Source organism: Barbus barbus (genome assembly GCF_936440315.1).
Source record: "Barbus barbus genome assembly, chromosome: 43".
NCBI classification, from domain to species: domain Eukaryota; kingdom Metazoa; phylum Chordata; class Actinopteri; order Cypriniformes; family Cyprinidae; genus Barbus; species Barbus barbus.
In genome coordinates, this window is record NC_136721.1 from 1,421,846 (window position 1) to 1,710,203 (window position 288,358).

Here is a 288,358-nt window from a genome sequence, read left to right on the forward strand (position 1 = left end):
TGTGAGTTTATCAATTCTGACTTGTATTATATTATAATTCTTATAACTCACAATTCCATGTTATAAAGTAAGAATTGTGAGATATAAACTTACAATTATGACTTATTTTTTAGTTTATATCTCGCAATTCTGACTTTTTCTCACTATAGCAAGATACTCTATTCAGAATTGCATGTTTATATCACACAATTGCGAGAAAAAAGTCAGAATTGTGAGATAAAAAGTTGCAATAACCTTTGTTTTATTCATTGGTTCTATTTTTTTTTTTTTTTTTTTACAATGCAATTTTTAATTAAAACGTAGTAGGATCTTTTGGTCAATCATCAAACCTCTCTTTGGTAATGTATACAGAAATTCTCCAATCATATAGTCAGTTTAAACCTCGATCATTTTTTACAAATCTATTGTAAACACATTTATTCGAGTGCAATGCCTCATGTCAAAATCCAATCAACAATGGCAAACCAAGTACATTTGTTATTTTCTATAATCTGTTACACTCAGATGAAAAAACAATATAGAAATAAATTCTGTCGCTTCTTCCATTTCATTGCCATTTGGTAAAAAATGGTTTTAGTTGCATAAACTGTCACATTATGCAAATAGTTTTGTTGCGTACACCTTTTGCATTTATTTACATATAAATTTTGCTTGTGATGGAGGAATGAGGCCCAATACGAGGAATAATTTAAAAAATATATAAAAAACTAGGCTGCTCAGAATTAGTTTTCAGGTTGCAGTAGTCTACTTAACTTTCTAGGGGTAAACAAAAACTGCTAGTGTGGATGGTTTGTAGTGGATGGTCTCGCTTTCTCTCTCAATCTGTCTCTTTGTCCTTTCTGTGTTCAGGCAGTGAGGAAGACGCCTATCCTAAGGGGTCCTGATAACAGAGATGTGACAGTCACCTCACTAACAGGCCCCAATTCAGCACCCATAGCTCCTGTGAGAGGATGTGTGTCTGCAAAGACGTCCATTTCGCTTCAAATTTCCCAAAGTGTGTGTGGGAGGAGACAGAGTGAGAAAGAAAGAGGTCTGCGGGTTCTGGTTGGTAGCAGTCGCAGTAGATGCAGTAAAGACATGATCATGACGGGTCCCTGCATGGCAGAGATAATTTACAATCCTCTAGTTGGGATGATGATTATGTTTTGTCACACTTGTATTGATCTGTAAGTGTGATTTCAAGCATCCTGTCCTGGTCCTCTACAGAGGTTTAATCCAATGAAGTCCATAATCATTAACTCTGAATTTCCCCACTTCCACACAAGAAAAACAAAACAGCCACTAATACACCTTGAGTCATTACAACCGGACGACTGCAGTTGCATGTGACAGCTCCAGGTTGCTTCAAATCCTGTGCATGACAAAAGAGAAAAAGCCTGAGATCAGATGTGCATTTTTAAAGAACAGATCTTAAAGGAATAGTTCACACTGCAAATGTACTCATCCTCAGACCAGTTTGTATTTTCATAGGAACATTTGGAACACTTGCTCAGCAATGGATGCTCTGCAGTGAATGGGTGCCGTCAGAATGAGAGACCAAACAGCTGATAAAAACATCACAATAATCCACACCACTCCAGTCCATCTGTTAACATCTGGAGAAGACAAAAGCTGAAACAAATCCAGTATTAAGAGGTTTTTAACTTTAAACCACCGCTTCTGGCCAAAATATGAAATCCATAATAACTCTTCCTCCAGTGAAAAGATGTCTGGTCTGAATCAGGAGAGGAATCTGCACAGATCAATCACCATTTACAAGCCAAAACAGCTCTAAACAGATATACTGTATACAGGTGCATCTCAAAAAATTAGAATATGGTGAAAAAGTAAAAAAAAAAAAAAAAAAAAATTATTGTAAGTTATTTCAAAAAGTGAAACTTTCATATATTTTAGATTCATTATATGTAAAGTAAAACACTCCAAAAGTTTTTTTTGTTTTAATTTTGATGATTAGAGCTTACAGCTCATGAAAGTCAAAAATAAGTATCTCAAAATATTAGAATATTTACATTTGAGTTTTAATAAATGACCATCCCTACAGTATAAATTCTGGGTATCTCTTGAGCCCCTTTCACACTGCACGTTGGTCCCGGGAAATTGCCGGAGTGTTTTTTTCCGGAAAAATTCCAGAAAATCACTGGCAGTGCGAATTAAACAAAATCAAACGATCCCGGGATGATTCCCGGAACACATTACCCGTGTATTTTCAGGGATCTCTGTGTGAAAGAGGCTTTGTTCTTTGAAACCACAATAATGGAGAAGACTGCTGACTTGGCAATGATCCAGAAGACAATCATTGATGCCCTCCACAAAGAGGGTAAGTCACAGAGGGTCAATACTGAAAGGTGTGGCTGTTCACAGAATGCTATATCAAAGCATATTAAATGCAGAGTTGACTGTAAGGAAGAAATTGGGTAGGAAAAGGTGCACAAGCAACAGGGATGACCGCAAGCTTGAGAATACTGTCAAGCAAAGCTGATTCAAACACTTGAGAGAGCTTCACAAGGAGTGGACTGAAGCTGGAGTCAGTGCATCAAGAGTCTCCACGCTCAGACGTCTTCAGGAAAAGGACTACCAAGCCACTTCTGAAACAGAAACATCGTCAGAAGCGTCTTACCTGGGCTGTGGAGAAAAAGAACTGGACTGTTGCTCAGTGGTCCAAAGTCCTCTTTTCAGATGAAAGTAAATTTTGCACTTCGTTTGGAAATCAAGGTCCCAGAGTCTGGAGGAAGAGTGGAGAGGCACAGAATCCATGTTGCTTGAAGTCCAGTGTGAAGTTTCCACAGTCAGAGACGATTTGGGGTGCCGTGACGTCTGCTGGTGTTGGTCCATTGTGTTTTATCAAGTCCAAAGTCAATGCAGCCGAAAGAAACTTTTTCACCATATTCTAATTTTCTGAGATGCACCTGTATGTTTAAAAAAAGTCTCAATGGTGGATTTGTTTCAGCTTTTGTCTTCTCAAGATGTTAAAGGAACACTCCACTTTTTTTGGAAATAGGCTAATTTTACAACTCCCCTAGAGTTAATGTTGAGTTTTACTGTTTTTGAATCCATTCAGCCGATCTCCGGGTCTGGCGGTAGCACTATTAGCGTAGCTTAGCATAAATAATTGAATCTGATTAGAACATTAGCATTTTGGCATCAAAAATGACTTAGTTACCTAGCTGGGGACTACTTTCAGGCGCTGCGTCATATCATTGCGTCAGGAAATTTCCTTGATTATTACGCAGGAATGAGAGTAAAGTTACTCGCCATATCAGCCTAGAAAATTGCAACTTTTCATTTTCATTCTTTAACTGACGGACTGGAGTGGTGTGGATTATTGTGATGTTTTTATCAGCTGTTTGGACTCTCATTCTGACGGCACCCATTCACTGCAGAGCATCCATTGCTGAGACACTGATGCAGAGACACATTTCTACAAACCTGATGAAGAAACAAACTCATCTATATCTTGGATGGCCTGAGGGCCTCTTTCAATAACACAATAAACGTCCAGATTCATATAATGCTTGTATGTGCTTTTATGTACTCATCACTATAATGCACTTATCATTACATCATGTAGTGACTCATAAACCCCTAAAACAATAGTTTAGTCTCAGTCAAGCTCTAAACCGTACCTTTTGGAATAGATTGACATTTTCCTCAAAACACTTTTCAACACGAGAACAGAAAGAATAGAAGGAAGCAGAAAAGATCCTTCACTCACCTCCGCAGGAGATGTCACAGACATCAAGGCCAAAGAATAAAGGCAAGAGAGAAGAATAAAAAGAGAAATAAGAACTGAAAGAGAGAAAAAGAAAGATTAGAGAAAGATATTAATTATGGTTACAGCCAGGACATAGGAAAATGCTCAACATCCATATCACAACAAAAACCGGGAGACATTAAGGAATCATTTTCAGTACAGTGTAAATCATTTGGCCGACAGCAATTGAGATATAATCAGTCTTACCTTCTCCTCTAGATCTTTAATCTGTCTCCTCTGAATGTCAGTCTTGTCCTCCAGGTCTCTGATCCTCTGCATTGAGAGAAACACACAGATTGTTTATTATATAATTGCTGCAAACAGGTTTGAGAGAGCTGAAATCACTGATTACGGTACAGTACAATTACAGTGCTAATATAAGACCACAAGTTAAATCCCCAGAAGATTAACATAAATATCATAGAAATTTGACATTAAAATTGAAAAATGTGCATTGGTTTTACAATAGTATGTCCCAACAATCTGCTGCCCTCTTCTGTAGATAAAAGCTACTGCATCATCAGATCACCAGTCGACGTACTGTACATCACACAGAACCAGCAAACATAAATAGTCTTGTATATAGTTTTTTATTACACACATCAACTATATTTTGTATCTTTTATAATGTTTTGTATTAGTTTCCATATCATTGGTGCATTTTACATTTTAAAAATATTTTATTTGATCATTGTTTTGAGTGTGAAATGCTGTATTGATATTTCCACTTGTTTACTGCCTGATGGCACAATGCAGCTGTACTCTTTCCCAAATCAGCTTATAAATCGACTGAACTGGTGAAATCAGCTGGAATTCACAGAACTAGTCATCACCACTTTTGATCTACCTCGCTGAACACAAAGTCTGCTGTGGCTGATTCAGGTTAGCTCTTCAGTGGATTCCTTCATGTAATCTATACTCTTCTTTTGATTAGCTATATCTTAGTCATAAAAATCTATTTTTAAAAACTGTAACAGTTGATGAACATTTAGAGAAAATCTAAAAGAAAAAAGTTTGCGTAAGTGTTTTATGTTATATCATATTTGATACATCAGGCTTTTTTGGCTCATTGTATGACACGGAGAGATATCGAGCTCAAACTCCAGAAGAAAAAAAACTTAATTTTTTCAGAACATTTTTTGTTAATATTTTTTATTATATTTTATTTTTATATTTTCATATTTCAGGTTAAAGTTTTAGTCATTTTTATTATTATCATTATTAGTAAACATTTATTTTTATTTCAAGTAAAGTTTTTATGGTTTTAGTGAACTATAACAATTAATATATTTGCAGATATTTTAATGTATACAGCCAAAAGTAAGATGAAATACTGATAGCTTGTAATGTAAATCAATGATTTTTATTTATTTATTTATATAAAAATATAACAACATTTACATAAAATGTATATAAATATCAGTTTTCACTTTTTATCGCCCAATAATATGTCTTAGTAAGATGATATATAATGCTTAGTTTTAAGATCTACAGCTTTTAATGTGGGGGCAAAATATAGAATGCAATGAAATACGATGATGATTGACAGATGAACAGATGTTCCTCAAAAGCATATTGTATCATATTTGATACATTTCAGCCATGCCATTTGTCACAGGTCTTCAGTGTTGGGGGTAACGCGAGTTACATAATCAGATTACTTTTGCCAAGTACTGTAAATAGTATAGTAACGCATAATATTTTATTTAAAAGACAATATCCGAGTTTGTTTTGAAAACTTTGTTTTCCCATTTTGAGAGAAATTGAATTTTTTATTTTAAAAACAAATAAGCAAAACCAGCCCAGATGAGAAAAAGCAATGCAAAAGTAACAATGCATTACTTTCCATAAAAAGTCATGTAATTAGTTATCTTTTTAGAGAGTAATGCAATATTGTAATGCACTACTTTTAAAAGTAACTTTCCCCAACATTACCCATCTTAACATTAAAAAAAATGTTTTTAATAAAAATATGATTTTTTAAATTCTTCCATCATGAGGATGCCTTCTCTGGCATGTCTCCTTGGAAATATGAAATATAAATGACAAAGTCCCTTCTCTTTTATTACTTTATCTTATGTTTGGTTACATGAAACGCATACTACATGCATAAAAATATGTTAAAAACGCTGAGCATTTGTTGAGATGTGAAGGGTACCTGATGGGCCTGATGGAGCAGCTCCATCCTCTCCTGCAGCACCTGACAGTCATATTCTCGGCTCTTACGCAGCATCTGTCTGCGCAGTTTCTCCACGGCCGAGCGTAACTCGTCCTTCTGCAGCTCGTCCAGAGGTTCTCCGTATTTGATGACTTTATCCTGCTGCAGTGCGTTGTACAGGGTCGCCTCCAGCTCCTGGATTTGCTGTTGCACACACACACACACACACACACGTTTGTTTTTGTGAATTGTGGAGACATTCCATAGGCGTAATGGTTTGTATACTGTACAAACCGTATTTTCTGTTGCCCTACACCTACCCCTTACAGGAAATTCTGCATTTTTACTTTCTCAAAAAAACTCACTCTGTATGATTTATAAGCCTTTTGAAATATGGGGACATGGGGAAATGTCCTCATAAATCACCTTCTCCTTGTAATACCATGTCATTATACAAATTTGTGTCCTCGTATGTCACAAAAACACGCGCACACGTACACACACACGTTTTTGGTTCGTCTGGTTCACAGTTAAGAGAAAATGTATTGCCAAAATACTTTTGTAAGCAACAAATTCAAGAAAATCTAAGAACAATTTGAGGCCTACCGATGCCTAGAAAAATGAACTGAATTATGTGAAGTTCAAAAAGACAAACTAATCTTGCCTCTGTAATGAAAATCCAGTGGACTACCAAATTACAGTGTTTTTTCAATTGCTTACACACAAAATCTTTACTTGTCACACAATTTCTGAAAGCTGACACTCAAACAGCAGAAGCACTCACCAAATCTGCAAAACCAGACACTAATTCTCTGCCTTTGACTCAATTTCAATTTCATAAAACACTTTTTGCAAAACACAACACACAATTTTCGATGTAACACACACAAATCTATCAGGAATTAATATTATGGCAAAGGTGTTTGCAAATGCTTTTGAGAAGTGTTTGTGATATGTTGAATGCAGTGTTTCATTTTGCAAGAGATGCGAGGCATTTTGCATTTTGTGTGTGCAATTCTTAGATGTGTGTAAAGTTTTGAAAAAAAGAGGCACAGTTTTTGAAAATCTGTGTAAGCAGCTGAAATAAAAAACTGTAAGGGGTCAAACAAAAGCAATAAAACCACCAGAGTTTACTACTTTGGCAAAATAACAGAATTAAGACAAAACATACCACTTTCTAAAAGAGAACATCACAGTAATTTCTCAGCTGAAGTTCATAAAAAAGAAGAAATGTTAAAAAGGAGAGGTTTTTTACCATATAGGCCTGGTCCAGCGCCTGCTTCCTGTAGTCCAGCTCCTCCTCCAGATAACCCTTCTGTTTGCAGAACATCTCCTGCAAACCACCAGTCATGATGGAGATGACATCAAGGCATCAGTAAGTGCTTTCCCTCAGACTCACGCTGGCCTTCTTTAATTAATGCATCTATATTGCATTGCATCTCACAACTGACATCTGCGTAATAATAATTTAAGCTTCTAACCCATCCAATACAGGGTAAATAACCTTATAATACTGTGAAATAATCAAATGCAAATGCTCTCTTTCTGACTGTATTTAAAATCAAACCAGAGGACTTTAGTATTAATAGTAGGGGCCTACATTGATATTGTTAAAGTGTTTGTCTTGTTGCCAGAATGATTGTTCTGTACACTGTAATAAGATAATAAACAGGTAAGATATACGATTTCTTCTCAGATCTATATATTTTATGGCCCTGTCTTAAATTTATGAGGTGAAAAGCTGTTTTGTTTGAGCTTGTTTGTTTGTCTTGTCCCTGCTAGGAATTCAAACCAGTATTTTGTGTTTAATTGTTTACTTGCACTGCCGTTCAAGGTTTGGGATCAGATATAAAATAGAAGTATTTATATCACTTTTATCAATCCTTGCTGAATAAATTTATTAATTTCTTTCAAAAAACAAAGAAAAAAAATGCACTGACCCCAAACTTTTGAACAGAAGTGTACATTACAAAAGATTTCTAGGAAAAGCATCTGGCAAATGCATAGTATGGACTTTAGATATCAAATCTCAAATATAAGTGCTTTCTTTAAGGCTTTGTTGTAATTAAATAAGGTCAAAATTATTCTAAAATGTGTTCAGAATTTTGATTACAAATAATGTGTAAAGATAGGGCTTGTAGTTTGTACCATCTCGAGCTCCAGGTCCATCATCTTCTGATGCAGAGCTGCTTCTGTGCCTTCAATCTGCTGGATCCACTAAATCACAACACAACACACATGCTGGTTACTGACAACATCTACATCGCAAATAACCATTACGCTTTTGTTTTTTGTTGATTTGTTTAGAGCTATTGTCATTGGTGAAACAGCACAAACTTGTGCTTAAACTGTCTAAAATCTAAGTCACTTAATATGAACTTCTTGTTTATAGAGCGTGAGATAAATCAATATCATGTTTGCAATCAAGCTTATTTTCGTGAAAACATAACTCTTGCTCTGATGATATTGCTTAATTATATCAAACGTATAAGCCTAGCGTAAAAACAAGTACTTTTTTTTAATTTTGTGGGCAATTGTATTATTTTTTGTGACTTTTTTTTACACAATCCCCTCTTAATTTCTGACCCGGCACAACAGTATCAAAAGAAACAAGTTCCTGAGTGCATCTGAAGCATCTGAAGAGATGAGTTACTGATTGCATCAAATCATCTTTACAGTGTTTGACAAGAAAATTGTGATTCAACGATGCAAAATAAATTGAATTCTTCTGTAAAAGACAATATTCTGTTGCAATGCATTGGCAATTTAGTGATATCACCACAGTTGTGGTCTTGAAACAAAATTCATACAAATCTAATCGATAATGAGACAAGGCTGAGGAAATAAAAGTATTTTAAATAAAAGTATAACATAATATTTACATAAAATGCATATTAATATCCGTTTTCACTCTTTATCTCCCATTAATTTGTCTTACTAAGATGATATATTATGACAGCTACAGCTATTAATGGGGGGGGGCAAAACATATAGGCCTAATGCAATGAACAAATAAACTTTCCTAAAACACGTTGTATCATATTTGATACATTTGTCACCCGTCTGTACACATGAACACAACTAAATCACAATAAAATTAAATAAATATACACGTATTCGTATTGAACCATTCAGTACGAGGCTTTGGTGTTGAAAGCTTCACCATTACGCCATCATTCCATTTTTACTTTCACTTTCTGCTTATAGTGAATTGACTGAGATTAAAACGTTCACCGGCATAACTCTTGCGCAAAGTTTGCACGTTGCTTGTGTGTGATATCCATTGGCTCGCCGTCATGGTTTAAAACGTAACCAATTACCCCTGTACCGAACCAAACCGTGGCACCACTGTGTCCTATCGAACTGAACCGTGGATTTTGTTACACCCCTACTATATATACAATAAATTCCTAATTTGGTGCTTATTAATAGTTAGTGAGGTAGTTGTTAAGTTTAGGTATTGGGTAGGATTAGGGATGTAGAATAAGTCATTAATATGTGCTTAATTACTACTAATAAATGGCTAATATTCTAGTAAAATGCATGCTAATAAGCAACTAGTTAAGAGACCCTAAAATAAAGTGTTACCTATATGTCTTGAGAACAAGACCAGTCTTGAGTATACAACACTAGTAATAATTCAGACGTGCCTTTCATTGTTCAAAACACTTATTGGACCTCTTTAGAATGCATATCTTATACAGTATATACAGTGCCCTGCACTAATATTGGCACTTTTGGTAAATATATATATATATTTATTGGAAAATAAATCTGCATTGTTTATCCTTTTGATCTTTCATTAAAAAAAAAATCACAAAATTCTAACCGTTTAGAATTTTACTTCAATGAAAGGTTAGAATTGTTTTACCAAGGGTGCCAATATTAGTTGAGGGCACTGTAATATCTCATACAGTAAATAACTTGAGGCAGCCACGTACCTTCTCAGCGAGCGACAGCACGGTACTGGCTTGAATAATGGCCACCTGCTCCTCATTCCTCAGGTTCTGCGTAAAACCGTAAATACACACTGAGTCTCAGGTCTGTATTATTAACATTAAACACTACAACACAAAATCACATGACTAGATTATTACACAAGTCTGTGACGTACCCTGTTATCCCCGAGTATATCCAGCAGCTTGATGAGGTCTGGTATACACACGTCCTGTTGAGAGCAGAGGATAGCAGATCTGGGTCACGACTTCTCACTCTTACTGAAAGCAAGTGAAAGTTCATGACTTGATATTTACCTTCACGCCCTCCTTTATACAGTAGATCTGCAGCGCGCTCACTCCCTCAGAGAAAGGATGGATTTGAAGGTTAAACGGAGGCGATCTCCTCTCACGCTCCTGACAGATCACATCAAACACACATTACACTCTCACACCGACAGCATTACTCCAACTGTGTCTTCAACAAACTATTTCATTAAAGCAGGCTGCTTCCTTAAAGTGTAGTTTTTATATATCTGTACTTCCACCACTAGATGGATGCCTCCATCTGAGAATGAGAGACAATTCGAGCATTTTGGCAGGATTGTGCACGTGTGTGTTTTACTTGCAGTGAATGTTATGCTGAATGATTTATTGTAGAATCAGCTAGCCTCAAGGACATACATTTAATAAGACACCATGCCAAAAACAAGCAGTGGCGTCCCTTTACAGTACAGTTCATTGGGCCTCCTTGGGCAAAATCACGGTCCAGGGTTGGAAAATCAGATTTTTTTTTTTTTGCATAACCTAGCCTTAGTTTTGGCATAAAAAGGCATTAGGTTACAACTTATGCTCTACTAAATATGTGCATATTTATAACTCGATGATGATGACATATACACTCGTTAACATTTGAAAAGAAAAATCGTTATATAAAATAATGACTTGCTATTGGCTCTTCTTTGTATCTCACAATTCAGACTTTTTTCTTGTAATTCTGAGTTTATCACAATTCAGACTTAAAAAAAAAAATGGTCAGATATAAATTTACAATTCTGAAAAGAAACGTCATAGAAGTTGCAATTAACTCTTTAATTTTTTTACTCCATGAAGGGAAAAAAAACAGAAATGTGAGATGAAAACTTAGTGGAGAGAAATTGTGAGAATATAAACTGACTTTTTTTTTTACACAGAATTCTGATTTTGTGAGTTTACATCTCGCAGTTCCTCTCAAAAAAAATTGATTAGAATTGTGAGATAAAAAGCCACAATTACCTTTTTAATTTTTTATTGTGTGTCACGCTTTCCCTGGTTTCTGAATGTTTTATATATAAAATTTAAATATAAAATCAATTATTACATGAATTTATTTCATGAATAAATACTATATTCCAATGGAAAAGTATTTTTACCGTAAGTTGAGTTAGAATCGACTTGAACGGGATAAACTGAAACCTCTGCTCATATTTGAAGGCTGTTATGGATCACAGAGTAAATGTGACCCTGGAGCACAAAACCAGTCTTAAGTCGCTGGGTATATTTGTAGCAATATCCAAAAATACACTGTATGGGTCAAAATTAGAAATCATGTTCCATGATATTTTGTAAATTTCTTACTGTAAATATATCAAAACTTCAATTTTGATTACTAATATGCTTTGCTAAGAACTTCATTTGAACAACTTTAAAGGCGATTTTCTCAATATTTAGATTTTTTTGCACCCTCAGATTCCAGATTTTCAGATAGTTGTATCTCGACCAAATATTGTCCTATCATAACAAACCATACATCAATGGAAAGCCTCTTACTAGTTTTTTACTAAGCCTCTAGTGTGCACCTTACGCTCCAGTTTAAGTAAGAGCTTACGGACCTACCCTCACCAGCATTAAACTGCCCTGTTTCAATTAGCTGAAACCTAACCCTACATATAAGGTACATATTTACAGATGCCTCCACTTGGAAATTACTGGATTTCACGAGCCAAAATTTGCCGCACAGCTGTAAATGCAATTGCACATTTACTCACAAACTTGTATGAACTAGCATGACCTTTGTCAAAGTTTAACACTGTTAAGAACTTCATGTCAAAATCTTAAGCTAGAGTGTATGGTGCAGCCAGCAGTGATTTGTGGAGAGAAATAAAGATCAAACCTCGAGCTCAAGGATGCGAAACTCCAGGAGTTCATTCTGATCTCTAGAGTCCTGTAGTTCCTGCTGCAGCTTTCCGTTTTCATTCTCCAGCTTGTCAACCTGGAAAAAATACATCAGAAGAAACGTCATCCAACTGACAGGGTTTATAAAAGACTTTCACTGTTGGTGCTTTTTTTGTCCTATACTAACCTGCCTGCAATTAACAGCCATTACTCCAGTCTTCTGTGTCACATGATCTTCAGAAATCATGCTAATATGCTGATTTGCTGCTCAAGAAACATTTCTGATTATTATCAATGTTGAAAACAGTTGTGCTGCACAATATTGTTGTGGAAACTGTTATATATGTTTTCAGGATTCTTTGAAGAACAGAAAGTACAAAAGAACAGCACAACTGTTTTCAACATTGATAATAATCATGTTTCTTGAGAAAACCAGCATCTTAGAATGATTTCTGAAGATCATGTGACACTGAAGACTGGAGTAATGATGCTGAAAATTCTGTTTTGATCCCAAGAATAAATTATATTTTACTATATATTCACGTAGAAAACAGCTATTTTAAATTGTAAAAATATTTCACATTATTACTGTTTTTACTGTATTTTTAATCAAATAAATACAACATTGAGGGGCATCCGAACATTGAGACTTCTTAAAAAAAATTAAAAATAAACATTATTAAAATCGTAATTATTCTAAACTCTTTACAAATAGTGTACATAGAAGAAAGTGATACAATGTATTTATTTTAAGTTAAGTTATTACATTGTACCTACACTTACTGTACCTATAAGTACCTGCATGCACTGTAACTAAATGTATAATTACACTCCTAAATGCGATGCATTGCTTTCAATAAAAAGAAATTAAGTAACATAATTAGTTACATTTTTTTAGGGAGTAACACAATATTGTAATGCGTTACTTTCAAAAGTAACTTTCCCCAACAGTTTCTCTCACCTTCTCCAGCAGCTCCTGATTGCGTCTGAGGAACAGTTGCTTCTCTTCCACCCATCTGGAGTCCTGCGAGTAAGAGAGCAAACAATGTGCATTAGACATACATGCCATACTGTGGCTTTATGACCAGATACTCATGAAATCCGTTTGTAAGCATGGAGAAACACTCAGCGAGATAAATGCCACACTAGATATTGCAGTCAGAGCGAGCTGTGTATACATTTTGCATGCATTAATATCAATAGCAGTAAATGACGTTTACCTGTCCTTTCAAAGCGAGCTCTTTTTCCAGGTCTTCGATTTTAGCTTTATACCTTTGAGCATCTGCCAGGAGCTGCTCATGAGCCTGCAAAGATTTAAAAAACTATCAAATATAACAGTATTTAACTTTAGAGGCTTATGTTTGTGAACATTTTGAGAGCAAATTTATGTGATGTTGGTCACACTTTAGTTTGAGGTCCAATTCTCACTATTAACTAACTATTAACCTAGACTTTTGCCTCAATAAACTCCTAATTAGCTGTTTATTAATAGTTAGTAAGGTAGTTGTTAGTTTAGGTATGGGGCGGATTCAGGGATCTAAAATATGATCATGCAAAATAAGACTTTAACTTGTGCTTTATAAGTAATTATAAACAGCCAATATGCTAGTAATATTTATGCTAGTTAATAGTGAGAATTGTTCTCTAAACTAAAGTGTTTCCAAAATTGTTTGGTTTTGCCATTTAGTTTTCAAACAATCTGTATATATTCTGTATCTGTATATATAATATTAATGGCACCGGACCCTTGTTGGAACCCTAGTTCATCAGACTTATTGATCTTGACAAATAATAACAATGGTCTTCAGGAGTCCTCTATATAACCGACTGTATATATACTGTATTTTAATTTCCTGCATGTTTCTGTATGTTGGTTGCACATGATTTAGATGTGCAATTTTGTATATTTTGTTTTAAAATATGTCTATACAGTATTTATTATTGTTTATTTATTATTATTGTTTAGTATCTCAGCTTATGAGAGCAAAAATAAAATTGTCAGACTCGGCGTCTCATTATTGTCTTCCCAGTATGACCTAGTTTCTGTCTCCCCTTTGATTTTGTCATTTGTTTCACCTGTGTCTCATTAATTTTCCTCATGTGCCTCCCTATTTAAGTTCTAGTCTGTCCTGTTTTCCCTTGTCCAGTATTGTATATGTCGACGTTCTACGTGTGTCACCCGCCTGCCTGTGGATTTACCTTTATGTGGATTTATTAAATACTATTTGACTTCATCATCTTCTTTGTGCATGTTTACCCGACACAGTAGCGTAACAAAAATAAGCTTATTTTTTAGATTTTATTTATTTCTTTGCTTTTTAGCTTTTGTTATAGTTAACAATAACAACCATGATGAGGATTTTTCTTTGATTCTGACAGTTCATTCATCAGGACAGTTTAAAAAGATTGAAAACAGATTAAAAACATGGTAATCATAGAAAAAGGTGCATTCACATTATACAAATTGCATTTTTGAAAGAGTTACTAAATCTGGGCAAAAAAAGAGAGTCTTGTACCTGATTTCTGTAATGTAAATGGATAAGCAGTTGCACATAGACAGTATTTAAGGAATACCTTAGCCTCCATTTCAGCGTCCAGCACACCTCCTTTCTGCTCCTGCAGCAGGGCATAGGCTCTCTGAAGAGCCTGATATTCCCGTGTCAACTGCTTAAAGCGCAATTCAAATTCTTCAGCCGCCAAACCCTTTAAGAATATGAGAAATAATGAACATGAACAGCATAGAACACATGAATCCTGATTGAGAAATTAAGGAAATCCACAGTCAATCTTCCTAAATGCTCACCTCATCTAAATCTTCGTCTGGTGTAGCCGGGGTTCGGTCCATGCGCACGGAAGCCACCGAGGACGTTTCTGAATCCATAGACTCTTCATCATACCCATAGAATGTGTCTACAACAATATGCTTCTGCGCGGGAGAATAACAAGAACAATTCTAGGTAAATGTGGACTTTTTTTTTACCCCAGAGTGAGTTTCTTTTTGGTAAAGATATGTTTATTGGGAATATCCCTCTACTGCATGCATTTTGATGGTACATGATAAAAAGTTATTCCACATCATTTTTTGGTTTATTTGGGAACATTGTATTGATAAAACATTTTTTAACCACCCCTCACCCCCCAAAAACCCAAAATATTTTTCCTTGCCTCGGGGCAACGTTGCTCAACAATGGTGCAGAATCACAGAAGAAAATTCTCCATTCACATATCATAAGACAATATTCAGAGAGCAATTCAAAACCACAAATCTGTCAAAAAATGTCAAGAAATCATTAAGTGAAAAGGGAAAAACACCTGAAACACATTGATATATTGCATTTGATCCAGACATAGGTTTGTGTCGTGGTGCGAGGCTGAGAAACTGGAGGGCCACTGTCCTGAAGAGTTTAGCTCCAACCCTAATCAAACACACCTGTCTGTAGCTTTCTAGTGATCTTAAAATACAAGAAGCACTTCTTCTCTGCTGTGAAACAGAGGTGCACATTACACTTTTTGCACATCACTTTGGGTGTTCCTTTGCACCCAGGAACCTTGCATCTTCCCTTTTTGTCGCACATAATGGGAAATCCTGGTTATGGATGGGAGCTGTGGACACATGCTTCCTTACCCCGTATTGCGTAACGTTGCCCTGAGGCAACAAACAGAAAAACTGAATTTCTGAACATGCAAAATAAAAAACAAAATCATAAAACCTGACAAAAGTCTACACCTTCATACACACACACACACACACATATTTTTATGTCCAGTTCATGTCATTTTAAATAAGATTACTAAAGCAAATAATCTTGCCTTCTTCTCACACCATGTGCTCCTGTGACCATGTGTCAGAACAGGACGTCCCACCTTCAAATGGAGCTTGATAGTGACTCCCACACCTTATTGGACTATTCTTTGATATTATTCAAACATTTTAATTGGTTGCAATCATTTAAAAAAACATGCACTTAACATGGGGCATAAGAAAAACTTTTCGTTGCCTGAAGGCAACACTATGCAGTAGAGGGATATACATAAAATTATGTAGTTTGCAAAAGCACTAAGAATATCAGAATATTTAACAGTTAGCAAAAAAATAAATAAATACAATGAACACCCAACCACACATGGTATAATTGTCTCAAATGTTTGTTAAAACATTTGTCAAAACAATGTTAAATAAAGGTAGAGTTACAATAATTAACGATAATAATAAATAAAAACAATAATGTCCAGAGATGAAGCAAGAAAATAAGAGAAAGGAAAAATACACATAACAATTAATATACAAACTGGTCAATCATTAAAGCCTAACAAAGGTAGAGCATCAAGAAAAGGGGCCCAAATATAGTCAAAGTCTGTGAGTATTTGCCTAACAGAATATAGTATTTTCTCAGGGGTACTACAAGATACAAGCTGATTAATCCAGTGTTTTCGTTCTGGGGGGTTCTCAGATTTCCAGTTTTTAAGTATGTATTCTATTTTTAGCTGCAGTGCTTGCAAGCAAAATAAAATAGCCTTCATGATAGGACATGCGAAGTGAACTGATATCACCTAGTATCCAAATTTTACAATCAGGATCAATATGATTCTTTGATATTTCAGAAATAACACACTTCCAGAATGTCTCTAAGGCTGGACAACTCCAGAGCATATGAAGAAGAGTCCCAGTAGATATTTTACATCTTTGACACATTCAAGTTCAAGTTCAAGTTGAGCTTTATTGTCATTCTGCTACATGTGTGGACATATAGTGGAACGAAATGTCGTGTCTCGTAGGACCACGGAGCTACATACTAGTTAAACATAAGATAAACATACAACAATGCAAGTATAAAAAATAACAACAACAATAGAGCATCTGTCTATAGACAAAAATAGACCATCTGACTATACATATACTATAAATACTGTAACTACTATACCTAGTTGCCTAGACATACACAAACTGAGACTGTACAAGAACTTTACATATATACTGTACATGAAATTGTGCCAAAAAATTTAAATATTTTTTTTTTTATATACATTTCGTACATTTAAATTGTTGTGCAGATTAAAGAGAGATTTTGTGGGAAACAGCGCAAAATGCAAAAGGATTTGTAGTGCAATGCTCAATTAAACATTTTTTTATTGAGTCTTTGTAGCAGGGAGTGTTCATAGAAAGTGTCTAGTGTGCATATAGTGGGATGAGTGCGTTACTACAGGTGGTTTGTATAGCCCACTCAGAATTGCACTTAGGAAAAGTTGTCAACTGTAATGAGTTGGGTGGGTGGGGGGTCAGAGGGGGACAGTGAGATTGGAGTTAAGAGCTCTCACAGCCTGGGGAAAAAAGCTGTTGAGCAATCTGACAGAGCGAGCTTTGATACTCCGGTACCTTCTACCTGATGGTAGGAGCTGGAAGAGGTTGTGGGAGGGGTGGGTGGGCCTGCAGCATCGTGCAAGGAAAATGTCCAGGATGGAGGGGAGAGGGGCACCGATGATATTTGCGGCAGTGTTCACTGTCCGTTGTAGGGTCTTGCGGTCAGCAGCACTGCAGTTCCCATACCAGACAGTGATGCAGGTGGTCAGCACACTCTCAATGGTGCCCCTGTAGAAAGTGGTGAGGATGGGTGGCGGGAGACTTGCCCTTTTCAGCCGGCGGAGAAAGTGGAGGCGCTGTTGTCCCTTCTTGTTGAGTGACGTGACCCTGGTGGTCCAGGTGAGATCCTCTGAGATGTGCACCCCCAGGAATTTAGTGCTGCTGACTCTCTCCACGGTTGAGCCGTCGATGGTCAGTGGGGGGTGGTCAACACAGTTTCTCCTGAAGTCCATCACAACCTCTTTTGTCTTACTCACATTGAGGGACAGGTTGTTAGCACCACAGATTTTCGCCAGCTGTGCCACTTCCTCTGTGTAGAGCATTTCATCGTTGTTGCTGATGAGGCCTACCACAGTTGTGTCATCAGCAAACTTGATGATGTGGTTGGAGCTGGACTTGGCAGTGCAGTCGTGAGTCAGCAGCGTGAAGAGCAGCGGGCTGAGCACACAGCCTTGTGGGGCACCTGTGCTCAGTGTGGTAGTGCTGGAGGAGTTGCGGCCTGACTGAGGTCTTACAGTTAAAAAGTCCAGGATCCAATTACAGAGGGGGGTGTTAAGATCCAGCAAGTTTAGTTTGTGGATGAGCTGTTGTGGGATTATAGTGTTGAATGCTGAGCTTAAGTCGATGAACAGCATTCTTACATAAGAGTCTTTCTGTTCCAGGTGAGTAAGAGCTTGGTGGAGAGTGGTGGATATTGCATCATCCGTGGAACGGTTTGGACGGTATGCAAACTGGAATGGGTCCAGTGTGTTTGGGAGACTGGACTTGATGTGATGCATGACTAACCTCTCAAAGCACTTCATCATGATTGGGGTCAGTGCTATGGGACGATAGTCATTCAGACAGGACACGGGTGACTTCTTTGGTACTGGAATTATGGAGGTGGATTTGAGACACGTGGGGACGACTGCCTGGCTCAGCAAGGTGTTGAAGATGTCTGTTAGGACATCCGTCAGCTGTGCAGCACAGTCTCTCAGTACACGTCCAGGTATGTTGTCAGGGCCCGCAACCTTTCGTGGGTTAATCCGGGACAGGGTCTTCCTTACGTCGGCTGGAGAGAGACAGAGTACCTGGTTGTTTGGAGATGTGAGTAGTTTCTGTGCAGGTGTGTCGTTCTGTATCTCAAATCGTGAGTAGAAGTGGTTGAGTGCATCTGGTAAGGATGTGTCATCATCACTGGCCTGTGGTGGGGGCTTGTAGTTAGTGATGGTCTGAATGGCTTGCCACAGGGACCGAGTGTCTTTACTGTCTGTGAAGTTGTTGTTGATTTTTTTAGCATATTGTTGTTTTGCCTTCTTGATGCCATGAGACATATTGGCTCTTGCTGTTTTGAGGGCTGCTTTGTCTCCTGATCTGAATGCTTCATCTCTGGTCTTTAGCAGCCCACAAACCTCTGCTGTCATCCATGGCTTCTGGTTGGCACGTGTGGTAATGGTCTTGGTGACTGTCACATCATCTATGCACTTTTTGATGTAAGCAGTCACAGTTTCAGTGTACTCATGCAGGTCTGTGTGGTTGTTGTAGGTGGCTGCCTCTTTAAACATGTTCCAGTCTGTGTCCTGGAAGCAGTCTTTCAGTGCTGAGGTGGCATTGTCTGGCCATACTGTGATCTGCTTTTGAACCGGTTTGGCGAGTTTGAGAAGTGGTCTGTATGTTGGTATTAGCATAACAGTGATGTGGCCCGAGTACCCGAGGTGGGGGCGGGGTTCAGCTTTGTATGCGTTTTTCTCTGTTGTATAAACAAAGTCCAGTGTTTTGTTTCCCCTTGTTGTAAAGTTCACATGTTGGTAGAACTTTGGCAAAACTGTCTTTAGGTTTGCATGGTTGAAGTCACCGGCTATGATGAAAAAGCCGTCAAGGTTATTTGTTTGTTGTTCACCGATGGCACTATACAGTTCACGAAGCGCGTGATTATTACATGGCAAAGATCCCACCATAAAGTTTGTTTAGTCTTATTTTTGGTTGATACCAATACAGTTTGTGACTTTTCTAGAAGAGTAACCCAATCACTATCATCATAAGATCACTCCAGATCCGATTCCCATTTAATGTGGACTTTTTTAATGAAATTTTGGGTCGCTGGTTGCACCAAAAGTTTAAAGACAGACTGCGATGTTTTGAAAGCAGACAGGAGAAAGTGTTGTAACAGTAGCAATGTGTATACATATTTTTTTTTTTTGGTAACAAAACATGCATAAATTATGATGGAAACACATTTACAAAATAAATTATGCACAACAAAAAACTGTGACTTTGCCTCAACAGATCAGGTGGTTGATAACTGCACTAATTTGCAGACTTATCTCATTGCACAGGATCTAAAATATTATTTTAGTCATTATGAAACACCTGCGCCAAAGTGTGTCATCAGAATGATTTGGTATAACCAAGTAATTGATATTAATATTTCACATTTGCAGTTATATTAATCTGCATTATGCTTTGCATAATTATAAAATGTATTTTAGAGTTAATATTCATGCATATTTGTACATATAATGTCCTAGGGAAAGTAATGGCACCCATTCAGTGGAATGACTCATTATTACCTCCCAATTCCCAAACATCAGGCATCCGAATGCAAGATAATATGACAGCGTCTGTTATTGAGTATTTCATCTGCACGCTCTGAGACGCAAATTATTTATTATATAGGAAAAAAGAGTGACTGGCTTCTCCATTTGCAGCAACTTACTGATATTTTGTGCCAGTTTTCCAGAAAGTGAAAGAAAGTGTTCTCTTGAACACATGGGATTCGGGAACATTATTCACGAATGTTTTATACGAAATTCCAATTTTCCGCACAAGTTCAATTCCCAACTTTGGATGAAAACACAGCTAGCTGAGAAAATCACACACTCACCTTTATAGGTCTGCTTCGTTTATGCCTCTTCTTTCTCAAGAGTTTTTCTCTATCCTGAAACATGCAAAAGAAAGATATGATAGATGGGTGTTTGTTGCTCACTGCTGTGACTCCTGGCTGATGTTTTTAAGAAGTACTCACTCGTGTCAGCTCATCAATCATGCTCTGCTGCTCGAGAACCTGCAGCTTGAGGAACTCAATCTCTTGATCGTCGGTGGCCTGATCCAGATCATTCAGAGACTTGAGTTTCTTCAGTGGAGGATGGGAGGTAATCTTCTCTTTCTAAATACAACAAAACAGTACCAATACAACAGCACTGAAAAAAAAACTGGAGTAGAAACAATTTTCACTCAGTGAATTTTATAAATAATCACAAAGAAATGGCAAGTAACGCAATGAATTAAACCTTAAATTTAGAAGTATTTTCTCTTCTAAAATGTACTACAAAAATCTTTTTAACTTTGAAAAATATTTTTACAGTGAGAATCTAGCCATTTCCACCTGCAGAAAGCAGTATACGGTATTTTATTTACAAGAAATGTTTCTACACATTTTCTAGTGATCATGTAAGCAGTATATTTATCCAGTGCATGTTGTCACCCTTTTGTAAATTTAAAGGACTATTTCACACGAAAATATTTACTTTATAGAAAATATTTACTTCTCCTTAGATTATCCAATATGTAGATGAGTTTGTTTTTTCGAATGGGTGCCGTCAGAATGAGAGTTCAAACAACTGATAAAACATTACAACAAGTAACATGGATTACTTGTGGATTATTGTGACGATTTTATCAGCTGTTTGGACTGTTTGGACGGCACCCATTCACTGCAGAGCATCCATTGCTGAGACAGTGATGCAATGCTACATAATTATTTGTGAATTTCTTACTCAGTACAGTGTTCTGTCCATCTGAGATTGTGAATTCACATTCAAAAATATTTAGATTGTAACATTTAGTTGTATAAACATTTATCCCAAATAACCCCAGTGTTTAGTGCTAAATACACATGTAAAAATGTTTCAAAACAACATGTCACTATGTGATCTTAAAACAAAACACCAATCTAATTTTTTTTAAATTGTCGATATTACAGCAACTAACAGAGACTTGAAAGTACGTGCATTCAAAGTTCAGCTGCTTGACTACAATAACATTACGCTATCTGCTCAAATCATCACGTTTGTCGTAAGATTAAAATATAAGGTTACTGCCTTTCTGTGCTTTGTTAGCATTTGGTAGATTTAGATTTAATCACACATTACACCTGCACTTTAAAATGCAGATTCAATTTGGAGAGATAAAGAGGAACCCACCATCTCCAGGTTCTCCTTGGTTATGGATTTCAGTTTATCCTCCATCCTCTGAAGGGAGTGGCTGAGTTCATCATTTTTCCTATTTAACAATTTGTTCTTCTCCAGTAAGGGCTTGCACTGTTTCTCTGTTTCTCGAATACGCTTCAACTGAGAGGAGCAATTCAGGGTTAATTATTCATAAACAAAAGATACAAAAAGAGAAATGTTTCCAAGACCGCACATAAAAGAAGATGCATGCTGAGGATTTTATAGTCCTGTAAAAACCAACAATCATTCCACAGTTGGCATTGCTTTTTATCCTTCACTGCGACACTGATGATGTTTGCATAAATGCTTCCTGGATACTCAATGACACTGAAACATACCAGCTCATTTCTTTCATCCACTAAGATTGAATTGCGGTCCTCCAGTTTACGAATGGTGGCTTTGAGTTCACTAATGCGTTTCTGGTTCCTTCTCATGTCCTAAAACACACAACACCAGATATATCAGTAGCACACACACATGTACTGTACATTGCATAATAAAGGAAAATGTATGCACTAATATAAAATGCTAATGATATTACCCCATATTTACACAGGGAACTGAGAGTTTATAGCCTTTTATTAAAGCAGGCAGAGTATCATGTATCAGGTAAATGCATTAGTGTTTGTGTGTGTTACTGAGTGTGAAAGAGCGCTTACTTCAACTGGCTAACAATAACACTTATTCTTAACTTAAAAAGTTGCATAACAAGAATGGACATAACCATTTGTGACCCTGGATCACAAAACCAATCATAAGGGTCAATTTTTCGAACTTGAGATTTACACATCACCTGAAAGCTGAATAAATCATCTTTCCATTGATGTACGGTTTGTTAGGAGAGGGCAATATTTGGCTGAGATACAGCTATGTGAAATATCTGAGGGTGCAAAAAAAATCTAAATATTGAGAAAATCACCTTTAAAGTTGTCCAAATGAAGTTCTTAGCAATGCATATTACTAATTAAGTTGTGATATATTTACAGTAAGAAATTTACAAAATATCTTCATGGAACATGATCTTTACTTAATATCCTGATTTTTGGCATAAAAGAAAAATCAATAATTTTGACCCATACAATGTATTATTGGCCATTGCTACAAATTCGGAGTGCCTATTTACAGTAAGTGCCAATAGCCCGTCTTGTTGGCAAAGGCTATTTACACTAACTCTGCCCACTAACATGTGATTGAGCATTAGTTTCAGTGGCGCAGGTGGTAAAACTCATGCTTTTTGACACGATCGACCCAAGTTCGAGCCCTCCTTTTGCCAAACTTTTTTTTTTTTCTCCCTTTTCGAATCTCATATTGCATCAGAAAGGCATTTATTTTAAATAAAAATGAAGGAAATAATCAAATTTTCAAGTTGAAAATAAGAGTATCGGGTAGGGTTAGGGTAGGTGTAGGGAGGGCTTTATTGTCCCAATAAGGTGGCATGCATTTAATAATTTGAATTAAAACTATAATTTGCACTCAATACGTTATTATTGCATACTGTTTTATAATGTACGACAATACTGAGGTGCAGATAATTGCCACAATTTGCAATAAGTAATATAAATAGCAGAAAATCTTGCTATTTTAACAGTGTAAATAGTATCTATCGCTAAAAAAAATATGCTATTTGCACTAGTGTAAATAGTATTTAATCGCTATTTACACTGAGTGCAAATAGCCGCTGCCCAAAAAATATACCCCAGCGACTTAAGACTGCTTTTGTGCTCCAGGCTCACATTTAGATTAACTCTAACTTCTCAATCTTTTACTCTTACACAGAAATGTTTTCTTTTAACAGAAATAATTTATTCTGATATCATTTTATTGACTATATATTTAAGACTGCACTGCACTACAAGGACATGTGCATCTGTGGATTCAACACGTCTAGTTTCTTTACCGGACTCCCACAATGCTCTGCTCCATCTCCAGCGCGGCCGGGGATCTCTCTTTTGGGGCTTCCTAGGTTGCACTCTGCCTCTTTTACCAAAAAAAGCTGCTCATCAAGCGCATCCTTCTGTAGCTGCAACTTCTGCAAGAAGCCTGTTGCTGTTTCCAGCTCTTTCTCCAGCGAGAAAATCGTCCGGTCCTTCGCCTTGATCTCATCCACCTGCACAAAGTTCAAACTGCATTAACCCACAGAGGCAGGGTTTGGCTTTTCATCTTTTTCAAATAGTGCCTAACTGTAAATATACTGCAAAAATATCATCATTTTAATAGTAAAAGACTGTAAAAACACTATAGTAAAACATGGAAAAATTAATGTAATTTTACAGCAAAATACTGTTAGATGTAGTGAAAACAAACGAGTTATCTTACAATTCGCAGTTGAAAACCATGAATTGACATTCCCAGAATTCTCTGTTTTTGTTTGTTTGTTTGTTTGTTTGTTGTTGTTTTTTTTGTGGATGCTCTACAGTGAATGGGTGCCGTCAGAATAAGAGTCCAAACATGTGATAAAAACATCAAAATAATTCATAAGTAATCAACACCACTCCAGTCCATCAGTTAATGTCTTGAGAAGACAAAAGCTGAAACAAATCCAGCATTAAGACATTTTTTACTTTAAACTGTTGCTTCTGAAAAAAGTAAAATATCCTCTATCCATAATATTGATTTCTCAGTGAAGTGGTGTGGTCTGAGAAATCTGCACATATCAAGCACCGTTTACAAGCCAAAACAGCTCTAAACAAATAAGTGGACTTTTTCACTGAAGGAAGCAATATTATGGACTCATATTTTAACCAGAAGCAACTGTTTAAAGTTAATAACGTCGTAATGCTGGATGTGTTTCAGCTTTTGTCTTCTCCAGATGTTAACTAATGGACTGGAGTGGTGTGGATTATTGTGATGTTTTTATCAGCTGTTTGGACTCTCATTCTGACGGCACCCATTCACTGCAGAGCATCCATTGGAAGCTCCAGTGAAGAAACAAACTCAGATACATCTCAGTACCTTTTCAGCAAATATTCATTTATGGATAAACTACTTTATGGTGGTTGTCAGTATATTATTATAAAGGTAAAAATTAAAAAACAAACATTATTTCAGTTAATAAAATCAATTTAACCAATGTTGTTTCCAAATAAGCAGGGAGGTGTGTATACTGTGATACATATAATGCTTGTAAATATGTAATATAAAATTAGAATTTATAAAACGGATAGTGATAAAACTTGATTCTCATTGGTTCGAAGCTGTTGTAAATTACAAAGTAACATCCACATTTGTTTACGTTTGTGTGTTGCTTGGCAACCACTTTGTTGCAAACTATGTATATGGAATAACCGTTTTATAAAAGCAATAAGCCCCAAGAAGCCGTGGTTTACAGTGAATTTATAACAGCTAAGGGCCGTTGTGCCTAAAACCCCCAGCTGTTATAAATTCAATGTAAATCATTGCTTTATTATTTGACATTTCCACATTAAGAATAAAAACGCTGGCTTACCAATCGACGAATATCTCGCTCACAGTCCCACTTGATCTTGGAAATTTGCTCCTGGTGCGCTTGATGTTCAGTGCGCAGGTCACCAGCCTTCATCTTGTCGGCTATTATTATAGTATTCAGTGCTTCATCCGTCTGCCGTTTGGTGGATTTTAGCTCGGCTATTTCTTGCAGCAGCTTTACGCGCTCCTGGTCAAAGAAGCGGCGGGCTTCCTCTCGAGCCTCGAGCGTTAGGACCGTGCGCACTTTCTCGCCGCTGCCGTCGCGCAGCGCACTGAGTGCAGACCGCAAACGCTGGATCTCTCCTTCTTTAATCTTAGTGGTGCGCGCCAACTCCTGCTCATGCTGCCGTGTCAGCGATTCCCGCAGAGCTGCGAGCTCCTTTAGCTTCTCCTCGTGCCAGCGAGCCCGCTGCTCCGTCAGCGCCGCCGTGTGCCGATGCTGCTCCTGCTCGCGGATGCGCTTGCCTTCCTGCACCTTTTCTCGCTCCAACTTGGTCACCTGCAGAAATAAGTTCATGAGCGAGGCTTGTGGTAATATTGCATTTATCCCATATCTATTCTAATATGGACAAATCCATAATATAACTATAATATAACACCATTTATTAAATTGTCAAATGTTTCAAATAATTAAAATTTCAATAACTTTTTTTTTTTTTTAAGTATCTTGTGCTCATCAGGGCTGCATTTATTTGATCAAAAATACAGTAAAACAGTAATATCGTGAAATATTATTACAATTTTAAATTTAGTCAACGATTTTCAGCATCATTAGGCTTCAGTGTCACATGATCCTTCAGAAATCATTATTATATGCTGATTTATTATCAATGTTTTCTTAAAATATAAGCCTTTACTATCACTTTTTATCAATTTACTGTTACAAAACACTGTTCTTTTAAATTTTTCATTTATCAAAGGATCCTGAAACAAGTATCACAGGTTCCAAAAAGATGATTAAGCAGCACAACTGTTTCCAACATTGATAATAAATCAGTATATTATAATGATTTCTGAAGGATCATGTGACACTGAAGACTGGAGTAATGATGCTGAAAATACAGCTTTGCTTCACAAATCGAAAACCATTATTTTAAATTGTAATAATATTTTAATATCACAGTTTTTTCTGGATTTTTGATCAAATGACCACAAGAGACTTATGACGGTTATGAAAGTTCTTTGTAAAGGTGCTATACAATCAATTCAAGAGAATTAGTTTTCTCCTTGCCTTTCAGAAGCACCAGGTAAATCTGTACATGCTGTTGGCCTACCTTGCATTTTTCTTGATGCAGTTCAATTTGAATATCGGTTAATTTCGACCTGAGATCTTCATTGGCTGCCTGTAAGGCAGAGATGAGCGCTTCAGGCTTCTCGCCCTTGGCGCGGCCTTTCTTTGCCATTGGGTCAGATGTAGGGGTTCCTCAAACACTCTTAATATCCATCACTTCAAGTAACACTGACGTTTCCAGTTCCGTCTTTTCCTCATTATCCTTGCAGTGAGAAAACCTGTGGGAATACAAAGAAACACACATTTCCATTACTATTTACAGTAAGGGTAAGGACAAAATCACTTTGGAAACTTATGTTTAGAAACTTAAATTGTCATGCTATGACTTCAGCCTTATCACAGATTTCACCTTTTCTTATTATATGAAGGAAACTCTTGAGGAAAGTCTTAGAATCTTGGAAGTCTTATCATTTATTTTGCTACTTTTTCAAATGCCTTTTAGTCCCAGACCCACGATGTCATAGGATATGAAAATCTATAATAAAATATGAATAACAATTAATTGGGATTAATAATAATATTAATTATTACATATAGGTGAATTCAGGTTGACTGGGACACATTTGTCAGTCATTTCAATGGCCAAAATCAATCCAATACACACAGTTCAGTGTGTATTGCCAGAATATGATTTACTGTATATATTGAAGAGCACACTCTAAAAAATGCTGGGTTAAATACAACCCAGTGCTGGGTAAAATATGGACAAATCCAGCAACTGGGTTGTTTTGACATGTGAGCTCTGTTGCATTCAGTGCCTACAAAGCTATGACTCTGAAAACAATAATAGTGTTTCATTTCAAAATTAGCTGTGATTATGTCAAATTATGCCAAACCGTGTCAGATATGTAGTGGAGTGTGTGAACATGTTCAGGACATTTAGACTCTAAAAAAAGCTGGGTTAATTTTTATTTATTTTTTTACCCAAATGCTGGGTTCAGCTTGTTGGGTCATTTTATTGGATTATTTTAATTTTTTCAAAACAACCCAGCCGCAGAGTTACAGTCAGATCATGGGCTTATCGAGTCCTCTACAGGAGAGAGAGGTTCTCAGTGCCGCCGATTTGGTGCACTTCTTCAATGAAATAAAGGTTTGTATAGGAGGTAAATGAGGTAACGAGTAAACACAGGTGGGGCAAATTAACCAATAATCAGGAAACAAGGTGGGTGAGAGCACATGGCACATAGAACCAAACAAGACAAGCCATGTGCTCACACAAAACAAAAACACAAGCACATGGCCAGCAAAACAAAATCACTAGCCATGTGCAAAACAGGACACGAACACGCAGCTAATCAGAATCAGAATCAGAAAGAGCTTTATTGCCAAGTGTGTTTGCACACACAAGGAATTTGTCTTGGTGTTAGGAGCTTCCAGTACAGAAAGTACAAACATAGTGCAGACAACATATAATTAAGGTGATAAAGAACACTAATGAAGAGAATATACAATAATTAAGGATAACAATAGTAATAAAAATAAAAATATACAGAAAAGAGACATGACCATAGACAGAACTGTGAATGTGCATGTGTCCTATGTACAGATGAAGGTTTGATGGGTTATTTACAGATGTACAGTACCGGGGGGTGTGATGTGTTGTTCAGGTGGGATACGGCCTGGGGGAAAAAACTGTTCTTGTGTCTGGCTGTTCTGGTACTCAGTGATCTGTAGCGCCGGCCAGAGGGCAACAGTACAAAGAGAGAGTGTGCTGGGTGTGAGGGGTCCAGAGTGACTTTCTTAGCCCTTTTCCTCACTCTGGAGGTGTAAAGTTCTTGGAGGCTGGGCAGAGGGGCACCGATAATTCTCTCAGCAGTCCTAACTGTCCGTTGTAGTCTTCTGATGTCTGTTTTGGTAGCTGAACCAAACCAAACAGTTATAGAAGAACATAGGACAGACTCGATGATTGCAGAGTAGAACTGTTTCAGCAGCTCCTGAGGCAGGTTGAACTTCCTTAGCTGGCGGAGGAAATACAGCCTCTGCTGGGCCTTTTTCGCAATAGAGTCAATGTGATTGTCCCACTTCAGGTCCTGAGAGATGGTGGTGCCCAGGAATCTGAATGACTCTACTGAAGTCACAGTGCTGTTCATGATGGTGAGTGGGGGGAGAGCAGGGGGGTTTCTCCTGAAGTCCACTATCATCTCCACAGTTTTGAGCGTGTTCAGCTCCAGGTTGTTAAGACTGCACCAGACAGCCAGCTGCTCAACTTCCTGTCTGTAAGCAGACTCGTCACCGTCCTTGATGAGGCCTATGACTGTAGTGTCGTCCGCAAACTTCAGGAGCTTGACAGAGGGGTCCTTTGATGTGCAGTCATTCGTGTAGAGAGAGAAGAGCAGTGGGGAGAGAACGCAACCCTGAGGGGCGCCAGTGCTGATGGTGAGAGTCCTGGATGTGAGTTTGCCCAGCCTCACTAGCTGCTGCCTGTCTGTCAGGAAGCTGGTGATCCACTGACAGATGGAGGAGGGCACAGAGAGCTGTCTCAGTTTGTCTGAGAGAAGGTCAGGTATGATGGTATTGAAGGCCGAGCTGAAGTCCACAAATAAGATCCTTGCATAATTCCCAGGTTTGTCGAGGTGTTGCAGGATGTAATGCAGTCCCATATTGACAGCGTCATCCACAGACCTGTTTGCTCTATAGGCAAACTGAAGAGGATCCAGCAAGGGTCTAGTGATGTCCTTCAGGTAGGCCAGGACCAGTCTCTCAAGTGACTTCATGACCACAGACGTGAGTGCGACAGGTCTGTAGTCATTAAGTCCAGTGATTTTGGGCTTTTTGGGGACGGGAATGATGGTGGAGCGTTTGAAGCAGCAGGGAACTTCACACAGCTCCAGAGATCTGTTGAAGATTTGTGTAAAGATGGGGGCCAATTGGTCAGCACAGACTTTTAGACAGGCAGGTGAAATACCGTCTGGTCCTGAAGCTTTCCTAGATTTCTGTTTTCTGAAGACCCGGTTCACATCCTCTACACAGACTTTAAACGCAGGTAGAATGGTGGGGGAGGGAGTAAGGGGGGTTGCAGGGGGGGAAGGTGAATGTGTGAAGTGCAGATCAGAGCGGGTGCTGGGTGTCAGTCTGGCCTTTTCAAATCTGCAGTAGAACACATTGAGATCGTCAGCCAGTTGTTGATTCTCCACAGACTGTGGGGGTGGTGTCTTGTACATGGTGATGTTCCTCAGACCAGTCCATACCGATGCCGGATCGTTGGCTGAAAGTTCTTTTTTCAACTTCTCAGAGTAGTTCTTTTTAGCCACTCTGATCTCCTTTGTTAGTCTGTTCCTGGCCTGGTTATACAAGATTTTATCCCCACTTCTGTAAGCGTCCTCTTTGGCCTGACGAAGCTGTTTGAGTTTCCCAGTAAACCACGGTTTATCATTATTGAATGATAAGAATGTCCTGGTGGGGATGCATATATCCTCACAGAAACTGATATATGATGTTACAGTCTCTGCGAGTTCATCCAGATCGGTGGCAGCGGCTTCAAAAACACTCCAATCAGTGAGGTCAAAACAAGCTTTTAAATCTTGCTCTGCTTCATTAGTCCATCTCTTAACAGTTCTTAATACAGGCTTAGAAGATCTGAGTTTTTGCCTATAGGTCGGTATGAGATGAACCAAACAGTGATCAGAGAGCCCCAGAGCTGCCCGTGGGACAGAGTGATATGCATCTTTAATTATTGTGTAACAATGATCCAATATATTACTGTCTCTGGTGGGACATGTAACGTGCTGTCTGTATTTTGGCAGTTCGCGGGAGAGATTTGCTTTATTAAAATCTCCAAGAATGATTAAAAAAGAGTCCGGGTACCTTTGCTCTGTTTCAGATATTTGTTCAGCCAGCTGTTGCATCGCGGCGCTCACGCACGCGTCCGGAGGCACGTACACATTCACGAGAATGAAGGAGGAAAACTCGCGGGGTGAATAGAACGGCTTACAGTTTATGAAGAAGGCCTCCAAATTAGGAGAACACATCTTCTTCAGAGTTGTTACATCTGAACACCAACCTTCATTTATGTAGAAACATAGTCCACCACCTCTCGTTTTCCCCGTTAGCTCTGTGATGCGGTCTGATCTGAACAGCTGATATCCAGGCAAATGAAGCATGTTATCCGGGATGTTTTCACTCAGCCAGGTTTCAGTGAAGCACAATGCAGCAGAGTTTGTAAAGTCCTTATTTGTGTGGGTGAGGAGAAGTAGTTCATCCATTTTGTTAGGAAGGGATCGGAGATTCGCTAGATGAATGCTTGGGAGCGCAGTTCGGAAGCCGCGTTCGCGGAGTTTAACCAGCGCGCCGGCGCGCTTCCCTCTTTTCCGTCTGAGCGCGCGTTTGACTAGGACCGCTGCCCCTCCGACCAAAACATCCAACAAAGCGTCTGAATAATCAAAAACCGGAAAAAAATTGTCCGGTGTGTGTTGCCTTATGTCCAGTAGTTCGTCTCTGGTAAAACTGACAGTAGGAGAATGACTAAACACAGAACAAACAAACAAAAACAACAAAAGTACGGGAGCGTTCCACACCACAGCAGCCATACTCGGCGCCATCTTGAGTAGATATAATGAGGAGACTCATAAGCTGCATGTTCACAAAACAGGACAAACATGAAACAAGCTGCGTGCCACACAGAACAAGACAAAACGAGAAAAAAGCACATGGCCGAAACCGAACCACGTGCCGAACAAAACACACACACAGAGGACAGAGGAGCGCACGGCCCGAGCAAACTCGAAATCGCACACTCCCACACCGAGACAAACCTGGAGCGTGAGTGTCCGTACCTTGACACGAAACCAGAACCGAGCCTGAATAAGACAGGAGTGCCGGGATCCGAACCCCACGCCCCAACATGAAACAGAGCACGCAGACAAGAGAGAACAAGACAAGTGGGGAAGTCGTGGCCTAATGGTTAGAGAGTCGGACTCGTAAACCAAAGGTTGTGGGTTCGAGTCCCCGGCCGGCAGGAATTGTAGGTGGGGGAAGTGAATGTACAGCGCTCTCTCCACCCTCAATACCACGACTGAGGTGCCCTTGAGCAATGGCTGCCCACTGCTCCGGGTGTGTGTTCACGGTGTGTGTGTGTGTGTGTGCATTTGTTCACTACTCACTGCTGTGTGTGTGCACTTGGATGGGTTAAACGCAGAGCACCAATTTCGAGTATGGGTCACCATACTTGACAATACGTCACAACTTTAACTTAACTTTAAGAAGGGAGTGTCAGAGCTCCGTCACAAAACCATGAATAAACTGGACCGAAGTGACAGAACCCTGACAGCGTCAGCAGTGGTCATGATGGAAACGCCTTTTGCCTTGCATAACATAAATGGATTTTATTCATTATAATACTGAGTTTAATTTATTTTAATGTTAAAATATGTTCTCTAATCTCAGTACTGTTTGTTTATGGGCAGGTTATGGAGTCAGTCACAGCATCTTTCAGCTACGAGTGGCCGCGGGTCTGAAGATTGCAGTTCCCCCACGAAAAGCAGCCCTTCACCAGCTCAGATTTCAGCGACACACCGGCACGAGAATTAGCATATATCTGTAAAAAGCGATTACAGAGAACATTTGAATACACTTAAATTAAAATGCTACTTTTAAATGTTACATATTTATGTCTAAAATGCTTGTTAAACGAGTTTAAATGTATGTAATATTGTAAACTATGCTGTATTCACTCAAATAAATTCAATTTGTCTTTTATTTTCATCCATGGGTGTTCTTGCTTAATAAATGTTCACCTTTTGATTATTGCTGTTGCCTCTACTAATTTTGTGTGTGATTTTTAATCTCCAGCCCATTTTAACCCAGAAATATAATCATTTTTAAACAATAGTTGATTTAAATAAAACAACCCAGCATGTGTTCTGTCCAATATTTACCCAGCGCTGGGTTGCCAAATAACCCAAGTTGGGTTGTTTTTAACAAAGCATTTTTTTAGCGTGTAGGAGAACATTATTTGCCATTTCAGTGACACTTTAATTTAGGGACCTATTCTCTATTATAGATCAGTGATTAGCATGCATATTATTAGCACATTAACTGTTCATTAGTACTTATCAAGCACATATTAATGCATTAGGAGTTGTTCATACAGAGTGTGTCTAAAAACGCGAGATGCAGCGCTCAGGAATGGTTTTAATAAAAGCGCAGCACAGAATGCCTGCTTTCTTCTCTAAACAAAAGCTTGCAGCACTTGCCCCACCTCTGGGCTCTTCTGATTGGTCCACTGTTTTGAAACTGACATTGATGTGTAGCGCTGCATGCAAATGTTGAAATTATTTTAACAGTATAGTTAAAAGTGGTGCATTGGAATGGAAACACACACTCTGTGTGAACGGACCCTTATTCTGCATGATCATATTTCAGATCTCTTAATCCTAAACTTACCAGCTACCTTACTAACTATTAATAAGCAGCAAATTAGGAGTTTGTGTGGCCCAAAAATGAACAGAATTCTCTTGTGGTACATTTAAATGCACTGCATTGTTAGTAGCAATAAAAGAACAAGGAAAAGTATGTTTTAATTGAGTGTATTTTCTATACTCCCCTCCTTACACGGGAAATTACAAGCTGTTTCATAGCACAAATACCTGAATAAAAAACTATCTAGTGCTATTAATCATAAACCACTGTTTCTTGGCCCAGCATTTAATTATTAAGTATGAAGAACAATCAACTTACACAAGATACTGACAGCACAGGCTCGAGTTTTCTTGACAACACATGCAGCAAACCGCTCACCCACACACACATGCTGTGTCACACCAGCACTCAGATACTAAAATTGGACTACTGACTGTACTAAACTACAGTGTTTAACCATGCTTCACAGCCATGCACACTGCAACCGTCTTCTACAGTCAGACATATAAACTCAAGACCTTCATTACATAAACAGCATTATGATGATTAAGAGATTGTGAATGATTATGATGACGATGAGGCATAATGGCGATTAAGAGATTGTGAATGAAGACTGAAGCTTGTCTCTCCAGATACAGCTGTCTGTACAACACAGTAGTCGCCTGAAACTACTAAAATAAGGCACAATTATCAGCGCAAAATTAGATGTGCTGCTGACACAAGACAGCATGAAGCATCTGACACGTCAAATTAATTACTTGCTGAAATTATGATCCTCAGGATGAGTTTGTTTCTTCATCAGGTTTGGAGAAATGTGTAATTCTATCACTTGCTCAGCAATGGATGTTCTGCAGTGAATGGGTGCCGTCAGAATGAGAGACCAAACAGCTGATAAAAACATCACAATAATCCACACCACTCCAGTCCATCAGTTAACATCTGGAGAAGCCAAAGCTGTGTGTTTTGTAGAAAACAAATCCATCACATATTCCAACCAAATATTTGTTTAGAGCTGTTTTGGCTTGTAAACTGTGATCTTGATCTGTGCAGATTTCTCTCCTGATTCAGACCAGACCACTTTTTCGTCTTCAATGGATGGATTTTATCAGCTGTTTGTTAATTGCACATTATTTACAATTAAATGAAAAAAAAAATTAAATTGATATTAAAACAAGGATTATAACAGGATATATATATATATATATATATATATATATATATTTTTTTTTTTTTTTTTTTTTTTTTTATAAAATTATTTTATTTCCAGACAGACAATTAAGCAAAATAAATTGGCTGGAGTTGCTGTGCTGTGCATCCAAAATAGAAATGCTGCCAAAATGGCCTTAGTAGACCATGCCAGTACAGACGGCGCCATTGATTATAACAGATCTAAAATAGATGTCTAGCCATTTTCCATATAAGACCAAAGTACTGAAATGATCGACATGCACAGTGAGACGGACACAGATTAAAACAGAGATGTTTAAGAATTTTCCTCAGTGTTTGAATTATATCCGTGTTTAATTAATTATATACATTTTATATACATATACATAAAAAAATAGAAAAAAATATCCACACACACACACACCATCCATCCAAAATGTTTATACTCCACTACTGAGCTCAACCGAGTAGTGTGAATATTTTAAATGAAGGGTTACTCTGGCAGAAATTGTCCTGTTTTAGCATGTTCAGCATTTCCAATATACAATGTACAGTATGTCAGCACTTCTCAACTGAAGGGACATCTAAACACGACTAACATCTGTTTAAATCACAATAACAAAATAGTAAAGCTATGTATAGCGGATAAAGCCTACAGTAAATGCAACCTTTTAGGCAGCCTGTAATCTAACATTAAATAATATAATGAAATTCTGCTGTTCAATAAATTGACAAAAATTGACACACAAAAAACACATTATTATTATTATTAAGGCAGTTCTATGATACTGCATTTACAGTAGACATCCAGCCATTCATATTATTGAAATATGAAACAGAAATGACTTGTTTCAAGCATAAAATCACTTCATTTTGATCATTTATTCCGAAAACAAGACTTTGCCATTTTGCTTTTCAAGTATATATATATATATATATCATGTATACTAAGAAAATCTTTTTCTTTTCTTTTTTGCAGTGTGATAAACATGTTTCAGTGAAGTATAGTGTTATACTTCACTCAATGCTTAAAAAAGAAAATATCCCATTAATTAATTCATTCATTATATATATTCTGAGTAAAGCATTCATTTATTTCAACATCTGATGATTATCACTGTTGAAGAATATCAGATTGGGTGAATATAAACAGCACAGAGGTTGTTGTGATCATTAATCATTGTACACATGCATGAAAGACAATAATCTACTAGTTCAGGACTGAATGAGTGTGAGGACTCAATGCCATACTGTACCACGGTATAAAACCACTATCACTAATACCATATTAACCCAGAAACGACTGAATCAAAAAGCACACACTGAAGCCACTGGGTGCCAAGTTTAAAAAAATAGATTTGTGTGGGGCACATTTAGCTCCAGCCGTGGTCATCCGGTCTGATTTAGCTGTCTATCACAGACTTCTGCATCCATAAATCCTTCTGAATGTTTCTGTGCGCTAAGTATAGGACACGCACCCTATCACACTGAATATTGCGAAATACCTTTTTTGTCTAAATTCATCTAGAAGCTTTAGTGTAGCCAAACCATGGCTAATTTGTGGTTACCATGATTTAACTACAATAACAATGTGGGTTTTTTTTGTGGTGGTTTGTAGTAAAACCATGGTTAATATTCATTAGGACCAACACAGAACAAAACATTCAATGCATTCTTATTGTCAGGTCCTGTGAGCCATATGGGTTTCTATGGTGTTTTTGCCTTTGATTAACAATTTGCCCTTTCTTTTTTTACTTTATATATTTATGCATATTACATCAGCAAGACAGCCTACTTCAGTATTTTTTTATAAACATATCAATGATGTCCCATACTGACAATAAAGTTGCTGAAAGTTTTTATATATTTAAAACAATATTTAAATATTTAATTTTGTGTCTTCTCTTTTACATTTTGTTGGCAACTTTTTTTTTATGCACTTAAAAGAAATGGGTCCAATTTTCCGAATCAACAACAAAATATCTTGAAGGATTCACCTCAATAAGCTTTTTACTTCTTTTAAATAAATTAATACATTTGCAATTTCTCAAATAGAGCTTTGAAAATGCCTTACATTTCCGAGCTTGCTGCAAATTTTTAACATTGAATGCATTCTGATTTTGTTGTGAACAGAGGCAGCATATAAAGACTGGTAATACAATAGAAACTACATTTTTTAATTGATTTTTAATTTCTTTCTGTAAAGCTTCTGTACTGTACAGTTTGTAAAATCCCTGTAAATTAAAAGCATGCGTAACAGCGATGCCTGCCTTAGAAAATGCCACTAATAAATTTGCACGTGACAAATCAATAGACTGAAATTTAGTAATGTGAGGTAAAAGTAGTGATTAATTGTGTACCACTTTATAGGCAATAAGCTAACCTCGCTGCACTCTGAAACATGAAATGCTGCTCAAATTATAGAATAAAGAAAGGCATTTAATTACTGGAAGAGTGAAGGTTCTTGGAGGGACTGGGCTGTTAAAGGGACATTACGGTCAGTTCCTCTTCCAGCTGCTCTGACCCGTTCACTGCTATAGCATGAGACAAGAGCACAAACACACTGGCATCATGACCCACTTTTACATCCACTGACACCAAACTCCAGACACCACAAACACAGTAACACTAGCCACTAGCCATGGCTCAGTTTGACCCCTGCAACATTTCTGTTTCCAGGAAGTTGAAAATGGAGGCAATGACGCAAAACCCAGTTCAGTTTCAAAGGGTTTCTCTTCAGCCCCACAACTAACAGTCATGGAATGCAGTTCGATATGAAATGCAAACATCAGTGCACACTGATCAATAGTCTACCATATCAATTCACATCCAAAAAGTCTGTTGTCGGGAAAATATAACACTGATTCGAAAATATATTTTCCCTCAAGATATTTCCATTAAATTTCATGGAGATTAAATGCATAAAATGACAGTCTCTCCGGTTAGTAGACCCGTATATCATTTCCTTTTTGTAAAATAGATTTGGGTTATTTTAAGATAATGCCTCTATTTGGCAGGGGAACATAATCTTGTCAATTGTACCAACAACAACAAAACCTACTAATCCAAAATCATACAGACAACACTACTTCAGATGGTTATTCTTTCAGACTTTAAATTAAAAACATGTATTCAATAATAATATTAATATGTATAACTAATAGCTAATTATTTCCATGTTTAAAATAGTTCAATATGTTGAACAGCTTAATAAAATGCTACTATTTTATAGTATAGAAGCCAAAACCGTAAAATCAGAACACATTGGCTATTAAAATTTCTTGTTTGAGTTCTTGTTGTATTCTTTGTAATATGAAGACATATGACTGGTTAATGTATAGAGTAAAAGTTATGTAATATATTGATCTGGAATCTGAGGTTTGCAAAAAAATAAAAAATAATTAAATATTGAGAAAATCTCCTTTAAAGTTGTCCAAATGAAGTTCTTAGCAATGCATATTATTCATCAGAAATTAAGTTTGATATATTTACAGTAGGAAATTTACAAAATATCTTCATGGAACATGATCTATTCTTAATTTCCTAATTATTTTTGGCATAAAAGATAAATCAATAATTTTGACCCAAACAATGTATTTTTGGCTATTGCTACAAATATACCCCAGCGACATAAAACTGCTTTTGTGCTCCAGGGTCACAAATGATCACATAAAGAGCCACTGTACTGCTTTTCACTCATGACATATTTTCTGGAGGATTCCCTGCAGCCTATGAAAATGCTTAGGGATTCCTATTGCAGTTTTCATAAATGTCATCATTTGGAACCAATCCTAAATGTTCTCTAATGGAAATGGCCTTTTTTGGATTCTAACTCAAAATAAAAGTAGACCTTTAAGAACACATACTTCTCAATAGGATTTTCCTGATTCCCAAAAGGACAAAATGCCCATTTAAGACATCAAATGGAATTTAAAGAAAATCTTTGATCCTCCCAAAGAGATTTTCTTTAACTGCCCAGAAGTAAGACATTTTATAACCAAACATGTAGAGTTCTGATTAATTATGCAATGATGAACAGGACTCTAAGAATCTAAGTTTTGATTTTTATAAGCACAGATCCTAAATTATAATCGATGGAAATTCCAATAGGAATACACAATCCTGCAGGATTTTTAAGTAGGAATGAATAACAATATAATACAGAGCTCCTTTCTCAAGGGATTTTTAAATATTTCAGATATTAACACGCTATGTCCCCTGTCTGTTCTGTAGTATACAGTCAAAGGATATCGATGAGAGATGTGTTATTTTGACACGGCAGCGGAGGTCATGTGACAGACTGCCTGAGGCCTTCGACAGATGATGGTTCTGTGATGAGAAGTGGATGCTGTTATGAGTATGAGTAGCATCATGTATGAGAGAGTATAATGTGTAATGCACCGCATCAGTGTCTCCTCGCGGCCTGCAGGGCTGAATCTCACGCGTCATGACGCGCAGGCCGAGCTCGCCCATTCCCATTGACACATCCATACAAAAACATCATATCACACCTGAACCGAGTCATAAACGCTTTCTAGGCGTGCCCTAAGCTTTCCTGTGATACTGTCAGTCTGTCCGGTGGCTCTCTGAAGCGCATCTCAGCGACGGCGCGCACGAACAGTTAAAACAGCAGCGACTCAAAGACGCCCGGAATAACGCTGTGCTTACCTAAAAAACAACCCGCCACGATGTGCCACGGTCCCCAAACCTCAAATCCGCAATCATGGTCCTACATATTTCTCAGCGCGACCTCTCAGCATCAGCAGCCGTACAATAAAACGACAAGCTCCGATGATGCTGCGTAGCTCCGCCCTCCTCCCGCTGTCAGAATGATGCTACGAAGCCCCGCCCCCTCCCGCTGTCAGAATGATGCTACGAAGCCCCGCCCCCTCCCGCTGTCAGAATGATGCTACGAAGCCCCGCCCCCTCCCGCTGTCAGAATGATGCTACGAAGCCCCGCCCCCTCTCGTTATTATTATATGTGTCTTCACAAGTAAGAGATGCAGTAACAGAACGTCTCCATTTCAAGGTTTAATCGTCACAGACATCGCTGTTGTGAAGCAGTCATTTTCCCTTGCCTTTGCTTGTGGAGGTCAGATAAAGTCTGAGCATTGAAACATACCCCACTTAGATTGTTCAATAAACCCTGCTGGCTTTTTTATAATCATCACATGCTTTCTGCTCTTCCTTGGCTTCCTCTGTCAACCTCTCAGGCTGATAGAAGACTTTAATTTAATACAGTTTTGGGTGAAGTTTTTGGTTTTGGACACCAGAAAAAAAAACTGCCAGAATCTGATGCAAAGTCTAGTCATAATAACTTACGCTCCACAGCTAACCCACTCCAGGGAAGGTTATGTTCTGGGTAAGAGATCTCAAACTGAAATTGGATCAAAGATGTTGTCTTAGTACTTGTCATAAAAATCATCCTTTTGAGGATGTGTTTCTTTAAGTGTCCAAACACAAGGAAAAGTTTAAAGAAGATAAATAATTGTACCCACTAGCACTGGTTTGCGAGGTCATCTGAGAATCACATGCATTTCTACATGCATACCCAAAAATTAAACAAAAGCCCCTCGTGGGTTTCAAACCTGTATGCAATTCTGCAGAACACAACATAAGAACGCTGGAAACCAAACAGCACTGAAGTTCTTTCATTTCCATTGCATCTCATACAGAAAAAGAAATGTCTGGCCAAATATAAGTGTTATAAACTGTGAAGCTCAATGAAATACATTTTTGAAATTGAAAATAAATTTAGTTTAACCTTTCTCTCTCTTTGTGGCGTCTGTAAACCGTAATTCACACATTCTTCAGCACTTCAAGAGAACACTCTCTGGATTATACATAATTGTTTGGTGTAAAACCTAAAACATATTTGTTTATTAAACTTTTTGCTCAATATATGGTTGTGTATATTATCTCAGATTAGCCCAATAGTTAACTAGCAGTTCCAGTCAGCTGACTGCATTAGAACTCATTAGACCGAGGAAGTGCTTTCCTGTTTTCTGTGTAATATGCATATGTTTGAGTGATTTGCTTACAAGGAATGAAATCAGGCGTTCTTGTTTGCTGCCCCTAAATTGTGGGATGGATTACCAAAGTTTATTAGATCCTTTGCAAACATGTTAAAATCATGTATTTGTTTGATGAGGCCTTCACTATTTTTAATGACCATTAACGCTTTAATACCCATTTAAAGGGGTTATCGGATGCCCATTTTGTACAAGTTGATATGATTCTTTAGGGTCTTAAATAAATGCTTTGGTTAAAATTTCTCAATGGTAGTAAAAATCATCTTTTTAAACCGGTCAAAATCAGCTGTTTTTAGCAAGCCATTAGTCCATGTTAATGAGCGAGTTTAAATGCTAATGAGCTCTTGACCCCGCCCCTCTCTTCCATAGGGTGATGAGCTGCACTGTTTACTTTAGCCACAAAACTGTCTAACTAGCACATATTAGGAAAGGCGATTTGCAAAGATTCATAAAAAAACGTTATATTCACTTCTTCTGAAGATGAAGCTGGATCACAAATGATTCGGGCGAACATGGACACATTTAGGCAGATCGGGGATCGGTGCATTCCCTTCAAAGCGAAAGTAACGTTAATCCTCTGCGTCTTCAGCGGCTCAGATGTCGGGAGTAAATTACGACTGCTATTTTCATTATTACATTCAACAACAGAACACCTCAATCGCTTAATCTGAGACATCTCGTCTTCCCTGCACCGGAGGAGGACAGCTCTCAGCTCACTCAGGGCGGGTCTAAGGCAAGACGGCCTTGTCAATCAACTATCGTGGGAGGGGTCTGTACAGAACTACGTCATTCTGACAGGAATCTCAGAACAGCCTGATTTGAGGAAGTGGATTTAAAAAAAAAAAAATTTTAATCATTATAGGATGGATGTGTACACACATTTATGTTCAAACAACTTGAAAAGTGAATTTTGCATCCGATGACCCCTTTAATACCCATTTAAACCCCATTAATCTCAAGGCATCATTGTAGAATTGTAACTGCAGTGTTAATGCATTCATGCCACATCTGAGCTACAATAAACGGCCTGTAAATATTTATAAATATCAATTCAGATACAGCTTCTGAAAAACCAATCAAAATACTTTTTTTATTATTATATTATATAATATATTATATATTATAAATATAGTCCCTAAACAGCTCCTCAAAAGGCAGACAAAGAAACATGACTTCATATTTAGACATTTTTATTGCAAACCATATAAGAATATAAAACAATCACTGAAGAACAGGACAATAATTTATGCATCATATGAACACAATGAGATTTCTGACATGACACGATACTCCAGTTTAATCAGCCAAAGGGTAAATGACAACACTCCAATTAACAGAGAAATCCCCCACACACAGAATGGCTCACAAACCCCAGCCTGCCCGTGTCTCACAGCAGTTAGTCCTGACTGGAACTCATGTACGCTCTCGAGGTGTCTGGGGTGTTTGATTGTGTCGGTGTTTGCAGAGTCGAGGCAATGCGGCTAGAACCGAGCTCACAAGCTCAAGATCAGTCCACTTCAGTCAGGCCACACGGGCGTCTGAACTCCTGACCTCTCTCATGGATCCATTTGTTTGAAACTGCCAAACGAGAGGACAAGGGAGGAATGGACATGATGCTTTAAAAACAACCTACTTCTTGTGCCATGTTCATTTCAACAGCAGGAGTAGATCTCTCTCAGAAGAACACTGGATGTATACAATTAAAGTACACCGATCTGCAGCCTATTCATGGTATCAGCGGTGTTTAAAAAAGACAATTCTTCCCGAGTCTGTTCACTTACCCCATTTACTGCCTACTAGAACAGGACAGGCTGCATGTCTCGTTCTGTAGTCTCCTTCTCCGCTCTTAAAGAGGTTGTACCAGAACACCGCTGTTCCCTACAGAGAGACAAGGATCTTTTAATTAAATGCTACATCTGAAAAATAACTAAAAACAACACTTTAGTTTAAGGACCAACTCTCACTCTTAACTTGCGTGCATATTACCAGCATATTGGCTGTTTATACTTATAAAGCACATATTAATGCCTCCCCATACCTAAACTTAACAACTACCTTAATAACATTTAATAAGCAGCAAATTAGAAGTTTGAGGCAAACATTAGAGTTAATAGTGATAATTGGACCTTAAAATAAACTGTGGCCTAACTAAATCATCAACTTAACACTGCAAGCCGATTCAAAACTTGATGCTGACTCCAATATTTACATCTCAGGGTGATCAATGGGATAAAATTAACAATTAAGAAAAGAGATTACACTGCTTACACTGTGTCTACTACATATAATATACAGCATTTATATGTAACAAAGTGATTATTTCAGTACCATCATCAGTGATCTAATGATTTCATACAGGTTTTATTAAAGGTTCACGAAGTGTTTATAAAGATTGCCCGTACCTTTCTAGGCCAAATAGCGGCACCAAAATCAGGGAAAACAGTCGCCCCACCAGCCTCTACATCACTCATCTGTAATGAACAAAGATTATTAACATCTGCCTTTCAAGCACTACAACATGGTATGTCATCAGTGTTTCACGTTTATGTTTAAGAAAATTCTAAAAAAAGAAAAAGGACTATATAATCCAGAATATGGGTGCAATTTTAAAAATCTGGATACAAATTCTGCCCAAAATAAAGGTAAATTAGAAACAGAAGTGATACTAAGAAACCAATTTCCATCATTGTATATATATATATATATATATATATATATATATATATATGTGGACCCATATAAAATGATAATATTCTAATTATTTTTGGCATAAAAGAAAAATTTAAGTAAAGATCATGTTCCATGAAGACATTTTGTAAATTTCCTTCCATAAATGTATCAAAACTTCATTTTTGATTAGTAATATGCATTAAGAACTTTAAAAGGTGATTTTCTCAATATTTTAATTTTTTTTGCACCCTCATATTCCAGATTTCCAAATATTGTCCTATCCTAACAAAATATAAATCAATGGAAAGCTTATTTATTTAGCTTTCAGATGATGTATAAATCTCAGTTTAAAAAAATTGACCCTTATGACTGGTTTTGTGGTCTAGGGTCACATAATATATAGCAGTACCTGGAAGTTATGGCATGTTTGGTGCAATATACTTTTTATGCTATATAATTTTCTCCTGTTTTTAAGTAGAGCGGGAGTCTTTTATTTTTATCACCATTATCATTTTAATGTACTATGGAACACTCTGGATTAAATGTATCTGCTGAAGAGAGCTATTCAGAGATATCATATTGTCACAAAATATGCACAGTTGCCTAAAAAGTGCATTGCAGTGGTTCACAAGCTTTTTGACTCTAAGATGCCCATATTATTTAGTTTAATCATTTTTACTGACTTTTCTAGGGCTACAAGTCACACTTTGTGGCCACCTCATACATCCATGTTTTTCGGGACAGTGTAAATCCTGGTTCTTCAATGGAAACAGTTGTTGAGGGTGTGAATTCTAATTAGAACTCTATATTTTGAGTCGTTTGGCCTGTTTTATAGCTTATTTTGTCTTATTGTACCTGGTTGAGAGCCACCGGTGTAGTGTTGATGTGGATTCATGTTAGCCGATGACTCTGATGCCAAGTCAAGAGCAATACCAGGCACCACAGGATACACATACTTACATAATTTAAAAAAGTAGCCACACGATTTCCAGTGCCTAATGATTTGAAAGCATCAGGTTCATCTTTCTATGAAGATAAAATTTTAGAGTAAAGAGAGGCAGAGAAGCAGAAGCACAACACATGTACTTACGTAGTTCAGATAGGTGGCAAGTCTATTTCCATCAACCTTGAGGTTGCTGTCAAAAGGACGCTGCAACAGACGTTTGTAGCTTTTAAACCAGACTGAAGTGCAGAAGTTAATATCTCCGCCTCTGAGGCAACACTACTTTATGTTCAATATGACCGTGTTGGGTGTCAAATCAATTTACAAACGTGCTCAATTTAAAATAATTTTCTTAGGAGAATACTTCGGCTCCAGTGACTTATAAAGTGCCTAATGCATTCCTATTTTCATTATCAATAAATATCCCTATGACATTATCAGGAAATTTATTACCACCAGCAATAAGAATGTGCACTATTCCAAACCTTTACATTAAGGGATGTTTACACGACAACATTTTCAACTAAAAACTTTAAGCATTTTGACCGACATTTACACGACAGCAGCGTTTTGGGGGCCTGAAAAGGCAAATTTTGAAAAGAGGTTTTAAAGTGCAAATTTTTGAGAATGATAGCATTATCTCTGCGTAAACTACAAAAATGCTAATTTGTGAAAACGGTGACACCGTGCACATTACGTGTTGTGCACGTGGTGCACACCGGCCGTGTTCTGAGGTGATCAGCTCGCTGGTTTGTTCACGTCTATCTTTAATTAGTCCCTTGCTACCTCCGTGGTTCCCACCTCATTTAAAAAATCCGTAATAATCCCTATGCCTAAGAACAATAAACCCTCTTGCCTGAATGACTATCGCCCAGTTGCCCTCACATCTATAGTCATGAAGGTTTTTGAGAGACTTGTAAAGAGCCACATCTGCTCCTCCATCCTTGATACTTTGGACCCTCTTCAGTTTGCCTATCGCCCAAACAGATCCACGGACGATGCCATTTCTCACGTCCTCCACTCTTCCCTCACACACTTGGACAGCAACAATGGGAATTATGTAAGGCTGCTATTCATTGACTATAGCTCAGCTTTCAACACTATAGTCCCCATCAAGCTGGCATCTAAACTCACAGACCGCGGCCTAAACTCCTCACTCTGTGACTGGATTCAAGACTTCCTCACCGGCAGACCTCAAGTGGTGAAAGTTGGCCAGTTCACCTCAAACTCCATCACTCTGAACATAGGAGCCCCACAGGGCTGTGTCCTGAGTCCCCTGCTCTACTCTCTCTACACGCATGACTGCGTGTCCTCTCACAGCTCCACATCTATTATCAAATTCGCTGATGATACTGTGGTTCTGGGCCTCATCTCCAACAACGATGAGACCGCATACTTGGATGAGGTAGAGAGTCTCACATCATGGTGCCAGGACAACTGTCTCTCTCTGAATGTGAGCAAAACTAAAGAGCTGATCATGGACTTCAGGAAGAGACAGCAGCAGCCCTACACTCCTCTTATGATCAGTGGGACCCCTGTGGAGAGGGTGAGTAGCTTCAAGTACCTCGGTGTAAACATCTCAGAGAACCTGACTTGGACTACACACATCCAAACACAGGTTAAGAAAGCCAGGCAAAGACTGTACCATCTGCGACAGCTGAGGAAATTCAGGGTCTCACCAGCAATCCTGAAAACTTTCTATTCAGGGACCATAGAAAGTGTATTGACTCAGTGCGACTCAGTGTGGTATGGAAACAGCTCCAATCAGGACTGCAAAGCACTACAGAGAGTTGTGCGCTTAGCTGAGCGCATCTCAGGGTCTGCTCTCCCCTCTCTGCTGGACATCTACCTCAAACGCTGCAAAAATAGAGCTGTTAAAATCATCAAGGACTCTAATCACCCTGGTAACTGTCTATTCACTTTGCTTCCATCTGGTAAGCGCTTCCGTAGCCTGATGGCAAAAACTGAGAGACTTAGGAGGAGCTTCTTCCCCCAGGCCATCAGGCTCCTAAACTCTAACTCTGTGTCATAACATCACTTGACTCCATGTAAATATCACTATATCTATAATGTTTTCTACCTCATATTGCTGCTATTTAAATACCCTGTACAACTTTTTTGCACATTCCTGTTATATTATTATTTATATCAACAACATACTGACCTGCACATTTATATTTATATTTTTTTTTATCTCTTATTTTATTTTATTCTTTTTTTTTTCTCTCTACTTTTCTTTTTCTTAATATTTGTATACTTTATAATTGCACTGTCCTTGGAGCGGACCTGACCTACATTTCACTGCTGGTTATACGCTGTATAATTGTGTATGTGACGAATAAAAATCTTGAATCTTGTTTGGTCTAGTGCATAGTGTTTCTTTACAAAGCGACATCGCCAGCTACTGGCCGGGCATGAATAATACAGTGGTTTTAGTCATTTTTGTGCATCCGTGTGAACAGGGACCATTTTACAACGCTGTCATCTGCATGCAAACTTTAAAAATAAAAACAAGGGAAAAACTGTTTTCAGTACATACTTGTCGTGTAAACATACCCTTAGACACATTATAAAATGGGATTTTGCCATCAAGTGACACACTATACTCCACATAAAACATATTATTAAATAGAATAAAACTTTCAATAATAATAATAAAAATAATAATGATAATAATAAATTACCTTAAATCAGGTAAAAAAAAAAAAACAATCCTTTAGGCAAGTTTAGATTGACCACCTCAGTAGCTAATGATTACTTCGTTTATTTTGGCCTTACCCACTTCCATTATCCTTTTTGTTTCTTTTTTTAAATAACTGACATGTGGAGATATCACAAACTGTATACTAATAATATAAATTATATTACATTATATTATTATTGTCAGGAAATTATTTGACAAAATATGGAAAAAGTTGAGAAATGGATATTGTGTGTCAGCTGATAGTAAAAACGCCCCACTGATATATATTTTTCTTAATTACCAGAGAAATATCAATATGACATTGGATTATTTTTAATGAAAACTTACCCTTGAGAAATCATAATGTGGTTCATATTGACCTCCAACGCCATAGTTAGCCACCTACGATTCAACAGAAGTTATAAGAAAACCCTTTTCACACAAATTCAGTTACAGAATCACAGAGACATGTCACTATTCACAAGCATTGTGTGCGAAGAAAATCCTGTCGACCAAAAATCTGTAACTTTATATTAAGCATGCATATTACTAGCATATCTGCTGTTTATTAGCACTTATAGCACATATTAATGCCTTATTCTGCATGATCATATTTTAGATCCCTTAATACACCCCATATTTAAATTAACTTACTAGCTATTAATAAGCAGCAAATTAGAAATGTATTGGCGCAAAAGTCATAGGTAATAGTGAGAAATGATCCCCAAACTAAAGTGACCAAACTTATTTTTATTTTTTAAATAATGGACATGGAGATATGGCTGTATATTAATAATCAAAATTGTTCATTGACAAATATTTTGTACATAATTTTATTGCTGTTATTGTAACGTGTATTTCTCGATATTACTCAAGACTAATATTATAATATAATATGGAATACTGTCTCTAAAATCTTTATTATAGTATATTATATTAAGTGCTGTAAAACGATTAATCGCATACAAATTAAAAGTTTGTTTACACAATATATGTGCATGTACCGTGTATATTTATGTATATATAAATACACACACATACAGTATATATTTAGAAAATATTTGCATGCATTTACATATATTTAATATATAAACCTAACATATTTTTCTGAAATATATACATGCGTGTATTTATATATACATAATAAATATACACACAAAAACAAAAACTTTTATTTTGGATGCAATTAAATCACGATTAATTGTTTGACAGCACTAATTATATTATCACATAAACTGTAAACATCTGATGTGCAGTACATTGTTTTCCAAAAAATTAAAAGGAATTGTTCAATTAAAATTTAACAATTCCTTTTAATTTTTTGGGAAACAATTTACTGCACAACAGATGTTTACAGTTACTAGAAAATTTGATTTCTGAAATTTAGTTTTAATAATGGCATTATCATTAATTTGTGAAGTACATTCTACTGTATTATTATATACTATATGTGACCCTGGAGCACAAAACCAGTCTTAAGTCGCTCGGTATATTTGTAGCAATACCCAAAAATACATTGTATGGGTCGAAATTATTTTTTTTTATTTTATGCTAAAAATCATTAGGATATTAAGTAAAGATCATGTTCCACGAAGATATTTTGTACATTTCCTACCGTAAATCTATCAAAACTTAATTTTTGATTAGTAATATGCATTGCTAAGAACTTCATTTGAACAACTTTAAAGGTGATTTTCTCAATATTTAGATCTCAGCCAAATATTGCCCTATCATAACAAACCATACATCAATGGAAATATTATTTATGCAGCTTTTCAAATTTTGAAAAATTGACCCTTATGACTGGTTTTGTGGTCCAGGGTCACATATTATATTATACTAAACTATATTACATTATACATTATGTGGCGTGAGACTAAAGCCTATGGAGACCACAGCTTGTGAGTATTTTGGATGAATGACCTGTAGAAGTTCTGCAGTGTCTACAGTTAATCCGGTGATGTCCTCTATTCTCTGATTGACCCGCGCGATCACTGGATCGTCTTCCCCTTCTAACCATGCACTGCAGACACACCAGAAGACAAGACAATAATGACAACATTCTGTTCAACAGCTGTGTTACAATATCAAATAAGTATACTTATTAATGCACTACCTACGGGTGAGAGCTATGACCAAATCACACTAAAGGCATGCCATAATATACTTATTTTGCTGGAAATTCAATGAAATCACATGATCAAGAGTGATGTTGATCTAAATATCAGCAATTAGGAACAAGATAATCATGCGTATATACCTACTGTCATGTACTTTACATCACAAATACAGCCCAGCCCAGCCCTTGTTACCTTGTTCTTATCAAGCCAGACATGAACAGCGGTGTATGAGATGTGCTCACCTTTTGGAAACTCTGTAATTGGCGACCGTCAGAACGCCTGTTTTGGGGTCTCTCACTGTGGCTCTCGCAAGCTACAGAGTACAACTCAGAATTAGCTTCGCAAAAAAAAAATCTGTCTCTACTTCTGTTTCATATCAACTTTAATCTACAGGCTAAACTATTTTATTAATTTACACCCCAACCAATAATGCCTTCTATGAGGTTCAGTGGATTTTTAGCTTAGTGGGGTTATTAGGAAAATCAATGCTGCGGTTCTCTTTAAGCCCAAATGTCAAAAGAAAAATTACATACAGACAGAAAATTAAATCTGTTTGGCTCAAGAGGCGTTTGCAAATAGTTTTCTTTTGTCAAATATTTTCATACATTTTATTTCACTGCATCGTGTAAAACAAATGCAATTAATTGCTCTTAATTTTTATAAACACTACGCCTGCTTTTTCAAAACAGCCTCTTTTGAGGCTGTGACTATTACAGCACATTATAAATAATAATTCAAGAACAAAATATTTAATTGGCACGAAATAAAAGCACATATAGGCGTATATGGTATGTGTGATTATTAGTGGTATATCATATATAATCAAATATATCACCAAGGCCGATATTTGGCATTTTTCAAATATCGGCATTAGCCGATAAGTTTTTCCTGTTAGGATAATGCGTTCACTTTTACACGGCTCTCACACTCTCCCTCTTGTTTGCTGTCGTCGTTAACAGTTCTGTCTAATACGGAAAGAAGTCGGTCTAATAAACCGATAGAATGGTCAAACAAAGGAATTTAAATGTATACACAAAGTATTATAACGATTGCTTTTATATTATTAGTAATAGAAAAGCGAACAATTTTTTCTCGTTTGTCAACATTCAGCAAATACGTATTTACATCATTTAAACAAACCACTGAATGACTAATGAACATTTCATTTCACAAACTTAGTCAAAGTGTGCATTTGTAACCTGCATGATCGCATGGTCTCTGTGTGACGGTCGGTCCGTGTGAACTGAATGCAGACAGGAGGAGAGTTCAGCTTCACTGGAGACGCCCGATTCACAAACTTTAAGCTCGTGCAGCACTTTATGCTTTTGCCCACTGTTATAGTCATTAATTTCACATACAGCACACAGTGAAAATTACGTGTTACCTTGGCTTTATTTGAAAACATATGATTCCCAAAGCACACAAACATCCCAGAATACTCAGTGACCTGGTGGTTAGTGTTTACTTCCATTTTAATTATATTTTTATTAAATATTTATTTATTTGTGAAAAGTACTTTGCCATCTAAAGTATAAGTATGTTTATTTTACACATTTATTTTTTAAATAAATTTTCAAATTTCTTAAATATTAATTAAAATAAATACAATTATATCGGCCACCCTGCTTTCCAAGATATCGGTAGTCAAAAAACTAATATTACTTGACCACTAGTGACTATTTAAGGTGACTATTTGGGTGAACTACTCATGCCTATATACTATCCATCTGTCCGTCTAGGGTTTGCACGCTCACCTTAGGTTTGGCCAGCTCCTTGATCTTCTCTATCTCTTCATCGGAGAGGGCCTCCAGAAAGCGAACGATGTGGGGACTGTCCCACTCGTCCTCCTCCTTCATCGGCTTGAGCAGCAGACGCGGGTTCCTGTCGCCATCCTGATAACGGCAGAACAGTCGGCTACGCCTCTTTTGAGTCTGTAGGGAAATTAAGAAAAAAACCTCACTTTTTATAACAACCTACCTTATTTAGGATGATTTTTATATGTACATATATGCATTTATTTAGATAAATAAGTTTGTTGCAAACACTCATCCGAAACCAACATTAAAATAAACAATGATTCAAAATTACAGCCACAAGACTTAAACCTTGTGTGTTAACGATGTGTTAGTGTGATTAATCTAAATCTTAGTCCCCTTCACACTGTCTGCATAAGAAACATTTATATTGTTTATATTACTATAAATGTATGGCATTTATTTGATCAAAAATACAGGAAAAACTGTAATATAGTGTGAAATATTATCATTTAAACTAGCTCCTTTGTATTTGAATTTATAGTAAAGTGTCATTTATTTCTGTGATCAAAGCTGAATTTCTAGCATTACTCCAGTCTTCAGCGTCACATGATCTTCAGAAATCATAATAATATTCTGATTTGCTGCTCAGTTGTTATTAACTATTAACAGTGGTTATTATTATTGGTGTTGAAAACAGTTTTAGCTGCTTAATGTACTTGATACTTTTTTTTCAGGATTCTTTGATGAAAAGAAAGTAGAAACAGTATTTATTTAAAATAGTTTTTTTTTTTTTTGCATCATTAATATCTTTACTGTCTCTTTTGATCAATTTAATGCATCCTTTAAAAGGGTTGTACATACCCCAAACCTATAAATGAGACCCTGCAGCATAAAAGCAGTCTTAAGTCGCTGGGGTATATTTGTAGCAATACCCAAAAATACATTGTATGTGTCAAAATTATAAAGTTTTTTTTATGCCAAAAATAATTAGGATATTAAGTAAAGATCATGTTCCAAGAAAATATTTTGTAAATTTCCTACCATAAATATATCAAAGTTTCATTTTTGATTAGTAATATGCATTGCTAAGAACTTCATTTGAACAACTTTAAAGGAGATTTTCTCAATATTTAGATTTTTTTGCTCCCTCAGATTCCAGATTTTCAAATAGTTGCATCTCAGCCAAATATTGTCCTATCATAACAAACCATACATCAATGGAGAGATTAGTTATTCAGCTTTCAGACGATGTATAAATCCCAATTTTGAAAAAACAATTATACTTAAGACTGGTTTTGTGGTTTAGGGTCACAATTGATAGTGTATTACAATTTCCACAAGACTACTAAACAGAAGAAAAAAAAACAAACCTGTATTCAACATTGATAATAATCAGAAATGTTTCTTGAGCAACAAATCAGTATATTAGAATCATTTCTGAAGGATCATGTGACACTGAAGACTGGAGTAATGATGCTGAAAATTCAGCTTTGATCCCAGCAATAAAATTACAATTTACAATATATTCATATAGAAAACTGTTCATTCTGAAGTGAAATAATATTTCACAATTTTTACTGCATGTTTAATCAAATAAATAGAAAGACTTCTAAAACATTAAAAATGTCCTAATTATTGGAAATTTATGACCAGCAGTGTACAATATAATCCAAGTCTCAAACAAGAGACACTGTAAATGACTCAAAATAAGGCTTACAAAAGCAATAAAGTGAAAAGGGCAAATAATTCCCTCTGTGCATTTGGGATATAAGCTGCACTCACCATTTTGACTCCCTCTCCCCTGCAGAGGGCCTCGTACACCTCTCTCTCAGGCAGGTAGTCTTTGGGCCGCTCATAAGTGTCCAGCTGAATGGGCCTCTCGTCCGTGGGCTCCTGCTGGCTCCGACCCCGGTCCCTCAGCTCCTTAAACAGCAGCCGCTCAAAGTAGCGCAGGTTTCCTCCTGCCCTCTGGTGGCTGGGATCTGCAAGTGCATGCACAGGATATGCCCAATGGTCAAGAAATAGTAAAAAAAAAAAAACTGCATCACATTTTTCTTGACCATTGGGTTCAAAGTCAGAGTTGGAAACATCCTGATGAAAAAAAAAAAAAAAGTTTTTCCACAAATTTTGTATGCATGCAAATTGTATAATATTTATGGTACACATTTCTACATTTACATTTATGCATTTAGCAGACGCTTTTATCCAAAGTGACTTACATTACATTCAAGTTACAGTTTTTACATTTTATCAGCTCTTGCTTTCCCTGGGAATCGAACCCATGACCTTGGCGTGGCTAGCGCCATGCTCTACTATTTGAGCTACAGGAGAGCATAATTTCTAGTTATTGAGATTTATACATCACTTGACAGCTGAATAAATAATCTTTCCATTGATGTATGGTTTGTTATGATAGGACAATATTTGTCTGAGATACAACTATTTGAATATCTGGAATCTGAGGGAGCAAAAAAATCTAAATATTGAGAAAATCTCCTTTAAAGTTGTTCAAATGAAGTTCTTCGCAATGCATATTACTAATCAAATTAAGTTGATATAGATTTTCAGTAGTAAATTTACAAAATATCTTCATGGAACATGATCTTTACCAAATATCTTAGATAAAGATATTATCTTATCTCCCATTTTTGGCATAAAAGAGAAATGTATAATTTTGATCCATACAATGTATTGTTGGTTATTGCTACAAATATACCCCAGCGACTTAAGACTCAAGGTTTTGTGGTCACATTGTATTTTCAGAAAATTTCGAAATATTTTCCTCTCCCAAAATTTGTCACTACCAAAACACAATAATACATAGTTTAATAAGAAGGGCTATATTGACATTAAAGTTTTGTTTACATCTACCTTGTAAATATTTTTTTTTTTGCTATTTTATTAAAAGGTTAAGAGGTAAATCAATAATTACAATTTTAACAATATTTCAAGTGTGAAATTCTTTCTATGTAAAAGGCATAAAGCTGATCATACTGATTTCATACGTTTGTTTTTTCTCCATTCTGTCACAGAGAGAGTTTTGGTTCCTTGCCGCTGTCGCCTCTGGTTTGCTCAGTAGGGGACACTTGATTTCTAGCGATTATCGTCAATTTGATTTAGCAGATACTATTTAAACTAAACTGATCTAGACAATGACATCTCTGAATTCAACAATGAAATGCCTTTAACTGAAAATTGAGTGTTTCATCTTATTTTTATACATTACTGACACTCTATCCTCCAATTTGACAAAATATACAAATAAAGGTGACTTGACTTCAAAGTTAAGGATTCATTAGTTTGAATATGCATTGAACCAAACACTCTCATAACATCTTAGTTGATAATTCAATCTACTTCATTTTTTGACAAAACATCCCATGTTTCGGCAGTGACAGTAATGCTTTGGTAGTGACCACATCACATTACAGAATTTTAACTTGCATACTAAAACGTTCTAAAAATTTTGCATAAATGTACTAAAATTGTCCATTTCCCCTCAAATAAAGGATTGTGTGTTCCATTTTGTCACGACCGAAACAATGAGATGTTTCCGTCGTGACTGTTTCGATAAAGTACATTTTAGGGAATAGCACCCAAAAAACAATGAGGTCACTGACTACCGAAATGTAAAAGAAAAATCTAACACAGGAATATTTCCTGATCATAAATTTGGGGTAGTTCAAATCAGTCTCGGCCAATGGACTAAAACATACTATTTGGGTAGTGACATGAAAAATGTAGGACAAAGATTTACAAAGATTTTCACTTTTTAAAAAAATTCACTTAAAAAAATAAATAAAAAAAAATATATATATAACAATAAAAACAATAATGGAATAAAACAAATAATTTCAATATTTTCATAAGTTGACATTAGGGGGTTAGGGTTCGGGACAGCCACCTCTCAATGGAATTATGATATATATCTATATATATAAATATGAGTAAGCTTTAATTATATTATATATATGCATATATTATTGGGTTTCAATAGATTATAGAAGGATGTTAGTAAACATCTAAGATTTGAATTCTTAAATGCTTCTTAAATGTGATTTTGGTTGTGGGACAGCAGTTTGCACCAATTCTATAGAGTGGCCCATTTATGAGAGCTTCATGGGACTATGTGGCTATTACATTTCCTAATGATCATCTAAGGTCAACTTGCAGGTCAAACATAACAGAGAGAGAAATGGCCTACCGATGGCCACCAAGCGCCGGGTGAGTTCGATGGCTCGTGGCAGGTCACCCATCTGATAGACTGAGTAACTCAGATAATCCAAAATATCGGCTTTGGCCGTCTTGGTGTCTTCTCCCGAGTCCATCTGTCTGAGGGCCTGCTGCATCCACAGCACTGAATGATAATAGTCATTCTCATTGTAGGCCAGTTTCCCCATGTCAAAGCAGTCATCCACTGTCAGCTCAGCGTTGTAGCGAACCCCTGCGGACAGAACGTCACATTTATCACAGGTTTCAGTATGGATATTATACTGGACCAAGCGTTACCAAGTCATGTGTGCACACTATATGATTTATGATGGTCCTTTACAACTGTTGCTTGTCAAACTGTTCAAACCTAATCACAGCTGTCACTCATGCAGGGCTCCAAACTGCGACTAAAATGGTCGCATTTGCGACCAAAAATATTAATTTGCGAGTGAAGTTTTTGCTGAGGTCGCCACTGGCGACTATATATAATTTGCATGAAAGGACTTTTTTCCCGATTGTTTTGCGCTCACATCTTTTGTTATGTTCACGTATTAAACTTACATAAGACGATGCGCATCAAAGTTTTACTGAAAAGAGTTTAAAACAGTCCTCGTCTCTGCCGCACACAGTCTGCTGAACGCAGTGAGAGAGACCTGAAAGGGCCTGTTTACACCTGCTCACTTCATGCATTTTCTCTGATCGGATATCTATATGATTTGTTAAAACGTTTCCCCATTTACACTTGGCCACATAAATGTGTCTTCGCAAAACGGATATAAATCCGTTCTTCAATTCCCGCTTCATATGCAAATATAACGGAGTTCACGTCAATGAAAGCAACGGATAATTTTATTAATTATCAGCTAATTTCAATATCAAGAGAGCGCGCGGCATCAGCACTGGAAAGATAGGCTAGTCTCGCTACTTTTAATGAAGAAGATTGTGTGTTGAGCGTCTGCGACTTACTTTCAGGTTCATTCAGTTTGCGCGTCGCTTGCTGAAGAAATACTCCGCTACTCATCCGCGGTGATGCTTGTTGCATTGCGCTGTCATATCTGACTATAACATGCCATATAGCCTATAAAACGCTCTCACACGTCTATTATTTTAATATTATGGGAGGAGTAAAATTACCATATGTGGTTTCAACAACCAGATGCATTTACACTTGTCCGGTCGATCTTCTTATCGAGATCTTAGTCTATATGCTGTGTTCTGTTAATGCATGGACTTCCTGTTATTTGAAGCGCACTTGCCATCCAGTAATCGCAAAAAGCTTTGTGCTGTCTTACTTTTTAATAAACAAAGTATCAGCTTTAAAATGCTACGAAACTCAAATGATGCGGTGTGGGTGCTCTTTAATGCGGACCACAAGCGCACACTTTGGGTAATATAAACACCAGTACCCCGCGTCCACACGGTCCGTGTATGCGTCCGGATCGCGCGAGCGGAGAGTATCGCACTTAATGCTCAGGCGCGATCTCTTTAGCACCTCAGTTAAAGCAGCAAGTGAACCCATTATATATTTCGATTTACTACTATAGTATGAAATGAACATGATCAAAAGGTAGGCAATAAGAAAGCCTATAGTACAACTTACTGAAATGTTTTATGTAAAAGCTCATTGTTTCAAACTGAGGAAATGTATAAAGCTTGTAAACATTGCATTGTAATACATTTACCTCAGAATAACCACTCAGTGTCCATAAACTCATCAGTCAGCTAGAAAAATAACTATAAAGAGGAGCGTTTTGCTATATTTATGCGCTGTTGCATATTAATATTTTGGTAACACTTTATAATAACGTCCAGTTATAAGTCATTTATAAGTGATTAGTTAATGATTAACTAATCGTTTACAAAACATTCATAAGCAATTAATAAGTGATATGCTAACAATTTGTGTATGTTTTGTTAATTCATTTAAAAGTCATTTACAAGTAATTAGCTAATGATGAACTAATCATTTACAAAACATAACTATACATTCACAAATGATTAAGTAATATGCTAACGATTTATAAATCTGTCATAAGTTATCTTTATAAATAGCATCATGAAATAATCAAACAGATCCTTAATGGTTAATAGTTACTAGTTAATATATTATTAATCACTTATAGATCATTGAAATGTCAACATTGTACTATTATCTCAATAAACATTATAAATCATTTACAAAGCTTTCTGCATCCCCTAATCTAAAGTGTAAACTACTCATCAGTTGTAAATGTTTTACAAACCTTCCAGGTTACAGGTTGTTTGTGAATATATATATATATATATTTACGCACACACGACTGGAAACCATAAAGTTTGTAAAACATTTACAACTGATGAGTAGTTTACACTTTAGATTAGGGGATGCAGAAAGCTTTGTAAATGATTTATAATGTTTATTGAGATAATAGTACAATGTTGACATTTCAATGATCTATAAGTGATTAATAATATATTAACTATTAACTATTAACCATTAAGGATCTGTTTGATTATTTCATGATGCTATTTATAAAGATAACTTATGACAGATTTATAAATCGTTAGCATATTACTTAATCATTTGTGAATGTATAGTTATGTTTTGTAAATGATTAGTTCATCATTAGCTAATTACTTGTAAATGACTTTTAAATGAATTAACAAAACATACACAAATTGTTAGCATATCACTTATTAATCGCTTATGAATGTTTTGTAAATGATTAGTTAATCATTAACTAATCACTTATAAATGACTTATAACTGGACGTTATTATAAAGTGTTACCGTGACAACATTTATAGGATGCACTGCACTCAGTTGCCAAGTGATGCTTATGGTCCATGATATTGGTACAGATTCTGTGTAACGAACAATTCTTTGTGACTGTATATTTCAAGTTGTAAAAGACATTTAATTCACACTTTAAGTGAACCTTAGTCCCTCGGTTGACCTGATCATCTACAAGATGGATTAAAATGCTGATAAAGCCTAGAAAAGATAAGACAAACACATGACAAAATGATTGAAATGTTAAAATAGGGGGGAAAAATAAAATGATAATAATAAAATAAACCACTTTTATTCTGTGGCACCTAAAAAAATAATTTGGCGCCTAAGTTTTTCTTTTATAGGAGCCAATGGCTCCTTACTCGATTTTTTTGTCTGGAGCCCTGCTCATGTCAGACTGGAAATAAAATAAGTTTAGGTTTTTGTTATATTTAACGTAATTTCAGTTAATACTTAAATTATTTCAAGCAATGAAAATGTTCATTAATTTTAAAGTTTTAGTAATTGTTGCTTACCATTTTTATTTTTTTTCAATATGTCTTTTTTTAATTAAGTTTTCAACTTTAGTGTTTATTTAGTTATAGTTATTTTAGTACTTCAACAAATGAAAAGGAAGTGATGTTGCAAGAGGGAGGGGAAATTATTTTGATTTAAAAAAAAAAAATAAAAATAAAAAGAGAGCAAATGAATGTTTTAAAAATAAATGAATTTGAGTATTTTCAATAATGCTAGTGAAAATCAGACCAACAGTCTAGGAGGAGCTTGAAAATGTAGGTTGTCCGTATAAATCAATGTGACAGGCAAAGTTTGGCAGATGTTCTCGGCATGATGCAAGGAATATATCAAGACCAGTCACATGACCATAGGCAAAACTAATCAAACTATTGATATTTTTTGACCACAAGTTGGCGCTGCAACGAAACTTTTTGAGTACCTTCAGGGCACAGTGTCAAAGTTTTCATAACTTTTTTGTAACAATCTGAGTTTCATAACGATACACCACTTCATTTGCAAAATACGACATTATACTACAAATCTCAACAGGGCCGACATGGGAAAATTGGGTACTGTTCGACTCTGCATGCTGGTCTGAATCTGAAGAGAACAGTCTTATCATTTTTGGCCAAACCGTTCATAAGTTATGAGCAAAAATAGCCATTTTTCATATCTCCTGACTACTAGGTGCCGCTGTGCCAAAACTGTGTAGGTGGCTTCAGGTCATGGTCATTATAACACACACCAAGTATCAATATGCTAAAGCGTTACCAAGTTATAGCCTCACGTCCACTTTGGTGAGCTCTTTATAAAATTGTTCATGTGTTTTTCCGAGAACAGTTTGACTGTCAACTTGAATTTGATCACTGTTTTTCAGCATGGTCTTAACATGATCTGGTTAGATTATCGCAAAAATCGAACCAGATCATCTTCATCTTCAGACTAGGGTTGTCAAAATGGTTGAATAACTAAATTTGAATTTTGTACTTAAATATTATCAATATTCGAATTATATTAAAAAGGCATAATTTCAGTTAGGGGGAAAAAAGCTCATATATATGAGATGCAGTGGGATGGGGAAAAAACACCATAAAGTTGAGACATGTTTTTTAAAAGTTGAACTTATATTAATTTTACATGGCTTTCTAAACATGGGGCTCTTGAGTGCAACGGTGATAGATGTCCCTATGGAAAATGTGCAAAACATGCACTCTGTGTGAACGGCTTGGTTTCAGTTTTGCCATAAACAAGATCTTCCACACATTGATGTTCTCTTTTTCAGCAATATTTTGAATGAACAACATTGCAGATTTGGACAATTAGTGGTGCTAGGGGGCTCAAGTTAGAGACTCCAAATTTGCTGTGACTAATGTTGGAACGGTCCTCTAATAGTGCGCCAAATTTTTATAACTTTCCCCCCCAAAAAAAACCAGATACCACTGGTGCTTGGCCGCTAATTATAAAGCAAGTATTGTATTCCAATTTCAAAAATTATAAATTAAGCAACATGCATTTACAGATAACGCAAATATAACGACTGCTTCAGATTTTTCTCACAAAGACACCATTTATTCCTCAGAAACCCACTGATAGTGAGGGTGGATTTAATTTGTCCCCCTTTTAAAGTCTTGCAATGACGGTCTGAGTTTATCACCGTCTCTTTAACTGCTATCACAGCACAGGACTCAGAGCCTTGTACGAAATGGAAACAAAAGAAGTGTGAAAACAAGAGTTGGAGTTACCGGAGTACTGCCTCTGACCTGGCAGTTTGCCTTTAGAGAAGCTTTCCGAGTCCAGTTTATACGTGTCCTGCAGACGCATGAGCGCTTTGGCTGCTCCCTTCTCATCTTCCTCATCAGGGAAAGACTGTCTGTGCACAGACATGTTTGATATGAAGCCTTCAGAAGAAAAAAATAAGCTTTATTACACAAGACTAAGGCAAGATCTGAGAACAGCTGATTACTTTTTTAAAGCCACAGTGCTTTGGAGTACATGATTCTCATTGGACAAAAGCAGTATCATGTGGTCAAATATATTTGAATAATGAGAGTTTCTGTATAACTGACAGATTTCCTATATAGCACTGCTAGTTGCATGCCACTTCTTCTAAAGGGATATTTCACCCAAAAATGAAGCCGCTGTCATTATCTCATGCCGTTCCAAACCTGTATGACTTTCTTTCTTCTGTGCAACGTAGAAGATATTTTGAAGAATATTGGTAACAAAATAGTTGCCGGTAGCCATTGGCATCCATTGTTTTTTTCCCCTACTATGGAAGTCAATGGCTACCAGTAAATGTTTGGTTGGAGGGTGAGTAAATAACAGATTTTTCATTTCTGGGTGAACCACATCGTAAGTGTCTCTATTTTATATACATGTATGCATTTAATAAAAGTACATTACCAAATATTTTTGCATCATGTTGGGGTCCTGATCAGATCACCCGGTCAGGGTTATTTCTCGTGGTAATGACAGTACATTAATCGCTTGCATGGCTTTCATTTAAGTGGAAAGAGTCTCAAGAACTCCACGTGGCAACATGTAGCAACACATGTTCACACAAGTTCACATTAGGGAGTGAAAATAAGTGAGCAGCTGTCATCACTTCACACGCACTCAGACCCTGACATTTCTCTAAACAGAACTATTTTATTTGCATAGCACTTTTTTTTACAATTCACAGTGTCTTGATGTTAATGTTTGTAAAACCTTAATTCCTAACAGTCCACATTTTGCAGTTTAGAGCTGGGCGAAAGGACATTAATTCATTATGTGGTGACATGAAATTCAAATTCTACTAACTGTATATCAACTTCAGAAATATATACACACACACACACGTCAAATATTTGGATTCCAAGTTTTTTTTTTTCTTTTAACTTAAATGTGTGATGTAACGTAAACGAAGAATGTAATAAAGAATGCAATAAAATGCATTAAATAGAAAACAGTTATTTAAATTGTAATATTTCATAATATTACTATTGTACTTTCAGTCAAATAAACTCAATCATATAAAATAAATATTTCAAAAACATACAAAAAAAAAATCTTAATACAACTTTTCATATACTTAAAGGTTGTTTTTTTTGCCTGTTCTGGGATCTCCAGCTTACACCAGTTCAAACATGTTCAACATTTGTTTCAGCTTAAAACTCTTGTCATATCTCAAAAGGAGTCTTAAAATGTAATGCCAAAAGATAACACTATTACAGCAAGCATACCACAAAATTAGTGTCAAAAACTACAACTATCATAAATCTACTGTCCAATCCATTCTGTTTTTTGACTGTAACATTCCTCAGTACTTTCTCAAAGTTAAACCTTCCATGACTTGTGATAAACGCTGATATACTGTACCATCTGACGGGTCCTGCAGCACCAGACTCTCTAACTCGGACCACTCGGTGTTGAGTCTCTTCATCAGCTTGTAAGCGTTCACCGGGTGAGCTAGGAAGCCTTCAGGGTCCAACGTGGACAAACGGGTCAACATATCCAGTTTATTAGCCCAGCTGAAGCCAAAAGATAGACAGAAACACACAAATGAGTCACGGGTTCATGTGTGAGTCATACATAAAAAAAAAATATTGTAGTGAAAAATTCACCTCTTCACAGCTTCAAGTTTCATCTCTTCTGCTTCAATGTATTCTTTCAGGGATTGGACAAGCTCCCTCTCTGTAAATATCAGGTCTGTCATTTGGCCTATGAAAAGAGAAGGCACAATTTTAGCATTAAAAAAAAAAAAGACAAAGAAATGACGGCAAGACCAAAAAAGCACATTTGTGACCCTGGAGCACAAAACCAGTCTGGGGTATATTTGTAGCAACAGCCAACAATACAATGCATGGGTCTAAATTATCAATTTCTCTTTTATGCCAAAAATCATTAATATATTTAGTAAAGATCATGTTCCATGAAGATATTTAGTGAATTTCCTACCGTAAAAATATCAAAACTTCATTTTTGATTAGTAATATGCATTACTAAGAACTTCATTTGAACAACTTTAAAGGAGATTTTCTCAATATTTAGATTTTTTGCACCCTCAGATTCCAGATTTTCAAATAGTTGCATCTCAGCCAAATATTGTCCACAAACCATACATCAATGGAAAACTTATTTATTCAGCTTTCAGGTGATGTAGAAATCTCAATTTCGAAAAATTGACACTTATGACTGGTTTTGTGGTGCAGGGTCACATTTATTCAAGTTTTACAGTCCTTCAGCAAAGCCAGCCAGTCCCATATAAACGGAGTGTACTTTGATCATTTATATGTTAATCAGAAATTAAACACCACATGATTTTCATGCAACTAAGAGGAACAGAAGGAACTGTACTGATTGACGTGAAGATTTCGGCTCCTGTAGGAGAAGAGAAGGACGACAGAGTCAGCAGCGTAAACACCAGAAACATTGCCATGGTCAAGCAAAACCTGCAAGGAAACCAAACAGACATGTTAGAAATGTGCAGATTTACTTCACATCCCATTGGACTTAACTGAAGATTGCTCTGGGAGTTAAAAATAGACTTTATGCACAAAGTCTGTGCACAAGTGTGTCTATTGAGGACTAACACTGAATACAGAGTCATTTCTTTGGTGCTTGACCACAAATGGGTCAAGAAACAGCTGCAGAGCTTTTATTGCTGGTGAAAAACAAGAATATGACTAGAAAAGATATTTTATACAGAAACCGATTCAACTTATATAAAGTATACACTGCTGTTCAAAAGTTTGGTGTCGGTACATTTTTTCTTTCTTTTTTTTAAAGAAATTAATACTTTTATTCAGCAAGGATGTGTTAAATTGATTAAAATTGATGATAAAAACATTGTTAGAAAAGATTTATCTTTAGAATAAGCACTGTTGTTTAATTTATCAAAGAATCCTGAAAAAAAAAAACGGTTTCCAAAAAATATTAAGTGGCACAATTGTTTCCAACATTGATAAATCAGCATATTTGAATGATGCTGAAAATTCAGCTTTGTATCGCAGAAATAATATTTATATATTTTTTTAAATTAGTGTTTTGCCTTAATTAGGAAGCACAGTGTTGATTTAATTTTCTGGGGTGAGTATCTACTGCTTATTTTACGATCATAAAAGTGCAAGTGGAATTGGTCACAGCCACAAACAGCAAACTCTTTGGTACGAATGTGAGGGTGGAAATAACAAAGCTTTTAGCTAATGACCGGTCATTACTGTCAAAGTGTACAACCTGCCAGAACGAACGCTTTAACTGGGCGTGGGTCAAATTGGTAGAACTCAGAATGGAAACCACAGGGCGCATCCACAAGTCTTTTAAAATAGTTTAGCATTTAAAGACCTCACGATTCAATCTGAGTCGGATTCAGGAAGTCACAGTCTGACTCCAACATGACTTCTGATGCGTTGAAAATTCACTCTGGAGATTTGCTCAAAATTGCAGTGAATTATTCCAAAGAGTCTGTATAGAAATACTAATAAAATCAGCTTTCTCTGCAATAGACCTGACATAGGAATGCAGTAAGAGGGTATGATAACTTGTGGATCATTCATTCACAGCTATTCAATATTTAAAATATTATGGACTGATCCACACTCATTTTTCTTCACCTGTAAAGTTGTACATTCATGCAACTCAGTTAGTAACTCCCAGCTGACTCAAGCATTTAGCATATAATTCATTAAACAATCTCACATGGTCAGATATAATTCACTCTTGACTGCCTTTCAAACTAAACTCAGTGTAATGTAAACTCAGCAGTGTTTGATTCTCTCCAGATGCTCTTGTTTGAGCTAATGGACCAGATTTTAATTGGTGAGGGGTCATTGGAAGAGGATGCAGATTCGTCTGTGTGTAAAAATAGAGCACAATTCACACTTTACCAGTGATCTGTCTGTTAAATTCAACTTTCACATTACACTACATTAAGAGCAATATTTATCAAACCTTTAACTTACGGCAAATAGCATTAGCATACTCTTTATAAAAAAAGAAAAGACTAATTAAACCTTAAGAGCAAACCAACACAAACTCCCAAATGTTTCAGAAGTTCATGAGCAATGACGTCATCTTCTAGAAAAGTTCCTGTCCTCCTCGAGAGGATCTGCAGCTTTCAGCAACGACCTCAGTAAAACTACAATAACTCGAATAAAACAATCCATACCTTCAGCTACATTTAGACACTGATGTATGCCGTTATAAACACTCTAAATGATATTCAGTAATATTAATATTAGACCCGTCACAGCAGCTACCCATTGAATCCACTGATAAAATAGAAAGAAGAGAAAGAGGACTTACATAAATTAATAGGTTTATAAATACAGTATTAAAACAAAAAAAACTAATTTAACACCTGCAGAAAGAAAAACACAAACATTTAGAATTTAATCTAAAACAAACAGCTAGAAGCCTATTTAGGGAATAAAAAAAAACAATATAACGTACAAACGATATAAACGTGCCCATGTTTATTTTAATACAGGTTCAAAACACTATACAACTTAAATGTTACCGTCAGCAAACATAGGCTGCATCAAACGCAAAGCAACTCAATGCAATAGTCTGAACAAAAGTTAGTATATTAAAAAATACATTGTAGCAACTCGAGTTATTTAAAGGTCAGATGTCAAAGGTGTTGCACGGCAGGCCGAACTGCTACAAATCACATAATCGACTAGTGTTAAAATATAACAGCTCTTACCTCGGTTCGCGTTGAAAGTGTGAACGTGTGATGGGACAGACCAGCAGAAGCAGTCTTATAGCGACTCCTCTGCTGTGTTTCTGCTGCTTTGCAGTGATTTTAGTCGCTGCCACGTACAGAAGAGCCTCTCTAACACTTTCCACTGACACACAATCCTCATAATAAACGCGCACTCACATTCCCGAGCTCCCTGATGAGCGGCTATATCAGGGAAATATCAGGGAAAACATGTAACAAACAGCCCTTAACATCCTTTCAGCTGATCTATACTTGAGAACAACCTATCTGCATATTAAAAGTAAATGACTCTTTAATGGCATCGAAGAACAGCGTGTAAACGCAGATGAAGGATGATGGTTTTCTCGAGTCGCCATATAAACCTCGATCATGTGAACCAGAAGAACCTACTGTCTTGATCCTCTTGTGTTCAAATCATATGCATGTTACTGGATCTTAATCGAAACATTTATTAATTTAAAGATTTACTCCCCGTGAAGTTGACCAGCATCCGAGATAGATACGACACAAAAATGAGCCTATACTCTGTGATTTACGGTAAAAGGAAACATGATGGACTGCACGTCCTCTTTGAGCTCTGATGAATAGTTCAGTGCTGAGTATGATGTCTGTCAAATAATGGAAATAAGAATTGTGACCCTGGACCACTAAACCAATCATAAAGGTCTATTTTTTATAGACATAGACAAGCTGAATAAATAATCTTTCCATTGATGAATGGTTTGTTAGGATAGGACAATATTTGAGATGCAACTATTTGAAAATCTGGAATCTGAGGGTGCAAAAAAATCTTAAAGTTGTCCAAATGAAGTTCTTAGCCATGCATATTACTAATCAAAAATGAAGTTTTGATATATTTAACGGTAAGAAATGTACAAAATATCTTCATGGAACATGATCTTTACTAAATATCCTAAGGATTTTTGGCATAAAATAAAAATCTATCATTTTGACCCATACAATGTTACTGATGACTGGTTTTGTGCTCCAGGGTCACAATTAAGATATATTTTAGCATCATACACAAGAGTTACTGTAAGTTGTCACAATGACAGGGTTATATCAGTGCTAGAAAAAAATCTAAAATTAGTTTGGAATCTTTTGAGGCCGTTTCCTCTCTGCACCACTTTGGAGCAGTCATAATAATTCTCAGAAGGCCAAGGGTTTACTTCATCATTCAGTGCATAAAACTCAAAATGTGTTTCTGGGTCAGAATGACTCTAAATGATGGAGCTGGTCACATGTCATGCCTTAACTGTACTTAATTATACAAGGTCTTAAATATATGGCTGAGCAGGACCCCAGCATATTTAGTCCAGTTTGTCTCTGTTTGTCTGGTTCAGAAAGACTGTCAGCAGTTGAAGTCCAAATGACTTGGCATGATGAGCACAGTTTTTCTTGATTCTTTCCTTTACCAAAATATTTTAATTATAGTAAAAGTGTAGTAACCGTGTTGTTTTTTTGTTGTTGTTGTTTTTTCATTCTACAGATTCCAAAGAGCATTCAATTGAACAGAAATCTGATGAGAGGCTGAACTGCAGAAAGATGTAATTAAAATTCTTGATCCATATTGGTGGTAGAGAGAGACTGCAAATTTTGAACTCATTTACATTATTAATACTAATAGTATCAATTAATACTACAGTTGCCAACATTTTACAAAATACACATACTCATCTATGCACCAATAAAACATGCGACATATGTTTTACTACCAAATTATATGTAATATCTAATTAATTTTACTTACAATATGGCTCTGAAATGCTATAGCGTGGATTTAGTGTGCTTTTGAGCTTTGGCAGTTTTCAGACCTGGGACAGTCTTTTGCACCCATGTGCATACTGTCAAGTGGCCAAGACTGCAAGTTAGGATATTGGGACAAAACCCTGGTCTCACATTAAACTCACACACTGACTGGCAACTACTCATCAACCGATAGAAGCCAGTGATTTGAGTTTAACACCCTTAAAGGCTTAATGTTTTGCCATTTTGTCCATTTTTGGTCCATGTTTACCTTTTGTATGACCTTTACAGGCTTATTTTTATGGTCAACCCATCCTGGTTTATTGACCCAACCACTTATTACCAAAGAGAAGAATCATTTCCAGCTCTCTCACTTTTGCAGGATCCATCACTAGAATGTGAATCCCTGAATCCCTATTTTACAACTCGAATTCCGGAAATGTTGGGACGTTTTTTAAATTTGAATAAAATGAAAACTAAAAGATTTTCATATCACATGAGCCAATATTTTATTCACAATAAAACGTAGAGAACATGACAAATGTTTAAACTGAGAAAACTTGTATCCACTAAATAAGCTCATTTCAAATGTGATGCCTCCTACAGGTCTCAAAAAAGTTGGGCTGAAAAAGCAAGACATTTTGAAAAGATTCAGCTGGGAGAACATCTAGCAACTAATCGCAACGTCTATTTCAGCAGCACAATGCAAAACCATATACTGCAGCTATTACAACAGCATGGCTTCGTAGTAGAAGAGTCCAGGTGCTGAATTGGCCTGCCTGCAGTCCAGATTTTGCACCTATATAGAACGTCCCGGTTACGTATGTAACCCTCATTCCCTGAAGGAGGGAATGGAGACGTCACAACGGTGACAGACGAATTGGGATCTCGCCAGAGAGACCAGTCCACTTCGAGTGTAACTAAACAAGCCAAAGGACACTGGCATGTCCTTCAGGGAACGAGGGTTACATATGTAACCAAGACATTCCCTTTCAGTCGGTCACTCCGAGTCACGTCAGCGACCGACGAATTGGGATCCCTACCAAAGCGCCACAGGAGCTGCCCCCTCCAGTGCCCTGTGTAGGCCCCCTGGACCTTCCTATAAGGCAGATGATAGGACCAGGCTCTACACAGAGAGGGTCAACTACTGCAGTTCCTCGAGCAACCCAACAGTAGGACGTGGATAACACTGGGAAAGAGTGCCCTTCTACCTGGAAGGGGCACACTGCAGAGTCACCTCCTCCCAGAGGGGGTTAAGTGACATTACTCATGTGAAGTAACCCCGTAGGGCCCTATGCACATGGAAGTCTCTGAGAAGGCTCAGGCTGCGTCATTTAGAGGTTCTGCCAGGGAAAACACGGCCCTAGTAAATGTACCGTGGAATACGCATATGGGATCCCAATAGGGTCACTCATATGGGCACAAGCCTCACACCAGATTTCAAGAATTCATTGGCTGAAGGCCTGGCACCGGACGCTCCTCCATGTCTGGCTGCCGGAGTGCTGGTGGACTCGACAGGGAACTCTCTGGAGAATTTAGGCGTTAAGGACGCCGCAAGCCAACTCTGAACCGGGCCTCTCAGTGCCACTACCCGTTTGAAGTGAGAACACAGGAGAAAACCGATTCGACATGCAGGCTATAGAACCTAGCGAACGTGTTAGGAGTCGCCCAGCCAGCAGCTCTACAAATGTCCACCACAAGCCAGTGCCCAGGATGATGCGACACCCCTAGTGGAGTGAGCACGCAGCCTGAGTGGGCAGGGCACACCTTGTGCTTCATAGGCCTTCATAGGCATCCACTATCCAGTGGGCCATCCTCTGCTTGGAGACAGCCTTCCCCATCTGCTGTCCTCCGTATCAGACAAAGAGCTGTTCTGAGGTCCTAAAGCTCTGAGTTCTATCCACGTACTGTCGCAGTGTGTGTACAGGGCAGAGCAAAGCTAGGGCTGGGTCTGCCTCCTCCAGGGGCAGCGCTTGCAGGTTCACCCCCAGGTCCCTGAAGGGAGTGGTAGAAACCTTGGGCACGTAGCCGGGACCCAAGGCCCAAACTCAAGGCACGATTCATCGACCGAAAATACCTGCAGGACCCCCACCCTCTTGATCAAGGCCGTTGTACGTGGCACCCCAGCCGGTGGCCAAGGCATCCGTGAATACCACAGCATGCCTGGATACCTGCTCCAAGGGCACTCCTGCCTGAAGGAACGAGGGATCTGTCCACGGGCTGAAGGTTCTGCGGCAGGCCGGTGTAATCTGGACCCAGTGAAACACTCTGTCCAGAAGAGGGCCCAGCACGCTCCTTCGGCAGCTCCACAGGCTGCAGAGTGCTTGAGGGGTGAGGAACTCCACTTGGGGAAGCCCTCACCGTGATCCGGAGTCTTAGCAGCAATCGTGACCATCCTGAGGTGCCAGGAAATGACCGCACCCAGAAACGCATGGGTGATAAGACATCTTTAAAAAGACACGATCACCCATGTTGCTCTTTTAGAGAAATGCTCTTTTTGAGAAATTACTCTTTTAATGCTGAAGCACGCAGGGGAGCTGGCCACCGTTCACTCCTGGTGAGGATGTCTGCACGAAGACAATCTTTTTCCCATGTGACCGCTACCATTGCTGCTGCGCCGTAACGCCCGCACTCATTCAGCAATCACTCGAGGAACAGAAGAGCAGTAGTGATACACCACTCAAAAGCGAAAGGATGAATTAATGCGGTGCACCTTCTGCTTCTTATACCCGCGCTGCGGGGTGTAGCAGTCAGATTCAAAATACCGCATGCCAATGTCCATTGGCTTGTTTAGTTACACTCGAAGTGGATTGGTCTCTCTAAAATAATGGCTCATGTGATTTGAAAGTTTTTTTAATTTTCATTTTATTCAAATTTAAAAAGTGTCCCAACATTTCCGGAATTCGGGTTGTATATCATCTGTCAGTGGTCTTATTTTTAGTTTAATTATGTATTATCACAGATCTTACCACAAGGCTGCTGTGTGGGAAAAGGGCAAGATATATTCTTGTCAATTATCTGAGAATTTAAGAAAATACAGTAATGGGCAAATATTCTGTGGAGAGAATGACACTGGTAGCCAATGCATTTTTAATTAACTTGGTGTTCTCGATGTTTGAGCAACAAGTTAGTCACTATTTAACACAAAAACCTGTTAAATCATAACGAGGCAAGACTGTCTGGTCAAAAATGCTCCTTCAGCTCATTTTCCACGCTGGCCTCAACTATTTAAACCATGTCTACCCAGAGGGCATTTTTAAGTCTGTCACTGCTAGGCTAAAGCTCTGCCTTATTGCATAATTGCTCAAGCCACATTTTTTTCTCTGAAATTCAAATAAAAAAGTATAATCGCATGTACTACACCAAGTCCCTGCATCCACTTGAGGTTGTCTCTATCCATTTTGGGTTTTTTATCATATTGTTGACTCTCTACAAAGTTGATGTTTTCAGTATCTGCTTTCAAGTGATCAAGTTAAATTTTTCAGTCAAATTAGTACAAGAATCCATAGTGAGTGTCAGACTCATCTGAACAGGAGGAGTCTATGAGCTGTTTTACATTTTCCCCTGTGTTATTACAATTATGAACGTTATTACAATTATGAATGCTAACTGATGGACTGGAGTGGTGTGGATTATTGTGATGTTTTTATCAGCTGTTTGGACTCTCATTCTGACGGCACCCATTCACTGTAGAGCATCCATTGCTGAGACACTGATTTGTTCCAAATGAAGTTCAAAATCAATCAAATCAAAATCATTCATTTCAATGAAGACTCTAAATATTGGATAGCCTGAGAGAGTGAGTACATTTTAAGCAAATGTTAGATACCTTTCAGCTAAAACTCCTAGGAACTCTTAGTGGTAAGATAAGATGTTCGTGACTGCGGCCTTGGGTGTCTGAACAAGAAAAGACCTGTTTAGTATATGAACATGCTTCTTTAATATCTTGTAAAATGTGAAACACAGTTGTTATCTAAAAGTGATACAGTATTTCTACTTGGTGGTGGTGCAACTTAATGTAGTCAGACTGGTTTGAATATTTTTGGTTTACTAGCTAGAAGCACACTTTAGGTTGACTAACATCTTTAAAGTGCACTTTTCATATAAAAAGACACAGTAAAGAAAAAAAATGAAACCTGGCTTATTTTGTCAAGGTCATTTGTCCTGCACAAGCTCTTTATGAAAATTCCAGTGCAGGGTATTTTAATCAGATTAAAACTTCATTATTGCTGTGTGTGAGTGAGTGAGAGAGTGTGTGTGTGTGTGTGTGTGTGTGTGTGTGTGTGTGTGTGTCATGGAGGGGGTGACTTTTAATTCACTCCAGCTCTGTGTATGGAAAATGCTTTGCGTTCAGAAATCAGAAACTCTTTTGGCAACCAGTAACCTCAAAATTAATCATTCAAAGTTTTAAATAACTTGTTTGCGTAATTTTTACGAAACATCGAGGAGAGTTCAGTCGTTGTCAGTCTGCTCAGGTGAGAGGATATATAGAAATATATCAATACCAACATGGGCTTTGCGGATCTTCTGGATGAAGTTGGGGGGTTTGGGCGCTTCCAGATGATTCATGTCACTCTTCTGTCCATCCCGGGCCTTCTAATGGCTAGCCAGAATTTACTCAATAACTTCGCTGCCGGTGTTCCGGAGCATCACTGTCGCATCCCGAACATCACAGCGGCGCTGAACGAGAGCACAGCAGCACTCCTGCGCGTGTTTATCCCGCTGGATTCATCCCTCACACCGTCCAGATGCACCCGGTACACCGACGCTCAATGGCATTTACTCACAGACAAACCGAGCCACATAAACGCAACTGAAATCAAAACAGAGGCTTGTGCTGAAGGCTGGACATATGACAAGACTGAATTCATCTCATCTATAGTGTCAGAAGTAAGTCGTTTCCCATTTACAATTCAGCTTTTCATCACTATAATTGTTAGGCTGATAATAGAATTTGAATAAATAGATTAAGATAATAATATTAAATGAGAAAATAAAAATAACACAGACCTTAAAATGCTCTATCCGAACTTTAATGGTTGTAATTCATTAACACCTTGCAATACAGACCTAATGTTAGTCTCATTTCATATACTTTCATAGGCTTACTAAATTGCTTTATTTTATATAAAAATATTTTACAGAATGCTTTGGAATCTAAGATTGCTATAAAATCAAATGCCATAACTTAGATTTTAGTTATGGTCCAAATTTGAAGTTGACATCACAAAAAGTGAGATTTTAGGCGCTATACCAACAATAGCCACTGGGTCACACGAAAAACTTCATAGCCTTTTTGTTTTTGTTTTTTTGATGCATTTTCCGTCACAAATGTACATTTGACAAACAAAATATCCATATTGGAGCCTTGAGACTCAGACCTTTCTAACAACATGTGTTTTGTCAAGATTAGGAAAAGTTTGATTATAAAATATTGTAGTAAATTTTGTAATATGACACTAAACAGTACTGTGGTTTGCGACTTCATAAAAGTTCAAATATTCCATCTCATTACAATTGTCTATATAATTATCAGTCTGAAAACAGCACATTTCTCCTCAGTCAGCCGAGGTGGAGCCTTCTAATCTTATCCCATCAATTACACACCAATATACAATATAAGCATAGTTTACAATAATTTAATTTACTGGGCAAAAGAAAACATCTTTCTTAAAATGCACAACTTTTTTGTACATTACATCTTTTAAATGAGCAAGTCACAAAATGCATTTATATTTCCTCAAAGATTGCGCGGTTTGTGACATGCTGGGATTTTGTTTGCAAAAGGTGCTTCCTTTTATCCACAAAATGTTTACCCTTATGTGCATGAAACTGGGTTTCCAAGCTAAAGTAATATTGTGAGTTTTGGTCACCTAAGATAAGTGTGAGAGCATCAGATGACTCTGGGGGAACCAGCTTCATTTTAACAGAAAAGAAAATCAGAAAGATTGATGAGTAAATTAGATAAATTAGAGAATTATATAAATGGAGGGATTATGCTGACCAATCTGAAAGATATGTGAATTCTCTGGAAAGAGGTTTGTTTTTTTGAGGATTTGGAAATCTGTGTCTGTTTTATCTTAAATTGAGGCACTAGGCTTCTGTTAATGTAGAAACCTCATCCTAAGCATTGCAGTGATGCTTTTCTCTTATTTGTCACAGTGGGATCTGGTTTGTACCCTCCGTCCACTCAAACAGATGAGCCAGACCATTTACATGGGAGGAGTGCTGACAGGTGCCATTATATTTGGAGGGCTATCTGACAAGTAATGCATCTGTGTCTGCTGTCATTATAACACTATTACACAAAACACATCCACATATATGCCTTTTTGGACAGTAATAAGATTCAATAAACAATGTGTCTGATTAGCCTATTTTTCACTTGTACACATGTGAGGGCACGAATCAATGATGTACAAGTGCATTTCAACCATCTGCCAGCAGTTATTTTAACAGCAAAATACCACAACGTTGCATATCTTTAGCTGCATTCACATGGACACTAATGATCTTGAAGAAGTGTAGTAACAATAAAACTGTTTGATAATTTTTTCTAGTTGCTGATAATATGCAGGAAGCAAAATGACTGATGAATGAATGATATTAAATAAAAAAATAACTGATTCAAAAGAGAGATTAATTTAATCATCTCCAATCGCCATTGAAAGTTTAATATTATTGAACAATGAATTTGAGTTTAAATTTATTTTAAAATGCCTCATGTGGTATTAACGTCTGCATGTCTCTTTCTACCAGCATTAGGAACAGCATTAGGCCAAATGGATGCCCTAATCAGACTGTATTGTTGTACCCCCTCCCTCAAATATTATGGAAGAAAAACTCTTTAAAAAAAAAAAAAAAAAAACTACTATAGGTGTCAAAATAGAACTTTAATAAAATATAAAAGTAAATAAATAAATAGTAATTAAATTGTATTATTTATATATTAAAATTGCAGCTCTAGACAGTTACCTATAGCTATGATTTTATTAATACAGGTTGATTTTATTGTCTCAAGCGTTCAGAAAATCACACAAAAGAAAATAAATTTATGAGATGCTTACATATGAACCAAACAACACCCAATAAGCTACAAAATCAAAGCAGACTTTATATACTTTTAAATAGTACTACTCACTTTTGATATTTTCCAGTACATACCTCATTGTAAAGCAACCAATCTGTTCAGCTTTTCACTTTGGTGGGAGGCAACATGCAGTTTTATGTCAAAATAAAATCTAATTCAAAATATGAACAGAAATAAATATATCAATAATACTAAACAACCCTGTCTGAGATGTGGGTAGTGAAGCTCATCATCAAACACACGTACAGACTGCATTACAGTACAGTGATGTTATTACTGTGATTATCTGCACTACAACCCACTATTCATTCATGCATTTATTTAATGGATTACAAAAACATGACAGCAGCATTTTGAATCATTATTTCTTTACTCTTTATTCTCCTGTAGGTTTGGGCGAAAGTCCATACTGATTTGGTCATATTTCCAGATTGCTGTCTTAGGCACATTCACGGCTCTCTCTCCGTCTTACGTGGTTTACTGCATCTTTAGATTCCTGACAGGAATGTCTGTGTCTGGAGTCATTCTCAACGCCGTCTCGCTCAGTGAGTGTTTCTCTTCACTAACTCTACAGGAAAGGACTGGTTCATCCAACATATACAACATACTAAATTATTTACATAGGAAAAAAAACTATGGAAATAGATAAGAATAATTATTTTTAAAATCATTTACTATGAATGTGTTTACATGTCATTTTACTTTAAAGAAAAAAATACGAAGGTAAGTGTTTAAAAGACAATATTTGGAAAATGTCACTTCACTGACACTGTCAGATGAGAATAAAACTTGAACTAAATTGAGCTGAATAATGATGCTGTTGATAGATGAATTTTACATAACACTGCCACAGTTATTGAACTGAAACAACATTGAACTAAATGGATTATAATTAAAAATTATATTATTATCTTCAATAGAGCTGTTTTACAGCTGAAACGGATTACTTTTGCCACATTAACACTGTTTTTTCCTGTTTGTATTTTGTGATGCTGCTTTTAAACAGTAGCTTCGGCCTATATAAATAAATGTGACTTGAAGTGTTTGTTTTTATAGAGGTGGAGTGGATTCCTACTAAGGCTCGGACGCTGGTGGGCACCATATCGTCTTTCTTCTTCACATTTGGTCAGATGATTCTAGCTGGAGTGGCATACAGTCTAAAGGACTGGCGCAAAATACAAGTGGCCGTCTGTCTTCCTTTCTTTATCTTCTTCTTCTACAGCTGGTATGAGATTATTCAAATCACTCTTTCGTAGTGAATACAATTTAATCATGACATTCTGTGTTACTGATGTATGCCACTGATGCCAGGTGCATATGATTTGAACAACCCAGGCTCATTGAAGAAACAAGCCATTTCGCAAAATGATATTACGCTGCTTTCTGCACATTTCATGAGACTTTCAAAGTGAAATACTCAGTGAGCATTCAGTTTTAACCAAAAGAGATGAATGGTGAATCTGGCAGCGTTTTATTGTATTGGTTGTTGTACATATTGCAGTAGTTCAGAAATTAAATGTCAGGTGAGTGGCGATAAAAGGTTAATGCTCTATTGCATTTGAAAATAAAGTACCACATACACTAAACTTAACGCTGAGGAATATTTCACCCAAAAATGGAAATATTCTGAAAAATCACTCACCCTCAGGCCATCCGAGATGTACACTCTAAAAATTCTGGGTTAAAAAATAACCCAACCTTAACCCAGCCGCTGGGTAACTATGGGACAGAACCGCGCTGGGTTGTTTTGACCCAAGTGCTGGGTTGAGCCATTTGACCCAACCAGTGGTTAACTGTGTTGTTGGGTTAAACATTAACTAAACATTGGGTTATTTGTTGTCTCACTGCCTTGCTACCTTTATATTTACCAATAATAAAAAATAATCACAAAGGAATATAAAATTATAATTTTTCTGTAATACAGTTACACTTCACAAAAAATGCAACTGTAAATATCAATTTAATGAGTTTTCACATTTATTTTTTAAACAATTTTTGAATGGGTGCTACTGTCACACATTACATCCAATAGTTTAAGTCAGTTTTAAGTAAGTAGTTTTAATCTTTTGCTGTAATGTGTCTGTAGGAAATATCAGTTTACATTTCCAAACATTCATTTTGCCATGTAATAATCCAGTGAGATTTTTGTTTGCACAAAGAGTCTGAAAACAGCCAGTGCTCCACACAGAGATCTGATCATCATCAGTCTGTCTGGAATGACATGAAGAAACAGAACAAACTGAGACAGACTAAATCCAGAAGAACTGTGTCTCCAAGACGCTTCAAGAAACCTCCTGCAAAGCTGCTGAGAAACTGCTCAAGTGCACAGAGGACAAAAGCTGCTTTAAACACAGAGGATGCTCACACTAAATGTTGATTTCATTTAGTCAATAGATACAGAAAATCTATTTATGACATTATTTTTGACAGCATCCTCATTTTACAGCATTTTTTCACAAGTGTCTAAAACTTTTAACAGCACTGTAACTTTGCAGGTTGTCACGGTGCACACAGCAAGAGGATACAGGAACACGCAGACGAGGAGTAAACTCAAACTAACAGGCTTTAATGAATCCAAACAAGGCAAGGCACGACAAGACAAGACTGATACAGACAGGAACACCAGGGAGTAACGAGTAGACCAGACGAAATCAAACTGAACAGACAGGACTATAAATACACAGGATAATCATAGATATTGAGACAAACACAGCTGGATGGAATTAACTAATAATCACACTAAACGAGGACAGGAAACAAACCAAATATGGACACAATATGGAACACATGACAGAGGCCTGACTCAGGTAAGTTTCTTGAAGCGTCTTGGAGACACAGTTATTCTGGATTTAGTCTGTCTCAGTTTTTTCTGTTTCTTCACGTCATTCCAGACAGACTGATGATGATCAGATCAGATCTCTGTGTGGAGCACTAACATCTCACTGGATTATTACAATTAATGGCTAAATGAATGTTTGGACATGTAAACTGATATTTCCTACTGACACACTCCAGCAAAAGATAGAAATAACGGACTTAAAAACACTTTTAACTGTTAAAAATACTAGTGGCCTAAAACTTTTGCACAGTACTGTGTATAGAGTAGAAAAAGTAAAAAAAACGTACAGGTTGTACATCAAATGAATGACTTCCAGGATTCTGTGGTTGTGGGTCTGAAGACCTTTCCTCCGTTCTTGTTTATTGATTGGGGAAGCAGAGTGGGCAGGACTTTGAAAGCACTCTCAAAATAGCTTGGATCGGATTGGATTTAAATAGATTTGATCAGAAACAAATGACACAGGCAGACCAAGTGACAATGGCATGGCTGAAGTGTGACTTAGTCGGCCTACATGAATGATTCCTGAGACAAACAATGTAATTTATTATGACTATGTAGTGACATTCTGGCAGAAGTGCTGCTGCTGTGTACACTCACAGAACACAATGTGCTCAAACGTTAAAGATGTGGAGCAGCTCCTGTAATATCGCCTTGACTATCGACAAAGACATCAGCTCTCAGCGATATCTCTGACTATCGTCAATACACTATATCTATCTGCACAACCCCACTAACAATTTAACCATTTCAAACTTCTGTAAAAGAAAACATAAAATAAAAATTACTTCTTACCATGCCAAGCCTGGGGAACTCCTTCAAGATTTCTGGGATGCTTGTAGACCCACTGCTGCAAATCCACCATTTCTCCAATTTTTGGGGGAAAAATTATACAGTATGCCAGCCTAGAAATCCAGTGATCTGCCTATTATCAATCTCAAATACAAATTATTTCTAACAGTAACATATAAAGAACACTTTACATGACCTCTCTAACTTACTGTTAACCTGGACCTCAAACACCATGAGAGATTAAGTCTAACTTTACATACTGTAGACAACATTACATTTAACAATATTTAAAAATAATATTACATACCTGTAATATCGTGGTTTAATTATGACAAAACATTACAAAACCATACAGAAACGTTACACAGACAGTAAGTTAACTGAACTTACCCCTGTATTTCTGACCTAACGAATGAAATTTGCATTTCTCTGCCTTGACGTAGAGTTGATTTTCCAGTATTCGAGAAAGGACTATTTTCAGACTTGGAGTTAAGCAGGTCTCAGAAGATTTCATTGATGAATGATTAGAAGAGAGCTTGTGAGTTGGCAAGCCCATACTGTATAACTTGGTATTCATAGTGCCCTCTAGTGGACAGATAAAACCTGAGTTCAGAGCTTCTTCAATATATTCCTTCATTGCATGGCTCTCAGTTCTGGAGAGAGGGTAGACTTGGACTTGAGACATGGCTGGGGTCTTGTGGTAAACAGTGATTTATACAAAACACGGTCCAATGTGTTAGCTCACCATGATGCCAGGAAATTGAGTTTGAGAGTTCTTGTCTGATGAGTAATCCCCTCTCCAATGAGTGCGTCGTCTATGGTCACGATCACCAGCTGGAGTGCCCATGAGCTCCACCAGTGGGCACTCCATCCCTGAATTTTTCCATTCACTTAGGACTCCATTTCCCATAATCCTTTGCCCGGACTCATCTGGACTCATCATTAATTACAGTCACCTGTCTCTCATTATCTCATCAGTCTCACACTATAACAATGGCACACACACACGGTGCGTTCCAAAAGGGATATACCGCCCTCCGAAGGGCACTTCGGAGTGAAACCAATCATGGCCGCCATAGCGAAGTGTCGTTCCAAACCGAAGTGCTCAAAATTGTCCACTTCAAAGGGCCCTTCAGAATGAAGGATTTCGAAGGGTACAACTGATCGACACTTCCGGCTCCCATGATCCTTTGTGCAGATTCTTTGCATGATGACTGCGCCTCCGTGTGGGCACAGGATGATTAGATTAGATTAGATTAGATTAGATTAGATTCAACTTTATTGTCATTGCACATGTAAGGTACAGGGCAACGAAATGCAGTTAGCATCTAACCAGAAGTGCAATAAGCAGAGGTGCAGGATATACAGTGTCTACAATAGTTATATATATACAGAATATACAGATAAGGCAGTAGTACTATGGACATAATTTACAAATTTTTAAATACTATCAGTATGATATACAGATGGGTGATATGAACATACTATACAGATGGATTGTACAGTAAATGTATGTACACTATGAGCAAAAACTATGAATATAATTACAAATGGATATGAATAAGCTATACATTAAGATATATAAATACTAGTGCAATGAACATTGAAAGTGCATAGAAATAAAAATTTCCAGTGCATAGTACTCAGTGTGTGGATGTTTTTTTTTGTTTTTTAACCGATTTTAATGATGGGGAGGGGTGAAGAGTTTGTGGTGGTGTGTGAGGGGGGTATCATTGGGCAGAGTTTAGTAGGGAAACAGCTGTAGGGAAAAAGCTGTTCCTGAGTCTGCTTGATGACGCAGAAGGGCACTTCAAGAAACAGTTGTTTGGTCCCCTACAGCATTCAACCCTTCAAAGCTCTCACTCCAGAGGGTAAACCCTTTGAAGGGATTGGGGCATAGGGATGAGCCCTTCCGAATGGAACGCAGGGACGCTCTCACATCGCTGTTGATTGTAAGCCTGTAACATTTTCCCAGTTTCCGTGTTCCCTTGTTTCCTTGCCTATGTGTTTTTGGATCTTGGACTCTTTCAGTGTTTTGATTGTTTGCTGCCTGATCTGACCTTGCGCCTGTTCAGTGGATTACTCTCTTGGATGTTATTGTTTGCTGGTAATTTACCATGCCTGTTTGACCACGCTCTTTTTAATAAAGCTATCTTTTGGATCCACAACTCCGGTGTCATGACTCCTACGTTATAGATGGCTTTGATATTGATAGGAGTGCATGGTTGAGTGGGAATGTTCTACTTCTTGATGATGTCTTTATTTATCAGGTTCAGGGCAGCTCCAGAGTCAATCATCGCTGTCAATTTGAGTTTTTCAGTCTTTAGTGTGACGGGCAATATGTATGATTTATTACTGAACAAGGAGAAATGCTCAATATTCACCCTGGGTGCAGCTTTGGACTTGTGTGGACATCCAATACTGCGATGGCCTGAACAGAGAACCAGCGTCCCAAACTGCTCCTGCCCAGTCGATTGCTCTGCCAGTTAACAGCGTCATCAGAAACGCACATTACTTTTCCTCAGATTCAAATGATCCCCCTTGATGATCGAAGTGAATTCTGACCTGACGAATAAAGCCTTTACATTGTTTAGCAGCACCATCAAACTTATAAGGATGGGCAAAGCTTACCGTCCTCAGTGTGGCCATGGGAAGTGATCAGATATAGTGCGTCAGATGTTCGCTGACTGATTGGAGATTGGTGAGTTGTTCTTGGTAGCCATTTAACATCTCGCTTTGATAAGCGAATGCCGCTTGTAGGTTTGAAACTTCCGTTGGATTGATTGGTGGCAAAGTATACTGTTACGAGGACGTGGAGTCAGAATCCATATGTGGGAGTTTATTAAGAGCAGTTGCAATAGAAAGGTATGGGAAGACAGAGGGGCAAAACTAAAGTAGCTGTCTAATCCGTCAACATGCAAAAGGTTAATCCAAAAGGCAATAGTAAGCAGGCAAGCAATAGGTCCAAGCACAAACATCAATCCGATCAGGTAACCAAAACAAAGGGGATAAACAGGCAAAATCATACATGGAACAAGCAGGCAGAATTAACAGGAAAAACGCTCAGTAAGGCAGGTAAACTGGCAATACTTCGCAATGAGCACAAGCACAGTCTCTAGCTATAAAGCAACCAAACAGGAAATGAGTGTAGGGGAAGCAGAGGGAGCAGACCACAGTCAGTACTCGGGTGAAGGCTCCCTTGGCTTGCTGGCTTGTCATTACAATAAGATGAAAAATAAAAGAACACTGAATGCAAGATAAAACCACAGTTTTTAAAACCTCAACAGAAGCCATCTTTAAACAAGAGGTCTCATGAGTCTTTGGTAATTTTTCAGCCTGTATAGATAATATGTGATTGTGTTGATTCTGAATTTCCAAATTTCTCAAAGGGTGTTTAAATCACGCATAAACTATAGCATACAGAAATTCTGCACCTAGTAAAAACCTAATGCAGCATGCAATAACAACTATAGAAATGTCTCCATGTCAAAGGTGGTACTCTGAATCTTCTCGCTGGCTGGTGCTGAACGGCCGCTCTGAGGAAGCACTGAAGCATCTCCACCGTGTGGCTAAAATCAACGGCAAGCCCGAGATGACAGAGAAGATCACTTTAGAGGTTTCACATCAGCCTATAGAAACATTTCACATTTCATATCACATATTCATATCATTTCATATATCACATCTTCATGTTTAGGTGCTGGAGTCACACATGCAGAAAGAGATTCAGTCCAGTAAGAGCATTTATACTGTGTTTGATCTCCTAAAAACTCCAACCATGAGGAAGATATCCATGTGCCTTATGGTCGTCTGGTGAGAATCATTTTGTTCCATTTCTGTCTGTACTCAAATTGTATTATGCTTAAATATACATTAATTTAGCATGCTGCTTCATATTCTATTTGCAAAATAAAATCCAACACTTGTTTCTTACTAATTTGGGAGGGGTTTTGCTAGAGCAAATTATGTTTTTCCACAATATATAATGCATTTTGTAGCATTTTTGCTTTTGACGTTTTGTTTTGTATTGTATTGCTTAATCAGCAAAAAAAAAAAAAATGCATTAAAGCTGATACATAGATACATTTTGAAAAATCTTCATTCTTATGAAAAAAAAAGCGGTGAAATGTTTCTGAACTCGTCAATAAATGTGGTGATATTAGGCCGCCTTTGGAAATCAAAATTTTTGGTAACACTTCACTTAAAGCCTTTATGTATAATGCATTATAAAGGGTTATTAAAGGGTATAATGCATTATATTTATTCATTGTGTGCGTTGTAATGCATTATATCTTGTCGTAAATAATTATAACCAAATTTAAGATGCATAGTGTAACAATGAATTGATAAGTGTTATAGTGTATCATAATGTATTAACTGTGGTTACAATCATTCATGAGATTTTACAATGCATTATAAGGTGCATTACAAGGCATAATTAATGCATTAAAACCACATTTATAATGCATTATACATAAAGGCTTTAAGTAAAGTGTTACAGAATTTTTAGTTTTATGCACAAATAAATAAATGCATACTCTGCTGATCTTCCTCACAGGTTTTCGACGAGTTTTGCATATTACGGTCTGGCCATGGACCTGCAGAAGTTCGGGGTGAACATCTATCTGATGCAGATCATCTTTGGGGCAGTAGATTTTCCCGCTAAACTGGTCGCTCTTCTGATGCTGAGCTTTCTCGGCCGACGCACAACCCAAGGCACATGTCTCCTCATGTCAGCATCTGTAATATTTGCCAACATTTTTGTTCCTAAAGGTAAGACAATGACTGTGTCTTTATTATGATGCCATCATCATCCACCTAATGCATCTTAATGACTGATTCATACTGACTGGTAATGAAGCTGTGTGTCATTGCAGATATGCAGATCACAAGGACAGCACTTGCTGTTCTCGGAAAGGGTTTTACATCAGCATCATTTACTTGTGTCTACCTATTTACTGGAGAGCTTTACCCTACTGTCATCAGGTCAGAAGAAAGAAACTATAGAAGAAGAAATAATAGAATCGGTCTGAAGCTTTATGATTGGGTATTTCCCAATGAATCTAATAAGATCAGACCTGTGAAAATATATAAACAATACATTTGGTTATAAAAAGAAAAGAATCAAACTTCCCCTTATGCCCAAGACTCTGGATTACAGGTAATGATGTGGTAAATAATGTTCAGTTTCTTGCACAGACCAATCATTTCACTTCAGAAGACCTCAATATTTCGTCAGGAGCAACAGGGATTAATTTGGTGTTGCCTGATATACTTTTGACTCTCAACTGCTGCGCATCGTCACAAAAGCTTATCTATTGCATGTGTTTTTAAGCCTTGCCAATTTAAACATTCGTGTCTCACAGACACCGAACAGAGTTCTCCTCCTGTGCCGGAACGAACAAATACACCTCGCCAGTTTAAACATACAAACACAAAAAGATGCGAAAAGCTTAATTCAGCACTCACGCTCTGTGTTCTTGCTCTTGAACCGACAAATACATACAAAATTATGTCAAAATGTCTTGCCGAGTATCCTCGGATATGTCTTAAGTGAACTTAAACAGTTGAGAAAGAAATCAGATGTGTATTTACTAGCTGCTGTCGGTAATCCAAGAAATTAAATGAGAGAAAATCACTCACTGCTCTTTACTGAATTACTTTGTAGTTTCAACAAATATTAATCTGTATTTAATTTATACAGTGAAGACTATGCAATAATATTTTACATCCGATTATTCCGTTTCTGTACCTTTTCATGCTTGTTCCACAGACAGACCGGCATGGGCTTTGTCTCCACGATGGCCAGAATCGGATCCATGGCCGCTCCTGCAGTCCTGATCCTGGATGAGATCCTGCCGGCTCTGCCTAGCATTGTATACGGAGGATCCGCTGTGCTCGCTGGTTTCATAGCCTTTTTTCTTCCAGAAACCCTCAACATTCCTCTGCCTGATACCATTGAGGATGTAGAGGAGAATGGGTAAAGTCTCAGAGCTGTGAGTCACTGTGATTAGCTTTCTGTTTCAACATCGGTTTTCGTTATACATTGTACTGTACATTTCAATCTTACAGGGAAAAGAAAGGTCGAAGTCTTAAAGAACAGACCCAGAGTGAGTCGCTGGCTTTACGGGACATCAAACAGAGTGGAGGAACATGTGAAGAGAACAAGTCCTCTGGGCTTCATCCACTGTCAGAGACTCCAATTCAATTAAAGTAATAATTATTACACCCCGAGACAAACATTCATGACTGTTATTGATGCTTGCTGTCTCAGTATAGACCAACAAAACTGGACAGATGAATTTGTTTCTTCATGTAAACAGATTTGGAGAAATGCAGCACTGCATTACTTGCTCACCGATGGATGCGCTGCAGTGAATGGGTGCCGTCAGAATGAGAGTCCAAACAGCTGATAAACATACAAACAGGCAGCTTTTGTCTTCTCCAGATGTTAACTGATGGACTGGAGTGGTGTGATGTTTTTATCAGCTGTTTGGACTCTCATTCTGACGGCACCCATTCACTGCAGAGCATCCATTGCTGAGACACTGATGCAGAGACACATTTCTACAAACCTGATGAAGAAACAAACTCATCTTGGATGGGCTATTCCTTTAATCTCCAAAAGTTAAGTAATCTATGTGGCACGTGCAGTGTGAGAAACCGACTGAAATTTAATCATTATTCGCCTGATAATTTTGAATTGTTTTCTTTTGTGACGTTGTTAAAATCACTAGGCATGAAAATATTTGCATAATTGCAGGGACTGATTTTGGTCAAATGTTTCAAGGTAGAAGTTCTTTGTTAATATACAGTATATTATGGTATTATACTCTATTTTTGATTATTTAGATTGCTGGTAATGAAGGTTCTGCAGTCACTTAATTATGTACAACTTATATGTATTTTGTATTTGATTGTCATTTTTATTGTATCTGAAATGTAACAATGTTAACTTTAACAAAATGTAAATTTTTACAATACGGTTCAGTTCATTAACATTAGCTAATGCATTAGAACATAAACAAAATATTGTTTATTGTTAGTTCATGATACCCAGTGTATTAGATAAGTGATATGATAAACAATATTGCACTGAAAAAAAAAAAAGATTCACTGAATTTACTAAAAAAAGTGAGTGGTTGCAATCCATTTATTTTAGCTACACTTACATAAATTTAGTTGGCTTTCAACTTTTTTTTATTTAAATGTAGCTCAAATAAATTGTTTGCAACCACTTACCTTAAAAAGAATGTAGGCCTAGTTGAATTTTTTTCTGTGTATGGTTTATACTTATTAAACATTCAGAGCCTTAAATCACTTCAGAACTCGTTCGTCTTCAATCTATAAGTGAATATTGTAACTGGATTTTAAAGTAACATTTCTTTAACACTGCCTATGAAAGCATGAAGTATAAAATCGGCTGATACAGACTGCATGCACTTGCACCTTCATCACAATTTAAACCAGAGAGGGATGTTTAGCAAAAAATGGTGACAAACTAGAAAATCCACTCAAGCTGCAAAGTATTTGCTGAGAACTGAGATGCTCAAAACACTTATTTTGAGCTGCGCCTTCAGTTTAAAAGCAGAAAAACATTCTACAGCTAGAAATTAAAATGACCAGACTACTTTCAAAACACTACTTTCCCCATTTACTTTCACTGGCCCCATAAAACATTTATTATGAGACTTTAAACCGACACAACTGTGAAAGTGACTAACATGATTGAAATGAAATAATTGATGTCGGTTGTTTTCCTGTAGTTGCAAAATCTTTATCTGTGTGTGACAGAGCTATGGAAAAAAAGAGATGAGAGTTAATAAAACAAAAATGATTTGATAATGTTTGAAGTTGTAACAGCGGCACTCTGGCATGAATTTACAACTTTTGGATAAATTATAGATTTCAAAATAACTTTTATTTGCAACTTGCAACATTTGTGAGCAAGTTTGCAAAAAAAAGGGGCGGGGGGTATAAAAGCTATATTATTTATAAATAGACTATAGCATATGATTTTAGAGCGACTGGACTAAAAGTCAAACCCCACGTTTCTTCACCGCGGTCAGGCCAGCCTTCACTTTCAAAAACACGGCCATTCTATCCGCCTCGTTATTTGTGCTGCGCGCATATACTAGACGCTCCGGTAATAGAGTAACAACTCAGATCTTAAAAGCGATCTCTGGCATTCATTTATTAAGCCAGTTTCTCTGTCAATGAATGAATGAATAAATTAATTAATAAATAAAAATAATAACTTTAAAACGGTCTGATATAAATAAATAAATAAATAAATAAATAAATAGACCAATTAATTTGAAAAAAAAAAAAAAGTCTGATGAGAACAAAAAAAGCCTTTTACAACTTGCATTTAACCATTTTTTTTATCTGTAAATACACAGTTATAAAAATAAAAACCCGTCTCCACAAAAAAACTCCTTGTTTCCACACACCACTCCAAATATCATATTCTACCTGTTCTGCCTGTGATTTTGCATAGCTCTAAAAAGGACACTTCCTGTTTCCACAGACCAGTTTGAATCCAGATTAACAGTCCACTATTTCAGTGTTAGGACAGAGAGCACAATTAGGTTTGTGTGTTTTTTTATTTTTTGGCCGGTACGCAAAGTGATATTGAGATGCCAAAGCAAATCATATGATGAATATCTCACATTCCACACTTTAAAAGCTGTAAATATCAGAGGTCTTGAGTTACATGACTGCATTTGTGAATTTAAAGATTTCTAATAAATGAAGAAAATGACTTGACTTTTTGAGTTGAGAACAAATAGCCTAAGTTAAATCAGTCTCAAATCACATGACTTGATAATGACTGTATAAGTCACTGTAATTAAACTTTAATCATTTAAAAAAATAATTGCAACATTAACTATTTAGCCTAACTCAGTGGTTCTCAAACTGGGGTAAGCGTACCCCTGGGGGGCTACATGAGGTGATGTACGGGGTATGCCAATAACATTTTAAAATAAAAGTTGCCATTAAAGGTTTTGGCATTCATTTAATTCTACCCCAAATTAAAGTAACATTAAAACAGAGCATGCATTTCTGATAAGCAAAATGTCACTTCTACAGGAAAATGGGAGTGCAGTAAATGGTCAAATACATGATATCCAATTAAATGTATTCATCTTTGGAGATCAAACCTGACTGCATCCCGTGCATGTGATAGGCTGCTGCTTTAGCAAATCGCGCTGTTCATCTCTAAAGTAGATTTGTAGCACTTATATCATGAAGAGCAAATATTGACACCGGCTGTACATTGAGTTTGATTTCAGAAACTCTCTTTGATACAGACACACCCTGCGAGTTATTGTTTTTCATGTTTAAAATACGAGAATGCAATTTTCCTTGAATATCCAAATGATTGCAAACGTGACAATGATTTTATACAACAGTTCTACAAAAAAGCTGATATTAAGTGAACATTTTACATAAAAATTGTTTGTTATATTTTGTAACGAAATAATAGTTCCAACGAAATCTGCAACATACAGCTGTGTTTCGTTAGTGAACGATTTGAACTAGTCCCTTTTTAATTAATAACCCTTTCATAACTTTTGATTCGTTACTGAATGAATGCTCGTTAAGACAGTGACTTGTCGCCACCTACTGTCAGTTTTATTTTTAAATCTACAAGTATCACTTCCTTTTGCGAGCATTTATTGTTTTATTTCTTATATTAATAATACACTTAATGGAATATTAAGAATATGACAAAACATTACATACAATAAAATAAGGATAGAAAACATTTGCCTCTATAAAGGTTAAAAAAAATGCACCTGTAAATCAATTTAAGGGGGCAAATGTTGTCCTTTAATAAAAAAGGTGTGACTGGGGTATAAGTGGAAGAGAGGGGGTATGCAGAAGAATCTTAAATGCCCCGGGGGTATGCAGAAGAATCTTAAATGCCCCAGGGGTACAGTAGCTGGTGTAAAAAGTTTGAGAACCACTCATACAAACGGCAAGCCACGGAAGCAGCGGCGCCGGCGCCTCTGATCAGAGTCTACACGCTGCATGACGCAGTGCAAGCACAAAACAATAGGCTACAGGGGCAGAGAGAATCTACAAATATTGTTTGTTTGGATACAAACACTTCGAAACGGACAACATTCATAAAAAGAAATTTGGTGTAGGCCTATGCACAATTTGCAACCCGAGCATGACCGCTGCAACCTCGAACTTCATTCACCACATGTAGACTGCACTTATCTTATCTTATAGATAGTTTGACAAATATCTAGAGATTATGAAGATATTTTTTATATGTAGCTTGTGTTTTATAATTGTCTTAGATCCCCATTCATTATTTAATATCAGATTTTGTAGTTTGTGACTAATGTCAAATTTTAATTTACCTGACGTTTTTTCCTTTGTCTTTTATTATTATTTTTTTAATAATGAATATGTTGATTGATAAGGAGAAGAATAGAATAAATCTTATAGTTACCTACACAATGTGTGATTGACGTGAAAAAAATCTGTCATATGTTTGAAAGGTTGATTTCTCTTATTATTAATAAGCTTAAATATGGCATTATAAAACTGATAGCATTTATGCATCACAGTTTTGCATTTATCATCAGCTGTTCAACATTTGTATCCTCATACAAATTGTTAAATTGTTAGAATTTATGAAATTATTGATATAGTAATTTAGAATTGTATTAATACATTTGCATATTGTTATTATTATTTTTTAAAAAGTGTATATTTGAGAAATGTAATAATCTACGATGGATAAATAATTAATTTTGTTATAAATATAAGCTCTTGATTCTGGTACCCACCTCTGCTAATTATGTTTCTGATCTGCACAGCTCGGTTTGCTTCACCTGAATGTCACGCATATCACTGGAGAACCATTTGAGCATTCACTCTCCTCAACTTATAATAAGGGTTATATGTTCACTCTACCAAAGACCATTTCTGACCCAGTAAAACCCTGTTTAAAGTTAAGGCAGTCAGATAGATAAATTAAAGGTGTATTTCACCCAAAAATGTAAATTCTGTCATCATTTACTCTCCTCTCATGTTATTCCTAACCTTTATGATTTTCTTTCTTCCATGAAACAAAAAAGAAAACGTTTTTGTCCACTGTAATGAAAGGCAATGGAAATCAAATCAATTTGATCTATTTTGATCACCATTGACACTCATTATATATGGACAATAACTTTCTTCACAATTTCTTTTGTAACATGGAAAAAAGAGAATCACTGTTTGGAACAACGTGTGTGTCATGGATTCACCAGGCTCTCCTGCCCCCCCCCACACACACACACACTTAACAATGATAAACTGATGACAGGAAACAAGAGCAGGAAATACCATATAAGGGCAAAACAGAACTAAAAGGAAACCGACACGTGACAGATATCGCCCCCCCCCCCCCCCTCCCGGAAGGTGCATCCCTCACCATAACAGTCACATCGGGGAGGGGGGGTGGGCGCCCTGGAGGCTGGAGCAGGGCCAGGACAGGGAGGAGACAAGGGAAGCCTCCAGGGCGGATCAGGAGACTCGGGAGGCCATGGCAGATCTGAGGACTCAGGGGACCATGGCCTTATTTTTTCGGGTGGCCAAGACGGCTCAAGGGGTTCCGTGGCCTTGGCTCTAGGCCCGGCCACACAGGCAGAGGGTATATGGCCCCCCAAAAAAAATGTTGTTGGGGAAGTTCCCCTCTGGGAGCCATTGAGGAGGAGCGGGCTCTGTGGGGCGCTCTGACGGCGCGGTCACTTGGGGGTGCTTGGGCACCGCGGAGCTGGACGGGACCAGTGGAGACGTAGGAGGGCACTTGCGAAGCGCTTCTGCCGGCTGGCTTGCCATATATTCTGCCGGCGGGCTTGGGCTGGCCATGGACGGTGGCATTAATTTTGCAGGAATTCATCATTAGCCATTGGCTGAGTGATACTGTGTGCTGTAATATCAGTCTGAAATGAAAGGGGTCTTTGAAAACAAGAACTATATGTACTTTTGAACAGCTTAAATTTTGTAATGTAATATCAGATATTACTTTTATACAGATATTGACTTTGGGTGAGTGACATCTAGGCTAAAAGTTCACTGAGAGAGTCTTCAATCACTCTGAACTGAATGTGGTCTGACCCTGGGGCAGTGGACTGTTAATCTGAATTGAAACTGGTCTGTGGAAACAGGGAGTTTCCTTTTTAGAGCCATATAAAATCAAAGACAAAATTGGTCATATGAGTTTTTGGAGGGCTTTTATTTTGTAACAAAATCAGGCAGCCCTGACATTGGGCCAATGACATTCTGGAGTAGTGTAGCTACTATTAATCAAAAGTGAAACTTTTTGTGGAGACAGGGAGTTTTCTTTTTATAACTATGTGAATGTACAGATAAATATGGTTATATGCAAATTCATGAAAGGCTTTTATTTTGTTATTTCTCCGAGAGTTATTTTCATATTATTTGGAAATTCTGCATTTAATATTACTCAACATTTAAAGTCATCTTCATTTTATCAGACTGTTTAATTAAAACATTTGTATTATTTAAAAAGTATTTATTTATTCATTATTGACAGAGAAACTGGCTTAATAAATGAATGCCAGAGATCGCTTCTAAGATCTGAGTTGTAACTATTACCGGAGCGTCTAGTATATGCGCGCACCACAAATAACGAGGCGGCTAGAATGACCGTGTTTTTGAAAGTGAAGGCTGGCCTGACCGCAGTTCTTTACATGTGTTTATGACGTGCTCAGCTTTGATGTCAGCGGTAGGATATGGCGTCACGTGTCATTCATTGAGTTCTTGTCTAGCAGGTTTAAAGTTCACCTGATTCTCGAGGAACCGGTGTAACTCGCGACTTCAAGAAAAACATCATCAAGGTAAGCTCTATAGTCTCACATATGGATATGCTATTTATATTAGTCGATATTTTATTGTATGACTGCTTTTCATACACGGAATGAAAACACGTTAGATAGTTTATGTGCCAAGATATAGCCTATAACAAACCTTCAGTTGCCTGCTATAGAAATATTATAGTTTTGTAAGATTATTAGGACTCATTGTTTTGAACAGATTTTATTATAGGAGCACAAATGAAGTCTAAACAGAACAAACCTGGACATGTCCATGAATTAGACTACTGGTGGCGCTAATAAAATGGTTTTTGGATATATTGTATAAATAATGTGTCGCAAGTGTTTATATTCTCAGGATACGAGGAAGTTTGTATGTCTTTTGAACAAAAGGAGGCGCTATAACACAGTTTCACTGTAAAACCAGACACTATAAAAGACTAAATGGATTATTTGTTACATCACATTAAACATTAACATAATTTTACATTGAACTTGAAATGCATTAAAAAAAAGTAACTGAGAATATTCAAAAAATATTTGCCTCTTATAAATCACCAAATATGAAATGCCAAACAATGGAGGACATTTAGAGACACACTTACACTGTTCATAAGTAAAATTACATAACATAATGGGGTAAAAAACACAGGAGAACAATTAACTGGAGTTTGTCAGAGGACTTGCTTGAATTAAATAAAATGTCAGTTCAAATGTTATGCTATATTTGCCATAAATCCATGCCTTCATTAAACGTGTTAGTTTCTCTGTAACCTATATAGAGTAGAAAGTGCATTGGGACTAATGCATGGAGATTAGGACAGAAACATCACAGAGGAATATGCACCATCAAGACTCTGTGAAATAACTGAAAGTGCATTATATATGGTCCCTCGTCTCATTGAAACTGGTGCCACAGAGTTAAATGAATGTGGTTTTCCCTTTTGACCTGAAATGTCACGTCGTGTTGACGAGTGGAAATAATTTTCAGCTAAACGGGTCATGCATCTGTGCAATTCAAAGGCAGTGAATTCTTGTTAATCTTGATGTTTACATTCTTGACGTTAGTTACATTACTCTTGCATTATACTGCAGATGTCTGTGTCTGATCCCCCTGATATCATACCTGTGCCGAAGCCACGATCAAGATATTTACTTGGAGTAGGTGTACCACAGCGGTCATCTAGTGCGAGGTGAGCTCATGGTGTTCAGCTGCTGTCTGATTTAAATCACAAAACAACATGCCTTCAATACAATAAAGACATTTGAAGGAACAAAGGATTTGGATTTTCTAATAGGCGTTAGTTACTTGATCCCATCTAATAAACACTTTTTCCCCCAATACACTTACTATACTCATATATCTTACAGAAATGACCAGTTGCCTCGTCCAGATGTTACAACTGATACGCAGACGAAATCTGAAGGTACTTTTTATTATGTTTTATTTATTATAATATCAGTAGTATATTTATCCACATATCCGTCATCCTCCTTGTTGACCCAGAATACAGTATACTTAAGGTATTATTTCTCTTATTTTGGAAATGTAATAATATCATGTGTAATGTTTGTTTAGTATATCACCACCTCTTTCAAAATATTACATTTGTTGCATGCCTATAAAAGAGAAATAGGAAACACATAAAAGTCTACTTGTACACATGTGGACCACAATATCCAAATGGGAAATTCTGGAAATTAATTAAAATATAAAGCCATAAAGTACCAGATTTGCATTTATCCAAATAAGAGACACTTCAATATACTATAAGAGCTAACAGTGTTTGTACACAAAGCCAAGTTGCAGGTATAAGTTAGATTAGCACACAACCTAGAAATGAAAACACAGCAAAACGGAGAATAAATTTAATCGGAGAAATTATGGAAGTGGCTTTTTATGGCTGTGTATTAGTTAACTAGTTTGTTATTTGGTTAAGTACAAGGAATCACCAACAGCCCTTCCCACCAAAATTGAGCAATATTTGACTATATTTAACAATATGAGTCAGGTTGCATGGTGATCACAAACCGCACTATTTAATTCTTAGAATTTAAGCCTGATAGTCCAGTTAAGGACATTCATCTTGTTCTTTAGTCACTGTATGATGTGCTTAGAGTTATTGGCATAATAAGGCAGAAGGCATTTATATCAAGCTAAAACAAGACCTTTACCACCCTCAAATAAAATTGAGATTTGTGAAGCACTTAAAATATCAGTAAAAATGATCACAGTGTAATTTCAGTTTCAAATCAGAGGGCCACATCTCAAATCATACTAAAATGTTTTTAACTTTCTGAAATGTCCATGTTAAAGTTTTTACACGCATGCATTTATAATGCATTATAAGGGTATTCTTAAGGCATTATAATGAATGCATAATGCATTATAAAAAAACGTATGTGTTATAAAATCTCATATTTATGGGGTTATAACTTTTAAGAGTATGATTATTTATAACACACAATGAACACTATATTAAATCTACTTAATTTATAATCATAGCTTGACATTGTTTATTTAAGATCTGCACAGTACCTTACTACATCTCTTGAGTGCAATGTTTATATAAAACTAGTTGTATTAGTAGACTTAGGTAGGGCAGGTAGAATGTTCACATACATGCAAAGTATCCTATACTCAGTTTGTCTGTTGAGGAGCCATCATAATAAAGTGTTAGCATACAGTATATTCAGCAGACACACTACTAATACTCTCCTGACTGCTAGTTAACATGTAGTTGAAGAGTTACTTATCAACAGCTGTCTAAAGGGTGCCATCAAAATAATCTGATATTATATATTTTAAAAAATGTTCAAAGCAAATATGTCATATTACACATTCATCTGATATATGGCTGTTTGAGAAAAAAAACATTATAAGTGGTCTTTGCCTGCTTTAAGTGAAGTGACATAAGTAACGTGGCAAGATATGAGACTTATAATACATTATAACTATGAGAAATATAATCCATTGTAACTTAAGCGGATGGATCGTGTTCATTGTGTTATAAATCATCATGCTCTTAAAAGCTATAACCACAAATAAGGAACTATTATAATACATTCAAACTGTTCTTATGAATATTCATGAGATGATGCAACATAAAGTTATTTATAATCCATTATGCATTCATTATAATGCCTTAAGAATATCTTTATAATGTATTATAAATACGGGCTTCATAGAAAGTGCTACCCAATGTTGTCCTTGCAGCAGATTCTGAGACTGTATTGCAGCTATAAGGCAGGTGTTCAGTTTGCAAACAGGATAGTTTAGTTTCATTTTTAGTATTTTTTCCTTTCACTTGCGTATTGTGTGAGCCTCTATATTTGGTGTATGTAAAATCACTGAAAAGAAACGTTCAGCCACAAATGAAAATTACATTTTCACCTGAAAAATACTTTAAGTACTGAAGTACATCTTTATAATTACTTATATTTGTAATATGGTTAGTGTGTACGGACAAGCATTTATGATAAACTGAAATATAGTTTGCCATTTCTATAGAAACCTGTATGGCATGTATTTAAATACAAGTACACCGTTGTATTTTATTACATTTAATATATATTAACTTTAAGTGTAATATCACATAGCACACTACAGTTGAAATTATAATCAAGTACTTAACATGTGCTTTAAAATGTTAGTCAACATCAAAATAAGTGTAGCCTACTTCTATAGAGCGTGACGAGAGATTATTAAAATGCAGTCATTAAATTGTACTCGTTTAACTTCTAATTTGACAGGATTACAAAGTGCACTTCTTAAAAGCACATTAAGAAATAGTCATGAAGTGTACAGTCTTTATATACACTTAAGTGGCCTGTTATTCATTAATATTTTATGATATGCAAATACTTTTTTTTTTAACACCAAAAGCACACATTCAGTACAATTAAGCACACTTCTTATTGGCTAGCAGTCTAGTTAACCGTGCTTATATAGTACATGAAATATATGAAACGCCATTGAAATGTGTAAAAGTTGTCAATATGACTCAACCCATACAGTAGCTTTGTGGAAGGAAATTAAAGTCAATGTTCATAATTTTTACAGTCATTACATTAGTCTATATTTATCGTCAGTTATTGCATGTCTAGTAATGCGACATGGCAATTTTGGAAAAATGATGTGATAATCAGTGACCGTTCACACAAAGCTGTTGTATTGACTTGAAAAGATGTTGAATATAGAGCATGATTCACGTTATTAAATTAAAGGTGGGGTAGGTGGTATCAGAGAGGATAGCAATAGCAAGCTAGCTTTGAAAGCATAAGATCCCACCCTCGCTGCAAATCAGTCTCCAAAGCCACGCCTCCTCCAAAACACAGACAGAGCAGAGGCTAACCAGCGACACCATGAGAGACAACATTAACGCTGTCAGATTAGCTCATGTCTCATTCACCGCTGAGACAACATTACAGTCTAAAGCACATATTATTACAGTAATACACTCGCTCTGCAATAGCGTAATGAACGCGCTGATGACGAATCTCGTCTGTGTGAACGGGGTGCATGGACGTATTCAAATACATAGGCTGACAGGCAGGTAAGACAGCCTATCAGAGCCCTCGGACCGAGGAATATGATTGGATGAACATTTTATAGTCCTACGCCTTCCACAGACGATATAAATATAGAGTTTGACCACTTAACCTAATGATTGCTGTCGGGATGTGAAGAGACTTTCAACCAGCATAACAAAAAGGTTTTTGAACCAAATCACCTACGCTTCCTTTAATAGTTTTTTTTATTTTTTTTACACTTATTGTTTTCTATTTTGGAGCTGGGTGAAAATTCTTCAGCATTTCACCTTTTGGCTTTGGAATAACAATGTTTGTGATCACAGAATTTTCTGATTTGGGTGAATTATTCTTTTAATAGTTTGGGTGTCTGTCACTTTGGCTTAAAAGGACATCTACTGCTCACAACCACAAAAAGACAAACCCTTACTAAAGGTGATGACTGCTGTTTTTCTCAGTAGAAACGGATATCAGATATGAAGTTAGCGTGGATGATTCATCTAGACTGCTGCGTTCCATCTCTGCACCCCCTGATCCTCAACATGTTAAAACCAGCTGCAGTGAAACGCCTCCATGGCCAGATTCGCTCTCCAATAGTAGCAGTTCATCTCCAGATGCAGCAGGAGCTGCTGATTCAGTGTTTTCTGATGACTGCCCTGTGACTCCAGACTTGCTCAGTAATGATCACCACAATTCAAGCAACGACAGGTAATGCATCTTTTAACGGTGATTTCATTTTGCAAGTTTCTTGACAAAACCTGTTAGGCTTTGGTTACCACTGTTTATATTCTTCCTTGTAGTTTCACAGATCAGGTGATTGATGTTCAGACAGAAATTTGCACCAATGGAGAGATCCATCAAGTTCCCAAATCAAAGGATCTCCAGAACAAACCTGACAGACCCAATAAACCAAGGTATAATATGATTACACCTCAGAAAATGATCAGGTCTCTGCCAAGGTCATATTTTACCCCTAAATCAAGTAAGAAATTACATTTTGCCTACCATTAAGATTTTTAGCATAATGACAATAAAATAATATTTTTCCAAAAATGAACATTTGCGCTCATCCTCAGGTCATCCAAGATGTAGAGGAGTTTGTTTCTTCATCAGGTTTGTAGAAATGTGTCTCTGTATCAGTGTCTCAGCAATGGATGCTCTGCAGTGAATGGGTGCCGTCAGAATAAGAGTCCAAACAGCTGATAAAAACATCACAATAATCCACACCACTCCAGTCCATCAGTTAACATCTGGAGAAGACAAAAGCTGAAATAAATCCATCATTAAGACGTTTTTAACTAAAATCCAAGTCCATAATTCATAATAACGCTTCCTGCAGTGAAAATGTGGTCTGGTCTGAATATTGAAGAAATATCCACAGATCAAGCACCGTTTACACTAAATAAATAGTTAATGTCTAAACAAATATGTGGCTGGATTTTAATGCGAGCAGATAGGTTTATTTCTGTTGTCTTCTCCAGATGTTAACTGATGGACTGGAGAGATGTGGATTATTGTGATGTTTTTATCAGCTGTTTGGACTCTCATTCTGACGGCACCCATTCACTGCAGAGCATCCATTGCTGAGCAAGTGATAGAATGACACATTTCTGATGTAAATCTGATGAAGAAAAAACTAATCTACATCTCGCATGGACTGATGACATGTAACAAAGGGCCTTATCTCTGGTGAAGGCTTAAAATATCTTGAATTCTTGGTCTGCAGGGCTGCAACTATTCGTGTGAGCAGGAAGAAGCAGACGTTATCAGGGCCGCGCCAGAAAGCCGATGTGTCTCACAGGGAGTGTGCGGTGACACAATCCAGCTGGCTCGACGTATGGAAGGGGCGCAAGTAACTAACTCAATCCCTCAAATCACATACAGACTTTAAAGAAAAATGTACTTCCTTTAATTTGAAACATTTCAAAACTGCTCAATTAAATAATGCATTTCATGAAATATCATAAATACTGCATTAACAAGCATCTTTACATAAAATCTAAACAAATAATGTGCCCTTTCACACCAAACACAAACTGCAGACCTATAGTCCATTCACTCTGACAGCACAATGTTTGCTGAAATCACTGCGATTTTAAATGTGCACTATGTACTAATGTAAAATGAAAGGTTTTAATTTATAGTACATTTTAAATCATTATGTTTTATACGTATGTCATGATTTAAAGAAGTTATACTTATTTTGATGTTAAAGTATTTGATTACAGGTTAAATTAAATTTTATTATTATTTTATACTACATTTGAAAAAAAAAAAAAAAAAGTTTTAGTTTAACAAATGCAATTCAGCAGTACACTTTAACCATATTTCAAAGAGAATACATGCAATTTCATAATTGCTTCAACAGATTTACTTGAGCCCTAATTAAGCACTCTTAAGGTAAACCGATTTATATACTTATACTGTAAATGTAAACTAGAATACATTTGTTCAATTACATGCAGTTAAGTGTTTGAACATAAGTAGAAGTAATATTGAAATTGCATATAAAGATGAATTTAAGCCTTATCACGAATCAATAATAAGTTCAACTAAATGCATTTAATATAAATGTAAACTATAATATGAATGTTCATTTAATTGCAAATAACATGCAATTAAGTGTTTGAAAAACTTAAATTCAATTTGCACTTATTACACAGTATATATTTTTTTATTTATGGTTTGCATAAGTACTCCTATTCTAATGTGTCCATCTTGTTAATGCAAAGATAAGGTGTAAATGTCTGGTGTGACTAGTTCTATAGGAATTTATTATTTTCATTTATAATCTTTGTGCTCGACAATAACATTTGGTGTGAAAGGGCCTTTAGGAGACCCATTATAAAACTGAAGGGAACAGACAGTATAGAGTGCAAACAAAAGAGGAACGGTCTGTATTTGTATTTATTTTGTAGGCACAATGTTCTATGGGCCACTCTTGATGGACATGTCATGTCAATGTGGAAAAAGCGCACAGTGAGTTGTTTCATGATGGCATGACATTTTTTATACAAATTAATTATATTGCAATTACCTATATTATAACCACATATTCAATGTGCTCCAGGACAAGTTCACAGAATATATGTTTCACGTAACAAGCATCACCAACATACGTGAACAGGATCAAGGACGCTTCTCCATCTATTTACAGAAGAAACGCTTTGAATTCATGGCTCACAGTGAGGGTAGGAAACTGGAAACTCATTTCTTAAAGGAGTAGTTTTTCAAAAAATAAAAATTTGCTGTTAATTTACTCACTCTTAGGCCACCCAAGTTATTTTTTCGTTCAGTAGAACAGTAAAGAAGATTTTAAAATGAAACCGTGGTCCTTGATGATTCATAAAATGCAAGTCAGTACACTCATTTGAGAGTAAAAAAAAAGCATATCAGACAGCACAAAATTAATACCCATGGCTCCTTATGATATTTTGAGGTCTTATGAAGCAAAACAATCAGTCTGTGCAAGAAACTGAACAATATTTACAACATTATTACCTGTAATCCAGAGCCTCTGTCAGCATATTCAGACAGAACTCAAACGCAGGACAGCCAGGGATGCTCAAAAGATCTTTGACAAAAAGTAAAAAATAAAAATAAAAACAAACCCAGACAATAGTCAGTGGGGCTGGGAAACAAAAGGCCCAATGTAGGGCAACACACAACTGGGGGAAAGGACAGACGGTCCACAGACTAGACCATTTACAAGCAGAAAAACAAAGCGAACCAGCAGAGGACACCAGGAGAATAGATAGGGGAGGAAATGAGGGGGTAACGAGAGAGGACAGGTGGGGTAAATGAACCAATAATCAGGTAACAAGAAGGGCGGAGTCAAGACTACAACGAATAGTAGAGCACACAGAAAACAAAACAAAAAGCCATGTTTTGAGTTGCACATGAGTTGGGTATTGAGTTTTGATTGAGTAACTTGTAGATCTGTGCTGCATGAGCCATGAACTGTTTCAGATGATTCAGTCCGATTTGGTGAACTGATTCATCCTGTTCACTAAAAAGAATCCGTCACAAGAATGATTCATTTGTGAACTTCTTGCACAGACCGATCGCTTCTCTTCATAAGACCTCAGTATATCACCAGGAGCCATGGGGATTCATTTTGTGTTGCCTGTTTTTTTTTTTTTTTGATGTGATGGTAGGCGCTGACTTGCATTTTATGAAATAACCAAGGGCTAGAGTTTCCACAAAAAATCCTGCAAACATATTATTGTATTTTTATGCTTTAGTACAGTCAAAAAATGACATACAGCACTTTTAAAGCTGAGAGTTAGTGTTTGGTTTATTTGAAGCATCAAATCATCACTTTCAGCTCTGTCCTGTGTTGTGTTGTAGCTGTGCGGGAGCGCTGGCTGACGTCTCTCTATGCCACTCGAGGAAGGGAATTGATCACTGCACCCAAACAACACGGACCGCTGATCATGAAAGACCCACGGAAAAAGGTGTATACTGCTATCCGTGGATACTCCCTTTGGATTTACAGCAGCAAAGAGGTGTGGAAAACTGCTTACTAACGTCAACCTTTCAAGAAAAATGAAAGAGATCAGAGATGATCAGAGTTGTTAGGAACACAGTTGGTTTTACAATGGTTACTAAGCAAGTTTGTGTGTTTGTGGCCCTCTTTACACCATTAACATGCTTTCCATATCCAGATAGCCGTTAAACCTCGAGTGTGCATTTATTTTAAATAATTCAACGGCCTGTTGTCAGTTATTCCTTACTAGAATAACCTCATTACATATTACTGCGTATAATAAACTGATGAAAAATTGACCTTGAATAAACTGAATGAACCTTAAAGCGGTCATGAATTGCATTTTTTAGAAATGTTCTGAGATCTGCTTATAATGTTATCAAAAAACATAATTTAGAAGTAAAAGGTTGTTTTCTGTCCTGTTTTTTACCCTCTAATGCAGGGGTCTCCAACTAAAATTGCTTGAGGTCCAGTATTGAACCCTCCTCACCAGCCAAGTTCCGGACAATTATATCTTAAACCATGAATTTATGGTTTTTAAGACCTTTTTTAAGACCTACACAAATAAAATAAAATGACTATAAAAAGCATGATTTAGGTTTTCACAAAAACAAAAAGTTGTTTCACAAAAAAAACAATTTTTTGAAAGAAAATTGAGTCAAAAGTATCAATTATTATTTGAATTAAAGCAATTATTATTAATCAATTATTATATTAATTAAATAACATATATATTACTGTCTTAATTGTTTGCATTTTTATAATACATTATCTTCTTGTCGATCCACCCGTTCACATTTACAACATGAGTTGATTTTCACATTGGTCTGAACAAAACCAGCTGATGGTCTTATTGAAAATGCTAATTCATTTTCTGCCAGCAGGTGGCGCTTTCGGAGTGGCAGAAATATAGCAGTCTCCCCCTTAAGGGCATTACACAAAGCAGCACAGCAGCTGACTTTAAAACATGCAGTGCTCATTTTTATTCAATGAAATCCTTTTGAAATTTAATTACATTAAGCCATATCGCAATTCTTGTCTTTTTGTCCCCAAATATACCTCCTGAAATCATAACTAAGGGCTTGATTTTATGGCCTTAAATTTAAGACTTTTTCTGGAGCTATCAACTTTCCTAATTTTTGAGAATGCCGTTATTTTTCACTCAATGAAAGCTTCATCTGTCTGCGCGCCGTGTGTCTTAACCCAGAACTATATTGTTTAATTCCATGAGCAAAAAATTACTGTTAAAATGATTTCAAATGTTGTATATGCCAAACTTAAACAAATGTGCATGCATGTTTTTTCAGCTAGACTTTTGTTGTTGACAAGGACCATTTGCAAATTGAACTTGTTTGAATTAACAGGACTTCAATGCAGGTCTTGGCATGATGTGCGTGTCTATGAATATAGCATCTGTAAAGGCGACGGGCCGTCACAGCTTCAGTCTTATTACTCCATACAGGACCTTCAAGTGAGTGTCTCCTTTTCTCTCCTTTTTCAAGCTCATTTCTGTGCTCTGCATGCTTTGTTTTCTGTTGGTGGTAAAGTAACCCGATAGGTTTGTTCAGTTTCTCTGCAGACTCTGCTAAGGAGATGGCTGCGTGGCTGGTTAGTCTGAATGAAGTGATCCGCAGCGCTCTGTCCTACAGCGAGGTGGCACATCGACTCTGGTCGAGTCCCTTTAATAAAGTTTGTGCCGACTGTGGTGCGGCCAACCCGGAGTGGGCATCGGTGAACCTGCTGGTGGTCATCTGTGAGGCCTGCGCGGGCGCACATCAATCCATGGGCAGTAACAGGTCCAAAGTGCGAGGTCTCAAACTAGATAATAAGGTTTGGACAGAGCCTTTAATTCAGGTGAGTTCTGTAATGCTCAAACATCCTGTCTTTATGACCAGATTTATTTTCTACTTATTTTACAGTGCTCTGAAAAGTTGTGTTTTCAATATTAATATTTAAATAGCTTGGAGATTAATTTCTTTTCAACTTCATAAGTCTCAACAACTTTCATAAAAAAGTAATTTAATAAAGTAATTTACTTTAATTTTAGCATTATGAATGTTTGAGGTTTATACGAGGTGTAGCCTGTCTTTAATGACATTTGCACGATTTTTTAAAAGAAAGTGAGTTGTATGTGTTTAATTAATAGTGTCCATGATTAAAAAAAGGAAAAACGTCAACTTCAGTGGCGTTGCATTCTCTGCCATTACTCTAACTTCAGATTTTTAAATCAGAAAAAAAAAGATTTTTGTCTAGTGTTATTTTAGTGTCATTGAGATACTAGTAAAATAATTTGCCTGTATTTTGAATTTGATTTTATTTTTATATTTTCTGATTTAATGTTAAAGTAATTTTGTTGTGTTTTTGTCATTTTGATTCATTTTTGTTGCTTTTCTAATCTAATCTAATCTAATCTATATAGTTTTTGTTAATTTTTAAGTCAAACTAAATGAAACTTGGAAACTAACTGATATATAGTAAGTTTTAGTTTTTTGTATTGTATTCTATATTATTTCAGTCAACGTTTTTTTTTTTTTTTTTTTTTTATAAATATATAGTTTTAGCTGTCATTTTAGTTAGCTACAATAACCCTGGTTCAAAATAATGTGTAGTATCAAATATGAACATTAACATCTAAAAAAAAAGTGTTTTAGGGTGTCGTAACAGTTCAGTAGTCTTTTTTACTACTAGCCTGTTGCTTAATTACACTAATGTGACACTGTTGTCTTTTAATTTGTTTCATAATTTGATGTCATTTGATGAACTTTGCACTGTTATTTAACTGAACTCCAGCTGAATAATGACACCATTGTCTTTTGCTTTGTACTTGATCCGAGTTTGCTTCATAACCAATGAACCATTCAACTAAACTGAATCAACATTAAACTGAAGCTGAAATTGTATCTGTTTGCTATCTGAAGAACTTTGCAACATTAATAGTGTTTTGTTCTTGTTTCTCACCGTGAATCTGCTTTGAAACCGAAATGTGGCTTAACAACAGATGCAAATGTTGCATGTTTTCAGTTGTTTGTGCTGTATGGCAATAAAGCTGCCAGCAGTGTTTGGGCTCACAACATCCCTCCGACGGAGCAGATCGGCTCTGACGTCTCTCCAGATCAGAGGCTGGAGTTTATCTTGGCCAAATACTGCAAAGGACTTTACTGCAAAGCTCACCCGCTCGCCGCAAACCAGAAGCTGCTTGACCAGGTCAGCCTGTGATCAAAACACCCTACTGTTTTATTAGTTTCAGGCCGATCCCATGCTGATTGTTGTGTTGTGTTCTCTGGTGCTCCTCAGAGGCTGCGTGAGGTGGTTTGTGGTGCTAATGTGGAGGAGACGCTGTCTCTGCTGTGCTCTGGAGCGAGAGTTTCATGCAGCGCCACAGATCCCGAACTTCACTCCGCCATCAGCGAGGCCGAGAGCGCTGGACAGGCTCTGCAGACCGAGCTACTCCGACATAACGAGTTTGTGGGTTAGTTAGAGTCCTGATCGGGGCAAATTCAGTTCCTAGTGTGCTTATTTACCTCCTAACATTTTTTAATGCCACATTTAAACCCCACCCAGGTGAGAGAAAAAAGACAAATTCCATAATGTACTTAAAGGGCTCTTTTTTGTGCACTAACTTTGTACTTAATATACAAAAAATGATCCTTTAGTTTTAAGATAAACTTAAGTTCATCTAAGTGTACTCAACTGGGCTATTTTGGGACACCATGAATATGAACTAAAATATTTTTATTCATGTTTATATTCATGGTGTCCCAAAATAGCACAGTTGAGTACACTTAGATAATCTCAAGTTTATCTTAAGAATAATGTTTAGTATATTAAGTACAAAATTAGTGCGTGAAAATATAGCACTTTAAGTATATTATGGAAATGCACTTTTTTTTCACCTGGGCAGGTCTTTTTAAGCCTATTTTTTTAAAACCCATTCAAATAATTTGCTTTGTGACATTATTTTCAAAATCTTTCAAAGTAAATAAAAAAAAGTTTTATTTTAATAATATAATATTAATAAAATAAAAGGCAACTTAAGTGCATTTAAAATTTTACTTTTAAGTACAATTGAAATCTGAATGATTTAGTCTTTTGTACACTTATTAAATACTTATTTTGATGTGTTGACTAACATACTGCATGCAAAGCACTTATTTACTCAATATTACATTTAAAGCGAATATATTTTAAATATACTAAATTGTAGCTTCATCATTACAAATTTGTAATTAGAAAATAGATTTAAATACATACAAATTTTAACAGAATTTTAGTTTACTTTAATCATATTTTTTAATGACAATAGGTGTAATCATGAAATTGCACATCTGACTACATTAAGTGAGTCAAAATATTATAAATAAAACATTACATTCAGTTGGAACTTAAGTCAATTGTTTTAAATATACTCTATATTCTTTTCATAAGCACTGTTTGCTGAAGTCTATTTATTTACTAGTGACCTAGACATGTTTTAGTGCATTATTTTGTTCATTACCTAATATAAGTGTCATATTCTCTGGAATTGAGGATTGTTTTGAATTAATTTTGCTCTTTTTCTTTAAAGAGTCACCTGAGTTTGAGCAAACAAGACATTCAGAGGAGCAGATAGGTAAGATGCACTACTGAGATCCCTCATCAACATGCCTGTCCTGTCTATTTTATCAAGCTACTTTTATAATGACGACGCTGCTATTTCATTTGTGAGTTCTCTTTTCCCAAACGTGTAGAAGAGCTGCATGGAAAGCTGGATGAGGAGCGTTTCTTGTTCTCGCAGGAGAACGAGTCTGCGGCCTGTGATGTGCTGGATTTGACCGAGGTCATCTCGGTGTCCGACTGCTCTGCAGGGTAAGAGCATGACACCATATCTGCCAGTGACAGTGAAAGAACAAATGTCTTTCTTTACTATCTCAAAGATATTATCACATGTGACCCAGGACCACAAAACCAGTCATAAGGGTCAATTTTCCGAAATTGAGATTTATACATCATATGAAAGCTGAATAAATGATATTTCCATTGATGTATGGTTTGTTATGATTGGACAATATTTGGCCGAGATACAACTATTTGAAAATCTGAGGGTGCAAAAAATGTAAATATTGAGAAAATCACCATTAAAGTCGTTCAAATGAAGTTCTTAGCCATGCATATTACTAATCAAAAATGAAGTTTTGATATATTTACAGTAGGATATTTACTAGATATCTTCATGGAACATGATCTTTACTTGGGGTCACATGTGGACAAACCTGTGATTGGACACATTGTGTATTTTAGGGCTATGAATTGAATGTCAGTTTAGTTCATTATAAACAGTAAAGCAATGTGACCGGCTTTAGTCTGATTGACTAAATACATTTCTATGGACAGTAGGTCACACACTGGCTTATGTTTAATAATACACTTTTTTTCCTGAAGCCAGTTTTTGTAATGCCTGCTTTCAGTGATCATGTGCTTTTAGGAGCCTTTTGCAGAAAATACTGAATTTTTTATGAAATCAGCCCAAAATCCCTTGTGTAAAAGAAGTACAGCAATATTGTACTTTATAATAATATACAGTACTTAATTTCGAACTAAAAGTGTTGTTTTGGACACTTAATTACATGTTAATTACAATTAAAAGTAAATATAGTTTACATTAATATTAAATGCAATTAGCTGAACTTAAGAGTGTTTTTGACCCATTTAAGTTGCGAAATATGTAATTTCATAATTACTTCTATTGTCTTTGAAATATGATTCAAGTGTACTGTGAAGCATGTATGGTCTAAAGTCATTTTTATTGAATCTTGAATGTCATTTATTTAAATCTATCTGTAATTACACTTTCATAATGAAGTTTCAATTTAGTGCATTTAAAATATATTAACATGAAATACTAAATAACACACTGGTTCAAATTATAATCAAGTTCTTTGCATGGGCTTTAGTGTGTTAGTCAACACATCAAAATAAGTGTACTTCTGTAAAGCATGAGAAACAAAAATCATTAAAACATTACTTAAAATGTATTTAAAGTAAAAAAAAAGTTTAATTTGGCATTATTACAAAGTGCACTTTTTAATCTAGCATCAAGAAACAGTCCTGAAAGCATCTCTCTTTAAGTATGCTTAAATGGCCTTTTATTTAATTAATATTATATTATCTGTAAGTACAGGTTTTTTAAATATACTTTACGATTTGAAATACACTAAAAGTGCACATTCAGTACAATTAAGCACGCTTTTGTTTTCCTAAGATAATAAGGGAAACTATTCTTTCAAGCTTCTCTTATTAATATTTTGAGCAGAACATGCATTTAATTCAGGAAGTGTAATAATGTGTGGTTTACAGGCAAACCCATGAGTTTGAGGTGTTATCGCTGACAGACAGACTGATCTGCAGGGCAGACGGACGAGACGCCCTCCTCAGTCACATGCTGCACATCATGAAGGTAAAACCACATCTCTGTCCTACTGAACATATCAGCAGAGCTGCGTAGTGACTGATTACATGTAATATGGATTATGTAATCAGATTCCAAAAATTAAGTACTTGTTATTAGATTAAATTGTATTTTAAAATACCTGTAATCAGACCACAGTACCTTTTTAATGGATTACATGATTACATATTATTTACAATATAGCAATAATTTATTGATTCTCCCTAATTCCTCTTTTTCATCTTTTAAAATTTCTTCTTAAATAGCCTACCGCTTATATATATATATATATACACTCATTTCAGGTTTAAGAAGTTGTTTTAACATTGCGTCAAGTACTGATGAACACAATTGTTATTATGTCGGTTATTTGACCATTTAATGCTTTTGTTTGTCTTACAAACACATTAAAATGCACAAATTCACCAACTTTTTGTCATCTGATCCTCTTTCACCTGATATATTTTTTTATGTGAAGTACCTCTGAGATTTTAAAATAAATATTTGGTCACACTTAATATTAGGTGGCCTTAACTACTATGTACTTACATCAACAAATAAGGACAATATGGTGGTCATATTGTATTGCAAAACACTTTTGCTGCTATTGAGGAGGGATACGGGTAAGTTTAGGGACAGGTTAAGTGGTATGGGTGGATTTAAGGGTGGGTTAAGGTGTAAGGGATTGGTCAATGATGTAATGACTTCATTTGGACATATCCTAACAAACAATACATCAATGGAAAGCTTATTTATTCAGAAAAAAATGACTGGTTTTGTGGTCCGGGGTCACATATGGTACAAGATTATCCTATTTAAATCAATGTGATAAACGAGATAGGTCAAAAGTAATCTAGAAGTAGTCTGATTATATTACCTAAAATGTGCAATGTAATGGATTACGTTACTAACAACAATTTTTGTCATGTAATCAGTAATAAATTGCAATTTGTAAGTGATCTACCCAGCTCTGCCGATCAGCACTGTCTGCTCGTAAAGCTGCAGCGGAGACTGATGAGAAGCTGCTGTGTGTAGATTGTGCTGGCGGGTGCCGGGGTGACTGAGGATCTGCTGGGGGTCTGTGCCGTGTCCAGAGCCTCCATACGCCAGGGAGCAGCGCTGCAGTGTGCAGAAGTGTGGTGCACCCTACAGGACGGAGAGATGAGCATTCACACAAAACACGGCTCCACAGACACACTGACTCTGGACAGTCAGACACGCTGCCGTCAGTATCACAGCCCACTTCAGATCATCAAACACTGCCAGAGTAATGTCAGTTAAACAAATACGGTCTGTCTTCTCTACAGATCTGCAGCGCTCCGAGAACTGCATCCTGCTGGAGTTTCCTGACAGGTCAGTGTCCTGTATACAGCATCACATGCAAATGTCTGGTCATAGCAAGCTTGTGCATCAGTGATATTATTCTACTTGAAAACTATTATGAAGCAGTCAAAAGTTTTTGAACAGTAAGATTTGTTGAAAGAAGAGTTTTTGAAAGAAGTCTCTTCTGCTCTCCAAGGCTGCATTTATTTGATCCAAAGTACAGCAAAAATAACTGTTTTCTATTTGAATATGTTTTAAAATGTCATTTATTCCTGTGATTTCAAAGCTGAATTTTTTGCAACATTACTCCAGACACATGATCCTTCAGAAATCATTCTGATTTGCTGCTCAAAACATTTAGTATTATTATTACTAATATTGTTGAAAATAGCTGAGGAGGTTTCTTTGATGAATAGCAAGTTCAGAAGAACAGTATTTATCTGAAATAGAAATCTTTTGTAACATTATACGTCTTTATCATCACTTTTGATCAATTTAAAACATACTTGCTAAATAAAAGTATTAATTTCTATAATTTCTTTCCCAAATATATATATATATATATATATATATGTATGTATGCATGTATTCTAGGAGAAAATGCATTTAATAGAGACATCAGTAGCAGTAATTATCGATAATAGGCTTTTAGTAAAAATATGCCATTAAACACATATTTAAAATATACCATCTTTATGTTGTTTTGACATTAATTTGGAGATTCAGTGTGAAATCATGACAATATAAATATATTATATTATTATGCAATTAATCATGATTAATTACAGGAAAATGTGTGATCAATTAGTTCATCTTTTGAATCAATTGACAGCACTAGTTGTTTTCAAACAGTGGTGTAAAATATGTTTTAATTCATCTACCGAAGCTGAAATCTGACCAAAGAGAAAATAATGAATGTTTTATATCTGATAAACTTGCACGTTCAAGTTTAAAGTCACAAGTCCATTTTGGGGTGGAAGAGTTTAGAGTGAATACATGACTGAACCTGATTGGTTTTGTACACAGTGCTATTAACCCACACAGAAACATACGACTGATTTTACTGACAACTCTTACATGATGCGAGTACTATAATAAGTAACTATAAACATGATGCTTTGTTCACTTTTAAGTATAATTTCAGGATAACACTATTAAACTTGTAGTTTACTGAGAGTACTTTAATAAGATAAAAATTGATCTAGAAGTATATAGCTAGTTAACTTTTTAGTTGCAACAGAAAATAAAAATGTCAACTAGTTGTTCTGTTACACTTACACTTCTATAAAATAAAAAGTGTCCCAATTCAGTACCAAGAGGTACTTAAATAGTGCACTTACAAGTATACTCACTATCAGAGATGGGTAGTAACCGATTACATGTAATCATAATGTAATGATAATAAATGATAATAATGATAATAAACTGATTACATGCAATCTGGATTCTGTAATTAGATTCCAAAAAGGTAACAATTATTTTATGGTGTCATTGTTGCACGTTACATGCACTTACTATTATAATAACAATAAATTATGAATAATTACATTATAAGCCAAACCCTAATCTTAACGCTATAGTAAGTACATGTAGTTAATTAATATTACTCAGTACTTAAAGCAGCAGTCCGTGAGTTTTTTTTGCTTAAAAATGATCCGAAATCAATATTTGAGAAAGTACATAACCAGCCAAGTTTTCAAAACTATCGCCTTACTTTAGCCTGATTCACATCGGCTAGCTTATAGTAATGTTTTCTAATTTGAGTGGTACGGGTAGGTTTTTGCGGGAAATTCGAGCATGGCATTGCGTCATTACGTCACGTCTGTAAACATGAAGAAGTTGTCCCGGGTACAAGGCTATCACATGAGAGGATCCTGCAGGTGGTGCATCGTTTATAGCCTCTTCTCACAGCAGCTGGAATAATTAAATGTATCATTTTGATGGCGGATTGTAATCCAGAAAGGATTGTGTGTTTATGAAACACATGTGAATTACATTGTTATATTCCAGTTTTAAATATGCTTCTGATTACAGATAGCCTGGGATTACACAAGATTTGTATTTTAAAGAAAACCAGTTGGAAGGAAGCATTATATATATATTGCATTTTGGGTTAAAAGAATTTCTTAATATGAAATTGGAATGGCATGACAATTAGAGATTAGACTGTACTGAAGTCTACAGTGCTAATACTCACTATACTCAGTCATGCAATGCTGATTTAGCACGATTTATTGTAATGGTTTTTTTTTTCCTCAGTTGATCAGAACAAACGGGGCAGACTTGTTACTTGTTCAGATGGCAATATACAGTGAAAATTCTTATTTTGGTCATATATTCCAAGGCGTAGGCTAGAATCTGTGATTGCAAAGTACATAAACATCCACACCGGTGCGGTGACTGACAGCCACACATTCACCTCAAAACATTAGATTCATCCGCGCTGCAGCCGAGCCGGAGCACAACCCCGCGCACGGAAGATCATTCCACAAGAAACTGCAATCCCAGGTTTTCAAACAGAGATACAAAGAGGCAAAACTTACGGACTGCAGCTTTAAATGTATAATTACACTTTAACAAGGACACTTTAAAATAAAGTGTAACCCAATAATCAAGTACTCGTAATTAGAGTATGTTACATTTCACAATGCTCATAATAGTAAATTAGAAAAAAAAAAATCTAAAAAGTAGCCAGAATTCAACACCTAAAAAATCATAACTTGAGAAAACTTAAAAGTTCAAGGCAACCAGCTTCAGTAGATTTTTTCTCAATTTGTTTTTGTATAAACTGAAAACAACAAGTTGAGAAAACTCAATTTTTTTTACATGACTGACTATAGTTTTCATCATGTAATCTGTTATCATGGATTACAATTAGTAAGTAATCAACTTAGCTCTGCTTACTACATAAAATATACTTGGAAAACATTCTTGAACTTTACTTGCCTTTAGTTAATAAAATAATCTTGGGTAATTGCAAAATAAACAGCTCACCCGTTCAGATATTATCACTTCCTGTCATGGAGGAATTGAAATGGATCTATAAGTGAGGCAGTTTTTAGTGTCTGATGAATTTAAAGCTGAACATCACAAGTGTTAAAGTCATTTCTGGGTTACCTGAGCATGTGTGTGTTTGGTGCAGGACGTTACACATGCAGTTTGAGCTGGAGAACAGCTGTCTGCGGTGGCATGAGCTCGTGCAGAGGGCCCTGCGCTCGACCACAGACGGGCCCCTGCGCTCAGGATCCGTGCCCTGCTCCATAGACCGCTGTATATCTCACATCACACAGTATGGTGAGTCATGAGCTGGACCAAAGACCAACAAGTGGAAAAATAAATGAAGAGAGCAGCATTGAATACATGCGACTTCAGTCTGGCCAATTTCAATAAAGGAAAACCTTATTGCTTATATGTTGGGTGTAACTAATTACTAAGTAATTACTAAATTACTTTTCCTTTGAAAAAATAAAGTAAGGGATTACTCGTATTTTTTCTGAATTACAGTTACTTATGTAATTGAGCTTAATACCGTGTATAGACTGTAGAACATTTCTATACAATACAATAGTGAATTTAACATCAAAATTTAATGTCTAACCTTAAAATGCATGCTTTTTATGTACCCTTCTCACTTTGAATATTTTGGTGAGTTGATAAGAATATTGGTAACACTAATTAAACACATTCTCATTATTAACTTGTTGGTTATTAGCATGAATATTACTGGGATATTGGCTGTTTATTATTACTTAAAAAGCACATATTATTCTGCAAGACCTTATTCTAAATCAGGGGTGTCCAAGCTGTTGTCCTGCAGAGTTTAGCTCCAGCTTGCCTCAACACACCTGCCTGGAAGTGTCTAGTATGCCTAGTAAGACCTTGATTAGCTGCTTCAGGTGAGTTTGATTAGGGTTGGAGCTCAATTCTGCAGGACACCAGTATGTATGTTATGTTTATATCTTAAATATATTTATATATAATATAAATTATATGAATATAAATATATACATAAATATTTTCTAAATATATACTGTACGTGTGTGTATTTAATAAACCGTACACACACATATATTATGTAAACAAAAGCGTTTATTCTGGATGTGATTAATCACGATTAATTGTTTGACAGCACTAGTATTTTTGCACAGCTACAATGCTGGATTGACCAATCAGCATCCAGGACCACATATCAAAGCTTGAAATATATACTAGAAAAGACTATTTTTTTTTCCTTTTTAGAAAAACACCAAATGGAAGTCTCTTATCGGATGTTTTATGCTTTGTTTCAGGGCTGGAGGTGGAGGGTTTGTACCGGCGATGTGGAGTCGCTCCTCAGGTCAGTAAGCTGGTCGATGCTCTGAGTGTTTCTCCCAGAGGAACGCTTCTGGCAACAGACGAGCTCTCCATCGTGGACATTTCAGGAGCTCTGAAACAGATCCTGCGGCAGAGCTTTGAGCTCATACCAAACGCACACAAGCCGCTCTGGCTCAAAGCTGCCGGTACGTCTGCTCTCAGCCATCAGTGCTCTAACAAACACAGCAAGATCCTTTCACTGATTCTGTCAGTCTGCTCTCAAAAAATAAAAAATAAAGTCGCTGCTCATGTGCATAAACTCGTTGAACATGGCCATATTGCTCTCATTACAGATTTCTGAGATCCTGTCGTTGTGAATCCTGTGTTTGCTCAAGCTTTGGCATTAAAGAATTGTCATGCATGCATTAATGACATGTTGTATATAAAGACTGTGGTGTATTGATATGCAGTTGTCTCCACAGTGCTGTCAGATGAAAAACAGAGGCTGCAGATGTACCGCAAACTGCTTAAACAGCTTCCTCCAGACAGCCGCGTGACACTGGATGCTCTGTGTGGACACCTGCACACGTAAGACAACCCTAGTGGAAAATAAATATACTTAAATGTATTTGAATTACATTTATTTCATGCAAAGTATACTACAAATATTTTTTTTTGATATTTATGTGCTTAATAAAATGTCCTGCAATTGTACTTTTGGTATACTAAACTGCTAAATTGGAACAACTAATTTTGTATTTAATAACAAAATTAACAACAAATGCCTAGTTTATAATGGGTTTTATTATTTTAGTCTCGAGGGCGTTAGGAAACTCCATTATCTATTTACATGCACATATTTTATATTGCATAAAAATATATTTAATATATATTTTTCTGTAATATATACATGCATGTGTGTGTATTTATATATACATAAATATACACAGTACACACATACAGTATATTATGTAAACAAAAACTTTGATTTTGGATGCGATTCATCGTTTGACAGCACTAATATATATATTCTTTGAAGTGTAGGACTGAAAAATGAAGTGTTCAACAATCTCTCTCACACACACACACACACAGGATTCCGAAAGTATTCAGACCCTTATATTATGTTGAGTTGTTGTGAATCATGTCTGTATCTGCTCTCTCAGTGTTCAGATGCACAGTCAGAAGAACCGCATGACGGCTCATAATCTGGCCGTGATATTTGTGGTCACGCTGTTCCAGGAGCTCGCCATGATTCAACTCACCAAAGAGCTGATCCTACGTCACACAGAGATCTTCATGGTGAGCCTGCACTTAAAATAAACCATCCCACTGTCTTAATGTCTCAGAAATGATTGTGTCATCTGACATTGTGTGCAGAATCATGTGGAGACAGATAGAGAAATCATCACTGTATTGTGAAGAGCTCACCGTTTCTCTTATGATCTCATGGACAGAAGTTAATCGGCGTCATGACTGCCTCAATTTACTGACGCATTACTAATGACATACTATTCATCCAAAAACAGTTTACTCACCCTCAAGGCATTCAAGATTAGGATGAGTTTGTTTCTTCATCAGATTTGTAGATATGTAGCATTGCATCAGTGTCTCAGCAATGGATGCTCTGCAGTGAATGGGTGCCGTCAGAATAAGAGTCCAAACAGCTGATAAAAACATCACAATAATCCACACCACTCCAGTCCATCTGTTAACATCTTGATCAAATCTGCCTGGTGAATTGTGTGATCCTTTTTAGATGTTACAGTGTTGTTTTTGTCACTAACACATTTAGGAACCTCAATAACAAACAATGAGGAGAGAGTAAGAAAATAAGATGGATCAACAAAACCCCAATTTCAATGGATGAAGACCAGCAGAACATGCTACAAGTGATGGCCTGCTCATACCGTAACAACCATCTGAACAGATTGGCTTTAATGAATCGAATCCTTTAATTAAGAGATGGTTCATCTTGAACAATATTTTGAAGAATGTTGGTAACCAAACAATGACAGTAGCCATTGACTTCCATAGTATTTTTTTCCATACCATGGAAATCAATGGCAACCGGCAACTGTTTGGCAATCTTTTTTAATGTCGCAATGTATTAACTTCCCATTTAATCATATTTATCATGCTGGCAATAAAATGTCCAGTTGTACATTTACGTGTCCCTGGAGCACAAAAGCAGTCTTAAGTCGCTGGGGTATATTTGTAGCAATAGCCAAAAATACATTGTATGGGTCAAAATTATTGATATTTCTTTTATGCCAAAAATCATTAGGATATTAAGTAAAGATTATGTTCCATGAAGATATTTAGTAAATTTCCTACCGTAAATATATCAAAACTTCATTTTTGATTAGTAATAAGCATTGCTAAGAACTTCATTTGAAAACTTTAAAGGTGATTTTCTCAATATTTAGATTTTTTTGCACCCTCAGATTCCAGATTTTCAAATAGTTGTATCTCAGACAAATATTGTCCGATCATAACAAACCATACTGCAATTGAAAGCTTATTTATTCAGCTTTTGAGATGATGCATTAATCTCAATTTTAAAAAAAATGTACCCTTATGACTGGTTTTGTGGTCCAGACACATATAATGAATAACAGACTGCATTCCAGAGAGTGTTATGCTTTATTGTTACTCAGAATTACATGAGTGCATTTGTATTTATGAATAAATGCATTCAAACAGGAGTTGAGCATGTGCATTTGATCATGTCACAGGATGTGTTTATTTCTAGAAGGACAAAGCCTTAGATATACAGGAAGCTTTGTCCACATCAATGATTGCAATAAAATTGGCAACACTAAAAAAAAAATCACGATAAAGGATAATTTAGTTTCTAGAAGCTCTGGTGTCACAATTGCATCTAATTCTGAAGCACACTGCCAAAAAACTTGGGATTAACAGTAAAAATTAGAAACAACAACATCTTTTAACATCCATTCTCTACCACTGTATTCACGAAGAATCGGAAAAACAACAACTCATTTACTGTTTATACATATGGATCATATACATGCATCTGGAAGGATTCTTGAAGCTTTAATATCTGGGCCGCTTTACATCCACCCTGTATTAGAGAAGAAACAAGACGACAGATCATGAACACACACATTTCATTTCAAAATACACTAAATTTAGATCCAATCATAGCACAATTCCCATTATCTGCTCAAATCGAGTGCATTTCATTTTCAAAGAGGCCCATATCAGACCATATGTGATGTAATATTATTGCTGTCCGAACAAGAAATGCAAGTTCAATCCCAAACCTGAGATAATAACCAGAGCAATGGTTTGACTAGAACAACAATCAAAACACACAAGCTAGTGTGGTTTCATCAGATTGGTGGTAGCTATTTTTGAGCAAATCAATATCAGCCATCAGAGATGCTGATTATTAATAAAGGCACTGATGTGTTGATGCTCTTTAAATGTGCTGTCTGTGGACCGCAGGACTTCTGGGAGTCGAGAGAAACAGGCTTTGAGAGTTGAGAGACAGTTCAGAGCCTAAGTTTATGCGAGTGGTCCCAGTTGTTAATAATAACAGGGAACTAAGACTAGTCTGACCAACTAGCAGTTACCAATGGCTAATGAGTAATTTTTCAGATTTAAATTAGACCAATCCACGTTTATGCAACCAACGTAAAAATAATAAAAAAATTATGACCAGTCTTAAAGAAAAATTAGATGACTAATAAGACTAATTGAAGTGTTTTCAGCAACTGGTGACTAAATACATTTTACTGAACAAAAGCAATCCGGACCATGTGTCAATGGCTTCCAAGATTACTTCTTGGAGAGAAAAAACTCAGGGTTCAAAGCTAGGGATTTTTGTTACTGGCCAGTGGGTCACATATTTACAGTGCATCCGGAAAGTATTCAGTGCTTCACTTTTTTTTCCACATTTTGTTACGTTACAGCCTTTATTCCAAAATTGATTAAATTAATTATTTTCCTCAACATTCTACAAACAATACCCCATAATAACAACGTGAAAGAAGTTTGTTTGAAATCTTTGCAAATTTATTAAAAATAAAAAAGGTAAAAAAAAAATCAAATCGCATGTACATAAGTATTCACAGCCTTTGCTCAATACTTTGTTGAAGCACATTTGGCACCAATTACAGCCTCAAATCTTTTTGGGTATGATGCAACAAGCTTTGATCATCATTTGGCAATTATCTGCCATTCTTCTCTCCTCCTCATCTCTCAAGCTCTGTCAGGTTGGATGGGGGTAGACGCACATTTTCAGCTTTCTTCAGAAATATTTGTTTGGGTCGAAGCTCAGGCTGTGGTTGGGCCACTCAAAGACATTCACAGCGTTGTGTATGAGCCACTCTTGCTGTGTGCTTAGGGTAAACATTCTTCCAGTCTAATGCTCTGGACTGGGTTTTCATTATCTCCATATTTTGATACATTGAGCTTTTCTTCTACTCTGACGAGTCCCTCAGTCCCTGCTGCTGAAAAACAGCTCCACAGCATGAGACTGATACCAGCACACTTTACTTTTGGGATGCACTCTGCAGGCGATGAGCAGATCTGGTTTCCTTCAAACATGATGCTTAGAATTGAGGTTCATCAGACCAGAGAATCTTGTTTCTCACAGTCTGAGGGTCCTTTAGGTGCTTTTTTGCAAATTCCAAGTGTGTTTTCATGTGTATTCACGGAGGAGAGGATTGAGTTTGGCCACACTGCCATAAAGACCGGATTGGTGGAGTGTTGCAGTGATGTTTGTCCTTCTGTAGATTTCTCCTATCTCCACATATGATCATGGAGCTCAACTAGAGTCACCATCAGGTTCTTGGTCACCAGTCTAGACAAGGCCCTTCTCCATCAGTTGCTCAGTCTGGCCAAGAGGCCACCTCTAGGAAGAGTCCTGGTTGTTTCAATCTTCTTCTATTAAGGGTAACAGAGAATACATGCTTCTGTGAAACTTCAATGCTGCAGAAACTTTTCTGAACCCTTCCCCAGATCTGTGCCTCGATACAATCCTGTCTCTGAGGTCTACAGGTCTTGGTGTATGCTCTGACATGCAGAGTTACCTGTGGGACCTTATGTAGACAGGTGTGTGCCGGTCCAAATCATGTCCAATCAACTGAATTTACCACAGGTGGACCCAAATCAAGTTGTAGAAACATCTCAAGGATGATCAGTGGAAACAGGAGGCACCTGAGTGTCATGGCAAAGGCTGCGAATACTAATATACATGTGATTTTTTATTTTTAATAAATTTGCAAAGATTTCAAACAAACTTCTTTCAAGTTGTGATTATGGGGTATTGTTTGTAGAATTTTGAGGAAAATAATACATAAAATGTAGAAAAAGAGAAGTGCTGTGAATACTTTCCGGATGCACTGTATAGCCAATGCCAAGAGTTAAGAGGTAAATGTTCACCTTGGTTCATTTGTGTGCAAAATATGAAGTAAAAACCATCTATAAAATTGCATCTTGGTAAGATGTGTTAACATTTGAACTGCCTTAAAGTGTTATGTTTCTTCTGTGTGCACAGAAAAGTGCCTCAAACCATGACAGAACCGAATAAGTTCTTTCGCATCATCTTGTGTTTGAAAGGTGTAAAAATCACTTGTTTTATTTAGCAAAACTTTTCCAAATGATAAACTTTTGTGATGACACATGACTGACTCGATTAAGGATGTTTAGGATATTCTTAAAACTGAAGACTTTAAAACTTCAGTGACTGAAGAAAAGAGAAACTCACCCATCTGCCTCCATCTTCTTTCTCTTCTCAATGATCTGAAATAAACAGAGACCGTATTAACATGCTGCAAGACTGAATGTGACACTCTGTCTGAACATCATCATCACCAAACATCTGTTTGCAGCTCAAGTGGGTCATAGGGGTTTGCAATATGGACAAAAAAAAAAGTTGCATTTCTCAGGATTTATTGAAAACGATAATTAAATGATATTTTGCTGAGTATGTATTTGTGCTGGTTTAGGCTTGTCGTGGATAAATAAATATGACATGAAAACCACCAATAGGTGGCGTCAAACCCCTGCCTTAATGTGCGATTCATTGAATCATCCATTCAAACGATTCATTTATTACACCCATTTCATGTAGAAACAAAGCAAGTGAATCTTTATGAATGGATCATTGAATCACTGACTCAAATGACTGATTCAAAAACAGATTCATTCAGGAATGAAACACCGCAGTGTTGCCATGAGATGCATAAATGTCCTGCTCCGACGGTTTTCATTGGCCAAACAGAAAAAAACAAGACAGTATTGTGTCTAAAATGTAACACTCAATATTAACTTACTGATTGTTGAACTGTTATATAAAATCAATACTACATCTGCGATAACACTCACGCGCTAATATTTAAGAAAACGGCACTGATGCTTGTGCCTTATTACTAAAAATTATCACAGCTTATAAAAAAAATTAAAAAACACGGATAATTTTTGCTTTCATAACTTGAATTATAGAGTCATTCAAACTGCATTCTAGTAAACTTCATCACGCAGTGCATGCTTTCGAACTTTCAAACTTTTTATTTGTTTTTTGGCAAAGTGTGTCAGCTCGCACATTGCCAAAACAACAATTACGATATTATCGCACACCCCTAGTTGGTCACTGCTTATACAGCGTTTTATTCCACTACATCTCAAATTCTTAAACACGTCACAGAACGTTGCAGATGAGAGCCTGTAAACTCACAGCGCTGATTTTCTTCCACTGTCGGTCTAGCTCAGCCTTCTCGTTGGTTTCTTTAAAGCGGCGAGTCTTTCGGCCCTCAGACATTTTGATGCCGTACTGGAAGGCAGCCCTACAGAAACAAAATGATCATCATGATTAAAGTGAGCGCACAACCTCAAACTGATGTAAACTGGTGAAAAACAGAGTCTGTGTTACTTGGGAAGTGCCTCCTTGTTGTTCATGTAGTCGCTGTACTCCTCTTGCGTGTCAAAGTCCCAGCGGCCCAAAGGACCCTTCTTATTACCCTAGAGACAGACACACACGTGAACACTCCTGACCAGAGACACACAGAGACAAGTCTCCATTACAACTCAAAATCACTCATGCCTGGTCCATCTTGCTGTAGTCCACCTCCTCATCACTGTCCACAGCCAGATCATCCATTCTACAAGAGAGAAGCAACACATTCCCAAACTCATCATCAGCATCCTCAACCGTACGTGACAGAAGAAGACGCGGCGGCGTAACTCACGTGGCAGGGTAGCACTCAGCGTAACTGTTTGACATCCCAAAGAAATCGCCAAGATGCTTCTTCTCTTCACGTCGGCTTCCAGTGCTCACGGTTAAAGACACAAACTCAACAACACTAGAGCGTAAGCATTTAACAAGCCATTTCATCATCTGGAATTGGAACTTGATGTTAATAATCTACACCCCTAATAGTCGACCAAAATTTTGTTAGTTGGTTAAACACTGAAAAAAAGGCTGGTACTTCTGCTAAATACAGTAGGTATATTGAACAGGAAATCCAAATTCATTGACCTCAAATATGGCTGATCATTTAAGATGTAAATATACAAGTAGCAGCAACTTTACACGTCTGCTCACCCTAAAATTAACCTTGATAAATGTGTGCTATTAGGAAAATGTGTTTGTGCTGAGACGCCGGCATGCATTTGTTTCTTAATAACAGTGGAAACTACTTAAAATGCATCATCTCTACTCGTACAGATAAGAGTAACACAATCGAAACTGTAAAGGGCCAACTTCTGTGTACACTCACAAGCAGTGTTGGGGAACGTTATTTTTAAAAGTAATGCATAACAATATTGCATTATTCCCTAAAAAGTAACTAATTGCATTACTTTTTGCTCACAATATCGACAAAACTTTGTATTTTTGTAAAACAAAGAAATCAAACAGGATGCGCTGGAGCGCGTCACAAAAATGAATCGAAACTCAGTATGTAGGATAATTGTCTCACAGACATAAGAAATATATCTACAGAAAGCTTGAAAAGTCTACTTTAAAATGAAACAATTCAAGCGAAAACACTCTGACTGTAATATGAAAGGTGCATTTCTCTCTGAAGGCGCATCACTGTACTGCGGAGATGCAGCCGACTCGGACTCAGAAATGCATAGTTTATTAATAAATAATTAAAATATCTCCTAGGTATTTTTTTCAGACTCCTTCGTAGTCTCACTACATATTTAATCAAATTTAAAAAAAAGTGTGATTAGTCAACTAATGGCTTAAATGAACCGACTATAAGAATCTTTAATCAGGGGCAGCCCTACTATACACTGTATGCAATAGTGATTGATTTTCAGTCTCAGAGAGTGCATGCTGCAGTTCTGCAGTCACGTGAAGGATATGCTTCCTGGCCCTGCAAATGAGCGGCTCCAGCAAACTTGTCATTGATCAGCTTGATCTGGTCCTTCACAGAGCCTGGACCTGAAAGAGACCATCACAGCACTCAAATATAGGACTGGACTTTAGCATTCAAATGCAGGTCTGACAGCATTTCTTTGAATGTGATAAAGATGTGTGCTTAATGATAAATAAGTGTGCTTAATGTGCACAAATCTGCACTCACAGATAAGTACACTTAAGTGAATTGAAACTTTCATGATTATTTTTCTTAGAGCACGTTTGTGCAATTGAGTGTATAATACCAACTTTAATTTTTGTTATAGAAGTATCATTTAATAATCTTTTGTCATGCTTTAAAGTTGAACACATCTACTTTTACATGTAGTGTTATTTGACATTACATTTAAAGTTAACACTCTATGCAATACATCGTCACATCATCATTACAAATGTGTTATTACAAATATATTTAAATATATAACATACCAGCATTCAACAGAAATGACATTAAAGTATGTTTTAATTTCCCATAATAGCTTGTAAAGTACATTTGGCAGTATACTTTAAAGACAGGACGAGAAATAATTATGAAATTACTTATAAAGACTTCAGTGGGTTAAGAAAGGCGCTCTTAAGATCAGCTAATTGCATTTAATATAAATCATTTTCATTTTATTGCAATTAACATGCAATTATATTATGCACTGAAATTTAAATTAATTTAAAAAATAAAATTATTTTCCACCAAACTATTTTCATGTGGAAACGCTGCATTCCAAAAAGTTCAGAGAATATGAGGAATAAGAAGATTGTGAACATTTACCTTTATCAATGTCCATGGCCTGAAGAGACAGAAATATTGTATATACATTAGACGTATTATAATTATTAGTGATATTCTTAAGTTTTGCACAAATAGTCAGAGGCAATGAGAATTGTTTTCACGTAAAGACAGACCTCGTCATCAGCTCGGGGTTTCTCAAAGTAACTGTGTCGCCTTTTCTCCTCGTCACGATCTCGCTCTCGCTCTCTCTCCCTCTCTCTCTCTCTCTCCCTCTCCCTCTCCCTCTCTCGCTCACGGTAGCGCTCCTTCTCTTTGTCTCTGATGCTCTTGGAGGTGGAGGGTGTGTAATCACCGATGTCGTCAAAGATGCTGCAAACACACACAGATGTTAGCAAGCTTGTGTTCAGATCATAAACTTAAACTGATTGCGTGTGAACTCACCTTATGTCTGCCTCTGGTGCCTTCTTCTCATCCAGACGTCCTGAAAACAGAGAAAACACTAAAGTTTCGCTTTTACAAACACTAAGGATGAGTTGCATCATGGACTCTTCAAACCCTTTTGAGGATGCATTTCCAGAGTTATTAACATGGTAGATAGTCATTTTTTTATATTTTCATTTTTAAAGATGTAATGCACATTTATAACAATACTTGGTGTTATATTACCCTGATATTAAATTACCCAAAACTAGTTAACACTGCTGCGTGAATGTGATTGCCTCGCTTCTGAACAATGGAACCAATCTCTTGATTTTTTTTTCTTCTGGTTTGGAAGGTCATTGAAATACCATCTTGGATTGTTTGCTATTGGAGCAAACAGGGACAAAAATTATACAGGGTTTTTTCAGGGTTTATGGAGGTAAATGTAAGGGTGCATTAATATCAAGAAAACGCAGTGCTTTTCTAAAACAAAGAAAACTAATAGGATGCGGTCTTGAACAGGAGCGCTTCACAAAAATGAACCTCAGTGAATATTCTCCTTACAGACATGATGAATATATAAACTCTTTCATTATAATCCATAAAGATGCATTTCTTTCTAAAGAAGCGTCCAATGAGGAGACGGCGAGTCAGGATTTTTAACTTCATCTTTGTGACACGGACTCAGAAAACACTAGTTTATTAATAAATAATTCAAATATCTCCTTACTATTTTTCCCCAGACACATTCATTGTAACTTTTGCTGGGTCTTTGCAGCAAGCTTTAGCCTATTTAGTGCGCTCATGTCACGTTGCCGTGGGCGCTATGGTCACGAAAACTCATTGCGGTTTAAAAACAAGTGATTTAAGCATTGAAATGCAAACAGCAGCACTATATGCACGAGCTGTGTGTTTCAGAGCATGCTTTCTGCAATTGGGTCGGATCGAGGCCAGTTCATATTCACCCCTAAGACTTTTAAAAGACCTTTTTAAAACCAAGTAAAGAAAATAACACGATGTGTTGTATTAACACTTCCAATGTTTGAGAACACAACAGATCTCCATTACTTATTAATTCATTTCACAAGAAATAGCTTAAGCTTTGAATAGCTCTGCTCCAAACCACTAGGCTAGGATATAGAAATCACTTTTACTGTAACTTCTGTTCACACTGCATTAAAAAACAATGCTTTTCTGTAGTGCTTTGGTCTTGTTTTCAGTGCAAATATCTAAAGATTCTTAATGTAAGATACATTTACTTGAGAAACAAAGCCACATAAGATAAAAAGTCTTGTTTTCTGTAAAACTGATCAAAAGAGTTTATGATGAAAACAAGAACAAATATCTGCCAACAGGCTTAGTTCATTCCCCACTGACAGATATTAGTCCTTGTTTTAAACAAACTCAATTTAATTTTCTCAGTTTGCCCAAGATGACTTCCGCTTCTGAAAACTCCAGAAATGTGAAAAGGCACATGGATTATAGTCTTGTTTCAGTGATTTAAAGTGCTACATCACTACAAAACAGACTCAAAAAGCTGATCTCTAATGAACACAGTAGCGGGCCGGCGCAGAGAAAACTACCTTTGTCCTTCTTCTTGAGTTTCTTGTTGCGGGTGCCCTGCCTCAGGTACGACAGGATCTGCGTCAGTTTGCTGATGACTATGTCGTTAGTGGTGAGCGTCGTCTGAGCCTGAGGAACAAAAACAGCAGTTTGACAAGACTTTAAAAATCATCAACAGCGTGCAGTCTGATCATGCAACCTCACCGGAAACCACACTTTTTCTTTTCATGTTGCAGCCCTGAATAACATGAAATTATAGCGGACATGACATGATTTTTTTGTGGTCAGTCCTAAATACAGGCGGAAAATGTCAAAAATGCTGAGATCAGATCACTGAAACCACATCCAGATGTAGATTACGAATGAAATTATTCCTTATTCTTTTCATCCGCCTCCTTGCCTGTTCAATCACAAGCTACATAATACGGCTTCATCCTTTTGCATTTGTGTGAGATTTCGGATTAGAGGATTCATAAAGCATGAGTTCAAGTATTAAACAAAATCGGCTCATGCTGATTATGACCGCAATGTCTTGAAGCTCCATTTGAAGATTGAAAATGTATTTTATTGATGAAAAAATATTTTTAAATATTGTCCCTGACAATTTTCAAGCAACAGCTGAAAACTCATCTCTTTCGACATTATTTGACTTCATCCTAAGAAAAAAAAAAAAAGGTTTTCTTTATTTATTCCCTCTCTTTCTAGCTTGTACCTATTTGAACAATGCCTAAACTTAGTGTTACAAGCACTTCCTGTGTCTGTTTGCCTCTGAATCGCTTGATGTATTCTGCAATTATAAGTTGCTAATGATAAAAGCGTCCGCTAAATGAATAAATGTAAACGTAAAAAGGTCTTCATTTATGTGTCGAAGATGAACTAAAGTCTTGGAATGAAGTGAGGTTTAAAAGCTCTAACAGCTTTTAAAAGTTTTATTATTATTTACAACAGAATCTGCATTTTAATTTAAATAAAAGATAAAAACAACTTTCTGCATCAAAACTTGATTTTCAAAAGTCCACAAATCTGCGACAGCTGAATCAATGTAACCGTTTTGACAAGCCAAAATTACTTTGATAATTTACGTTTAATCACCCCTTTCCAGATTTTGAGCCTTATATTCACTATGATGTGCATGCATCTATGAGAGAAATAAGAAGAGTAAAACAGGCATGTTGATGCAGTACTACCTGTAGTCTCAGTCTCATTTTATCCTCAAAATACTACAGTTTATGAAGACGTTACAGTGACAATGGAATTATTCTCCCAAAAATGAAAAGGTGAAAGGTAATGTCAGGTTAGTGCTCGTGTGTTTGGTCTCTGTACCTCCATGGTGGGGCAGTCGGCTTTGCTGCGGATGAGGGTGGTCGGGATGTCTGTATCTGCATACTCATCTTCCAGGTCCACCACATACGCCATGCGGCCCGGCAGGAAAAGCTCGTTACGCTCCATCTGACGACCCTTGAACAGGATCCTATAGATGTTCCGTCCTGAAGAGCACAACAACACAGAATAAAACACTGTGAGCTTAAACGACACAGACGAAACTCACACAACATCAAAAACAAGTGGAAGAGTTCGACCTTTTTAGTAATTAATTAATTTATTTACAAATGATGGGTTTAAGCACTGATGGTACCCTACTGCATTTGTTTACATTTTCTGCACTGGATAATACACTGGATATTAGCTTTATTATCATGCTGACGATATAAAACAGGAATATTGTGCATATTGCGCTAATGTTAAAAGTTTAGCTTGTAAAGACAGTAATCCAGTGTTATCCCCCTTTTTCCGTTTGATAAGTCACAGCTGACAGGTGCTACTTCAGATGCATTTTGTGTAACTTAAATAAGAGATTCATTGCACAGTACAGACAACTTTGTTGATTTGTTTCTGAAAGAATGCAAAACTCAGTGACAGCTTCAGGGACTAGAAAGAGTGTTCTTTGCTCGCTTTCCGTTTATAACCCATTCACAATTTAAATAAAAATTTTTTTTACATGCAACTACAACACACTGTAAAGTTTCTAGAATGGCAACTGTATTTAAATCTGGGACTGAATCCAAAAACGAATTTTTGACAGTGGACGGGACAAAATAATCTGATACTGTAAACCAGAATTGATTTGCGCATATAGACCTGCAAACTTGTTCTAGGTGATGTTCAATGGGTTTCATTGCTTTACATGCATGTCTTCACATTTTAAAATGTTCCTTTTGTGTTCATTGACTAAAAAAAAAAAAGTCAGTAAGCAATCACTGTCTAGATTATATTTTAATTGCTGGTTTTTACATTTTCCAAGTGCAAATGCAAAAATCTTAAGCTACATCACACAGTCTGTTTATTGCATTCATTTGCTCAAGAAGTCTGAGAGGAACGCTGAACTCACCCAGACGAGTCTTGAACTCAATCTTCTGCTCTGGATCTTCATCTTTCCTGTCAAACACAAACATGTTGAAAGATACTCGGAACTGGATCATGGAAATGAACACGCATAAGATTTCCTGAAACATACTTGACTTCCTTCTGCACTTTCTCAATTATGTCCTCCTCTTCTCGCTCCTTGCTAGTGATTTCAGCTCTGACCTGAAATCGAAACACTAGAGTAAACAAAAGCCAGTATGTGGCAGCTGTATGATTAGTGGCTTTGCTGTCGTACCTTCTGTAGCAGAGCAAAATCCAGACCCTTCACCAAGTGAGTGTGCTCCATATCACCACCCAAGAACTTCGACTCCTGGATCAGCTGACGCCTTTTCTCTGCTGCCGATTTGTCCCTGATCAGCAAAATAAAACACAACAAAATGCATGTTTTAATCCACACAAAAAACCTGACAAAAAAGGTAAGAAAGGACCCCAAATAATAAAACTAAAATATACAACCGTATACTGCCATTTTTATTAGAACACTAGTATTTTCACCAGCTAAAAAAGGTTTTTGCTGTAGTGTGTCAGTAGGAAACGCTTCAAGAAACCTCCTGCAAAGCTACAGCACTGTTAACAGTTTTAGGCACTTGTGTAAAAATGCTGTGAAATGAGGATGCTGTCATAAATAGATTTTCTTGATTAATGAACTTCTAGTAACTAAATGAAATCAACATTTGGTGTGAGCATGCTTGGTGTTTAAAGCAGCTTTTGTCCTCGGTGCACTTGAGCAGAGTTTCTCAGGAGCTTTGTAGGTTTATTGAAGAGTCTTGGAGACACAGTTCTTCTGGATTGAGTCTGTCTCAGTTTGTTCTGTTTCTTCATGTCATTCCAGACAGACTGATGATGATCAGATCACATCTCTGTGTGGAGCACTAACATCTCACTGGATTATTACAGTTAATGGCTAAATGAATGTTTGGAAATGTAATCTGATATTTCCTTCTGACACACTCCAGCAAAAGATAGAAATAACTGACTTAAAACCATTCTTTAGCTGCTGGAAATATAGTGTTCTAATCATTTTGGCCACCAGTGTAATTCTGCATTACATACAGTAATAAATAAATATGAAATGAAAGGCACAAATGGCAGAGGACACTCACGCCTCTGCAGTGGGTCCCACGGCTCGATAGTTAGCCGTGGTGCTGATGAGCTCCGTCTCCTCGTAGTCTTTATTAACCCCGTCACGTCTTTCTCGAGCACGGTCGCGGTATTTCTCCGCCAGCTCGCGCTCTCGCTCCATCTCCTGCTGCCGCAGTTTAGCATAGTAACTTCAGACAGAAGCGTAAACAGCAACAGAGAAAAACAATCGAAACCTGTTTTAGTGTGCATCACATCATATTATGATAAATAAAAACCATTCTAAAAATAACTCAAATTTGTTTGGTTTTACCACATTTGTAAAGAAGCTCAAAGTGCTATGGAATTTTTATAAGACAAATTTCACACATTTTAGTATAGAAAAAAAAAGGGAGGGGGGGGGGGGGCAATAATGCATGGGGAAAATGACAATTTTAATAAATTAACTTTCCACTTGCTAACACAAGTGGGCATCTGAGGTGAATACAGTATAAATATGCTGTGTATTCTGCAAAGAAATATGAAATGTATATTTATTTTGGGGGGGGGGGGGGGGGGGGGTTGATTCATACTCCAATGGGATTCATACTCCATTTTCTCTTAATATGAGCATTGCTGCTAATTTAAAATGTGGAAAAAGTTAAATGCCATTTGATCAGCAGTGAATAAAGTCATCAGAAACGTGTCAATATGTGCAGAAGAGAGGTGATTTCTTCATCACGGTTCCTCGACTCACCTTTTTTTCTTACGCCTGCGAGCCGCAGGATCCTCATCCTCATTATATTCCCGTGGCATCCTGGGAAATTCATCACAACAAGAAGTCAAACTGACTTGTCAGACTGTTATCAAGGAAACATGCAGTGTAGGGCTGCATAGACCACTTTACCCACTAGTCCCCGCTGGCAGAAGCTATCGAGTATTTAAGAGTGAATTAACCATAGCAAGCATATAAAAGACACAGGTTCCTGTTCAAGTTGGCAAAACTGTTAACTGGTCAAATAAATTGTATTAATATTAGGGCTGTCAGTTTAAGGCGTTAACATAATTAATTAGTTATGAAAAATAACACGATTAAAATATTTTAACGCAGTTAATGCACTGGCCCCGACCCCCAGACCTGTGCATCATCTTATATTCATTCAGTGGACTGTTCACAAATATGATCCATAAATGCAGTTATGCAAGATATTGGGTCAAACAAATGCTGCTGTATGAGTGTTTGTCTCATATTTAAACGATAAGCAATATCACACTATTTTTTTCTGATCTATCACGGGTTTAAATGTGATTTTGTACAACAGTTCAGTATAAGAAGCTAATATTGTGTTATATTGTATAATAATTTTATTTTAAATACAATATTGTCCGTTTTTGTTTAATTTTGCAGAGAAAATATTACGTTTAAAGCCAAAGCAGAATTGTGTGACTCAGAGATTAATTTCTGAATGAATCCACGTTTTGAACGAATACCGTGAACTAATGATTCAGTAGCTTATTCATAAAATGAGCAGTTACTTCAGTTTAAACGAATCGAATTAATAAATAAAAGACATTTACCGCCACATGCTGGTAATTTTAGTTTCTTATTTAGAGTATCATTTCATTAAAAAAACATTCACCCAAAAATGTAAAGTCTGCCATCAATTTTCGTTTTAAACCAATATGACTTTCTTTTTTTTTGCACAACATAAAAGAAGGCATTTTGAAGACTTTGTTGGTAATTAAGCCGTTTTGGTTACCAATGATTTTCATTGTATGAACAAAATACAAAACATATTGAGATGTTTCTCAAATTATCTTCATGCTCCATAGTTTATATTGGGCTGTTGTAGCCTAAATGTTTGTGTAATACATTTAAATGCTCAATCAAATAAAATATGCATTTCTAAAGCTACTATTTGTAATATCTACTTGATACTTTCTCATTTAACACAATAATAGCTTTAAATGATCTTTTGTGGGTAATTTCAGCCAAATTTAATTTGCGATTAACTAAAAATTAATTCATTGACACATCATGTAATTAATTAGATTTAAAAATGTAATCGACTGACAGCCCTAATTAATATGCAGGCACCTATTCTTCGACATCAAAGACGTGTATCTTAAGGTTACAATGTTGCATGTCAATCTGAAACACGTTACATGTTAAATACAAAGTGATCATTCTTATTTTAATGTTTTTAAATGACATTCTAGAGACGTAACCATTGGGCTATCAATTCATAATTACTATTTGATCAGAACGATTCGTTTTCATGTCTTAAATGGTAACAAAGCACAAGTGCCCAAGTAACTTAGGTTTTGTTTTGACAAGTAGTAAGCAGCGAGCACGCAACCCCTAGTGTACGTATGATCAAAGAAAGACGAGTATTAAAAAGCAAGTACTCATGGTGGCGTGTTTTGGAGGGTGGAGCTGAGGACGGCGTGGATCTCGGGGTCATCAGAAGCTTCCTGAAGTCATCATTGGTCAGCTTAGATCTGAGGATCAAGAACGAAAATAGTGAAACCAGAGCTAACATTTTAATGGACAACAACAAAAATGATTGCATCTGCTCTTGAATAACGGTCACTGCTGATGTTTCACTTGTCTTATCAGAGGTCACATATTAATAAAGCTATAGATTTAACACTAGAATGAAATCACATTCACGGCACTGTATTCATCAAAGGGTTTCTGCAGGTTTAATGACGGTAAAGTCTTTAAAGGAGTACTTCACTTCCAGAACAAACATTTAAGTTCAAAAGGCACCATAGAAGTCTATTATATGGAGAGAAATCCTATTTCTTTACGACTGAAGACAGACATGACAAGGGGGTGAGTACATTATCTGTAAATGTTTGTTCTGAACGTGAACTACTCCTTTTGAATACTAAATATACATGTATATAAAACAGCCTTGAATAGCTCAGCTCCAAACCCCTTGAGAACAGAAATAACTTATACTCTACCTGCTTATCACACTGCAAAAAAAGTGATTTCTTCCTCAGTATTTTTGTCTTGTTTTCCAATCCAAACGTCTAAAGATGCTTAAATCAAAATACATTTACTTGAGAAGTAAAAAATGTCATCATGTATACTGTGAAACTGATCAGAATGAAGTGTTTATGATTAAAACAAGAATAAATATCTGCCAACAGGCTCAGGAGAAACAAAATAAAAACTGAATTCAAAGGGAAAACAAGTTTTCAGTCCCCACTGACAGAAATGAGATTATTTAGTTCAAATTTTCAAGACTTTCAGATTTGCATCTCAATCCTGATTTAAGGACGTTTAGATGTTTGTATTGGAAAACAAAAATATAGGAGGAAGATATTTATTGTTTTGCAAAGAATGCAACATTTAATTCCACGACTTAATGACTTTAAGATTTTCGGCTCTGATTTAAAACAATTTTAAATGCACAAGTGTGACTTTTTATGACCAGAAACCATGTTGTCCTCCAGCCACAGTTGATGTATCATTATAACGGTCGGTGAGAGGAGGTCATCAGCACATTACACTGAGATGAAGTGATGGAGAGGAGCACTTACTGAAGCGCTGACCGGTGGTCCTCCACCTCATGGCCGTCCGGAGCCAGAGGATTGGAGTAAACATCAGCTGAAAGAGACGAACAAACACGTGAGTATTAATGTGGTCAAATAATCGCTCATTGCCCCAAAGATACACGTGAACTCCTCCAAATACATGACAGAAACATTGTACTTCATCTCATCTCATCTCTGAAGACTTGCACTCGAGTCTGATTCCTTTATTGTAAACGGATCAGAGACCAAACGTCCCATTTCACATCTGCTTCAAATTAAATATACAAGTAATTTTATATTCATAGAAAGCATGTTAAATGCAAGTAAAGCGTCTGCCTGAATGTTTAAAGTAACTTTAGTGAAACGTCTATAGATAATGTTCTATATATAATATATATGTGTGTACTGTGTATATTTATTATGTATATGTAAAGACACACATGCAGTATATATATTTATATTATATGTATATGAACATAACATTTTTCTTAAATATACACATGCATGTGTGTGCCTCTATAAATATACACAGCACACACACACATATATAAACAAAAACTTTATTTTGGATGCGATTAATTGTTGCCCAGCACTAATACTTATGTATAAATGAAACAACATAATTATTCTGACTTGTAACGTCACTCATTATAATATATAAAGACTAAGTGATCATACTAAATATTATTAACTGTAAATGTTTCTATTTCAAATGAATCTTGTGGTTTGAAGGACAGTGGCATAGATTTTAAAGTACAGTTAATGAGTTTTGGGGGCTTTACTGTGATCCTTAAACCCAGTGTTTTGATGTAATTTAATGTTTCTGATTCTAAATATTGTTGCATTGAATGCCATTAAAGCGTGTGTCTTCTGTAATATTGATAATAAACTAACTGAACACATTCTAATGTCAGATATAAAGCTGATTATTGTTTTGATGGCCTTTGCACCTGCAGTTTTGCTATTTTTGTGTTTTGTACATCTCACAGATTTCTTTAACGAATTAATTCTACACATTATCGGTGAAGTCTACGCACAGCACGCTTCTAGAATATAACGGGACATATTCTCAAATATGACTTTATCCACACACAGCATAAACGTTTATCAAATGATATGTAATACTTACATTCGCGTTCAGGCATGATGAAAATAAACGAGCCTAAAACACGACTCGAGCACTTTATTGTTGATAGTACGACTGCTGACGTCACACTTCCGCTTATTTTCATTGGTCTCCAGTCGCGACAGCGCCACCTGTTGACCTGGAGGACAGCCTGCATGTTTCACTTATTTGGAAGCGATATATAATATTAACAAAATAAATAAATATATATATATGAAAACTTTTGAACTGCATGATATTTTTTTTTTCCATGTAGCAATGCCCTTCGGAAGCCACAGAAGATACTTGCATGTTTCATTGAAGACAAATTAAGTACAATTTACCTTGATCTTCAAATTCAGATAAAAGTTTTCTGTAATTTAATTCCATGGTATTATAATACTTAAGTATATAAATGTAATAAAAAAAAAATTGCGAGTGTCAATGCATTTAAAAATAAATCAATATTTTGGCATTAACACATAAATATCCATCTATTTCTGGTCATTATACCTTTGGCTCAGAATGCATTTTGAAATCCACACTGGATTTTGCTACATTTATCATATTTTAATGAAAATGCAATCCCAAATGTCCTGTCCGATGCATTTAAGGAAAATAACTTCTATGATAATTTTGCAATTATTTTTGCTTTGACATGTTAAACATATCTCATCAGTTTGGGTAATACATTTTCATTTTACTTTGCAACTTAAAAACTATACAGCAAATGTGCATTACATAACTGAATTTTCAAATTGAATATTGTTACACAGGCTTCCATAGAACTTCTGTTTATGATGTAATTGCAGTTTGAAACATGCTTTATATCTGATTATAGTGTCCTTGCATATATCAAACATTTGGCCATCCATTTTTTCCCTCAAGTCTTATTCCCAAGACATCTTGTGGCCATAATTATGAAACTGTGTATTTTAATAATTACATTGAAATCATTTTCTGTGGTAACTGGCTTGATACCAAATATGTTTAGCAGAAATATGTTAGGCATATTTATTTATTTTCATGCATGCCCCAAAAAAAATCTCCTGTTGGATATGGGAAATGTTACACATACAAAACACAAGTTTTCACAAATTTTGGAAATACTGTAGTAATAATGCATCGCATTTGTGTGTTTATGCATATTTGAGTAGATATATATTACAGTAACATTACTGCCAATGCAGAAGTTCTAAAAAGCTACTGATGGGATATTTACAGCAGATCACATCAGTGTTGTTGGTGGGTAGACGTCTTCATATGAGCACAATTTGGAGTCTTGAATCCAGTTTGTTTTGGCTAGCGATTTAAAGAGCTTTGTGTTTTAGAGCTTTATGCCAAAGATTTATCAACTGTAATACTCAATGGCTGTCTCTATGCTTATGCAAGTCATCATGTCCATTCTACATTTACATTCATGCATTTAGCAGATGCTTTTATCCAAAGCGACTTACATTGCATTCAAGTTACAGTTTTACATTTTTATCAGCTCTTGCTTTCCCTGGGAATCGAACCTGTGACCTTGGCGTTGCTAGCACCATGCTCTACTATCTGAGCTACAGGAAAGCATGCAATTACTTTACACTACATACAATTTAGTAGTGACTTAGGTTATTTGTAATGCCAGTTTTTGTTAAAAATTGAATAACTAAGACCACCAAGCATGTCTGTTCCACTCCTGAATGAATCAGTTGCATGAATGATTCAATGACTCCCTCATAAAAACAGTTATTTGTCGCCACCTACTGGTGTGACTTTACTAAAATTGATTATTCTACTGGAGTGTTTGTGTTTTGTGCGTGTGGTGTAGTGACAGAGCACAGAGTCGTTAGACAGAAAGCACAGCTTTATTGACTGCACTGGTCGACCACAGCCGAGCGCTGGCGATGATGGGACGGGAGCTGTTATTAAGGCATCACAAACAGCATGCACATACAGTCACATGAACATTATATTGCTCTAAAGACTGCTTAACATGGAAAATGTACAAAAAGGAAAAAATAGGTTTTTGCACTGATGAAAAATACTTGTCTTTTTTCCTTCTATAAAGATTTCCAATACAAGAAAATAAATATTGCAAAAAAAGCCTAAAATAATTTAAAATAGCTCTTCTTTCTTTTTTTCTAATTATATGTTCAATAGTTTTCTCTGCTATTAACAAATGGCACAACATTCTTTGAAACAAAGAACATCAAGGATAAACTCCTGCAACATTCAATCATCGTATCCTAACCGTGTCGAGCGGAAGATTTACAGGACACGTGTGATTATTAATGGACTACAAGTGCTTCACCTCTCCTGTGCCTCATTTACTCTTTCAAGAGAGAACGACAGTCGCAGGGGCTTGTGGGAAAATTACGCTGCATAGTAATCGAGACAGGAGAGTTTGGACTTTGATATGACAGCAAGAGCTGCAGCTGGACAAGCGAGAGATCTTTCCCGACAGGTTTCTGAGGCGCTGCAGGAGTTCAGAGCGTCGGTGAACTGACCCACATCTGAACGGAGCATCAGAAGTGAACGACAACACTGAAGGATATTTGGGTGAAGCTCGTGAGGGCCTCACTTCACAAAAAACCATTAAAGAAACTCATAAAAGTAGAAGTACTTTTCGTAATGAATCTTATTCATGCTGACTTTAATAATAATAAGATGTCCAGACATCTTTATAAATGCAAAAAAAGGGTAATGGTCCTACAAATTGGCTTCACTTTATTTCTGTGGATGAAATATGACTTTTCTTCAATAACCCGTTCCATTAGAAGAATAAATGGGCCGTCATGGGCCCAATCGTATGTTCACTTCACTTTCTCAACGGATTGAGTAGGCAAGATGTGCTTAAAACTGACCACTCAACCCTAAAGAAAAGCTGGGTGTTAGGGGTGTGCGATGTGCGTCTTCTAGGATAACATACTAATTGTTGTTTTAGCGATGTGAGAGCTGATGTTTGTCAATCGCGTCGCAAAAACCAAACAAAACCATGTCTTAGAGCACGATTCCACCGCATGATGTAGACTAGCAAGAATGCAGTCAGAATGATGCAAAATTCAAGATTTAAGATAAAAAAAATGGCATTTATGAGTTTGTCCTATATCATCTGGTAGTTCAGTGATGTCACACGAGCATACTGTAAGTGCCGTTTATCCAAATATCAGCACATTTGCAAATGTGATTTTGATTTTAATGAGTTAAAAGACAGTATTGTCTGTTTTTGCTGTATTTCGGCCAATGAAAATAGCCACAAAAACATTGTGAGCCCTTCGTAACTGAATGAATCCAAGTTTTTGAACAAATCGTTTGAGGGAACGATTCAACGACTCCCTCATTAAGACAAGTGACTTGCTGCCACCTACTGGTGGTTTTAGTTTCAAAACATTGTTTAATTTTTTATATTTATTCATCCCAAATGTTATTTTTAAAACATTAAAAATGTCCTAACCAGATCTTTTCCATGTAAATCAGAGTTTTTGTCCTAACCAGACGTCCCAGTGACAAGCGACAGTGGTTTCTATTTTCTGTGATGTCGCAGCTGGAAAAACGCTGTTAATATCGTAATAAAACGTGTTAATATTAGGTACTGATTATGTGCTTTATTCAACATTAAAAGTGTCTAATATGAATTTGAATATCATTTTGCGTGACCTTTATAGTTATACTGAAAGCAACAATACAGTTTTCCTCAGATATTGAAAATAAATTACAGCAAATATGTATGTTAAAACAGTGACCTCAATGCAAGCCAACAAGTGTATTTCATAATGATAGTGTCAGTCACTTAGTATACTTTTAATAAGGTATCTAATATTTATATTAGATTATAAACATTCATTTCGTTGGGAGTGCAGTGTGCTTGCAGAGAGGCTCCGCCCACACATGCTTCTGATTGGCTGGGAAATTTGATCTTGTTGCGTCGCATAGCCGTGTCTGGTGTGGACTGACTGACAAACTGCTTGTCACTGGAATCCTGTCACGTTATGTTTGGTTAGGACACAGTGCATTTGTAATTGCAGTGTAACTGCATTCATGCCACCTCCAATTTGCATTGAACAGTCCGTGTAAATACATATAAATGCCGTTTGAGATGGAAAATTTATAGAAAAGTTAATTTCTGTCACTGCTGCCGACTAAGAGAATATGAACGTCTTTGTGAGCCATGACAGGCTTAAACCAGCCAACGTACCAGCACAAAAACACACAACAAATCATCAAATTATCATTAGCGATAAAAATCACAGAAAATGTTGCGATATAATTTTTTTTGTCAATATCGCACACCCCTTGATGGTCTGGATGATTTCCAGCTATTCACCCTTCCAGGGAAAGCCAACAGTAGAGACTATAAAGAATAACCAAATGCAAAGACTAGTTACCCTTTGTCGTTCAAGCAGGCGGTTCACTAGCAACATACAAGTGTTGAGATCTACTCGTCATGGGAGGAAAATGATTGCACAGAAGCTGAACATTTACAGAGATTACGTAGAGTATATGTTATAGTTTTGGTACACAAACGGCAACGAAGCATGATAAAGAAGCGTGAACTCTTGCAGGAGGCTGAAACTAGGTCACTAAAGGCACAGTATTCCATGTTTGCGCTGGGTGCATACTGAACCAGAGAACGGCAAATGACCAGCACTATGATTAGTCCCTATTAAAGCAGCTAAGATACATGAAATCTGTACAGGTTGCTGTCTGTGGTCTGTACGGATACAGCAGACGGCCGTTGCGGTTTAAGCCAGTGAAGGAGTGAAGCAATTCAGCCATCGTTCATTCACCGCGGCATCGTTCCAAACCCGAACGACTCTTCTGTGCAACACAAAATGACTGTTTTGTGGAGTATATTCTAGTCTTCCGATGAAAAGTCCATTGGTTACGATGCTATTCGCATACTTGCCGAGATCTACGGTGACTGTGGAAGGTATTCAGTAAATAGATGCTTCAATTTGGACACCAGAAGACTTGGAATGTAACGCATGGACTATTTTTTTTGTCCGTTTTGGACCCTTTCACTGTATGGAAAAGAATAGCAAAACAGGGTTGGAACAACAAGACTGAATACAGAACTGGGGTTGGGTGAACTAACCCTTCGATCACTGACACGCATCACGCACGTTACATATCAGACGCTAGTGTCTCATAAACAAAACATTTCTGGACAGAGCATCACTGGAGGTCACGTATGTGATCGCGGATGAGGACGATACTCGATTGATGATGCAGTCCAGGAGTGTACGGGTGGACATCAGTGCAGGCTGAGATCTTTAGAAGATCCAGACACAAAGTTTACATCCACTTCAGAGCATATGCCGACTTACTTTTCTTTGGCATCATCATACAAAATAAAATAAAAGAAACTAAGTGCTTCATCATTACACCGTGAGACGATCATCTCAAAACGTGATGTTTTGGCAAATAAACACTTGTTTGTGAATGTACAGGTTTAAACATCTCAGATGATTGCAATCACTTCTTCTCTATAACCCTGAGAGAAACACCATGGGTTGATTCAATAGACGTCACAATCAGAGGGAGAACATTAGCAAAGCCTGAGGACAAGTGCGAATCCAATTTGACTGACAGAAGTTGGTTCATGAACAGCACTTTGCTAAAGCAGGATTGATGATTTTAGCATTGTCAATGCTGTTTTCTAGGCACCTAGAATCTCTACAACCTCGACATTTACATACAAGCTTTTGGACCAAGCAAGTTTTAGTTTTTGATTGCCATTCGTTTCTGATTGCCAATCAAACATGCTGATTATTCGCTTGATTGGGGGGGCTACAGAAGGCACGCTTAATGAAGAACAACAACGGTTCTTTCTGAACAATTGAACTGAAATAAGTGGAAAAGAAATTGCCAGATATCAGAGTGAATCTCACAAAAAGATCCTCCCAAAAATTCTAGACATTATAATTAGTTGTAACTGGAATATCCCAAGTGGTCCAATTGAGTTAATTATCTCCACCTACTGGTATTGCAAAACCACCATTTTTACATTTCATGTCTTTTTGTCATGGCGCACAACAATTTTTGGGTCATACGGATGTTTATGGAAACCTCAGTATCCTGGCTTAGAAAAATCACTTGCTCAAGATGGTCCTGAAGCTCCTTGAATCAAAAACTTCTCTCAAATGCACATGAACGTTCCTTAGACTTAATTTAATTCCAAATGTAAATATAGCTGCAAGCAGCAATTAAGGGGCCAAGCACAACAGAGGCAGAATGAGGAGCAATCAATTCAAGAAGGATCAGACCAAACGCAACAGTGGGTGATTAAAGACATTTTAAGGTGATTTTACTCAAACTGGCTGAAAAAATTATAAATTCAATCATTAGTAATATGATTTAATGGTTCATCACTTTTCACCAATAGGTAGCATTGTTATCAAATTGATGCGGTGTGGTCAGTGTAAAGTGACAATGACACAAAGTTTGGTGTCAGAATGTCAAAGCTTTGCAGAGATACAGCTTTAGATGCAGTTTGGCACCATGCAATCAAAATTGATGCGTTAAACAAAAAACATTTCAGCTATTGACATGAAATCCATAAAGTTTTTGCCGGTATGGTCTGTAGATGATCTGAGCCAAATTTGGTGACAATCTGAACAACGGTCTAGGTGAAGATCGAAAAAGTAAGTTTTCAACAAATAAAACTGTTATTTTCGGCATGATCCAAGGAATCATGACAATAGGCAAAGTTATCCACATTTTTTTTTTTTATATATAATTTCTGACCACAAGGTGGTTCTGCCCCAAAACTTTTTGAGTACCTTCAGGGCATGGTGCCTAAGACACATACCAAGTTTCATAATGATATGCCAATGCATTCTTAAAATAAAGCCCCCCCCCCCACCAAAAAAAAAATCAAAATGGCAAGATGCCCAAAATTGCCGACATGGGACAATTGGGTACCATTTTACTCAGCATGCTGCCATGAACGTAAAAAGACCAGTCTTGTATTTTTCTGAGCCAAGGTTACTGAGGTTTCCATAAACGACCCAAAATTTGTTGTGCACCATGACACAACGACAACCACCGTGGTTAAACCAAGTAAGTACAAAACTGGTGTTTTGCAATGCAAATAGACAGAGGTAAATCCCTCAAAAACTAGAACAATTAAAAACGGTCAAGCAACCAACTTTACAACTTCGGACCACTCGAGATGGATTGACCAAACATAAAAATGTGCTTGTCGCACGCCTCCTACAGCAGGCTTCATGTTCGTGAGATTAACCCATGACAGAAGCTGATCTTCCCACTGGCATGCACGTACACGCAAGGATGTACGTGTTATTCCGGTACGTCTAGTCTCTGTCAAAGCGAATGAGGCGGTGGATACGACAGATATATGTGTGCTACATTCCCCGACGGCTATTTGTGCTTATTTGTGTCATTTTTTCTCTGTACATCATTTTAAAGCAGCCGTATCCTCTGGAGGCACACAACCTCATATTCATATAAAACAAACAACCTGAACAGACGTCATAATGCCCACGTCATCGTCCCTGTTCCAGGACAGATCCTATTGCTTCCCAAGAGGACACATCCAACAGTGTTCATTTAGACTTTTTCGTTTCTTGCGGTTTGTCAAGCACAAATGGTTACGATTGCATAAATGTAAGCGACGGACTAATATGCACTACCAGTCAGATTTTTGTTTTGAAGAAGTCTCTTCTGCTCACCAGGCCTGCATTTATTTGATCCAAAATAGAGTAAAAGGAGTAATATTGTGAATATTTTTACTATAGGAATATATTTTAAACTGCAATGTATTCCTGTGATCTGCAGCTGTATTTTCAGCATCATTACTCCAGTCTTCAGTGTCACATGATCACTTCAGGAATCTTTCTAATATACTGATTTACTGCTCGAGAAACGTTTCTGATTATTAATATTATTATCAATATTTAAAACAGTTCAGTCCATTTTTTTCAGGATTCTTTGATGAATAGATCAGCATTTACCTCAAATAAAAAAGCTTTTGTAACATTACACACTACACCATTCAAAAGCTTGGAGTCAGTATAATTTTTTTTTTCGGGGACAGAAATTATAGAAATTAATACTTTAATTTAGCAAGGATGCTTTAAATTGATCAGAAGTGATGATAAAGACATTTATGTATAATGCAGCTGTTTTCAACATAATAATACTAAATATTGTTTGAGCTGCAAATCAGATATTAGAATGATTTCTGAAGGATCGCGTGAATGGAGTAATGATGTTAAAAACTCAGCTTTGAAATCACAGGAATAAATTACTTTAAAACATTCAAAAATAGAAAACAGTTATTTTAAACAGTAAAATATTTCAAAATTTTACTGTTTTTGCTGTACTTTGGATAAAAATAAAAAAAAATGCAGCCTCGGTGAGCAGAAGAGACTTCTTTAAAAAAAACATTAAAATCTTACTGTTCAAAAACTGACAGGTAGTGTCACACATGAAGCTAGAAAAGAACACCCCCCGTTACATCTGAAGGTCTAGAAACGGGAGAGAGACGGGCATCCGAAAATGGTTTTAGGAGGCAAGCACGCGTCGCCGCACTACCTCCTCCTTCCCAGCATGCAGTTGGGGCAAGCGCAGCTTCCGGCTAAACGAGCGCAATTCACTGTCACTCTGCTCCGCGTCAGAGAAATAGCCGTCCGTTTCAGTGTCGGGTGTGAAGGTGTTGTTCCCAGTGCTGTTGGGAAGGGAGATCTCCGTCGAGTTGCTCTTAGAGCGTGACTTGCCCTGTCTAGGTAGACGCAGACGCAAGGCCATTTGCGAGCGCTTGCCGCTCTTCTTATCCACAACAAATCCGCAAGAGCCACGCTCTTCAGAAATGTGGCACGAGTCCATTTTGGATATGGCTGGCTGCAGAGGGTCCGGTCTGCCGTCGCTGCTGCGGGTGTGATGTACATGACGCGCTCTCTCTCCTCGTTTGGGCCAGGCCTTGCCTTTAACCGCAGATCCGATTCTCGGGAGCGAGACGGATTTTCTGCGGCTGCGCGGCGCGCCCCTCGGCTTGCGGCCCAGCTGGGGCGTTTTCCAGGTGGACTTGATGGAGTGGTCCATCATGAGGCTGAGGAGGCTCTCCTCATCCTGCAGGAGCTGGTCTGACAGGAGGCTAACCGACGGATCGCGCGTCTCTCTGGATAGAGACCACTGGCTCAGCATGTTATCTGCCGTGATGTGAACGGACTGTGCCAGCCAGCTGTCAAACAGCGAGCCGTCCAGCGGGAAGGATTTGGAGAAACCTGTGGAAGAGATATACATTAAACATCATGTGCTGATATACAGTAATACTTTATATTACAATAATGAACAGCCATTATATTCAGGTTTTGAATTAAATTTTTTCACTCACAAGCCAATTTGGCAACTAAATTTTTAAATTGCCAGCCATTCATAACTTCTACTAGCCAAATTTTTTTTTTGACCAATATAAACCAACAGCTTTCGGCTGTCCACACTGGATGTGACAAAGAGGGAATTGCAATTTGAAAAACACTTTTGTCAGTAAGTCATAAATGGAACGAGGCATCAGTTTACATCAGGATTGGTCATGTCGCGCCGCATCCAGTCTAGACGACATCAGCGTCGCTGATCATAATGGGTCCTATTTTATTTTGTAGATCCAGGTGAGTCTTCAGTTGGGGCAATGGGGCAAGGTGACGTCACCTAGCACCAGTTGTTTGCATAAACACGCCTCCAGAGGAAGACATCGACTAATAGTCTTCTTCATGGGCATCATAAGCCCCGCCCACTGGCATTCACTCACTTAACAGGCTTGATCACGCTGAAAGCGAGTGTCGCGTCAAAAGCAAACAGAAATTACAATAACTTCCTCTATCTTGTCTACACTAGATACAGTACACAGATGTGCGTTCACTTTCTGACACAGTCCACTCACTCGGGTCTGTCGTCAGGACAAATACAGAGAAAGAGCGTTCGCTTCGACGCGTTTGGTTTAAACAGCTCGTTCACGTCTTTGTACAGATATCTGAAGGATCCCGGCGTAAGGAACAAGTGGATAGTTTATTTTTAAATGGCATCCCGGATCGTGTCAAGAGGATTGTCCGGAACATTTTACTTTGTGAACTCTCCATGACACTGAGGCCCGTTTACAAAGAAACGTTTGTTGAAAGATGAAGCTGTAGCATACTTTATCTGACTGCAGCTGCATCACAAACCGTAATTACATGATTTAATAAAGCTTTGTCTGGAAATTACCGTTTTATTTTGATTATGTGTCAAAACACTCACATGCAATAGCGAGGGGACCTTGATACTGTTTCCTATCCAATGACGTTAGCCAATCATACCAGTGGCAAATTACTGAGAAGTCCGTTTCAGAGATAAATAAATAATATTTCACATGTTTTTTTTGTGCAAAAAAACTTTATTAACATTATAAGTAAACCTCGAGAACATATTAAAATAAAAATAAAAAATCCATGTCATGACCTCTTTAATGAGTGAACAATTTACGAAAAAGTAACTTGAAAAATTGGCTAGTGATTTTAGAGTTACCCGCCACATGGGGATGCACGATATTATCGGACTGATATCGAAATCGGCCGATAATGATTTTAAATGTAAATATCGGCATCGGCCTGACATGCAAAATTATGCCGATATGTCTTGCCGATAAGGGGAAGGGGTTAACTCGCATGTGCTCAAGGTGTGCTAGCGATTAGATCACGTCAGCAATGTGGCTCATTCTTGAAGCAAAGTTTTGTCTGAATGATGAATAGATTGACTGTTTTGGATCGCTGCATTTAATGTGTGAAGGCATGTACAGAATGACGCGTTCGGTGTGGGATAGAGTAAACAGTTATAGCACAAGCAGGGGCAGCAGTGACAGCCTCCCCCAGGTCCTAATGCCCGTTCGGTAAGGAGTTTTAATAGTAGGGGCGCAGTTGGCCTACTTCTAATTAAATTAAAAGTAAAATAGCCTACACAAATAACATTTAGACTGTTTCTGATTAAATAAAGCAGTAATTGATGTAATAAAATAAGTATGTTTTGATTTAATGGTCAGAAGCTATAGCTTACATGGGAAAAAAAAAAAAAAAAAAAAAAAATCCCAAACATGACACTTGTAAATTAAATAATTTTATATATACTGATTTATTCATCAATGTGTAACGTTTAATTTTTTAAACAAATCATGAGCTCTAAAAGATTTTCAGAATTTTTACAACTCTTTTGTTTTAGACCATCTACAAATGTTAAATCTTAAAATAAAATATTAGGGTTAACACTGCATCTTTCTGGGGGAAAAAATGCAGCGATTGATATAGTTGATTTATATTTATTTTCAAAGCTTCAATGTACTGTTAAAAAACCTTTATTTTTTTATTTAATTCTAATAAATAAGTTCTTGTTAAAGACTAACCAAAATTAATAATATTTTGCTTATAATTTCTGCACAGGAGAGACTTGTTGTTTCCAAACAAAAGGAAATATATCGGTATCGGCATCGATATCGGCCAAAATGAGTTGATAAATATCGGCATATCGAATATCGGCAGAATTCCAATATCGTACATCCCTACCGCCACAGATAATTTTTACCCGCATTTGGCAGGTTATCGGGTGTTAATTTCAAACCCTGATTATATTGTTATCGTGGGCACTTCAAAACAGTGAATAACTATTCAATTATTCAGATTTTTAGAATGCACAACAGCGCTGTATGCTAACAAGCACATTCACGCTCTGACAGCAGATGGCGCTGCAGAAACAGCAGCTGTTACGCAGGTAACTCTGTAACAAAGCAGCTGCGATACTTTCCATTTCTGACCAGGATTTAAATGTTTTAAGCAGCCATTCAGATTTCTGTATTCGCTATCGCAATGTTCATCACAGCACCAAATACCTGATACTTAAAGACTAAACAGTAGCAGTTCAGTAACACTTTACAATAAGAGTCCATTAGTTAATAAATTATTAGTTAACCTAAAAATGAGCAGCAGAACAAAAATGTATCTGAGAATCTTTGCTGTATTTACTTTTGCTGCAATACACAAGTCTGAAGTAGTTTGTCTTGCCTAAGAAGTATTTTAAGAACCTGCATTTTAAAGGCTAACTGCTGGTTAGTGTATTGAATCATTCTGATTTTAATCATTTGAATCAAATTGAATTGGCCATCACCCCAACATTCACTGCTCATCTCCAGTGTTGGGGGTAACACATCACAAGTAACGCAAGTTACGTAATCCAATTACTTTTTCATGTAACTAGTAAAGTATCGCATTACTTTTAAATTTACAAGAAAATATCCGAGTTACAACTTCAAATAAATAACACAAGTTACTTAGTTTTCCCATTTATTCGCTGGCATCTTTCCTGTCCTATGTTGAGAGAAATTAGGAGTAAGTGCAGAGACACTTACTTTAAGCCGAGGCTTATTAATTTCACTTTTGGTGTGAAAGGGCCTATACAGTTGCCAAAAATGTAACTTATGGGTTTCTTGTTTTTAAAAATAAATAAGCAAGCCCAGCTCAGGTGACACAAAGTAATGCAAAAGTAATGGAACGCATTACTTTCCATAAAAGTAACGTTACTTTTTATGGAGTAATGCAATGTTGTAATGCATTACTTTAAAAACTAACTTTCCCCTCATCTCATCTCAGAGAGCAAAAGTCTTTTTTGGCAGATATAGCTGTATATGAAAGTGAACACATCATTCAGTTACACACTTACCCAACTGTGTGAATAGAGAGTCGTCATCTGATCTCCATTTGTCTTTCTTTTCTGGACTCCTCTTCCTCCTTTCTTTCACTCGTTCCCTGACTCCATTGCGATGAATCTTCTCCCCTCTCTGAGTATTTACTATAAAGCGCAGAATGTAAAAGAGCATGCAAAATACTTAAAATAAGCAATTTAACATCTTACAGCTGGCAACTACATTTTTTTTTTTTTTTTTATGTATATTTCAAATTATATTCAATGCTTCTCAAAGCTGTCCTGAGAACCTTATTTTGAACGTTTCCCTCATCTAACACCAGATTCACATCATCAGCTCATTAGTGCAGACTGCAAGACAGGAGGACATGCGATGTGTGCCGTCTATAGCACAGCTTTGTGAAGCACTGAGTTTGAGGAAAGGATCTGCACACACTACATTTTAAACATTTTAAACAGTCCACAAGAGGGTGCAAAACATAAAGCTAAACCAAACAGCACCTCTTTACTGCATTTATTGTTTACTGCAAAGAACAAACCTGGCCGTTAACAAGTGCATTTCATTTTAAATCATCCGTTAAATTTAAGATTTAATGCAAATTAATTTCAGTCAATTTTACTCAGACTAAAATAGCATCCAATTCAAGTCTACAAAATTGTTAGTTGATGAGACTAATTAAATTTAACCAATTTAACCAATTAATTTAAACATGAACATTTAAAGTAACAAAACATGAGAACTGTCCTCGAAAACTCTGAAAAACAGTATTGGGATTTTTTATTTTAGGTACTCATTCTTCATATTTTAGTGCATTGTTACAGAAAGAGCACATTTTTATTGCAACTTATATCAGTGAGAAACATTTAATGTCGACTGATGCAGATTTAACGGTCATGACATTTTGTGGGGGAATAATTGCGTCATCAGAATATGTTTGGGAATCATTTCCAGTTTGAACAGCCACAATCATTTCAGTTACATGATACAATAATGCAGATATTTTAAGCATTGTTAATTGTTATATTCCAAGATGACTAAACCAGCTTAGCTTTAATTGATTATCCAGACATTAATTTTTTAGAAAAACTATATGATCATCAAGCTTGTGAGGAATATTTGTTTGTTCATCTCTCAATCATCATTGCACTGCATTTTGTTTTGAAACTACAGAGCTTTTGGTTTATAAGACATATTTTTATACGATTTACATTACAAGCTATCAGAGTTTCATCTTAATTGTTGTCCATATAAATATCAGCATCTGCACCAAATTGCATGTTTTTGCTCAGTTTGCGTCTTAGAATAAAACTCAGATGTAGTTATTTATTTATACAGGGTTAATTTTCTGAATTAAATGTAGTTTTAAATGACCTGGAATTAAAATAGAAGAGCTCACTTAAAGCTTTAAAAAATAATAATCAAAAATGAAGGTTTAAAAAAACCCACCAATTACAAAATGTCACAAATCAGGCTGCAATCAGCCACTTAAAATCATGCAAAGCTTCTATACATCACTATAGTGAATTTGAGTGAGGATATGATGTCAAGAGGTTTTGGTTGTAGTGTATATCTTGCGTATGGGAAATAATGCACAGATTAACCTTCAGCTTTCTTGTTGAGGGTTGAGGACCGTGCTGATGAGGCTCGCAGGCCTGGCGGCCGCATGCCAATCTGTATGTTTTTTTGGAAGACAGAATAAATATGGGTCTTAAAGGGGTCATCGGAAGCAAAATTCACTTTTATATGTTGTTTGAACATAAATCTGTGTTGGCAGTGTGTGTACACATCCACCTTATAATGATAAAAATCCACCCAGTGGTTTTTATTTAATCCCGAAAAAAATATCCCCTTTTTCAAATCAGGCCATTCTCAGCTTCTTGGCTGTGTGACGTCACACAGACCCAGGCCCCTCCCACGATAGTTGATTGACACGGCCGTCTTACCTTAGACCCGCCCTGAGTGAGCTGAGAACAGTCCACCAATGTTTCGATGCCAGAGCAGGGATGAAGACAAGAATGGCTCCATAGCGATTGAAGTGTTCTGTTGTTGGATGTAATAATGAACATAGCAGTTGTCATTTACTCCTGACATCTGAGCCGCTGAAGACGCAGAGGATTACGTTTGTTTGTGAAGGGAATGTGCCCCCGATCTACCTAAATGCATGTTCGCGCGAATCATTTGTGATCCAGCTTCACCTCCAGAAGAAGTGAGTAAAAGGTTCTTTTATGAATCTTCGCAAATCGCCTTTCCTAATAATGCACTAGTAAGCAAGTTTCGTGGCTAAATGCGGCTAAAGTAAACAATCTCATGAGAACGGCTCGTCACCCCACGGAAGAGAGGGGCGGGGTCAGCAGAGCTCATTAGCATTTAAAGAGACATGCACTGAAACGGCTCGCTAAGAACAGAGCTGTTTTTGACAGGGTAAAAAGGGTGTTGTTTTACACTACCATTAAGAAATTAACCAAATCATGTTATAGACTTTTCATTACTTGTGGAAAATGGGCATCCGATGACCCCTTTAACAGCAGATGACAGAAAGCCAGCGAGTAGAGAGAAGTGCTGAGTCAGAGATTCAGGAATGATGAACACTGCAACGAGGGATCCGACCAAGCGCAGCTCCTTCATACAGCAGTGTGAGAAAAACGGGTCAACAGCGACGCTGGACGCTCAAACCAAAACCATAAGGCACGTCTCATGAATGCAGAACACTGTTTTTTGTTTTAAGCATTAACAGTGAGAGATATTAGATTTGTTTGATAAACCTAGAAAAATCAACTATATGTCATAATATCAAATGAACAATCTTACAAAGTGGTTGCAAAGACTGAGACTTTGGTGGATGCTTGTTTATTGTTTTTTTTTACCCAATCGTAATGCCCTAAACTATTAACAATTGCACCTGCTTATTGTGGACTGTTTCAAAACTGTTTAATTTTGATATTCTATCCTATTATCTCTTTTATTTTGATCAACTTTTAATGATATACAACAACAACAACAAAAAAGCATAAATCTGATCAAATTTTAAGTTTGTGCACCTTCTTTCACTGACCAATTGTTTAAAATAGAAAAAAACATTTTTGAAGGTTCTATTTTGAAGCCTATTTGTGGCTAATGCTGTAAATTAACTATACTTTGGGGCATCGCCAGCTTAGATCATGTGCCATGGGTTAAAACTGGCACCGATCAAAATGGCAAAAGAAAAACACAAGAGATTGTTTTCATACCTCCAACCAGGTCCTTCTCTAAGAACTGAATCTGCAAGGCAAAGATCTTCTCCTGCAGGTTGCATAAAGAGTGTTTGATCTTCTCTCTGCGTGTGACCATGCAGCACAAGTTTCTGACCTGAAAGAAAACACACCATTTATATTACGAACTGAAATCACTATGGTTAGGAGTTTGCGTGTTTCTGGTGTAAAAACTGCAGTGATAATGCTCACGTTCCATATAACGGATTTTACATTCAACACATTTCAGAACCAGATTAAAGTTGACCTGAAATCCAAATTGATTACGTTCTCTCTCAATCTACATGCCATAAACAATGAGTTGCCTACAACGAACCTAAATACAATGCAAAGATCACTGAGACCGCACAAATGATGGACTCCAAAAGAGTAGGTGTGTTGCATGGCCGCTGTTTTCATTTATTTAGGTCGACAACTTGAACTTTTCCTCAGTTCCTCAGAAATGCGATGCTTTCTTCCCCGCCATAGTTTATAAAATGCTTAATTAATTCAACAACAATTAAACAGACTGAAGGTCCTTGCACGCAGAGTCTCGAAAATCGATTTTTTCATATTCGTCATCCTTTCCTATCAAAATGCTTTCTACGGATACGAAAAACAGATCCGAAATTTTTTATGACGGACGAAAGTTTTGGAGGCAGTGTGTAAACGTGATTGACACAACGTGAGGTCGTATTTATTTTTTTATGTGCGAAATTTTCAGACTCTGTTTGCAATGACTTTGACTTTTAAATAGACTGCGGCAATTAATATTGTGTCACATCATTTTGTTTAATTCAGAATCGTGGGTGAATCGTGATCTCTATTTGAGACAAAAAAAATAAAAAAAATCGTGATTCTCAATTTATCCAGAATTGTGCAGCTCTAAAACCTGTTTAAAACAATCATCATTGAGAGCTTGACAGATGAGAACATGTAGCTATATTCACCCTCTCGAGATCCTGTCGCAAATGAGTGAAGAGCTTCAGACGGCGATACAAAACGTCCTGCTCCTGCTGGGCGAGATTGTCCACCTCGTCCCTCTTGAGGGCCACCAGCGGCTGGTTGAAGTTGGCCTTGCGTCGCAGTTTCCAGTATTGGTAGAGGAAGTCCACATGAGCGTCTGGCAGGGAAAGGCTTTCTGCGACTTCCTTGGGGTCCACAAATCTGTAAAACTCATCTTCAAGCTCTTGCAGCTTCTGCTTGCGTTGTCTGGCTTTCTCCTGTTCTGCTTGGTCCTGCTTCGAACGATCCAAGTGCATCTCCGATAGATCGAAACTAGCGTGCCGCATTTCGGGTCTGGCCACATTCCCGCCGCTGTTTGAGCGAGAGACGCTGCTGTGCTCTAGACAGTACGATTTGAAGCGCACCTCGTCGTTCTCTGCCAGAGTGGTGCACATCTCTAGTCCGTGGTCGAACGCACAGGTCACGTGGAAGGCCACGATGCAGGATGGCATGGTGCACTGCGAAGCAAAACAGCATATTTAGAGCTCTGGTTCACATTGTCATCACCAGGGGCCAGTCGTTCAAAAAGTTTAATCAGAATGATCTGGATTTAGAAATCCCATATATTGCCGGTTTGTCAAAACAAAACTGGATTGGATCACCCTGATCCAGATACACACTTCTACAGATTTTCAGATCTGGATTACTATTTCTCTATGGAGCCCCAAAAGTTACATGGTGATAGAAAAAAAAGGTTACACTTTATTTTGATAGTCCACTTTAGACTTTCTACTAGCTATAAGTAACTTTGTAACTACATGTCAACTACATGTCAACTAATTCTCATTAATTTGCAACTACATATCTACTAACTCTCAGAGTAGACTGTTAGGGTATGTTTAGGGTTAGTAGAATAAGCTGACATATACCTGCAAAGTTTCTCATAGTCAGTATGTTGTGGACCCATCAAAATAAAGTGTTAGAAGATATTAAGCAGACAGTCTACTAATACTCTAATGACTGCTAGTTGACATGTAGTTGCAAAGTTACTTACTGTTAGGAGAATATCTAAACTGGACTATCGAAATAAAGTGTTACCGAAAAAAAAAAATGCAGATGTTTTGCATTCAAATTTTGCATTGCATTTACACAAAAAACTACTTCTAACTGGTCCATCTCTGATGATTATGCCAATGTAGTTTACAATCAGTGATTAAAAAAACAAACTTTGAATTAAATATAATATTTGTGTTTAATATTGAAAGAATTTAGTATTTTTTTGGACCAGTTTTAAAGTTGAAATCCACCCTTCTGCAGGAATCAGAATAATCTTTTTTTTTTTTTTGTATCAAAACGTTTTCGTTAGATACTTTTGAACAACACAAACTGATGATTTAATCCAGATCAAAACCAAAATTGGATTTTGTGATCTAATCCGAATTCAGAATCCTTTTTTTCTTTTCAAGATTTGATCCAATCCGATGGTCAAAACGCGATCGGATTACTTTTGAACGACTGGCCCCAGAGCTGGGTAGTAACTGCTTACATGTAATATAATCTAACTACAAGTACTTCTGTAATCCAGATTACATTTTAAAATAATTGTAATCAGACTAGTCACGTTTTATTGACTCTCCCAAATTCTTCTTTTCATCTTTTAAATTGTCCTTTCAAAGAATCATCTATTACAGTGTCTTTGGAAGGTTTTTGTCTTTCAAACCATTTTAAAATTATTTATTTTAATTTTACATTCCTATGATGTAATTAAATATTAGCATTTCATGAAACTCACAAACCCCCAGCAGTTACTTTACAAACCCCAGTTTGGGAAACCCTGACATAATGTAATGTTTAATGCACACATTGTTAATAACAACAAATGGAATATATTTTCTTTAGTGTTGTATTTTTATATCAATATGGTACAAGATTATCTCTTATTTAAATCAACGTGATAAACGAGATAACATTAAAAAGTAATCTAAAAGCAGTCTGATTATATTACCTAAAATGGGTTATATAATGGATTACGTTACTAACTACAATTTTTGTCATGAAACTTGGAATCAGTAACAAACTACAGCTTGTAAGTAATCTACCCAGCTCTGGTCTTCACTTCCCCACCCTTACGTGCTTTCATGATACACAAAATGAAGAATTGAGGAACTGCATCGTTGGCTCTTTTCCACGCAGTAACAACAAACAGGGATACAAGCATTTGAGCTTCAAATAGGACGCAAAAGCTCCATACAAATATCATAATAGCACAACTTGCAATACTCTTCTATTTCTATAAGATTGACCATGAAAATGACCATTTTCTCATTATTCACCAAAAACTTGTGACATCCGCCCGAACTGTCAAAGTATCATCATCCATGAATTCATGATCGAATGAAAGGAGATCGTGTTCATAAATCTAGTCTGAATGATTTGATCGTGAATCTCTAGTTCAGCTCATTAACTCAATCTTTTGCTAATTTTCAGTCAGTAATGAGATCTACTACTTTGTATAGACCGCTTCTATGATACTTTTATGGTGCTCTTGTGTCCTGTTTTGAAGCTGGAAAGCATCAGTTGTCATTCATTGTAACTGCATCCACAGTCTTCATAATTACTTTTTTTGTGCTCCAATAAAAAAAATATGCTTGTCTGGAACAACGTGGATGAATTAGATTTGCATTTTTGCATTTATTATTCCTTTGCTAGCTCTTTATATAATCCTGGATATATAAGCATGTGTAACTATACCAACATTCCTACAGCATGCTCATTATACAGTGCCGTGAAAAGGTTTTTGCCCCCTTCCTGCTTTTTTTTTTTTTTTGCATATTTGTCACACTTAAAATATTCAGATCATGCAAGTAAATGCAAAATGCAGTTTTTAAATGACGATTTCATTTATTAAAGGGAAAAAAGCTGTCCAAACCTACCTGGCCCTACGTGAAAAATGAATTGCCCCCTCCTGTTAAATCATGAAAGAACTGTGATTAACCACATTATTTTAGAAAGCGGAGTTAAATTTCCCTAGCCAAACCCAGACCTGATTACTGCCAGTCCTGTTGAATAAAGAAATCACTTAAATAGAAATAGATGCCACGATCTATCGAAATTCAAAAACAGATGAGAAACAAAATAGTTGACATGTATCAGTCTGGAAAGGGTTGTAAAGCCATTTCTAAGGCTTTGGGACTCCGGTAAACCAAGGTCAGAGCCATTATCCACAAATGGAGAAAACTTGTGACAGTGGTGAACCTTCCCAGGAGTGGCCGGCCGGCCAAAATTACTCCAAGAGCGCAACGACAACTCATCCAGGAGGTCATAAAAGAACCCAGAACAACATCTAAAGAACTGCAGGCCTCACTCGCCTCAGTTAAGGTCAGTGTTCATGATACAACAATAAGAAAGAGACCGGGCAAAAACGGCATCTATGGGAGAGTTCCCAGGCAAAAGCCACTGCTGACCAAAAAGAACACAAAGGCTCGTCTCACATTTGCCAAAAAAATATCTTGATTATCCCAGTTGTTGCTGTAAAGGGTGGCACAATCAGTTATTAGATTTAGGGGGCAATTACTTTTTCACGTAGTACCAGGCAGGTTTGGACAGCTTTTTTCCCCTTAATAAATGAAATTTAAAAAATGCATTTTGTATTTACTCAGGTTATCTTAGTGTAATATTCAAATTTGTTTGATGATCTGAATCATTCAAGTGTGACAAATATGCAAAAAATAAAAAAAAAACAGGAACGGGGCGAAAAAAAGTTTCACACTACTGTATGTAATAAACAGCAAATCTCAACTAGATTTCTTGTATCTATATTTCTATTATAATCTGCTGTAACTAAAAGGCATGAAGATACTATAAACAAACATCATTAGCTCTGTACTTGTACTCTGCATAATTACAATAAAGTTAAATCTATTCGCAATGTTCTGTAAAGCTGCTTTGATATAATGCATATTGTAAAAAAAAAAAAATGCTATACAAATAGATTTCGACTAGACTTTATAAAGTATCCCATCCTTTCTTACTTGTTTGAAAGGAAACTACATGAAAGCTTATTCTGCTGTTTAAATGCGTCAAGTGTTCAAAAGCAGCATCTCTCTCACCTGTATACATGTGCCTGTGTGTTCACGGCACAGGCCACAGGACAAGGCCCAACGACTGGCTGGGATGTGGGATACTTTAGTAATAGGCTCCATCTTCTCAGGGCAGCCAATGCTCACCTTTGATGACATAGAAACAACACAAGTCAGAAAACACTTCAACCCAGTTAACACATCATATGAGATCAGATTATTTTCTTCTTATTCTCTTTAAGACAACTATGCACAAACGAATGAAACGGATCGCTCAATCTTGAGACAGTGTCTTTAAAAGTAGCCATTCAAAATACACAGCACATTAATAATGCAATGGCGAGTGCTGAACACCCGTCAAGTTGGTCGCGATGACAGAGTGCACGCTTTGATTATTTTGGTAATCTGCAGGAAGTGCAAAAGACGGCTTTTGATGTGTTTGTCATAGAGCGCAGAGCTTGTATTTCAGTGCAGGAATGCTGATATTCTTGACGGAATGCATCAACCGCACATGCTTTTAAGTCTTACCCATTTAAACATTAAAGCCAAGTTAAACCATTCAAGCGCAAGAACATTGTGAACGTCTTGGAATTTATCTTGGAGTTTTCTTAAGATTTTCTGTGAATCAGGCCACTGACAAGCAGGCTCTAAATTCAATTAAATTTCTATTTCAGTTATAACAAATGTTTAAATAAATACATATACATAAAAAAAAAAGATTGTGTACAACGACTGTAAAAAATGCCATGATAAAACCGTTAATTGGTAAAAAAAATAATCTAATAACGCAATTTCACTGTAAAAAGTAGTCATCTTACAATTTATAATAAAAAAGAAAATGTAAAATCGAAATTCTCACAATGTTTTTTCTTAATCAGGATATGTTGGGAGTCACTGGTGTGTGTGTGCTTTTGTTTTCCATTTTTAAACCGCTTTCACATTTTCATTTTTCTAAATATTTAATATGCAAATCTTAAACATGGCAAGGGAATCAATAACAAGTAAACAAAAACTAAATTTATTCATTTTATTCAAATGAATAAAAATAAAAATTATTATTAAAAAATAATAATTTAAATAAAAGTACAAAAACGGTTTAGTACGACTAGGGGTATGATTTACACACTGAATGTTCAGGTAATATTGTAGTATTTATTTAAAAAAATAATATAATTACTTAACAGTGAATTAGTGTATTATTATTAATAATACCAAGAATGGTCACACTTTACTTTTCCCTCAATAAACTCCTAATTTGCCGTTTAATCTGAACATGTACTGCTGTGGGCAGACAGGAAGCCACCCAGAACTAGTAAACTAGGACACTTATTTTCAATGCAAAAGGACAAATGATCTAAAGCAGAATCTACAGCAGGGACAATGAGTGCCGCTTTCACATCTTGAGCTGTATGTTAGTTTCAAGTTCAGTTCTTTAAAAATAGGCAAGTCTCACGAAGCCTGTCAAGGAGTTACCGTACAGTATTTCTCCCGATTCTCTCCAAGTGTTACAGATGAAATCAAAAGGAACGGGGCGGCGTAGAACTGAATTCAGCTCAGCAGCAGCTCATGTGCTCGGTTCAGTTTATTCATCAGCCCTTTACATGATTTCTGTGAGTCTTTTCACTCGCTTTTGTGGCTCTCTACATCCCTGTCATTCTGCCATTGTTACCGCCTCACTCGTCAGCTTCTCTAAACGTTATTGGAATACCCATTTTGACCAGGCTTTTCAAAACTCCCTCTTTGTATTCTCCTCTTCCTGTCAATTCTGCTTTTGTCCTCCTTTGACTGAGATATTCAGCAGCCTTCTGCACGTGAAATAGGCGCTCCTTTACAAAAACATCTTGCCCTCCACCTGACCGAACAAGTTCAAATTTCCGGCTGAAAAGCTTTCCTTTCAATAACGCAACGAGACATAGAGAGAGCCGAGGAAATATTTCAATTAGAATTCATCCATTATTGCATGCTAATTACAAGTTTCCTCTGTCAAAGGCAAAGCGCCTTGCAGATGAATAAGTGTGAACGAGTTCTGTAGTTTAGGGCCTGATTTCCTTTGCGCTTTTACTGTTTATTGCATCTTTTATCAGTCAAAATGAATTCCTGAGTTCATTTCAACTCAGCTATGTCTGAACAAATAATCAAAATCAATTAAATTAATTTCATTTTGATTATTTTGTTACATGCACTGTGGCACGGAGAGCGTACATCAGCTTACAATAGAGAATAATGCATCTCTACTGGAAAAGTATGCTGGAATGTATTATATCTACAGCAAAAAAAAGTGTGTTACTGTTTTTCCTTATTATAATTTACACTTCAGAGATTTTATAATGCTCTAATTAGGGGTGCTCCGGTCACAGAAAGCAGTATCTACCGATACTGATCTGATTAAAGCCTTCTTTTTATCATGTAGAATTTTTAATAGTGATGATCCAATCAAGATTTTAGACATGTATTTAGGGCCTGAATTAAATTTTTTTAAATTCATTCCCCTCTTAGGTTACTTGTAAGGGGGATTTTTTAATTTGAGGGGTGGGGGGGGCATTTTTTCGACATTTTTCCAAAATATATATTTGTCGGGGGGGGGGGGGGGTCACTAGCGCGTGGCGAATAGACGCACTTTTTAAGTCTCCTCAAAGTTCACTCCTGTTTTTGTCAATATACCAGTTCGCCCAAAGTTTGATGTCACTGCTTCTTCCTTAAATGTAGAGGAACTTTGCAATCGGCAACAATTAACGTAATAATTACTTCCAAGAAGCTCTCGAAGGCTACGCAGCAGGGCAAAGATGGCGACGCTGATTCCCTCTCCTCAGCCTCCGCCAGTCCCATACTTTCAGCCATCGAGACGCAATGCAACGATTTAAAGCGGCTCATTGAGGACACTAAATTGTCAATCAACACTCGCCTTGATGCGGTGGATGCCATGCTGGCAAATCTACAGTCCGAACAATCAGGTGTTAAGAAAAAAGTCAAGGAGTTGGAATTAGCCATGACCGGTTGTGATTCGCGCTTGGACGAAGTAGAGAGAATCTGTGAGGAACTGTGTTCAGATAACAGATTTCTTCATGCTAAAGTAAATGCCCTGGAGAGCCGTTCACGTCGGCATAATTTGAAATTTGTGGGGATAAAAGAAGGAGCAGAGCAAGATCATCCTACGGAGTTTGTTACCGGGCTGATTTCTGCGCTATTCGGCCAAGACAAGTTCCTGAAACTCGTCAAAGTGGATCGCCCACAGGTTGCTACAACCGAAGCCTACAGATGACGAGAGGCCACGTCCGATTATTATAGCGCGCGATCGCCGAATGGTTTAAACACTGGCAAGAATTAAAATGCAATTTATAAAAACTTTAGTGACGATGCGACACTGCCTCGATTTTGCAAGTGACAATTCCTGTGTCAACTGTGCAGCTCGCACATAGTGCAGACGCGATTTGATTTGAAGCCATTTGTGCATTTTGAGAGAGAAAGAGAGAGCGCGCGGTGATTCGCTCATGCTGTTTTTGAAATGGTCATTGAATTATCGGCCGTTAGTGATCGGTAGCCGATCAAACATTCCATAGCGATTATCGGCCGTTAGTGATCGGTAGCCGATCAAACATCCCATAGCGATTATCGGCCGTTAGTGATCGGTAGCCGATCAAACATTCCATAGCGATTATCGGCCGTTAGTGATCGGTAGCCGATCAAACATCCCATAGCGATTATCGGCCGTTAGTGATCGGTAGCCGATCAAACATTCCATAGCGATTATCGGCCGTTAGTGATCGGTAGCCAATCAAACATCCCATAGCGATTATCGGCCGTTAGTGATCGGTAGCCGATCAAACATTCCATAGCGATTATCGGCCGTTAGTGATCGGTAGCCAATCAAACATCCCATAGCGATTATCGGCCGTTAGTGATCGGTAGCCGATCAAACATTCCATAGCGATTATCGGCCGTTAGTGATCGGTAGCCAATCAAACATCCCATAGCGATTATCGGCCGTTAGTGATCGGTAGCCGATCAAACATTCCATAGCGATTATCGGCCGTTAGTGATCGGTAGCCAATCAAACATCCCATAGCGATTATCGGCCGTTAGTGATCGGTAGCCGATCAATCGGAGCACCCCTAGCTCTGATGCTTCCAAATGTTATGTTCCTTTTAAAGCTGCAATGAATTACAATAATGCAATATTTTATTCCTCCCAGATGTTTCAAACATTTGATTTCCATTGGTCGTACAAACAAACAGTCCCAACACAAACAATGCCGTTACAGCCTCAAACAAAACGTCAGTGTAACTATTGATGCAGAAATGACACGCTGCACCTTTAAGACTTTAAAAACAAAATCTAATCTTGTTTGGAACAAGCTGGATAACTGCAGAAGAAACCATCAAAACAAAAACAATGCCTGTGACTACGGCTCGTAGTCAACCAGAAACTGTATATAAAACCTGAAGATTGTAGGTTTCTACAAAAAAGGGAACATACTTTACATCCAAACATAACTTCGATCTACTTAGAGGGGTTTAGATGATACTGTATGTGGGAGTGAGAGGAGTCATGTAAAAAAAAATGAGTTTTTGAGTTGCACTGAATGAAAAATGAGTTCCTACCATATGATGTAAATTCACGTAAATTCATGTAACAATTCACTCAACTCACGATGCAATGCATTTATCACGATTCTTTAACAATTAGATTTAAGACCAATTATAAATGGTGTTCTTTTATTATTTCTCAGAAAAAGATGCTGCACTTTTCCTTGTTTTTCAACTAAATTTAAATTTTAAAACAAATCCTAAATCAAATAAATAACTCAAATGAAAAATATCTTCATATAAACAAACTAAGGCTTTGCCTGTGCTCTTTCCATTTAAAATTAGTCAACCACTTCATTTTAATCACAATCAAAACAAAGATGCTGCTTACATGCAACAAAATCTGTTTCTGATTTAAATTAGATTGTATAATTTCAAAATTTGAAGCAAAACAGAATAGTCTGACTTTAGATTTGAGAAACTATACTACATGAAACACATCTGAATGAAACAGAAACAGCAGAGAAGCTGAATGAGATGCAGATTCACTCTCTGACAGCAGGTGGCGCTCACAGAACAGCAGCAATAGGCTTATAAATGCTACTTTAAGGAAGGAATAATTGACAACGGGTAGCTGAGAGAAAAACAGATCTGCAATAAAAAGCTTCTGTAACATTACACACTATACCGTTCAAAAGCTTGCAGTCAGTCTAATTTTTTTCTTTTTTGGGAAAGAAAGTATAGAAATTAATACTTTTTAGCAAGGATGCTTTAAATTGATAAAAAGTGATGATAAAGATATGCATAATTTTACAAAAGATTTCCATTTCAGAAAATTGCTTTCCATTCAAAGAAACCTGAAAAAAATTATACTCCGCAGTTTTCAACATAATAATAATAATAATTGTTTTTGAGCAGCAAATCAAATAGAATGATTTCTGAAGGATCATGTGACTGGAGTAATAATGCTAAAAATTCAGCTTTGAAATCAGAAATAAATTACATTCAATTATAACAGTTATTTTAAATAATACATTTCAAAATTGTACTGTTTTTGCTGTACTTTGGATCAAATAAATGCAGGCTTGGTGAGAAGAAGAGACTTTCAAAAACATTAAAAATCTTACCGTTCAAAAACCTTTGAATAAAATTAAAGTAATTAAAGTTTTAGGAAAAGCAAATGCAAAGGAGTATGTAATCATGCTGTCCACGGTCTACAGCACAAACATGCATGTTGTCCTTTTAAATGTGCATCTCATCACACATTAGAGCAGGTGCATGTGTCTCAAATACAAGCGATTAACAGCTGGTGTTTACATACATATGATTACAACGGATTCATTTAATGTGCACGCTGCCTTTTCATGTCAAACGTTTTCTTTTTAAAGTGAGCCAAAAAGTTGTAGTTTCTGTTCATACTTGAATTCAAGATTTTTTTAGCCATTGCTACTTTAGTCAGAAACAGAAAATTTTTCGAAAGCTGATATTTCGGTGCGCTCCTAAAATTGAACACTTATAACTGCCACTCCCAGACTGATTTCATCCAATACCTCGGGGATCCATAAGGCACAGCTGACGTGGACCCACTTGGTTCCACTGCGCGTGGGTTTCAGAGCTCCTCCTCTCCTGGGACAAAGCAGACATTTGGGCTGCACTCCGAGGGCACAGGTTCGGCACAGCCAGTTACCCTGCGGCACCTTCAAGATCCCGTAACACGCCTGCAGGAGGAACAAAAACATGCTTTCTGTCAACACACCCAGTCATCTTCACTAATCACAACCGTTACATAATCAGAATGATCAGTTTCTGTTGATAATCTAATTGTCAGAGATGCAAACAGGTAAGGGGGGAAAAAGGAGGATCGGGGGCATGTTTCGCACTGAATTTCTTTTGAAGATATTTGCTTTACATGCTTTTTTGTAGTTATTTTAAGGTTATTTTTCACACACACAAAAAAAAGAAAAATTACATCTTGTTGCAACATTTTACAAAAATCAAGATCTGTCAGTCTGAAGTCGCTGGGGTATATTTGTAGCAATAGCCAACAATACATTGTATGGGTCAAAATTATACATTTCTTTTATGCCAAAAATCATTAGGATATTAAGTAAAGATCATGTTCCATATTTTGTCAATTTCCTACTGTAAATCTATCAAAACTTAATTTTTGATTAGTAATATGCATTGCTAAGAACTTCATTTGGACAAATTTAAAGGCAATTTTCTCAATATTTAGATTTTTTTGCACCCTCAGATTCCAGATAGTTGCATCTCAGCCAAATATTGTCCTATCATAACAAAATACATCTATGGAAAGCTTATTTATTCAGCTTTCAGATGATGCATAAATTGCTATTTAAGTCAATATTGGATGATTAGACGGCAATGCTGGCCTAACATGCAAATGTTTTGCCCTCTCTCTTCACCGTTCCCATATCTCAGACTTCAAATACATAAAATATTACCCTTTTTAGACATAGTTTTTGAAGTAAACAGTAAAGAAAATACTATCAAAAACTTATTGAAACAACGGTTCTTCATTTAACCTTGTAAATCACAAGTACCCGTGTAAGACCCCTTTGCAAGATGCCCCCCCCCCACACACACACACATAAAAACACTTTCTCATTGGATCTAAGCAAATCTCATAGGTGACCAATTTTGATCTCAAAAAAGTGAGTTGTCACTGAAATGTGAGGAATTTGCATTATGAATCGTGGTTATAAATTTCAGTGAATGGAAATTACATTAAAATAGCTTATTTTATAGCTTATTTTATTACGTGAAGCAAGTGTATGAAAACGAGGGACCGGATTCACAAAAATGTTCTTAAGAAAGAAGTGAAGACATTTCGTAGGATAAATTCTAATAAGTTCGTTAGAATGTTTTTAAAGCTGCATTCCATACGTTTTGCCTCTTTGTCGGAATCTCTGTTTGAAAACCTGGCCTTATTTGAGCTATACTTATTTTCCCAAAACTTACTAACCACGCATAATTTTTCTTTTCTAAAAAAAAATGCAAACATGTAGATCCATCTTGCTCACATTTTATTGTAGTACAGTTTGTGCTGAATACAAAAAAATGACATGTAGTGGTCGACCGATATATCGCCAAGGCCGATATTTGTCATTTTTCAAATATCGGCATCGGCCGATAAGTTTTTCCAGTTTGACCGTTGCATTCGACGCGGGACTTTTATTTTGACAGCGCCGAGCACACAGCTCTCACATTCTACCTCTTGTCCACTGTCATCATTCACAGTTCTGTCTAATACGGATAGAAGTCTGTCTAAAAATCAGACAGAACGGTTAAACAAAGGAAATAAAATGTATACAAAAAGTATTATAACGATTGCTTTTATATTATTAGTAATAGTAAGGCAAACATTATAATACTTTCTCGTCTGCCGTCAGCATTCAGCAAATATGCATTTATAACATTTAAACAAATCTTTGAATGATTAATGAACATTTAATTTCACAAACCTAGCAAACTTAGTCAAATCCAGCTGTGAGATCTTCTAAAGAGTGCATTTGTATCCTGCATGATCGCGTGTTCTCTGCGTGACGCTCGGTCCGTGTGAATTGAATGCGGACAGGAGGCGAGTTCAGCTTGAGTGTGTAAAGTGAGTGTTACCTTGGCTTTATTTGAAAAAAATATGATTCCCAAAGCACACAAACATCCCAGAATACTGAGTGACCTGTTGGTTACAGTGTGTACTTCCTTTTTAATTGTATTTTTATTAAATGTTTATTTATTTGTGAAAAAACTGTGTCATCTAAAGTATATGTATGTTTATTTTACACATTTATTTTTTTTATCTATTTTCAAATGATTTCAAATTTCTTAAATATTAATTAAAACAAATAAAATTATATCGGCTTTATATCGGCCACCATGCTTTCCAAGATATCGGCAGTCAAAAAAAAAAAAACAATATCGGTCGACCACTAATTACATGTTGGCCAATTGTATGTTATAAGTAGCTGAAATAAGCACAAATGTCAGAGCATCTCAAAACATCTCAAGGGCCCCAAAGTCGCCTCAGACCCCAGAGGGTTAAAGTGCATATACTTGAATAATGCATTTAAATACAGTAACAAAGTCACAAAAATACTGTCCAGCACATCCCGTGTAGTAGTAATATATTACGTGTTATGTCGTAAAGCTTAATAATTTAAAACACAAAAAATTCATTAAATATTTTAATTCTGGGAGTTTTGGAGGCTATTCCAACTTTACAAGATTATTCATGATATTTTCAGGAATACAAATTCTACCCGAGTTTGTATTTAGAACAATCTCAAGATTTTTTATTTTTTTTTTAAATTAAGAAATGTTTTAGGACTACAAATTATTCCTAACTTTACTCTTAAATTAAAAAATAAGAAGAAAAGGAATTTGGAATGAGGAATTTTATTCTTACGAATGTTTTGTGAATCCGGCCACTGGTGTTTCACTGCATTCATGCACACAATGGACACGACTGCGATCATTACAGCGCTCAGACCTCAATACAGTCTGGATTGTTTTTGGATTAAATACCTGATGCACACAAACGTTGCATTTGTCGCAGAAAACCATCTCGTTGCCGTCCTCCCCTTCAGGTGAGCGGCACACGTCACAAACCACGTCCTCGTCGTATTCGATGCCCAGACCCTCCTCGGTCTCGATGGCCTGCTGCATGTTCTGCTGACACCTGCTCTCCAGCTCCACCACCACCTGCTCCATGGTGAGCTCGTCCAGCTCTGGAAGTGCTGAGACACACAAACGAAACAGCCTCGTATTTATGGGTTTCTGCCACAATAGTAGGGCCTTATGATTTCCACGATGTGGAAAACATGGAGGGAATCATGAAATCCAGTCATAAAAATGGCATTTACTGTATAATGCAGAATAGCATGGAATTTGTCCAATTTTTTATGAGTAAAAAGTAGGTCAGTATGCTTAAATCAAAATGGCAATATGGACTAGTGTTTTTGAATATTTAATTTTTATTAAAATGTCTGTTTTTAAGAAATGATCACAAATTTTTACGTAAAAAAAAAAAAACAGCTGTGCAGCACGTAATTTGCCAAAAAAATGAAGGGGTTTGTTTAAAGGGGTCACAACACACACACAGTTTCACCCAGTCTCTTTTTAATCTTGAGTAACTATAGAGTAGTACTGCATCCTCCATATCTCCAAAAAGTCTTTAGTTTTATCATATTTATAAAAGAAAGATACAGCTTTAAGATTCTCTCCAAAAACAGCTGAGCTCCTGGAGGTTCGCCGTGGGCGGAGCTAAAGAGTGACGAGCACTTGAGCGCCGATCGCCAACAAAAGAGACATTTGATGCCGTTTCACTTACCATCTGCAGTTATCTTTCCCTCACAACCAAAAACGCACTTCTTTAGAGACATTCTTCCCGAGCGAGTCCCGTGCAGTGCTGCCGAATGAAGCGCGTTGATGGGCGCGCTCTCGCTCTGGTTGATGCGTGCACGGGCGCGTTCTTCCGGGAGAAATGCCCATATAAGGAGTTCCACCCTCGTTTACGTCATGAAGAGCCACGATCGGAAAAAAAAAAAACTCTCCGAAACTTGTACGAACCCGGAAGTAAGATTTTTGCCACAGAAATACTCCGTTATACGTCCAAATTGTTTTTTTTAAACTGTGTCAATGCTTAGCATGAGAATCCAACTCTTTAACAGTATAAACAACCAGAAAAATAGTTTGGTGATTCTGATTATTAAAATTTAATTAAAGGTGCCATAGAATGGAAAACTGTATTTACCTTGGCATAGTTGAATAATTACGGTTCTGTACATGGAAATGACATACAGTGAGCCTCAAACACCATTGTTTCCTCCTCCTCATGTAAATCTTGTGAATAAAAAAGACCACGGAAAAACAGGCGAATCAGAACATAACACTATGATGCAACAGTCGGGATCACTAATAGTTACGCCCCCAACATTTGCATATACCCACCCATATTCTAGGCCAGCCGTGATGAAACAAGCGAGGACAACAGCGAAAATGGCAGATCATGGAAATAAATGCCATGTTCCAGGCTCTGCAGGGGATGTGAAGTAAAGGGATGGGTTGGTGTCTGTATTCAGAAAGGCACGGAAAGCAAATAACGCTTTCTAATAAAATAACACGAGCCACTAAAGAGACATGGTTAACATCTTGCTAGCAGTAGCCTGTTACATTACAGTACATAAGATTTAACTTGCCACATAAACAGAGTAAGCAGAGATGACTGAGGATGATGGCGAATGATTTACAGATCTTGGGCACCACTGACAAGCATCTGATCGTGTAAAATGCGCTCCATAGTATAAACAGAGTACATGCGATCGTGAATCTCGAAAGTGAAAGTAAAATGCGATCGTGCATTTGAAATCAGTTTCAATGCCCAGCATATTAATAGATGCCCGCATTTAATTTACAGTATAATTACCCAACGATATACTGTAACTGCGCAAGAAAGTATTGAAGTATATATTTTCACTGTGTTTCCTTCCTGTGAGTTACTGAAATGAGCCACACTGTGAAACAGCCAATCAGAGCAGAGCTCAACATTATTATTTATGACCCTTCCACATAAGCCAATAACAGACCGTTTCATCCTGGGGAGAAATCCTAGGGTTGTAAATGGACATGTAAAACTGTTTCTGGTGAATCTTTGACCTAAGCCACATACCTTATATGTAGATATCAGAGAACTATTTAAAATACTGTATCAATGCATTCTATGGCACCTTTAAATTATTAAAATGAAATAAATTAAAATCTAGAAGAATTTGTTAAATAAATACATACAACTGAATTTGAGAAGAAAAAAGTATTTCATCGGGCTGTAAAAAAAAAAAAGTTTTTTTGTTAAACTATTATTTTTTTTTTTTAATTTGGCAAAAGATTAAACGGATTTTATAGGGCCCTACTTTAGCACAGTGAAGAAGAATGAGAGAAGAGGGATAAAATTGTGACATATAGTCCAGACTTGAACCTGTGAACTTCTGCTCAGACATAAAAGAAATTACATTCATTCATTTCTTGGCGCTTAATTATTAAAAAAAGTCAGAATTGTGAGGAAAACGTTGCAATTACCTTTATTATTTTTTTATTCCATATGTTTAAATAAAAAAACAAATTTTAAATATTAATAAAAACTATAATAGTATCAAAACAACACCGATAGCTCAACAAAACTACTACAATCCAACCCTGCCTTCAACTCTATTATTGGCCTGTTTGCTATAACAAACTTAAATCAAAGAAACATGATTCAGATCTTACCTAGTTGTCTGAATTCAGCATTAACCAGTTCAAGCCAGGTCACATCCAGATCGTCAAGATTGTAACAACTCAATGGCTCGGTGAGACCGTGTGACTCTCCGAAGCTAAACTCTGACTGGCCCCTGGTTTGGATCGGAGAAAAGAATGGGATTCGATTGACCTCCGGAAGCATCCTGGGGAAAAATTGCACACTTGAATGACCACAAAACTCATTCTTCATGCATCAAGTATTCAAAGGAATGTTTCAGCTTCAAGTAAAGCTCAATGGACAGGATGTGTCGCATAATGTTGATAGCCAGAAGAAATCATTGCAACTTGTCCTTTATTTGTTTAGTTATAAGGAACCACAGTGGCATGCAGTGACTTATGATCTGTCATGTTTTCTGATCAGATGATCAGTTCTTTCTCTCCATTTATGTAACCGGTTGAAGTTGAAACTCTTGTTATAGTGAAACGGATGACCGATATTACAGCACAAATGCAACGTAACCCACTGTGGTCCAATGAGCATTTCAGACTTTGTTGATACCTGCGTTTAGTGCTGTCCATTTGTGATTGGATCACCAGAGACGGATCTGAATACCATCACACTGCGATACTTTCATCAATAATTCTGAATTCATTTATGCTGTATGGAATGCAGTGCATATTCAATACACAGCCTCACTTACTGACAGACAGCTGCTACTAAAGCAAAGGCATGTGAGCAATTCACTAATAATTACACTGTAAAACCGAACAGTGAAATGAATTAAATGAAATAAGTTAAATTCACTCAAATAATGAAAGTTCATTGAACTTAATTGAAATAAGTTCTGTAAACTCAAAGTGTTGTTGTAAGGTGAACTTAAAATGATTGTGTTTTCTAGTTCCCAGCATGCTTTGCATCAGACAACATGTAGAAATTAAGTATTATTTTGTGTTTTTGCACAAGATTAACATAGGGACATAAGTTAGAACTTAAATGTTGTCATGTTAGGATTTACATAGGTTTCTGTTATGTTGGTTTTGTAGTGTTACCACTGCGGTGAAGAGTAGAGCCTGTAGTTAGGTTAAGGATGGACAACAAAACTTAAAGACTGTATATACCAGAGATGTTCACAAGTCTTTAACTTAGAGTCTGAGTCAAGTCTGAAGTCTATGAAAATGCGACTCGAGTGCCCATCTCTGGTATATATACTGCATGTTGTTTGACTACTTGCATGCAAGTGTGTCGTGAGTCTTTTAGATAACTACATTAGCATGTACACTATCACTTAACTATAAAGATCTGAATGAATGTGCCGTTTATGGAAGTAAGTGGTATATAATTATCATTGTGATGAGTGGGTGGGATCATGAAAATTAAGCTCTACAGTCAGTTCTTAACCAAATCATAACTAAATTAAATATTTAAAGCATTGCAGCAGGTATTACTTTGGAAAAAGAAATTGGTATTGAGAATCAAATGTCAATAATATTGATAGCAGCTTCTGGAATATTGGTATTGCGATGACACTAACCCCTAGTATGAGCTGATGAAGGAAAACAAAACCTAAAAAGCATGAATAGATGAATGAATGAACGGTCTAAGCTATTAATTCTGAACACCAGCTGGTTCATCAAGCACAACCCATGAATGACAGAGACTGCAGATGGACGTTGAATGAAATACTGAGAGATATAGATGAGAATGTGGCTCTTTCCATGTCTTTATTAATTTTGTAAAATTAATTTAATCATATTAATACATCAATATGGGTTATGCACTGAGAAATACAATTTTCCTTAAACTTTTAATATACAAGAGACCACTGTAAAAACTAGAGATGCACGATATTGGATTTTTGATTTTCCGCTATTTTTCAACTAATTTTTGCTGATTTGCCAATTCAGATATATTTTCTTTCTGTTTGGAAACAACACCAAGTCTCTCCTGTGCAGAGATTATAAACAAATTATTTTTATTTTGGTCAGTTTCGAGCTTGTTAGAGCTAAATAAACAACAATCAAAGCTTTGAAAATAACTATATAATAAAATCAGTCACAGCTGTTTTTTCTCAGACAGATGCAGTGGTAACCGTCACATTTTATTTGCAGATGGTCTAAAGCAAAAGAGCTGTAAGAATTCTAAACACCTTTTACAGCTCCTTGCATTTAAGTTTTCATAATCCATTTGGAAAAATATATTAATTTAGCTATTAGCTTCAGTCCTTTGAAACAAAACAGACTCGTGATTTTATGACATCAGTTATTGCTATATCATCTACTGTGCAACATACTCCCATTCTCATCATGTCACTGAAGTGCACAATGTTTTGCATAAGCTTTTCTTGAGCGTCTATTCTTGTACAGGCAAGAGTTGCTCACTTCTCAGAGACATATTATGGTGCAATACTGTATGCAAATTCATTCTGACATCTGAAAAAGGCATTGTTTTCTCATTGCATTTCTACTTCTGAAACACGTCAGTCTAGATCATGCCTGTGATTTACTCTGTGACTCACCTGACTACAGGCTCGGGAATGGTTTCCACATTGGCTGGCACCTGAACACCCTTCTCCCATTCCTGCCTCCAGGGGTCGGAGAGGAAATAAAACTCCTCTGGGCTCAGTTGTGCTGAATCAGGCAACTTCATGGCTGTAATAAAATCGGTCCGAAACACCTGAAAGAGCAGAACATTGGCAACATTCAACAAGAAAGAATCCCTTCTCGCTCTGGTGACATTTTCACTGGCGCCGATGCAAGGATGAAATATTTTGTTATGTTTTAGGAAGCAATTTTTGTGCCAGAATGCAAAATATATGAAATAAGAAACACTCAAATATGAATGAACACATAATAAGATGTCATCACAGAAGACAATCATTCAAACAACTGCTTTTAAAAGTTAAATTGTAAAACGTTAAAATTTTTGAGTGGGTGACTTGCCAAGAAAAAAAAAAAACGTAGGGTGTTACGTGAGTGTATCCAGTGATAAGCACAGTACAAATGTGCTTTTAAACCAGACACACATTTAATACCTAAACATCTGCAGTGTTGGGGGTAATGCATTTCAAGTAACACGACTTATGTCATTTTTTTTTACTTTGCTTTTCTGGTTTATTGACAGACAGCTCTTATTGACTGCGTCCTCTACTGTACAGACGTGAAGTTACATTTTCTTCAGACTGACGTTTTCATTTCACTTTTGTTGTGAAAGGCCTTTGACATTTGCCAAAAATAAAACTTTTTATATTAAAAACAAATAAGCAAGCCCAGCCCAGATAAGAAAACGTAACACAAATGTAACGTAACATTACTCTCCATAAAAAGCAACACAGCTAGTTACTTTTTTTAGGGAGTAACGCAATATTGTAATGCATTAGGCCAACTTTTAAAAACAACTTTCCTGACCTTCAGCTAAACACATATCTATTTCCATTGGAAACCCAGGACATCTCAAGGCGAGAGAGACACATTTACCTACAAAGCTAACTTTTCTTATAATGTGTTATGAAGCAGACTCACAGAAACACCAGACAGATGCACAGTCTCTTTCTCAAATTCATTCAAAACAATCGTCTCTTAAATGAACGTAAATAGGTGGGACCAAAAATTGGATATGAAAATATCAAGCAATGACATTCAAATATTAAAAAAGTTTAAAACTACTACAAGTATTTCCAACTGACTCTACAATCACAAATCATACAATATTGCAGCAATTCCTAATGGCTTAATTGTTTATATCGTTGTCAAATGTGAGCTATCCTATCACCCAGCTCTAAACTGCTCAAATTGGACAATTAGGCATTAAGGAATTACAAGCATTAACGTCATGAAACGCTGTAAAACTGCTTTGAAACTATGTGTATTGTGAAAAGTGCCATAAAAATAAATGGACTCCACTTCATCCGCTGGGGTGTGCGCTATTGATCGTCTACAATAATATCATAATTGCTGTTTTAATGATGTGTGAGCTGACATTATCAAGTATACAACAACAGTTCAACAAACGAGAAGTTAATGTGGAGTGAGTTACATGTTAGACACTATATTGTTGTTTTTGTTTCTCCGGTGAAAACAGTTCCAAACAAAGCCGGATCAGACCGTTTGTGCATCTGAGGGCAACACTGCAGTGTTACATTCCTGAATTAATTGGTCTCTGAATGAATCATTTGAGTCAGTGATTCAATAATCCATTCATAAAGCCAGTCACTTGCTTCATTTCTAAATGAATCAGCCACTGAATGAATCTTTTGAATGAGTGACTCATTAAGACAAGGACTTGGCTCAGTCAGATCTTTTTAGTAAGAAATAAAAAATAATCAATGGATTAATCAGCTAGGCGGATGGTAGGGATGTGCAATATTTAGGAGGAAATAAATATAATTTTTTTTTTTTTTTTAGATAATGATAATTAAACAATATTTTGAGTGTGTTTTTGTGCTGTACCTTGACTGATTTAGGCCTTTCATGCATAAATATGACACTAAAACCACCAGTAGGTAGTAAAGTTCTGGTGTATATCTGTGTTTATTGATGAAGCAGTATTTCTCACCTCAGACGGTTTCTTCTGCTCATGGCGTACCCATGTGCTGCTGGTCCCTGTGTTCTTTGAAGACCGTGACCAGGTGGTCACATGACCTGCAAGAGATTGAATACCAAATGAGAATCCTTCCATCATTTACTTGCCCTCATGTTCTTCAAAACCTCTGTGACTTTTATGGGTTTGAAGCGAGTACAATTTGGGGGTGAACAAAATACAAATACACCTAGATAAACATCTGAAGGTATAATTTCCATTTAAGTGCAAAGTTGAAAAAAACGTATTTAACTTTTTTTACCAAAAATTCAGGTCATTAAAACGTATTTTGAAAGATGGTTTCATTCTCGTGTAATGCGTGTTATTTAGCACAGAATTGTAAGCCGTTGATTAATTGTTGCATTAACCCTACTGTATCATATTTGATAAGCACATCTAAACGATCAAATCTTTGCTGATAAACCTGTTGCACACAATCTACTACATGCCTTCTGCTGTCTGGTTGATTAGTTTAATGCCTTTTAGCAGAATCCACCTGGTTCAGGTGTTTTCTGCCATGAAGTTTTATAAAGTAAACGTAAGAATATCTCTGTTTGTAATTTTTGAAGATGAACACTTACTGAAGCAGCTTGGCTTTACTTGATTATCCAGATATAATTTTTTAGAAAATATGATCATTTCAAATATGATCATCAGGATTTTGAGGAATGTTTATCTGTTCATTTCTCAATCACCATCGTATTGCACTGCATTGCATGTTTTGATCATGAAACTAAGCATTAAATATCATCTTGCCAAGACATATTGGCAGATACATAGTGACAGCTGCTATTCATGTCATTTAGTGTACAGTAAGTAGTCTGTTGTCCTGTTTGAGAGATCTCGTTTCATCTTACATTTTGTCCAAATATCATAATCTGCACTAAATTGCATAGTTTTTCTCAATTGGGATCTCTGAATATAAATAGTATGAGCTGCATATTCGGACTATTTACTACTTTGTTATCTTGATCTAGATGTTATGCAGTGGTGAGAAGCCGTGCGTCTGTGTTTATCACTCACTGTCGGTGGTGTCAGAGTCGTTGCTGCTGGTGGAGTATTTCCTCCTCTTCATCTCACTCTCCATCTGTCAGCAAAGAAGGGATGAACAATTATCAAACTCTGAAAAGATGGCAGAAACGCATGCTGAAAGCTCAGTGTGAAAGTGTGCTGGTAGAAATGTGTCTGAACAGGCAGGCCTGCTGTATTCAGTGCGTCACAGACAGGGGAGGAAACACTTCGCCGGCTGCTGGCAGATTTGTGTGACCATAAAACGGGGCTTTTCCCTTTTATGCTGGTCTCTTCCTGTCGCCTCTCAGCCCAATACAGTTTACAAGAGACTGAAAACCCCATTCGCCGATGCTGCCTTCACTCCACATAGCGGCGATTTGGGGAAATAATCTAACTGCAATATTCCTGATATAAATTGGAATTCTGCTCAATATACATACAATGCACAGCATAAATGATTACACCCCCCTCTAAAACTTAAATTCAGCAATTACTCTTTACTTATGACATGTTGGGGTTCTTTGGAGATATACTGTTCCAACAAGCCGGCTTGATCAATTACCACAGAAGAATGTCAAAATTATTCAGCAAAATAAGATTTTATTATCAAAGTGATAAAATGAGTACACCCTCCTGAAAGTTACTAAATAAAAAAATAAAAAAGAAAGGCTATTTTTGGTCAACAGGTAAGTATATTGAACCAAAACTTTTAAAGACAAGTAATTTCCTGACTATTAAAAGTGTTATATATTCGCACTGAATCATACTCAGACGTAATGCTGGCACCACTTGGGAGAGAACTGCCAGCTGACTTATTTCTTAGCATAAAAGAGGATAATGGTACAAGAGTAATACCAAATTATTGTTTTAAGTGTGAAAATATAGCAGAAGTAGCACCGACATTCAAAAACAATGGACTTGTGACAAGGCTCCTGAAATAATCAGGTCTTCACTTTAAGTTTTCATTTAGTGACGAGTGAATTTTTGCTAGAAAAAGAGCAGGAGAAATGACATGCAAGTGCAAAAGCTATGAAAAGAGTGAGACTTTATCATCTCACAGAGTACGACGCAGCCTGCAGAAGTGACATGCATGGTTATTGTCACCACTAGAATTACCTACTGAAGCCAAAGCTAAATAAACAAGGCCCATATTTACAAAATCCATACTCTGGTCTCAAGAGACCAAGTCAATCATTTAAGATCCAAAAGCATCCAAAATGTTTGTGGTGTTGCTAGAGGAGGAGTACAGTGAGAAGTGCCTGGTACCCACAGTGACGTTCAGTGGTAGTAAAGCTCTTCTATAGGGATGAATGAATGAGTGCTGAAGGTGTGAGGGAGTTCATCAACGCTGTCAGGAATTCACAGCACTGAGAGATTAATACAAAAACTTGAAACAGAAGATGCTACCCTCCCCTCATTCCCTGCATTGTTGTCATTTTTTCAGCATGACAATGAAGATATTCACTCTCCCAAGGTGAAAATCCTTCAGTGGACATGTATTACACTCAGTCTTAATGCTCTCGAGCAGCTGTGGGGGATTCTGTAGAGACGAGCTGAACAAAACTCCCCATTAAAGACCAGAGCATTCAAGGAGGTCGTCCTCCAGGAGTCGTGACTTCAGGACAGATGTGGAAATTTGTCATCACCTTGTACACTCGGTGCCAAGAAGGGTCAGAGCACTGTACTTAAAGTTCTGGAGGACATACCAAGTACTAGAATATTATACATTTGCTGAATTAAATCTAGGGTGTACTCATTTCTGCAATCCTTCATTTAAACTAAATTGGCTAATTTACTTAACTTACAGGAAATATTGGCATATATTTTGTTGTTTTTATTAAGTATGTTTAATACATTTCAATTTTTCCATTAATTATATTAGTAATCATTAAGAAAATACATATTTTATATTTATTCAGAGGGGGTGTACTCCACACACATACTATATATACTCTGCCCTCCAAACGTTTGGAAACACCCCTGGCAACGTGTGGTTTTGGACGAGATCAGCATAAATCCTTATTTTTTGGTGCAAATACATTAAAGTAACTTGACATTATCATTGAAGACCAGCAATAATTCAAAGTCAATGTTTGAATAAACTGACAGCTCGGATGCCCAGATTATACAGAGCTGTAATAGCTGCTAACGCTGGATATTTTGATGAATCCAAAATTTTTGTTTTTTCTATGTATAAACTGTTTATGTAATAAAATGTTTTTGTACTTTGTGTTCTCCCTTATCAGTGCAAAATGATCAGGATTCTGTAGAGTTATATGTATGTTTGGGATCATGAGCAGATCTTTCTCCAAACTTTAGCCTTTCCGTCACTTTGGTGAAGGTTAATCTTTGTCTCATCAGTCCATAAAACTTTGTCCCAGAATTTTTGAGGCTCATCTCTGTACTTCTTGGCAAATTCCAGCCTGGCCTTCCTATTCTTCTTGGTAATGAGTGGTTTGCATCTTCTGGTGTAGCCTCTGTATTTGTGATCATGAAGTCTTCTGCGAACAGCAGATTGTGAGACCTTCACTCCTGCCCTCTGGAGGTTGACTCTACAGTCTACAGAAACATGTTGTCTGCCAATTTAAAGAAAGATGCAACCAAACTTATTGGGAGATCCTTCATCATGCAGCAAGATAATGAGCCAAAACACACTGCCAAAACAACAAAGGAGTTCATCAGGGGCAAGAAGTGGAAGGTTTTAGACTGGCCAAGTCCATCTCCAGACTTAAACCCTACAGAGCATGCCTTTCACCTGCTAAAGAGGAGACTGAAGGGGGTAACCCCCCAAAACAAACAACAACTGAAAGAGGCTGCGCTGAAAGCATCACAAAAGAAGAATGCAAATGTTTGGTGATGTCAGTGGGTCACAGGCTTGATGCAGTTATTGAAAGCAAAGGATTTGCAACTAAATATTAAGTCTTTTTCACTTTAATCCATGTTAATTCGATCTGTTCCAATACTTTTGCTCACATGAAAAATGGGTGGGTTCAAACAAAAGGTGACATCTTCTAAGTTGTGTATCAGATCCAGATGTAAATACCTGTAAATAAAAGCTGCATGTAAATCTCTTGTGTGATATTAATCTTTTGATATCAAACTCAAATGTTTTCAGTCTACAGCAAAAATAAAGGAATTGGCCTCACTGTCCCAATACTTTTGGAGGGGAGTATATATATCCCCCGATTCCCCCCTCCCTTTTTTACAAATGAAAATTCAGGCCCTGTGTACTACTGAGTGAAAGCAGTGTGGGGCTGGCATGGGATGCATGTGTACAGCTCTGCGTCACGAGCTAACGGTGCGTCTGCAGAGAAAGTGCATGTGAACAGGAGACTTCTGGGCGAGAGAGACAGAAGAGACTGCAGTCCCCCGGGGAGAGAGACATCTTCAGCTGTTCTCTCCTGCACACTTCAGCCAATGCTGCTATTTTAGGAACAAATGAACAGGAGAAAGAGACGCTCGCAGACCAGAGGAGCACAGCCTGACGTTACACCTGTTTACAATCTCCGCTCATCCCATCACATGTGCTCGAGTGATGCAGATCAGGAGTTTGAGGCTCACAATTGAAAAGAGACCGTCTCAATGATCATTCTTTCACTTTTTTTTTTTATATAATATCAATCTTTTTGCCATTTAATTTGAGAAAACTATCAAATACACACAGAAACTCAATGAAACTCAATATGATGAACTCTTCACGCCAACCTACCAAAATCAGCAAACAAAAATAAAGTTTGGTTTAACTTAAAGAAAGAGACATAAATAATTAACTTTGTTTTGTACAGTATGTGCTTCTTAAAATAAGTAGTAGTAATTATTAAAACATTATCACAATATCTAAATATTGTGATGTTTTAATTACTTTAATTTGGTTTCAGTTCAAACAGTAAACCTCTGTTGTGCAGCACTTTGTTGAAAATGTGTTAAATTTTACTTTGATTACATTTTTTTAATTAAATAATCTGTTAAAGTTTTATGCATTTATCTAATTACTACAGTTTTTGATAAGTTTGTATTCAATTATAAAAAATCTTAAAAAATAATTTAGTTAATATATTGTTTTTAAAACGTTAATAAACTGTTTCATGAATTTAATTAATTAGACATGCCTTTTGATTATCACAATTTAATTAAACCATTCAAATGCAATCCAGAAAAAATAAAATGGGGGAGAAAAAAAACCCAAAACTTATTTCTTGGGCCTCTAAAAGTGTAGAAACATCTCAAAGATCATCCAGAGAATTTTAATCTATACCACAGCAATGCAATTATTTAAGTATTTTCTTAAATTATCACAAATCTATTTTTTACTTTTACATTGTAGATTTACAAAAAAATTATTTAAATCGGTTTAGCATAAGGCTACAAGAAAAAAAAGTGACAAAATGAAGGGGTCTGAATACTTCTGAAAGGCACAGTAAACGTACATATTCTGTGTTTCGGATTCTGGTTTATAAATCAAAGCATCATCTCTCTGGGTGTAAGCAGGTCTGTCAGATGGACTCTGCTGCTAAACACTGACAGCAAACATCAGGACCACATGCATCCCTCACAAACACTGAAGCTGCAGCACGAAGCATGTCACGCACTGGCGTTCTACTGATTATGTGTTATGGGTGATGGGAACATCAGAGCCAGAGCTCCCACAGGCAGAGCTTCATTCATGAATAACCCCCTCATATGAGAAACACACACTGTGACCATGTGACCACCTCCTCCACCAATCACACGGCAGATGACAAACACACTTTATATGGATGTAGCTGCTCCATGAGATTCAATATTGTCGGGGGAAGTCGTGGCCTAATGGTTAGAGAGTCGGACTAGTAATCGAAAGGTTGCGAGTTCGAGCCCCCGGCCGGCAGGAATTGTAGGTGGGGGGAGGGAATGTCCAGCGCTCTCTCCACCCTCAATACCATGACTGAGGTGCCCTTGAGCAAGGCACCGAACCCCCAATTGCTCCCCGGGCGCTGCAGCATGGCTGCCCACTGCTCCGGGTGTGTGTTCACGGTGTGTGTGTGTGTGTGTGTGGATTTGTTCACTACTCACTGCTGTGTGTGTGCACTTGGATGGGTTAAACGCAGAGCACCAATTTCGAGTATGGGTCACCATACTTGACAATACGTCACGACTATTGTTCACTTGAGCACATTAAAATTTACTTGGCAAAGAACCCAACGTATTTAGTGCCAAACACAAATGTGTCCTGTGCATCATGATAGTCTAGTGGTGTAAAATTATACAGCATATGCTTCAAATTCAGATATAAATATAAAACATCAATTTTTACAATGGATTTAGCTAAACTGCCCAGCATTTTGTGTGTGTGTGTGTATATATATATGCAGAACTGGCTTTTTGATTAAAACTGTTTGTTTCATGGGAAAAAAAAAATTCAACCCTTTTACATTTATACACAGTGTCTTGTGAAAGTATTTGTACACCTTCATTTTTTTCACATTTTGTTATGTTGTTGTTGCCTTATGTTGATTACTTTGAATTGTCTCCATACATGACAAAGCAAAAAAAAAAAAAAAAAAAAGGTTTGTGAACTATAAATTACAAATAAAAAACTGAAATAATTACATTGTATTTGTATCTGGGACACTTGAAATTTAGCTTAGGAGCATTTCAATATCGATTTTAGATGTTACTACGCTTTCCCCCGGCTTCACAGACAAGGCTTTAAGGGGTCATCGGATGCCCATTTTCCACAAGTTGATATGATTCTTTAGGGTCTTAATGAAAAGTCTACAACATACTTTGGTTAAAATTTATCACTGGTAGTGTAAAAAACACCTCCTTTACCCTGTCAAAATCAGCTCTGTTTTCAGCACGCTGTTTTTTTTAGTCCATGTTGCTTTAAATGCTAATGAGCTCTGCTGACTCCGCCCCTCTCTTCCGTGGAGTGACGAGCAGACCATAGATGTGTGTAGATTCCCTATTTGACCGCTCCAGATATGTTGACGCATCAGCAGTCTCGCATTCACCATAATAATCAATGAATATCCAAAGATCCAAAGCTATTTTCATTATTACATCCAACAACAAAACACCTCAATCGCTTAATCGGAGACATCTCGTCTTCCCTGCACCGGAGGAGGACAGCTCTCAGCTCACTCAGGGCGGGTCTAAGGCAAGACGGCCTTGTCAATCAACTATCGTGGGAGGGGTCTGTACAGAACTATGTCATTCTGACAGGAATCTCAGAACAGCCTGATTTGAGGAAGTGGATTTAAAAAAACACTGGGTGGATTTTTATCATTATGGGATGGATGTGTACACACTCGTCCAACGCACATTTATGTTCAAACAACTTGTAAAGTGAATTTTGCATCCGATGACCCCTTTAAGCCTAGTCCCAGACTAAAATGTAGCCTTAGTCTAAGCTGTTTCAACTGAAAGAAGCTTGCACTGATTGATCTTAAAACATGTCAGTGCTTTTGTTTTGTCTAGAGATGCACAGGAGTAATGTTTCGAAGGCATTTTCATAAAAATTACTTAAATGTCCTAACTGAACTATGGCCTAATCCTGGCTTATGGCTAGTTTCCATAGGCTACTAAATCGATTACCAATGGATTATAAATATACTTAATTATGAAAATACCAGAGATGGCTTGAATAACACAGATAAACTATACATTGTCGTAGTTGAGTGTTTATTGTATTTGTTTTATCATTCGAAATGTTTATATCTTACTCAGTTACAGCGATAGCCTTGTCCATATTGGGGATTTCCTGGAGCTTCATGAGTTCTGCTACTTTTGTGACTGGATGTGTGGAGTGTTTGTGCGAGGGCGCCCTCTGGCGTCCAGTATGAATGAAAAAGACATCACGTGTTTAGTGCTAATGACCAATCCAATTATTAACTGTTAATTTTATTTTATTTATTTTTTTTTAAGTATAGCTTTGGCACTGGTATCGAAACAAAACAAAATGATACCCAACCCTAGCAAACACAAAGAAATACAACAGTGTATTTTATCATTTTAAATTTTTACACAGACAATTGCCGTTTCTCAATATGCGTTCTTGTCTGTTCTTGTGGACTTGTGAAACGTCATTGCCCAAAAACCCACGTAATTTTCTAAATATTACTGTTATTGTGTCATGAAATGTAGTTCTAAGAGTTTTTCAGACGAGAATGTAGGTCTAGTTGTTTAAAACTCAAATCTGCGGTATATTTATGAAGATAGCGATGTCGATTTCGGAGCTCCAGGCGATCAGTGCTCATGTATCTGCCTCAAGCAGCCTTAGCTCCGCTAGTCCTGCCAACATTTCCCGCTGGCTCTGATGTCTCTGTAGTGATATTAAACATAAGATACAATTCGTTTTGGGTATATTTAACAGGCATTCGTGGTCTCACGAATCTATTATTTGTTCCTGGTCATATCGTTTTGGCTGAGCACAAAGTTATGTTTAACTTTATATATTTATTTTGAACTTTACAGTACAGTGCTGACTTTGTAGCATACGTTTGACTGAATTGTTTGTTTTTGTCTTTATTTCCTCTTATATAAGCCTCTTATACTTTGTACTTACATTTTTATAATGGCTATTATTGTTCATTAAAACTGACATTTAAGAATAAGAGGTAGAGTTGTGCTTATTGTTGTGCCATCTCGTCGATCGCTACTTTCCAGCATACACCACGCCAATCAAGAAAGAGTACTGTTGGCGGTGGAAACGCACGCTGGATCAGGGTGTTCGGTCCCGAATCGTACTGTACTGACCCGTACCGCTCAGTGGAAACGAGCCATTAGTCTAAGCCCTGTCTGTGAAACCAGGCCTTTGAGTTTAAAGTTAATCTGTGGCAAATTCAATTGAAAGGGTAAGATTTGGAAAGGCACACACCCCTCAGGTCTAACAATTGAGAAAACATATCAGAGCAAAAACCAAGCCTGTAGAGCTCAGAGACGAGATTGTGTCAAGACACAGATCTGGAGAAGAGTTCAGAAAAACTTCTGCAGCATTGAAGGTTCACTGAAGCAAGCTGAAGTATATTTACTTGAGCATATTTACCTGAGAATAAGTTAATAATTAAGTAACACATTTGCGGTTCTCTGACGTTGGTTAATGGTCACATGACATGCAGGTAAACAAATATATTTGTTTATATATATATATATATATACACAGTTGTGGTCAGAATTATTGAAACCCTTGGTAAATATGATCAAAGAAGACTGTGAAAATTAACCTGCTTTGTTAATCCTTTTGATCTTTTATTAAAAAAATTCACAAAAAGCTAACCTTTCATTGGATAATAAGAATTTAAAATGGGGGGAAATATCATTATGAAATAAATGTTTTTCTCAAACACACGTTGGACACAATTATTGCACCCCTAGAAATTCTTAAGAGTAAAATATCTCTGAAGTATACTCCCATTCATATTCACAATTTTGAGCACTCTAGGGTGATTTTGAACATGAAATTATCCAGCCATGGCTTCCTGTTTCACAGAAATATAAATAGGAGGGAAAACAAAGCCCAAATTCCCTTAATCATCCATCACAATGAGAAAAAACAAAGAATATATTTCTGATGTGCAGCAAAAGATAATTGAGCTTCACAAATTAGTGAAGTGGCTTTAAGAAAAGAGCTAGAGCAGTGAAAATCCCCATTTCCACCATCAGGGCAATAATTAAGAATTTCCAATCAACAGAAAATGTAATGAAACTGCCTGGAAGAGGACGTGTGTCTATATCGTCCTAATGCACGGTGAGAAGGAGCGTTTGAGTGGCTAAAGACTCTTCAAGGATCACAGCTGGAGAATTGCAGAAAATGGTTGAGTCTCGGGGTCAGAAAACCTTAAAAAAAAATTGTCAAACAGCCCCTACATCACCACATGTTGTTTGGGAGGATTTCAAGAAAAATTCTCCTCACTCATCCAAAAACAATCTCCAGCATATTCAGTTATCAGACACGACTGGCACTTCAAATGAGACTGGCTTCTATGGTCAGATGAAACTAAAAAATTAGCTTTTTAGCAGCAAACACTCAAGATGGGTTTGGTGAACACAGGGATAAAAAGTACCCCATGTGTACAATGAAATATACTGCTGTATTTGTGATGCATCTTGTTCAGACACATGGCATCATGGATTCTATCAAATACCAACAGATAAAAAATCAATAAGTGACTGATTCTATTAGAAATCTTATAATGGGCCATGTTTGGATCTTCCAACCGTACAATAATCCAAACACAAACCTCAAAAACAACACAAAAATGGGTCACTGAGCACACAACCAAGCTTCTGCTGGCCATTCCAGTCCTCTGACCTGAACCCTGTAGAAAATGAGTGAGGTGAACTGAAGAGAAGAAGCACCAACATGGAGCTGGGAATCTAAAGGATCTGGAGTGATTCTGGATGAAGGAATGGTCTCTGATCTCTTGTCAGGTGTTCTCTACCTCATCAGGTATTATAGGAGAACATTTAGAGCTGTTAAACTGACAAATGGAGGTTTCAAAAAGTATTGAATAAAAAGATGTTTATCAGAGAAAAACATTTATTTCATAATGATATTTCCCCCCATTTTAAATTCTTATTATCCAATGAAAGGTTAGCTTTTTGTGAATTTTTTTAATAAAAGATCAAAAGGATTAACAAAGCAGGTTAATTTTCACAGTCTTCTTTGATCATATTTACCAAGGGTTTCACTAATTCTGACCACAACTGTGTGTGTATGTGTGTATATATATATATATATATATATATATATATATATATATATATATATATATATATATATATATATATATATAATAAAATGGATTACATTACTAACTACAATTTTTATCATGTAATTTGGGAATCAATAACTAACTGCAATTTGTAAATGATCTACCCAGCACTGATGCCAGCCCACATGAAAAAATACTATAGTAATTACTATAGTGTTTTTAAACCATACTATATTAAAGTACTTTAATTAATTTGTTGTGGTAATTCTATAGTTGCTGTGGTAATATAACAACTATATTAATATAAACAAATTACTTTACCCAATACTTCTACAACTATAGGGTATATTACACTACAGTTTACTGTAGTACAAACTACAGTATTTATTACCGTGTATCAGTTCACTATAGTTAATACTACAGTATGCTGTAGCATTCATTAAAGTGCTGTAAATACTAGAATATATACAGGGCTGGGCGATAATTTGATAACGATAATTATCGCGATATAATTTTCCTCGATAAAACATGAAAAGTTCGACAAATGTTCGATATAATGTCTAAGCACCAAAAGCAGAACGAAACAGCGCGACTCATTTGAATCGCTCCACGCTAGCACTAAACAGCGCTGTGAGATCCAGTGTGAAGCGCTTGAATTCAGCGATCAACACAAATGACTCCGTGATTTAAACTAGTTTACAGCCAAACAGCAGACCGTCAGAAGGCTTTTCAATCTACACATCGCCATCATTTACCGTGGATTTACTGTAGTAGCACTCACTGCACCATGGTATTGTGGCAGAAAAGTGGGATATTCTCATTGAATTTTATTACAGGAGTAATGTATATAATTATAATGTATGTATTTGAGGTTAAGCTATAGCATGTGTTCATTTATACAGAATGTTTTTAGACTACTGTTTTTCATACAAATAGGCTACCTAAAAACCATATAGTTATATTTTACCATGATATTGAGGTGCTATGTGTGTGGTTTTAACTGTTTATCATCATGATTTAAATGTATGCTACTATAGGAGACCAAAGCTTGATAAAAATAAATAAATAAATAAAAATTGGTCAGAATAAATGTAACCATATAAAACTGAGCTTGGTACAATTTTTACAGATGTTACTGATTTTAAAAATGAACAAATTTACCTCTGCATCCTAGCTCAAGCTACTATCAAATGTGCATTTCTAAGAGACCAAAAAAAGTCATATTATTATTAATATTATCATCAGGCAACCCAAACCCGTTTCTTGATTTGAAACGATATCACTCATTAGAACATGCAGAAACTAAGAAATACATTTTTCTATTTCTATTTATTATTTTAAGGAAAATTAGCAAATGGAGCAACATTCTGTCTTTAAACTTGAAATATTTGACATTTATCGTGATAATCGCCCAGCCCTATATACAGTACTATAATACACTTTACTATAGTATGGTTCAAAAACACTTACTACAGTAAGAATTACTATAGTATTTTTTTCATGTGGGAGTGCTATGATCTACTGTTTGATCTACAGCACTGCATGACAGTTGATGTCAACTAACCACATGCATTCAACCCGTTCATTAACTGCAATGGCAAACTAGATTAATACAACGCAGTTCCACTGATGAACGCATGTTGCCCCGCCCCTCGAGCGCAGCCACGCCTCCTCCGCGTGACGTCACGCCCCAGGGTGCCGTGAGCAGCAGCAGACTGTAGGGGGCGTGGCAGATGACCCGCAGGGTGTTTGTGAATCTGAAGGCCATTCAGTGCTCAGAACTTAGCATGTTACTAAAACAAACCACTGATTTGAGTTTAAACAAACGATCTCAGCGCACTGCACTTTCAAAATAACTTCACTGGCATTACCAGAGCTCCCAAAGAACTAACGTTATCAATAATGACGGACAGATCATAAACAGACAGGTTTGCAATGGCATCAGTCTCTGTAGAACTTGCCAGAATTACAGAAACACCCTAAAAGATGGTCTTTCGCTTTACCTTATTTGCGGTTTGCACAAGAGGGCTGTCCTCGATGCACAGAAATCAGGGGATCATCTGAGGCCAGGCACATGTAGATGTATTTCCCCTCCACAGCCAGAAATAAAAGTTACTGTCGGCGGATTGAATCCTCAGCAGCAGTTATCCGTCGACTTCGAGAAATCGCTGTTTTTACGCTTATTACGGCAACAGCTGTCGGTCAGTCATCCCCTAAACTGTTTTTGAGGAAAGCATAACCTCAGAATCCTGCAAAGTGAAGCTCACTAACTGCTCCAGTGCCGTGACAAGACATCGCGAATTGCGACAAACATTTACATTTCCGTTTGTCGCTCCATATTCCGTGTTTTTATCGCCTGCGGAAAGCAGCCCGGCTGCGGCGAGGCATCCTCGGCTAAACCGACACAAGATCACACTTACAACTCTTTTGGCGCCATATTAATGACGTACCAAAAATTTCCGTTAGCAGCGAGCGAAGAAAAGCCCGTTATTGCTCGCAAGCGTCACAGACGGCGGAGAAAACGCGTTACCTGTCAAGTTTGGAAATGTCCATCAAGAAGCGAGCATGAAGAAGAAAGTCAGCGGCTTCTCTCCTCAAATGAGTGAACGGGGCGGTTCGCAGAAATAATCGACCATTTTACAGTGAATCCGATGGGGGGAGCCATGAACAAACACGGAGGAGGAAGTGCTGTTGATACAATATGACATGTTCAGGTGCAGCCTCGTTACATATGTATCTGTTTACAGCACAAACACGTGTAAAGTTTCCAAAGTCACGTGTGATTCAGGCGAGAACTGTACCTCGAGGAATGGCCCCCAAAACACACCAATATCAACATATTCCAGTGGCATTTATTACAGAATCACACAGATGTAGTCAGTGTTTGTGACTGTGCTTCTTCTGCTGAGAACTAACTTCACACATCCACTGAAAACCACCAAACCCACCTGAGAACAGCTGTTGACCTCGTCTCTGTAGTGTGCAAAGAGCACAAGGGAGAGGTTTTTAAAAGCCTCAGTTAACTTCATATATTTCCATTGACATAAAGGACATTTAATTTATGATATTCAGAATAAGTAACTACCCTAAGCAAGGGGTTTAAGTAATATAAGTAATATTTAAGTTATATTTAAATATAACTGCCAAATGACTAAATGCAAATGACTAAATGTAAATTTAACATTTAGTCTATCTATCTATCTATCTATATATATATATATATATATATATATATATATATATACACTGCCGTTCAAAAGTTTGGGATCAGAAAGATTTTTAATGTTTTTAAGGGAGTCTCTTCTGCTCATCAAGGCTGTATTTATTCGATCAAAAATACAGAAAAAACAGTAATATTGTGAAATCTTATTGCAATTTGTAATATTGGTTTCCTATTTTAATATACTTTAAAAGTGTAATTTATTTCTGTGATCAAAGCTGTATTTTCAACATCATTACACCAGTCTTCAGTGTCACATGATCTTCAGAAATCATAATAATATTCTGATTTATTATGAGTGTTGAAACTGTTGTGCTGCTTCATATTGTTGTTTGGACGTTTTTTCTTTGATGAATACAAAGTTAAAAAGAGCAGCATTTGTTCAAAATAGAAGTCTTTTCTAACAATATAAGTCTTTACTATGACATTTATTAATTTAACACATCCCTCCGGAATAAAAGTATTAATTTCTTTAAAAATAAAGAAAAATTTACTGACCCCAAATTTTTTAATAGCATTGCATATTGTAACACAACATTTCTGTTTTAAATGAATGCTGTTCTTTTTAACTTTTTATTAATCAGAGAATCCTAAAAATATATATATAATATATAGGTTTCCAAAAAAAAACTGTTTCCAATATTGATAATAAATCAGAATATTATTATGACATTTCTGTGATCTGCAGCTGTATTTTCAGCATCATTACTGCAGTCTTCAGTGTCACATGATCTTCAGAAATCATAATAATATACTGATTTACTACTCGGTTATATTATTAATATTGCCATTTCTATTGACATAAGATTATTATAATTTATGATATTTATAATAGCAATTAAGCTCCCTAAGCAAGGGATCTATAACTGGATATTATTCAACACACGTTTCATTTCCACTTCTTTCTGCATCCCTTTAAACAATACGGAGCACATATTGTTATATTAGGAATGTTGATGGTTAGTAATAAATCTGAGTCATTGGTTTTCATCTCTACATCCAGCATGAAGACCTGCCTCTTTGCTTTGAAGTGTTTGAGTGATGTAGCAGTCAGAACCGCTTCCTCGACTATAACAATGACTCATATTCGACTATAATGGATGTTGTAAATAATCTTTCTCTTGAGGACCACAGTCTTGCAGCTGAAGCACATTTGTGTTCCAGATTACAGCGTTGGTCTGACCAAGCAGACGACTCATCAGATTTCCCCCCAAGTCATATAAAACATGCCATTATTTTGCCATAGCAATCTGTTTTATCGTGAAAAGGGGCAAAGAGAGGTAAAACTATCACACAAATGTTAATAATTATGTGAAATGCATATGAAGCAACATCCAAACACATCTGATTTTTATATTAAACATTCACATAATGAAGCATGTGGAAATACATATTTATATTTATAGGCCTTGTCAAGGGAGGTGTATTTTTATTTCTATTTTTTGTGCAAATGAAAAAAGCAAGGCTGTGAGGGATAGATGCAGAGTGTTGTTGTGGAAATGCATATTTCTAAAACATATCCTGGTGACAGAAAACAGATGTAAAGCAAGACCTTAAACAGGATAGTGCACACAAAACTAACAATTCTGTCATGGTTTACTCACTCTTCCCTTTTTACAAAACTGTATGAGTTTTTTTCTTTTGCTGAACACAGAAGAATATATTTCAAAGAATGTTGGGAAACAAAACAGCTGACGGTAGCCATTGACTTACATTGTAAACACTAGATTACTTCAAATTGTAATCCATTACTGATGACAAAAATGATAGTTATAATGTAATCCATTACACATTTTAGGTAATATAATCTACTTTTTGATGATTTTTAGATGACTTTTGACCCAATGCATTTACCGCATGATATAATCTTGTACCATACTAATACAAAGAGAAAGAAAATCTGTTCGTCATGAAATGCATTAAACATTACATTACATAAATCATTTTAAAATGCCAACAATCAAAATAAAACACTCACTAAAAAGATAGCATGTGACCATTAACCAATAACAGGTAACCTTGAAAATGCATGTGTGTTAATTATTATAAGGCCTACCTAAAATCTCTCTCTCTATACATATATATATATATATATCCCCCTGCATTACATAGAATTAACAGCTGTTGTGTGAATAAAATTTAATGATGTGCTAATCAATAAAAAGTAAGTGCAGTTGGATTACAAGTATTTTAAATGTAATATAATTCAAATACTTTGTCTTCATTTTTGGAATCTGATTATGTAATTTTCATTTTTGGGTCACCTGGCCCTTTAAGACTGTCTATGACTATCCCTCCCAGCCTCGCTTTCATTTGAGGACAGTTTCAATGTATGATGACACCAAATCATATATATAAATATATAATTATATAATGAAAATCGCATGTTGTTTTCCGCTGAAGTCCCGCACAGACTTATTTCCGCGTTTCTGTAGCGCTCGTGTCCCTTTAAATGCTTCCGTCCCGAGCGGAAGAAGAAGAGTGACGTCATCGCTCCGTCCCAAACATGGCGGCTACGGACGTGGAAGATTTCATCGGGCAGAACAGGCAGCTGTCGGATTTAGTCGAGACGTTTCGCAGCTTTTCCGAAAGCGAAAAACACTGGAGGAGCAGGAGGGAGTTTCTACTCAGAAACATCAACGATTATGAAGACCCTCACCTGGATCAGCTGCTCGCGCGGTCGATGGTGTGGGCGAACCACGTGTTCCTGGGCTGCAGGTCAGAATAAAAGCCGCACATTATACCAGAAACAAACACCAAAACAGGTGAATATATCAACAAACACGGAATGCTGTAACTGATAAAAATGTATACGTTGCAAAAACAACTATTTATTATTCTGAGAACAATGCAAAGCATTTTAGTGCTGTCAAACTATTAATCGCATCCAAAACAAGCGTGTTTACGTAGTATTTATGTGTACTGTGTAGATTTATTACGTCTATATAAATACACACACATATATTTCAGAGAAATTTTATGTTTATATTTATCTGTAACATAATGTTTTTTTTTTCAAAATATACTGGATTTGTATTTATATCTACATAAATATACACAGTAGACACACATTTATTATGTAAAGCAACACTTTTATTTTGGATGTGATTAATGGTTTGACAGCACTAGTTATTAACTGAGCAGTAAATCAGTATATTAGAATGATTACACTGAAGACATGCTGAAAATACAGCACTGCGTCACAGAAATAAATTATATTTTACTGTATGTTTACATGGAAAACACTTATTTGGAATTGTAATAATATTTTACTGTTTTTATTGTGCAGATGTCTCATTGAGCAAGAGATTTATTTAAAAAACCTTAAATTGTAATTCTTTTTTAATTTAGTTATAAATGTTAAGTGGCTGTAATTGCATTTAAATGCTCCTATGACTATCGTGTCAAAAATGTAACCGTGAAAACATGACATTTTTCCATTTTTAAGCAACTTCAAGTTCAGTTTTATTTCTAGAGCACAGAACAAGGCCGACCAAAGTGCTGCACAACAAACAGTCAAATATAATAAAGAGAACCAATCAGTGCTGCTGATTCATCTAGTTTCAGGGATTGTGTAATAAAGACTAAAGCTGTGTTTGTAGGTATGACCCAGTGCTGCTGGAGAAGGTGAGCGAGATGGCAGAAGGGATTGTGGTGGAGGACGCTCCTGTGTTTAAGACCAGAGATGAACTGATCAAACAGCAGCAACAGAAGGTAGACCATCCTTCACTGAAGATGCATTGAAGCTCAAGCGTGTGTTTTCTGTAGCTCGTTTCTACCACGGCATAAAATAAATGAAAAACGTCCATCTGACTTTTTAGCTCACATTTAAGTCAGTGTCTCCCAATTCTGACTTTTTCTTTCAAATTTCAACAGAAAAAGGCAGAATTGTGAGAGATCAATTCTGAATTTATTGTGAGATCAAAAGATCCTATTATCCTTATCTACTTTTATTTTAATCCCATAGTGGAAACTGGCATCTGTAATTATTTATGCCAATGCTCTAATTATCTATGCGCTAATTATTTACTCATTTTATAGTTGGAGAAACGAGGAGGAAATATGATAAAATGCCTAGAAAGAAAGTCATTTCTGAGATGAAGCCTTGTGATCCTTAGCCGGGATGCATCGAGTGAAATGACCGACCCAAACATAATTAAATGTTGCAAATAATCTGTTCTGTGTCTTCTGCAGAGGTGACGCCTGCACGACTCGTGTTGTTTTCTCAACATCCACTTGACGAGGAACTGAGGAAGACCTGCCTGAGATCTGTGGATCATCACCATTGGAGACATACCAACTTAGAATAACATCCAGCTTGTTTTATCCCTAGCTGTACATATGACCTGGTTTTTTTTTTTTGTATTTTTAAAGTACTTTTTTTTTTTTAAGCATGTTTTAATATTTAGCTACAATAAATATGAATGCATTCTCTTCGCTCTGAATTTTTTTATTTTATACAGCATATTAGAAGTATAAATGTTCTTATGATAAATTCACAAAAACATCCCCTTAACACTATCATCCAAGCATTACTCGTGTTCTCCCAAAACTCATCGCTGCGTGTCGGACGCAGTTTAGAAGAACACGTCCTCGTTTTATTAAAGCATCGAGATACAAGAACTGATTCCCACAGTCGATCTTCAGGTGCATTTAAAGGCAAAACAGGCATGTTTTCAAATATATTAATAATGGTCTACTGAAGAACTTGGACATATTTAGGGATTGCACTCGGACAACACTGCATTGCATTCAGTTGCATCAATCTGACAACAGTATGATTCAAATTTTGTTAGCAATAACTTATCATGCAGTTAAAAAAATAAATAAGCACACAAATGTTGTCGGTTTTTGTCAAATGCATTTGCAAAGAAGTGAATAATCCTATGAATGGTTGTGGTGTGTCGTCTCAGACGGTAGCGTTACGAGTCGACCCAGCTCTGCTCCACGATGGCCGACACTCTCTTCTCGTATTCACGTTTGTTCTCCTGATAGAGCTGAGCCGCTTGACTGTTGGCTGGGCTGTTTGGATTGGGCTCGTCTAATAGAGACTAAAAACAACCGCACAAATCTGAACGAGTGTTCAACCTCACAACACCATTCATGAATAATACATGCAGCTCATATTTCACCCACAAATCACAAGACTCGTGTTTGTCAACGAAAAATTTAACGGGACAAAAATGGTCATAAAAATATTAAACAGTATTTTTTCCTGCTTTCACTGACAGATCTTTGTACAAACTAGGCATCTGATTTTCATGTTGCAATAATTGCTGAAGCTGAAATAAGTTGCTGGTAACACTTTACAATACGGTTCATTAGTTAACATGAACAATACTTCTACAGCATTTATTAATCTTAGTAAATGTTCATTTCAGCATTTAGTAATGCATTATTAAAATAAGAAGTTGTGCTTGTTAACATTAATGCACTGAACTAACATGAACGACTGTATTTTTATTAACTAACATTAATGTGTTGATCATTGTTCATGTTAGTTAATACATTAATTAATGTTAAATGACACCTTATTGTAAAGTGTTACCATGTTATATTGTAACAGGTATACTGCATTTTCTTGTGTATCGATTAATTGTATTTAAATGTTTCAAATCGATTAAAGAACAATTTGTAATACTTTCCAATAAAGTCTCGTTATAATAATTTCTAACATTTTATTACTGATTATTGAATAATAAAATACACTTGTAAATATAAGTGTAACGAGAACAAACCCATCATGCACCTGGATGGATGTCAGAATGGAGGAAACGTCGTACGTGGGACTCCAGCGATTCTGAAGAATGTCTAAACATATACTGCCATCTGCATAGACTGACAAACACAATATCATTCATCAGAAACACTGCCAACGCTGATCGGCCAGCACTACTCCAGTCAGCAGCTCACCATTTGGGTGAAACATTTTGGAGATGAAGCGAACCGTAGGAGGCTTGTTAGGATATTCTTCTGAAAATTCAATAACCAGCTTAAATGTTCCTGCGGAGAGAGAGAGATTTCAGATGAATACAATTAACATCTAGCAGCAACCTCTTTGTGGCACGGTCAGTAAACAAATTCATGTGCATATGACTAGGACTGCAACAAATAATCAATGACATTAAATTAGCGACTGATCCCTGACATCAAATTTGACCCGTCATGCCTGTTTTCTAGCATGCACCAGTTAAGGATGGAACTGCAAAATATTATTAAGATATTTGTCTACTTTTATGCAATGGAACATGCTGTTCAAAACCAATTATATTGTAATTTAAAAAAATGCATCAAACAGTGTAATATTTTGCACATTTTTCTAAAATATAAACTTTTGAACGGCAGAGTATATTGTTAGAAAACATTTATATTTTGAATAAATGCTGTTCTTTCTGGAAAAAGTATCAAAGGTTCCAAAAAAAAGATTATTAAGCAGCACAACTGTTTCCAAAATTGGTAATAAATCAGTATATTATTATGATTTCTGAGGGATCATGTGACACTGAAGACAGGAGTAATAATGCTGAAAATACAGCTTTAATCACAGAAATAAATATATCTTAAAGTATATGAAAATAGAAAACTGTTAAATTGATGATGAGAAGAGACCTCTTTAAAAAAACATTTTGATATATATATATATATATATATATATATATATATAGAAACATTTTGGGATTATTATATACAGTATATATATATATATATATATATATATATATAAATATTTTGAGAATGCTTATGAAAAAGCGTGATATTGCCTTAAAAAAGCTATAAAATCTGGTTTGCAACAAGATCGACTTTTTAATAGTTTAAGAAATAAGGTAGTTAAGACATTACGGCAGGCTAAGGCACAATTTTTTGTTAATATTCTAAATGAGGCTAAAGGCAATAGTAAAAGGGTATGGCAAACTATTAATAAACTGATAAAGACATTAAATCATGTAATAAATGTTTAGAATTGGAGTTTAAAGGAAGTATAAGATAAATCTGACAAAATTGCGGATGCATTTAATAATTACTTTGAGTGATAAATTTGGAATAAGACAGAAATTAAATCAATGAATTTAGAAAAATCTGCATTTCATTTGACAACAGTTACAGTATAATTCAGAATATTATAAAAAATTTTAAAAATTCTAATGCCAAAGATATAGATGGTTTAGACTGTAATTTTTAAAAAAATAATAGTGATATCTTTTTAGCACCAATTACTCATTTCGTGAATTTATCAATTACACAAACTACATTCCCAAGTTGTTGGAAAACCCCAGTTTTTAAGCAAATGCGGTCAAAATTAGATAAGGGTGGGGTTGTTTGTGCTGTGTTCCTTGATTTACAAAAGGCATTCGATACACTAAATCACAATATTTTATTATCTAAATGATCACATTTTAATTTTTCAGAAGATACAATAAAATGGATCGAGTCTTATCTTACATCAAGGAAACAGTGTACACGGATTAATACATGCATATCTTCTTTAGGAGATTGTCCCACAGGGGTTCCTCAGGGGTCAACCCTAGGGCCATTACTCTTTAGTTTGTATCTGAATGATCTTCCAGATGTTTGTCCTGATGTGCATATTCAAATGTACGCAGATGACACTGTGATTTATGTACACGACAAAACAAAAGAAAAGGTGGCACAAAAATTATCTATTGCAATGACAAAAACATTAGATTGGTTTACTCAGTGCTGCTTAACATTAAATGTTCGTAAAAGTGCATGTATGTATTTTAAAGTTAAAAAAGGAGGAGGTCCAACCAGCTATATTAGTTAATGGTGACAAATTACAAATTGTACCAGATCTTAAGTATCTTGGAGTTATTTTAGATTCTCATTTGACATTTGAAAAGCATGTTCGAAAAATAGTTTGTGCATTTTCACCTCAACTTAGAAATTTAACATTTATACGGAGTCAACTTTCAATAGAAGCCTCAAGAGTTTTTTTGAATTCTTTGATCTTTTCTCATTTCTCTTATTGTATTACTTCATGGTCGCAAGCAGGAAAATCTACTCTTAGACCTTTATATATTTTGTATAAACGTGCTCTAAAAGTATTCGATAGGAAACCTTGCAGGCATCATCATTGTTTGATTATTGATAAGTATCATTTTTTTACTTTTGACAATTTTATTGCGTTTTATAATTGTTGTCTAATGTACAAAATTGTTAACAATCTTGCACCCTTAAAGAAATTAGTTTTCTCTTGTACTGAAAATATAAGACAAACTAGAGCTTCGTCTCGTGAATTTTAGAGCTACTGATTTTGGTCGTTCAGCTTTCTCTGTAAGGGCTGTTAATAACTGGAATAATTTGCCAATTACTATAAGACAGTGCTCTACTTTTGCACAATTTAAGCTACATTTGGTTAAAAACGAGTCAGTGACAATTGAGTATTTCTGTGTTAGAATTGTTTGTAGGATGATGCTTTGCATTATTTATAGGGGATATTTAGTAGAAATTTGGTTTGTAGTTTCTATGTGAGAAATCATATTTATGATGTTAAATTTTGGAGGGATTTTACTGTAAATGGTATTATACTGATGTTTTTTTGTCACATAATTTGTTTTGTATTCTCCTGCCCAGGGACAGCAGATGAAATTGAGCTCTGTAGCTAATTCTGGGGCAGTTTTCGGACTGTCTATTGTCCCTGTCAAATAAATAAATAAATTTGGCTACTCGGATTGAGTTGGGCAGGTCATTCCACCAGATGGGAACAGTTAATGACAAAGTCTGTGAAAGGTGTTTACAATAATGCGTCGTTCACTTGAAGAACGCAAGCTTCTAGAGGCATATAAGTCTGAAGTAATGAATTTAGGTAAAGGGGTGCAGAGCCAGTGGTGGTTCTGTAGGCAAACATTAATGCCTTGAATTTAATGCGAGCAGCTATTGGTAGCCAGTGCAAATTGATGAACATCATTGTTCTTTTCGGCTCATTAAAGAGTAATCTTGCAGCGGCATTTTGGATTAATTGTAGCGGTTTAATAGAATTGGCTGGAAGACCTGCCCAGAGAGCATTGCAATAATCAAGTCCGGACAGAACAAGAGCCTGAACAAGGAGTTATAAACTATGTTGTAAACTATGAATTAACTATAAACTAACAGTTTGCAGATTATTTAATATTGAATAATGCTGAATTTTTTTAGTAATCTTTTTTTTTTTTAAACAAACTAATCAAAGAAATAATGGTCACACTTTATTTTAAGGACCAATTCTCACTATTAACTAAGCATTAACTACAACTTTGGCCTCAATATGATGCTAATTTGCTGTTTATTAATAGTTAGTAAGGTAGTTGTTAGTTTAGGTATGGTGTGGATTAAGGGATCTAAAATATGATCATGCAGAATAAGACATATATATGTGCTTCATAAGTACTAATAAACAGCCAGTATGCTAGTAATATGCATGCTAATAAGAAACTCGTTAATAACGAGAATTGGTCCTTACAATAAAGTGTTACCAAAATAATCAACAGATCCACTAATCATCAACACAATTGTTAGTGTCAGCTGTAAAAATGACAGATTAGAAGTAAATACATCAGGCGTGTTGGACCTGAGCCCTGCAAAGCTTCAAATTCAATAATTAAAGCTGAGTTCATGTTATTAACTAGTATTTATTTGGAGGAATCAAGGACTGGCTCACCGTCTTCAAAAGGAGTTCCTACAGGCCTGCAAGCAAACACAGGAACAATGTTCTTCAAGCACAAACACAGATCCACATCTCTTCATGCACAGCAATGCTCCGCTGCTGAACATCAGCTCATTTCAACAAACATACCCAAAGATCACGGCGTTCCACAGCATGATGTTGTTTTCTGACGGAGCACCGCTCACACCCGTCGGAGGATCTTCCTGAAGTCTGCCAACAAACACAAACAAGCTTATGTCATATATTATATGAGTTAATAACGAACGACAGCTTTAAGAAGGGTTTTTCTCTATTGTTTACAACAGGATCATGGGTTTAAATAAACAGGTTTTGTTATTAGAGACAACTTTGTGCATCCTTTTCTTGTAAATAATGAACTAGTTTTTCAGGAAAAACATTTTTATTACTAACAGAAATAAATTTAATTACATAAAATGAGTATTATCTGCAAAAAAAAAAGGTTTATTTGGGGTAAAGTTTTTAGTTTAGGATGAAGTAAAGAAGTGTGATTATAGATGTTACTATAGAAATTCATGACAAACTAATTACAGTTTAAATATTAATTCAATGTAATCGTGTTGGTGCATTGCATCAAATGATTAATTTAAATATAAGGTAACGACACTTAATATAAAGTGTGTCTATTTTATATGAAAATAAAGAGTTAGAGTAAGAATCTGTGGTGCTATTTCTGGTTGGTTATTAAAGACTGTATCTTCAGGACTACACAACATCTGTGGCCTAAACAAGCGTGTCTATGATGCCCACAAACGCTGTCGACCCTGACAAAAAGTACTGTGGTACTGTACCATGGTAAAACCCATCATGCTAGCACAGGCCTAGCGGCTAACGCTGCTAAAGGCTAGCCCGGAGTATAAACACAGCCCGCCTCAGGCCTCACATCGACACTAAACACTCGACTGAAGACACAAACCTCTTAAAGTCTCTCATGAGCCGCCGTCTCGCCGGAGTAGACATGCTTTAATAACGGCTTAGAGTCAGAAAACCAGCAGAAGAGCGTCAGACTCAGCAGGACAGGACGCGCCGGTGACGTCAGCCGTGACGCAAACAATATTTCATCTATTTTTTTATTGTTTGTATACAAAAATATTCTGGACTGATATCGAACATTTCATTAAGAAGAAATTATCCATTGATTTACAGCTGAGTGGTTCTGACAATAACAATATCGTGATCATTAAAGTATATTTATAAGACAAAGCATAGTCTTGTATAAATATTAATATACACGGGAAAGTGTTTCATATTCATCAAATGAAACGGTCAGACTTCAAACCAAATTTTTCTCACTTTAAAAATGATTTCAAGCTTTATTGTAACACGTTACAAAACTGCACAAGTAAATTTACATTATATGTAAATATGGAATTGTAGCATAAAATTTTATTTTTCCTGTGAAGATTATATACAATTTTTATTTTATTAATTTATTTTTTATTGATAAACAATGCTTTCAGGCTCTATCACGTGTTTTTGGTTGAGGACTCCACAGATTTTTGAAACAATAACATGAGGACTTTTAATGATGACGTCATTTGCATTCCTCTTCTTATTAATGTTTTATTTTAATCATAGTTATAAAGTCATCATGAGCAGATCTTTCTCCAAATTTTAGCCTTTCCGTCACTTTGGTGAAGGTTAATCTTTGTCTCATCAGTCCATAAAACTTTGTCCCAGAATTTTTGAGGCTCATCTCTGTACTTCTTGGCAAATTCCAGCCTGGCCTTCCTATTCTTCTTGGTAATGAGTGGTTTGCATCTTCTGGTGTAGCCTCTGTATTTGTGATCATGAAGTCTTCTGCGGACAGCAGATTGTGAGACCTTCACTCCTGCCCTCTGGAGGTTGTTGCTGATCTCACTTACAGTTGTTTTAGGGTCTTTCCTGACAGCTCTGTCGTAAACTGCAGTTGTTTTCTTGGTCTACCTGTTCGATGTCTGTTACTTAGTACACCAGTGGCTTCTTTCTTCTTCAGGACACTCCAAATGGTTGAAATGGCTTTGGCCAATGTGTGTGCAATGGCTCTGATTGATTTTCCTTCTTCTCTCAGCTTCACAGTTGCTTGTTTTTCACCCATAGACAGCTCTCTGGTTTTCATGTTGGTTACACCTCTTAACTATAAATGCAGTTTGAACAGGCAAAACCCAAATCTGACACTGAGCGTAGACATTCAGTGCTAATTATTGTTTGAATAATCATTGATATTCACAGGACACACCTGGGCAACAAAACACACCTGTCAGTCACACGTTCCAATACTTTTGCTCAAAATGGGTGGGTTCAAGCAAAAGGTGATATCCATCAGATCCAGATGTAAATACCTTAAAATAAAAGCCGGCATGTAAATATCTTGTCTGATATTCATCTTTTGATATCAAACCCAAATGTTTTCAGTCTACAGCAAAAATAAAGGAATTGGCCTCACTGTCCCAATACTTTTGGAGGGGACTGTATATATATATATACATTTTATTTTATTTATCCTTTTTAAACTTATGTTTACCCTCTTTTATGTGTGTTTTTCTCATTTCTGTTGCTCTATAGTGTTGGTACAGTATCTTTAAAAAACAACGCAGTGGCAATTATTTGATTCATATTCATCTTTTTGTTTAACTAGTAGGTCTAATAAAAATGTCACCGATTCTTAAAACAATATCAGGATTTTTTTCAGTGATTTGATTAATGTGGTTTAGTTTGCTCTCCTCTAGAAATTAATATATTTCCATCTTTCATGAATTAAATAATTCAAATTAATTTAATATGACTTTTAAAATTTTTTTTTTTTTTACAATTATTTATTTTATTGACATTTTTGCCCTCTTTTGTATGTTTTTTCTCTTGTTTGTTACAGGAGATTTTCTGTTGAAGCTCTACAATGTTCTCCTGATGGTGTTTGTACAGTTTTTTTAAAATATAAAACACAATGACGTTTTCAGTGCTAAAATAGATTTTGACCAAGAGTTGACCAATATTGTTTTGAAATGGAAACACTAAAATTAAATACATTTTAAATGAAATATAACACCAAACACACATGCAAGAGTGAATGTGCACGGATAAATCGTTTATAATAAACACCTTCTATTAAAAATAATTAATTATAAAAATAATAATAAATGTTGATTTCTTCTAGTTTCTTCACTGACCAATTATGAATGTAATATGTATCAAGAATTATAAATAGAAAATGATGATGCATCATTACAAAATAACAGGCTAGTTTTTTTTATTAACATTAATTTAACCGGTGACGTATTAATGAGATCCTATTGCCGTAAAGGAAAACGCCCAACGACGAACTCGGGAACCAATCGGAAATCTAGAACAGCCCCGGGCGGCCAATCAGAGCGGAGCAGCAGCGGTGAGCGTCCAATCAGCGTCGAGCCGGCTCTCGGTGTCTGATGTGAGGAACGACTGTGGCTCGGGGTGGGACTCTGAAGGCCGACGGCTTCTCATTTCCTCCCTTAATTAATTATTTCAAGATCCCTGACTACATGTACCTCTCAAAGTAATCTTTCGATAAAAGGTGGATATTCGTGGAAAGCTGGGTGAAGTTCGAGCGGAAATCAGCGTGAAAACCGAGTAAAAAGCAGACATGGACGAAAAGGCGTTTTCGAAAGAGCTCGATCTATGGATCGAACAGCTCAATGAATGCAAACAGCTCTCAGAAAACCAGGTCAAGAGTCTCTGTGAGAAGGTATGTGTGTGTAATACAGCAGCAACATCGACTTCTGCCTTTATTTGGGGTTTAGCCGCTGAGTGACAAGATGGCGGACCCTACACTCACAGGAAACTACGATTGTTCTTCATTTAGAGACACAAACACAACACTAGTCTTCTGTAAATCTCTAGGGAAGTCACTGGTGGTGAATACTGAGGTGATTTGTGCGGCACGGTAGCCTGAAAGCTACAGTATTAATCGATCTACGGGAACCCGCGGTAAACCGTGACTGGTTACTAAATCTTCTGTTCTGATAAAAACATGTATGTTTGTTGTGGAGAGTTTCTACAAGTAAAGATGTTTATTTGAAAACACGACGCTGCTTCCTCGTCGCTCGCGCTCTTAAAATGGCGCCGGACCATCATCTGATGACAGCGGCGCACTGTTATCCAGCACTCTTTGGACTTTTATACTCCTGTAACTTACTCATTCGTCCAAAAGTGTGCATGTAACTTAGATGTGTGAAAGATTTGGTTGCATTTTGGGGGCCGCTTGAAGATTTAACCATGTCGGTCGCTGTTGATGCAGCCTGTAGCGCGATGACGTAACTTAGCGGATGTTTTACGCGCATGCGCTGTATAGGTCTCGAATACATTCATATTCTTATTAACATTTAAACATTTCGACTTAGTCAAAGTGAAGTCTAACATAGTCGAGCAATTAAGGGTTTTGATCTACATTACAGTGTTAAAACTCTAATGTCTAAATTCATCCACGATGCTTTTGTCTTTACTGGCGACTTTAAAGTTGTTGTTTTTTCTTTATTTCATATGTTATCGACAGAATGCCCAAATCAGTGCTGTATCCATTATTATAACGATACAATATCAGTGTAACATGATACGAAGGGTTTATTTGCAAAAACAGATAAAGTCAGATTTCAGTTAGAATCAATTAGCAAATGTGTTTTTTTTTGTTTTTTTTATACTTATGAGTAATTAGTTAAGCTTAAGTTCCTATCAAACGCTTTGTGGCGGCAGAACAGAGCTAATATGAGGATTAATGAATTAAGTCTGGGGGACAAATTCTTCATTCGTGGCCATGGTATAGTCCTATGCTATAGCACGTTAAATCAAGTCAGATAGTATTGCACTTTTCACATTACACGAAATGTTCATATATTTTCTCTGCAACATTTATATATATATATATATATATATATATGTATGTATGCACATGCACAAATTAAATGACTGGTTTTGTGGCTCAATCCTTTAAAAATAACCAGAAATCACTGTACTATATTAGGCCTATACTGATTTTAGATTTTTAGTAGTTATTCTAGTCTTAAATAAATAAAAATATTAATCTCAAAGAAGGTCTCTCTTACTCATTAAAAGTAAAGCTATTGCACAGATTTACAGCTCTGAGTGATTTAGTATTCGATGGTTAAGCAGGTCTATATGGCTTCAATGATCGAGTGTTAATAACTGAATCTAAATTCATCCCGTACACAGATTACACACACAATGAGGTGTGGATGCATAAATAATTGGATTTTTAATATCTAATGCACGGACACTTATTTACTATAGGAACCTTTAAAAACTGTAACCGAATCAATGGACTCAAATATTTAATGATATAAACAAGGAAACGTTGAGCTTGCCATGAAACATTTTTATAACCTACAAGTCTGTGACTCATTGAGCAACGGCTACAACTCATCTCTTTAAACGACAACAAAAACGGTTGTGCTTTAAAACGTAAAATCTGCCCCTTATGTTCGTGTTTGTCCACTTCTAAAATACAGTATCATCATTTGCGTATAATATCCCAACTTGGTGCTGATCCTCAAGGAAATATGAATGAAGTGCTATTCAGCCAGAAAAACCCGGAGGTGCTGTCATCAAGAGTGGTAAACCATGACTTCATCTGACTAAAATTACCATGGTTACTAAACTGATAATAAAGACAGGCCTATGATTCTAGAGTTAGCAATAATATTTCTGTAATATGGCCAAATCAGTTACAAAATCGTACACAAAGGAATGCGCATGCTCGGGTCTACACCAATAAGGTTTGGCGTGTTATAAACCAATGGAAATTGGGGTGGGTGGAGTGACGTGTTACCCCGCCCAATCGTCCAGATTGCACTCTGGAGTACTCGTGAAAAAACCTGTCTAGCAAAAGAAAAATAGCTATTAAGTCACAGCAACTGAGTTTGTTGAATATACTCCTAGGTGCACTAATAATGTAACATTTAATGAGGGCCAATATGTGGCACACTAATCTTGCAATCAGGTATTATCATGTGGATTGATAAAATCAACAGTTTAATAATCAAAAATAAGTAATTGAACTATATAGAATCTATTATTTTTATAATCTCACTATGGGATGAGTGATAAATGTGTTTTAATTTGTTATTGTGTGTTTGTTTATTTAACATTGCCCTTCATTGACTTGTAACAGTGCTGTTTTACAAATTAACTTTCTGAAGCTGTATTTTCAATTAGTGGACATCTGTTCTTTTTTTACAATAGAAGCTATCAAATTCAACAAAAGAGCTGTGACACGTCTCAGTTAGCCTAACACAGTACGCAAGTTAATGAATAAAAAAAGAATACCAGGGAATAGAAAAAATGAACAGGGGATGCTAGTTAAGTCTTTTTTTTTTCATTTTTTTTTTTCATATATAATAAAAAAAAAGTAATTCGGGTAGAAATAGAATAGTTAGTGTTAGGTTCAAGTGTTTTTTTTTTTTTTTTAATAAATATAAAAATAAATTAATGGATAAAATATAGTTAGAATAGAGAGCGCTCGAGTTAGAGGGTCAAATGAAGATAAAAGTCAGTGAAAGTGATTTTGTGCTTCTTTGGGATGGCACTACAATGTGCTGTTCACTTGCAGAATGCAAGCGTCTAGAGGGCACCATGTATATTTCATTAAAATCTGGTGAAGCGTCGGACTTCTCTGGTGACGTTTGCAGGACTTCTCCAATCATTTTGTGCTCTTAAACTCCTCCCCTTCAAGCTCATCTGCATACACACGCCCACATCTCAACATCCAATTGACCTATCGGTAAGCCCCGCCCCCCCCCTTAGTTACTCTTGCTTCCTCGGACAAACAAACAGTTGCTAGTTGTCTTACAGTGACCGCTGTCAGTGTGAAAACCTGTCACAAGATGTTCTTGAACTATTTTGGACACAGAAGGACCACCATTAAAGTGGGAATTAAATATGTCATGGAGGGATATATAAAAGATTTTAAAATAAATATGGTGGGTAACTCGATTAATTTGGAAGGTGAGGGTTTACAGATCACAATGCAAACGGGAGAAGCCTCATGTTACGGTCATCACGATCGCAGATGACAACATGCAGGATCAACACTGTTCAAGTTTTAATATGGAGAGGCACTGAAATATAGACCTTCGTTTGTGTTTTTGCCCTACAGTGTACATGATATGAGAACAGTCCGCTATTTAGATTTGTACATTAGCATTGACTCACTAACTAGAGATACCTTGCTGAAGCACAAGATGACATTAATGTTCTGCTTGAGAAGATGAAAATTGCAACTTAATGAGAGTGTGACTACCAGAAAATTAACATTTTCATCTTAAATGGGATTAGTTTAATGCTTACGGACATTTTGCTCTGTTTTGTTTGGGTTTAGGAAATGGAATGAAATAAATTCTATTGCCTATCCTCTTTTAGGATACCTGGAATCAGTGTTAAAGTACCCCAGCTACATCGGTTTTCCATTTTTGTAGCATAAACACCATCAAACCAATGCGGAGTTCGGCTCTTCAATGCTTCCTTATGGCGCTTCAACCTAAAGATGTCTGAGTTCTGTTCCTTGTGCAACTTATACTCAAGTGCCATTGGCTCATCTGCGTTCGATGGGAGGGGCTTACCGATAGGTTAATTAATCATCATTTTAAATGTTTGTTCTAGACTTCTAAGATTATCAGCCGACCAATTAGAGAGTCATGCTTTAGACCTTTGCAGACTGAACTCACAGCTTGAAATCCTATAAACTGTGTTTATCGTTGGCTTGATTGCAGATTTGCGTCACTCATATCTTGAAAGCCAAATAAATCATCAGCATGTATGGGCAAGGCTGAGCGCAATTACTGTTTGACACTTTCTATTCCACCTTAAATGATGTGATTGTGTTCTTAACATGTTTGTGTCTATAGAGGAGTTTCATTAATAGTGGGTGCGTTCAGGATGACGGCTAGGCTTCATATACAGTTGTTTAGGTCATTGCATTCAAACTCCAGTTGGCTCAAACTCTAGACTGTAGATCAGAATTTATACCGAATGCAGATTTGCTTTTCATCTGTGGAACGAAATTAAAATTTTGACTTATGGGTCATCAGATGCAAAATTCAGTTTACAAGTTGTTTGGACATAAATGTGTGTTGGAAGGGTGTGTACACATCCATCCTATAATGATAAAAATTCACCCAGTGTTTTTTTTTTTTTTAAATCCACTTCCTCAAATCAGGCTGTTCTGAGATTCCTGTCAGAATGACGTAGCTCTGTACAGACCCCTCCCACGATAGTTGATTGACAAGGCCGTCTTGCCTTAGACCCGCCCTGAGTGAGCTGAGAGCTGTTGAATGTAATAATGAAAATAGCGGTCGTCATTTACTCCCGACATCTGAGCCGCTGAAGACGCAGAGGATTAACGTTACTTTCGCTTTGAAGTGAATGCACCGAACCCCGATCTGCCTAAATGCATCTGTTCACGCGAATCATTCGTGATCAAGTTTTATCTACAGAAGAAGCGAGTATAAGGGTTTTTGTAATGAATCTTTGCAAATTTCCTTTCCTAATAATGTGTTAGTTAGCCAGTTTCGCGGCTGAAGTTTAAAGTCTGCTCGTCTCTCCATGGAAGAGAGGGGCGGGGTCAGCTGAGCTCATTAGCATTTAAAGCAACATGGAGTAAAAACAGCATGCTGAAAACAGAGCTGATTTTGCCAGGGTAAGGTGTTTTTTTTACACTACCATTGAGAAATTTTAACCAAAGTAAGTTATAGACTTTTCATTAAGACCCTAAAGAATCGTATCGACTTGTGGAAAATGGGCATAAATAATGTTTTGATATATTAAAGGGGGGGTACAATGCTGTTTCATGCATTCATGCATTCACTGTTAAAGAGTTGGATTCTCATGCTAAGCATGGACAAAGTTTCAAACAATTTGGACGTATAACAGAGTATTTCTGCGGCAAAAATCTCACTTCCGGGTTTAGACACGTTTCGGAGTTTTTTTCGATCGTGGTTCTTGCTGACGTAAATGAAGGTGGAACTCCTTATATGTGCATTTCTTCCAGAAGAACGCTCCTGTGCATGCATCGACTGCAGAGAGGCAAGAGCACGCTCATCAACGCGTTTCACTCGGCAGCACTGCATGGGACTCGCTCAGGAAGAATGTCTCTAAAGAATTGTGTTTTTGGTCGTGAGGGAAAGATAACCTTGTTCAGCTTTCCAAAAGAACCCACCGTTACGTGAACGGAGGATACAGTTTGTTGTTCGTTGTTGACGAACATTTTATAAACGAGGCCCAGTTCGACACTGGACTTCCACATAGTTTAATACTGAAAGATGGAGCAGTCCAGCTATAAAAATCCCGGGCATGATTCAGAACTGCAGACGGTAAGTGAAACGGCGTCAAATGTCTCTGTTTTGTTGGCGATCGGCTCGCCACTCTTCAGCTCCGCCCACACGGCACGCCTCCAGGAGCTCGGCTTTTTCCGGAGAGAATCGTAAGGCTGTATCTTTTATTAATGATAAAATTAAAGACTTTTTGGAGATATGGAGGATGCAGTACTACTCTATAGGTACTCAAGATTAACATGAGATTGGGTGAAACTGTGTGTGTTATGACCCCTTTAAACATAAAAGGTTAAATACTGATATTTGAAATGAAATAATAAAAACTACTTTAAACATGAAATTAAAATCGCCAGTAGATGGCAACAAGTCGCTGTTAATAAGTGAGTCATTGCAATTGAACTGAATCATTTAAACGGTTAAATGATTCAGCTCAGGAACGAATCACCGTCATGTTGTTTAGAGACGCAAAACAGTGCTGTGACGGTTTGGGAATATTTTTATCGAAATTGTGCAAAAACAGGAAATATGGTCTAAAACGTAAGTCTCTTTAATTAACTTTTTGTTTAATGAACTGTTGTAAAAAATCTACCACATTTGTAATCATGGTATGTTTTTGAAAAAAAAAAAAAAAACTGCACTCTTCATGTGAAATTGATACTATATGAAGTGGTATAAATATACAAATTTTCTTCCCCCATGTCTTGAATGATCATTCTAAGTGCATTTTATTAGACTGAATCATGAACACTGTAAATCACACACCCCTAACATAGACTAATTTAAGGTAGATCAGGAGGTGCATTCCCTTCAAAAACGAACGTAATCCTCTGAGTCTTCAGCGGCTCAGATGTCAGGAGTAAATGACGACTGCTATGTTCATTATTACATCCAACAAAACACCTCAATCGCTTAGGAGTCATTGTCTAAAACCGCTCCTGTGTCGAAACAATGGCAGACTGATGACAGCTCACTCCGGGCGGAGCTGTGATTAAAACCAGTGTCAATCAACAATTGTGGGAGGGGCCTGTGCAAAACTGCAACAGCCTGATCTGTAATCATTATTATTGGGGATTTAAAAAACAAAAAGCATTGGGTGGAATTTTATCATTATAAGGTGGATGTGTACACACACTGCCAACACATTTATGTTCAAACAACATGTAAAGATGAATTGTGTCCGATGACCCCTTTAAAGACTTAAGGTAACTACTAGACTATTTAAAATATAATTAGCAGCTTCCTAGGTTGATGTTTTTTTTGTTTTCTATATTGTTGACTGAATTACCTGGACATGTTGAGCTAATGAAATTTCACAAGTGTGTGTTTTTAAGCACTTGAGGGTGTGTCTCGTGTGCTTGATTTATTAAACATCACTAGAAAACTGCAATAAGCTGTTCTAAAATCACTGTAAACCATGGCTTCACATCACTTAGGCTATTGCTTTTAAAAACGTTACAACAAACCTGATATGGCTTCATAAAATAAACCCACAGTAATACTGATGTTACAGGTGTTTATAGAATAGAAAGTGGCTCAGACGATCATAATCGAGGACTGTCGTAATAATAATAATGCTGTTTTTCCATGCGTCTGCTGCTTTGCCTCGGTAGATTTTTGTGTGAACTTTCAGATTGATTTCATTCAGCACACCAAAACGCTCAACATCCTTTTACTTCAGTGTTTATCAGGGCCTTTATGATGATAGGATTAGAATAATGAGATTTTATTTATTTTTCTCTGCAGGCTAAAGAAATCCTGACCAAGGAGTCTAATGTGCAGGAAGTGAGATGTCCGGTCACCGTGTGTGGAGACGTACACGGCCAGTTTCATGATCTCATGGAGCTCTTCAGAATCGGAGGAAAGTCACCAGACACAAACTACCTGTTCATGGGAGATTATGTCGACCGAGGCTATTACTCTGTGGAAACCGTCTCACTGCTCGTCGCTCTCAAGGTACGGGCTACACTTTTGATCTACATTTCATAAACATTAAAGGCATAGTTCACCCAAAAATGAAAAGTATCATTCACTCCCCCCTCGAGTTGTTCCAAACCTGTATAAGTTTCTTCTGTTAAACACAAAAGAAGATATTTAGAAAAACGTTTGTAACCCAACAGTTGCTGGTCGACTTCCATAGTATTTTTTCCAGACTATGGATGTCAGTGGCTACAGTCAACTGTTTGGTTACGAATGTTTTTCAAAATATCTTCTGTGTGAGTAAACGATGACAGAATTTAAATTCTTGGATGAACGATCCCTTGAAACTAGCATGAATTGTAAATTGTGTCCATGTATTTATGGTTGATCAATTTAAATCAATATAATTTATGCTAATCAAACACCACCACAGCTTTAACAAAGATTAATCTGTATTTAACTTATGCGGTGAGCATTATTGTATTGATTTACATTTAATTATTACATTTCTGAACCTGAATACTAGTGTTACTGCCTTCATTTGTAACTGTGTTGTAGTCATCTATGCTTGTAATTTGTGTAATTGTTCTTGTTTTATTACTGACTTGATTAGTTGAGCTAGTGGTTTCTGCTGGGGTGTAGAAGTACTTAAAGTAAGCTTTTAATAATAAATGAAAACCAAACTTTTTAAGTGTTTTTTGCTGATCCAATCCGTGACTCAATCTATAGTACGATCCGAACCGTGAGTAATTTATTTTATTATGTAATTTATTTTCTTGCTCATTCGACTGCTAAAAAAACGAAACGTACTTGTTCAGTTGCGTCTGCCTCCTTTTATTTGTGATCACAGAACTTCTTAGTCCAAAAGCCTAAACATTTAAATACTGATACCTTCTCATATATTTGTCACCTTTATTTAGACAAAGATTAATTTCCATAAATGTCCACCAATGTGTACGATCTGATAAGGTTTGAGCGCTCTCTCCCACCTCACTGTATTGTTATCCTTTCAGCCAGAGCAACACCGTTATGATGTGATTTATGACACATGCCAAATATCGATATCAGGAAGTCCAGTGTCAACGGAGCATTGACAGATGAAATATGAAACCAAAAACATAGAAAAATGACACGTGTGTTCTTTGAGCAGTCTCTGGAAACTTGTATATTTTTAATGAAATCTATAATTAGTACTTATGGCATAACCTTTAGTTGACTTGATGAGAATATTGTTTGTGAATAAATTATATTTACAGAACAATTTTTAAAAAGAGAAATGGGGAAAATGGACATGTATCTTGTCTGAAGGACAACAGAACATGTCCAATCAGTCTTTATGCAGGTTAATGGCCAGTTTTATTTTGTATATTTTTGGTAATCATTGGTTATGTCTTCAAATTGTAGGTAAGGTACCGTGAACGCATTACAATACTTCGAGGGAACCACGAAAGCAGACAGATCACACAAGTGTACGGCTTTTATGACGAATGCTTGCGGAAATACGGCAATGCAAACGTTTGGAAATACTTCACAGACCTCTTCGATTACCTTCCCCTAACTGCCTTGGTAGATGGTCAGGTATGTCGATCTTCCCTCTGCTGAAGCTCAGCTGTGTGATGTGTGTGATATTAAAATACTTTCTCCTAGATCTCGCCACTGTGTCTCTATAGAACATGAAGTCATTTGATCCGAAAAATAAGAGATTTACTGATTAACAAAATCATAGGGCCCTCAGTAAACCCTTCAAAGGCTATTGTGAAGGTTGCATCTAATTTTTTTGTTGATTTTTCTAATTTTTTGCTTTCAGATCTTCTGTCTTCATGGAGGATTGTCACCGTCCATAGACACTCTCGATCACATCAGAGCGCTGGATCGTTTACAGGAAGTTCCTCATGAGGTATTGGACATAGATGATCCTATCATGGCCTTTAGCAGCAAACGGGGAAAGCTGCAACCCTGCTGTGTTTTACATGTGCAGTTTGAGTCGAATTAAAAAATAAAGCTAAAAAAAAAGATGCACTTAACGGCACTAATGTCTCTCTTTGTCTGTGGTTTTCCTCAGGGACCCATGTGTGATTTATTGTGGTCTGACCCAGATGACCGTGGAGGTTGGGGTATTTCTCCTAGAGGTGCAGGCTACACCTTTGGGCAGGACATATCCGAGACGTTCAACCATGCTAATGGCCTTACGCTGGTCTCTAGAGCTCACCAGCTAGTGATGGAGGTGGGAACATCTCTTGATGGCTCATAATCTTCTTTAATTTGAAGTTATATAAATGAACATCGCTGCTGAATGAGACGCACATCAGCTTTATCTTAAATTCATATGTGGACACAAAGTGGAAAGTATTTGAGTTTATTACTTTGCTGAGAGATCAGTCGGGTCACATCTTGAGATCTCGACAGTGTGAGCGTTTCACTCGCGACTAAAAGAAGTGTGAACTCTAAAGTGTATTTTGGAGAATGTTCTTAAAATGTCTAAAGTTCAGTTTTACGAAAGTTAAGCTCATAAAAGCTCTTATTCTAACTGGTCTAACAAACCATTTATTTTAAGAGGCCTTCAATTTGAGGATGGAGATTACAATACAGCTTATTATGATTACACTTAAAGGCTGTGATTTTATTAAATAAATGAGAGCTGCATGGTTAAAGGGTTAGTTCACCCCAAAATGAAAATTCTGTCATTAATTACTCATGTCGTTTCAAACCTGGAAGACCTTCGTTCATCTTCAGAATACAAATTAAGATATTTTTGATGAAATCCGAGAGCTCCCTGACCCTCCCATAGACAGCAAGGCAACAGAAATGTTCCCAGGTCCAGAAACGTAGCAAGGACAAATGGTGGACGACAGTAACTTGGGTGGGGGGGGATTAAATATAAAAAGGTCTTACAGGTTTGGAACGACATGAGTAATTAATGACTATTTTAATTTTGGGGTGAACTCTCCCTTTAAAAGTCAAAACATGGCACCGTTCACAGACTCACTGTTTCAGAGCAGTTCACAATCGATGAATACTGTGTATGTATGCCAGTAGATTATAATATAAGTGTAATTTATTTCTGTGATCAAAGCTGAATTTCAGCATCATTACTCCAGTCTTCAGTTCAAATAAATGCAGCCTCGATGAGCAGAAGAGACTTCTGTAAAAACGCATAAAATCTTATATATCAGTGATTCATAACACTTTTCTCCTCTAGGGTTACAACTGGTGCCATGATCGTAACGTGGTAACGATTTTCAGCGCACCCAACTACTGCTACCGCTGTGGAAATCAGGCAGCCATCATGGAGCTCGACGACACCCTCAAGTACTCCTTGTAAGTTGAAAAGCTTGATGGAAGCTAGGGCTGTCAAAAAAAAATCTAATTTCAAATATTCGTCAAATTTAATATAAAAATCCACATTCGAATGCAAAAACGTTGCATTCAAATGTTAGGTGTGTGTCAGGCAGCCTTATATGTGGCACACAAGATGAGATGAAGATGTAGGGGTCACTGCATTTTAATGCTTTTTAAGCCTGTCCAGTTGAACCCACGTTGTTCATTCAAAATATTGCAGAAAAAGAGAACATCAATGCGAAGATGTTTTTAAATGAAAAAAGTACTCTGATTGGTTTTCAGTCCTATGTATTAAACGATGCATACATAGCCTAAATGATGCTGTTTTGTTTCTAATTGTTTAAGCAGCTTAATTATGTGTGACCCTGGAGCACAAAAGCAGTCTTAAGTCTCTGGGGTATATTTGTAGCAATAGCCAACAATACACTGTATGGGTCAAAATGATTGATTTTTCTTTTATGCTAAAAGTCATTAGGATATTAAGTAAAGATCATGTTCCATGAAGATATTTTGTAAATTTCCTACCGTAAATGTATCAACTCAATTTGATTAGTAATATGCATTGCTAAGAGCTTAATTTGAACAACTTTAAAGGAGATTTTCTCAATATTTAGATTTTTTTGCACCCTCAGATTCCAGATTTTCAAATAGTTGTATCTCTGCCAAATATTGTCCTATCATAACAAACCATACATCAATGGAAAGATTTATTCAGCTTTCATATTTATTAAGATCATATTTAAGTACAAAATTTGATTTTAGTTTCAGTCATTTTGACAGCGCTAATGGATGCAGATTCTTAAACGCTATCCATCTGAACGTGTCTGATGTGTTGTGATTGCAGCCTGCAGTTCGACCCGGCGCCGCGCAGAGGAGAGCCGCACGTCACCCGCCGTACCCCCGACTACTTCCTGTGAATCCCTCAGCTTTGCACCGTATTGCCATGATATTATAATCCTCATTCAGTTTAAAGTAAGGGGAGAGGAATGGGCAACAGTATAGAAAAGAGAAAACTGATCCAGTGTGAAACGTCTGTGGACCAAAAGGCGTGTGCCATATCCAGACCGATCCGACGCCACGAGCACCAGATATTCCCGTCTGCTCCTGCTTCTGTCCTCCTCTGTTTAGATCAACACAGGCTGTGAAACCCTCCTGAACACACGGTCTCCTTCATGAACCCTGTTTGTGTTCTCTCTTTTTCTTTTTTTGTCTGTTTGCACTTTTTCTCAACAGAACGAAGTCCACTTCAGTTTATTTCCCTGTTTTCCGTGCTCTACGGGTGATTAGATGCTTTTATATCCCAACAAGCTGGCGATTAATCTTTCCTACACCGAACGTATTCAACAAATGCCAACTAATGATATGTGGCAGACTAAGATGGCATGGTGTCGTCTAAATCCTGGAATAGCTTCATATGATGGTTCTGTGTCTGTATAAAGGGTACCAGTTCATGAATAAAGATGGATCTTGCTCATGTATTTGTGTGCGGTTCTTGAATCCTCAGTTGAGCCAAGCATAGACCTATTTTTCATTTTTGACCGGAATGAAAACGAGGCTGTGAGCGACTGAACTACAGTGCGTTCAAGGGATTGTTTAACTTTTTTTTTTTTTTTTTTTTTACATAAAAATAAAATGTAAGTATACAAAAACAGTTTTAAAAGTCAAGAATTGTGAAGATGGCATGATCTAAGACCTTTTATACAGTCTTGTTTTCATGGCATTGAGCTGATGAGGTTTATTGCTGTTACTGCTCTAAAGTCTAGCCATATTTATTTATCTGGCACTTTATACAATGCAAATAGTTTTAAAGCAGGTTCAAAGCAGTAAACAGGAGAAAGTGTTAATATATAAAAGTCAACAATTATGAAAAGAATTCAACATCAGTTTCAGAAGACAATAATGTCATTATTCAGTTCAGTCTTGGTTTAATTCAGTTCAATTACAGGGTGAGTGTTGCAAAGTTAGTGTCATTATTCAGCTCGAAATTTGTTCCTATCTGATAGTGTCTGCATAAAATTACTGAATATTAATTGCCTTTTAAACCTTTAATCCTGGGATACACACATGATCAAATCAGCAAGGAAAAATAAGATTTAATACATAAATACAATATATGAATATTTACATTTATTTTTAATAAAATATATAATTTAATAAATACAAATATTGAGCTGTTTTGCCCCCAAAATCATGCATATATATGTGTGTGAGTGTGTTAAGCTATTTTTCTCCTATGTTTTACCGAAGTAATGTAGTTTGAAAGAGCGGCACATCTCTGAAAATAGTAGCAAGTATTTCAGTGGTACTTCATGCATCACTTTCATCAGCCGTTTTGATTTTGTTGTAAATAAATTAGTGCTGTCAAACGATTAATCGCATCCAAAATAAAAGTTTTTGTTTACATATGTGTGTGTGCTGTGTATATTATGTATATATAAATACACACAGTATATATTGTATATATATATATAACCTCAGAACAATCTCAAAGTAAAAAGAGGTGCTCGAGTCTGGTTTTATGGTGGCTGTGCTTTAAAATGAAATGATTAAAATGTTTAGTTAAGTGATGAAGGATTGTGAAAGTCTGGCAGTAATCAGTGTTGAATACTACTGTAAGGTTTTGAGCAGTGTTGGGAAGTTAGTTTGGAAATGTAATCGGTTATAGATTATAAATTACCCAACCTAAACTGTAATAAATAGTGTAACTATTTCAATTACTTTATTAATGTAACGGATTACATTTGATTACTTTTCTAAATTTCTAATGCTTTCAACTGTTAATCATTTTGAAACATTTGAAGCAGACAGGTTTAACCTTACAGTAGAACTCAGCACTGATTACTGTCAGACTTCCACAATCCTCCATCCCTTGAATTAAGATTATAATCATTTCATTTAAAGCACAGCACCACAAAATCTAATAACAATATTAGGCCTAATCTTAGAAAATAAATCATAATAGTTATAAACCCAAATAGGAAATAAAACAGTTATGGAATAAGCATGTGTCCTATTTTGTGTCATAAACTCCTGAAACATTGGTGTGTCATATTTTAGAGCAGTCACTGCAATTTATGAAAGAAGCTAATTAAGTGTGTGTGTGTGAGAAAAATTCAGATTTCAGATTAAAACTCAGATTAACATTTTCATAAGTAACTGTAAATTAATGTCACATTTTTTCTTAGTAACTGTAACTAATTAAATTTATTTTGTAATTAAATTACGTAATTCCGTTGCATGTCAGTAGCAAAGGTCAGGCCTAGTGATGAGGTTTAGTCTGCGCATGCGCGGCACGCTGAGCTCAGTCTCATTCAGGCCTTGTTGACGGTCAGCTTCATACTTTCGCCGCTCTCAGTCACGGTAAGAACGGGACCAAATCTGCCACATTAGCGAGTCATATGTTATATTTTGACAGCGAAGAGACGCAATATTGTGTGAAATGATGAAGTTTATCCCGGTTGACATGATGAATGCAGCGGTTGCTAAGAGAGGCCTGTAGGCGCGCGGCTAACGTTAGCTTAGCATCACAAACAGCCCGTGCTCTGTGTCTCTGTGATGTTTTTAAATCATATTAAAAGCTCGTTGAATGAAACACTGTGGGACAGTGGTAGTCTTAATACTTCGATGTTTTTAGGTGCGATTTATGAATGTTCTGGAGAAGTGCTCTGGATGCTTCGACTGTAACGTTAGCGGATTTCTTGTTTTTCACTCTTCCATTATATGGCCGTCTTTTATTCATGTGTAATATTTATGTGTATATCTGTAGTTTAGCTCAGTCTTGTAGTGCTGGAGAATGTGAGCTAACACAGCTAGCATGAGTCATTAGCTCTTGACTGACTCGTATTCTGAAATAATGTGCTGTTATTGTGTATTATTGTTCATGTAGATGCCGACTATTAAACTGCAGAGCTCTGATGGAGAGATGTTTGAGGTGGATGTTGAAATCGCCAAGCAGTCTGTGACTATAAAAACCATGCTTGAAGGTAAGCTGAACTGAGATATGTTCACACACGTGTGTGTGTGTGTGTGTGTGTGTGGTGTGTAATCACAGCTCTCTTCTGCTCAGATCTGGGGATGGATGATGAAGGAGATGATGATCCGGTTCCTCTACCCAATGTAAACGCAGCCATTCTGAAGAAGGTCAGACTTGTACATTGCTGTCATGTTTAATTGGGAGTTTCACATGATGTTAGTATATAGATGGTACTCTGGGATAGATAGATAGATAGATAGATAGATAGATAGATAGATAGATAGGTGGGTGACTCCCCCGAACGTATCTAGGCCTGATTTTACCCCAAGATGATAATAAATGGGTCATTACATAACAACTCAACCAGAGATCTCAGATTTTCAAGATATTAAATGTCATTGATGTATATTTACTGAGTAATCCACTGTTTTTGTAGACGGGGGTCAAAATGACCATCTTCAGAACCAAATTACAGGGTAAAAATTACTTAAAGATGGCAGCATCATTATTTTTACAGAGAGATTAGAAGGTCTATTAATAAAATCTTTGTTGCATTGTTGCAATGGTGACCGTTCACCATTTGACAGACGAGCTACAATTCTAGTTCCAGCATTATTTATTCTTCAGACATTGTTTTTTTTAAATACAGTAAGTATCAGGTGTATACAAAGTGGCCCACATTTTGTTTTTGACCACTGACAATGTGTTCACTTTAACAATTTACTCTTGGAGACATATTTGGATGCCAGATATTTAGATGAGCCATATAGGGCCTTAAAAATGAAGATGCTGAAAGGAAAGCTTGTTAAAACCCAAAATCTAAAAGAGCATTGAGATATCTTCAATACTTCTTGGGTTACAGGTCTGTTATACTAATAGACCTACCAATCTTTGTGTAAAAATAACATTATGATCCTGACGTTTTTCTGAGGTCATTTTTACCCCCCTGTAATCTGGCTCCAAATCTCAGGTGAAAATTGTCATTTTGACTATATTATTAATTAAATATACACTCATGAGGTTTAATATTTTGGCTTTCTTTAATAATTTGGTTCCTCTTTTTCTCGCTTTCCTTCACTTTTAAATAGCTGGGTGCGCTTTTTACTTTCCCCTTTCAAGTTAGCGGCAAGTCGGCGTAAAGCAATTGATCATTTGAGTTTTCCCTCTTTTTCTGGCTTTCATTCACTTTTAAAACCGCTGTGCTCATTTTACTTTCACTTTCAAACTAGTGTCAAGTCAGCATCAATTGCTTGAATGCAATTCAAGCAAACAAAATACAAAGCCAAACTCACTTAGCCTATATATAAATAGAAGTTTTATTAACAAAACGAATAAAAATACACCATGCTATAGGCTATGCTACTTACACAAAGTTTAAATGGGTCTACAAAACTGAAAATCAGCAAACACTGTGGAACCAAATAAATAAGAAACGTAGAGCGTTTATTACCAAAGCGAATAAGAAAGATTGGAGGCACGGCATACACCTTTATGTCAAATAAAATAAAAATCAGCAAACATTGTGGAACCAATTAAATAAGAAACGAATGTTTAAAAAACTTCCAAAGTCACCTAAGATAAAAAGCAAATGTCAACAGGCTTTTCAAAATCCAAAATATTGCCAAACAGGTGCTTTTGCATTTAGTTTGGAAACTAAATCATCCGCTGTAGTCTTGTCTGTCTCGCCTCACTCTTCCTCCTCAGGTGATGCATGAAATCTGATCTGGGATGCGACGCGTTGAGCAGCAGTGTTCGGTTTTTAATTGTAGTGTCTGTTCTCTAGCTGAACTTTATGATTTTTATTACTATAAAAAAAATCAAAACGACAGCATCACCACCAACTAGGGTTGGGTATCATCTGAATTTTATCGATTCTGATTCTTATCGATTCTAATAACATAAAAAAATCCAATTAAAAACAAATGTCAAACTTTTATTGTTTTTTTTTTACAAAGCATTCTGTTGCAGCTGAATAACATGAGCAAACATCAGCAGCCTACAGAACACTTAGACTTACAAGAGGAACTTTTACCTATGGTTTTAACAAATACCACAGCAAAAACTAGACTATACATTTCAAATATTAAAGTGTTAAAGACAAGTAATAAAATAGGAACCAACTAATCAATTAGCAATAGCATAAATACAACTTGACCAAATATCAGGTACAGAAACAATAAAGTTTAAAAACACTGCAATAAATATAGATTATTAAATATATTCAGTCAAGATTTTCTTTTGTTCTTTGATTAATTGATAGGCAGTGCATTTATTAAGCTGCTGTCTCTTTAACACCGAATGCACGCAGATCTAAAAATACTGTAACGTTACTCGTGCGTTTTTTTTTATCAGTTTACGTTCACTTAAGACAAAAAAACGGCTGTGTTTATGATGATATACTGATGTAGTTTTCTGCATACTGGTTGATAAATATGAAAGAAGGCTTTTTCTGCAGTGGAAATTCACGGAACGGTTTGAGAACGGACACAGGCTGGGAACTCGCACCTGTAGATATAATAGACCGCTGTTCTCTATCCTCTGTTCTCGGTGCTCGCGCTTCAAACGTGTGTGCTGCGTGCAAACAGGGCACAATGTCTTTCCGTTCCCGCACTTTAATCGTTTTAAATCACATTAAAATGTGAACGCAGAATCGAAATGCACGTGTCTTATCGAATACCCGGTTCTTGGAAATTTGGATCCGGTTTTCGATACCCAACCCTACCGCCAAAACTGTCTATCGCAGCAAGCCTACTGTTTATGAATATTCAGCAATGGTTTCTGTATCAAAGTGCATTATAACATTATTTTCATGCCAGTTCTCATTACTGTAATGTGACTGGGTTTTGTTCCTCATTGCACATTTTTCTCAGTTATGCAAAATAATTTATATATTGTGCATATTAGTTGTTTTTTTAAAATAAATATGAAATGGGGCTGAGCCTTACAGTGTGTTTAATATGCCCACAGGTGATTCAGTGGTGCACCCACCATAAAGACGACCCTCCTCCCCCTGAAGATGATGAGAATAAAGAGAAAAGAACGGATGACATCCCCGTGTGGGACCAGGAGTTCCTCAAAGTAGACCAGGGCACCCTCTTCGAACTCATTCTGGTTTGTAAAACTGCTTGTGCTTTGACTGCCAGCGTTCGTTGAAATGGTGCTGTATGGTACAGAACTGAGTGGCAGATCTGATTTCATGGAGGGAAAATAAAGCAAAATGCATCCTGTTGGTTTTTAAGACCAATTGAGTGCTTGAAATTGTAGGATAAACAAATGCGGCGCCCTGCATTAAATGAAGCAAAACCAGTTGAGAAGCTAAAAGAACATAGAGAGTGCCTTCTGGTTCTTGAGCTTCTGCAAAATAACCCCACGGTTGAACATTTATGAAAGCTCTCATAATCAGTGATGCACCAAAATTAATACTTTGGGTCAAAATGGAAACCAAAATGTCAGGATGCACCTGGAAATAAAATGAAAATAAATTTCATAGTTAATCAAATTTATTTAGCAGTCATTTTACAATAAGAATAAGCATTGTCATCTTCTCAGCAGTAATTACTATATGGATCACTTCAGTAGAGAGAGTACATGCTTTGGCTCTGTTCAGAAGCCTTGTGAGCTGCTGTATATCTAAATAATAATGAGAAACAAAATAAATATTATGATATCTGTAAAAAGAGTATTTAAGGAAATAACAATAATTGCATTTGCATTTGTGATTTTATTTCGAACGTAAAATAAATACAATAAAAACAAATAAATCATCAATTTTAAATTGTACATGTCTGATAGTAATTTTTTACATTACAACTGAAAAAATAGTTTTTGTCTTAATTTCTTAATTTTTTTTATTTTGACAGTAAACCGCAGGAGCCCTTAAAGCTTGTCTTTCATTGATAAGCGCCTCTCATTAGAAGTTTGCTACATGTTTAGTTTCCAAATGCATGTTAAAGCGACTCGGGATCATTTACATTGAACTGAGACGCTGAAATCACCGGATCATGAGCTGCTGACGTGTGAATCACTCAGAAACTAGCACTTATTTCATTAAATCTCAGCCTTGTGATTTCATAATCACACTAAGCCTTATTATGGATGTGTGTTGTGCAATCGTAGCAGTCAGTGTAATTATGGTTGTTTCCACCTGGTATTAAGAATGCATTCGCCCTCAGGAATGTGTGAATGTTATTCCATGTCCTTCTAACAGTGTGCAAATTGCAGTCTATGAAAACACATTTAGGTGTATGAACATGCATTATGTGCACAACGAAAAGGACTAAATGTATGAATTTTAAAACGACAACCGGCCGCTTGTCCGCAGGTTTAAGGCAGAAGGATGGCCGTGCTAAGAATGGCTTTCCTGTAAATGTATGGAGCTTCTAACATTTATCTCCCATTATGTGCAGGATTTCAATGAAATAATATCAGTTTCTGACTTACTAATATTGATATATCTGTCAAATGTCAGTATTCACTGGGAAAACCAACCTCAAATTGCTTTGAAGCATTTGTAATCAAGTTCTCTTCTCAACTTGGGACATCTCTGAAAGGCTTTATTGTGAATGGGTCTCTTGTGCTGTTTATTCTTATGTGGTGAGTTGAGTGTTTGCACATGTCCGAGCAGCAGTGCGTTGACTCGCCACACGATGGCCGCAGCGTAACCGTCTCATCACGCTCACTTTCATCTCTCTTCCCTTTGTTTAGGCTGCAAATTACTTGGACATCAAAGGCTTGCTAGATGTAACTTGCAAGACGGTTGCAAACATGATCAAAGGCAAAACCCCAGAGGAGATCAGAAAGACTTTCAATATCAAAAATGATTTTACAGAGGAAGAGGAAGCCCAGGTAAAACAAGTGCTCACTTCCTGTCTCTCCTGCGTCATGCATGGTCTTAAGACCCGTGTTACTTTAGTATCATTGAGAGACCATACACTTTTTGTCAGATTTAATAATTGTTGTTTTTGTAATTTTTAAGTGACTCTTAATATCAGTAAGATTTGTTTGTATTATTTTAAGAAGTCTCTTCTGCTCTTCAGTTTATTTCTGTGATGAAAGCTGTATTTTCAGCATCATTACTCCAGTCTTCAGCGTCATGTGATCCTTCAGAAATCATAATAATATACTGATTTATCGTTGTTGGAAACAGTTGTGCTGCTATTTAAATACTGTGGTACTTTTTCAGGATGTTGAAATAAGATGAACTGAATTATTCTTATTTCATAAGATTTGAATGAAGTTTTTCAGTTTTAGTTTAACGTCAGTAACTCTCCAGAATGTTGTTTGTTGCAGGTCCGTAAGGAGAACCAGTGGTGTGAAGAGAAGTGAAGATCCTGACACTTTAACACTACGGATTGTTCCAAAAAAAAAAAGGAATTAAAAAATTGCACTGCTCTGTTCATATTTGTTGAGATTTAACATGAATAAATAGAGAAAAAAATCCCTTGTTTTGCTAGCATGGCCGTTCTCCTTGCTTGTGTGCTGTAAAAGCCTTTTTTAATGCCCTTCCTCTTCAGATGAATGGAGTAGCTGTCACTCTCACACATGTAGAGAAAACGCTCCCCTTTCTTACCATGCTTTTTATTTTAAAGGAGCTTGTCACCAAATGTCAGATTGTTTTCTGTTTTTGAGAAATGAACATATAGCTTAAGGAACATTTTCTAAGCAGCCTTATTTGTGCTGAAAGAGTGTTGGAAACCTGTCTCGTGAACTGGAACTACTCGCGTCTGCCGTCACTTCATCTGCTCTGCCTCATTGTATAGGATTGACAGTCTTTCATGGTTCTGCTCCTAAATGGCAGGCAATTAGGATTATGAATCTTTTATTTCCAAAAAATAAAATTATTATTGTGGGATTTGTCAGTTCTCTGTGCAGCGTCATTTCTGTTTGAGCGAGGTGAGTGTTTTGTGTTTAGCTTTCTTCATCTTTGACCGTATCTGGAGCTCATTCTGTTAGTATGTGATGTGATGAATGTGATCACACGAGAGCAGCGGTCTGTATCCGCACATCTCAAATCCTGCTGGTGCTTTTCTAATACTCACTTTTGTCTTATAAATGAGGTCATTCTTACGGATTAGAGCTCATATAGTGTGTTTTTCAACACTAAATCATTTCACACCTAACAAGCTTTTAAATAGAATAATTTTGCTTAAAGTGTGCTCTTGCTATCTTTTGACTCATTTTTTCAGACACAAGTATCCATACATTTTGTACAAACCAGTAACCATTACACCTCTGAAAATAGGGACAACATTGGTTACATTTAATGTTATTTGTTAATGAAAATACAGCTATTGCTGCTTAGTTTATATGAGCCCTGTTCATTGTTAATATTATTCAATGGACCTGAGTTAACATCAATTTACTATGGGAGCCCATTTACACTATGGCATAAAAAAGGTCATTGCAATACTTTTTCTGATGATTTGGGCTTTTTTTTTCTTGCAATTTCGAGATATTCATAGAATTAGTTTATATCTCGAAATTGAGAAGAAAAATTTCTAAGAAGAAAATTTGATGTTGACGGGTATAATTCTGAGAAGAATTAACTTTTTGCAAAAAACAATTGCAAAACATAAACTTTAAATTGTGATGTGATTTGGAATTGCAGGAAAGGAAGTCAGATTTCTGAGTTTCTCACAATTCTTTAAATTTTATTTAATTTTGAGAAGTATTGCAGCTACCTTTTTGATTTAATTTTTTTTAGTCCTTGGCAGAAACAGGCACAACTTTGAATAACTTTTCACGATCTTGAAATTAACTAATAAATGCTTTAGACATACAGTTGTGTTCAAAATAATAGCAGTGTTTTTAAAAACGTGAGTAAAGCTCAAAATCCTTATAATATTTTTTATTTCCATTCATTGGGAACACTGCACATTATATTTTACATCAAAACATGAAGAAAAACTATCAATATTTTAATTACTTTACAGAAAATGAAGAAACAAAATGGTATTGGGCTGTTAAAAAAAAAATAGCAGTGTCTGCATTTTTCATTACAAACTCAAATATTTACTCAAACTGAAAAAACGTTAAGATTTAGCATTCCTGTGAATCACTAAACTAATATTTAGTTGTATAACCACTGTTTTTGAGCCCAGGATGATTTGACAACCTTCCACAATTCCTCTGCATTTCTTGGTTTTGCCTCAGAAACAGCATTTTTGATGTCACCCCACAAGTTTTCTATTGGATTAAGGTCCAGGGATTGGGATGGCCACTCCATAACCTTAATTTTGTTGGTCTGGAACCAAGATGCTGCTCGCTTACTGGTGTGTTTGGGGTCGTTGTCTTGTTGAAACACCCATTTCAAGGGCACTTCCTCTTCAGCATAAGGCAGCATGACCTCTTCAAGTATTCTGATATAAGCAAATTGATCCATGATCCCTGGTATGCGATAAATAGGCCCGGCACCAAAGTAAGAGAAACAGCCCCATATCATGATGCTTGCACCACCATGCTTCACGGTCTTCAGAGTGTACTGTGGCTTGAATTCAGTGTTTGGGGGTCGTCTGACAAACTGTCTGCGGCCCTTGGACGCAAAAAGAACAATTTTACTCTCATCAGTCCACAAAATGTTTCTCCATTTCTCTTTAGGCCAGTCGATATGTTCTTTGGCAAATTGTATCCTCTTCAGCACGTCTTTTTTTTTAACAGTGGGACTTTGCGGGGGCTTCTTGCCGATAGATTAGCCTCACACAAGCGTCTTCTAATTGTCACAGTACTCACAGGTAACTTCAGACCATCTCTGATCATTGGCTGAGTCTTTGCCACTCTGGCTATTGTTCGATCCATTCGAATGGTAGTCTTCCGGTTTCTTCCACGTTTCTCTTGTTTGGCTTTCCATTTTAAAGCATTGGAGATCATTTTAGCTGAGCAGCCTATTATTTTCTGCACTTCTTTATATGTTTTCCCCTCTCTAATCAACGTTTTAATTAAAGCAGAACAATGTCTGGCACGATCCCTCGTTCTCAGGTTTTCAGAGAGAATTGGATGTACAACATGTGCTGCTTCATCCTTAAATAAGGGCCACCTGAATGACACCTGTTTCTTCACATAATGAATGACCTCACTGATTGAACTCCACACGGCTATAATTTTGAACACGCCCCTTTCTCTTAATTATTCAATTACACAGACTCAGGAGCATTGCTATCATGAATGTTGGGTCTGTTGGTTTCTCTGAGTCTATTACACCTACTAGTAAATTATTTGCCATGTAATAATATGATTTATACCAAAAACAGTGATTGATCTGGTTAGTCATGTTGGACTGCTATTATTTTGAACACAACTGTATTTTTCATTGTTAGTTCATGTTAAGTAAACAGTTAAATAATTGTAACGGTGGATGTGATGGGACAATAGCTTATTAACTATTGTGCAGTATTATATTGTTCTGGTATTATTAAAAACCGTAGTGAAGATGCATTGCAAAACAATGTAAATCATATGTGATCAAATGAGTTCATTATACAGTCGATAAAACCACTAAAAACAGGTCAAGCTGGACACAGTGCTGCTGGTGAATAAACACAATACATGCAAAACAACCAAACAGTATGCTGTTTCACTTGAGAGAACCACAAAGACAGAGTTTTCAAAATATTTTAATAAATCTAGAGAATGATTATTACATCAAAAGCAAAAGAAAGAGCGATGACTTGCTATATGTTAACACTGCAGATGTGTGGCTCCCTGCCTGATCGCAGATGACATGACCTGAGTCAACACTGAAGCACACACACACACACACACACAGATACATAATCATACTTCATTTCATACTGCGACGTTTGGATGGATGACAGGCATAGCTGACTACTTCAGATCTACACAACAAAAGCTATTAAAAGTAAACAGCCAAGGAATGTTTTTTCTTTTTTTCCACTTTACATAAAAACATATAAAAGTTTAGGTATTTACGGAGTTTCAATCTATAAAAGATGAACTTTAACAACACTTATTTGATTGTACAAGAGTTATGGTGAGAACGGACACTGTTTTCAGAGATCATTTATCTCCACACACAGTGGCTGAATCTCATGAAGAAACATCCAGGTCACGCTTTAGCAGAAAAATCCATTTTGCACAAAGAAAATTAAGTTATTTAGATCATTCAGACTTTTGGGATTGTGATGACATTCAGCACATCTCCCCCAAAATTCACATTACTGTAATGCACAAAACAAATCGTTTCCACTACTGTAATTGTGGCTAAACGGCTCTACCAAACAAATTAAATCAGTATCTTTTCATTGCGTTTAGATGCACAGACTGTTTAATGAAACAGAGGTGGCATGAATGCATTTACACTGCAAAATAATGGTATGAGATTAATGTTTTATATACGTGATCCTGGACCACAAAACCAGTCATAATTTATGAATATACATCATCTGAAAGCTGAATAAATAAGCTTTCCAATCATGTATGGTTTGTTTTGCATATACATCATCTGAAAATCTGGAATCTGAGGGAGCAAAAAAATCTAAATATTGAGAAAATCTCCTTTAAAGTTGTTCAAATGAAGTTCTTAGCAATGCATATTACTAATCAAAAATTAAGTTTTGATATATTTACAGTAGGAAATTTACTAAATATCTTCATGGAACATGATCTATTCTTAATATCCTAATGATTTTTGTCATAAAAGAAATATCAATAATTTTGACCCATACAGTGTATTGTTGGCTATTGCTACAAATATACCCCAGAGACTTCAGATGGTCCAGGGTCACATATATACATATATAATATAAATATGAAACTAACCTACCGGTCGGTGGCACTAAGTGACTGTCTCGATTCGTTCAAACTGCTGATTCAGTCAAGAATGAGAAAACGAGTGAGTCGTTGAATTGTTCGCTCAACAGAGAATCACAACGGTTCTGCTGTGGCTTTATTTGGAACTGTTTTTGTTGGCAAAATGGGGAAAAACGGCAATATTGTGTCTAAAATGTAGCTCATTTAATACAAAATCAGTATCACATTTGCAATCGTGCTGATATTTGGGAAAATAGCATTCTTGCTCGTGTAATGTTCCTTAATTGCTTAACCGTATTGTGATATAAAAGTGTAAACTTTGAACCCTTTATATATATATTTTTCAAACTACAGTAACAAAAATGATCTTTTTTGCATTATTGGTAATGAAAACAAGATGCGTAATTGCCATTAAAATGAATGAAACGGGGGAAAAACACATTCTTCATGAGATTCATCCACACGGAGATCTAACTCCATGACTTCCTAAAAGATGAGAGGACGCCCCGTGTGAACTTGTTGGTTTTTTTGCTGAGGAAACTGAAGTGACGGAGAACTTGAAGAACGTGAGAGCAGTCTCCGCAGCGAGTGAGCCGTCGGTCTGGGTTATTGTGGCTGCCTTACGGCGCTCTCTGTTTTAATTCTGCTGAAGTCGAGCGAGAGTCTGGGTGGGTGGGCGGAGCGTTTGGCAATCTGTGGGAGGGGCCTGCTGGTGGGGGAGGCGGGGTTTGGCGGGTGATAGACAGGTGAAGGGGGGGAGTCTATAGCACTTCCATCGGAAGAATGGGGGCTGGCGCAGCGTCCTCTTTGAAGGTAGCGAATGCACTTCTTTTTCCTCCTAGGAACAGTCAAGAGAGTTATCTGTGAATAAAGCGTGGATGTGAAACGTCACAAAGATGAACTGCACAACAATGACACAAAATAAAGAGCACACAAAACAAACAGTTATGCCAGAATATACAGTGTAAGACACGTGTGAAATTACTTTATTCGACAGTTCCACATATTTTCTGTTATGCAAATGAGGAATTATCCAATTTAAAATGCATTAATTTGCATACTTTTCCAGAATGGAAATCTGAATCTCGAATAAAGCCAGGTTCAAAATTCTTGTTTCATTTTGTCTGCATATTGGAGAATAAAATGTTATATAAATCAGGTGAACGATGAACAAAATCCTCGGTAAAATCTGCCTTTAAATATGTATTGTAATTGAAATCTACAGATGCAAAATAGATGAAGATAAAAACTTGAATGTGTATTCTGGATGTTTTCCTTCCACTGAATCTCAGAACTGACTGGTGCTCGACAAACAGTGGTTTTGTCAGCAGTGTCTTGCCTTCAGGAATAGTGTTGAATTTTGAAGTTGAAAGCGACTGCAACACGTAAGCCATACTGACTGGAAACCGCAGCACTAGTAAACGCTGGAGATCAGTCACTTCACACACAAATCAAAGTCACACACTCGCTCTCGGCCGCATCAAAGTCTCAGCCTTCCTCTGACTCTCGGCCAGAGCTACAGTTCATCTCATCCTCAGCGATCTCTGACTCGAGAACAAACTGACTCTTTACAAGCAATCTGATCAACTGCTTCAGGAATCACTTCATTCTCGAAGGAATTGCAGCAGTTCTTGAGTCACTGATTTAATGACCACAAACCAGTATAACAGAGCTCGAGCGTGTGACTAAAGTTACTAAGTCACTGGTAAGTTACTCGTGCGCAAAAATGAAGGTGCTACACTCTTAAAAGGTTCTTCACAGCGATGCCACAGAAGAACCATCTCTTTCTTAACTGTTTATAATCTGAAGAACCTTCTTTTGTGAAACGGAAAGGTTCCTTATGGAACCATGTTCTTCTATGGCATCGTGAAGCACCTTTATTTTTAAGAGTGGAATGTTGAATTTGAGTAGATTACTGTAAATGAAAACGAGTATTTTTGCATAACGCTCATCTTAAAATGTTAACATTTTGATGTTTATGAATTTGATTTTTATGCTATTTGTAGCCACATATTTACATTTCTTTTTAAATATAGTGTATTTTTTACACACTTTAGTTACCATGAACTTAAACAGACATTTTAGTATATTAAAGTTTATTTGAATGTTTTGATTTACATTTTATATATTAATGTTTTGATAGTGTACCTATATTAAGTTTAAAAAATAATATTAAAGGGCCGCACTATTTGGGGAAAAATTTAATTGCAATTTTTCTGAGGAAAAAAAAGTGATTATAATTTAATGTCTTGTTTGTAAGGCAACAGAATTTTGTGATTATATCAATATGGATATACAATAATAACAACATTAATAATTATAATTATAACTGCATAACTAAATAATATTAAAATGACTATTGATCTAATGCACAATTTAACCCAAGTTTGTGATTATATCAATATGGCTATTAACAACAATTACGATCACAATTCAAAATTAAATAAAAATAAAATAATGTATATTGTAATATTTCACAGTAAAATAAAAAATATTTAAGAAAAATAATAATATAATTAAATTCTAAATGTAAATTTGCAAAACTTATATTTATAGCTTATTACGTCATTCCTCAAATGTTAAACAGTAAACTTAGAGCATGAATTAAATAGCAGCCTTTGTAACTTGATAATCACACCATATTGTGATTTTAATTTTATTTAGTTTAATCATGCAACCCTAATCTGCAATAATCATCTGACTGACTAGTGTTGGCTAGAATTAATAATAATGGATAAGTACTTTTTATACACTTCTTCTTCCACCACTGTGCCAAAGTTCAAACAGGACTACGACTCAAAGGTTTATGCACAGCTTGGAGCAAACCCTTGCAGAAAGTCAGATGAAACCCAGAGGTGAGTGTCTGATAAAAGCAGACTGGCTGGAGCTGAAGCGGTGTTAGTGACAGACGTACACACCTGCAGGGGCCGCACCAGTCCGTTTGTTGGTTGAGGCCAAAGCGAGCGCGGCATTTCTTTGGCGAGCCGGGGTCTGAGCGAAAGGCAGCATGCGTGCAGAGAAAGAGAGAGAGGAGGAGAAGAAGGGAAAGAGCCGCCGAGGCAGAGAGGTTAGCCGTCCAAACACCAGGAGAAAGAGAAAAGCAATCACAGTCAAGACCATCAGCGCTCCCTCGTATCATATTAGCTGCTAGTCCATGCATACTGCCTACTGTACTGTAAAAACACTTGAAAAGTGCTAAATAACACAAAAATATGGCATCTTGTTTCTGCCACTGAATAAAAAATAAAGGTAACTTACCTCACAATTTGGACTTTTTTCTTACAATTGTGAGTTTGCACTTCTTTTCTCAGAATAGCATGATGTAAACTCACAATTGTAATGGAAAGTCAAGGAAAGATTCTGACATTTCCAAGTTTATGCCTAACAATTCTGAGAAAAGAGGTCAGAATTTCAGGATGTAAACTTGCAATTCTGAGAAAAAAAAGCTGGGATAAGAATTGTGAGATAAACTCTGAATTTTGAGGGGGAAAAAAAAAACAGAATTGTGTGATACAAACTTGAAATTTTGAAGAAAAAAGTCTGAATTGTGAGATATAATCACCAAAAAAAATTGAATTGCCAGTTTGATGAGAAGACACCAGAGTTCAATGAATATCTGAATTATTAGCATTTATTAGAAATAACTGTTCTTCTGCTGAGTAATACAGTGCAGTAGTGTAGTGATCTGTACGTGGCTCATCCAGTCAGAATTCAGTCTCAATGATCAGTTTTATCTTTGATATTGTTGTAAGTGAGTGTTCCTCGTGATCTGTACAGAAGTCGCTCTTAATGCGCTCAATGCATGTGAAAACACAGAAATCTACCTGTGCCAGAGTCCTGCTGCTTATCTCGTTTCCTTCGCTTCTTTTTGCCCTGTGGTGATGAGAGATCAGAGTGAGCACACTGACCATCACACACACACACACACACACAGACACACACACACAGACACACACACACACGTGTTGAATCATGCTAATTACACAGGTCACTCAGTGTAAACTTCTAAATCTGTCTGATCTCTGCACATGTCTCTGCTTTCTTCCACCCCCTGCTTTCCCAAATACATTCTGTGTGTGTGTGTGCTTGCGTGCGTGCGTGCGCACGTGTGTGTGTGTGTGTGGGTGCTTGCGTGCGCGCGCGCGCGTGTGTGTGTGTGCTTGTGTGTGTGTGTGTGCTTGCATGTGTGCGTGTGTGTGCTTGCGTTTGTGTGTGTGTGTGTGTGTGTGTGTGTGCTTGCATGTGTGTGTGTGTGTGTGTGTGTGGACAGACACATCCGCACAGCAGCGCTGCAGTTAATATCTCTGCGTGGGTTGTGTGTTTCCTGTTTACGTGCAGGTGACGGCTCTAAATGTAAGTGAAATTTTTGTTCGCATGTGATGGGTGTCAATCTCTGAGAGAGAGAGAGGTGTTACTTCCTGAAAATGTTCAAATATTGAACTTACCAAAAAAAGGAAAAATAATAATTTAATTAGCTTTTATTTTAGACTTTCAGTTTTCATTTTAGTTATTTTGTTATTTGCAATTTTTTATGTGATTGTTTTTTTTTTTAAGTATTATTTTAAGTTATATTTTAGTTTTAGTTCTTTTTTATTTATTTTATTTCCAGTTATTTCCTCAACTTTAGAAAAGAGAAATCTTGTCCTGGCAACTAACTAAAATAACTAATATTTACATATTTACATGGGTGATAAATACATTTATACAGAAAGACATTTATTATTTGTATTTTTATTTGTATATTATCTAATTAAGTATCAAGTACACAATTTTGCATATTTATATATTATAAAAATAATATGTTCTTTCAAAATATATTCTTTCTTCAACGTTCAAATAGCTATTTTTCTTTCCAAAGTAAATGTAACTAATACAAAAAAATAAATAAAAATAAATCGTCACTTCCTGGAAAAATGATGCAATGCATAAATAATAAAAATAGGAATAGTTGCAAACATGCAGCTCTTGTTTTTCTACATACAAAATAGTAATTTATAATTTTTTATAAAATCATTTATTATTTTGATATATTTATTTCATTGTAGTTTAAGCAAGTCTTCTTATCTGACACAAAATGATGCACATTTTAAGATTTTATGCACATCTTGCTGTTTCCATCCAGTGTTTTTTTATGCAATATCCCAAAATGCACATAAAAATATATGGATGGAAGGAAACACAGCCTCTTCAGTTCATCCAAGCAGGAATATTCCTATTTAATGCCATTTAATGCCACACTCAGTGAGTAATATGAGAAGTCATCAGTGATAAATTATCCAGCATTTGCAGCCCACTGTACGATTTCCCAGTCAGCAAGAGAAAAAAGCATAATTTCCTCCTCTTCCACAAATCACAAGCATTACATTATTGAAAGCATTTATTAATCTTTGTTAATGTTAGCTGACAGAAACACAATTTGTACAATTAGTGCATTAACTAATGTTAACAGGTACCACAGTTAATTTGGAAAATGCTGTAAAATTCTTATTAATGTAGTAATAAATTATTATTAATTAAACCTTAATGTAAAGTGTGACTGTATTTTTAATAATCATTGTAATAAAAGACTACAAAAACTAACATGCACTATAAAACATAAGAGTGTTTTAGTATTATTTATATATTATTATATTTTGAATGTTCTTTTCTTTTTATCCTTTCATGTTTTGTAATTTTATTATGTGCTTTTTTTCTTTTTTTTCTTTGCTTAATTTAATTTAATTTATTTTATTTCTAGTTAGTCATTTTAGTGCCTCAACTTAATAAAAATAGAAATCTTGCCTTGGCAGCTAACATAAGCTAATATCATCTAATATTTATATTTTATTGCAGATTTATTTCAACGAATTGATATGTTTTGATTGTTTTAGTTCTAGTTAACAATACCCCTGCTTAAGAAATATATTTAATTTAGTCATAGTTGACAGTCCAGCGGATGCAGTCTGAATGAACGGCCAGAATAATCTCATTGTGATTGATCTGTAATGAGAGTTTGGACACTGGATCTGCTCACGTTTATATCCCACATGTCAGAATGATCCTGATTTTCCTCACTTAGCTGCAGAGTAATGAGAAGCACTCACATAGTTGTCTCGGGCCGACCAGCTGGGATAAAGCTGCATGTGAAGCTGTCGCTCCTTCCGCGCCAGTTCATAGTACTTGGCCTGTTCCTCGCGGGTCAGAGCGTGCCACTGTAATACACACACACACACACACAGATGTTAGGTTTCTGTGGATTGTAGAGTCTTTACATAGACTTCTATTACTTTTATACTGACCAAACAATATTTTCTATCCCCCTAACCCAACCCTAACACACACACACACACAAACTCTCTCTCTCTCTCTCTCTCTCTCGCTCACATGCACACAAACACACACGTTGTGTTTCCATGTTTTATGGGGACTCTCCATAGGCGTAATGGTTTATATACTGTACAAACCGTATTTTCTATCGTCCTACACCAACCCTATACATAAACCTACCCCTTGTTTCCTCATGGGGAGCTAAAAAATGTCCTTTAACATGACATTTGGTCCCCATAACATGATAAATAGCAGGCACACACACACTCACTCACCCGTCGGCCCAGGATCTGGTTGATGGCGGCGCTCTCCTTCAGTGTGCACTCAGCGATGACTTTGGCCCGCATCTCCTTCATGTAGAGCATGAATGCGTTCAGCGGCTTCTTGATCACCGGTTTCTTGGGCTCCTTCTTCACCTCTGGATGAGATTTGCTGAGGTACACCATGAAGAAGAAAGAGAAAAACACTTTATTATACAAATAACAATGGTTAAAAACATCTCTGGATGGGCGTCCCATTACTCGAAATCAACAAAGGCACAAAGCCCATGTTTATATCTCATCTATAATGATCATTTAAACCATTTATATTCTCATTTTGTTGATTCATTCATTCATTTATGATTGCGTGGTTTATTTGTCTTCATGAGTAAGAGATAAGAGGGACGTTGTTGTGAAGCAGTAGTTTTCAATCGTGGTATATTAACACTTGTTCTATGATTGTTCGATAAACGCCGCTCCTTTGTTATCTTCCTCACTTGTCTCCTGCTTCTGCTCTTCTCTGGCGTTCTCAGTCTTCTTCTTCTTGGCTGATAGAAGACTGTTAATATGGGTTTTGGGTGTCAGACTTTGCTGACTGCGTTTCAGATACGAGACAAATCTTGTGGCAGGATTCAGATCTGAAATTCTGATGTGGAGACTTGATCTGACATTTGATAGGAACAAGCATTTTCAACTGAAAACACTTAATATTAAACAAATATATTCAGTGCTGGGTAGTAACTGATTACATGTGGATTACGTAATCATAAATTACATGAGATTGCATATTATTCTTATTAAAGCAATAAATTATTCATAAGTTATTGATTCTCCCTAATTCTTCTTTCTAAGATAGCCTATAAGTTTTGCATTCTTAAAATTTGTGGACATTCACACAAAGTCAGACGGATATTATTACACAAACTGAGACGCCACACAACAGTTGACCACTAGATTTACAAAAATCCTTTCCGTTTGAGTTTTACTTCAACATTTCAACAATGCATCAACTACTGATGAACACATATTTTTATTTAAATGCTGAATTATTTTCAAATTATTTATTTTTATGATGGTTTTAAATATTCGCTTTTCATTAAATTCACAAACCCCCTGCAGTTCCTTCAAGAAGCCCAGTTTGGGGAAACTTTGACAATGTAATGTTTAATGCTCAACAGATATAATATATTTTCTTTTTCTTTGTACTTTTATATCAATATAGTACAAGATTATGATATTTAATGCATTAGGTCGAAAGTAATCTAAAAGTAATCCAAAAGTAGTCAGATTACCTTAATATGTAATGTAATGGATTACATATGGATTTTTACATGCAATTTGGAATCAGTAACAGACTCGGACCCAGCACTGGATATATTTCACACAAACAGAGGTATTTGAGGTATTAAAATTAAAATAACTTTTTTTCTAGAACTGAGTCCCAAAGACATGGACAGTTTATTATGAGAATCAGATTTGTATCAAGTATTTCTATACTAAGTATTTATATTCAGGAGTGCAAACTCACAAGACAATTCCAGATCTCACAGGACCAAACAGAAGGCAATTTGCTCTACAACTTCTAGAGAGGTTATGGAAGAAAAACACAGATTCAGATGGGATTAAAATCACAAAGTACGTCCTCCAGGAAAACTAGTCCCGTCCGAATCAAGGTTTCAACTGTTTTCAGATGTTGCCTTTTTGGTGTTGAGACCAAAATGTGGCACTTAAAAAAATGGCACAAACATACAATAAAACTACTGGAATAATATTTGCGTGTGCTTGAATTTCAGAAAAATAGCTTCAAGAGTTTCCAGGGGCCTCATTTATAAAAAGTTGCATGTAAACCGTCCTAAATTTGTTCTAAGACCGTTTCTCAAATGTGTGATTCAGAGAAAACGGAAAACGAACGTGCGCGCTGCTGACCCCCTAATTAATATCATTAGCATATAGAAAAGCGTCGAAAACCGTTGTTTGAGAATGGCTTTAGTGACACAATACTTACAATAACATAAAATACTGTGCTTTAATTTGTAGCATCAAGAAAAACAGGATGCCTTTTTAATTTATGGAGCGAATCATAGAAACACGTTTTTTTTTTTTTCCCGTTTTAAGTGAAACATATTTCGTGTTTATATATTTAATTATATACAATTTGATTCAGTTTTTCTGAACTGAAATGCACATCCCTAATACTACTACTATTATTATTATCATCATTATCATCATCATGGCTGCTGCTTATATTTCCAAATACCTACAGTACTCCAATTTGACAAGGAAACGTGTACGTCTGCTCAGACCCTGACGAGGCTCTAAGCACTTTTCCATGCAATGACTGTGTTAATAAATACGAACGTTCCCGTGGCGTTGAGATCAAATTTGTGCGTATGCATGTTTTAGAAGCGAGGCCCCAGGTCTGTTCTGTACTCTATTCACTGAAAGCATCAGATCTGCAGGAGAGCTTACGTGTAAATGTTCCTGTCGTACTGGTTGTGCTCCTGTTTGCCGGAGGGAGGCACTATCGCGGGGTGTGGGATGCCTGTAGGGTGCATGCCGGACTGAAGCATCAGAGAATGAGAGAACCTACACACACACACACACACACACACACACGAACATGCCAGTTATTTCAGCCCACAACATGAGATTTTCTAGCTCTGTCTGTATTAAAAGGGAACTCCCCAACACATCAGATAAACACATGATGCATTAGAAAACACTTTGCAATGACAAAAAATAAAGTGTTGGTTTGAGTTCCCTTTTACAGTTTTTTTTTTCAACTGCTTACACACGTTTTCAAAACTTTGCCTCTTTTTTCAAAACTTTGCACACAAATCCAAGAATTGCACACACAAAATGCAAATTGCCTCACATCTAATTCACATTCAAAGCATCACAAACACATCTCAAAAGCAAACATTTGGCTTATGTTGCAAACACCTTTGCCGTAATATTATATTTTTGGATGTATAATATACACACAGTTATTCCAAACCTAAAGCTCTTATTTCATGAGCTCCTGTGTGCATTTCTGTACAAGATTGACAGTAGCAGAGAGATGTTGAAAATTCATGGTAAACACGAAAGCAGGATTGAAAGCTATTTTTTTTTACTGTAATCATTTGTGGCTGTGAACACAGTATTACACAGTACCAAAGAAAAGCATGTGTAGTTGTGTGTTTATTGATTGGTTGGTGTTCAATAAAGCACATGTGAGGAGTTAGTGTGAAGCGCTGATGAATTAGTGTGGCATTTTGTTTGGTTGTGTTTAAAGGAAATCAAGAAACTTCCTGATAGATTTGTGTGTGTTACATAGAGAATTGTGTGTGTTTTATGAAACTGAGTCAAAGGCAGAGAATTAGTGTCTGGTTTTGCAGATTTGGTGTGTGCTTCTGCTGTTTGTGTGTCAGCTTTCAGAAATTGTGTAACAAGTAAAGATTTTGCGTGCAAGCAAGAAAAAACCTGTAATGAAGCATCAATGCGTCATGTGACCAGCAGCTGGCGCTCTATCTGCACCACAAGCACATACTGCAAAACACACACGACCTCGTTCAGCCGGAGGGAAAACAAGCCCGCCATCTGAAGCATTCAATAAAAACTCTTCAATCTCTGCGAGACAAAGCCGGCTCTACAGCAGCACTAATATTTGAACAGCCAATCCTGATGGAGAAGGACAGCAGAAAGGATTACAGCTCAACAAAGCGTCCCGACACACTCGCAGCTCCAGACCCTGTTTTGGATTTGTGCCTTTGACACGAGAAGAATTGAACAAAGATGTGCGTCGTCTGTTGACATCCGAATAAAACCGTCTCCACAGCTTGGATTTATTACTGCATGTAAGCATATTAACATGATTTGTTCATCTAATTCGGGTTTTGGGTTACAAAGGAAGGATTTGATCACAGTTGACGTCTGATGGGAAAAGCCAAAGCGATGGGTTGGTGCCTCACACAATCCACTTTGAGACTGAGCTGACCAAACAAACGGCTTGAAGAACACTCGAGAAGAGATGGCAAGGGGACCTGAACTCTATAGAGGAGTCTGGATTACGTTCTGACTGGACGTTATGTGTGTGTGTGTCTGTGTGTGTGTTTTGTGGAAACACAAGAAAGTACTTCAACATGAAAAAGGAACAAAAATATCATACAGCGTACAGCTGAGGGCCATATGATCAGTCAGTCCAGCGTATTTCCACAGAGACCAACTATTAACTTTCATGTTGTGCTGTGGGTACGGCATTTGTGTCAAACGAGGGCAGGCCCTACTGGTTTCTATGCTCTTTGACAAGAATCAACACTGCAAAAAACACTAAAGAGTCATGCACAAATTGGATCTCTATTGCAGCTTTATATATATATATATATATATTTTTTTTTTTTACCGAAGTCTCTTTTGCTCATCAAGGCTGCATTTATTTGATCAAAAATACAGAAAAAAACTGTAATATTGTGAAATATTATTACAATTTAAAATAATGGTTTTCTGTTTTAATATCCTTTCAAATATAATTTATTTCTGCGATCAAAGCTGTATTTTCAGCATCATTACTCCAGTCTTCAGTGTCACATGATCTTCAGAAATCATAATAATATACTGATTTACTATCAGGATTCTTTGATGAATAAAATCTTAAAAATGTTATAAAAAATAGAAATCTTTTGTAATACTATACACTAACATTGAAAAGTTTTTTTGAAAGAAATTAATACTTTTATTCAGCAAGGATGTATTAAATTGATAAAAAGTGATAGTAAAGGCTTATAGATCTCTAACTGAAGACTGGCGTAATGATGCTGAAAATTCAGCTTTGACCACAAGAATAAATTATATTTTAAAGTATATTAAAATAGAAAACCATTGTTTTAAATTGTAATAATATTACATATTTTTTCTCTGTATTTTTGATCAAATAAATAGAGCCTTTATGAGCATAAAAGAAATTCTGATCCCAGACTTTTGCATGGCAGCGTATAAAATCCCATTTTTACTACTTACAGTTTTCTGTTTTTTTACCTGAATGTTTGCTGTTAAACGGCCCATATAAAAATCTGTCAAAGTGCATGGAAATTTGACTCCCAACACAATCGTATTCACCAAAATGCATACGCTCTTTCCAAAACACACCTATGGGGTCAAAACCTTGACATTCATGACTAAATAAGAAAACAATTCAAGAACAAACAAGTTTAACCAGTGTTTCAAGCTGTTTTAAAACCGACACAATAGGAGAGTTCCTTAGTTTACATACCAGCACTAGATCTACCAATATAAGGACAACATTTAATGTGTTTCTGCATATTAATGCACGTTAGCTATGCCTGCATTCACAGTATAGCATGACCTCTCGCACCCGTAATTAAAGCACTGTTCCGGGTTCATTCAATTCAAGCTCTGCTGAAAGCATTCGTTTCAACTCTTATTTGAAAATCAGGGGAAAATTTTTTCGTTAACTTAAGGCCTGTTCACACAAATAATGATAGCTATAGCAACCAACATCATAGTAACATTGTTTATTGCAAGCATGCTGCAGTTTTGATGTCTGAAACTTAATAGCTGAAGCTCTTTAAAGCAGGATGGATTCTGATTGGCTGGCAATGGACCTTTTTCACATCTCAGCAGCGGAAGTCATCACGGTTGGGTTAACTTCAAGAGCAGTGAATGGGAGAGTACCACAAATACATTTTTTGCATTTCCATTTGCTCAAATCGCAAAAGTAAAACTCCTCGATAGTGTTTTCATGTCTTTCAATAAAAGGAAATAATTGAAAGAGACTGATAACATCATTCAGAAGAGAGAACGATGTCAAATTGACCTTCCCTTCCACAGACGCTGCATTAGCCTTAACTAGTCTTTTTGTAATTTGATGCAAAGGTGATATAATACAAATTATAGTGTTATAAATGTGCAAAAAAAAATTTAAACACTAGAAATATAAAAAACATTTGAGGATTTATGAAGCTGATGACCGTTAAACACGTCATCAAATTTTTGTGAAAAGGGTCCATCTTTTAATCATTTGTCAGATATTATTTCCAGAAGTTATTTCCAATATGTGACCCTGGAGCACAAAAGCAGTCTTAAGTCGCTGGGGTATATTTGTAGCAATAACCAACAATACATTGTATGGGTCAAAATTATACATTTTTCTTTCATGCCAAAAATCATTAGGATATTAATTATGTTCCATGAAGATATTTAGTAAATTTCTTACCGTAAATATATCAAAACTTAATTTTTGATTAGTAATATGCATTGCTAAGAACTTAATTTGAACAACTTTAAAGATGATTTTCTCAATATTTTTTTGCACCCTCAGATTCCAGATTTTCAAATAGTTGCATCTCAGCCAAATATTGTCCTATCATAACAAACCATACATCAATGGAAAGCTTATTTATAATTTGAAGAAATTGACCCTTATGACTGGTTTTGTGCTCCAGCGTCACATATTTCCACTCGAGTCACAGCCGTGTAAAACCACTATAACGCACTGCTTATAAGCTGAATGCACATGTTTTAGCTGAATAAAGTCAGAATCAGAGCGGTGTAGAGCAGATCCCGGAGCGTTCCTGTAAGCGAGGCTCAGTTTAGCAGTATTCGGGGTTCTGGACGAGAGCTCAGCGGCGACACACACAGGGCTGAAGCGTCGCGATGCGGTCGGCAGAAGCACAGGTGAGGTCTGGTACTGTACCTGGGGAAGGAGGAGCTGCTCTGGAGGCTGGAGGAGTAGGACTGTCTGAAGCCGCAGGAGGGCAGAGGATAGACAGGCTGATTGGGCCTGTGGGTCGGGGGACAGAGTTAGAGCCTCCGGCGGTGCATTTGCTGAAGACTCAACTGCTTTCCAAACACTGAACACTGTGTTTGGGGCGGGACTAACTGTTTGTCTGACCAATGGAGGCAGGAAACCTCTCTGAAAACAATTCTAGCAACGCACACGCTCAACTTTAATACTAGCGCTTTTTTGATCACGCAGGGCCTTGACTGTACTTAACTACAACTGAAACTAAAGTTACAGCTATACAGCAGGTATTGAACACGTCACCATTTTTCTCAGTAAATATATTTCTAAAGGTGCTGTTGACATGAAATTTTCACCAGAAGTCGGTAACAACCCAAGTAATCCATACATACAAAGAAAACAAAATAAATACGTTCAGAAATTAAGTTGTGGAATAAAATTTAATAACACCGGGGAAGAGGTATTGAACTACTGAAATGTGTTTAATACTTAGTACACAAGCGTTTGTTGGGAATGACCGCTTCAAGACGCCTCCTGTAGCAGAAACTAGTGGCACACATTGCTCAGCTGTGATTTTGGCCCATTCTTCCACACAAACGGTCTTCAAATCTTGACGGTTCTGTGAGCCTCTTCTATAAACTCTGACCTTTAGTTCTTATTTTCTATTGGATTCTAGTCGGGTGATTGGCTGGCCGTTCTAGCAGCTTTATTTTCTTCCTCTGAAAGCAGTCGAGAGTTTCCTGATTTTTTCTTTTTTTGCATGTTTGTCACACTTTAATGTTTCAGATCAAACAAATTTAAATATTAAATCAAAGATAACACAAGTAAACACAACATGCATTTTTTAAATGAAGGGTTTTATGAAGGGAAAACAACCCCCCCCACCCCCTGTTAAAACATACCTGTGGTTGATCACACCTGAGTTCAGTTTCTCTAGCCACACCCAGGCCTGATTACTGCCAGACCTGTTCGCAATCAATAAATCACTTAATAGGACCTGCCTGGCAAAGTGAAGTAGACCAAAAGATCCTCAAAAGCTACACATCATGTTGAGATCCAAAGAAATTCAGGAACAAATGAGAAAGTAATTGAGATCTATCAGTCTGGAAAAGGTTATAAAGCCATTTCTAAAGCTTTGGGACTCCAGCGAACCACAGTGAGAGCCATTATCCACAAATGGAGAAAACATGGAACAGTGGTGAACCTTCCCAGGAGTGGCCGGCTGACCAAAATTACTCCAAGAGCGCAGCGACGACTCGTCCAAGAGGTCACAAAAGACCCCACAACAACATCTAAAGAACTGCAGGCCTCACTTGCCTCAGTTAAGGTCAGTGTTCATGACTCCACCATAAGAAAGAGACGGGGCAAAAATGGCCTGCATGGCAGAGCTCCAAGACGAAAACCGCTGCTGAGCAAAAAGAACATAAAGCCTCGTCTCCGTTTTGCCAGAAAACATCTTGATGATCCCCAAGACTTTTGGGAAAATACTCTGTGGACAGACGAGAAAAAAAGTTGAACTTTTTGGAAGGTGTGTGTCCCATTACATCTGGCGTAAAAGTAACACAGCATTTCAGAAAAAGGACATCATACCAACAGTAAAATATGGTGGTGGTAGTGTGATGGTCTGGGGATGTTTTGCTGCTTCAGGACCTGGAAGACTTGCTGTGATAAATGAACCATGAATTCAGCTGTCTACCAAAAAATCCTGAAGGACAATGTCCGGCCATCTGTTCGTGACCTCAAGCTGAAGCGAACTTGGGTTCTGCAGCAGGACAATGATCCAAAACACACCAGCAAATCCACCTCTGAATGGCTGAAGAAAAACAAAATGAAGGCTTTGTCCTGACCTGAATCCTATTGAGATGCTGTGGCATGACCTTAAAAAGGCGGTTCAGGCTCGAAAACCCTCCAATGAGGCTGAATTACAACAATTCAGCCAAGATGAGTGGCCAAAATTCCTCTACAGCGCTGTAACAGACTCACTGCAAGTTATCGCAAACGCTTGATTGCAGTCGTTGCTGCTAAGGGTGGCCCAACCAGTTATTAGGTTTAGGGGGCAAGCACTTTTTCACACAGGGCCATGTGGGTTTGCATTTTGTTTTCCCTTCATAATAAAAAACTTAATTCAAAAACTGCATGTTGTGTTTACTTGTGTTATCTTTGATTCATATTTAAATTTGTTTGATGATCTGAAACATTAAAGTTTGACAAACATGCAAAAAAATAAAAAAATCAGGAAGGGGGCCAACACTTTTTCACACCACTGTGTGTGTGTGTGTGTGTGTGTGTGTAATTAACCTGATGCACAAAAAAAAAAAAGAAAGAAAATAAAATAAATTAAATAAAAAGGGATATATATATATATATATATATATATATATATATATATATATATATATATACACACTGATTCAAATGATGCAAAATATTTCAGACTAAATTTATGATTTATGTATTGGAATTGCATAGAAAATGTTCATCCACTTGGATACAACAAAATACAAGTTTGTTAAAACTGTTTTAAGTCGGGCACTCAAACAAATCAGGGCATAGGTTATGAACTATTTGCATCTGTTTGATTTTATTTCAATCATCAGATTTCACCTCAAATCAGAATCAATCTGTTCATTGTGATGCTTCAATTTATTCAAGTAAAAAGTATGCATGTGGTTAAAATATGGTTCGCTGTGAAACAAACAATATTCAAGTCATTAAACGCATGGGATTGAAACGAACTAGGTTTATTGCTAATAAATACATAAACCTGGTTATTGAGCATTTAAAACACATTTGAGTTTATATTATATACCCGTTTCATTTATGTACGATAAACAGATATGAATCACATTAAGTTTATTTGTTTTTAGTGAATTAGTCATGTGTAATCCAAATTTACATTTACATTTATTAATTTAGCGGATGCTTTTATCCAAAGCCACTTACAATTGTGGAATACATCAAGCGGTTCATCTTAAAGAGGCAAATAGACAAAGGAAATGCTACAAAAGATATTAGTTTTCAGCAAATGGATGCACAATTCATATGCAATTCAAAAACATAAATCTTAAATTTAGGCCTAAATTTGTATTGATTGCACTCTTGATGATTGTTGTTACATTTCCAGGCTGGTCTGCTTAAATGTTCCAGCTGACCAATCAAATCAAAGAAGGCGGGGCTATACGGTTCACAGTAACCCAGCGAGAATATTTTCAAATCTTCACGTTACGGCAGTACAAGGACCGGTGAATTATTCATGTTTCTTGGCAGAAATGTTTCCAGGTGACAGCTTGTTTTCTCAGGCCTTGACAGACATCAGGTTAACGGAGAGCATGACTCTAGAAACACTTCAATCACCAGATCCACACACACACACACACACACACACAGCGACAGATCAATCTGACACTCATAACATCAGCAGAGATTCTCTCCAAATCAGCTCGCCACTTTATCATCACACAGAACACCATGCAGATTAATATCAGCGATGAACATTATGTAAAATAGTAAATAAGATATTAAAGTAATATTTTGAATAATAAAATGTTTAACTCAAAAAGGAATAGTTTTTTACATTGCAAGAAATACATAATGAGTGCAGCTAAAACATTGTCATATTTAATAATCACCTTTTTAATGAAATAATAAAAAAATGCTATTCCTTTAAATCTAAATCTCATCTTAAGAACTACTTACTGACTACTTAAATATTCATCATTTATTTGTTTTTAAATCAGTAACTTTAAAAAACAGTAGTAAATAAACAAGTACAACTAAAACTGGAACACAAAGCGACACAAATTAATGGCACTGGTCATAATAAAAATTAAAAAAATTCACAAAATTAGTCATTTCTTAAACTAAAATGTTCACAATGTAGCCAAAGAAGCCTACATTAATTTGAATGTAATAAACTATTAAAGTTTTGAGAGAGAATTAATATATCGTAAACACCGTTTCATTTATACAGTATATTATGTGCTGCTATAACATTACAAACTATGAATATATTATACGTTTCTCATGCAATAACCTATTATGCTATGGTAAACTACAATATGAGCTCAAGATTGGAGAAGATTAATGCATTATGACCATTATATTAAATTATATATTTATTAGTGCTGTCAAACGATTAATCGCATCCAAAATAAAAGATTTTGTTTATATATGTGTGTGTACTGTGTCTATTATGTATCTATAAACACAAACACATGCATATAAGAAAAACATGTTATGTATATATATATATTAAATATATTTATATATAACATAAAATATACGAATATGAATATATAAATGTACAAACATGCAATTATTTAAAAAATATATACTGTAGTCAAGTCACCTTTATTTATAAAGCGCTTTTAACTATGCAAATTGTGTCGAAGCAACTGCACAATATCAAAATAGTGTCAATAATGTGAAATGACAAGATGTATGTGTGTGTATTTGTATTTATATAAACGCGATTCATCGCTTGACAGCACTAATATTTATATATAATATTCAATTCCATTGTTTTAATAATACAGCTTTTTACACAAGTGCAGTTATTACATTAAATTGCTGCACAGCTAAATGTACAGTGGCTCAAAAAATACTGGGCCTCTTCACATTAAAAGATGCTCTCCTGCATCAGCAGATATGAGGAGAGATGTGTGGACTCCGAAGGGACTTTAGAGGTCTTACCAGTTCATGGACGGAGTGATCTGGCCTTGAGGCAGTGAGTAGAAACCGGAGATCTCCTGCGACTGATGCCTGTGAACACCTGTAAGACAGCGAGAGGAGGACGGCCGTTATCAACACGCTGGGAACCTGCCTCTAACAAAGAGCCCAGCGTCTTTTCCCACAGTTACTGCTACTGATGACGCTGCACATGGAGCCAATGTGAAAGCTGATAGAAATTATTCAAAAATGCAGTTGCACTTTTACAAGTTGCTTTTCCCTGAAAGCAAACCAAATATTCAAAATTCAGCCATTAAACTCCAATTCTGAGCCACCACTATTCTGAATATTTATTTATTTATATAGACTGCCATTCAAAACCCCAGAGGACATCAGAAAGACTTTCAATATCAAAAAGGAAGAAGAGGAAGAGGAAGAGGAAGCCCAGGTGTCTCTCCTCCGTCACGCATGGTCTTAATGTGCTCAGACCTGTGTTACTTTAGTATCATTGAGATACGGTCTCATATAGCTTTCTTAATACTATGAATCTGTTTTTATATCTTGTTTTCATTTTTATTGCAATCAGTCAGAGTTTAATAATGTTTTTGTAATTTTTAGTACATGTTTGTATCAAGAAGTCATTAAGGCTGCATTTATTTGTTTAAAAATACAGGAAAAAATTTATTGCAATTTAAAATACTGGTTTTCTATTTTAATATACTTATAAATATATTTTATTTCTGTGACGCAAAGCTGAATTTTTTATCATCATTACATAGTGTCACATGATCCTTCAGAAATCATTCTGATTAATTATCAATGTTGGAAACAGTTGTGCTGCTTATTATTTGATGAATAAAAAGAAAAAAACACCCCAGCTTTTATTTAAAATAGAATAATATTTATTTATAATTGTTAATAAATATTTTAAAAATAGTCTTTAAATTATAGAATAAAAATACGTTTTTATAGCCTAATGAAAACAACTTTAATAAAGCCTAATTTAATTTCCCCAAATTAATATTTTTAATAGTTTAATTTAATTTCAATTGCAAAAAGCAAGTCTAATCATTTGATTTAAAAAAAAAAACATGACAATTTAACAAATTATTATTATTATTATTATTAACAAAAATAGAGCCATATGATGTTTTATTTATTACAAATTATGTTTTTTAATTTGTCTGGATTTATTGTATAATACACATTTATTATCAAAAACTGTGGTAATAAAATAAAACATTAACAATTAACATTTTAAAATGCAATCAAATGAAAATGTAATGATTCCTTTGATTTGTGGCATTTATATTTAGGTTTACCATTTAAATTAAAACATGGAAGAAACATTTTGTGAGATGCCTTAAAATGTGAAATTATTACATTATCATTTTACAGTCTACTGCACAACAGTAATGTATTTGTATCTGCATTTCTTTGACTTTGACGGGTTGCTGTGAAGAGCTTGGAGTATTAAGTGTGTAATGTAGTATTAAATGAGTATTATAAAGTATTAAAATGGTAGTTTTTCTCAAAGGAAATTGTGAAAAGCTGGTGAAGTGACTCTCAGAGCAGCTCTGGAGATGAAGTTCATGTGTTCATGGTCTCATATATTGAGACGCAGATGGGAAATTCTGTGCATTATACTGTAAATGCCATTTTTATGACTGGATTCAGCATCACGGAAATCACAGAGTCCTACTCTTGGGTGATTTTAGTTACACAACACAGTAAAGAGCATTCAGAAGCAGCACAGATCTCTCTTTGCTTCAGGAACCTCTTATAGACTGCTCTTTCATATTTTCAGGACACTTACAGTTATGATTAATAAAAGCATAAACAGATGTTTCTCCAAAAATGCCTTGTTAGAAATGGAAATGACTGCTAGATGAGTCAGTAGGAGTGCAGAACAGCTCATATTGAGATCTCTGACCTTTGATTGGCATTTTGGCTAATCTGCGCACACTTTGAGACATCTTCTGAAGCTCTAGAGGAGATTGCAGAGGTCAGGACTTGATTTCATTGTAATGCCGTCTAGGTTTTCTTCTGAACAGCTTCATATTTTCGAGTAAATCTATGGCTTTATGACTGAATTTGCATGTTGTCTGCAGGTAAAATCATCTTGATGGCATTCTGTGATTTTATAATTGTAAAAAACAACAAAGCAGTAGCGTCACTGTGCTTTTCTGCAGGAAGTCATTTGTCAGCAGCACCCCTCAGTTAAGAGCGACCCCGAGTAACCTGTGTTTGCTGAAGAATGCTGCATGATGACTGTAATTTGCATTTGCTCTGGGCCTGTTTGTGAAGCGAACCCTCAATAAACCTGCCATGCTGGAATGTGACTGAGTCACTGGGCTTTACCTGAGAACCTGCAGCTCACGCTCCTCTCCAAACCTCAAGACAAAAGCTGCTTTCTAAACGCATCTTATTGTGAACGATTCATCCGTGTCTGTTCTTCACAGCTCTTGACAACATAACTTTTAATCAATCTTCTTATCTGTCACTACTTCAGGTTTATCTTGACTTTAAGACAAGCACAGCCCATTAGTGTAATTAACATTTTATTTAATTATTTGAGCAAATTAAACATAAATAATTGTATATATGGATACATATATACAGTAAATGAAAATGCATTATTGAGGCAGATGACTAAAAAAGTCACTTTAGAGCTATAAAATATTAATTGTTTTGCATATCACTGAACAAGAGCTTATCAACTACAATCCACTGTGCATGTTTAATAATTACATTAATGTTATTTTTTCTGATCAGTTGTACTTAATATGTAATAACAACTGAATCAACTGTCATGCCATGAAAATCTCACAAGAAAAAAATGTGGATGATCCTAAAAATAGACCTAGTTTACTACATTTTTCTAAAAATTTGGTTAACTGTGGCATAATAATGACACTAAGATGAACTGAAATATCTAAAAGTAATGCACTAAATTTAGTATCTACAGACTAAAACATAAATGCAAATTAAACGGGCCAACATTTATATATTCTAATATTTATTATGTTTAATGTATGAATAATTTATGCTAAATAAGTCTCTTCTGCTCACCAAGGCTGCATTTATGTGCTCAATAAAAGCAGTAATATTGTAAAAAACTATTATAATTTAAAATAACAGTTTTCTATGTGAATGTATTCTAAAATATGATTTATTTCTGTTTTGCAGCGCTGTATTTTCAGCATCATTGCTCCAGTCTTCAGTGTCACATGATCCTTCAGAAATCCTGATATACTGATTTGCTGCTCAGTTATTATGGTAATGGTATTAATCATGCTTTTGCTACTTTGTGTAAAGCATTTTCTGAAGACTGGAGCAATGACGCTGAAAATCCAGCGTTGATTATAGGAAAGAGTTTTAAAATATCCCGTAATAATATTTCAGACCATTTATGAATCATAATGTTTCCAAACTTTTGACAAATACAGTATACTCAAGATCAAGATTCTCACACACACAGAGTGTGAATTTCTTTCCATTTTAATTTTAACTCCTTCAATTCTGCATCATGTGTGAATCCTCTCTGACGGCACACAACCCCAGTTATTGGTCATGACTTCAAGTTAACATTTCTTATAATAACTCATTTTCAAAACAAGCCGTCAAAACATTCCCAGCGCAGCCGACAGAAGCATGAACGGCAGACGGGCTGCCTTTAAAACAGTTTTTCAATATAAGACACGATCCACATGGCGAAAGTGAAACCGATCAAACCGATGCCTGAGATGACTGGACCGCAAGCGCAGAGAAAACACCATCAAGATATCAAACAAAGTACAGTAAAACGTAAACCCTTCACATACAGTAAGTGCCAGCGGTTCAAACATTCACTCTTTGTGCTCCACCGTGTACTTTACCTGGATGTACAGTCATGACACATTTCAGACCGTGTCAACATCGTCATGTGAGCGTGTCGGGTCATGGTGGTTGAGTCTGGCACAGTTCACTGATTTACACACGATGAAGTGAGTTGACATGAGCACAGGTGTCTGACCACAGCCGAGCCCATCAACCTCTTAAAACAGGCCTTAAAGGGGTCATGAACTGCCTGTTTTTTTATTTTGTACTCTTCTCTGAGGTCCACTTATAATGTTGGCGAGATTTTTTTTACATCAAAAAAACATCATTTTTTTAATAGGTGTGGCAGATTGTAGACTCAGAAGTAAACGCCCACTGCTGTGATTGGCTAATAGTTGTGAATGTTTGACAGTCTCCATTCCTCATAGCTGGATGCTGCTGTGATTTAGGTTAAATACGCATATAATACTCATATCAAACGATCTACCAGACAAAGCAATAGTGAGCATGTAATAAAAACAGTTACTCACACGTGATGCGACATTACTGTTGGATCCAATATAGTCAGCACAGCGTCGTCTTTTAGTTTCAATCTTTCTGAAAATCCTGCATCGCATTATGCCTTGTTTGTAAACGAACCCGTGGTAAAATGAACAAAGGACCACGTTCTTACTGATGCGTTCTGGATCTTTATTAAATATAAAGTTCATTCACTCTTTCCTAACATTAGGATCAGAATAAAGGCAGTGCAAAGTTTGGCACAGCACAGCGTCTTGGTGTTTTCAGAGCATCTTTATTGCTTGGTTTCTGCGTAGACTTGCGTACGCGTCTCTCGTTATTTACGCTACATGTGCGAATTGGTGGGCGGGGCTAAACAGGGTGATGTACAATTGGTGGGCGGGGCTAAACAGAGTGATGTAGAATCGGTGGGCGGAGCCAACCAGGCAGTGATTTTGAATAGGTGGGTGGGGCTAAACAGGCAGCGATGTAGAAGCAAGTGTTGATCATCTTCTGCGGAGGCAGTGTTTAGCCACACTATTACATCACAGAGTAGAACATTCCACAAGCTGTTATTTTGGCAGACTGGGTTCAATATAAGCTGATTTTAGACTAACAACAAAGTTTTGAGTTCTGAAACTTACAGGATGTTTTTTTATAGTACAATGACCTCATATGTGATCCTGGACCACAAAACCAGTCATAAGGGTACATTTTTCAAAATTGAGATTTATACATAATCTGAAAGCTGGATAAATAAACTTGGTTAGGATGGGAGAATATTTGGCGGAGATGCAACTATTTGAAAATCTGGAATCTGAGGGTGCAAAAAAAAATCTAAATATTGAGAAAATCACCTTTAAAGTTGTCCAAATGAAGTTCTTAGCAATGCATATTACTCATCAAAAATTAAGTTTTTATATATTTACAGTAAGAAATTTCCAAAATATCTTCATGGAACATGATCTTTACTTAATATCCTAATGATTTTTGGCATAAAAGAAAAATCTATAATTTTGACTCATACAATGTATTTTTGGCTATTGCTACAAATATACCCCAGCGACTTAAGACTGCTTTTGTGATCCAGGGTCACATGTGTCAAAAGATCAAGGGAATTTTGGTTTCTCATTTCATGACCCCTTTAAACTACAGGTAATGCCAGCCTCTGTCATTTCTACTCAATTTACTTTATCAACAATCAATTTCAAAGTTATTAAGAAGGTGCAGTGAACTCATTGCTGTAGTAAAGATGAGTAATAACACTTGACTAGACATCCAACAAACAAGGCCAGGTTTGCTTCTGTGTTTTTGAGTTATCATATTTGATACATCAGGCCTTTATGGCTCATATATGAAGATATAGTGAGAATATGGAAGAAAAAACAGCTTAGTTTTATTCAGAGAATAAAAAAAAAAAAAATGCAATTTGGTGCAGATGCTGATATTTATATGGACAAAAAGTGATGCAATTCTGATTCTTTTTATGTAAATCAATGAGATCTTTATAACAGTATAGCAGATACTTACATAAAATGATATAAATATCAGTTGTCACTCTATATCTCCAATAATATGTCTCAGTAAGATGATATTTTGTGCTTAATTTGATGATCAAGGCCTTAGAAATTTGTGTATTAAACATGACATTAAGTATACTGTATATACATTAATTGTAGGCTGTTTACAGTTGCCGCATTAAAGGAATCGTTCATTCACAATTGAACACTTAAATCACTCACAAAATGTCAATTATATTTCTGAGTACTCTTTAAGGAGCTCTTGCTTTGTAATAACAGCTCATGTTGAGCACAGCTGTAAAGACTAAAACACTATAATAGTTGTAGTAAGCGGGTTTGTGCTTCAGCGGAGGGGAAGATCATTAGTGAACAATGAATCAAATGCAGGTCTGTTCCTCACACAAAGCATCATGTGACTTCAGAAAAATATGGTGTAGACATTTATAATTGAGGCTGTTTGGTGTGATTATAGCTGATGAACATGACGCAGGATGACTGACGACTGTGTGATCCAAGATATGAGGGCAAAAAAATGCCCCTCTTATTATATTTATATCATATAATATAGTTTAATGCTGTAATTTGCTGAATATTTGCACAATATCAATTTAATACAATAGTTCAATAAACAAGAAGTTAATATTGTTATATTTTAGACACAGTATTGCTTCACAAATGCCAGAAACACAGTGGTGATTCATTCCTGAATGAATCCTTGTTTTTGATTGAAACGAGTGAGTCAATGATTCACTGACTCCTTCATAAGACAACCCCCTGCTTCATTCTTGAGTGAATCAGCTGTTTGAAGGAACTGGTTGAATGAAGTTGCTGCCACATCCTGGCAGTTTTAATTGCATATTGAGAGTATATTTTCATTCTCTTTTTTTAAGCCCAAACAACTAATGCCCATTCATTATCATTATTGATTGAATCAAAATATGTCTTTCTAAAGCTACTTCCTGTAATGTCTATTTAAAGGCAGTGTAGGTGATTTGGTTCAAAAACATTTTTTGTTATGTTGGTTGAAAGTCTCTTCAAATCCCGATAGAAATCACAAAGTTTTCTAAATATATTTATATGCATTTATATCGTCTGTGGAAGCCGTAGGACTATAAAATATTCATCCAATCATATTCCTCGGTCCGAGGGCTCTGATAGGTTGTCTTACCTGCCTGTCAGCCTATGTATTTGCATACCTCCATGCACCCCGTTCACACAGATGTGATTCGTCATCAGCGCGTTCATTACGCTATTGCAGAGCGAGCGAGAATGGAAGGCGTTATTATTGTAATTTTATGCGCTTTGTACTGTAATGTCTCAGCGGTGAATGAGACGTGAGCTAATCTGACAGCGTTAATGTTGTCTCTCATGGTGTCGCTGGTTAGCCTCTGCTCTGTCTGTGTTTTGGAGGAGGCGTGGCTTTGGAGACTGATTTGCAGGGAGGGTGGGATCTTATGCTTTCAAAGATAGCTTGCTATTGCTAGCCTCTCTGAAATCACCTACCCCACCTTTAACACTTTGCTCATTTTACACAATAATCACTTTAAATAATGATGCTTTTGGGGGGTAACTTTTCAGCCAAAACTGACTGACATGCGGTTAATTTGATTATTTAATCGGCACATCATGTAAATAATTAGATTAAAAAAATGAATTGCTCAACAGCCCTATTTATAATACATATTAACAATGCCATTATTGCAGTTTTCTTCTTTTCTTCACTATAAACTCTAGTAAAAAAGTAATATATTTAAAATACAGTTATTTAATACTAAGTATAGTTCGCATATCACTCGAGACTTTATTTGGAGTACTACTTGGGCACAATGCACACTTCTTAATATTAAGCCTAAAATGTGTTTTAATGTCACTATTGATGAGGATTGTATGATTTTTGAATAATATCAGTCTTTAAATGCAAGATGTTTAAAGTGTACCTGAAGTATAGCTGTACTTTAGCACAATCAAATATCCTTCAGTGCATCTTTAGATGGACCTCAGCACTACTTTTGCACTATTAAAGTGCATTAAGCAAAAAATTAGTTGCTCCAATTTAGAAGATTTTAAGTATACCAGATTAGTACAATTGCAGGGTATTTTTATTAATCACATAAATATGTATTTGTAGCATACTTAGCATGAAATAAATGTATTTCAAATACATTTTAGTATGTTTATTTTTCACTAGGGAACCATATTGCAAAAACACCCTTTTTTTGTGTTCCACTGACAAACTACAGCTCATGGGTTTGGACGGACATCATGAGAAAATAACAACACTGGTGTGTGTATTAGCTATATTACTGCTTTGAATGCAGCTCATCCGGAGAGATTTTAGATCATGTGTTACCTGGTTTCTGGCTGACGTCTGTGGGAATGTGTGGAGGACTGGGGTTGAAGTGATCGTAAGGCAGCAGCGGCGTCAGAGGATGCATCCCCTGCTGGACCACCGACACTTTGTTGGACTGCAAGAAACACACACACACACAATAAGATGCTGCTCAGTTGAAGTCTGATGCTTGAAAGCGGCGTGTGAGCGTGTCAGATGTTGAATACATTTACTGAAGGAATCAATGGGAAGGAGCCATTTGATCGATACGCCTTTGATGATCAAGGCCAGCAGCACAAGAGCTTGTTTGCTTTCATGTCTGTGTTTACAAATGGCCTTCAATAACTCATGTGAAATCCAGTTTGCTAATGCTAACAGCATGTTGTTTGACACGATGTGTCATGGCGGTTGCATGGCTGGAAGTAGCTGCATTTCTTGGCCAAACTTCTGACTGCTGCGCCTTTCATACGAGCGTCTTTTCATCTGTGCACATGTGTGAGAGACTTTCAGACTGCGTTTCCTACAGAATTTGAAAGATTTGCCACGCGTGGCCACATTTATGTGCAAAGCCCATTTTCTCCTTTCTTCATAATGAGTGCTCAGCATTAAACACCTGTAATCAAACCCAGGGATTAAAGCCACAATAAAGAAATCCTCTGGCTGATAGATATTTTCAAGCTATTCCATATACTGTCATTTCATTTCAATACTCGAGACCAATAGCATTTTCTATGGCCAGTAAGTATAATGTTCAATCTGTTTTCAATCTATGAAATAAAACTAAAAGCATTGCAAAAAAAGTATCAGTCAACCAAACAAATAATCAACCAAGTGCATTTTTTTAAATAACAAACTTTTTGTGACAAGTCAAATCATATTCCTGAAGCTTGGCTACACCATTATTGCAATTTATTGCTCTTGATATTGTAATAATGATTATTATTGTTTATTAATAAAATGCATTTAAAATGTTTGGGGAAAAAGGCACATCATAATCTTGTAGGTTATACACAGACAAAAGTTGAGAACATTTATGAATTAGTTTACTGCGTTTTTAATGTATCATAAAATCAAGACTTCATATTGGTTACATTACCAGCATGAAAAATAAAACAGCTATTTAAACTGGGAATAAAGCGAGCAAAAAACATGAAGAAGTGTACACTGGAGCATCAATCTCTTTGTCTTTCATGATGACAGACTTTACTAAAGTGCAGAATTTAGCCCACTAGACAGAACTCTAAACACCTCTGATTGGCTCGACATAGATGTGTGTGATTGGTTATAATGCTCAACGCTGCACAAAAACTATTGGATAAAAATGTATGCAACATAAGCAGATCGAAATGTAATGCTGCAATCAACACTTTTCAACATTTCTCTTTAATGGCTATTTAGTTTATTTAGCAGGGACATTTTTTGCCCCAGTTTCTTTAATTTGGGAGGCATTTCTGTTCATTTAGGTGCCATTTTTGCATCATTTTGCTGATGAACAACACAATATTTCCCCCGCACAAATACAAATGAATTCACTGCAGCGTGAGTCCAGTGTTCATATGGCATCAAACAAACATGGCTATTATATATCAGAGCACAAAATCTATTTGCATGCGATTCTTTCCTTTTATCCGGCGTTTCTTTGAACGACAATGCAGGCATGACTTGTTCTGAGGGTTCGGTCCTTTAATACTGACCACTGATGGACACGACGACCCGTGGGCTCCTCGGGTCTCAAACGCTGTCCCGTCTAATGTATTCTTTGCTTTAAAAATCTAAGTGCTTTTTTGAAGCGGAAATTAGAGGACCTTTTGGAAGCGAGCGCTTTTGAGTGTTACGTCTTTAATCTCCTGTTTGAGCACGGATGTGTTTGACGCATCTGAATGGGGTGCGATCATTTTACACACTTTATGTTGCCATTGATGTGGTCAAGAACGCTGAATCAGATGAACCTTTGGTCTCTATGATAATGCCTGGAGGAAGTATATTTAGGAGCGGTGTAGTACTCAGAACAACCCAATAGAAAAACCATTCAACACACCATATGCAGGAACATCCCTGAACAAAAGAAAGTTATTTTAGCTTTACTGTGCTAGGGTGCAAATTATAAATGATGAAAAATGAGCATTCATTTCATATTTTGTCAGTATTTTATCAGCTACAGGAATTAAACATGACGCTCATGTTCTCCAAAGAGCACTCATTCGATTAGCCACCAACAGAGAGAACGCTTATGCATCCTAAAACTATTTATTTCCAGGTTTAAATGAAAAAAAAAAACATCTTATCGTGATATTTTAAACTGACACCATTCAAACAGTGATGCAACAAAATTTATTTTTTACCAAAACTGAAATTAAAGTTTCCATTTAGATAAAAACAGACACTGACACAGTCAAAACACGGCATCAGAGAAACACTAGTTGAACATCTCTGTGTCTGTCAATGACTTAGGCCCCCAAAAATATTGGGTTGCATCACCACATTAGAGGATGCCATTGATTCACCATGAAGACATCAAGACGGTGAGATGCACGAGTTTCCACAAGCATCAGATCTTTTTTAGTCATTCTTTCAGGCACTGGACACATGAATAAAGAGGAACATGACATGAACACTCTGAGAAAGTCGTTTCGATCCTCAAACTGTGGCGCTCATCTGTGCTTCAGATTACTGTAACTGAGAAAAAACTCCATTTCCTGACTGAGTGAAAGTGAGATAAGCAAAATTTCCACAGTGGTCTTTAAAGGCTGTGCATCTATTCCTGTTGTCTTGAGGGTAAATGTGAGTGGTTTATTAGAATCGAGGTCAATTTCATTTCGATGCCTCTTAAAGAGACTAAAATCAGACAAGAGGTTATTGTGATGCTGCTGGAGCTACGTTACGCCTGACACCACGTCTCCCTGTGGCACCGCACCGCAATCTGGAAATAATTCTGCCAGATCTGTGAGATGGGGAAAATGAGTGCCACTTAGTTGGAGGTTTGACGAACTTCAAAGGAGACGCAGACATAACAACAGAGGCACGTTTAAACACACTCAACCCCCAGCCGCCGGCCCCCTCCGTCAACATGAAGAGACCGAGACCTCTGGTTTCATCTCATAACTGTTCATGCATATTATTATTTGCCAGACTTGCAGAGAGGTGTGCCTGCGTGCAACTTTTGGAAAGTCTCTAAAAATCCAAAACACAAATAGTGTCATTATCATTTATCTCCATTTACATTTATGCATTTAGTAGATGTTATTATTACAAAAGCAATTCATAGACATGAATTATATGCTCAATATTGTTCTCTCTTTGTTTGCATTCATGTCATTTCTACTCAATTTCTTGCGAGTCACCAGAAATTCAAATTCACAAGTGCACAGTCCAAAAAGTGCTATGAATTTATCACTGCAGCAACACACACACACACACACACACACACACACACACACACACACACACACACACACACACAGAGTCTGGTCAGCTATCCTTGTAGGGACTCTCCATAGGCGTAATGGTTTTTATACTGTAAAAACCGAATTTTCTATCGTCCTACACCAACCCTACACCTAAACCTACCCCTTACAGGAAACTTTCATTTTTGCATTTTTACTTTCTCAAAAAAACTCATTCTGTATGATTTATAAGCTTTTGTACCCATGGGGACCTCAGTTTAGGTCCCCCCCGTGACACGAGTCCCCATACGTCTGTGTGTATTCAGGATATATAAACCTGTATACACACACACACACACATACATATGCATGCACACACACGCACGCACACACACACACGTGCACGCACACACACGTGCACACACACGTGCACACACATGCACGCACACGCACACACACGCACACACACACACACGTGCACACACATGCACGCACACACACACACACACACACGCACACACATGTTGGGTTTCCATGTTTTATGGGGACATCCCATAGGCGTAATGGTTTTTATACTGTACAATCTGTATGTGCTATTGCCCTACACCAACCCTACACCTAAACTTAGCCCTCACAGGAAACATGCTGCATTTTTAGATTTTCAAAAAACTTTATGCTGTATGATTTATAAGCTTGTTTCCTCATGGGGACCAAAAAATGTCCCCACAAGATTAAGATTTACTGGTATTACTATCCTTGTGGGGACATTTGGTCCCCAGCACGTGATGAATACCAGGTGCACACACACACACACACACACACACACACACACACACACACGTGCACACACATGCACGCACACACACACGTGCACACACACACATATGCATGCACATGCACGCACACACGCTTATTTGACCATCTAAATGGGGAAATTACATATACTGCTATTGCTTTTATAAACACTATGACCTAACCCTCACCCTAACAGAACACGTTTACATCTTTACAATAAAAAAAACAACAAAAACTGAATTTCTTTGTATACTGTTTTTATGAATGAGGATGTCCACAAAAGGAGGTTTTGTCAAGTTTAGCTCAATTCTTGTGACACTGAAGACTGGAGTAATGATGCTGGAAATTCAGCTTTGCTTCACAGGAATAAAATATATTATTTAGCATTAATATTTAACTATATTATGATGATGTATATGTTTATATATGATTAAAGTAGGTACACACACACACACACACCAATATTAAATGTATTAATAAGGAATTTGTGTAAAAGTCTGTGAGCATAAACATAATTGCATAATAATTTATAGGCAGCAACAATAAAGTCCATCTTCATACAACAGAGACGAAGATTTAATGGCTTCAATTATGTGTTCTTCAAAATAATTTAATAAAACTTAGCTTGCTAAAACCAGATGAGTGATGAAGTGCTAACAGACAAAGAAGAGCTTATTCATTACAGCGTGACGCTTCGAAGCAATAACTCCGTCTTGTTTACAGTGTACGAGACGACATGAAGACAAATAACCACACACAGACCCACAAGAGTCCCAATCCGATCAAAACACTCCCCTCCCTGCGCTATAAAACAACTCCACGATTGTTTGTCCTGCGGTCTGGAGGAATCTGACACAAGTAAGCTTTGAATAGAGCATTATTATTGAAATAAATCATAAAAACACAGTCACATTAAAACAATCTCTTTAAAACCAGACAAAACTATTTATGGAGAAGCCAAATAAAAACAACTAAATAAACAGACAGTAAATAAAGACGAAACACTCTTGAAACCGTCGCAGATCAAACGTGTATGATAATAAAGCTAACCTTAACACAATGAAGTCAAGACTTGATTATTCAAAATGAAACACTTTGAATTTGCCGGGTATTTCTGAAGCTGGCCTCGGTGCCAGAGGGAAACACCTCGCCAGAGCAAAAAAACCCATCTCGACACTCAATATTACTTGGAAATGCAGAAAAAAATTAATTTGCTTACGCACTGACATGCGTTAAAAATGTTTGTGACAAAAGTGATGATTGAAATAGTCTACGGGGTATTTCTCTAGGTTTTTTTGAGGAGGTTTTATATTGAAAATAAAGCTAAATCTCTTGATCTGAACTGACATTTTCTTATTTACTACCTTAAGAATGTTCTTATCGGTTTCCTTGAGATTTGTCTGAAGAAAATACTTGGAATTAAAATAACCTCCGACTTGCCTTAAATCCCCAAAGGTGAGATGCTTAATAAATTTATCGTTTCAAATATTAAGCATTGCAACATTAAAAATAAGAAAATATTTGAGAAGCATTTATTTTTGCACATTATATATAATGCATAATAAAAGTAGTTTTAATGCATTAATTATGCCTTATAATGCATTGCATGATCTCACGAGTAACCACAGTTATAATATCATAATAATAATAATATATCATAATAATATATCATAATATTAGGGGTGCTCTGGTCAGGATTTTTGAAGCCAAAAGCAGTATCTGCAGATTCGATCACCGATACCGATCTTTTTAAAGCCTTCCAATCAAGATTTTTAGACATTTATTCAGGGCCTGAATTTCATTGAAAATGAATTCCCCTCTTAGGTAAATCTTGTGAGATGGGATTTTTTTAATTTGAGGGGTGGAGTTATGTATTTTTTTTTACATTTTTAAACATTTATATTTATCTCACCTAAATGTTTGATCATGCACTGGATTTTAGTTTTGACTATCATGCAATTGTTGCACAATAGCTTACACCCAGCACAAGCCTGATTTAGTGAGCTGTGTGCGAGGTGGCCTTTCACACCTGGTTCACACGTACTCCGTTTGCAGTGCGTGTGCAGTCCACGTGCGCTACATAATCATCAGATCGTGCATGCTTTCACACAGGAGTCCACTACTGATCCATGGCTGTTTACCACAAACACACCATTTATCCATTATTTTGATTTCAAATCCAAACATTGTTACTGAAAATGCTTTTTGCATTTACTTCTAGATTTATATATTAAGTTGCTAAAGCAATTGGCAAAACATTTAAACTACTTTTCTTAATTATCATTGACAGAAACAGTCAGCTCTACTGCATTTTCTTTTGCATTAAATTTTTTATTGCAAGCAGTCCTTCGTAAAGAACTTTGTTTTCGAACTCAACGAGTGCCATCTATTGTTGCCTTGTTTATCTAAAAGTGCTATTTTCCTTTGAATCTAGCCAAAAAGCCAAAGACTATGTGTTGACTGTGAAACACAGTACACTGTAAAAAAAAAAAAAAAACTTGTGCAAACATAAAAGTTTAAGGCAACCAGCTTCAGCAGATTTGTGAGTTCTTAACTTGTTGTTTTAAGTTTGCAAAACATAAAAGTTGAGAAAACTCAAAAATCTGCTGATTGCCTTAAACTTAAGTTTGCTCAACTTTTTTTTTTTTTTTTACAGTGACTTTAATTATATGCATTTATGGTGTAATTACTACATTTTCGTGTCAATCCATGTTCACACTTAATTTCAGCGCTTGCAGCGGAAACTGACTCGATCTCTGCACTGCTGCAGACGCACCGCTCCTGGGACGCACTGCCGGACCGCAACCGTGTGCAGTGTGAACGCTTTAATCCGTTATCATGAGCGTGGAAAAAATATGCACCGCAAATGGAGTGAACGTTATGTGTTTGTGCTGCTATGCGCACATAGTCTCCAGGAATTGCGCGAGCGCTGAATGGTTAAAAAACACTAGCAAGAAATAAAAAGAAATGCAATTTGTTAACTTTAGTGACGATGCGACACTTCCTCAATTGTGTAAGCGACAATTCCTGTGTCGACTGTGCAGCTCGCTTATACTCCAGACACAATGTGATTTGAAGCCATTTGTGCATTTTGAGAGAGAACGAAAGAGTGATTCGCTCGGTGATTCGCTCATGCTGTTTGTGAAATTATGTTTCACAGAAAGTTTTCAAATTACTTTAAGTTGTTTAATGAAGAAATATGAATTGTACCTCACCTTGAGCATTATAATTATTTTACCCACACTGGACATCTGCTGCACGTTGTGCCAAACCTCTCACAGCAGACGTGTCATTTTTGCGATCGGCCTTTATAGAGACGGCCGATTAAACATCCCAAAGCGATTTTCGGCCGATAGTGATCGGTAGCCAATCAATCGGAGCACCCCTACATAATAGAGCTGTGCAAGTAATCGAAATACGGTTTCGATTTTGATTTCGGCCTCCAACGATTATGAAAATACAATAATTGAGATAAAACGATTATTGCGCCCCATTGTCCTCCATAAAAGCCCAAATTCACGTGCAAAATCAGTAAAATCATGTAAACATGAATTTTGCAAAACAGGACATGCTTGATTTATTCAAGTTGTTTAGATTTATTAATATTTTTAAAAGCGGTGATCTTGCGCTGTTCCTCAGGAGGATTTCTGTGATGCGCTCAGACGAACACAACATGGACACGTAAAGCCAACTTTTAATTAAGCACCTAAATGGTCAAGTACACGCAAAAATGGGTCAAAATGCGTCGCTTAGTGATTATTCGCGTAAACACTCGTTGGTCATGTAATAAATGAACGTAAACAGCTGAGAATGAAAATACATGTGTAAGAGTAAATTGGATCCGTGCGACTCTTAAAGAGACAGCGAGCTATATTCCTGCTGCCGAATGTGTGCTTAATATTAATCAAACAACAAAAGACAAAGACAAAATCACTAAGGACTTTTGTAGCTTTAATAAATAACAAATGAAGTTTAATTCTTACAGTGAAGAATATGCAGTTTTATTTTAAATTAGATTATTCGTATATATCGCCATCTTTAAAATAAATCATACATTTGGTCATATGGCCCACTCATAATCGTGTTAAATAATTGTGATTACAATACTGACCAAAATAATCGTGATTATGATCTATTCACTTTTTTCAAGTATGATGCATTAAAACTTAAACAAACCTTCAAATATTATAATGCATTTTAACAATTATTTATGAAAACATACAATGCATTACAACTTACATTATGAATGCATTATACACAAGGGCTTCAAATAAAGTGTTACCAAATTTCTCTTTATTGGTTATTTGCAATGGTTGCATCCTGCTGCAGAAGAAAAGCAATAAAGCTTGCAAGGACTGTCCATTTAGCAGGTTAATGAGAGAACACAAACTACACTATGTTTCCCATACTCTTACTTTTGTTCCTCTGCCACGATTCTTGATTTTTTTTCACAGCCCAAATCGCTCAAACGTGCATCACGTCATAATTACGGCTTCATTATCTCGTGTGCTGGAGCTTCCCAAGGCATCACGAGACCCGTGGCTGTTTGGACTTATCGTACACACACCTTTCCTTCACAGCTCTGTTGCCAGCAGTTACGATGATGATAATTACAGCATCACAACAGCGCAGTAGCCACAGATGAAAGAGACCAGAGACTCTACGAGTTGAGGTGAGGCAGACGGGAACTGTTGGTGGTAATGCCTCTGGGAACAGGAGTGTGTGTGTGCATGTGTGTGTGTGTGTGTGCATGTGTGTGTGTGTGTGTGTGTGTGGAGGAAGTATCATTGGACGGCTCTTTACTAATGGCTACAACATCAAAGGCTTGAGCCTGAAAAAGGACGGGGGGGAAGTGTGAGACTAACACCTAATACACCCTCAAAACACAGAGAAACAGCAAAGTTTTAACACTGAACTCAGACGAGGTTATCACGCTCCATCCATACATATCATACTGCAATCATAAACAGATAAAACTCCCTCTTTCCGGTTCACGTCACTTACACCTTCTCATAAAAAAGAGTGCTTACTTGCATTGAATGTGCAGTACACTTCAAATCTTACATTTATTTTTGAAATAACTGTACTTGCAGATAATATAATATTAATGAAAACAAAGCCTCCTGTTGTCCACAACAATATTCAAAAGGTCCATGGCTTTCCCAGTTGTCCGATTTTCTTTAAAATATTTGTATTCAATTTATACCCAATGAAATACTGGAGACTGGCAAAACTAGAAATATATATAATTTTTACTCAATTCATACACAAAATATTTTAGAACTTGGTAAAACACATTGATTTTACTAGTACTTCAGATACCCAATCAAGAAAAAAGCTGTCGATCAAACCCTGCAGAAAAATCTCAAACAGCGTTCAACAGCTATAGGACTGGATTTCATCCGTGGGGAAATGATCTGCTTGACAAAAGATCCTTTACAGAAAAATGTCAAAGTTAGTTTAGACCCCAGTTCTCACTATATTAACTAATTGTTTATTAGCATGCATATTACTAGCATATTGGCTGTTTATCAGTACTCATAAAGCACATATTAATGTCTTATGCTGCATGATCATATTTCAGATCCATTAATCCACCCCTTGCTAACTATTAATAAGCAGCAAATTAGGAGTTTATTGAAGCAAAAGTCTGAGAATTGGACTTTAAAGTGTGACCAAAATAAAAAGTTACATTAATAACTGTGCTCCTAGCTCTTTTTGATGTGCAAACCTATGACAAGCATTATGAAGAGACATCAATGAACGCATGAGACATCAGAGCAGGTTATGAGTGTATTTCCAGCTGTCATGTTTGTCAGAGCTCATGAAACTCATGACCAGAGGGGTCAGAACAGGACTTGTGTCGTTTCACAATCCTATGAAAAAACAAGCTGCTTTGATTGTCACAGAGCGAAATCATATTTTCAAGATGGAATCATGAGGAATGTGGTTTGAGCGTGGAAGAGACAGATCTGTTGAAATCAGAGAGCAGCACAGCCTCAAATATGCATGGACGGGGGAACCAGGCCCTTTCATGTAGTAATTTATTCCCTCTGATTAATTCACGTCGCTCTACTGGATGCCACCCGCTGGGATGGGCCCTCGCACCCCACACAACACGGCCCCGTTCCCATGGCTACGGCAGCCTGTGGGGTCCGTCCTCAAACCTGAGCTCGGTGACACCAGGAGCGTGCAGGAGTCCCATTCACAAGCGTTCCCACTCCTGCAGCTTTCACAAGGACCATCACTAGCCCAGCTGTCCAAGTGCTGTTTTACACGGTCAAGCTCCAAAAAGGACAAAAATGGTTCAAAACCATTGTACCATGTGTAGTCAGTGTAACAGTGAGTAAATGATGAAAGTTTATCTTTTAAAACATAATGAAGCACTGAAATGATTAAAAAGACTTGTAGGCCCAGCAGTGGATATGACTGAATAAACTGCAGGAGAATATTACACAGGGAGCCTGCAGACATTTCTTAGTCTGCATTTTTCTAAAAGTTGACATTTCTTCCTTTTCACAGCATGCAGACGTGATGTTTAGTCTGTGATAAAGTTCCTGAAGCTGTGACGTCATTACGCCGTTACTCACGGACCTCAGAGATGCTTTTCTAATTATCGGCGCTGAGCTCAAACCGTCTCAGATGTGGCTGCAGATATCAATCATATTAAACCAGAGGAAGGCAGCTTGAAGCGGCCTGATCCTGTGGCTTCATGATGAAGAAAATGTTTTTGGATGCTTTGTATGCTTGCTTACCAAACTCCCAATGGCAAAGGCCCATGTTTTTGATTTACGCTGCACAAGAAATAAAGACTGCCATCATGAGCAGGATAGGGAAGTTATGAAGTTATTATGTATGTGTAATATATAGATATATTATATACACATATACATACACACACACACATACATATACATATATATAGACAGTGTTTTAAACCTAACAGAGCACTAAATTCTGATCAGGTGGGAAGAGGAAGAGTCATAGGAACTTTCATCTGTGACATCACTTCCTGTTGCAGCATGAGATAATACATCCTGACATGGGTTATTATCTGTGCCTTTGCCACAGACAGCAGATCTGGACTGACGTCAAACACCCACACGCTCCAAGCTGCAGAGAAAACAGGTCAAGACGACCATCTCAGTCACGCCAGACGAGGTGCTCTGGCTGCTTGCCGGGGTGTTTTGAGAAAATGGGATGTATTTGGAGACTTGCTGATCAACTCAATAATAAACTTCAGATAAACTGTCTCTTAGTGAGATGCAAAGCGTGATGCTTTGACTTCTGTTGGCACTATTTTCATTGGAAGAGTTCAAACTAAATTGAAATAGGGACGTAGATGGTTCAAGTACACTACCAAAGCCAGTAAAAGAGCACGCTTCACAATAACATTTTGATTTCATTATTTGAAAATAAACAAATAGAATTGCTAATAGCATGTGTAATTAATACATTTATTACATAATACATAAATAATCCATTAAAACTTCCAAAATAGCAGAAATCACAAAATCTTCTTAAACAAGTTACTAAATCTCTTAAGATAAATGAAAAGAATGTTCCTTAGTGTAGTTTTTGAAAAATGATAAATCATTCTCTCTTGAAAATATGAGGGGTTCTGGTGTTTTCTGATTGTATGGCGGATCTTGCTCGATGAGTAACTCAAACACACATTATTTTCATGGCAGCTGGCTGTGATGAGTTCAATACTCGGTGGTAGTGTTTTTTAAATAGTTAATTTCTAAAAATCCTGTCTGGGGATGAAGATGAATGTGCAATTTAGCAAAATGTCACGTTACACTCAGAAAAAAGGTACAAAAGCTGTCACTTTTGTACCTTTTAGGTACTAATATATACACTTTAGGTAATAATATGCACCTTTAAGATACTAATACAGACACTTTAGGTATAAAAGTATAGCTTTTGAAAAGGTTCCATCCAGTGACAGCTTTTGTACCTTTTTTTCTGAGAATGCATCATTATTTACATGATCAGTGTCACTTTAGAGCACTTGTTCACATCTCTAGTTATAGTCATATTTGTTATATGTAGCTAGTGTTATGTTGTAATGATTTACCTTTGAAACAACCCAATAAATTCATTAAACACCTTGGGGATTTAAGACAAGTTAATAATAATTAACAATAATAACAGTCTGTTATGGTTTGTAATAACAGTCTGCTCTGGAATTCAAATCCTTCTTAAAGAGACAGTTCACCTAAAAATGAACATTTATTCACCCTCATGTTATTCTACACCTGTATGAGTTTCTTTCTTTTTAAAGTAAATATTTTGAAGAATCTGGGAAACCGAACAGCTCCTGGTAGCCACTGACTTCAATAATATGAAAAAAACAACAACAATCCTATGGAAGACAATAGGGACCAGAAACTGTTTTGTTACCCAAGATTTTCCAAAACATCATCTTTTGTGTTCAACAGTAGAAACAGGTGTTTGGTGTGAAAACAGTCCTGCATCTTCACATCTCTGTGGTCTTCTGATCTGTAGATGTGGTTCAGGTTATAGGATCTCTTCACCTGTTTTATGTTCCAGCAGGTGAAAATGTAAAATAGTTTGACTGAATATCAAACATCATACACAACGGTGTTCATCATCTGCCAGCCGCTAGTGAAGGAGCCAGCTCTAATGTGTCTGAAGAGCAGTTTGATTAAAGGAGCATGTTGAGCTCTCTGAAGATCTGCTCGTGACCATTATAACACCTTCACTCCTCGCATCAATTAAAGCCTCGTCCGATTGGCTCTCGTGTCCTCTATTAGCACGCTGCAGCCTGATCCTCTGCTCTTTAATCTCTCGTCATGTTTTTATCGACTGGAGTATTGATTTGATGTTCAGACTTTCATCTCCCACGGCTCAGAGGGCTCGTGTTATGGAGCTTCTTTAACCCTTTCATGTTGCGGAGGTTGGATACATTAGATACACGCAGTTACACGACAACGGCCTCATCGCTGAAGACAAGCACTTCTACTGTATATGTGACCCTGGAACTAAGTAGCACGGGTATATAGCCAAAAACACATTGTATGGGTCAAAATGATCTTTCATGCCAACAATCATTAGGATATTAAGTAAAGATATTTCTGATTAGTAATATGCATTGCTAGGGACTTCATTTGGACAACTTTAAAGGTGATTTTCTCAATATTTAGATTTTTTTGCACCGTCAGATTCCAGATTTTCAAATAATTGCATCTCGGCCAAATATTGTCCACAAACCATACATCAATGGAAAGATTATTTATTCGGGATGTATAAATCTCAATTTCACAAAATTTACCATCATGACTGGTTTTGTGTGTCCAGGGTCACATATATAGGTATAACGGACATGATTGCAGGTGAATCTTAACTATAAACCTATAAACATAAACCTGTAAATCATTCATTACGACTGCCATCTCTGCTCCTCAAATCTGATTGGCCGATTGGTGTTTCGAGAGTGCTGATGTAAACATTGCCTGGTGAAATGCAAAGCTTGATGCTTTGGCTTCTTTTGCCACTATTTTGATTGGAAGAGATGAAATATACAAACTAACCAGCCAATTTTTGTCTGAAATAGGGATGTAGATGCTTCAAGTACACTAGTGTTGTCACTAACACTTCAGTAGTCGCTACCAAAGCCAGTAAAAGAGCACGCGTCACAATACAAATTTCGATGCAAAAAAACTATGTATGCTAATATTTGCTTATGTTCAAATACTGAAATAATGCATTTACAATTAAATAGATTTAATTATTAGCATGAAGCTTTGAATATTTTTCAATTAAGTAAATCTTGCTTTAAATGAACAAAAAGAGAAAAGAAAAACAATTCTGACCCCTGATTGGCTACTGCATTCATGTGTTCAACAAACATCTCTATGATTGGCTACAATGTTCAACGCTGCAAAAGCACATTGCAAACAGAAACCTTTGACGCTCTTCAGAGCACAAAAACAAATACGCACAAGAGAAAGCACTTGTCTGTAGCTCATGAAATCAGTTTGAGTTTTTCCCCAATTCGGTTTATTGGTTGTTTTGCATTTAGTTTTTTCTGGATTCTGTTTTTATAAATGCATTTTTATAAATCAAAAAACGTATAATCAATTGAAATCATCTTTAACAAATTATTAACTTTTTTAACAACAATAGGGCCCTATGAAATAAGTACAAATTATATTTTATATTTTCAAAAATGCTACTTCCTTTCATTTTTATGGATTTTGTGCTTAAATACAAAATGATTACCAAAAACCGTGTTAATAAGATGAATGCATGAAACTTTAACAGTTTAATTAATGCTTTAAAATGTTAATCAAATTAAAATTGAACCATTCCTTTACTAGTGCTGCACAACAGAGGTTTAGCAGTCCCTACAAGATTTTGTGATTCTGTGATCGCTGAATTTATTGCAAAATCAAGCAAACTCCGCAATTTTTGCAAGAGCTCGCAAATTTTAGACGTGTCCCGTGACGTCATCGCAGTGCACATTCAGTCAAAGAAAGGTTGTTTCTCAGTTTGAAGAATGGAAGGAACAGCCTTGTGTTCTCATCATGCCCGATTTACAAGAGCTACAGGACAAACGAACCGAAAGCGAAACGAATCGCTATATAACGTGACACGTTATACGCAGCACTGGGAGATACAGTGAAGAAAGTAGTCTCAATAACATCACTGTCAAATATTGTCAGAAGCATTCAAATTCAGCGCAGAATTCTGTTAAAGCTACGGATATCAGAACAAGCGCCACTGATGGTGATATATATATATATATATATATATATATATATATATTTTTTTTTTTTTTTTTATAGACATTACGAATGACAGTAATAAAACTTAATTTTATCTGTATCTGAACTACCCAGACAGCACAAGTAAATCTGTAAGACGTCTGCTAAAAATCTGGCAAACATCTGCCTTGTAATCTGATGAACGTCTCAGAAGCAGTTTTACATGCGTTCTAATAAATGTCTATTTGACATCTGACAGGAAACGTCTTAGAGACGTATTGCAGATGAGCAAACACCCTAAAAATACGTCTTGCATATGTAAATGCAGACATCAAATAGACATCTCTGAGATGTACATGTGCGATTAGGGTGAGCGCTTTACTGTCAGGTGCTGGTGCCACCTTCTGTAGAGCTTAATGGCACTGGTGTCCTCAAATATTACTCTGGAGCCCTACAGATTACACATTTACTTTTTGTATGAAAATTTCATGCAAAGTCGTGGCAAATAATGTTTTTGCATTATTTTAACTCATCAAAAACTGTTTAACTTTTTAAATTCTTGATTTTTTAAAGTTGGTTTAATGTAATTTAATTTGAAATGACCAAGTTGATTATACTTAATAATTTAAGGCAGCAACTGAACTTATGTTTTTAAGTTGAAATAGGTAGAATCACCAACTGCTGTGATAATTTAAAAATTCATAATTTAAAAAGCGGTTATCTGTAGCAGATGAAGTTTTGCGTCACATTCTGCGGGGTTTGCACTAAAATATCCGTCGACTGAATTCAGCGCATGGGGATTGGAGAAGGATGTGGCCAAGCGGTCTCAGCGAAGGAGGTATCAAGCAAATCGATCATTTGGACAAATAACACAGCAAGCCACCTTACCATATAATTTTGGGATAAAACAAAGCCCCTAAAGACTGCAGTCCATTGAAACGGGATGTGACCCTCCCCTCCAGTCACTCTGTCCCGCTCCGAACACTGCATCCTATTTGTCCTGTGGTCAGGCGCATTGTTTGATGATGATTTGTAATGTAAATATGAGGTTTTCTGCCTCCTCCGAGCGAGCCGGCTCTGGATTCGCCTGCCCCTGCATCCCATAATTGCCAGTGACTTCCACGAACGGCATCCCGGAGCCAAGACGCTAATGGAGAGCAGCTCCGAGCTGCCAGTAAATGTCTCTGTCTGACGTCGAGCGCAGCGCGGGAGTCTGCAGCGTTTCATTAAAGGCCAACAGCAACATGGGAAAGAGCAGCATGCAGAGCTGTGGCCCACCGCGCTCCTCATAGAGTCATACAGACAAACACATCATCCTCATCCTCCACTGGCGGGACGCTTCTATAACACACTGCCGAGGGTCAAAAACCTCAATCAAGTGTCCATCACTACATTTTTCCAGTACTAATTTGCAACAGTTTTGTTCTTAGATACACTATAAGAAATGTCTGTAAAAATACAGCCCCAGTGTAACTGTGTATAACGGTGTTAATATCGAGGAATACTCTGTATTGTTTTTTACAGGCGTTGTAACCATATCTTAAATTATGCATTGAATATTGCATTTTAGGATTGAAAGAAAAAGTGCTGCTAATTTTCTGCAGGGACATTATCCATTTTTCCAGGCTTCTTTAATATTACTATATATATATATACAGAGAAACTGCAACACTGAAATAGTTTTTTTAAGGTAAGTGGTTGCAAACTATTTATTTTAGTTACATTTAAATAAAAAAAAATGTTGAAAGTTAGTCAACTAAATTTGTTTATTTAAATGTAGCTAAAATAAATTGATTGCAACCACTTACCTTAACTTAGTAAATTCAATGAATCATTTTTTGAGTGAACTAAAAGAAGGCTGAAATAGAATTGTCTCGAATAAACATACAACTTTGAAAATGTTATTACTTTTACAATTGTATCATTTTTTACTGTGCAGTTTAGCAGTGCAAACGACATGATAAAAACAGCACAGTTCCCTTACAATGACTGATATTACTCTACCAACAAACATCCTATCAAAAGTGGAGTTAACTACACATCTTCAATAGCTGTACTACTACTATAACAAGAGTCGGTGAAAACTTGCATCTTGTTGTCTGTGTTTGCAGGCTGCTTTGTTTTTCAGGTGAGGAGTGAAGGCTCAGTCATTTTCCATGGTAAACCACAAGATCTTACCGCACACAACTGTACTCAAACAACCAAACATACACAAAGCCTTCAGCAGGTCTGTCAAAACACACCCACCTACCCTTCACATCCCACAGACTCGAGCAGACCCTCAGACCCAGTCACACAGCAACAACCGTTCTGTCCCAAAAGCCTCTCTGGTTTCCTTTCATCAGAAAGGCAGAGCGTTCACATGCAGAACATTTGGCTGCAGAAGATATAATTAAAAGCAGGAATCGGCATAAATTAACCACGAGAGTGAGGCTCGGGTCTAAATCAAAAGCAAATACTGTCATAGTTTGGATCTGACACGTTAGTCTTTAAAGCTGGCCGGGATGACACAGGCTGGATGAGCTCACCCCGCCGTAAATCTCACTCATATTTGTCAGGAGATGAGCTTCATCGGCCGTTAAACAACAGGGAGTCGGCATAAAGCCTTTTAAACTGAATCAGCTCTGTTTAAGACAACAATCAGAGTCACAGAAAAGAGCAGCAGAAATTTATATGGCCATAAAGTAAGATGAAATTCTGATGCTTGCAATTTAAATCAATGAGATCTTTGCATAAAATGATAGAAATATTAGTTGTCGCTCTATATCTCCCATATGTCTTAGATGAGATTTAAATGATCCGAACATATAATGCAATGCAATAATGACTGATAGATGAGCAAATAAGCCTTCCTCAAAAGCCTGATGATCATATTTGAGACTCACTGGATTTTCTAAAATATGATATCTGGATAATCAAGTGAAGCTTTTTATAGTAACGTTTCATATATTAGTAAATTACTAACAAAATATTCGGTTTAATTCTCACTATTAACTATTAACAAGTCACTTAACTCCTAATTTGCTGCTTATTAATAGTTAGTAGTTGTTACTTTAGGATTAGGGATGTAGAATATGGTCATGCAGAATATGTGCTTTATAAGCACTAATAAACAGCCAGTATGTTAATAACAGGCATGCTGAAAAACGACTAGTTAATAGTGAGAATTGGTCCCTAAACTGAAGTGTGACCCTGGACCACAAAACCAGTCATAAGGGTCAATTTTGTGAAATCAAAGCTGAATAAATAATCTTTCCATTGATGTATGGTTTGTTATGATAGGACAATTTTTAGATGAGATGCAACTATTTGAAAATCTGGAATCTGAGGGTGCAAAAAAAATCTAAATATTGAGAAAATCTCCTTTAAAGTTGTTCAAATGAAGTTCTTAGCAATGCATATTACTAATCAAAAATGAAGTTTTGATATATTTACGGTAGGATATTTACTAAATATCTTCATGGAACATGATCTTAATATCCTAATGATTTTTGGCATAAAAGAAAAATTTATAATTTTGACCCATACAATGCATTATCAGAGCTACAAATATACCTGTGTTACTCATGACTGCTTTTGTGCTCCAGGGTCACATATGAGAAAAACAGAAAATTAAATAATGCACTATACACAGATGTATAGATGTGTATGAAAAACTGTAATTTTTTAAATTAATGTACACAAAAGTGATTTATGTGCAGTTTACAAATAAACTAATTTCGAGTTCTATGTATAAAGTATTGGGTTAACAACATCCATGAAACTTTCCAGTCAGAAGGCTCGATCGGCCCGCGGACACTCGATCGCAGACTTCGCAGTCCTCCAGCCGTGAAACGGTTAAGGAAGAAAAGCGAGCGCCTGTGACTGTTTAAAGTCGTTCGCAACAAGGTGCACCAGGTGCGACGCGTGGTTACCAGCCTCTGTGTTTACTGCTGACTCCCTTCCGCAAGCAGGCAGCTCGACACCGTGTTTACTCCACACCCCTCCACCCACAGCTCCTCCGAGCATCAGATAAGACGCAGACAGAGAGAGAGACGGAGGGAAACACTCGCGCTCTCCTCCTCCAGCGGCTCCTGCACCAGCGTTTGCATTGTAGTAAAAGCGCAGTTGCACAAATACTCACACACAAATACTCACACGCATAACCACAGCACACCTCACTCTCACTGAGACAGAGAAAGCTCTGAGATCACTGCGCACAGGATGTAGGATGTATGTCAAGTAAACGCGTGTGCTGATGAAAACAAACGCACACGCCGTTTGAAAGAGCGCCCAACGAGCCATTGTCGTCATGCAGCTACATAACTGTTCATGAAGGCAGAAGCGGGGGGTTTCCCTGAAAAAAAATGCACCCTGAAAACGGGGACTTCTCAGAAGAGACTTACTTTTATGTTTGTCGTTAAAACATTATGCGTTCCTCTTTTTTTCCTCAAGATCCAAGACCTCGGTCCCATAAGCGCAGGGCTATTTTTAGCAGCGAAATGCTTTCCAGTTGGCTCGATGCGATCATAAGGGGGGGAAAAACCGCACGGAAAACCACGTTTCCATAACATCTGAAAGGCAGCGGGCAGCAGATCTGGGATGTCCCTACTTTTAAAGCGATCGCTTTGCGGTAGTGTTTCGCCTCCAGCTGTCTGCATTTCCACGGGCCGCAGGTACAGAGCCTTCATAACGCTCTTCCTCTCTCTAACGATCCACAATCCTGTGAGCAAAACCAGATTTACAGCTTCTGAGCAATCAAAAAATGTCATTTATTACTCGTTACTAGTTACTCCGGTTACACTTTAGTTTAAGGTCACATGAAAAAATACTAGAGTAATTTATAGTAAATACTACGCTATAGTAAGGTTCAAAAACACTAAGTACTTGAATTAATTTGTTGTGGTAATTCTATAGTTGCTGTGGTAATATAACAACTATAGTAATACAAACAAATTACGTTTACTACAACTATAGGGTATATTACACTACAATACACTATACAGTAAAAAACTATACTACAGTTTATCAGTTCACTATAGTTAATACTACAGTATGCCGTAGCATTCATTAACAAAGTGTTGTAAGCCATGGACAGCTGACTCCTGAAGATTTTGATATTCTTCATGTTCTGTGTGGTCAGTCAAATTCTTACATTTAATCAATAAAGTCAATTAGAATAATAAGACATTTGGGGTGTTACCAAACAAATAAAATCATTATCAACAAAATTCATCTTTGCAATGCAGAGGAAACACAGAAGCTGCATCTGAAGAGGCGTTCAGATGGATGTATTTACACACCGTTTAATGCAGGACATGAATGCATTTAACCTGCAGTTACAAAAGCAGAAATAATGTTTTCATATTTTAATCTTAAAACGTTGAATATTTGAAATTATTTTAAAACTTTAAATGTGAAATTAAAGCCGCCAGTAGGTGGCAGCAAGTGAATAAGTGAATTATTGCGATTGAACCGAATCATTTAAACGGTTGATTCATTCAGGAACGAAACACCATCATGTTGCTCAGAGATGCAAAACAGCGCTGTGGCTGTGTTTGGAATTATTTTTGTTGTCGAAATAGAGCAAAAATAATCAATATGGTGTCTAAAACGTAAGTCTATTAATATTAACTTATTGATTTTAGCCTATACAACAGTTCAATCAACATCACATTTGTGGTTGATATTGAAATTCAGCGATGACTAATCTGAATGCCTCCGATTGGTCACTGCATTCCTAAGCTCAACAGAATTGTGTGTGATTGGTTATAATTAGCAATGCTGTAAAAACACATAAAAAATCAAATAAGCTGTCTGATCACGGACTTAAACATCATAACACCGAGATCACAGGAGCAGCCCAGTGATGTGGTCGACAGTTCAGCGCCACAGATCAGGACACACTAGAGAGTGCTGACATGGTGGCCAAGTAGGTTAGTCACCCATCCTGTTAACCTCTGTCCCAAAAGACATGGAAACCAAACACAATAATAAGCAGGTGACAACAGCAAGTACTACAGAAAGCTCTCCTGATCAAAGTAGCAGGCTGTCTGTTAGTGATCAGTTTAATGGCTTTATATATAAAACACCAACATTCATGTAAAGCAACTTGACGACAAAGAGATGAGCAGAAAACTGCTGAACTATAAAAAACTATTACAACTTGCAAAAAGCACTTCCAAGTAGCTTAAACAGTTAGTAGAGGTGTTTTGTGTGAACTAAACAAGAATGCTCCAAATGTGTTTGTATTGAACTTTCTGAGTTGAATCATCTGAACAAACAATTTGACGTAATGTTGTGCAAGTTCCCATCATGCATTGCTGCTTGGGAAAAAAATAGGTGGTATCTGTTGCTAAAAAATTATGTTAACACTTTATTTTAGGGACCAATCCTCACTAATTAACCAGCTTCATATTGGCTGTTTATTAGTACTTATAAAGCACATATTAATGTCTTTTTCTGCATGATAATATTTTAGTATCCATTAATCCACCCCATACCTAAACTTAACAACTACCTTGCTGACTGTTAATAAGCAACAAATTATGAGTTTATTGAGGCAAAAGTAATAGTCAATAGTGAGAATTTATGCCTAAACTAAAGTGTGAGCAAAATTGCTTTATATTCTGCTGGCTTAATTTGTGCTGCTCCTGCCTTTGTCAGTGTTTGTTGGTTCATATTTTTCCTGAATGGACATGATTAATGATGAACGGATGGATCTATTATATTCACCTGTCAGGGTAATACTGTACATGTGCCTGTAGCTTTAAGAGTCAAATTCTGCTCATATCATGTAGTGGAAAGAAAGAAAGAGAAAAGAGCGCGCTAAATGCTGAACAATCTTCAGTTACTCTCACAAAAACAAACTTTAAATTCAAATTAAAAACTTGAATTTTTAAAATCACTTAATTATTATATATATATATATATATATATTTTTTTTTTTTTTTTTTTATCAAACCCAAATCTTCCAGACAGATCAGTGCTACAGAATCATCAGCTTTACAAACAGATTACATGATTCCAGTTGTGATCGATTATCTTAACGGGACAGTTCACCCAGAAACCAACATTCTGTTCCAGACATCATATCTGTGATGTAACATCCGTCGTATCATGACATTATGCTAAGGTGACCAGATTTCTTATGGTTGACAATATGACACGATATGAGAAATCTAGAGATCTATATAGGCCTATTATAAATACAAAATTACAAAAACTAAGACAAATACAATAGAGATACAGTTTAAATAACCTCGTTTTTCAAATACAATAGGTTTATTTAACATGTATGAATAACATTTTGTTGTTTGATTAACATTAATGACAGACTTGTATTTAATTAGGCTGCTGTCCCTTTAAAACCGAATGCATGGACTGTAATTACTGACACATATGACACACATTCCCCCACCTGTTTATGTTCACTTAAGCCATAGCAAACACTGTATTTATGTGAGATACAACTGTGTGTGCATTTGACAGTTCAATTTGACAATTCAGGCACAAGGTGAACTGATCGTGCATGTTAATCGATAATGAATCGTGATGGGATGGTAATTTTGTTCTACGACGAGCTTGGTTACCTTTAATTATAGGCTGTTTTGGCTTAACTCAGTCGTAAAGAAATTTTATGGGACAAAACATGATTTTAATCAAAATTAGTCGGGATGCTAAAAATAGAGCTGAAAAACGGGACGTCTGGACACCCTACATCATGCAGACCTGTCCTTTAAGGTCTCTGCCCCTCATAAACGCACAACCAGAGCAAAAGAACAGGAACTATGAATTCTGGGGCACATGCTGAGTTTGTCCCACAAGAGCCTGTGCTGCACTTCCCACTGCTGGGGTCAGCCAACGCCCCCAGCACCCCGAATTAGTGCCGGGCCAGACCTACTGGAGCCTCAGCAGCCACATGGGGCGGCACACATGGGTGTGATCACACGGCCTAATCCCGCTCCCATCTGATACCCATCTACCAGCAGCACGACTGCCACAGCTGGGTACGGCCCAACACACACACACACACACACACACGCTATCACAGGAGGTTTAAGACTCTTCGTTTCCACTGAAACCTTGCTCAAAACAACTACGAGACGTCACAAATCAGTGGGAATCTACGGTGAAATGATTGAACAGAACGGCAGCGTGACGGAAAACGGGGCAATTCACAAATGACTGCTCTGAACTCATCTAGGACACAACAACTGCGTCAATAGTACGCAGGAATCAAACCTCGTCCTAATTAGATGAAGCCGATGTAAAATGGGATGAACTTTACAACATAACAGTATTCCACAAGCCTACTATTAAAACTGGGGTTTTGATCTGTTTGCATTGAATGGTATGGCTGAAAAAACAGGAACTGATTTTTGAATCAATCTTCATTTTGATCAATTTTCTTAAATTCCAAGATCAGGCTTTTGGTCTGTTTTCAATAGATGCATGAACAAAACTTCACTAACATTATGTGTAGCTCACCTGCAAATAATCTCAATAAGCTTTGTGCTTGGTTACTTTTGATATGAAACAAAGCCTCAGCTTTCAAATTCAGATCCGCTGGAAGAAAAACTGCAGAAAGACGTCACTAAAACAACTGGCAATCAATGTCAGGTAACATTACAATGAAAGCCATTCAATGTCTATAAGCTTGTTAGTTAGCTAGAAAAATACTTCTAGAGAGGAACATTTTGTTAAATATATGCAATATATTACACATTCATCATATCTTCACTTAAACTGTTGATTCTGAATTACCGTTTTGATTATTGTAATTATAGTTTTTTATTTTATTTAAATTATATTATATTATTTTTTTATTCCTCACTTTTGGTATGCGTTTCTGTTTGTTAATAAGTAAAAAAAAAAAATTTTTTTTAAAAAGTTTATGGCAGCCACAATTTAAATGTTTATATTTTAACACCAAATTGGATTAAAAACATATACAAAACTCAAAACTTAAACAATTTACAGCATTGGTGTTAATCATATCTACAAATAAATAGCAATTAAATTTAACCTTTAATATCGATGCACTAACTGACAGGGTACTGTATAGTTTACATCTTAAGTTCAGAGATTGTGACTGACAAGCATATGTATGTGTATATATCCAAACAAACTCACATCAAATGAAAATTGAATGGAATCAAGAGTCTGTGAATCAGAATGATTCACAAAATCAGTATCAATCTCCAGCCCTGTAGTGAACACCACCACCATGATTTCATCAGAATACAATGTGACCGTCAGCACTTTCAATGGCCACTCTGGTGTCAATCTAGGCTCTTCCCACCCCACGGGCGTCTTCACACACCTGGGTGAGAACGAGCCGATACACTCCTGCCAGGGTCCACTAGACAAAACACCTGCTCACATCACACATGCGTCACTGGCTGTGTCGCGACTGACATCGATGACTGTCAGAAGCCTATGGTTGTCTTGAGGTGGGGGATTTTCTTTCACTTTTACTGCGCTTTAGTCAAGACAAGTGTCGGTCTGATTCATTAAGAGAAAGCCTTGACGACAAAACGTACAGTAGCATAAACACCGATATGAAATATGTGCCAGGCAACTAATGTCATCTAATGAAAATTCAGAACGCTAATTTAAAGAAGTGGGACTTTTCAAATAAATCCTTCTTTGCTTTTGATTCATCTGTGTTTCTACATCAAAGCTCATTTTCCTGCACTTAATTAAAGGCAAAGTTCAGCCAAGTTGTTCCAAACCTGTATGAGTTTCTTTCTTCAGCTGAACACAAAGCAAGAGATTTTGAAGAATGTTGGGAAACAAAGTTGCCGGTAGCCATTCACTTACATTATATTTTTTTCCATACTTTGGAAGTCAATGGCTACCAGCAAAGATATTTTGAAGAATGTGGGTAAGCAAACGGTTTCTGGTCCCTACTGACATTGACTGGACCCATTATTTTACTTCTATAATTTCCATGGAAGTCAATGGCTGCCAGCAACTGTTTGGAAAATATTTGGGAAAATTTAGGTATTTTTAAATCCACACCGATTTCCATAGTATTTTATGTCCATACTATAGAAGTCAATGGCTACAAGCAAATATATTTGTTTGATATTTTGAAGAATGTGGGTAAGCAAACAGTTGCTGAACTTTCACAGTATTTTATTTCCTTACTATAGAAGTCAATTGCTGCCGTCAGCTGTTTGGTTACCAGCATTCTTCAAAGTATCATCTTTTGTGTTCAACAGAAGAAAGAAACTCATACAGGTGTGATGGTGAGTAACTGATGACACATTTTTCATTTTTGGGTGAACCATTTCTTCACCAAATATAATCACAAAATTAGTTTTCAGACAGGAAAATTGGTTGAATCAATTCTCAGAAAAAAGCATAACTGATGAACAAATGACTTTAATCTTTAACTGTCCAGACACTATTACAGCTGCAACATCTGCCGCACACCTCGATAAAAGTCTTTTCTATCCGAGAAGAATTTGCTCAACAGTTCTGCCTTGAGTTCTGATCTTGCGTCGACATGTTGGAGCAGGACGATGAGACAGTTTTAAACACCTGTCCCTCTCTCTCGCAGCGGAACAGACACGACCGCACCAATAATTACAGCTATAAACACCTGAGGGGATCCGACGGGTTTTGATAATTTCCCAAATATTTCCGGCTCCATAAATAGCTGTGCAGATTCGTCCGCAGGCGCTCGCTTCAAAGACTGCTCAAATAGGTTCTCTTATCAATTTGTGTATTTCAACAAGATTTGGTTTTCTTAAACACAAATGAATTAGACGGCAGTGATCGCACCCTGCTTTCTTTGCAGTAGTGACGTGTGTTGACTATGCCTTCGGTTTTCCAAGGCGAGAAGCCCATTGTGTCCTGATTGAAGTGGCAGAATGGGTTAAAGAGCTTTTTCCTTAAAGAGGGTGTAATCCAGTGTCTGTTACTTATCGCTGTCAGTCAGAGAGCTGCTCTGGATGGATTATGACACAAAGCCCATGTTCTTCTATTGTTTACTCAAAGACTAAAGGCGGCTTGAACCATGAGCTCATGTCGATCGGGGCTTGTTCGAGAATGCACCGCTTTAACTTCAATCAATCGCTTCGTCTTTGGGAATGAAATACACTTGGAGTTTGAATGATAAACATATAAAGGATCCCTGAATACTGTGTAAAATCAACAGCTTAGCTGTGCATTGTGTGTAAAGAGACGTCCTTTACACGCCTCTGAGTTTGAATGCAGTACAGAACTACATAATCTTCACTTTTTAGGGACGAAGCACAGTTCTTGAATTTGTCAGACGTTATGGTTTCCGTTCAGCTGGGATGTTTGAAAATAGCATTAAAAACGTGACCACCGATCAAGCCGTTTCCCGTAAGAGCACTCACATTCACTGAGCAGCATTGAAGTTAAAACCATAATTCACCCAAAAATCAAACTTCTGAGTTCTTCTTGTGTTAAACACAAAAGATGCTTTGAAGAATGTTGGTAACCAAACAGTTGACGGTAGCCGTTGTGTTAGTATGGAAAAACAATATGGAAGTCAATGGCTAACGGCAACTGCTTTGTTACCAACATTCTTCAAAATATCTTCTGTACACAAGAAAGAAGCTCATATAGGTTTTGAGACTAAATGATGACCGAATGTTCATTTTTGGCTGAACTATCCCTTTAAGAAAGACCTGGAAGATACTTCAACAGACATTCAGAGCCATCATCACCGCACCAACTGATGATTTCATAAAGACACAACATTTGTAGTGATTTGTAGTGCATTTCCGTATATCTGTGCACTTATACCTGTCGACGATGTTGCTGTCCAAAACACTTTATCTAAAGCTCGATTCTACTCATCTCATAGTTTCAATAAAACAACACGTGCAGGAAAAATCTCAAAAGATGATGAAGAACTGGTGTTACAGCTGTGCAATTACAACTTTATAAGAACATTTTTCAAGAAGGAATTTAACCACTGTACGAGCTAAAAGGCATTCAGTATGTAGTGACAAAGCTTGCACACATGCACACACACAATTGTGTTAATATTGATGTAAACAATGACTTTAAGGCATCGTATGGCTTAAAGGACCATGTCTGAATATCCAAATATTTTAAAACTGCTTTTCTGAAAAGCACATGCATCGCTGTAAGACTTAACACATCTAAAGTAATGTATGAAAGTCTACTGAGCTTGAGATTCAAATTGCATCGAGCGGGACTCTCCAGGGCCCTTTCAGGCTGTAGTGTAATTACAGGCCTGTCCCAAACTAACCAGACCTTCAGCGCGGTTCCCACACACCTGGACTCTAGTGATCAAATGCTAAAGGAAGGACAGCAGTGCTGTGGTGAACTTACAGATGGTGAGACGGGTCCGTTCGGTAGATACGGCTCGGGCAGCATCAGGAACGGGTATCCAGAATACGGCGCTTTATACATTCCACCATCTTGATGTTTGGGCACTTGAAGTGAGAAAGCGAGACAGAACAATAAAAGTTAAGTTGTGAAGTTATTGAATGTGTAAGATGTGCAATTACCAAAAAATGAACTTCCGCTTTAGTACTGAACTGTTTAGGTTTTGTTGTATTTATAGACTCCCTTGTAAATATATAATGATGATCAATCACAGATCCCCTTCAAAGCAGTTTCAGTTCTGGAGGAATACAGATCAAACAGGCTTGAGATAAAAACTGCGTATTTAATGATGCAGATTTCAGGTTTTCCCCAAGAAAAGTCCATCAGTTACATATCACACCCAGATGAAAGCTTTTAATTTCCCCAATTCAACTTTTAACTTTTGCTCCAAATGAGAAGTCTCCAAACAACACTAAACACAGCCACGCGCACAGATTTGTGTAAATAAAGACACAAACAAGAGGTTGCTTGTAGATAACGCCTCAAAACCTCAAAAACTAAAAACAAAACAAACGCGCATGGTTTGAGGGGACTTTACATCATTTTGAGCTCTTCTGGGGACTGTGTGTGTGTGTGTGTGTGTGTGTAGTCTCACCGTCGTCCAGATGTTCTCGTTTATCGGTGTAGATTCTCTGATCTTCCTGCTGTCCTCTTCTGATCACCTGCTCATCACAAACACACTTTATTTCTCACACACACACACACACACACACACACACACACATACATGAATGCGCTGGAGGGGTCTTACGGCAGAGTTTGAGTTCTGGCTGATCTCGGATTCATTGACCAGAGATGATTTGAGATCAGCCAAGTCGCTCTCCGTAAACGAGCTCTCTCGGATCTTCTCCTCGTTATCCCCTTCATCTTTAAACGCGATCATCTCATCATTCGCCCCGAGATCATCTCCCCCTCCACCGTTCAGCTGCGGCATATTCGAGAGAACTTTATTAATGCACTTTTGATTGTTGTCGTCGCTGTTTTCGGCGCTCAGATGAGCGTTTGAGACTCGCGGGAGAGAGGAAAAGTTCTTTATGCTGTGACGATCGGCGCGACTTGAAAGTAACAAACAGTCGCGCTTTAGAACAGCGAAGATCAAAGAGACCGACGCGTGATTGACAGCTGTGATGAGCCGAGGGGGGGCCGCTCTTAAAGGAACACGACACTCTTAAGTTTCGGGGTCTTTGATGCAGGACGCACAACGTTAGAAATATCGTATCCGCACCAAAATGAAATAAAAATTATACTTTCAAATAAAATATGTGACCCTGGAACACAAAACCAGTCATAAGTGTCAATTTTTTGGAAATGAAATGTATGGTTTGTTAGAACAGGACAATATTTGGTAGAGATACAACTATTTGGAAATTAGGAATCCGAGGGTGCAAAAAAATCGCCTCTAAAGTTGATCAAATGAAGTTCTTAGCAATGCATATTACTAATAAAAAATTAAGTTTTGATATATTTTACGGTATCCTAATGAATTTTGGCATAAAAGGACACTTGATCATTTTGACCCATTGTAGGCTATTGCTACAAATATACCTGTGCTACTTAAGACTGGTTTGTGATTCAGGGTCACATATATGGAAGACCTGATGTTGACACTATTAGTTAATTAGAATAATTGAGATAACTGGAAAATACTTTACACCAGTCTCAATTAAATGTGGAAACTCTGAAATATAACGTGGAGAGTTTGGCGTGTAAATAATTCTGTTCATTGGAAAACAATGGACCAAGAGGCAACCCATCATCAAGGAGTTTATTGTGTTTTAGCAAACAAACAATCAGTGTTGGGAAGTAACTAGTTACATGTAACTATTTTAAGTAATTTAATTACAAAATAAATGTAAGTGTAATCAGGTACAGTTACTGAGAAAAAATGTGTAATTCAATTACAGTTAATTATGTAAATGATTACAAAGGGGTTTACATCTGAATTTCACACACACACACACACACACACACACACACACACACACACACACACACACACAAACAGATTTAATTGATTTCTTTCATAAATTGCATTGACTGCTCTAAAATATGAGACACCTGCTTATTCGATAACTGTTTTATTTCCTATTTGGGTTTATGTATATACTTTATTTTTTAAGATTAACTGTTTTTTTCCGAGCCATTGTTAGATGTCAGTGTTTGCTGTCATAGCTATGCAAAGATTTGATTCCCAAAACAGTCTCACAGCTACTAAACTATTTCTTGTTATGGTTTTAAATCTGTATTTAACCTCAGAATGATCTCAAAGCAAGTCTGATTTTGTGGTGGCTGTGCTTTAAATTAAATTATTAAAATCTTAATTCAAGTGATGGAGGATTTCGAAAGCGACCGTAATCAGTGTTGAATACTCCTGTAAGGTTAAACCTATTACATTTCCAAATGAACTTTCCCAACACTGCAAACAATAAGAAGAGCTCCAGTGTTGAAGTGACAGAAAACAGGTGTTTGCATGCATTGGAAAAGTATTTGTCCCAAGTGTGCAGTCAACATACTTGGAAAGCAACAACTAAACATATATATATATATATACATAAAGTGCTGAGTAGATTACTTGCAAATTTATTACTGATTCCAAATTACATGACAAAAATTGTAGCTGTAAGGTAATCCATTACATTGCACATTTTAGGTAATATAATCAGACTACTTTTTAACCAACTTGTTTATCACATTGATTTAAATAGGGTTGTTCTGTACCATATTGATGTAAAATTCAAAGAGAATGAAAATATTTTCCATTTGCTGTTATTAACCATATGAAGTGCATTAAACATTACATTATGTCAAGGTTTCCCAAACTGGAGTTTATGAAGAAACTGCAACAGATGAAATCATGAAATCATAAAAAAGCTATTACACTGAGTAAAAAGCTGCTACATGTTACGGTTACTAATTACCCATATAGGTTAGTACACAGAATAGTGGCATACTAAATACATGTACTTGATTAGAATTACACAGTAAAACAAAGACCGCAATGTAAAGCATGACATAACTCTCTCAAATAACACACTTGTGGAATTGTTTGTAAATTATTGAGCAATCACCTTCTTGTGCATGACTTATTTTTTTAGTTTTCTGCTCTTTTAGTGTTTTGACTTTTAATTATGCCTTGCCATGCTGCGCAATAATATTTGAGTACATTATCTGTCATGAGCTACAGCTGGGAATAAGAATTAAAGACAAACAAAAATGTGTCTAGTATTTGCATAAGACTGCATATTTATACAATATCTTCCATGCATATTAATAAATGGATTAAAAACGGCCTGTTTAATGCATGCAAATCTAAATTATAAATGAGACCTTGTTTATTTGCCTTGATTAAATATAGACAGCTGCTTATCATGGAAGCGTTTTTTCTACATCATGATTTCTCAATGTTATTTTGCCATCTTAGCTCATATTTGCTTGCTGTCAGACAGATAGCGCTCTGGTTTTTACTCTTTGTTTCAGACTCAATAAGTTGGTTTATGTTCTAGTGTCAGATTTAGGGTCTGTTCCACAGCTGGCCTAGACCATTTCTTTCTCTTTAGCATTTGTCTTTTGTGTGACTTCAAATGTCAGAGTGTATGTTACCATTTTCTAAGCCACAGGGACAGGAAACGCAAAGGTAACATGTTGACTGAGACTCTTAGAGAGCACAAACTGTTGTTACATTTTTGCAAGAACCTGAACCTCATGTTTGCTGAAAATGCTAGTTAATGTTCCTGCACTGGAATAAAATCAACTAACTTTGCTCACAGAGGGTATAGTAACTTCCCCCCAAAAATTGTGATAATTTTTGTACTCTTTTGGGATTGTTTTCCAGGTCCCACTTTATAGGTGGCCTTAACTACTATGTACTTACATTGAAATTGATCATTTGATACAATGCACTAATTGTGTACATACATGTTTTTACATTGTACTTATATATTTAAAAATACCTATATGTAATAACATCTGTAATTAAATTTATAATTACACTGTTGACCCATCCCTTACACCTACCCATACCACCAAACCTGTCCCTAACCTTACCCGTATCCCACCTCAATAGCAGCAAAAGTGTTTTGAAATACAATATGAACATAATAAGTACACTGTACTTATTTTTTTGTTGTTGATGTAAGTACATAGTAGTTAAGGCCACCTGATATAAAGCGTGACCGTTTTCCAGACATTGTTGCACTTGAGCTGTTCCCTGTCAAAAATGACTGGCATTCGTATTTCTTTTTGGAGCTGATTGATCGTAGGCCTCATTGAGCTTATGCATCTCAGTTTGTTCACATTGTCAAAGTTATCCAAATAATGCTTTTTCACTCAAAAACTGAATCAGCTCAAAACAAATACTAAACCTGTGCTAATTGAAAGAAAGCAAGTTGATAGAAAGTTTCATACCACTCTTTGGTAATAATATTGCATAACCAGCGATTTTTAAAAAGCCAGTCATTTTTGTCTAGGAACATCAATATTTTCAGCACAGCACAAAGGTTAACTCTCTGTTGCTTGTTTGTGGATGCAATAATTTATTTGTGATGGTGCAATAGAAAGGGACAGTGAGAAATGAATGCAATCTCAAATCCTTGTGAATATTTTCTCAATTATTTTTACTTTAGGGACGATTTTGGTAGGTGACACATTTGGCAAAACCTAGAAATATAACAAGAGGAACAAGAGAGGAAGATTAAAATGCTGTTTGGGAGCTTTCCAGCTACATTCAGAGTGGAGTAAAACACCAGCATCAGGCTGCGTTCCTCTGCTTCATTTCAGTGGCACTGCAAGCTTTGATGGTTTCGAGGATAAATGCAGTTCCTAAAAATTACATACTGCGCTTCCTAAATAATCTCCAGGCACATTTAAGTAGCAAACTAATTAAATCACATCCTATAACTGAGGTTGAGCCACATCCAAAGGAACACAGTTTAACTCAAGCCACTTGTGTGTTTTATTGGCCGCACCCTTCGAGCGATGGCGCTTTCTGCTGTCAGATACACAACGGTCAGTGCTTTCCTGCCTCAGAGGGATTCAGAAACATGATGATTGCATCGAAGTTTGGACATTTTAATACACAAGCGTACTCTCAAGGGCATCTCCATCATGGTGTTAAACTCAGCTCAGCTCAGCTCAGGAGAGACCTGTTGTTGTAATCTCTCTCTCTCTCTCTGGCAGGAAACAAAGGGGCTTGTTAATGCAGAGACTTGCCTGAGCCTTTGATGTGAAGCACAACCATTCAAGCCTCTGCGCTTCACACACGTAACACACACACACACACAACGCCCAAGACCTGCACTGACACACAAACCGACATCTGCACACGTGTGCATAACACATTAATGAAAATGCATAATCTCTCTGCCTTCTGCCTGTAAACCGACACGGGGCTTCTATTTTAAGATGCGCGAGATTTGATCGTGCAAAAACGTGCTGCACTGCTGCAGTTTACCTCAGTGGAAAGTTCAGTTTATAAATGTTACTTTGTGAGCATTAGCAGCATCGTTCGGTTGCTTTCACAGAAACAGTATTTTCCATGCAATCTCTACTTTTTCCACGAACTTCATGAGCAGATTTACAAAATGGAAAAAAGGGGTTAATTGAGTGTTATTAGGGTTAAAGTAAATTACTAAATCAGGTGCAAATAAAAAATTAAATAAAATGCATTTACTGAAATTTGCTTCTCTAGCTGTTTGGCTTCAGGATCATGAAGTGGCATCAAACAGAAAACGTTTTAAAATTGTATTTTATACCATGCATAATAATAGGGCTAATTGCATTTTATTGTTTGCATTTATCATTTTTCCTCTGCTGTTCATGAACTGATCAGAGCAGACTTGAGACCTGTTTTTGAGAGCAACTGCTTTAGAAGTAAATTTCACATGATCTCCAAACCTGAGGTGGAAATAAAATGCAATATTTTAATGCCCTTTAAAAGAGCACACATTTTACTATGCAAAGATATACATTTGAATAAAAAGCACATTCATGTCGTCCCATTGCACACGACAAAATGATCCTACAAGAAACAAAAATGTCACAATGTACTGTGTTAATGAAGCAATTTCTTGAACTGAATGTTTCTGTTTTTTGACTGTAGGGTTAAACAGTTTGGGTTGAGTGAATTGAAGAAAACATACCAGATAATGTCTGTTCTCTGATTTTTTTTCTTACAGTAGAAGAATAAAAGAGGTTCATCTGGCGGTGAAGTCTCCTGTTGGTTTCTCAATGCCTTGCTTTGTGAAAACAAACAGAAAAGCAGAAATAATTGAAATGCTCTGTTGTTTTTACAGCAAACACTGGCTGCATGAACTATTAATGTCAGTATCAATTTGACAGCAGAAATGAGATTTGTTTCCACCCCGGCACGTCCATCGCTTCTACACTAAATCCCTCTTCTTATCGAGAAGCTGATTCATGGCTCTTTGGGGATCAATAGTTTCACTACATGACAGCATAGAAAAAGGGAGAACTAGATGCCAGAGAGACATCAGTCTTCATGCATATGCTCTATTAAATGTTCAATAACATGAATGAAGTATTACCACATCAAACTTATTATATGTGGAATGTATATGCTTTTATAAGGGTTCATTAAAGCATGATATGTGACCCTGGAGCACAAAAGCAGTCTTAAGTCGCTGGGTATATTTGTAGCAATAGCCAACAATACATTGTATGAGTCAAAATTATAGATTTTTCTTTTATGCCAAAAATCATTAGGACATTAAGTAAAGATCATGTTCCATGAACATATTTAGTAAATATCCTACCGTAAATATATCGAAACTTCATTTTTGATTAGTAATATGCATTGCTAAGAACTTAATTTGAACAACTTTAAAGGTGATTTTCTCAATATTTCGATTTTGTTGCACCCTCAGATTCCAGATTTTCAAATAGTTGCATCTCAGCCTAATATTGTCCGATCCTAACAATCCATACATCAATGGAAAGATTATTTATTCAGATTGCAGATGATGTATACATCTCAATTTCGAAAAATTGACCCTTATGATGGTTTTGTGGTCCATGGTCACATATTCTTTTTTTACCTTGACAATGAAAAATCACTTGAGGTTGCTTTTACATCAGCACATCTGTGAAACTGTCAAGACTACTGTTTACAGATAACTGATTCATGCTTCTGATAATATATGTGATTGCATCAGTTCTTCTGAAAGCCACTGGATTCTTATCAGTTCTACACACATCACCATGCATTAAAATGATTCAGATGTTAGCAGAGAGTACTGTGTAATCGTGGGATAAGTTTGTTAGCAGCTCGAATGGATGCAGATCATCACAGCTATTACAGTGATCTAAAACTGAAACTAAAATTAAAACCACTAAAAAACATTTCCATTTCTTGAAACAAAATAATCACGAAATGACATAAAACAAAATATAATAAACATTTTATTTCATCCAATTTCCAAGGTTTGTCATTTTAATTAGGTTGAACTTGATAAACTAAAACAATAAAAACTAAAATAAAATTTATGAAACTATGTAGACAAATATAAAGCAAACAAAAACAACTGAAAATGACAAAAACACAGAACAAAATTACTAAAATGAAAAAAAAGGTTCAAAATAGAATCTCAATGATACTAAAATAACACTGACATGTGTTTCTGACTTTAGTATTCTATTGATGTTATAGATTTGATATTATATTATTCTAATATTAATATTATAAGATTTGGAGAATGCATGGATTGATATCACAGCATTTATTATTGCCATCTGGTTTTTAAATACATTTTAATATTATGGTTATTTTTTAAATTTGAATTTAATAATGAGTTGATAAAATTAGTTTAAAAATAGTTGAGCATTATAACTAGCTGGCTGACAGAACTTCATAGTCAGTGCTAAACAATGCCTTCATTTTTATAATTAATGCAAATAATTCAAACAGTTGTAACAAACATTTGTATCATTTTAACAAAATATTCAGAATCTTTTAAAACTTGAAGCAGCATCACATCTAACCTCACTGTTAACATGATCCAAACACTCCTGTATCTAAATCTGTAATTATGAAACATTAATGTCGTGCTTTCTAGTTTCATTTTAAAATTCAGATTATTATTGTACAGGATTCTCAGGAAAGCTCAGCTTCTGGTGGGATTTTGAAGAACGAGCGGCAGCTATATGATTTGATTCACTGCATTAATTGCTAACTTGTTTTTTTCCTTGGAGGAGATTGAAGAGCCGTGTCGAGCTGGTGTGGTGTGTTTGTAGTGGTGAGAGGGCGAGGACTCGATGTTTAACAGCGGCTTTGGGGCCAGTGTTTCCAGAGCACAGGGACACTGATGTGGCATTGGACAGGATGTAGATTCTTATGATGGATAACTGTTTAGGTCTTTGAGTGAACACAAACCACCGCGTGTGTGTGTGTGTGTGTGTATGTGTGTGTGGGGCTCAGGTTTTGTCTACATTGTGAAGACCAAACATCCCCGATGTGATAGTAAGAGCTGAAATCAGCTCCGACAACAGCTTTACAACCAATTCGTGCTTTCTTTAAAACTGCTTTTTGATTGAGAAAAGTTTGTTTGTGGGCTTACAGGATAGAAAATAACATTAGCTCAGGTTAAAAAAAAATTCAATGGAAAGTCCCCTCCGTGGCAAAAAACACGTGTGTGAACATGTCTGTGTTCACGACTGATGCACATGTTAATTATGTGTTCTCCGTGTGATGATTATTAACTGGAAGTCAAAAGTGGTATTTATTTAAACTATTATGGTTTCTCTCATTTCACAGAAAATGTAGTACAAGATGCAATATTTGTTTATTTCTATTTCTGATTTATGAACAATAAAACAAGAAAGAAAGAAAGAAAGAATATTGTAATGTGGTAAGTATTTTTTTTAATTCTCCCCTCATTAAGCAGGACAAGGGAAAGAAAAAAAAATCCTTTCAAACTGCAAAAGCTCTGGGAATTATGTGTTAATTCATGCTCCCTTGATTGCATTTGACATTTATTAATAATCCAGTTACTAAAGCATCAGACTGTAAGACGAGGAGGCAGAAGAATTCAGAGACGTACTGCTATTGAGCAAAAAGCACCAGCTAATCTATTGAAATCCAGCTTGAATGCTCATGCTTGATTTATTTTTAAACTCTTTGTATATGAATGCTGGAGAAACTGATCATTATTTCCTGGCAATTAACATTAGATTAAAGAGTTAAACATTCTGAATGGATGTTTTGAACAGACAAACAAACAAACAAATGATTAGATCTACAATTACTGGTTTTATTCAGGTCTAAAATAATATTAAACATCACTGAAGTACATAGATTGATTTAAACCAAGCAAACTAGTTGTATGTGTTAAAGCAGTTAGAAATAGCTCTTTGGTTAATGTTTCTTGTTTAGGCTCAGCATGAAGTAAAGACATAGTTTATATTAACATAATTATGATACTAATTATTATTAGTATAGCACTGTTATTAGGTGCCTCACTGTCCCTTACAGTAGTCTTCATTGATTGAGAGTATAAGGACACATGAGGACAGTAAAGCTCTTCTGACTCTGGTTCTGAGAGGAAAGCTGAATGTGACTGACCCCTTTAGGTGCAGAGCAGGAGTTTCAGGTTCAGCAGCCGTATACTGCACTCTTCAAAATAAAGCTTCCAAAAGGGGGTTTCACGGTGATGCCAAAGAAACTTTTCTGGCTCCTCAAATAACCTTTTTGTGAACCTTACTTAAAAAAAAAAAGGGTGAAAACCTTTATTTTCAACATAAAGAAGCTTTAGTGCAGTAGAAAGATTCCATGGATGTTAAAGTTAATTCATGGATGGAACCATTGATGACAATAAAGAAATACATCCTTTATTCTTAAGAGTAAACGCTCACACGCACTGGATTGTATCTCAGAACACTTGAGAGAATGAGAGAATTCGATAGGAAATATCAAATATCATATCAAGATCTTTCATTTAAAATCCAAAGAACGTTTCTTCAAAAAACATGATTAATAACAACTAACTAGCTAACTAACTAACTAACTAACTAAATAAATAAATAAATAAATAAAATCCAAAGAACAGAACATTTCTTCAAAAACATGATTAACAACTAACTAACTAAAATTCAAAGAACAGATAATTTCTTCAAAAACATGATTAATAACAACTAACTAACTACTAACTACTAACTAACTAACTAACTAACTAAATAAATAAATAAATAAATAAATAAAATCCAAAGAACAGAACATTTCTTCAAAAACATGATTAATAACAACTAACTAACTACTAACTAACTAACTAACTAACTAACTAACTAACTAAATAAATAAATAAATAAATAAAATCCAAAGAACAGAACATTTCTTCAAAAACATGATTAACAACTAACTAACTAAAATTCAAAGAACAGATAATTTCTTCAAAAACATGATTAATAACAACTAACTAACTACTAACTAACTAACTAACTAAATAAATAAATAAATAAAATCCAAAGAACAGAACATTTCTTCAAAAACATGATTAACAACTAACTAACTAAAATTCAAAGAACAGATAATTTCTTCAAAAACATGATTAATAACAACTAACTAACTACTAACTAACTAACTAACTAACTAACTAACTAACTAAATAAATAAATAAATAAATAAATAAAATCCAAAGAACAGATAATTTCTTCAAAAACATGATTAATAACAACTAACTAACTAACTAACTAACTAACTAAAATCCAAAGAACAGAGCATTTATTAAAAAACATGATTAATAACAACTAACTAACTAACTAACTAACTAACTAAATAAATAAATAAAATCCAAAGAACAGAACATTTCTTCAAAAACATGATTAATAACAACTAACTAACTAACTAACTAACTAACTAAATAAATAAATAAAATCCAAAGAACAGAACATTTCTTCAAAAACATGATTAATAACAACTAACTAACTAACTAACTAACTAACTAAATAAATAAAATCCAAAGAACAGAACATTTCTTCAAAAACATGATTAACAACTAACTAACTAAAATTCAAAGAACAGATAATTTCTTCAAAAACATGATTAATAACAACTAACTAACTAACTAACTAACTAACTAACTAAATAACTAACTAAAATCAAAAGAACATAGCATTTCTTCAAAAACATGATTAACAACTAACTAACTAAATACAAATTAGTATTATGCTTGATGCAAATTTACCTAAACAAACAAATAAATAAATAAATAAATAAATATATACAAATTAGAATTACACTTGATGTAAATTTACAAAAAAAAAAAAAAAAAAACGAAAGAAAGAAAGAAAAAAGAAAAGAAAAGAAAAAAGGAAGCAAAGAATTTTTCTTATTTGTAAGTTGCTTTGGATAAAAGCTTCTGCTAAATGACTAAAAGTAAGTAAAGTAAGAATAGTTCTTGTTCCAGTGTTGTGTTGCAGTAACACAGAGTCTTCACTGAACAGATCTGAGCTGTTTTATTCAGACACTGTCAGCACACACATTCACGCGCTGGAAATAGGGTTCAATTGTTACCTTAAAGAGTTCAAATTGTTACATTACCTGATTTAGCCCATAAACATTAGTTCTGTTGATATTGATGTATGTTGGTTGCTTCAGAGATGTTACATATTTTGTATGACTTCCATTTTTCTCAGTACACTAAAACATGCTGCTTTGTGTGTTTTCTTTTCTTTCTTCTTTTTTCTTTTTACAAAACTCTAGAAACAGCAAGTCAACAGGATTTGATTTCAACACACATGTTTGAGGACATTTTCTACCAATCTCAGCAGCAGAAATTCATTAAAGAATGATGAAATGATGGAGAGGGGAATTCTGACCCTGAATATTGACTCAATGATTATTTTAATTCATATTTAAAACACTGAAAGAGGGGGTCACCTGAAACTGTTCAAGGATCTATTTCTGCTTGAACTAAAGGACTTCCTTGAGTGTAACCTAGGGTTGACATTGATAAACTTGGATTAAATCAATGAATTATGTTATCACAAGAATCAGAAAAAAAATTGTAGCATACACTGTAAAAAACAATTGATTCATGTGAAATACATTTACATGTAAAACCACAGTAGGCCTATCTTTTGATTTTAAACACATTTAACACTTGACATGCTGTATTATATGCTGTAATATAGTTTAGTATTAGTTACAGATCATTTAGTGGCAGTGTGGCTGAAACCAGTCTAGAATAAGGAGGAAACAATCTTTTTTTTTATTAAAAACCAGAACTGATTACATTCAGATGAAGCACTTCAGATAATCTATTCAGAAAGAGTTAAACATTGAAATGTGCTTTCACTGTAAATGTAATTTAGTTTTTTATGCATGCTTGTCAATATTCAGTATAGTGCACTTCAGACAATACAAGTAATTGCACTTAATATAAATGCATTTTATTTAATTAATTATTTTAAAGTATATTATTTCTATAAGATGTAAATATTTTAAAAACAGAAATTTAGTTCAGGTTTGAATTGATAAAACAAACCAAGTCATTGCCAGAGCTGGGTTGTAACTGCTTACATGTAATCTGGATTATGGAATCAGATTCTAAAAAATAAGTACTTGTAATTAGAAAATATTACATCTTTTAATGCTCATAATCAGATTACAGTAACTTGACAGTAACGTTACATGATTGCATATTATTCACAAAGCGGCAGTAAATTATTCATCATTTATTGATGAATCTCCCTAATTCCTCTTTCTTCTCTTGTACATATTCCTTTCTAAATATCCTGTTGTGTGTCAAACCAATTAGCTTGAACTATATTCACAAATGTCTGTCGTATAAATCAATTTGCAAACCATGCTTCTGAATTTGAGGGGAAAGCACATCTCAAGCTTTTAGACCATGAGTGAAACAAATAATTATGCAAGTTACTGTTGATTCTGGAAATCTGGACCAAAATATTTCAGGTTTGGAAGACTTTGGGCGTGTATGTCATTGCGGTTTTTATTAATGTTTGTTTATGTAATGCAGGGATTCCCAAACGTTTTTGTCAGCCAAACTCCTTAAAATAGAATGTTTACTTGAAATATCTCTGAGGAAGTTAATATTCCAATAATTAAACAATTTGCATGTTTACAGTTTTCTGATGGTCACTTTGACATACAGGTAAACAAATGAAATATTAACATTTTGAGCGGTCAAGTTTTATGATTTCATTAATTATTCGCTTTTTTAACTCACAAACCCACTGCAGTTCTTACATTAAGCCCAGTCTGGGAAAAACCGGTGTAATGTAATGTTTAATGCATTTTATGATGTTGATATCAAAAAATTTTAAAAACTTTTTTTTTATTTAAACATGTTATGATTAGTAATTTTAAAACAAGCTAGATAAAAAGTAATCTAAAAAGTAGTCAGAATACATGACCTAAATTGAGATTGCGTTACTAAATGCAGTTTTGATCGTGTATCTTTAGAGCAGGTCATTGCCAAAATGTCTGCAAAAAGACGAAAAGACTAAATACATTTTGTCCTTGTCTAGAACAATTAACAATTTTTTTGTGAAATGTTTTGTGTCTTTTAACAATAAATAGCCTAATACTTTCTTCATATAATGCTCTTTATTTACTATCTTTATTTACTTGCGTCTCAGAACACTTGAGAGAAGTGAGAGAATGAGAGGAAATGTCTGAGTTCATCAAGATCTTTCATTTAAAATCCAAAGAACAGAACATATCTTCAAAAAACATGACTAATAACTAACTAACTAACTAACTGACTAACTAAATAACTAAACAAATACAAATTAGTATTATACTTGATGCAAATTTACAAATATATATAAATAAATAAATAAATAAAAATAGTATTATGCAAATTTACCAAAAAAAAAAAAAAATAAAAAAAATAAACAAATACAAATTAGCATTATACTTGATGCAAATTTACAAATATATATAAATAAATAAATAAAAATAGTATTATGCAAATTTACCAAAAAAAAAATAAAAATAAACAAATACAAATTAGCATTATACTTAATGCAAATTTACAAAAAATAAATAAATAAACAAACAAATGAAAATTTGTATTATGCTTGATGCGAATTTACAAAAATATAAATAAATAAACAAATAAACAAATGCAAATTATTATTATGCTTATGCAAATTTACAATAAATAAATAAATAAATAAATACAAATTAGTATTATGCTTGATGCAAATTTACAAAAATATAAATAAATAAATAAAATATAGTATTATGTTTGATGCAAATTTACCAATAAAAAAATAAATAAATAAACAAATACAAATTAGTATTATGCTTGATGCTAATTTACAAAAATATAAATAAATAAACAAATAAACAAATACAAATTATTATTATGCTTATGCAAATTTACAATAAATAAATAAATAAATAAATAAATAAATACAAATTAGTATTATGCTTGATGCAAATTTACAAAAAAAAGATAAAATAATTAAATAAATAATAATAAAAGAAAAGAAAAAAAGAAAGCAAAGAATTGTTAATGTTCCTTATTGTTTTGTTGCTGTAACACAGAGTCTTCACTGAACATTTATTCTTTTAACAATAAATAGCCTAATACTTCCTTCATATAATGCTCTTTATTTACAAAGCGAATGAAATTATTTTCAGGGTGAAATGCTTCCGTTCACACTAGAGCTCCACCAAACCACAGAAACATCCACCATCTTGTTTTCCCATGATAACAAATCAAACTCTGAGCGCAGGAAAGTAAATGTACACGAGTGTGGGAAAACAAATCAACTCATCCATTCCCACCATCAATCTCTGGCTGCGGATCAATGCTGGGAACAAACGCTCATCTCCATTTCCACATCATTCCCAGCATCACAGCCTCTAAATGCCCCTCACATGCTTCTCTCCTTGGCACTGATTACAGAGATGCCATAAAGATGGAGACACTAGGCTCACCACAGAGACATGACTGCTTCACAATAATCTTGTGATTTGTATAACACGACACTCAAGTGGAAGCAATTCATTAAAAGCCGAGGACTCTTTGTTCGTTCTGAAGCGAACGGATCAAATAAGGCAGAGATGATGGCATCCCAGATGCTTTATTAGTCCTAGTCCCACATGTTCGTCTGTTTGTTAGAAGTGACGCGGCACGATTGCTCATATTTGGACGAAAAACACCAAGGATTGAAGTTCAGTCTCCATGTTTGAGCTCCGGACGTGAAGGAGTCCTCAAATCATGTGTGTTGTTGTTGAGGAGAGTCAGAAAAAATGTGCAAAAATCCCACATTGAAGGAGTTTTGACTTTCCAATGTCAAACTGAGACGCTGCTGGTCAACTCTGTGAGCTAAAATGAAAATGCTTGCAATATATATATTTGTATTATACCTGATGGAGTATGACCCCCAAGAAGTATTTGATTGGTTTTGCACAATGAAAGCAGATCTTTGTTCCTCCGTTTTGTAGTCTAGCTCATCGGTTGCATGACTCTAGAGATCAATTACATAAACAGTCATTATGTTAAGACCGGGTCTGAAGAACTAGTTTGAACCAAGAAGTAATCATTCTTACTTTTCGGATTCAAATGAGACCAATCTACCTTTTTATGTAACTGACTAAAAAGTTATAGCAGAAAAAACAAAAAAACCCTTTTAAGATTATAATAAGCAGTTTATGCAGCTGGCCACAGAGACTCTCTCTACACTGATCAAGTGAAATATGACAGGTCTTCTAGATGCCCTCTGCAGG

General features: G+C 36.4%; 10 protein-coding genes and 1 pseudogene across 34 annotated transcripts; 5 read left to right on the forward strand and 6 right to left on the reverse strand.

Annotated features, from left to right (window-relative positions):
* Positions 1–276: 276 nt before the first annotated feature.
* On the reverse strand, positions 277–38,842 carry jakmip2 (janus kinase and microtubule interacting protein 2). Of its 3 annotated transcripts, none has more exons than XM_079404836.1 (22): positions 38,712–38,842; positions 26,503–26,737; positions 25,230–25,727; positions 23,682–23,891; positions 22,123–22,221; positions 21,758–21,904; positions 20,581–20,721; positions 20,440–20,493; positions 14,802–14,924; positions 14,573–14,701; positions 13,219–13,302; positions 12,960–13,022; positions 11,997–12,095; positions 10,163–10,261; positions 10,024–10,077; positions 9,851–9,916; positions 8,058–8,126; positions 7,165–7,242; positions 5,910–6,113; positions 3,959–4,024; positions 3,713–3,786; positions 277–1,351 (listed from the first exon to the last, which is right to left on the reverse strand). In XM_079404836.1, the coding sequence occupies exons 2-21, from the start codon at positions 26,629–26,631 to the stop codon at positions 3,736–3,738; spliced, it is 2,463 nt and encodes an 820-aa protein (XP_079260962.1). In that variant the 5' UTR covers positions 26,632–26,737; positions 38,712–38,842; the 3' UTR covers positions 277–1,351; positions 3,713–3,735. The 3 variants fall into 3 exon arrangements, with proteins under 3 accessions (XP_079260962.1, XP_079260961.1, XP_079260960.1); XM_079404835.1 differs by lacking the exon at positions 38,712–38,842 and adding an exon at positions 33,195–33,398; XM_079404834.1 differs by lacking the exons at positions 3,713–3,786; positions 38,712–38,842 and adding an exon at positions 33,195–33,398.
* A 2,408-nt stretch (positions 38,843–41,250) lies between these two features.
* On the reverse strand, positions 41,251–64,962 carry LOC306862135 (prolyl 4-hydroxylase subunit alpha-2-like). Of its 2 annotated transcripts, none has more exons than XM_079404785.1 (15): positions 64,416–64,962; positions 62,066–62,160; positions 61,333–61,429; positions 61,088–61,239; positions 59,470–59,625; positions 54,453–54,692; positions 52,031–52,230; positions 50,246–50,422; positions 48,734–48,804; positions 48,295–48,394; positions 46,720–46,773; positions 43,706–43,771; positions 42,478–42,546; positions 41,857–41,953; positions 41,251–41,653 (listed from the first exon to the last, which is right to left on the reverse strand). In XM_079404785.1, exons 2-15 carry the CDS (start codon positions 62,145–62,147, stop codon positions 41,583–41,585), a joined length of 1,632 nt encoding a protein of 543 aa, XP_079260911.1. In that variant the 5' UTR covers positions 62,148–62,160; positions 64,416–64,962; the 3' UTR covers positions 41,251–41,582. The 2 variants fall into 2 exon arrangements, with proteins under 2 accessions (XP_079260911.1, XP_079260912.1); XM_079404786.1 differs by having other exon boundaries at positions 59,488–59,625; positions 64,416–64,586.
* A 5,726-nt stretch (positions 64,963–70,688) lies between these two features.
* On the forward strand, positions 70,689–83,114 carry LOC306862251 (solute carrier family 22 member 6-A-like; the record flags this gene model as incomplete). Its single annotated transcript, XM_079405002.1, has 10 exons — positions 70,689–71,069; positions 72,342–72,445; positions 73,660–73,814; positions 74,326–74,494; positions 80,390–80,513; positions 80,595–80,710; positions 81,456–81,670; positions 81,775–81,883; positions 82,671–82,877; positions 82,970–83,114. The coding sequence occupies 10 exons, from the start codon at positions 70,689–70,691 to the stop codon at positions 83,112–83,114; spliced, it is 1,725 nt and encodes a 574-aa protein (XP_079261128.1).
* Positions 83,115–89,568: 6,454 nt separating this feature from the next.
* On the forward strand, positions 89,569–113,509 carry LOC306862882 (arf-GAP with Rho-GAP domain, ANK repeat and PH domain-containing protein 1-like). Of its 2 annotated transcripts, none has more exons than XM_079405925.1 (23): positions 89,569–89,766; positions 90,838–90,935; positions 91,114–91,169; positions 94,731–94,980; positions 95,073–95,186; positions 95,999–96,124; positions 97,191–97,251; positions 97,343–97,463; positions 98,623–98,780; positions 100,126–100,232; positions 100,330–100,615; positions 101,783–101,965; positions 102,056–102,230; positions 103,326–103,370; positions 103,489–103,606; positions 105,095–105,194; positions 106,221–106,410; positions 106,493–106,538; positions 109,651–109,802; positions 110,798–111,007; positions 111,284–111,389; positions 111,968–112,103; positions 112,597–113,509. In XM_079405925.1, the coding sequence occupies exons 2-23, from the start codon at positions 90,838–90,840 to the stop codon at positions 112,606–112,608; spliced, it is 2,850 nt and encodes a 949-aa protein (XP_079262051.1). In that variant the 5' UTR covers positions 89,569–89,766; the 3' UTR covers positions 112,609–113,509. The 2 variants fall into 2 exon arrangements, with proteins under 2 accessions (XP_079262051.1, XP_079262050.1); XM_079405924.1 differs by having other exon boundaries at positions 112,182–113,508.
* On the reverse strand, positions 113,436–130,171 carry LOC306862884 (protein Red). Its single transcript, XM_079405930.1, has 20 exons — positions 130,074–130,171; positions 128,951–129,017; positions 127,805–127,897; positions 126,153–126,212; positions 125,440–125,607; positions 124,572–124,686; positions 124,428–124,498; positions 124,302–124,348; positions 123,236–123,399; positions 121,933–122,041; positions 120,371–120,410; positions 120,103–120,298; positions 119,969–119,987; positions 119,148–119,226; positions 118,022–118,102; positions 117,877–117,934; positions 117,706–117,794; positions 117,511–117,619; positions 116,542–116,576; positions 113,436–113,889 (listed from the first exon to the last, which is right to left on the reverse strand). Exons 1-20 carry the CDS (start codon positions 130,087–130,089, stop codon positions 113,862–113,864), a joined length of 1,644 nt encoding a protein of 547 aa, XP_079262056.1. The 5' UTR covers positions 130,090–130,171; the 3' UTR covers positions 113,436–113,861.
* Positions 130,172–136,765: 6,594 nt separating this feature from the next.
* Positions 136,766–180,236, reverse strand: LOC306862618 (protein Jade-1-like; annotated as a pseudogene). Its single transcript, XR_013786080.1, has 12 exons — positions 180,030–180,236; positions 168,347–168,410; positions 167,300–167,385; positions 165,264–165,421; positions 162,778–162,950; positions 160,039–160,250; positions 157,044–157,211; positions 151,001–151,117; positions 146,897–147,409; positions 145,947–146,064; positions 142,737–142,865; positions 136,766–139,282 (listed from the first exon to the last, which is right to left on the reverse strand). The product of XR_013786080.1 is annotated as a protein Jade-1-like (transcript).
* Positions 180,237–183,722: 3,486 nt separating this feature from the next.
* LOC306862800 (CDKN2AIP N-terminal-like protein) lies at positions 183,723–186,892 on the forward strand. Its single transcript, XM_079405798.1, has 3 exons — positions 183,723–183,964; positions 184,849–184,960; positions 185,441–186,892. The coding sequence occupies exons 1-3, from the start codon at positions 183,753–183,755 to the stop codon at positions 185,444–185,446; spliced, it is 330 nt and encodes a 109-aa protein (XP_079261924.1). The 5' UTR covers positions 183,723–183,752; the 3' UTR covers positions 185,447–186,892.
* LOC306862799 (ubiquitin-conjugating enzyme E2 B) lies at positions 185,683–191,977 on the reverse strand. 2 transcript variants are annotated; one of them, XR_013783607.1, is made up of 6 exons: positions 191,842–191,977; positions 191,037–191,117; positions 190,902–190,927; positions 187,160–187,249; positions 186,811–187,084; positions 185,683–186,550 (listed from the first exon to the last, which is right to left on the reverse strand). XR_013783607.1 is itself a non-coding variant. In XM_079405797.1 (6 exons), exons 1-6 carry the CDS (start codon positions 191,883–191,885, stop codon positions 186,169–186,171), a joined length of 459 nt encoding a protein of 152 aa, XP_079261923.1. In that variant the 5' UTR covers positions 191,886–191,977; the 3' UTR covers positions 185,683–186,168. The 2 variants fall into 2 exon arrangements, 1 of the variants encoding a protein (XP_079261923.1); XM_079405797.1 differs by having other exon boundaries at positions 185,683–186,297; positions 186,996–187,084.
* Positions 191,978–194,296: 2,319 nt separating this feature from the next.
* LOC306862653 (serine/threonine-protein phosphatase 2A catalytic subunit alpha isoform) lies at positions 194,297–206,950 on the forward strand. The gene is made up of 7 exons (XM_079405566.1): positions 194,297–194,622; positions 201,962–202,171; positions 203,540–203,713; positions 203,943–204,032; positions 204,198–204,359; positions 205,335–205,453; positions 206,319–206,950. The coding sequence occupies exons 1-7, from the start codon at positions 194,521–194,523 to the stop codon at positions 206,389–206,391; spliced, it is 930 nt and encodes a 309-aa protein (XP_079261692.1). The 5' UTR covers positions 194,297–194,520; the 3' UTR covers positions 206,392–206,950.
* A 1,779-nt stretch (positions 206,951–208,729) lies between these two features.
* Positions 208,730–215,305, forward strand: LOC306862595 (S-phase kinase-associated protein 1). Its single transcript, XM_079405486.1, has 6 exons — positions 208,730–208,834; positions 209,361–209,457; positions 209,541–209,614; positions 212,415–212,558; positions 214,152–214,292; positions 214,737–215,305. The coding sequence occupies exons 2-6, from the start codon at positions 209,361–209,363 to the stop codon at positions 214,770–214,772; spliced, it is 492 nt and encodes a 163-aa protein (XP_079261612.1). The 5' UTR covers positions 208,730–208,834; the 3' UTR covers positions 214,773–215,305.
* A 2,735-nt stretch (positions 215,306–218,040) lies between these two features.
* Positions 218,041–273,763, reverse strand: LOC306862529 (transcription factor 7-like 2). 19 transcript variants are annotated; one of them, XR_013783576.1, is made up of 13 exons: positions 273,395–273,734; positions 273,239–273,305; positions 272,587–272,690; positions 245,376–245,490; positions 237,213–237,291; positions 232,473–232,559; positions 228,248–228,364; positions 227,307–227,360; positions 225,794–225,950; positions 225,296–225,403; positions 223,037–223,085; positions 218,900–220,050; positions 218,041–218,845 (listed from the first exon to the last, which is right to left on the reverse strand). XR_013783576.1 is itself a non-coding variant. In XM_079405370.1 (12 exons), the coding sequence occupies exons 1-12, from the start codon at positions 273,575–273,577 to the stop codon at positions 219,974–219,976; spliced, it is 1,197 nt and encodes a 398-aa protein (XP_079261496.1). In that variant the 5' UTR covers positions 273,578–273,734; the 3' UTR covers positions 218,041–219,973. The 19 variants fall into 19 exon arrangements, 10 of the variants coding, with proteins under 10 accessions (XP_079261496.1, XP_079261500.1, XP_079261491.1 ...); XR_013783577.1 differs by having other exon boundaries at positions 218,900–220,073; XR_013783572.1 differs by lacking the exon at positions 232,473–232,559 and having other exon boundaries at positions 218,900–220,073.
* Positions 273,764–288,358: the final 14,595 nt, after the last annotated feature.

Excerpts from the sequence above, each read along its gene's own strand:
- jakmip2 (XM_079404834.1), bottom strand. The coding sequence starts at position 26,631 with ATGGCAAAGAAAGGCCGCGCCAAGGGCGAGAAGCCTGAAGCGCTCATC. Across the intron at positions 23,892-25,229 it reads AGCGAGATATTCGTCGATTG|GTGGATGAGATCAAGGCGAA; the intron begins GTAAGCCAGCGT and ends AACTTTGTGCAG. Across the intron at positions 21,905-22,122 it reads TGGATGAAAGAAATGAGCTG|TTGAAGCGTATTCGAGAAAC; the intron begins GTATGTTTCAGT and ends TGCTCCTCTCAG.
- LOC306862135 (XM_079404785.1), bottom strand. The coding sequence starts at position 62,147 with ATGGCAATGTTTCTGGTGTTTACGCTGCTGACTCTGTCGTCCTTCTCT. Across the intron at positions 61,430-62,065 it reads CGAAATCTTCACGTCAATCA|GCCAAATGACAGACCTGATA; the intron begins GTACAGTTCCTT and ends CTCTTTTCATAG. Across the intron at positions 48,395-48,733 it reads AATTACAGAGTTTCCAAAAG|TGCATGGTTAGAAGGGGAAG; the intron begins GTGAGCACATCT and ends GTGTGTCTGCAG.
- LOC306862882 (XM_079405924.1), top strand. The coding sequence starts at position 90,838 with ATGTCTGTGTCTGATCCCCCTGATATCATACCTGTGCCGAAGCCACGA. Across the intron at positions 98,781-100,125 it reads GGATTTACAGCAGCAAAGAG|GACTTCAATGCAGGTCTTGG; the intron begins GTGTGGAAAACT and ends TTGAATTAACAG. Across the intron at positions 109,803-110,797 it reads ATCTCACATCACACAGTATG|GGCTGGAGGTGGAGGGTTTG; the intron begins GTGAGTCATGAG and ends GCTTTGTTTCAG.
- LOC306862884 (XM_079405930.1), bottom strand. Across the intron at positions 117,795-117,876 it reads ACTACAGCAAGATGGACCAG|GGTAATAAGAAGGGTCCTTT; the intron begins GCATGAGTGATT and ends GTCTGTCTCTAG. Across the intron at positions 116,577-117,510 it reads AGTGGAAGAAAATCAGCGCT|ATCATTGAGAAGAGAAAGAA; the intron begins GTGAGTTTACAG and ends TGTTTATTTCAG.
- LOC306862800 (XM_079405798.1), top strand. The coding sequence starts at position 183,753 with ATGGCGGCTACGGACGTGGAAGATTTCATCGGGCAGAACAGGCAGCTG. Across the intron at positions 183,965-184,848 it reads CACGTGTTCCTGGGCTGCAG|GTATGACCCAGTGCTGCTGG; the intron begins GTCAGAATAAAA and ends CTGTGTTTGTAG.
- LOC306862799 (XM_079405797.1), bottom strand. The coding sequence starts at position 191,885 with ATGTCTACTCCGGCGAGACGGCGGCTCATGAGAGACTTTAAGAG. Across the intron at positions 191,118-191,841 it reads CTCATGAGAGACTTTAAGAG|ACTTCAGGAAGATCCTCCGA; the intron begins GTTTGTGTCTTC and ends GTTTGTTGGCAG. Across the intron at positions 190,928-191,036 it reads TGGAACGCCGTGATCTTTGG|GCCTGTAGGAACTCCTTTTG; the intron begins GTATGTTTGTTG and ends GTTTGCTTGCAG.
- LOC306862653 (XM_079405566.1), top strand. The coding sequence starts at position 194,521 with ATGGACGAAAAGGCGTTTTCGAAAGAGCTCGATCTATGGATCGAACAG. Across the intron at positions 204,033-204,197 it reads TACAGGAAGTTCCTCATGAG|GGACCCATGTGTGATTTATT; the intron begins GTATTGGACATA and ends GGTTTTCCTCAG. Across the intron at positions 204,360-205,334 it reads CTCACCAGCTAGTGATGGAG|GGTTACAACTGGTGCCATGA; the intron begins GTGGGAACATCT and ends TTTCTCCTCTAG.
- LOC306862595 (XM_079405486.1), top strand. The coding sequence starts at position 209,361 with ATGCCGACTATTAAACTGCAGAGCTCTGATGGAGAGATGTTTGAGGTG. Across the intron at positions 209,615-212,414 it reads ACGCAGCCATTCTGAAGAAG|GTGATTCAGTGGTGCACCCA; the intron begins GTCAGACTTGTA and ends ATATGCCCACAG. Across the intron at positions 212,559-214,151 it reads CCCTCTTCGAACTCATTCTG|GCTGCAAATTACTTGGACAT; the intron begins GTTTGTAAAACT and ends CCCTTTGTTTAG.
- LOC306862529 (XM_079405365.1), bottom strand. The coding sequence starts at position 273,577 with ATGCCGCAGCTGAACGGTGGAGGGGGAGATGATCTCGGGGCGAATGAT. Across the intron at positions 237,292-245,375 it reads AGACGTCAGCCAGAAACCAG|GTGTTCACAGGCATCAGTCG; the intron begins GTAACACATGAT and ends GCTGTCTTACAG. Across the intron at positions 232,560-237,212 it reads ATCACTCCGTCCATGAACTG|GCCCAATCAGCCTGTCTATC; the intron begins GTAAGACCTCTA and ends CCCGACCCACAG.